This window comes from Vicugna pacos, chromosome 28 (genome assembly GCF_048564905.1).
Source record: "Vicugna pacos chromosome 28, VicPac4, whole genome shotgun sequence".
Taxonomy (NCBI): Eukaryota; Metazoa; Chordata; class Mammalia; order Artiodactyla; family Camelidae; genus Vicugna; species Vicugna pacos.
This window is the reverse complement of record NC_133014.1, coordinates 10,560,006-10,787,071: the sequence shown is the minus strand read 5'-3', so window position 1 is coordinate 10,787,071 and position 227,066 is coordinate 10,560,006. Positions and strand designations below refer to the sequence as shown.

The 227,066-nt window shown below is 44.6% G+C and overlaps 4 protein-coding genes and 2 non-coding genes across 10 annotated transcripts; 3 read left to right on the top strand and 3 right to left on the bottom strand.

The window, feature by feature from the left end:
- Positions 1–1,281: 1,281 nt before the first annotated feature.
- Positions 1,282–19,361, top strand: ZC3H8 (zinc finger CCCH-type containing 8). 2 transcript variants are annotated; one of them, XM_072951468.1, is made up of 9 exons: positions 1,282–1,455; positions 4,220–4,316; positions 9,231–9,462; positions 10,342–10,472; positions 12,151–12,273; positions 12,664–12,777; positions 13,959–14,066; positions 14,957–15,006; positions 18,652–19,361. In XM_072951468.1, exons 1-8 carry the CDS (start codon positions 1,376–1,378, stop codon positions 14,984–14,986), a joined length of 915 nt encoding a protein of 304 aa, XP_072807569.1. In that variant the 5' UTR covers positions 1,282–1,375; the 3' UTR covers positions 14,987–15,006; positions 18,652–19,361. The 2 variants fall into 2 exon arrangements, with proteins under 2 accessions (XP_072807569.1, XP_072807568.1); XM_072951467.1 differs by having other exon boundaries at positions 9,231–9,468.
- A 12,641-nt stretch (positions 19,362–32,002) lies between these two features.
- Positions 32,003–67,602, bottom strand: FBLN7 (fibulin 7). Its single transcript, XM_072951466.1, has 8 exons — positions 67,142–67,602; positions 52,037–52,196; positions 47,600–47,770; positions 40,585–40,710; positions 39,710–39,847; positions 38,543–38,680; positions 37,705–37,843; positions 32,003–36,385 (listed from the first exon to the last, which is right to left on the bottom strand). The coding sequence occupies exons 1-8, from the start codon at positions 67,214–67,216 to the stop codon at positions 36,013–36,015; spliced, it is 1,320 nt and encodes a 439-aa protein (XP_072807567.1). The 5' UTR covers positions 67,217–67,602; the 3' UTR covers positions 32,003–36,012.
- Positions 67,603–76,979: 9,377 nt separating this feature from the next.
- TMEM87B (transmembrane protein 87B) lies at positions 76,980–118,081 on the bottom strand. Of its 4 annotated transcripts, none has more exons than XM_072951465.1 (19): positions 117,839–118,081; positions 114,181–114,241; positions 110,999–111,090; positions 109,022–109,156; positions 108,000–108,053; positions 106,586–106,676; positions 105,201–105,262; positions 104,777–104,960; positions 101,935–102,034; positions 98,660–98,753; positions 93,628–93,699; positions 92,008–92,116; positions 91,865–91,923; positions 90,886–90,989; positions 89,633–89,706; positions 85,171–85,244; positions 83,393–83,445; positions 79,097–79,127; positions 76,980–77,999 (listed from the first exon to the last, which is right to left on the bottom strand). In XM_072951465.1, exons 1-19 carry the CDS (start codon positions 117,995–117,997, stop codon positions 77,940–77,942), a joined length of 1,668 nt encoding a protein of 555 aa, XP_072807566.1. In that variant the 5' UTR covers positions 117,998–118,081; the 3' UTR covers positions 76,980–77,939. The 4 variants fall into 4 exon arrangements, with proteins under 4 accessions (XP_072807566.1, XP_072807565.1, XP_072807564.1 ...); XM_072951464.1 differs by lacking the exon at positions 93,628–93,699 and adding an exon at positions 97,052–97,122 and having other exon boundaries at positions 92,008–92,117; positions 117,839–118,080; XM_072951463.1 differs by lacking the exon at positions 117,839–118,081 and adding an exon at positions 116,889–117,024.
- A 1,692-nt stretch (positions 118,082–119,773) lies between these two features.
- TRNAI-AAU (transfer RNA isoleucine (anticodon AAU)) lies at positions 119,774–119,846 on the top strand. Its single transcript has one exon. It is a non-coding gene; the product is annotated as a tRNA-Ile (tRNA).
- A 12,797-nt stretch (positions 119,847–132,643) lies between these two features.
- On the bottom strand, positions 132,644–220,970 carry MERTK (MER proto-oncogene, tyrosine kinase). The gene is made up of 19 exons (XM_072951461.1): positions 220,714–220,970; positions 199,572–199,992; positions 189,879–189,979; positions 186,912–187,085; positions 175,319–175,405; positions 172,706–172,821; positions 167,218–167,401; positions 162,774–162,925; positions 158,358–158,511; positions 155,285–155,438; positions 150,043–150,128; positions 148,377–148,472; positions 147,407–147,487; positions 144,405–144,497; positions 142,930–143,048; positions 138,725–138,834; positions 137,039–137,198; positions 136,247–136,383; positions 132,644–133,699 (listed from the first exon to the last, which is right to left on the bottom strand). The coding sequence occupies exons 1-19, from the start codon at positions 220,787–220,789 to the stop codon at positions 133,186–133,188; spliced, it is 3,015 nt and encodes a 1,004-aa protein (XP_072807562.1). The 5' UTR covers positions 220,790–220,970; the 3' UTR covers positions 132,644–133,185.
- LOC116285939 (small nucleolar RNA SNORA70) lies at positions 212,077–212,210 on the top strand. Its single transcript, XR_004195707.1, has one exon. It is a non-coding gene; the product is annotated as a small nucleolar RNA SNORA70 (small nucleolar RNA).
- Positions 220,971–227,066: the final 6,096 nt, after the last annotated feature.

Sequence of the window (227,066 nt, the reverse complement as noted above, 5' to 3'; positions counted from 1 at the left end):
ATTGCTACTGCAGTGTTACTGCTTCTGGATCCTGTCTCAAGAGAGAACAGAGAAATAGATACAAATACATATATGGAAGAAGTTTCCTTCTCTATGTATGCATATATATAATATATGTGTGTATATGTATATATACCCTTGTGTGTATGGACATATCTATATGTATCTCCTACCTATTTATTAAAAATCTTGAGTTCATAGTGATACTGTGAATTCTGAGAACCACAGAGTTCATTCTAGCCTTCCCTCTGCAAATCTGTAACTTCCTTCTTCAACAGTGATAACACTGTGTGTGTGTAATTTTCCTTTATTTTAGTTTTTTTGCCTGGATTTATTATCAGGATTATGCTGACTTTGCAGAATGATTTGGGGACTATTTCTACCGTCCTTTTTTTTAATTGTCTGAAAGATTGTGTGAAGCTGGAATGTTCTAGTCCTGGAAAGTTTAGAAGAATTTGCATATAAAACTATCTGAACATGGCATTTTCATTGTGGAAAGATTTTCAAACCACTGCTTCAATTTCTTTTACTGGTTATAGCACAATTCAAGCTTTTTACTTTTTATTGGGTCAATCCTGGGGACTATACATTATCTGTGGATTTTATCTAAATTTTCTAGGATTTTGCCCATGCCATTTAAGATTTCAAATACAGCTGTTGTATTTTACTATTAGTATTTTAACCTTATTAATTTATAATTATGCCCCCTTTTCATTGTAGTATTGATCAATCTCATCAGGGAACTATCTATTTTGTTAGGTTTTTTTTAGAGTTCACCTTTGGATTTGTCGTGTTTATTTACCATTGCTGTTTAGTATAAAGTGAATGCTCAAACATTAACCAATATATATAAAAATAGATAAAAAACAAATTTCTTCTGTATAGCACAGGGAATTATATTCAATGTCTTATAATAACCTTTAATGAAAAAGAATCTGAAAAGGAACATATGTATATATATGCCTGATTGGGACATTAAGCTGTACACGAGAAATTGACACATTATAACTGACTACACTTCAATTAAAAAAGAAAGTGAATGCTCAAATAAATGTTAGCTATTGCTACCATTCCTGAAACATTGTGACTTCCATCAAACAGTTTTCACCATAATGAAATAAAGGAGAGCCCCAAGGACTAAGTTTAAAAATTCTACTAAATATTTAAGGTAAAGTACCGGAAAGTACGCCTAAAGGCGCATAATTAGGGCTGCGCCTGCGCAGAGCAGCCGGGGAGGTGGGAGACACCGGGCGTGCGCAGATCGAAGGATGGAACCGCGCATGCGCGGGGTGATCTGCGGTTCGGCGTGCGCTGAGCCAGGTTCCACCTCTTCACGCCGTGCTTGTTACTCTGTGGCTCCCAGGCTCTGGAGAGGATGATGGATTTTGAGAATCTTTTCTCCAAACCCCCCAACCCGGCTCTCGGCAAGAAACCCACCCTGGACTCTGACGAAAGGTGACCCCCCCAGTCTTTTCATGCTTTGAACGCGGGGGGGTTCCGCCTCTTCCATCCACCGGGAGGCCGCTGGGGCCTCGCGCGGGCTAGTGCCACGGCCGGGCGACGAGAGGTCGCTCGAGGGAAGGGGTTAGAAACCGGAGGTGGGGCTGGGTCCGTAGGCCGCCGCGGCCAGAGGCCCCGGGAGCCTGGGCCGGGGTGGGGGGGCGGCAGGGTCCCGGCGGCGGCGGCGGGCGGGGTGGGGACGAGGGGGATCCAGGACGCTCCCTTTCTCTGCACTCCGGCCCCTCTGGGCGGGTTGGGAGCCCGCCTGCGTTCCCAGAGCATTTGCACATCCAGACCGTCAGCTCCTGGAGGACGGAGGTCGTTTGTCATTTTTCACTTACACGTGCAAGGCTCTTTTTGGTAGAAAAGACGAAGCCCTAAGGATAAGCAGTGACTAGTCTGCCTTTATTTAGCCCCTTGATTTACATTGAAAGATCATAAAGATCATAATAAAGCAGCAAACACCATTCGAATACGTTTCCGTTAGGCTGAAAAAGGCACTGAAACTGCTGGCCAAATGGCGCAAATGTTTTATCTCATTCGTGTAGTTTGTTTACACCCAGGTATTCATTCACTGTTTTTTGCCTGCGAGTCTGAAGTGCTAAAAAGCCATCTTTTATTTTAAACCTACATGTTTTCCCCAAATTTCCCTAAGCCGAACCCGTGACACATTCTTTATTCCTTTATTTTTTCTTATCCTCCATATAGTTCTTATTCTGGTTGATCTTACCTCTTCATATCACTGAAAGCCCTTCACTTCTGTCTCAGATACCTTAATTGAAACTATTACCTTAATTCAAGCCACTATCAAGAGGTTTACTACAGGATTCGTGTGAAATATGTCATTTAATCTTCAGAATAACCTTAGAAGATATTATCCTCGGTTTTGCGGATGAGAAAATTGAGGCACAAAGAGAATAAATAACTTGCCAAGATCACAGAAACTTGTACAGTTATAGGATTGAGTTATCAACACAGTCTTACATCAAGATGTATGATTTCACCACCATGCTTCCAAGAAAGAATGACTAAAATAACACACATACTGAAAAGAGACAAAGACATTAATTACTTGCAGATGATATGCTTATGATTAGCTACAAAGAAAAATGAGAGGAGCTAATAAACTTAAAATACATGAGAGAGTTCATTAAGGTGAATCATCAAGAGAGAATAGCTACGTAGGAAAAACCAATAGGAGCTATCAATTTGAAAATGCACTGGACAGAAGATTCCATTCACAAAAACTGCTGAACTACATAAAAGACACTTTTAGGTGGAGACTGGTATTGAAGTATGGTGTCTGTGAACATTCTTTGCCTGTTTTTCTCTTGGTTGGTCTTTCTCTTTAAAATTTTAGAATCTCCAAGTATTTTATGCCCAGTTTCTTATTTGTCTTATGAATTGCCCATGGCATTATTTTCAGTGCATAAAGGTTTTGTTTGTTTTAAATGCAGTGAAATAAATCCATCTTTTATGGTTTCTGGGTATTTTTCCTAGTAATTTTCTGATGGGACTACTCATTTATTGGGCACTTGCTATGTAGGAGACATTATTCTAGGCCCTGAGGATCTAGCAATAAACAAACAGATAAAAATCCCCATGCTCATGAGATTTATTTCTTGGGGCACAGGCAATACATAAATATGTAGCATTTTAGGTGATGGCAAATGCCATGGAGAAAATGAGAGCAGGGCAGGGAGATGAGGGAGGGTGGGATGGCAGAGAGGATGTAGATATTTTAAAGAAGATAGTTAAGGAAAGCCTCTCTAATAACATTGATCAGTTAACATTTGAGTAGGGACCTGAAGGAGGTGAGAGAGGTTGATTATCTAGTGAAAAGAGTATTTCATATAAAAGTCCTGGGTGGAGTGCACTTGCTGTGATTGGGTGGTCGGAGCGAAGTGGCCAGGATGACAACTGGAGTGGAGTAAGAACAGTATAGAATAGACTTGAAGAGAAGAAGAATTTGAGAAGTATTGGGATGGGGAATCAGGGGAGGCAGATTGTGTAGGACCTTGTAGGTGCCATGATAAGGACTTTGGCTTTTGCCTTGAATGAGATGAGGAGTATTGGAGAGTTTTCAGCAGAGAGTGACATATTAGCAGGGCCATCTGGCTGTGTTGAGGGTGAATGCAAGGGCCAAGAGTAGCTTGGATCGTAGTATTAGTAGCAAGAAGTGGTCAGATACGGATATATTTTGAAGATAAACTGCATTTCCTCACAGATTGGGCAGGGAATATGAGAGAGGAGTTAAGGTCGACTTCAAGATTTTTGGTCTGTATCATTAGAAGGATGAAATTGCTATTTAAGATAGCAGGAGGATTCGATCAAGAGTTTTAGATCTATGAGACTGTCCAGTAGATGTCCAGGTGGATATTTTGAATAGGAAGTTGGCTCTTCCTGCCTGGATTGGTACACAGTGGCTACTCAGTACTTGATGAATGGATGGATGATTTAGATAGCTGCTAGTAGGTGAACATTAAAGTTATGTAATCTAAAAATTCAGCTTTGCAGTTTATTCATAAACATATGTTGAGGCTTACTACTCATCATAATTTTGTACGTTATTTCTCTGGAGTATTTAGGGTAGGATTTGAATTTGGAATTTGTCTGAGGGCAACTTGAAGGTAAACCAAAGCAGTGAATTTTAATACTATGGTATGAACCCTTTTCAGGTTGAAAAACCCTTTTGTGTTATTTGATATTTTTGCTACAGAATCGATGGTGAAATAGATGGTACAGAAGTTGAAGAAACGCAAGAAGAGAAAATAAAATGGGAAGTAAAACTGGAGTGTGAGCAAATTCCCAAAAAAGTAAGATTAAGTTGGCATATTGAAAAAACAGACAGGAATGGATGTGAGAAATTGACTAGGGACCTGTTTGTCTCTTTTTAGTCAGCATTTGAGACACAGTTACTTATATCCAGGAAACATGGTTATGCTTTTTAGAAAAGTATTATTTAAGAACTTTGTTGTCATTTAACATGAACTGTTTTTAGTGCATTGCTTTTAGTTTTCCCTGTTTCTGAAGTGGGTTGTCAAGTGTTTCGAAAACTTCTTTCTTTTCAAATTAGATTGAAAAATTTTGATTTGCTAACTTGACTAACCTTAGTGATTTGTAGCTTGAAGCTTATATTAGTTTGCTAGGACACCATGACAAATTACTGCATCCTGGGTGACTTAACAGAAATTCATTGCCTTGTGGTTCTTAAGACTAGATGTCCAAGAGCAAGGTGGTGGGAGGGCTGGTTCCTTCTGAAGGCTGTGAGGAAGAATCTGTTCCATATTCTCCCCTAGCTTCTGATTGGTTTGCCAGCAGTCTGGTCTTCCTTGGCTTGGCTTCCAGAAGCATCATCTTATCTTTACCTTCATGTTTGAAGGATATTCCTGTGTGAATATGTCTGTGTCTAAATTTCCCCTTTTTATTAGGACATCAGTCATATTGGATTAAAGCCCACCGTAACGACCTCATCTTAACTAATTATACATGTAGTGGCCCTGTTTCCAAATGAGGTTACAGTCTAAGGTACTTCTTTTGCCCTTTGGGGCATATATGGCTGCTGTGGACTAGAGCCATGGTGGGCACCAGGAAACTACAACTTGGATTTCCTACACGTTTTTAATACTGTCTTAGTCACGGAGGCCCTGGTCATACCCTCTTAAAGTTCCCCCATCTGTGAGTAGCCCCATTCAAGAGATAGGCAGATACAGATTTGCACAATTATCTTAAGGAGTTTCCCAGAAACAATACTGTGAAAAGATGGACACCTAGATTATTCCTAAGTAGGCTTCCTTCAGGCTAGGCTCTTTACTTACAAATGCAGAAAACATAACTGTATAATATCATAGCTCATTAAAAAGAGAACACCCAGATAAACGCCTTGTAAGTCAAGAAAGAGCTTTACCCACTGTACCTCCGATGCCTCCTTTCTCAGTCGTGTTCCCGTCTTTCCTCCTGGAGATGACTGCAGTCCAAGCTTGTATACTGTCACCTCTGTGTTCTCCACCGTTTTACTACTAATGCTGTCATCCTTAGAATGTAGCTTTTTTCCTTGCCTGTTTTTTGCACGTTATAGAAATAGAATAGTGTTGTATGTGTTCTTTTCTGTCTTCTTTTTCTCAATGTCACGTTTATAAGATTCATAGACCTTGTGGTGTATACTGATTGGTTCATTTTCTTTGCTGCATAGCATTCCATTATTTGAATGTGCTGGAGTCTAGTGTTGGTGGACATTTGGTTTGATGTCCATTTTTGGAGGTAATGGGCGATGCTGGTACCTTCTTTCACGTGTATCCTGCTGCACATGTGCCCCGCATTTACCTGGGGGAGGAGCTGCTGGGACTTACAGTATAAGCAGCTTTCCCTTTACCATGATGCCAAACTGTATTCCAAAGTGGTTCTACCGATTTTTAATCCCACAGGCGGTGCATGAGAGACTGTATTTTCACTGCTCCACACTTAATATTTGTTACCCTTTTTATTTTTTGCCATCTGGTGAGGTATCTCATTGAAATTTAGTTTGATTACTACTGAGATGGAGCATCTTTTCATGTTTGTCCATTTAGATTTCCATTTTTTTGTGTGCCATTATAAGCCTTTTTTTCCCTTTATCCTGGATATTGGGTTTTTTCCCCCTTCGTTGTGGATTATGTGTTGCAAAGTGGCTTTCTTTCTACTCAATAGCATTTTTTGATAAAAAGTTTATAATTTTAATGTATTCAAATTTTTCAATCTGTTCCTTTATAGTCAGTGCTTTGTTGTATTTAAGTATCTTGAGATAATTAGGAATATTTCCCTACAGTGTCTTCTAAAAGTTTTACTGTTTTTGCCTTTCCCATTTAAGCTTATAATCACTTAGAACTGATTTGGGGATATATTATGGGGTACAGGGGACAAAGTTTGTTTTACTTTAAAAAAAATTATCGTACTCAATTGTTCAGGCACATTCAGTGGGGAAAAGAACTGTCTTTTTCACCATGGATCTGCAGTGTCACCATTGTCAAAAATCAAGTATTTGTATTCTGATAGGTCCCTTCCCCCAAGATTTCACTGTATTAATTATTAAGGCTTTGTTATGATGAGTTTGGGTATCAGGTAAGCAAGTCCTCTCACTTTGTTTTTCTTCTTTAAATGTCTAGGCTTTAAAATTCTTAGCCCTTTGCATTTCCGTGTAAATTTTAGAAACAGTTTGTCAAGTTACACAGAAAACCCTGATGGGATTTTCCACTTGGGAATGCATTGCATCTATGGATCATTTAGGGGAGAACTGACATCTTCAGAATATTGAATTGTCCAATCTTTGGTTCTTCTTTAATTTTCCTCAGCAATGTTTTCTAATTTTCTTTGTATCTTAAATCTTACATTTATTTCTAGGTGTTTGATGAGGCTATTGTAAATTGCATCTTTTTTTTAAGAACCATTTTTTAAAAATTGAAGTATAGTCAGTTTACAGTGTGTCAGTTTCTGGTGTACAGCATAATGTTTCAGTCAGACATAAACATACATATATTCATTTTCATATTCTTTGCCTTTATAGGTTACTGCAAGATACTGAATATAATTTCCTGTTAAGCACAATTGTCTAACTGTTGGTTTCGCATTTTGCTGGCACATACTGTTCTCTATAGGAATGCATGGGATTAACCTTTTGAGTTCTTACATACGTTTCTGAAAGTATCTTGACTTTATTGTCATAGTTGAGAGGTGATTTGGCTGAAGTAGAATTAGGCTCGAGGTTATTACTGTTTCCTCCTGCTATCCAGTGTTGCTGATGTGACATCTTACCAATCGATTCTTGTTACTTTGTAAGTATCCTGTTCTCCCAGGAAGCTTTTCGCTTCTTCTCTTTTTATTCTTGGTGTTGTTGGAGATTGTGAATCTTTCTTTATTCACTGTGCTGAAGTTATTTGGTGAGACTCTTCACTCAATACCCTTCATACACAAGTCATATTACTCTTTGTCTTTTTTCTTTACATTCTAAGAAATTTCCCCATCTTTATTTCACAAATCACAATTTAACTATTCAGGAGTTCTTTCTTGTCCTGTTTCGTTATAGCTTTCTAGCATTTAAAAAATATAACATTATCTTAATATCTATGAGAATTTATTTAAAAATTTCTGTGTTCTTTTCTTTGCCTTGAATCATATTTGCTTCGTCTGGATCAGTTTTTCTCTTTTTCCTGCTATTTTGTTTCATTCTCCTGATCAGGAGTCAGTAAATATTTTCGGTAAAGGACAAAACAGCAAATATGTTAGGTTTTGTAAGCCAAGGAGCAAAACCGAAGATAGACTGTAGGTACTGGTATAACGAGAGAGGAAACAAATTCCCACAACTTCCTTATTGACATAATTTAACATATAATAATAGTAATGAAGTATTTGTTATACAGATTTACTAATGAGAAGGGAATTCTTCTTTTGGGGATAATAATTTGCTTTCACTAGAGTTCAAAAAAGAACTCCTAAGTTGGAAAAGGGTGCTCTTTCTTGAGGACTTGGTGATCAGAAACTCAGAGGCTGGTAAATTGTGGATGGGTTGGTAGTCTTGTCTGGTGTAGTGAAGATAAGATGCGCGGTGAAGCCCTTGTCGGGTTAAGAAACTTTCTTAGCTCGTTTGATTCTTCAAGCAGGGAGCACATCCTTTTCTAGGTCTACAGTCAGTCCTCTGGTGATACGACTCTCAGCTTAGAAGTTCAGCATCCAGGATAAAGCATTAAATTGGACCCCCTACTGTATTTTGTGATTCTCTTATTTTGTTTTTTGTTTGTTTTGCGTTTGCAGCCTTCATCAGTTACGTGAAGGTGGATAAGACCAGGTCCAAAAGCTCTGGAGCAGGATAATTGGCCAGTTTAGTGATAGACACGTCCTCTGAGCCCTTTGACAATTGGACTTTTTAAAATAAACCTTTTTTAATTGAAATGTATCATACATATTATTGTAATCAGTTGATACACCTGTGTCACCAAGCATAGACACCTGTGTACCCAATACTGGGAAATTTTGTACACAAAGTGCTTTAGGTTGTCTGCTGTGATGATGTCAGGCTGCTTCCGGGTCAGGAGCCTCACCTGGGTCCCTGTTCCCGGGGATGCCTGTGTTTGTAGCTGTCACCGTGGGGCAGCTCCAACAGCAGAGGTAGAAAATGATTTCTGAAAGTAAAATTAACTTGATTACAGAGACCGGGACAATTCCTTCCCACTTGTCATGGCTGCTGCCACCGCCTCTGCCACCAATACTGTGAGTTATAGACAGAAATTGGCCTTGGGAGCTGTGATGTAGCTCAGTATGGTGGATTTTCACCTGGGCCATCACCGTTCACTTGTTCTTTTATGAAATGATGAGCTATTGAATTAAACTATTTAAAAGTATAGTCAATACGAAGGGAGATGTCAAATGTGAAATGTAATATGGTAGTCCCTTTATAGCAAATAATTAAGATGTGGGGCTTTAGTCTTTCAATTCAGTTAAGTACACACAGTGTACTGCAGATTCAGAATCTTCCTTCAAATTACATTTAAGAATGGATGTACTGTGTGTGTGTGTGTTTTAATTCTGGAAAAGTTCACATATGTAAGAGTGGAAAGAGTAGCACGTGAAGCCCCTATGTGCCGTGTACCCATCAATCAAAAACAACAATCAGTTCATGGCCAGTCTTTGTTTCCTCTTTATAACCAGCTTGTTTTGAATCATGCTAGGTTTTTAAAGTTGAAAATTTAATTTTCACTTAGTTTAGGCACTTTGGAAACTCCACCTCACCGAAGAATCTGCAGCATAGAAAATCAAGAAGCAAGGACTATGACGTGTACAGTGATGATGATATCTGCAGTCAGGAATCAGAAGACAGTTTTGCTAAAGAGCTTCAGCAGTACATTCAAGCTAAAGAGATGGCAAATGTCGCTCAGTCCTTATCGCTTCCTGAAGAATCTGTGAAGAAAGAGGGAGCAAAGAATACTCAGAAAGGTAAAGGTGAGAATCAAACCGTTTTATCATGTAAGGTGATAAATTTAAAGTGATAGGGGAGGGGGTGGAGTGGCTCTCCTGCACTGTGTCTCATGATAAGATTAGCTTTCCATGGATCTTTATACCAGATGTGAGCTGGCCACTCGGTGTGCAGAGGCTCAGTTTGCAGGAGGAGCAGAGAGAACAGGAGGGTTTTCAAAGGACATGACTTGCCTACTTTGAAAGGGAGGATGCTGATTCCCTGGCCTGAGTGTGTATGAAGGACAGGACATTCCTGTTTGTGTCGCCAACATCTAAAGGAGAATGGGTGTAATTAATGTCAAGGATGGTGGTGTGTCAGACTAAACTCAGAAACATATCCTTTTAGATTACTAAAATGAAATTTAGCCGTGGATATGAGGACAAATGCCAGTTGTAAATGAGATTTTTTAATCCTCTCATTTTATCACTTTTTTTCCCCTCTTAAAATGTATTTCTGATTAAAATGGATGTATAGGTAAGCTTAGTCTATATAAAATGTTTTCAGTGAATAGTCTGACAGTCATATATGAGATCATTTTAAAGCAATTTCTAATTAGATCCATTGTACTTTCAACACTTCAAAAGGATGTGGCTGACGGCTGGCAAGACTGATTTCATTAATTATCTTGCTTTATATTTTCCCCTGGCAATACCTTATATATTGTCACAAAGAATGAATTAGGGATCTAGAATATATTGATTCTCTTTTTGGTGTCTTAATCCCAGAGCTTCTAGAAAGACAGTTCAACTCGTTGAGCAGTGGAGAGCTTCTCCTGGATTATCATGGAATATACTTCCTAAGAATGAACTACTGTTGTCCTTTTATATCATCTTTAAAATTAACTTTATTATTTTTAGCTGTTAAACAGAAAAATAAAAATAAAAACCTTAAAAAGAATGGTAAACAGAAGAAAATGAAACGAAAATGGCCTGGTGCTGGAGACAAGGGACCAAATGCCTCCCTGAGGAACCGTGGCTCACAGGAACAGGTACAGGAGTGTATATGCACATCAGAGGACACAGCCTGCTCTTGGGTTTTTATCTTCTGCCTCAGTGGAAATCTCTTCCCACCGGTGGGCTCCATGTGCTTCCTTCTCACTGTCGCACTGCCTTTCCCCACACTCATCACCTGCCCGTACCCACTTTAAGCCTTAGTGTCACGCCTGTTGCCCCGGAATACACGCACACAAGCCCCCTTCAGTGCCTCTGGAAAAACAGGTGCGGGAAGCAGGGAGAAGATAAGATAGCCATGAGGCCATTCCAAAGGCCAGTCTTACAGAGTTTCTGCTGTTGCAGTCCCTGGTCTGTTGGTTCTTGACTCCTCCCTCTGGAAATTAAAAGTGAATATTTTTGAGCCTTAGCCTTACCAAACACTCCCTGCCCTCCTGGTCTTTTGATTTGGCATTGTAGAGACTCCTCTTCCTTGGTCTGCGGATGTAATCAGGATAGAATCAGCGACTCCTCTGGACTCTGCTTTTCTGAGGGCTTCTAAACTGGATGGCAATCTTTTTTGTCAGGCTTGGTCCAGATGCCAAGAGTTAGGGGTGGTAAAATATTAGAAATGCCAGATACTATAGATTGAAGCATATTTATGTAAAATCTGGGGGGCGAGTAAAGCTCAGTGGCAGGGTGCACGCCTGGACCCCCGGGAGGTCCTAGGTTGGATCTCCAGGACCGCGCTTAAAAAATTTTTTTAATAAACGCTTAAAATCTGCTTTACAAAGGAGGGATCTGAAGCTCAGGTAACTGCCCAGAGTCACACAGGGCCAGGCCAGGGTGAGGCCCGGGCAGACTTCCCTTTCATTTGGTTTCCATTGACTCAGAGGATTGTTCAGCCAAAGCCGACAGCCCTTCTACATGAGGAACAAATTATAAACATATATGTTGGAATTTAATAACAGAATCTAATAAAACCCAAAGTTAAAACTGACACATTTATTAGACACATAATTTTCGTGGTCCTAAGTGGAAGTTTGACTTTATTGTGAAGTAGGTGACATAAATGTACAGTCAGCTCCCTTCTTTGCACAAACCAGGAGGAATATGATACGTGGAAGCTGTAAGTGGTACCACACACTAAAGGTGATCTATATTTCTAAACAGCCAAAATGAAATTCCCCTTTTGTTTTTATATAAAAGTCCCCTTTTGTTTTTATACCTTTAGCACTATCTTTGAGGTTCTATTTCTAATTATGTTTGTTAATTTGAGCTCATCAGTAAACTCGGCTCACACCTAGCAAGCATCTAATTGAAATTCAGGACTGCGCCACTTTGGTATAGCTCTTTGTTTTTGGTTTAGCTTATGATTTCCAGTTTTGCCCTCGTTGTTCTAAAGAGCCTTATTCTTAGACTTCACTTTTTATCACAAGTAGTGGTACTTTTCTTTTTAAACGTTTTAATTAATTTTTTTAAATAAGGGCAAGGTACAATAAAATACTCAGATTGCACAAACACTAATGTTCAGTGATGGAAAGCTGTTGAAACTGACAAAACATTCATTTTTGTTTTTCCCAACGGATGTACAAAAAGTCCAAATCCTACTTGAAGGCCAATTTAGAAGAGTTACTTTTTAATGTTTTAAAGGTGATTTAAAATAATTTTGTACAATGGAGTAAAATATTTAATTTTCTGCTTCTCACATTTAGTTTTTTGTTTTTGTTTTCGAAGGATGGTAAACCTAAAGAGAAGCAGCAGCCTGTGATAATGAGCCAGGGATTCATCAACCAGCACACAGTGCAACGCCACGGAAAGCAGATTTGTAAATATTTTCTTGAAAGAAAATGTATTAAGGTATAAAAAAATGTATAAGCACAAATGCACTAAACTGTAAGGTATAGCAAAAATGTACTAAAACCAACTCCTGTTTCCATTAGACACTCCAAAAGCATACCTGTACAATTTTAGAACTGTTTCCTTATAGAAAAATTTCAATTAGAAAGTTTTACTGAAATATTCTTTCATGCTTAAAAAATAGATAATTCTAAAAAAATTCTTTGTGTTAAAAATGTTAACGATTTCACAAATTTTAAGCAGATATATGTGATGTTATTATAAGATAGTTCATTAAGAATTAGACTGTACTGCGTTAGACTGTGTTTTTCTGGAATCTGTTGCTTATCTAAAGTTAAGAATTGTAACTGTGAGAAATAATGGCTTTTTCTTGCTCTTCTTTTGGCCCAGGGAGACCAGTGTAAATTTGACCATGATGCAGAGATAGAGAAGAAAAAGGAAATGTGTAAGTTTTATGTGCAAGGATATTGTACCAGAGGCGAAAACTGTCTGTATTTGCATAATATCCTTTATCACGAGATATAGTAGCTTTACTTTCTGTTAATATTTACATGAGCATTTTAAATATGTAAAATTTTGAATAAAACCAGTGTTTTAGCTATGGCAAAATTACGTTATCCAAGCTCAACTCAGTATCAAAGTGATTAAATTGTACATGGATTTTTTTTTTTTTTCCTCCTCCAAGAAAGTGGGAGTTTTTAGATCTTCTCTCAAATGAGGATCCGCTCAACCTGGGTAGTTTAACAGGTTCACGAGACCTATTCAAATCCCAGAAAAACTTTCTCAGAATTTCTGCTGTGTCAGTCACTAATTGACTATATTTATATAATCTACTTCCTAAAAAGAGACAGGAATTGCATGGTTTTTGTTTTCTGTATATTCTGTATTGTACAGAGTTTAATTATCCCTTAATTTTTTTTAAGTTATTTTATTTAAAAAAAATTTTTGGTGAGGGAAGATAATTAGGTTTATTTAATTTTGTAGGAGGTACTGGGGATTGAACCCAGGACCTCGTGCATGCTAAGCACGTGGTCTACCACTTGAGCTATGCCCTCCCCCTCAGTTGTCTCTTAATTTGAAGAATAACCCTAACCCTTCAGTGCAAATGGCCCAGACGTGTTGTAAAAAAAAAAAAAGGAACATAAAGGTTTTAGGTCATTGCACCTTTGATCACCACAAAAGCTGTTTTCTTTCAGTCATTCAATACAAGCAATCTCAAATGCTAACTTGAGAAATTTTCCCTAGAAAACAGTATTGAAATTATATAAATTGATCCTGTTTTAAAGAAGCCTAATATGTGAAGGATCCAGATTTGTAAGACATATCATTGTCATTGACTCTAATTCCCTCACCCCAAAAGAATGCTTTTAAAATAATCCCATTTCTCACAGTATTTAAAATATACATCTCTCTCTTGTATTAGTGAAACATACCTGTAGTTTAAGAATGGATATGAAGGGGGAAAAAGTCCTATGACAGCCAATAAACTTGATTTATAGAATCATCCCAAAATTAGATTTTCTTGTAACCCAATTAATAGTTTATTGTCTCATATTTTAAATAGAGAATTTAACGTTTCTACTAGTAGAAAAGAACTTTATGTGGGAAAAATAAAGTCATTAAATGAATAACAAATTATTTTAGTTGGAGTGAAATTGTTCTCTTCCTTAACGTTTGGATTACATGAATATCCTTGCAAGTTTTACCACACAGGAGCAAAATGTTACCAGGGAGAATATTGCAAGTTTTCACACGCTCCACTGACGGCCGAAACACAGGAACTACTGGCTAAAGTGAGTACGATTTTAATTTTTGTTTTCTTTTTTAAACGAATATGTTTGAACTAAGCATGAGAATTTGAAAAGATACTGTTCCTTAAGGAGAATGCCTCCTATGTTAGCACTTGCTATATATTAGGACGGATAATATAAGGATTTACTTCAGTTTAGAAAATTATTATTCATTTGTATATACTTCCTTGTAGGAAAGGAAAGTTCATACTTACTGCTGGTGTAAATTGAAATGTTCTTAAAATCTTCAGTGTAGTCAGCAACCTTAATAGCTAAGTTAACCAAAGGCAAACACAACAAACAGGAGACACAGTATACCTGTTACACTCTTAGGAGAAAAGTTAAGGATCATTGGTTGATAAATATTTTAGAGTTCCATCAAAGCATACTTCAGTAGTTAGTTATTTCAGTTTTCTTCAGATATTCTTTCAGGCTGTAAGAAAGATAATTAAAAATAATAGTTATTTATATTATTTCATTTCTCATATGTTAGTTGGAGCTAGTCTCTTCAAAGTTGAATTGAAATAAAAGTGAAAATAAAAAATTCTTTTAAAACCATACCATTCCATTGTGTGGCATAAGTTCCCTTGAGCCTATGCAAATATTACAAAGTCAAAGGTGCTTATTTCTGGATATTTTTAGGTTGTGAAATATGAACGGTTACCCTGGAATTAGAAATTATACCAAATATTTGGAAGTTTGTTAGTATGAAATATATATGGAAAAAATGGTATATGTAAAAGTCATTTTGCAGTTCCCCTTATGGTAATATTATTGGGTGAATACTAAGATGAATATTATTTGGAATCTTTAGATAATTACAAGAATACGATGATGTTCCTGAATTAGACATTGATGCATAAGAATGATTGTGCGATTCCCCCCCATATTAGGTTTTGGATCCTGAAAAGAAATCTTCATGAAAGTAAAATACAGAAAAAAGGTAAAATTAGAATTTAGTGCTTGATTTTTTTTTTTTTCAATCCTCCTCTGAAATGTCTCCAGAAAAATTGTCAGGGGAACATAGGCCTTTTTACATTTTTCTCAAAAAGAAGTCTTTTTCTCTCTCCTACCCCACTAAAAAAATTACAAACTATTTGATACATACAAATAGATACATACATGGATCTCCCTGGACCTGCTTCCCTCCCTGGATTTGTCACTATCTGTGTTTTTATTCTCCTGTTCAGTTTCTTTGTAGATTTACCAAATGTATATGATTCACTCAATACTGTATGTATTTTGTTTGTGTTTGGATATGACTTAAACAGCATCACATTCTGTATTTATTGGTGACTTGCTGTTTCCACTCAATGTTATGCTTCTGAGATTCATTCGTGTAGATACATGCAGTTGTCATTCATTTTTACTGTTATAGAGCATTGATTCTGTGACTGTTCCAGTTTATTTATTCATTCTGTATTGATGGACATCGAGGTTATTTTCAGTTTTTTAAATTTAACTATTGTTATAAATAAGTGTGTTACGTATCTCCTGATGTAAATGTGCGTGAGTTGTCCTGAGTATACCAAGGAGGAGAAATGTTACATCATCTTAAACCTTAAGATAATGCTAGTGTTTTCTAAAGTAGTTGAAACAGTTTTTACTCCTGCCAGCTGTGTAAAAGAATTTCTGTCTCTCCACGCTCACCGTTGCTTTGTATCGTCAAGACTTAAATTACCTTTTACCAATTTAGTGGGTATAAAAATGGTGCTCCATCACTTTATTTTCATAAAGTTCTGCATCTTCCCTTGGGTTTACTAGCTTCTGAGCTTCATCTTTGGTGAAATCCCTTAAATGTCTTTCGCCTGTGTTTATGTTGGGCTGCTTGACCTTTATAACTTGATTTTATATACTCCTGATGTAATTGTTTGCGAGATAATGGGTGGCAGGTCTTCTCCCATTTTGTGGGCTGTCTTTTCACTGTTTTAAAGGTGTTTCAATGAGCGGAATTACTTACTTTGGTAAACTTTTTCTTTATGGTAGGTTTTGTGTTTTGTGTCTTATTTAAGAAATCCTTCCCTATCGTGAAGCTCTGAAGTACTTCTAATTTCTTTTAGGTTTTGGTGTTTGGCTTTTTATGCCTATATTTTAATCCTTTGGAAAAATTTTTTTTTAAACAGTATGCAATGGGGACCTGATTTTATTTTACTTTTCCCCCCTCTTACAGATGATCAGTCTCCCAGCACCATTCAGCTGAAAAGACTGCCCTTTCCCCAGTGATTTCTAACGTCCTCTCTGGTGTATGTCAAGTTTCCTTCAAACGGAGGTCTATTTCTGGGATCTCTAGTCGGCTCCGTTTGTCTTTTTCTCTAATACTCCACTGCCTTAATTCCTGGAGCTTTATTGGATTTTGATGTAGTTTGGTAATTTTTCTGATGTTGTTCTTTAGGAGCACCTTGCCTATTTTGGACCCTTTTACTTTGTTACAGTTTTTTTTTAATGGCTTTATTGAGGTATGATTTATATATAGCACTTAAGTGTACAATTCGATTTGTACAATTTGGCAAATTTACAAAGTTACATAACATCACCAAATCCAATTTTAGACTGTTTTTGACAGCCCCAAAAAGGTCCCTTTTACCCATTTGCAGTCACTACCCAGTCCCACTCATCAACCTTCCATTTCTAGAAAGTTTTCTATTTGGGGCCCCTTGAGAGTCCATACAGATTTTAGGATTGATTTTTCTATTCTGCAAAAACTGTCATTGTGATTTTGACAGGGATTGCACTGAAGCAGCATTGAAGCAGCACCATTCATTACTTTGCGTAGTGCTGACAACAGTATTTAGTCTTCAGTTCATGAACATAGGATGTCTTTCCATTTACTTCTGTCTTTAATTTCTTTCAGCAGGGTTTTGTAGCTTCCATTGTATAAATCTTTCACCTTCTTGGTTAGTTCCTAAGAATTTTATTCTTTTTGAGGTGTAGTAAATGGAATTGTTTTTTTAATTTCCCTTTCAGATTGTTATTGTTCGTAAATAAAAACGCAGCTGATTTTGGGGTGTTAACTTTGTATCCTGCTATTTTGCTGAATTCATTTATTAGTTCTAACAGTTTTTTTTTTATTCTGGAATCATTACATTTTCCACATAGAAGATCATTCAATGGGTGTTTTCTTACTATGATAAAATATTATACCTTAAGAAGAAAGTCAGCACCATACTTAATGGGGAAATGGGGGAAGCATTTCCACTAGAAGAGTTTTGTGTTTCAAGGGGACAGTTTAGTTTCTAAAAGTTGAGTAGAACTCCTCTCTGTAAAGATTTGCATCTGGTGTCATTTCATTTAAGCATGTCCTTGGTGAAGCAGTAAAAATTATTAATGTTATTAAATCTCAGTTCTCGAGTAGATGTCTTTGCAATATTATATACAGCAAAAGGGGAAGATTCATATAGTATTTGTACATACTGAGGAGTGTCCTCAAGGAAGAAGCATTTGTGCTATTTCAGTTGCAAGCTGAATTAGCTACATTTTGTCATGACTATGCTTTTACTTGAATGAATAACTTAGGGACAAACTGGTTTTTTCAAATTTGGGTGTTTCGCAGGTAGTTTTGAATGGAGTGATCCTGGCACTTTAAGGAAAACAACTGAAAGTATATGTTATCAATGATAAAATTCTGGCTTTTTAGCAAAAGTGACAATTTTAAAACATTTGATCTGCCTCTGAGCTTGAAAGCTTTCTTCTACTTAAAGGCTTTTTGGTGCGATTGGGTGATGATAGTAAAGAATGTGATTTTTTAAATACTTTATAATGAAGCATTTGAAAGATCTGCATAAATTAGATAATGCTTTTCAAATAACCACTGCCTTATATTACAAAGTTATGCATGGGACAATATCTATCCAACCTACAATAGAGATTAATCAATTTTGATGTAACAGTACAGAAAGTTCCTTGATGTGGTTTCAGATTCTATGTTGCAGCCAGATATTTGTTTGTATTTGCTTTTAATGTTTATTTGCCTATCATTTTATTTTTAGTTTTTCTGAGTCAGTTTTAGGTTTGTTTCTTGAATGGAGCCTATAGTTGGGTTTTGCTCTATGAGCCAAACCACAAATCCTTTTCTTCTTTTGATAAGTGAATTAATCCATTCACATTTATTGAAGTGATGAATGTTTGCTTTAGCTTCTTCTCATTCTGTATTATAGTTACTGTGTATATTATGTTACATTTATGTGTTTGCTCTCTCTAAGATGATTTTTCTTTCTTCATCTCATTTTTATTTTCCTTTGCCATTTTTGTCCACTAACCCTTATTAACTTTCCCTTCAGATCTGGTATGTATTACATTATAGTCTTTATTTTTGATATGATTTCTTTTTCCTCTGTCATTTCTGAGGTCAGTCAACTCTTGTTTCGTTACTTCCATTTTTTTGTTCAGTTTTGTTCTTAGTTTTTGAATTTCAATTCAGAAATTGTTTTTTCACATACCTAAACAGGGATATTTATATTTAATTCAGTTTGGATTTTAGTGTCAGTTTTCTTCTGTGCCTGTTTTTTTGGAGGGAGGCAGTTGAGGGTGGGTGGCTAAGTGAGTCATTTTTATCGGCTGATGTGTTTTTGTTTTCTCTTTTCTTCTGTAGCTTTGTGTGGTTGAAGAGTGTTGTGTCCGTGTCTGTTGAAGACTATCAAGACTTGATTTGAAGTGGTTTACAAGATACCTCATTTAAAGCGCCCCCCTTGTGTCGTTATAATGATGTGCAACTCTCTCATGGATGGCGCCCAGGGACAGAATGTAGTGTATAAGTGAAGGGGTTGGTCTTTATGGAGATGGTTCCAGCCACTGAAACGGAGGAGCATATTTGACTGAGGTGCTGGCTGTGGGTAAAGGCTGTGGTGGTAAACGGCAGAAGTCTCTTCTGCTTGACTGAGTTTTCTAAATGAACTAGGAAGCAAGGTTAGGCTGAGTGAGGATGGATGAAGACGCAATAGATTTGAAGAGAGAAAACTATTAAGTTTCTCTGGGAAGACATTGGGATAACAGACAATGAACACACAACTAGATCTTTTCATGTCATTAAATACATTCACAATGTATTTTTAATGGTTGCTCACAATTCTGTTTTTTGGATTAAATTATCGTTCCATGATTTTTTAAAACCAATTCCCTGTTGTTGAACGATAAAGTTGTTTCCAGTTTCTTACTATTACAAATGAAATGGACCAGTGTCTCTTGGTGTACCATTCCTAAACCTGGAGTTCTTAAATTTTTTGCTGTTAAGATATAAAAATGGTTATCTTTTTCATTGGTTCATAAATTGTAGTCAGATTAAACACCTGTGTAGAATGTAAATTTTGGGAGTGTGGTGATGTCTTTAATATTCAAATACAAAAATTTCCAATCACAAATAATAAGATTCTAAATATGCACTTTTATATAGCAGTACTGACTATTACTAGAAAAATTCTATAAAATGAAACTATCATCATGTTATTGCTGGGAGAAATGATAACACCACTAGCCTGCTGTATACATTTGAGTACATCAAAGTTAGTGCCACTTCTTAGCAAAGTCCTGTTTACAAATATGAGTCAAAGCTACTTTGGTTGTAACCTAATCCCACTAAAGCACAAAAAGGTATTGCACATACTCCGAGCAAAGGTTTATTTCGTCCTAGGAAGGGACGAAACCACGATTAATCCTGAGCCCTTAGCATCGGGAGTCCATGAGCTGAGAGTGAGTCATCGCTCAGCGTCCCACTGCTGTCTGCCAGGCTCATCGGGTCACTCCTTGGCTGTGACGGGAGGACGGAAAGATAATGCGCTAGAATCTTCCAGAGGAAGTCACAGGGGAGGGGGCGGAGGGGATGCTTTTAAAGGGTTCATTACAGAAACCTTCAATAATGTAATGAAATTGTGCAAAAGAGTGGTTATATTACTTGTAGAATTGATACTTTATATCTTCTTTATTTTTTTTTAACTGTTGGAAATTCTTTTTTAATGATCTTAATTTGTGTTTATTAAGATATGTATTTTTTTTTAATGTTTAGTGGAGGTTTGTGGGGATTGAACCCAGGACCTCGTGCATGCTAAGCATGTGCTCTACCACTGAGCTATACCCTCCCCCGTGTATCTTCTTTAAAGATCACATGTAATGTAGAAGAATTCAGGATCTTGTCACAGAGCACAATTGTAGAAGGTAGATTTTATAGAAGGTAGATTTTTATGGCCAACCTGTACGTAAGCTAACGCTGACTGACGTACAATAAGCTAATGCTGGTGCACGCTCACCATGTGGAGGCACTGTGCTATCTTGTCTAATGCTGTTTAACTTTCTCATTTAAGCCTCATAACCCTATGAGGTGGATGATGAGATCCATTGCACAGAAGAGGAATAAACAGGAAATTTCCTTGTACTTTCTCTATCTTCATGAGCCTTGAAAATGACTTTTATTTAATCTTCTATGAGAGTTTTAAACAATTTATTTTCTTATAATATTACATAATGCATAGTGTGATACCTATGAGGTATAAATACGCATGTAAAGTTTATGTATAAGGCAGAAGTAATTCTTATATTCCAAACAGCAGTACCCATCTCACCTGTGAACTTTAAAGACCAAGCAGAGGTTTGAGGGACTGAGAAGTCAGAGTTTAAATAGTGCTTATTTTACAACTGTTATTTTGAAGAGGCAAACAATAGGTGTCAGTGAAACATCTTAACTTGTGTTGCATCAAGTTGAGGGCGAGACATACGCTCTCAGACGGGCCCTGTGCACCGCAAGCAGCTGTTAGGCTGTGGGTCTCCTGCGTACGGGTTATGACAGCCCCTCCCGACTGGTCTCCTGCCTCCACTTACTTCCCACTCTCTTCTCTACTGTTCACTCTCTTTTCCTACGTTAGGGCAGGTTCCCCAGTGTGCCGCTGCAGCCACGCCGCCACTGTGTACCTCCCGGAGTCAAGGTCCATTTGTCGCCCCGTCGTGGGTGCTCTGAGTCTGGCCGGCTCAGCCATACCAAGCTTCAGTGCCCGCTGCCCTCTGCTCCCCTGGGCTTCCGCCTGGGAGGCAAATCTCACTGACCCTTGATGCAGCTCCTAGCAAGGACGTGTATATTAAAACCATAGTTTAAAAAAAATCTGGACCAGAGGAAATACAAGCAAGAAAATTGTAATGGAAAAAGCTGTACACGAATTTACGTGGCATTTGGTCAGTCTGGTTATTGTGGCTGTATTAAATTTATCTCTGACCCTTTTTGGAGCCAAAACAAAAAAGATGGAGTGGTTATCTACTTACCTCTCATTATCAGAAAGGAGGCAGGATGCAAAGCCTAACTCTTCCAGTAATAATTTCATGAAAGCAGTTCTTATATGGGTCTTCACTATGGAAATCTCTGAGGAGAATGGACAAAATTCTCATTTCTAAGATTCTTTGTGAAGGGTTTTATATAACTCTTTTGTGATCTGTTACTTACAGCCACATGACAGTGAAACTCAGTTTTTGTCGGTAAGAAAATTTAAGTTAAGGACGTAGTCTTTCGGCTCATTAACTTGGTCCAGTCATAACACTTAGGGAATTCAGACACAGATATTAAATGACTTGTCCCGTCTCAGTAGGATTCCGGACCTTCAGCGCAATACCTCAGTTCACTGACTAGTTTTAATAAACACAGCCATTAAGGGGTTTAAAAAATGCTGACATCCGGGGCTCACTCCCAGGAATTCTGATTCGGGTGGTTTGGGGGGAGGCCTCGGATATGGACATGAGGTTTTGCAGTAACTCTCAGGTGATTCTGCAGCACAGCCAAGGTTGAAAACCACTGGTCTCCACAGCTAATCGAAGTGCCATTCTCCTTGCCAGTAGGTGGTTTAAGGCTTGAAATACAAATTCATGTCCTCTGGCGCACTTCTGGAACAGTTACCATCTCTTGAGGTCCGTGGGTAGAGGTTAGACATTGCCGTGTCTAAAACCATCACCCAGAACACTTGCAGCTATCTTGTGACCTCAAGGGGAGCCAGCTATCCAGCTGAAGGTGACAAAGTTGGGGAGAATCCCTGCTGGGTCCTGGATAACAACTGAGCCATGGAATTCACCCCCTTAGAGAGAGACAGCCACCCTTCCAATTTTATGTTACACCATATGAAATAATACCATCTTTTTACTGTTTAAGCCATTCTGATATGAGTTCCATGTTCCCTGCAGCCAAAGGCAAGCTAACACACGTGAGCCAGGAGCCAAACTACATTAGTCTATCCAAAGGCCACGACTTCCCCATCACCACCCTCTTCACTGAAGTCTACGTTCACTGTCTCAGCCCCTGCAGGCAGCACACAGTAAGAAACAGGTGTATTTATTTTCGTAGTCAACATCTCTGCAATTGCGATGCATTTTATAGTTGGTGGAATTTCACATTTTAGTTGGCAGTTTATTTTTTTCTTATTGGCACATTTAAAGTGGTGGATCTTATTAAGTTATTGACATATTTAGATTTGACTGAATATAATTTTTAACTGAAATTATATATGTATGTAGTCACAAAATTACTGTGAAATGAAATTTGTCACGGGTATTATTTTGGATTAATAAACTATGAAAACAAAAAGTTTTTTTTAATGAAAAAGTGCTTCCCTGTATCCTTCCTCCCCCGCTCCCCACCGTACCCACTTTGTGGTAGGCAGAATTCTAAGATGGCGCCCGGATTCCTGGCCCCTGGGAAACACACCTGTATGACCCCCTCCCTTTGAGTGTGAGCACTCCTGTGAGTAGGACAGATTTCACCCTCACGATTAACTTACATTATATGTGAAAGATGAAGTGGTTTTTACCTTTGATGTGATTAAGACCTCAAATAGTTGGTTTTGAGTTGATCAAAGGGAGATCATTTCAGATGGGCCTTAACTAATCAGATGACTCTTACAAGAGACTGGGCCCTTTCTGAAGCCAAAGGTTAGCAGCATCAGATTTTCCTCCTAGCTTTGAATAATTAAGTTGCCAAGTTTTGACAGGCCATGTATCTAGAATTGAGAGCAAGCCTCGAATGACGTGAAAGAAATGGAAACTTCAGTCTGAAAACCACAAATTACTGAATCCTGCCCAAAGCTTTAATGAACTTGGAAGAGGTGCTCCAGGCTTATTTTGTATGTCCCCACCTCAGCCCTCGAAGGGGCCATTTCTCTAAGGAGTGCGGATTCCTTTTAATGGAAAAGACAGTCCCCAACTTAGGATGGTTCCACTTAGTGATTTTTCAACTTTACGATGGTGTGAAAATGACAGGCATTCAGTAGAAACTGTCCTTGGAATTTTTTATTGTGATCTTTTCACAGGCCAGCGGTATGTGGCAGGACACTCTCTGTGATCACAAGGGTTAACACCAGGGCTCTTAGGTCCCAGACAGCCTCTTGTTTTTCACTTTCAGTGCAGTATTCAATGAACTACATGAAACAGTCAACACTGATTATAAACTGGGCTTTGTGTTAGATGATTTTACCCAACTGTAGGCTAATGTAAATGTTCTGAGACATTTAAGGCAAACTCGGCTAAGCTGTGATGTTCAGTAGGTTAGGTGTGTTACATACATTTTCAACTTAACAATATTTTCAACTTAGACGGTGGGTTCACGGGGAATGTAACCCCATTATAAGTCGAGGACGATCTGTAGTAGTTACAATCCAAGATCTGGGTGCTGGATGTGCTGTTGAGTCTGGTCAGATGAAGACAGGCTCTGAGAATGTCGTGCGAGCTGTCATGCAAATGAGAAAGGACAGTGTCGGGGGAATGGGGCTTGAGAGAAACACCACGTCTGTTCTGCCCTGTCTGGGAGCTCCTGGTACTGGTTTCCAGCTGTAGTTCTGGGGGTCTTGACCATCAGGGCTGCTGTGGAGCTGGGGAGAGGAGAAGGAGATTAGGGCAACTCATTGCCACGAGGCATTTTTACCCCGATGCAGCTGTTTTTCTTTAGTAAATTCTCTTTGAATTGTTGTAAGCCTTTAATTTCCAGAATTCTGCAAAAATTCATTTTGACTAATTTTGCCAGTGTTCTCACATACATTTTATGGAAGAGTAGATTTTCAGAGATCTTTAACCTGTCATTCCAGAAGTGGTAACAACCGTTCACTTTTAAGTATTGTTTGACATCTTTTTTTTCCCCCATGTCTGCACTTTAGAAATATTTCTCTTTGACTGGTATGAAGACTGAATGTGTGCCATCTTTTAGTCTTTATTTCAGAATCCCCCTTTTCCTGCCTGGTGGTCCAGGAACTCATCTTCCTGGTAGGATGCTGCATACTTAGGACCTTCACTCCTGCTCTGAATGTTTAAACTGCCTTTTTCAGGAGTTCCACACAAGTGGCCTCATTTACCATTCCCATAAGTCTTAATAAATATGAGTTTTGTATCCCAGCTGTATCCTGCGCAAAAATATCTCCAGTTTATTTGCCTGGATGTGTTGCTTGGCAGGTATATTTGTTACATAATAATATAAACTGGACTTTAATCTTGGGCTTCCTGAACAAATTTGTGATTCAGCCCCATATCTGCTGACACACCGGCTCTTTTCAGCCTTCTGTGTGCCCGAAGACTGCAAGCCAATTTAAACTTCCTCGTGTAGCTGAACTCAGTTAGGTGAACCCGGAATCAACAGAAATGCTCCTTATTTCAGCCAAATGCACATAAAACAGTCATTTCAGCCCATGAAGAAGGAAAACCTGGTCCCAGTGAATTCCTGATTGTCCCATGGGCTGAATGGCTGTCCTTGTGCAGCTGTGAAGGGTTCTATGTTCTCCCCAAGCTGGGGAGCTGATGGGAGCCGCCCCACAGGAAACAGAAACCTGCCCGGCCTCCCAGAAGGCTGCCAGCAGCTCTGCTGGGCTGTGTTCTCTGGGATGCTCCCGACTGCTAGATCTGTACCAGAAGAAAGAAGGGGGGAAATGACCTTGACTTTTAAATGGGACGTGCAGGCCCTTCCAGCTGGGGGACCAAAAGGCAAGACGGGGAAGGGGGTGCCCTGTAACAGTTGGGGAGACACTGCTGCTGCCCACGGCCTATGTTCTGTCAAATCTCAGCGAGAATACCGCTGCTGTAACAGGCTAAAGTGTGGGAGCTGCACAAAGGACAGTGAAACAGACCTCCTGGCCCTCCCCCCACAGATCAGCTAGGGTCTGTTGTTCAGAACCCTCCCGGTCAAATCGTAGGACTGGGAAATGGGGGGTTCAGGCTGCCAGCCGTGCCCACTGGCCTGCCCTCTTTTCCTCCGAGGCCTCACCCACATTTCCTGTATTGGGGTGCAGCCTTGGTGAACGGAAAGCGAGGGCACCCCTCACCCTCCACCCTCTTTTGGGCTTAGCAGCCCTCACACCCTTTGTCTTAAATTGCCCTCCCTGAGCATGGTCACCGGGGGTGTTCAGCGTCTCTGCCTTGTTCAAGGCTGTTTTCTGCAAGGATCAGGCACATAAAAGGTCCTCATTTAAGAGTCAGTAGAGCAGGGTAGGATATAGTTTGGTGGCAGAGTGTATGCCTAGCATGCTTGAGGTCCTGGGTTCAATCCCTAGCACCTCCATTAAAAGATAAATAAAAGCCTAATTACGTCCTCTTTTTTAAAAAAAATTGAGTCATTAGATCATTAAATTACTGAAACATTAAGGGACGCTGGTTTTTTTTCCCAACCATATGAAAAATGGTGAACCTTTAGAAGAAAGAATAAAAGTGATTTTTTAAAATGCTTAAGCCTTGAAGTGGTAGAGGGCAAACCTAAAACAACGCAGTGAGGATGATGGAGCCTACGATTCAAGTAATTCACGAAATTATCCAGCGGAAGGCAGAAACGAAGGGGTGGGTGGGGGCGGCCGAGAGCAGCAGCCCGGGGGCTTCCTGCGCGTCAACCAGGCGCGCGCGCGCCTCCCTCCGTGCGGCGTTGGCGCGTGCACGTGCACGGGCCAGGGGCCCTCCCTGCAGGCTTGGGCGCAGCTCCTCCCGCGTAAGCCACCCTCCTCGTTTCCACACTGGGGACCCAGCTAGTACCAGTCGCCAGCTGTCGAGCACACGCCCCACAGTTGGTCACTGCAGTGTGTGTGCATCCGGAGAGCAGCTGGACCAGTGGTTGCTCAAGTCCGGAGTTGATGCCCATCAGTCAAGGACCAGCCGGCACCCACTTAGAGTCAACAAAGCAGGTTTACTACTTGCTGCAGTAGGTGATTGCTTTTCTGGGGACTTGGGGAAAACATCTCAACAGCGGGGAGTTAGGGAAAGGTCCTCATAGAGGTTTTGAGTCAGTCCTGCGGTGGCCTTGGCAGGGGTGGGTCGGATTTTGTCAAGTAGAGAGTTGCTGGGAAGCCAGTGGCCTTGTCTCTGCGAGTGAGCAGGTGTTAGGAGTTCACTGAGGCAATTTGTGATGTTCATGCTCTGAAGAGCTGCTGTTTAAGGGTTGGGTGAATCCCAGAGCGGCCCTTTGGAAAAGCCGTGGCTTCTGTTTCAATTTGCCATTTTCCCCCAAGGCTGGCTGGCAGCCGGACAGCTTTTCACTCTTATCAGGGAGAAAGTGTGGCGAAGAGAGATGGAGGAAGGCTGGTGACCTCGCCTGCCTGACCACGCTCTCCCGCCCGCAGCGAGAGGGCGCCGCGTGCAGTGATGATGGTGGATACCGCGGTGGGGTGAGTTCTCAGATAGGGGGAAGGCCCTAACCTCGGGGGAATTTCTGTGGAATTCCCGTCCATTTGTCTTTTGACTCACTTTGGATCTAGATCATAAGTTGTGTTCCCCCTTCCGTGGCTGTAAGAGGGAAAGGAAATGCAAACCTCGCGTTCTGGCTCTTAGGGCAGAACCTGAATTTTTATCCGGTCTTTCATTTGCTCCATGAGGTCACCTGATGTTAATGAAAACAGTGTCGGTCACTGGGAGACCTCGGAGGAGGGGGCTTCGGAAGCTGTACGCAGAAGTGAGAGCTGCATCACCTTTTGCTGCAAGAATATTGCTGGAGAGCTGGCGGAGGAGGGAGGGGACCAGTTCAGGGCTGGGGCGGGGGAGCTTTTGATTCTGCAGCCCTTGAGGGGAGAATGGTTTTGATTTTGTTTCCAGTCTTCTAGGCTAATCCAGGGTTGGGATGAAGGGTCCAGATTCCTTCCTTATCCCTGGAATCAACGAATCTCTTTATGAAATACGCCAATTGAGCCCTTTGTTTCTGCTTTTACTGCTGAAATAAGTAAGAATTATGTCATTGCTAGTTATTAAATTAGCCAACTTCTCTTTTACAAAAAAAAAAAAAAAAGAGAGAGAGAGAGAGAGAGAAAAGGCCAGTGTTTGAAAATTAGCCTCCCAAATGTCCCCGGTGGAACTCTGCACTCGTTGCAAAGTGGCCTTCTTCTCTGACTCTAAATTTAGCAGGAATTACACAAATACAGTGATCGTTTTTATCACTTATAAGTGATCCAAGATGATTGTCAAGGAAAAGGCTTTTGTGGGCTTTTGGTAAGTGTGTGCTTGGCAGTTGGTGCAAATCCCCCTGGGATGGAGATGACCCCTCCCTCGGTGAGGTGGGATGATGGACCCTCAGCAGATGTTCTTCAGAGGAGCCTGAGTTACAAGGTGTGTCAGGTTCCTAGGGCTGCTCTAACCAAGGACCACACACTGAGTGCCTAGAGCAACAGAGATGTATCCTCTCTCAGTTCTGGAGGCTAGAAGCCTGAAATCGGGGGGGCAGGCAGGGCCATGCTTGGAAGACTCTCAGGGATGGTCCTTCCTTTGCCTCTTCCTGGCTGCTGGGGGAGACTGGGATCCTTGGCATTTCTTGGCTTTGACAACATGTCTCCAACCGCTGCCACTGTCTTCTCTCCCCATCGTGTGGCTGTGTCTGTTTTCTCTTCTTGTAAGGATACCACTCCCTGGATTAAGGCCCACCCTAATCCAGTGGGACCTCATTTTAATTTAATTACATCTGCAAAACCCCTATTTCCAAGCGAGGTCACATGCATAGGTACCAGGTGTTGGGACTTGAACATACCATTTTGGAGGATACGGTCCAGCCAAAACACAAGGCCTAGTCTGCTCTCAGGACAAGAGGTTGGGGTCGAGCCATGGTGTGGCCTCTAGGACCTTCTAAAACTCCTCTGTGTTGCTGTGAAGCCTACCTCAACCTTTGGCACATACCATTTTAGCCCGATTTTGCCATTTAAGATATCACTTGTGCGTGTTTATTTTCTTATTTGTTGCAAATTTGAGGAGTACATTGGAGTTGAGTTCATTCCACTCCTCAGCCCATGGCGTGATCCCATCCTCAGTGATGGAGAGATTCTCCCTTATTTTATGTTTTTCCTTTTCTGCTGTGCATCAGTCAGGAGTAATAAACAACCCTAAAATCTCTGTGGCTTTAACCAAAGTATGATTTTTAGCTCATGCCACACATATCGTGGGCCAGGAGTTCACTGGGTCACACAGGCAGGCATCTGAGCTGACCCAGCAGCCTCCCCGCACTGGGGCTGGATGTCACACTGGAGGGAAAAGAACTCTGCAACAGTGTGTCCCTACCACAAGGGGGCAGAAGTGCCAGCCTACCGCGGGCCGAATTCACTAATGTCTGCCCTGATCGCTCTCTCTTTTATTTTGTAGCTTATCTGTCACCTGTCCATGGGTTTCCAGTAAGAATTTCCATCTTTAGGAGGCCCTCACCCTTGTTTCCTTCCTACTCATTTTTCTAATTGTCCCTTACCCAATCCACTGTCTCAGGACCCCAATCTTAACAAACTAAATGAAAGCCAAGTTGTTTGTGGGTGTCATAGGTGACCCCTCTTCGTGTATTCACGTTGGTCCTCGTGACTTAAGGTTCTTCAGTCATCAGCCTCTAGATCAGCGTTGAGCACCTGCCAGGGCCCAAATGTGCTGGGGCTACATCAGCAAGTGTGCAGACAAGACGCCAGGATTAGCACGGAGCTGGGATTCTAGCCAGTTAGATCCAGGATGCTTTGGGCTACCACCAACAAGAACTCCATCTCAAACCCACTTAAGCCGTAACCACATTATCTCATATAACAGGAAGTCCAGGAACAGGAAATTTTCCAAGGGTATTTCGATGAGGACCGCAACTCCACTTGGCTCTGCTTTTTACCAGGAGGTTTTTTGGCTTCCAGCAGCAACCATGATGACATACCTCCTCTCATTTCAGCAGAAAAGATGGAGAATTGTCCAAACGTGTATTGAGAAAGCCTTTCCTGTCACTCTGCCTGGGGCGTTGGCCTTGGAGCCTGGAGGGTGGGTGGCGGTCATCGTCTTCCCCCGCAACAAGGTTGGAATGAGGAGTGAATTCGTCTGCTGGGGCTGCCATCAGGAAGCACCAGACACCAGGTGGTGTAAACAACAAAACTTCATTTTCTCACAGTGATGGCGGCCAGAAGTCTGAGACCAAGGTGGTAGCAAGGCTGGTTTCTTCTGAGACCGCTCTCTTTGGTTTGCAGGTGGCTGTCCTCTCCTCCCCGTGTCTTCACATGGTCTTCCCTCTGTGTGTGTGTGTGTTTCCTAATCTCTTTGTATAAGAACACTGGTCGTATTGAATTAGAGCCCACTCTGAAGACCTCATTTTAACTTGATTACCTCTTTAAAGACCCTATCTCCAGATACAGTCACTTTCCAAGGTGCTGGGGGTTAGGAACTCATCATAGGAATTGGGGGGGGGGTACACAGTTCAGCTCATAACAAGGAGGGAAAGGGGTCTGAGCAAAACAGGCTTCTTTTTGCAAAGTGGAAAAGGGAAGTGGAAATTGGATGGGCAACCAACAGGGACCAGGCTATGGGGAGAGACAGAAAACAGGTCAATGAATATGATCATTTCAGATGGTGAAAAATGCTTTCAAAGAAAAGGAAACAGGGTGGGTAATCAAGCAGAGGGGTGAGCAGCACTGGCGAGGGCGGCTGGGACGCCTCTCTGAGGAAGGGACATTTGCGCCCACACCAAGTGGACAGAGGACAAGGAGCAGAGCAGGGAGCGGGCAGCCAGTCCAGAGGCCCCGGGGGAGAAATGAGGTAGGCAGAGTCAAGGCGCAGAAAGGAGCCGGTGCCCTTGGGAGCATCACGAGCAGTGAGTGGTCCAGGAGGTCAGCAGGGGCCAGCTCACTTAGGGCTCTACGGATTTGGGCTTGCAGTCGAAGATCCAGCTGCCTTCAGGGGAAACACAGCAATTATGATTGAACGTGGAGTGAACTGAATTTCCACGTGGCCAAGATCTCTGCGGAGATATATCTGCCGCACGGGCAGACTCCAAACCACCGTAAAACCAGCCTCGGAGTGAGAGAGACCCCCTAGGGGGTGATGCTCTTGTCTCTGGCTTTCAAGCTCAGCCCCCAACCAAGTCTGGCCCCGACTACTGGCTGAAGGCAGGAATGAAGGAAGATGTGTAACTTAACTCACAGGACTCTGGGAACAAACTCTTCCTATGATGGAGCTCGACGGCTTGGATGGGGAGGTCAAAGGAGTCTGAGAAGCCGAGACCTCCTTCTGCAGCAGAGTCTGATCACTCAGCCGACCATCAAGGGAAGGAAGGCAGGCCAGATGTTGTCTTCAGGCCACTACAGGCCTGTGGTGACTCCTGGTCCCAGTCAACAAGGTATACATACAATGGAGCCTGTTTTTCCCCTAAAAAGTATATTTAAAGAGCTTCCTGGAGATAAAGAACCAGATGGCTAAAATCTAATTTTTCCTTTGAAGGTGGTCAGATTCAGAAAATTCTGTCAGCCCAAACCCGACTTTCCTCAAGTCATACTCTCTTGAAGTCATCCCAGGCCAGGCCAGGCCAGACGGGCGAGTCAGTGACTGACCCCCAGGGAAGCCCAGCCCCCGGCCAAGGAGGGAGGGGCAGACCTTGTGGCATAAATGTAAACCACCCGCCTGTGCTCTCTGAATTCCTGACTCACAGAAATGGTCATGGTTTTTAGCTGCTCAGTCTGGGGGTGTTTTATGCAGTAAAACCTCTTCGTGGTTCTCTCTGTGTGGATGCCTTTCCTAGTGCACCTGCGCCCCAGGTGGTCACCCCAGGCCTTGCTCGACATCACTTCATTTGAACACTTGAGATGCAGAGTCCAAATTCCAAGCACCAGGAAGTGGAATTCCAGCGTCGGCACACAGGATCTCGGTGTTTGCCACGTCCAGGCTACGGGGATGCTGTGTCTACGTCTGTTTGTGTATATATGTGCTACACACTGACCACCGTCTTTTGCTGCTTTTATTTTCATAGCGCTCATCGCTCTTGGAAGTTAGGGCCTCTTCTTGTTTATGTATATTATCTTCTCGCTTGCTACAACGTAAGCTCCATGATGTCCGAGGTCCGGGTGTCTGTCCACCTTGCCATCCACGGTGCCCTAAACGAATAGAACAGTGCCTGGAACACCGTAAATATCCAGGAATACTTATGCAGCTTAGAAACACTTATAGATTTTCATATGCACAAGGTGAAGTCATAATAAAAGTCCACCTGTGTGAGCTTGGTAAAAGCGGAGGCAGCGGCTGGTGGAATGTGACTGTTCAAGGCTGCCTTCTTCATGTGTCTCGTTGGGGCACGTGCTCAGATGCCCAACAAAGCCCTCAAGTTCACTGTGACCATCTGGTGATAGTCTGTTTTCGGCTTTTTTTCCTTTCACTTTGCCAGTGTTGTAGGTGTCACGTTTTAAAAATAAGATGATTTTCTGACGTTATCCCCAAACCGAGCGGACTTTCCGTCTCTCAGGAGCCAGTGATCCAGCTGACTTGTCCCTCATGTCTTCCTAGTGGCTGCTGAAGGCCGGGCCAGGGGCGCGGGCTCGCTGTGGAGCAGCTCTCCGTTCAGGCCTCTCTGTCCTTCCCACGGAGAGTCTGGTGGGAGCGCAGATGTGAGAACCGGGGACACCCCGGGGCCTTCTTTGTTTTAGGAACACAAATGCTCATACACTGTTTGTTGGGATAGAGAGTGGTGTAATCCTTATGGGGGAAGAATTGGCCCCAGAGACACAAAAGGCACAAATGCAACAAGACACATGCATCTTGCATCAATATTTTTAATATCAAAGGACTGGAAACAGCCCATATGTCAATCAAGGGTGACTGGTTGAATAAACAATGGTATTTCCTCATAATGGAGCATTTTATAGAACATTTTATCTGGTTCTATGGAGTAATATTCCATATACTGTTAAGGGAAAAAAGCAAGATCAAGGAAGGTATGAAATGAATTAGGATGCTTCTATTTATCATGTGCTTATATTTTTAAAATGGAAGAGTAGAATGAAAAAAGCTTGATTACCTATGGTAGGAAGAGGAAATCGGGTGGAAGGGGACTGGGTTAGAATATAGATTTCTCTGAATACAGCCCATTTTGTGGATTTGACTTTGGAACCATGTAAATAGTTAGCATAATTATTTTTAAAAATGAAAAATGGACTCTCTAAACATTTAAGCAAAACAAAGTGAAACCATTACCCTGACTCAAGCTTGGGGCATAACCACAGAGAGAGGAACGATTCCAAGTCGTCTGACTGTTGCATCCCTGATAGCATAAACCCTAAGGACAAAAAGAATTGCAAAAGAAAAATGTTAACCGTTTTCAGTCATTTCTGTGTGATAATTTTGGAATTGTTATTCTGAGGATTTAAAACATTGTGTAACTATTTTGGTGATTTTGAGAAGGAGGTCTTTAGAATGAGAGAAAGAGCAGATGTAAGACAATGAGGTTACATTAAAAATCCAGTAGTCCTGAGTTGAATTGGAATTATCAATGTAAACTCATGTAGTGTTTTTTCTTTAAAAAAAAAAACTGAGTAGAACCTATTTCCTAGCTGTATGCATTAAAACCAAGAAATAATGACCAAACCTCTACCCGTGAACCTTCCTTATACCCAGATTTTGATCTCTGATGATCACTCCCCACTGAAAGGAACTGGGGATCTCTGGGTCAAAAAAAAAAAAAAAGAAAAATAGATGACTTCAGGGCTGGAGCACAAATATACAAGATAAGCTCGAAACATCTTGTCACACAAGAGAACTACCAAACTATCAAAGACAACTAGGGTCATGTCGAAAGGAATCAGCCAACTTGAAGCAGTTCCCAAGAGCCAAAGACAGGATGGTCTGAGCAACCGTAAGGACAGCGACTGCAATGGACTGAAACATCCACCAAATACGTTTAAACCATGAGTTCGCAATGTCCTCAAGAAGAAAACAACCCTCACGGGGCCACTCGGAAAGACGGTGGTTCCCTGGGAACCACCTTGAAAACGGACAAGGGGGAAAAGGCAAGAATTTATCCTGCCTTTCCTGTACAAACCAGACCTCAGGGTAACCAAGTAATTGATGAAAGGAAGTTTCTCCTTATAAGGTTTGCCAGCTAATAAAGAAACAGTGGCACTAGAACATTATTTGCAACCCCTCAAGAAGTAATGGGTCTATGCAGTCACCATCAATGGCTGCTAACCTCAGAAAAGAGAGGCTACGAGAGATGATTCGCCCCTCCCCCACCGGAAGTACTTTCACCATCAGTAAAGTCATCTCGTGAAAATAAACCGACCTGGACTCTGAATTTCTAGCTATAACTACTGACAGATAAGAAATCGAGAAGGCAGAGGATGATGTTAAAAGACGCTGCAGAGATGCCCTCAGGAAAACCCAGACTGTGAGAAGTTCTGCAGGACGAGGGACCCAGGATGCTAGTCTTCTAGGTTATCCCAGTACCTGCTGCAGCATGAGAACTACTGCCACAGGTGAACGGAGATTTAAGAAGAGTATCGACAAATTAGAGCATGGACCTCTTTCAAACAAAAAATCATGAGCCACTCGGAAACTTGAATGACTAAATATTTGAAGGTATTAAGGAATGACTACTGATGTTTCAGTACTGAGGGTACACTTTTAAAAAAAGTCTTATGGTTTAGAGATGCAGACCGAAATGTTCACGAATGAAATGCTGTGAGGTCCAAGACCTGTTTCAAAATCAGCATGGGGTGGGTGAGAGCAGAGATGAAATACGATTGGCCGGGAGTTAATTCTTGAAATTGGTGACTGGGACAGGAGGTGCATTATTCTGTTCTATGTCTGTGTATGTCTGCAGTGGTGCCCAGTAAAAGGTTTTAGATGCTCCCTGCCAAATAATATGAAACTGTATTACCTAGAAAGGGATGCAAATTCATGCCTGTTAACAACTGCCTATTCTGAACCTGGCACAGACTGGAGCTATGAAAGGACAGAGGAGAAGCTGGTTTCTATGGGGAGATGTTGAGAGAGGCTAGAGAACAAGGTACCACATGGGAAGGGCCAGGCACTATGCACAGAGCTGGACTCGGGCGGGCATCTGTATGTGGGTCCCGTGGGGCGTGGTGAGGCATCTCAAATGGGAAGAGGTTTGGTGACAGCCGATCTTGCTGATGCAAATCATTGGTTTCAGCTGGGCCTGTGTGGTGTCCAAGTCCTCCCAAATCACTCCTCACCTGCTGGGAGGTAAGAGGCTTGGCCCTTGGCACCACCTTGCCCTCCCCCCAGCAAGAAGGAAGGACACACACCTGTGACATTTTACTTTCAGGAGCCTGGCCTCACCTTTGCCCCTCCCAGCCTGGGTGCTCTGCACAGGGGACTGGGAGGCGTGTGGGCTTCTGACCCGTCACAGCACCATTGAGAAACGCAGGGCTGGGGGATGGCTTTAATAAAGCCCTTAACACCCCAGAGAAGCAGACTTGCAGGCCCTCGTTCTCTTGTTGCAGACATCACAGCTGAGCCCAGAGGAGGAGAAAAATGTCAAAAGCAGCTCTTGCCTGGGTCTCACTGGTTGTCTGACAAAATAATACAAGGACAGGTGTCCGAGGAACCACCTGGATGGAGGGCCTCATCACTGAACTGGCAACACATTTGCCTTGGCTCCACCTCACACCAAAGCAAATACAAAGAACTTTTCAATAAAATGGGATGAAGTCTCACCTCAGTGAACATGTATGTCCTCACAGCTCAGCTAGCTTCGAAGTTGTCCCTCGCACAGTCTCCCCCACCCACTCCCAGCCCTGAGAGTGTTTTCTTTCCTCGGCCACCTTGCAGGCATCCCCCCTGCCCTTTGGCTTCTCCATCAGAAGTAGAAGGTCCTGGAAGTAGAAGTAGAACGGCAATCCAAGCATTTTTTTAAGCTCTCCACTGCCGGACGTTGCTTTACCAACCTCCCGCTTGGACAAGCCAAATTTCTATTGGTGGAGCAATTTCAGCATCATCTCCACGTTTTCTTTCTTATTCACTTATCCCATCGGGTCCAGCCTTGACAGGAAAGGCACCAGGTACCCCTCGTGGGAGGATGAGGGCTGGCTCACGGTCGAGGACAGGCCAGTGCGGGCAGGGAGGAGCAACAGACTTTATTTCTTCAGTTATAATACCAGGTTATGTTTTGAGACAGGATTTGTCAAAAGGGGATTAATTCAGGCAGAAGCTACGCTTGAATCTTGGTTCCTCGGTCTGGGAGAATCTGCACGGGGGTTCAAGCCCTGCCGTGGTTCTCTGATGAGAAGGGTGGCGGGCATGTTGCAGAAGGGATGCAGAAAAGGACATGCTGGGTTGTGGCAGGACCCCCTGGCCCCACCATGCCACGTGCGCAAGGGCTGGACGTGACCCTCAGCATGAAGAACTACATCTTAACAAGGCTGGACCATAACAACACGGGAGGACGGACAGTCATCTCAGACTTATTATAAGCCTTTCCCTCCCCGGCTAGTTCAGACTCACAATGCCACTCACAGCATTTAGAAAAGCTGCCGGTTCCCGTAAGTAAAGATGGAGAAAGTGCATCATTTAAGGGAGGGCCTTAAAGCAGGAAAAAAAACGTAATGGCAGCAGTTTGGGTTTTGTGGCCGCCTTTCTGTGCCACTGCACGGGACAGCGTGCAGAGCTGCCCTAGGAGCCTGGGGGTGCCGGGCAGGCGGGCAGGGGCCAGGCGGGGTGGGAAGAGATGTCTGTCAGAGTCAGTGCCCACAGCTGAGTCTTTGGGGAAGAGAAATGAGCCCAGGTTTCTGCACCCCGTGACCCCACGGCACCCTCAGAAGTCATAAGGGGACACAAAGATGGTGACCTTGGACACGTGGTTGGCCTGGAAGGAGCGGTCCAGGTATTCTGACATGTCAACGTCTACCTCCAGCGTCTGAGGCCCCTCCAGGGTCTGGACGAGGATCAGCTCCCCCGTCTGCCGGTCGGAGCGCTGCATCACAAAGTGGCCACGGCTGTTGCCGCCCACGATCCCGAAGCGCAGGCTGTTGGGGCCAGGCCGGCCTGGGGCCGAGGCCGTGGCCATGCGGAAGAGCGTGATGGGCGTCTTCAGGTTGGAGGGCAGAGAGAGGTAATGGAAGGAGATGGTCTTGGGCATGTGGCGGCAGGGTCTGCTGTCCATGGGGCAGGGGTTTCGTTCACACTGGCTGGAGCAGAGAGGCAAAACGGAGGGGGTCGTCAGCCTTGGGGAGAGTCAGGAGGGGCTGCTCTAACCAGGCTTGTCTGCCCTCCTGCAGAGGCCCCCAGAGTGACCCTTCTGGCCACCGGTGCTCCGGAGCTACCGGCCAGTAAGTGTGGCTGGCGTCAGGCCTGGCCAGGGAAGAGATGCTCCCCTGCCCCACCTGAAGCCACACGCATGTGCGTCTGTATGTGCATATATGTTTGTGTATGCTGTTACTCCTGTTTTTTCAGAAAAATAAAGCCGAGGAAGATACAAGAATGATGGTGCTGGCATCCAAACCAGGTGCCCTTCTACACGTGCTGAGACCCCAGCAGTTGGCTGGCAACATCCTGGAACGTGGTTCTCTACATGTGATGCACTTATTCTTCCCTTATGATGGACTTTGTAAGCACCTGATGTTTATTCGTAAGGCAGGACACCCTGCCCTCCTTAGTCGTTTGGAGTTACGGACCTGTGGAAGTGCTCGGATAGTTCCCTACCTCGTCCAACATGAGAGACAGAGACAGTTCAGCAGTTCTGGTGATTCATACAGTCACCATGATGCAGGTCAAACGGCACTTCCGGCTGTTAATCAGGGATGTCCCCAAAGGCTCTGACATACGGGTCCCTCTGTCCCTTCACTAAGTGACACCCGAGGAAGACGCTGGTGTCATCGCTCTCGGGGAAAAACTGCCACCCTTCAGCTCTACTGACTTTCTTGCTGTTTCTAATCTGCTGTAGCCCCCAAAGCAATTCAGGTATCGAACCTTGTGAGATCAATGCATTCTACAGACCGTGCGGAGGCCTTACTATCTCTTTTTCAGAAGAAAATATGTGTGCTTTATGATAGTTGCAGTTATTGTCCCTAAAGATCTGTCTCTTACCTTTTGGGGGATAAAAAAAACTCTTAGGTGCTGAGGGTACTAAAAGTTGAACCTCCTGGTAGCCGTATGGTGCGGCTGGAGCCTCCCAATTACCAAGTGAACACAGGAAATGGCCCTCTCCCAAATCTGTGTAACGTATAACTGCCTGCCTCTTCCCTCCAGTGGCCTCCCTGTCAGCAGGGAGTGCTTGGAACATTATTCCTAGTTCACAGGGCAGACTGGGTCCTTACTGCACAGAGCAGCAGTGCATTAAATGCAACCTCAGAGGGAAATGGATGCTCCGAGAAGCCCGAGTCCCAGCTCCCTGCCTTTTCCCAGACATACTTGTACCTTCTCCCAAGAACATCTAGGTGGAATCTGGTTCAGCCACGCTGGGAGGCCTGGGTGAGGGGTCTAGGTGGGTGGCCCTGGGTATACTCACAAAGGGGACGTCTTCACGTAGCTCACGTTGCCGCTGCCGTCGGGGCACTCCGGGCTGACGCACTGGAAGCCTCCGCCCGTGTTGATGCACACGGTCCCCCGGGGGCACACGTGCTGCGGGCTCGCACACTCATCGACATCTGAAACACCAGACACCCAGTGAAGGGGTAGATCCCCTGACGTCCCCTCCATTCCAGGCAGGCACTGGAATGAGGTGCTCCACACGCCGTGAACTTTCCGGACACCCAGCACTTATTCTTAAAACGGGAAGCCCTGTCTTCCTTGACCATTTGAAGTCCAGGTCTGGTGGAAGCGCTGCAGAGCCCCGCTGGGGAAGTCCCCTCCCCGGGGTCCTGTCTTTCTTCCTCGGGCATAGCAGGTCACAGAGATGCTGGAGGGCACAGAGGAGCATTACTGTCACATCGCTTCTCTCAGACCTGCCTCCTTCTCAGCCAGAGTGCTCTGGGGTCTGCCCTCTGTGACTATAATCAAGCCTTTTATATGTGAGTTCTCGGGCTGGAGGCTGGATTTCTTCCTAGCCACCACACAATCCTACGTGGGCCTTCTTGAGTGTTTGTGGAATGCAAGGATGGATGGAAGGATGGATGGGTGGTTGGGTGATGGCTGTCTGGATGCCTTCTGTCTCCAGCCCCAGGTTACCACTCCTCTGAGCCCTGCAATGGAACCCCACCAGGCCATCACTGAGCAGCTGCCTCTTTGCAGTCAGCCTGTGGAGGAGCCCTCTGGCCTCCTCCCCCAGTAGTTCAGAGCCATCGTCTGGGACCAGCCAGGCTCTCCCCAGCCCCGAGGCCACCTGCCTCGGCTGCAGCCTCACTCACCCTCACAGCTCTTCCCGTCGGCCAGGGTCCGGTACCCGCTGGGGCAGGCACAGCGGTAGGAGCCGGGGGTGTTCATGCAGGTATGCATGCAGAGCCGGGGGCGCCCCTCCTGCCCGTAGAGCTCGCATTCATTCACATCTGGGGACAGAAGTGCCCAGTATGACTCCAGGAGCCACGCGGTGGGTGTCCGCAGACCATGACCCAGAACAGCTGTGCCTCCATTCCTGGAGGGGATGGCGGCTGTGTCACCATCTCTGGCAGCTGTGGCTAAGGGGCTGGGTCTGGTGCGGCCACCAAGCCCTATCCCCAGCAGAGCACTGGGAAGAGTAGGCATGCTCCTTCTCCTTCCAAGTCGAGGTCCCCAGGGCTGAAGGGAGGAGGCGGGGAGCGATGTGGTCGATCCTAGGCGGGCTCCTCTGACTAAGGCTGATGACTAACTGGGGGCACCTGGCAAGTCTGGTGCAAGCAGCCCAAGGAGCAAGGGGTGGGGCTGCGGACCCAGACTCCCACCCTGGTTCCCAGCCCCACCTTAACTTTCCTTATCTTTGGAAATGGTGTGAGAGGGTTTCCGCCTATGTAAAATGAGGCTATTAGCACCAGCTGGCCAATTCTTATGTTCGAACTGCTAGTTTGAGTTGTTTTCAGAAGGAACTTTAGTAATCAGGAGAGGTTTGCAAAAATGGGCCAGTCGGTAAAGCTAAGAAGAGTGGGCATCACAGAAAGGGACCGGCCCCTGCGCAGCTCCGAGGGGTGGGGAGAGCTTGTCTATCAGAGACGAGATCAAGCTCCTCCCCGCCACCTGCCGTGAGATCCCAGCCAGGAGGGAGGAGATAAGGGGTCTCTAGGCTCTGCTACACGAAGCAGGAAGGATGGGGAGACCGGGGCCCCCTGGCTGCTTTCCCCACAGTCTTGCTTTCCTGGACTTCCCCTGATGTTTCCGCACTAGCCGTGTAGTAGGAACCATCAGCTCCACGCTCACCGAAACCGCGAGGTGGGCGGGGCTTTCTGAGGCCACGCCCAGGAGGCCGCCCGCCGGCCCGCCCTCTGCACCGCGGCGCCGGCGCGGTGCTCCGCAGGCTGCAGGGCGGCGGGTGGGAGCGCCCCCCGCACCCCCGGATCCGCTCCCGCGACCGGCCGGCCCCCTCCCCCGGCCCAGCCCGCGCCTACCCTGGCAGACGCTGTCGCCCGCGGCGCCGCTCAGGTGGAATCCGGCCTCGCAGCTGCAGTGCTGCGTCCGCTCCACCTGCGCGCATCGCGGCGCGCGGCTGAAGGCGGAGTCCCGGGCCTCGCTGCCCTCGGGGGCGGCTGCGGGGGGAAGACACCCTCAGGGCTGGGCCCGCGCCTCTGCCGTGGACCCGGCCTCGGAGGAGCACGAGACAGGGGCGCGGGCCCTTCTCCGAGCTTACTCTGGAAAGACGCGGAATTAACCAAAACGCAGCCGGTGGTCCAGGGCTCACCCGAAGGGGCGGAGGTCAGGGCACGTACAGGAATAGAAGACATATGAAGCAGCAAATGTCTGGGGGCAACACTTCCAACCTGACCTTGGGCTGGGTCCTATGTAAGGACATCGAGTATTGACAAAATTCATACTCTCAGGACGCTCTGCTAACCCCCACTTCCTTCCCCTTGAACCGAGATTCCACAGAAATCAAGACCACCAGACAGGACATGCCGGGCTTTTCTGGCAAAGGAATAGGACATCTTTAGCTGTTCTGCTGATGTGTGAAGGAACTGTCAACCCCGTGAAGGTGGCAGCAAGGAAGGATCTCAGACCAACTTCCCAGTCTGGAGAGTTTTCAACGTAGGAGTCACTCGCCCACCTGCATTTTCTTCCAAAAGAAGGATCAAAACTCTGGTTCCACAAAAGGACTAAACTCCACCCCAAACAAGCACTTCAGGGAACCAGAGGGATCAGTAGATGTAAAACAGAGAGGCAATCCCACTCTGTCTGCCTTTGGTGACCCATGGCCCCGGTCCTCCTCTCTCTGCAGCAGAACGTCCCCCCACCCCGCAACCCGCGTCGCTGCACAGCGGCTACGTACCAGTCTCGGCCTGATGCTGACAGCGGCTCCCAGTCCTTCCCGGAGGACAAATACATTTGTACTGGTTGGTGCCTTCCACGCACGTCCCACCGTTCTCACAAGGCTGGCTGGAGCATTCGCTGACATCTAGGAAAATAAATAGATCTCAAATACAGGTATGTGAATTCTAATTCTAAAATGAACATATAAAGAAACAAAGACGAGTTACCGTTTTTTCCATGGCAGGGTGCCTCCAGCTTTTGACCTTCCCACTCCATACTCACCATGGGCCTCCCGGTAAGAGTAGGGAGGGGGCCAGTGGGGGCTGAGATGCTGCCCACCCTCCATTCAGCAAGCCACGGACCCTGACACTCACGGTGCCCACCTGGAGCTCAGCCTGCGGTGCTGGCCCATCACCCAGCCATAGTCCACCTGGAGACACCATTGTCTAATTTGCAGTGTAGACGCTGAAGCCCGGTAAAAGCAGCCACCAGTTGGCATGTACCCACACTGCTTCTGAGTCACGCCTTCCTGTCCCCCAACTCTGCCCCCATCAGTCAGTGCCCAGGTCAAACACCTCTTGAACGGGAACTCAATTCAGGGTTGTTGGAAGAGGGAGGGTGGCCCATCAGAATGTCCAGAAATGGGGAAAATTAACTCTTTCCATATTGCCACCCAGAAGCCCTCCTGTGTTCGTTATTTTCTGTGCAACCAGAGAGGAGTCCATCCTGACCCTTGGCATTTCCCTCATGTTGAAAAAGAGGAACATTCCTTGTTTATATACAGAACAGTCCTGTGGAAAATCTATCTGGAGAGAGATACATTGAATAAGCCAGTGATCTCCCTGACCCCACCCACACAGGCCAGGTGAGGCCAGGTGTGGCCAGGCTCAGCGCCTTCCCCTGGAGGCCAAGCAGGGGAGAGACCAGGCGCTGGTACCACAGGTCACGCTCTTTCGCTCTCTGCCCATCACTTCACCGCCTAGTGGTCGGCCCACTTTCAGACCACACTGGTGAGCAACGATGGCGCTGGATGACGGCTAGAAGGAGGAATGCTATGCCCTGGGGCATTTGTGTAGTGTTGTTCCAGACACATTCCTAGAAACCGGTCGTCTGAAAACAGAACATATGGGGAGGGAGGGAAACAACACCAGGCTGAGATTACTGAGAAACTGAAATGGCTCCTTCCCCAGGGATAAGCGGCATTTAGATGGTCTGGGTCCTTTCGCGATGAATCAAGTTCATGTACTGGTCTACGTAACATCCCAATTACAAGGAGGCCGAAGGGAAGCCGAAGTCCCTGCCAACCCACCCACGGGAAGACTGTTGTTCTCATCAGGAGCAAAGCACCTTTTTCTCCCTCTTGATAGACACAGCAGAAAAGGATGCTTTTATGCCAACAAGGTCGTGCTTCCAGTTTTCTTCCCCAAGACACTATGGTCAAGTCAGTGAACTGACAAACCTTTTCTTCTTTGGTGGAAACAGCCTGTGTTCTGTGCATTAAAACTACGCGAGGAATTCCTAACGAGCGGATGTGGCTGGAGGGTTTTAAAAAATTATTTTTTTTCCAATTAGAAAATGTATAAATGTTCATTGTGGGAAAACGGAAGAGTACAAAAAAAGTGTCAATAAACAAAGAAATATTATCTGTAAGCTACCACACAGAGAAAAACTTACTATATTTTTAAATATGTTTAATATATCTCTCTCCAGATAGATTTTCCATAGGACTGTTCTGCATATAAGCAAGGAACATTTCTCTTTTCCAACATGAAGGAAACGCCAAGGGTCAGGATGGACTCCTCTCTGGTTGTACAGAAAAGAATGAGCACAGGAGGGCTTCTGGGTGGAAATTTGGAAGAGTTAATTTTCTAAAAAAAAATACAAATGAACTTATTTACAAACCAGAAATAGACTCACAGACATAGAAAACAAAATTATAGTTACCAAAGGGGAAGGGGCAGGGGAGGAATAAATGAGGAGTATGGGATTAACAGATACACACTATTATATATAAAGTAGATAAACAATAAGGTCCTACTGTACAGCACAGGGAACTATATTCAATATCTTATAATAACCTATAATGGAAAAGAATCTGAAAACGAATATATATAAAAGAATTTTTAAAAATCATAGATAAAAGATAAAAAAAGAATACATATGTATAGCTGAAGCACTTTGTCATGTTTCACTTGAAACTAACACACTATTGTAAGTCAACTAAAGTTAAATAAAAACAACAACAATAACCAAAAACAAACCCACATCTGTTGCTGTGTCTTCACTATCTCTGTACAGGACTCCAAGCACCCCGTCACCCAAGCCAGAGTCTGGGAGTCCTGACTTGTCTTCCCACTCACGTCCTGTGTGGGATGAGTTCCATCAGCTCATTCTCTAAGTTTACTTTCAACCTCCCCTGCCGCTTCTCTCGCCTGGACCTGCCAATGGCTACCTTAGCAGTTTCCTGGCTTCTGTTCTAGTCGCCTTAGATGCATCTCTACCCAGCACAACACGCACATCCAGCCACCACATCCCTCTTCTTAAACCTGTTTATTGTGCTTGGAACACAAACCCCGCCGCCTGCACGGCCTCAGGGCTACAAGAGCTGGCCCCTGTGTCTCTCTCTCCCCCCGGCCTCACTCACTCTCAGCTCACACGCTATTCCAGCAACAAGGTTCTATATTTTGTTTTCATTTCCTCAAACATGCTTTCCCTACCTCAGGGCCTTTGCACATGTTACTCCCGCTTCCCGGAATGGCATCCTCCCTAAGCTGCCCACTAGTCATTATTGTCATGTGGCTGGATCCTTTTCAACCCTTCCGTCTCTGCCTCTGAGAGGCCCTTAGCTTCCCCATCACCCCATGGTATTCATTCCCAGCCCTTGTTAGAGCCCATCAAGGCACCGACCACAAGTGTTGATTTGTTTACCTTTGTATCCGGTGACTTGTCTTGCCTCCACCTTGGAGGGTGAGCCCGGCAAGGTCAGGCAGTGTCTGTTGGATTCGGAATCGAATCCCTAACACAATGCTTTGTGCATTGCTGGTGCCCAGTGAAAATTAGTTGAATGAATGAATGAATGAAGGTTTTTTTAAAAAGGGGAGGGTGGGGAAGACTGGCAAAAACGATTCTTTTTCCCCAGCATGGCAGTAAGGGACCAGGGGATTTATTTCTCTCACGTTGTTTTTTGGTTACCCATGTTGTCAAAGGGTCAAGGCCTGTGGCTGTGGTTCCCCCATTTCTGGAAGCTTCAGATCTTAAAAACATGCCCTTCTGGGTAAGAAGAGAAAAGGGAACTCATCCAGGAACCCAAATGGCCGCTTTCCATTGCAGAGTTCCGGAGCCCACATCTGCCCACCGCGTTTTTAATGGTGTGATGATGTGTCATTTCCTTTCAGGCCAAGTTGGGTTCATCACCTTCTTTCTAAGCAGTTGACTGGATGTGGGAGGAGAGGCAGTTATTAAAGCCCTGCTGAATTGTTCACTGACGCAGTCTGGGTCTTGAAATAAATTCCCTGTAAGTAAGAAGATGATGTTCCCCCTGTGGTCACATACGCAGTGACCAGACTGCTGATAAGGCAATGAAGTGGACACGCAGCAGAACGTAGTCCCAATGGTCCCTACTTCCCCCTCTTGACAGGCTTGGGTGGTACCCCTTGGAGGCTCTTGCTGGAGACAGCGTGCATTAATCAAGTAAATTCCTGCTGAGAACAGAAATGTCAGCGCGGGCACCGCCCACTCACCTGGGGGGAGGTCATGTCCAGCGGCTGGCTGGGCATCTTGGTCGTGACGCAGGTTGATTCTATCACCACCAAAGGGTGAACCCCACGCCCGGTTTATACTTAAATTGTAAGATGAAAAATACCCATCTAAGCTCTCAGGGGGGCTGGCCACCACCTCGTTCCCTGAGGCAGTTCTTCTTGGGTGTCTAGACACTAAATGTGGTCCTTGTAGAAGTTCAGGGTGGGCTGCACCAAGCCATCCTCTGTCCTGCAGGTCAGGGAAGGACAAACGGCCAGGAAGGAGGCAGGGGGAGAGGGGGAGAGGGGGAGACCAAGAACATACAGCAAATCTGGAGTGAGCTGGAAAGTTTGAGGTGGCAAATGAGCATCACGTTGGACGATGGGAAAGGACAGGAGACCTGCTGGCCACATGTGTTAGTGGTCCTGCGGGGACATCTCGGGAAAAGGGCCTGCTCAGTGAGACTAGGTGCCCTGATCGTTGTAAGGGCTGTCTTGGCCTTCCCAAAACATCAGTGCGGGTGGAGGTGAGCATGTCCAGTATGTCTTACCTGGCCTGGGCGGCGCACACCCAGTCAGGACATGCCCTACTGCTGGCTGGTGGCTCAGCCCTTCTGATTGGTTAGGGCCCGAATGCATCTGCTCTTCAAAACGTCCAATATCCTTTCTGCTTCCGACAGTGGTAAGAACCAGTGAAGTGATATTTCTCAAAATTTAGTTAACATCAGAATCATATTAAAAAGGCAGATTTCCCAGGTCTCTTCCATGAAGACCTCACCCAACCTGGGAGGCCTGTTGAGGCCTCAAAGCCTGCGTTTTATAAGCTTTCTGGGTGACTCTGGAGCCGCAAAGGTTTGGGAACCACAGCACACAAGCTATGATAGAGGAGGCTCTGTTTTCCATTAAGGAGGTCCTGCTGCAAGGAGGTGAGGGACTAACACGTAACTAATGGGTGCAAGTTCAAGAGAGCAGCTGGCAGACGTGCCCAGGATTGTCTGGGAAGGCGTCCTAGTCAAGCTGCTAGATGGCGCTGGGCTGCAGAAGATGCTTTGGATCCGCACTTTACCAAGCAATGTGTCCCTTTGCTCAAGTCATTTCTTATGATTACATTCCTGAGCCTCTGGTGTATCTTATCTTCCTGCCTAAACACGCACTCTCTCAGCTCTCTTTTTCTGCAAACCCATCTTTTCTTTTTTCGGTTAATCCCAAACTAATTTACTCCTCCCCCTGCTTTCCCCTTTAGTAACCGTAAGTTTGTTCTCTATGTCTGTGAGTCTGTTTCTGTTTTGTAAACAAGTTCAACTGTATCATTTTTTTAGATTCCACATATAAACGGTATCATATAATATTTGTCTTTCTCTGTCTGACTTACTCCACCTAGTATGATCATCTTTTAGGTCAATGCATGTTACAGCAAATTGCATTATTTCATTCTTTTTTATGGCTGAGTAATATTCCATTGTAAACATATACTACAACTTCTTTATCTAGTCATCTGTTGATGGGCACCTAGGTTGCTTCCATGTCTTGGCTACTGTAGGAAGTGCTGCTCTGAACATTGGGGTGCATGAATCTTTTCAAATTAGGGTTTTTGTCTTTTCTGGATATATGCCCAGGAGTGGGATCACTGGATCAGATGGTAACTCTATTTTAAGTTTTAGTTTTCATCTTTTTTACTTACACTGTATGATGCTCACTGTAAATGTATATCCCCACCGAGGGCTGAATATTTGGATAATACTTGAGCCAGCAAGGAACAACTGCACGTGGGTAAAATGTGCTCTGCCCCCGGCACTGCTGGGGGAGTGTGGGCTGGTACAGCCCTTGTGAAGAGCAGCATGGTGGGACTTGGTCCAAAGGAAGGGAGCGTGCAACCAACTGCCCCCCAAGTCCAACCCCAGACAGATAACCCACAGACAAATAGAGGAGATCAGAAGACACTGTCAGCACTGTCTGTGGTGGTGGGGAGTAGGCTGCCACCTGGGTGTCCCTGACAGGGGCACGGACAGGTGAGATGCAGGTGCACATCATGGAAGATGGTGTGGTCATCAGACACATCCACATGCTCCGAGAGAGAGAAACCAACTGGGGTCTGTAACTCAATCTGTAAGTTAAAATACCTACACCCAAAGCAAGGACAATAAAACGTCGTTGTGTTCCCACCTCTGCTGCTGTAGTTTAACACGCACATGTGCTTAACCTGGATGGAGCGCTTTCAGGGACAAGGGTAAATCCGGATACTGGCGTTTCCCCCGTGTGTTTTTGTGTGTTACTTGGCTTGATTTCCTGGCTGGTTCCTGGATAGGTCTGAGAGCTGGTACCTGTCATCCTTCAAACCACTGTTCTTCCCAGCAGATGGGAAACGGAGGTCTAGGTCCACGAATGTGGTTCCAGTTGCTCTGTGCTTCTCATGTCAACCCACACCGTCTTTAGAAATGGCATATTTTCTGATCTTCCTTAATGTTTTCAAGTTATTTCTGCATTCAAAGTCCTCTCCATGCTGCTCTTCACAACTGACCGGTTTATAGACTTTGCATTTTCCCCTTCTACGCTTGGGCTAAAGTCATAGACCATCTGCCCCAGCAGCCGTCTTAGGAATCCTGTTCTGAAAATGACTGGTATCCGTGATGTTCTGACCATAGACGTTTGAAATGCCAACAAATTATGCGCGCCAAGTCTGATGTTCCTCTTTATCAAGAAAGTACTCTTTTCAAGCTTAGCACAGAGAGGAGGAGCCTTTTCATGTCTCCCTCTCATCCCAGTGGTTTCTCCTGGAGCCTGTCTACACCAAGTCCCAGAGCAGTCACAAAGGACACTTGAGAAATTTCCTCAACCCTGCAGGTCACCAACAGCCTCACAAACAAACCGCAGCCCCAGAACAAAGCAGCCCAGACAAGGAACGTTTCCCTGCAACCCCTCCTCTGGCCCCTCCCCTAACTCGCAGGAGGCTTCTCGCCCCCACATTGGTAAGAACAGAGTGCGAGGTGGAGGAACGCAAACTCTGGGGTCAGATTGTCTGGAGTGAATCAGCTCAGCCTGCCCCCCCGGCTGTGTGGCCTTAGGCAAGTTCCTTCACCTCTCTGTGCCTCAATCTCCCCAGGTGCCAAACAAGACTACACTGTTGGGAGAGTTTAAAGATGGTTTATGCAGATGGAGCCCAGCCCAGGCCTGGCGTGGAGGTCATCAGACACACTGGCCGCCATTCTGCAGGTGGAGGGGTGGTGGTGAAATCGGGCAGAAGGTGTCCCAGAGAATGAACCTTCCCATCCAGCAAGCCCCTGGGAAGGCGGACCGTACCTCTACAGTGGGGCTGCTCCCCGGTCCAGGTGCCGTTGGGAAGACACACCACGCTGCTGGGCCCAACCAGCCGGAAGCCAGGGTTGCAGGTAAAATGGACCTCGTGATCCACTAAGTACTTGCTCCCAAACTTTCTGCCGTCTGGAGGGGCGCTCAGAGCAGGACAGGAGACTGTAAGGAGAAGAGGGAAGCCCACGGCCATTTAGACATCACTCTGGATTACCAGGTGTCTCTCCTTTAGCTCCCGGGCTATGCACTGGGCTGGACATTTGAAACGCTATGCATCAGAGACTCCTCAAAGCACTCCTGGGCACAGGTCACGTATGCCCGCTTGGTGAAGGACGAGGAGATGGCGGCTCAGAGACACTGAGTGTCGTGTGCAAGGCCCGGCAGCATGGGAGGGTTGGAGCTGGGACCCCGCAGGGCCCACCCACTCGCTCTGCCCTCTCAGAGCCCCAGCCACCCGGGGTTTCCTTGGTTCACCTGAGCCGCCCCACCTCCAGGCCCCGGCTTTTGCCCTTCTCTCTGCGTGGAATGTTCTTTCCCCAGGACTTCCCGTCTCTGGCTGCTTCTCTCTCTTCAGGTCTTGACTCGAATGGCCAGCACCTCCCAGCGTGCTGACGACCGTGCTTAGCTAAACCGCCCCCGTGAGCTCACTTTGCTCCCTTCTAGCATCTGTAACCGTGGGAGTTATCTCACTGACGTGTTTGGAGGCAGTCTTCTCCCTCAGAATGCAGCTCCGGAGGGCGAGGACCACGCCCGGCCTCCGGTCACCCCTGCATCCCGGCACCAGCCCAATGCCTGGGACCTGGGGAGTGCACACTAAATAATTCTTGACCAAATGAACAAATGAAAAATGGTTTCTTGAGTTCTTACTATGTGCCTGACACTGTATTAGGAATTGGAGGTAATTAGTGAACAAAACAGACAAAACCTGGCTCTCAGGAAGCCCCCTTTCTAGCAGGGGAGTCCCTGGATAAGCAAAGTCCACAAGCAAATGGCAGAGTGTGACAAGAAGTGACAAATGTCACGTAGAAAACAAAGTAGGGCATAGTGCTGGGGATGCCAGAGAAGGGGCACAATGTGGATATGGAGGTCAGGGGAGGCCTCGTTGGGACAGAGTTGAAGAAGGTGAAGGCATCGCTGTGCAGGTATCCAGGGATGGCAGAGGGACTGAGCAGGTGCAAAGGCCCTGAGGTGGGAGTGTGCCTGGCAGATCTGAGGAGTGTCCAGGAGACCACTGTGGCTGCAGTGGAGTGGACGAGCTGGACAATAGTTGGGGATGACTTCAGAGAGGCAGCTGGGGGCCGAAGAGAGCAATGTCACACGGCATCTCAAAGAAAAGGCCGGGCAACTTGCTCGCTGACCTGCAGGCTCACAGCATCACTCTGGCTGTGGCTTGAGTGCAATGTCCGATGTGAGAGGGGACAGACAGGGGAGCAGGCCAGGGGCAGGATGAAGGCGGCTCAGCCCAGGGTTGGAGTGTGGAGCTGGGAGAGATGGCTGGAACCCTGGCTGTGCTGTGGGGGCAGAACCAACTGGACTTGCTGAAGGATCTCTGGGCTGGAGAGAGGAGAGAAGGTCCCCATTCCCCCTGTCCCTGGCGCCGAGCGCCACGTGTGGTCCAGGCTTGCCTAAAGGGGGCGAGCCTGAGTGGGGACAGGTTGGGTTTGGATTTAGCTGAGCTGGGACTCCAGAGTCATTTCTACCAGGTTTCAAAGTAAGTTCCGAGTGTCTGTAAAAACACTCTCAGGGTTTTAGACAGATGAAAATGAAGCTGTTGCTTCAGCTGAGCAGGTTGTAGTGCGTGACAGACTCGCCCAGCATCCACCGTGAGGGGAGCCTCTGCCTACACGTTGCTCCGGGGGCAGCGGGCCGGCAGCCTCGGCTCTGCCCCGGCTCCCTCCTGTGTCCTGGATGCAGGGCAGGAGCCAGCCCACCCCTGAGGACTCTCAGGGCCCTTTGGCTCCTGCGGAGCATCTGACCATGGCTGTCACCCTCCTTTAGTAAACCTCCAAGTTGGCAGCAAGTGGTGATGCCTGTGCAAGCGGGAAGCCAGTGTGAGCCCACATCCCAGTGCTTGGGCGCTCCCAGCTCACCGCCTCAGTTCCTGCACGTACATGACTTTATAGTTCTTATTAAAAAATCTATTGCAGGGGGGAGGGTATGGCTCAATGGTAGAGTGCATGCCTAGCATGCACAGGGTCCTGGGTTCAACCCCCAGTACCTCCATTAAAAATAAATAAATAAATAAACCTAAATCCCACCCCCCCATTTAAAAAACATTAAAATATCTACAGTTGCACTGTGTGGAAAAGAATGTAAAATGCTCTGGGGGAAAGGAGTAGGGTCTCTTTGGAGAAGAGAAACCTTTAAAATCCTCAAAAAAGAAAACTGACCTGCTGGAGCAACTCGCAGGTAAGTGGCACCTGAATGGATGGAGCTGTACCTGGCACACAGCCCGACAGCTGTCAGTGGACTTCATGAATGGATACAGATTAATTAGAAATCAATCTGCAGGCACTTCCCCAAATGGGAGCCAAAGGCCCCTGTGGGGCAGAAGGACGTGCCCCTTGGCCGGTCCGTTTCATCCCAGTCACATCCTAGGTGCGTCTATGGGGCTACTGGGAAGCTGCCCTCACCTTCCTGAAGGAGGATACAGTGTAAGAATGAGCTCAGCAGTGACGCCATCCTGGCGATTTGGGAACCTGAGTGGAACGAGGCTGCTGGGATGAGCTCTATAGCTGGTGGCTTGTGTGGCTCTCAGGAAAGAAAGGCTGGGAAACAGGAAGGAGAAACTTAGAGTGCAAGCCAGAAAGAGGAAGGCCCAGGATTCTCCAGGACTAGAAACTGTTCTTCCTGACTCTCAGAAAATGCCCTTAAAAAAAAAAGAATAGATAATTTTCCTAGTACCTGTAGTTTCATCTGGGGCAAGCTCCTGGCTTCCCCACCACCCCGACCCCAGGCACAGGTGTGGCACCGTCCTCCCCTTCTGTGGGGTCCTGACAGCTCCCTGCCCCCATGCCCAACACACCAGAGAGACAGAACTCATGGTGGCAGTTCTTCAAATGCAGAATTGGCCACTTTCAACAATTCTGCATGGTTCAGGGTAGAAAAACCCTGAAGCTGGTGATGAGAGGCTTAGTAATTCAACAACAGCTACCTTCCTGTCTATACTCCCAGACAGAGACCTCTAATGTGCGTGGGGCGGTTGCAGAAATTATCTCCTGCAGGTTCTCCTTTGAAACCCCCAGGAGCTCTGATCCCATGAAAATAGAAAAGATCTGCGCAGCTGACCCTTCAGCAGAAAACAAAACTCATCGGAGCTGGGACCCACCACCGCTAACTCACATCTCTCGGACTCAGTTTCCCCATCTGCAGCAGAAAGGAAGGATGCCCTGCCCGTCTCTCAGAGCCTGGCTGTGATGAGCCCCACCAAAAGCCGGGGCCTCACGGCACCTTGGGAAGTGTGCCGAGTTTGGCGGGCAAGTTCTGCACCCGTGGAGCCAAGGAAAACAGGAGCCGACTCTGGATTTGCCACCACGGTCTCGGAAAAGGTGGGAAATCCAACTCAGGAAACTTCATCTCACACCACAAAGAAGGCCCTTGATAAATGTCTTAAGTAAGTAAATGACAGCAGATATTCCATAGGCTCCTGATTTAGAACATATGACCCTCCCAACCTGACCCCCATCACCCCGAGGGGAGGCCAGGGGAAGTCCAGCTGTCCATGTCCAGGCCTTGGTGGTGTGGGAGCAGGCCAACACTCAGTGTCTGTCAGAGTCCTACTCTCAGGGGAAGGGGTCTGGGGGGCCCACTGTAACTTCACCAGACAAAACGGGACTTGCCCTCAGCAGCCCCTCCCTCCCACCCCACTGGCACTCATAGGGGACGCATGGGGGAGGACCAGTTTCCATGCTGGGAAAATGGAAGCCAGTGTTGGTTGGTGAGCTGTACCAGGTGGGCCACGCTGGTGCGGGACGTGGCTGGCGGGGAGGGCGCGTGTAGATGGGAACGTTCTGCGCTTTCCATTCAGTTTTGCTGTGAACTTAAAACTGCTCTAAAAAATAGCCTACCCAATTAAAAACAAAAATGGAGTCAACCAGGGTCTACCTGGGTGGGGACAGGGAAGGGAGAAGCAGCTCACGCCCTGAACATGGTGCCTTTCAACAATTCTCCGGAGATGCTACTTAGGCGTGAGCGTGGCCGAGCCCAGAATGGAGAGGTCTCCCAGGAAGCGGGCGACACTCAGATGAGGGGCAGAGAGCCGGCCGGTGCCTTCTCAGCACACACACCTGGGCCCCCGACCATCCAGCCCCAGACAGAAGGCGGGGCAGGGGAGGGCCCGGGAATCCATCCACTGTGAGCCTCAGCCAGGCGGGGGAGATGGGGACTGGGAGCAGCCCTGGGGCCCGGGCTGGTGACTTGGGGACCCACCTGAGGGCGCGTCGGGGCCCGCTCTGCTCACGGAGCTCTGCAGCGCGGCCAGCCGGCTCTTCATGTGACGGACGCCCTCAGCGAAGCGCGTCTCCTGGCCCTTCAGCAGCTGCTGCAGCTGGCGGATGGCCGTGAGGAGCTGCTGTTTGCTGAGACAGTTCTGGGAAGAGAAGAAAATCACCACCACCACCCGCGTGGGGGCTGGGTCAGTCCCACCCTTCACTCTGGGCTTCCAGACATCACCAGGACCCCAGACCGAAACACCCTGGGACGCGCTGAGTACAACATGCAAGTGGCCCCACCAGGCATCCCGCCATCTGTCAGGTTAGGTCACCAATGGGAGGCCCCAAATGCACAGAATGGAGCCCAGTGCACCCCTCAACAGAAACAAAGTGCCCATCTTCATAGCGAAGGGCAGGAGGGATGACCCCGAATGACTGGGCGGCTGAATGCAATGTGCTTTATGTCAGGTGTCTTCCTCCAGAGACGCCGCTAACTCTTCACTCTCAGCTAATGCTCTGAAATCTGGGCCTCGGGAAACCTTTTCTTTCTTTCTCCCTTGGACATTTTTAACAGCAGATGGATGATAAAATATATAAAACAGCCAAAACAGGAAGGCCCAATGGTTCTGATGCTTTAAAAAATGTAACAGGGCAAATAAGAAAAAAAAATTCTATAATAGAGTTAAAGAAGCATTCCATAAAAGTCAATGTTGAGTTCTGGTGATATTTTAAAAAGCTTAAAAAAACAGAAAAAGGAGATGTGCTTATCATGATAAAGACTATTTAACCTTTTAAAGCAACACCCAGCATCACGCTTAGTGATACAAATCTCAAGATTTCTAATGTCAAGGGCTTTCAGGAGCCAGGACGTGGGCAGGAGGAAAGCAGGGGTGAAGACAGGGCAGTGATGGGACCTTGGCCTTGGCTCACGTGGGCGCTGGCGTTACCCCACCCCCCTCTAACCTGACTCGTTATTACCTGCACAGAACAAAGGGGAACACGGAAGACAAGGATGGTTCTCTCTTGGGACAGGCTGATGGATCATGTTTTACTTTATTTTTTTATACTTGAATTTTTTTCTACAATGATTATTAGTTTTATAATTTAAAAAAATGTCCAAAAGGCAGGAGGCAGCTAGAGGGCATGTGGCCTCTGTAGCCTGGGTGGCTTCCAGCCTGGCCAGTGGAGCGCTGCCTCGGCGGTGGAAACAGAGCCGCGGCCGCCCTCCCAGGGAGCCTGCCAGGCCGCTGCACCTTGGAGATTTCACCAAACAGATGACTCACTGGCCTGGTTCAATGGATGCTTTTGACCAAGCTGAATCCCCAGTTGCCCCTGGAACTCGTTAATCCATGGGGGCTCCTTGGCTTCCACCCTAACCAGCGCCTGACTAGGCCTGGCCCCAGACACAGTTGCTGGGAAGGGAAGGTTTGTTTGTTCTTTCCTCCTCCCCCATCATGGTCCTTCCCACGCAGGTTCTGGGCACCTGGGCAGTGACCTCCTGCAGCCCCTACCTGCCCAGCGCTGCCCGGCCCTCCCACCCAGGCCTGATTTCCCACACCCACCTCCCCTCCCTTAAGGAAAAAAAAAAGGGCTGCTTTCAGAGATGGCTTCATGCCCACGTGGGATTTACATTTGTGACGTTCCTCACAGTTTCTTGGCTACTTCCAAGAGGACCACTGGCTGGAAGCAACCTTGGGAAGGAGGCCTGGGATGGTCTCCATTTCACAAAACAAGATACAGAGGCTGAAAGTCAAGTGACTTGTCCCACATCATGTGGCTTATGAGCAGTAGAGCCAGGCTGGGGACCTGCCGACTCCTGCCCCAGCGTCCCTGCCAAGAGGTCTGTGCCCCAGTGGCTGTCTTATGCCCTGTCTCCTTTCTTCTGCACATACTCCTGTGTGGCGAATGGTCTTATTGGCTGATTTGTATTAGGGATTGATAACTCTAACCCAAGCAAAACATCCCAGAGGTGTGGATTTCTGACTTCTGTGCAGATTTCGGGTTGGGGCACATGGGCAATGGAGACAGGAAGTGGGGAGGGGACGGACAAAACACCCCCACACTGAGCCAGGTGGCAGCTGCATCCCTTCTCTACAGGGCAGCCAGGGGGTGACAGCTGGGAGGGGGCAGTCCTAGGGGACACGGAGGGTCTAAGTTGTGAAGTGGGGGACCAGAGATCAGTGCCAGGACCTTTGCTGGGAACCTGGGGGTAGTGACGTGTGGCTCCAGTAAGTGCAGAAAGAAGGGCAGCAGGAGTGGACGGAAAGGGGTCTGGGTTCCCCTTGGCGTCTTGAACGCCAGTGCTCCCGGGTCCAGGCACACTGTCCTCTGCTTGTCGCCAGACTGCCCACGAGCCCTTCCTGCCGCCCACACCGCAGACAGCAGGCACCAGCGCCTCTCTCCCGAAGCGCTCATCACAGGCGTACTCATCTCGCCAGTCCCAGTGAAAAAACCGTCAAGACCAAGCACGCTAAGGCCACATCCAGGAGGAGACAGAGGGGAGGGGTCGTGGGCAGACTTCCTGAGGGATGGTTGGAATGCCCTCACCATCCCTGCTTCCAACCTCGCCAGGATGATGCTAACAGAACAAAATGTTAGAAGATCCTCATAAGCCTAGAAATAAACCCATGCATACGTGGTCAACTAATCTATGACAGACGAGCCAAGAATATACAATGGCCAAAGGCCAGTCTCCTCAATAAATTGTGCTGGAAAAAACTGGACAGTAACATGCGAAAGGATGAAACTGGACCCCTGTTTTACACCATTCACAGAATCCACTCAAATTAGATTAAAGGCTTGAATGTAAGTCCTGAAACCATAGAACTCCTAGAAGAAGACATAGGCAGCTCTCTGATATCAGTCTTGGTGACGATTTTTTTAGAAAAATTTGACCCCAAAAGCAAAAATATACAAGTGGCACTAAAGCAAAACAAAAAGCTTCTATACAGTCAAGGAAACATGAGCAAAATGAAAAGGCAACCTGCAGAATGGGAGAAAATATTTGCAAATCGTTATCTGATGAGGGGTTAGTGTCCAAAATATATAAAGAACTCATACAACTCAATAGCAAAAAAAAAAAAATCAGATTTAAAAATGGGCAGAGGATCTGAATAGAGAGAGTTTTTCCAAAGAAGATGTTCCAAAGATGGCCAACAGGGACATGAAAGGGCGCTCAGCATCACTAACCATCAGGGAAATACAAATCAAAACAATAACGATAAAGCACACCTGTCAGAATGGCTACGATCGAAACGACAAGAAATAACGTGTTGGTGAAAGTGTGGATAACAGGGAGCCCTCCTGCACTGTTAGAGGGAAGGCAAATTGGTGCAGCCACCGCAGAAAGCAGTATGGAGTTTACTCAAAAAATTAAAAGTAAAACTACCCTATGATCCAGTAATTCCACTTCAAGGTCCATATCTGAAGGAAACAATATCGTATCTTGAAAAGACATATGCACCCCCGTGCTCACTGCAGCATTATTTTCAATAGCCAAGACATGGAAACAACCTAAGTGTCCATTGATGGATGAATAGAAAAAGAATATGTGGAAAAAGTCATAAAAAGGAATGAGAGCCTGCCCTCTGTGACAATGTGGATGGACCTTGAGGACAACGTGCTAAGTGACGGAAGTCAGACAGAGAAAGACAGACACTGTATGATCTCAATTATATGTGGAATCTGAAAAAAAAGGAGCTCACAGACAGAGAGAAGAGCTTGGTGGTTGCCAGAGGCAGGGGGGGGGAGGGTGAGGGAAATGGGTGAAGGGAGTCAAAAAGTCAAAACATCCAGTTATAAGGTAAGTAAGTTCTGGGAATGTCGTGTACAGCATGGTGACTATGGTTAATAATACTGTATCACATATATAAAAGTTACTAAGAGAGTAAAAGTTCATATCTGGAGGAAAAAAAGTGCAACGATGTGAGGTGAAAGATGTTAACTGGACTTACTGCAGTGATCATCTCATGATGTATACGTATGTCAGATCATTATGTTGTACACCTTGGACGAATACAATGCTATTACACATTTACATTATATTATATAATTGTATCTCAATAAAACAAGGGGGGATAAAATTCGCGAGGAGAAAAGAAAAGGAAGATCCTTGTCTCCTTGGCAAGCCAGCGTGGTCAGGGCCAAGGTGTCAAGACAATGGGAAAAATTACTGCCTTTCAACACAAGGTTTGATGGGTCTGTGCGGCAGCTGATGGGAACGGGGCAGTTCCTTCATCCCAAAGGGCTAGAAACAGAGAGTCCCCAGGAGCCACGCTCAGAACTCGTCCCCGTAGCGGACTTTGGCACAGACAGAACTGAGTTCATTTTTTTTTTTTAAATGGATGTCCTGGGGATTGAACCCAGACCCCCATGCATGCTAAGCATGTGCTCTACCACTGAGCTAGACCCTCCCCACCCCACCCCACCCCATCGCCGACCGTCATTTTTAATATTTTTCTCCAAGAGAGCCCTTCAAATGCTGTAAGTTTGCATCCTTTCAGTACCTGTCTCCACACCTGGGCTTATGCCATCGACAATAAATAATGAAAATTAGTTTCCGTTGCTTTGAGTTAGTAACTAATTTCTAATGGAACCAAGAAAAGACATTCAGTGACACGCTCCCATTCCTGAGGAGAAAAAGATCAAGATTTACCATTCCTGGTATCAAAGGGATGGACACTGCACTGCACGCAACAGCAGGGGCAGGGTTTGCAGAGACGTGAAGCAGACAGAGAAGCGGCAGCAGTGGTCACCCCAGCCAGCTCCTCCCGAGCGGCGGTGCAGGTGGCACAGAGGGTTCTGGAACACAGCGCTGAGGGGCAGGGGGGGAGGGCGCTGGGTCTAAGGCTCCGAGGAGCACGGAGGCCACCCCACCCCATCTCCAGCGAAAGTCTTGTCCCATCTTCCCTCTGACCCATCCCCTCATAATATTCACTCTAGTGGGTCTAGAGGGGATGCCGAGCTTACAACACTCCTCTTCCTCTGAGACCAACCAGCTCCCAAGTCACCTGCTGTCCCCACAAAGATGGTATGTGTCCCCCCACCCTAGATTGCCCCATCCGTGTGCCAGAACCTGGTAGGTGGACCCCTCCCACCCCATCTAGGCCTCCTTGCTGTCGGGGCTCCATTTATAAATGCAGCCCAGCTCTCAGGGCACCGAGGGACCTAGTGTGAGGGGGCACAAGAGTGGGGTCCCTGAGGCTCTGTTCTCACGTGACCTGGCTCTCCCTGGTCATCCTCACAGTGACGGTCTTGGCACAGTGACTATTTCTGAGTGCCACCCTGGTGACAGTAGAGCCCCAGAACCCTCCTGGTGGCCACAGATGACCCCTCGGACCTCAGAAGGGCCGTCTCTCGCTGGTTCCTTGGAAGCCGCAGCTATGCGGCATGTCAGCATTTTGTTAATGGGAACACAGATGTTTTGATGGCTTTAGGTCTATGAAAGGACGGAGCACGCTTGCCAAATGGGTGCCTCCTAGCCAAGACTTGAGGCCCTCTGCATCTGAGTCATGGAGAATCCGGGCATGTTTTTTCTCCAAAAGATTTTTTTTTTTTTAATTTTAGACCAGATCAGACGCAGTTACAACTCCCTCAGCTTCTCTCATCCCAGTGACCTCGACCCAGCATAGAAGAGGAAAGAAAGGTCGCTTCTAGGGGAGGTGAGAGAATTTTGCTTAGGGGAGTTGCCCAAGGCCCTCATCTTAGTCAAGCATCTCCAGAGAAATAGAACCACTGGGAACCAATTGTATATGTACACACCCTGGAGAGAGAGAGGAGAGAGACTTCTTTTTAGACATTGGCCCATGCAACGTGGGGGCTGGAGACCCAGGGAAGAGTCGGGGTTGTAGCTGGAGTCCAGAGGCCACCGGGAGGCAGAGCCCTCCTTCTCTGAGGACCTCAGTCTTCTGGACGAGTCCCACTCACATTATGGAGGAAAATCTGCTACCTATGGAGGAAAATCAAAGTCTACCATTTAATGCTAATCACATCTAAAAACTACCTTCACAGCAACATCAAGACTGGAGTTTCACCAAATACCTGGGTGCCGTGGCCTAGCCAAGTGGACACATACCATCGGCCATCACAGCCCTCCAGCTCTTTGAGCATTCAGGGCATTTTGGGTTCTTACAATGCTGGCTGCCCTCAATTCTATATTTTCACCTCAGTCCAAGTCTTGTCTGTTTTTTAAAACAACCACAGGAACAATGACAACAGAGGGTGTGGAGAGCCGGCGCTGCCACCATTCTTCACACTAACTGGTCAGACGCTCACGGCAGCCCAGGGATGCGGGCACCGTGATGACACCACATTATAGGTGATGGAGCCAAGGAGTCACATGGTGACACATCTAGGATTTAAAACCCAGCAGGCCTCCTCCAGACCTTCACATGACCAGATGGCGGGGCCCACTTTAGAGAGGGGTCCACAGAGAACCCCGAGGTGCCCTCCTCTGCCCATCTCCCGACTCCTCCCCTTTGACAGCACCCCCTTGACGGCCACCTCTGCTCACTTCTCCCCTGGCCCCTCTGCATGCCTGAGGGCGGAAAACAAGTTAGAGACAACGTGAAATCCTCATCACTGAGGACAGGCTCTGAGTCCACCCAAGATGTTCTTATGAACGAACCAACAAACAGATGAACGAGGCGTGAAGAAGGACGGAAGTGTGAGGCCAGGACTGTTTCACTCAACATACTGTCCAAACTCACAGTGCTCTTTCAGCCAACCTTCCAGTTGCCACATTTGCCTGCATACTTGGTTGTACTTTTAACTGCATCACTTTACCTCCAGCAAATATCTCCCCTAATGCCCAGTGCAGTGGGGAGCTCCGTACACACACACACACACACACACACACAACCAGCCACAGTCCCCTGTGGAGCCCACCTCGCACTGGACCTGTCCCCTCACCTCTCTCCACTTCTTGGGGTCCTCCTAGCTGTAGAAAAGGGGCATGTTTTGCTTACTTCTTTTGGGGATTTGACCCAATATGAGTATAGAAGGAAAAAATTGAGAAAATAAAGAGGGAAAAAGGAGGAAAAGGAGACTTCATATATTGTATTTTCTCACTCATTCATTTTTTGTCCATTTGACTTTTCTTCTTTTTATATTACATTTGTTTATTTCAGGATCATGGACACACAACATTCTGTTAGTTTCAGGTGTGCAACGGAAGGGTGCCATCATTCATTCATGTATTCATCCTTCCACAAATATTTACCAAGTGCCCCACTTCGTGCCAGGCCCTGCCGTGGGAAACAACCTTCTTTATCTCAGTTCATCCTTCCTGCAGCCCTACTAGGCAGGTGTACTCATCTCCATTTCACAGCTGGAGGCGCAGGGCGTCCTGTTGGTACGTGGTGGGGTTGCCTTACCCACCCACTGGGAAAGCACATTCTGCCTCTTTCTTCAGCCTGGGGGCATCAGGATGAGGGGCTCAGGGGAGGCCCCAGTTTGCCAGTGGATTCTTTCAGTCCCCAGCTGTCCCCTCAACACACATACCCCGGCCCTTCCAGGAATGTCAGCCCTGGGCTGTTGGTTGCTTTAGTGTGCAGGACACATGGGTGTGTACATTCACACGTGCACCCAGATTCCCGGCTGACCGGAGAAACCAGTGCACTGCCTCCTTTCCCCGCTGGCCACATACACCTGCTGCCCAACGTCCCCGGGGCCAGAAGCTGCCCCAGTACAGCAAAGGAGTCCCCATCATTCTGTGTAATCAGGGCCATCCTTGACAGGACTTGGAAAGAGTCCCGCTCCTGAAGGTGCCCAGGGGAAAGGTGGAGGCTGCTGGAGAAAACAGAAGAGGCCAAGACAGCCTCCTGGTCACCATCCTCAGCCTGACCCCACCCTTCATCTGGACACCATGCCTGCGGGGAGCAAACCCCTGGGTCACTGCTGAGGCAGGTCTGCAGGCACAGCCACCTCTCCCTCCCCACACCCACACCATCTGTGAGGAGGCTCCGCCGGTCCTCCCATCCAGAGGAAGGTCTGTTTTCCCATCTCCGGATATGGGCTGGTCTTGTGACTTAATCTGGCCAACAGAATGCACTGGAAGCGATATACCAGTTCCAAGGCTGGCTCTGGATTAACCACATTGTCTAGTTTCTGTATCTGATGTTTTGACATCTGGGGCTGACTTGGCACAGACTGTCCCTCTCGGAGACTAGCAAATTCCTAGAGGCAGCAAACTGCTAACATCCTCCCTGCCCGTGCCCAGCACACCTTTGAGATGCAAACCAACCAGCCTAGAGCCCACCTCCCTGCTTACCTGGTTCCTACACTTGGGAGACACTAACAGCCCGCTCCCAACAGGCACCCTCTTCTCACCCCAACAGCCCAGGGTCCGGCATCACAAAACTAGGGACAGCCCTATACTGCCACCCAGCTAAAATTATTCAAACTAGCCAACACACCTGTTAGTCCCCTTATCCTGTCTTTCCCATTCCTCCCCTCAAGACCCCCAGTAAAGGCTTTCCCGAAGCTTCCCTCCCTCTCTCTCTGCCTGCTGTTCTCTCTGTGACCCCACTCTGGGCAGGACACACCCCCTTCTCACAAGAACTGTCACATTCTTTCCCATGGCAGTGTCTCCTGATCTGTTGGCCTCACCATACCTGGATGAAACCAAAATCCCAGCCTCATTTTAGAACAGCATCTCAAGAAGTCTTGCGCATCCTGCTAGTCCCGCCCTCGCCACTTACTACCAGGTGCAAAGCCCAGGCCAGCCTCCTGGAGGGTGAGAGGCTGCGTGGAGCAGAGCCTGGACCCTCCACCCACCAGCCCCGGCTAACCTGGCCACTGCCCACAAAGAGGAGCCCAGTCCAGAAAAGCTGAGTCCGGGGCATGTGAGCAGGACAGTCCAGCTGAGCCCCGCTCCAACTGCCAGCCTGGCTGGCCAACCCCAGAACCAGAGCAGCTCTTTCAAAACCAAATGCAGGGTCCTTGTCTGGTCTGTTCCCGGCGCCCGGGCCATTGCAGGCACCAGATGTTTTATGAAATACCCCATTTTAGATCTGGATGATTCACAGGTTCCGGGAGCTTCTGCTCACCTCTGTGTGTCTGTATACTACAGGGGCTGGGGTGTAAAAATCCCTGCTGCCGGGCTGGCAAATGCTCCAGGTGCTGCGAGCAGGGCAGAGAGCCCCGCTAAGCCATGGTATCTTTTCCTGCCGAGCTCTAAAGTGATTAACACTCTGTCTCAACCTGGACTCGGGGCGGTCCCGGGTTCCCCATCCCACTCGGCAGCTGAGCTGAAGTCGACACTGGGAAGGAACAAGTGGATTTCCTTATTTCTATTCTTCGTCTCATTTGTTCTCAGACCAGGGAATAGGTCTTGAACTCTCCCCACCCCCAACTCAGTGAGTGGACAGGGGCATCTTACCCCCGCCTCACTCCTTCCTCTGCTTCTGCTCCCAATACGAGGATTCAGCTGCCACCCTCTTGGGCACATCAGGCTCCCCATTTACAGCGAGGGGATAAAGGTGCTACCGTTGACAGCTTTCAAGTTTAAGCGTCGAGAAACGGTAATATCTCCAGTAGGAAAGTGATTCGGGAAGGCCTAGGGATAGCAGATTAAAACATCATTTTCCCGAGAATGTGTTCAAAAAAACAAAGGGAGTAAGCCAAGAAAGAGGAGGACATATGATCTAGAAAACGTAAACTCCAGTTCAGGCCAGAGTCCCTGGGTAGCCGCAGGGCCATGAGCCCAGAGAAGGTCAGCAGAACTGGGGTCCAGGGGAAGGCAGCCCGGCAGAGTGTGGAATCGGAAAGAGCTTTTGGAGACAACCGTGCTTATGTAGAGGATGGACTGGGGCAAAAGAGAAAAAGCCTGAGGAGAACCAAAAAGTTACACAAGAAAGGAAAGTAATCATAGTAGACTATTTGGCTCTGCAGTGAACAATGGAACAAAGTATTCATCTGTCATTACAGGAGATCAATTGTTAAGAAATGCGGAGTCATTTCCAGGGCATTTAAAAGTGGTTGCCTCAAGAGAGACTATGGACCAATTTCTTGAAAGCCACAAACTACCAAAAAAATCACCCAGAGAAAAAAGGCTACCCTGAAGAGTGCAGTGTCTGTCAAAGAAATTGAATTCATAGTTTAAAAACCTTCAGAAAAGAAATCTCCAAGCCCTCATGGTTTCATTGGTAAGTTCTACCAAACTTGCATGAGGAACCACCTCTGTGTAGTCTCTTCCAGGAAACAGAAGGGAAGGGAACAACTCGCTTCAGGATGGCAGCCCTACGCTGGTAACAAAAACCCAAGCAAAGACAGTAGAAGAAATGTCCAGACCACTGCGTGTGTCGACAGTGCGCCAGAAGGTCAATTTTTTTCATCTTTGCAGCCCATTTGATCTGTGCTAAAACTATTCAACTCTAGATTGTGGTCCAAAAAGCAGCTATAGATGACCTGTGAGTGAGTCAGTGTGGCCAGGTTTGACCCGCAGTGGGCTCACGGGCCATCGTTTGGCTGACCCCTGTGAGTTATCAGTACCTCTCATGAACACAGATGTAAGAACTCTCACAAAATATTAGCAAGTGGAACTCAGAAATACAGACGATGGATAAGACACCACAGTCAATTAGGGTTTATCTGGGAATACAAGGCTGGTTTCCAAATTAGAAAATCAATCAAAGTCATCCACTTTAATGACAGGTGGCAGAAAAACCACAGGATCATATCAACTGAGGCAAAAAACAGCATGTGATGAAAGTCAGCATCCATTCATAATAAACACACTATCAAATTTATGACTAGGAGAAAACATTAATCTGAAAAATGGCATCTACAAAAACCTACAGCCTCGCATCCCCCTTAACGTTAAAAAACGGAATGCTTTCTTCCTAAGTTCTAGAACAAGGCAAGGATGTCCTCTCTCTTACTCAACATAGTACTGGAAGATTTAATAAGCATAACAAGGCTAAATAAGTAAATAAATGGCACATAGACTAGAAAGGGAGAAATAAAATCGCCCCCATTCACAGATGACATGATTGTTTATGTAAAAAATCTGAGGGAATCTACAAAAAAAATTCCCTGTAACTAATAAGTGAGTTCCACCAGGTCACAGGATGCTACGTCAACATAGATAGACAAGTCCATTGAATTTCCATATACTAGGAAGATAGCATTGAACATGAAAATTTGAAAACACCAGCACCATTTAAAATAGCTCCATTTAAAATGAAATACTTAGACATAAATCTAACAAAGCACGTTTAAGTTCGAAACTTAAAAATGCTGATGAAAGAAATTAAGGAAGACCTAATGAATGGAAAGACATCTGTTTTCACAGATTGGAAGACTTGATATTGTTATGATGCCAATTTGCCCCAACTGGTCCACAGATTTAATGAGATGCCAATCAAAATTCCAGTAGGATTTTTTGTGAACGTAGACAAGATGATTCTATAATTTTAATGGAAAGACAAGCTATAACAGCCAAAACAATTTTGAAAAAGGATAATAAAATCTTAAAATCGACCTGATTTTAACTCTTACTATAAAATTATAGTAAACAAGATTGTGTGTTACTGGCAGAAACAAACCGATATGACGCATTGATTATTGACAAAGTTGCTAAGACAATTCAAAGGCAAGTCCACAGTCTTTTCAACAAATGGTGTTGGAACATTTGGATATCTACATGCAAAAAGTGATCCGTAATATAAACTTCACACTTTGTACAAAAATTAACTCAAAATGGATTACAGATCAAAGTGTAAAAATGCAAAACTACAAAACTTTCAGAAGAAAACATACAAAAACATTTTTATGACCTGGTGTCAGACAAAGAATTCTTAGACTTGACACCAAAAACATTGATCAATTGGACTTCATCAAAATTTAAAACCTTGCTCTGGGAAAGACACCATTAAGACAAGCTGCAGACAGGGAGAAAATATTTGCAACTCACACATCCAGAAAAGGATTTGTATTTAGAATATATAAAGAATACTCAAAACTTAATCATAAGAATGCAAACCACCCATTTCGAAAATGGGCAGGCCCGAACACACACTTCACCCAACAAACTATTCATATGACAAATAAGCACATGAAAAGATGCCAATGTAATTAGTCATTAGAGAAATGGAAATTAAAACCACAATGAGATACCATTACATATTATTAGAGTGGCTTAGAAAAAACCAAACACACCTGATAGCATTAAGAGCTAGTGAGGACACAGAGAAACCAGATCTTTCATATGTTACTAGTGGGAATGTAAAATGATATAACAGGATACAGTTTGGCTGTTTCTTACAAAGTTAAAGACACATTTACCATATGATCCAGCAATCCCACTCCTGGATATTTACCCAAGAGTAGTGAGTATTTACATTCACACAAAAAGCTGTAGGGGAATGTTTATAGCAGCTCTGGCCATAATCGCCAAAAACTGGAACTGACACCATGGGTGTCGTTCAGTTCCGTGGCTGAATGGATAAGCAAACTGTGATATGTCCACACAGTGGAATACTACCGAGCAATAAGAAGGAACTGTGCCTCCCCAGAACAACACGGGAGATTCTTAAACGCATTCCGCTAAGTTAAAGAAGCCAGAGTCAAAAGTCCGTGAGCTTTTGGCTTCCATTTATATGACATTGTGGAGAAGAAAAACCTATAATGATGAAGAACAGATGGGTGTTGCCAGGGGCTGGAGTGGGCAGAGGGTTTGACTACAAAGTGCATCACGATGTTGGTTTGGGGTGGTGGCACAGCTCTGTCTCCTGACAGTGATGTTGCCCACATCTAGAACATAGTTCTATGGTTAAAATCACGGAAATGTACACCAAAAATCTTTTTTTTCCATTAAACTGTGAAAAGCCGTGTATCGAATGGGAGTAGACAGCCAAAAGAATGAATCTCTAATGGTGGAATTTGGAACCCACTGACATCTGATCACAAGGAAAGGTTTTGGGGAGAGAAAGACCTTCTGAAACACCACAGCACCCCCACCCCACAGGCGAGGAGGAGGCCAAGAGCCATTGTTGGGGGAAGAGGGTGAGGCATGGGGTTTTGTTAAATGTCCTCTTTCTTGCCTCCCCAACAAGGCTATTTCTCCCCCTGGGGGAAGGCCACATAGTGGGCAGTAGTGCTAAGGAAGGGCCCCTGCTTGCAGGATCCTCACACTGCTCCACCTCCCCTCCTTCCCCACGAGTACTTGCTCTCCAACAGCAGGTCATCGCAAACTTGTGAAGTGAGTCAGGACAGATGTGCTGACAAGAGGGACACAAATGAAAAGCCAGGCAGGGACTGGGGGTAAGAGTCCCCCAACCACGGAGGACTTTGGGTGCAGAACAGTTTCACTAGAATTCTTAAACCAACTTCTCTGGAGAATCCCTTCTGCTCCCTTTCCCCCTCACAGAGCCCAGTGAGGCAGGTGCTCCTGCAGGTAAAGAAACCATGGTTTCAAGGATACATATTGTGAGATGGCCTGGAAGGGCAGGGCAGGGACTGGACCCAGGTCTCTCTGGGGAACAGAGCCTGGGAGAGCACACTGCCCGGCCTCTGCAGCCGCCGCACACATCTGAGAACTGCCAAGGTCTCACCAGGTAACCCTGAGAGACAGCGATAGCCTCCACCTGCCAAGAGCAAGGAATGGCAAGATAGAGGCCCCCTTCTGGAACGTCCTATCCACCCCGTCCCCTCTGCTGGCCCCGGTGGGGAGTAGGGGCTTAGGGATGCTCCCACCTGTGCTTCTGGCTTTGGGCTCCCGGTCTGAGGTTTTGCTTTGTAATCTGCAAAGTGGGTGGGAGACCCCACTGCTCAGCTGGCTGGGTTCACTGTGGCCCCAGACTAGGCCTCTGTGGCCTGGTGGCTGAGTGACTTCCTGCAGTGGCAACTGACCACCTAATGCACTAACGTGGTCCATGTCTGGTCTGAGCTGAGTTCTCCCTGCCTGGAACCCCCTCCTGCACCCCAGGGGCTTCTGGGTGGCCACGGATGTGCTGTTAGGTTCAGGTATTGAGTCCATGGGTGAGAGTCTGTGGGGAAGGGGGAAAAGGCTTGGAGCCTTTCCCTTGGAGAGAAACTAAATTTACTCCCTCCTTCCTGTCTTTGTGACCTTGAGTAAGTCACAGTCTCCCTGGGCCTCAGCTCCCTCATCTGCAAAATGGGGGTGACAACCATTCCCAACTCACAGGGCTGCTCTGAGGATTAAGAGCCTGGAAGATGATTAGCAAAGAAGGCGCCCTCCGCAGGCGCTCGGCGGGGCTCTCCCTCCGCCTGCCGTTACTGCTACTGCTGTGGGCGGTATTGTTGGCCTGGCTGCCTGCCTCGCAGCCCCCAGGACGCGCCCGTCACAGAGGGAAGGCTCTCCAGTTTCCAGGGCCAGTCTGGTGACAGCCGGCTCTGAATTCGGCAATTCCTGTTTCACCTTCGGAAGAGAAGCATGTTTATCTGCATTCTCATCTTAATTTTAATCATCACTTCTCAACTGGTTGATGTAAAAGTGAATCTGGTCAAGTAAATAAATCCAGGGGGACTCCAAGAAACCCAAACGGCAGGGAGAGAAAAACTAAACAGCAAGCTGCCTGTAAAGGTGGGAAAGAAACGCAGTCCCAGATCTAAGGCCCCACAGGCTCTGGGTAAGGCTGCTTCGGAAACCTCCCGGCCCCCCTCTGCATGGGAAGCGCTGCTAAGAAAAGTCCTGCGCGTCTCAAAGTTGGTAGTGATAAGAAGCATATTTCAGTTCGAAATGTCAGTGTTGGAAGTTGGAGGGAGGGGACGTTCTCTACCCTGAATGGGTGAGCAGGGAGCTCTCCTGGAGACTCAGGGAAGACCGACGTCTCCTAAATCCCAGGGACGATCTTTCTGCCACCCACGGTTCTCACGCGGAGCCCTCTTTCCCGGCGGAGCGAGGCTTCCGCACAAACTACTCGGCGAGATCAGCCCGGGTCCTCCCAGGCGCCCGGCCCGCGATGCATCAGATGACAGATGGGGGAATCTCACGCCTCTCTCTGAAAACCGAATCCCGCCCAAGCATCGCTCCAAGCCCCCAGCCCGGGCATTCCAGTGGAATGTGGCAAGCCCAGGTCCTCCGGCCTTGGCGTGGCCTCCCCTGCAAGCGGGACAGGGGAGAGGCGGGAGGGACACTGACCTGGGAAGCCCGCGATTCGGGGCAGGCGAGGAAAAGCAGCAGAAGGAAGAGCGCGCGGGGACAGTTGGGCACCATCTTGCCAATCGGAACCTTTCTGCTTGGGAAGGGGAAATAACTTTGTCTGCCTTCCCTGCCGAGTCTGTCCCCGCCGACGCCGCAGCCGGCCGTGCAGGGAGCGGGCTCCGCGCGGCCCGGAGCGGCCCGGGCAGGGAGAGGGGCGGGAGTCCCGGAGCGCCCGGCCCGCCGCGCTCGGGAGGCGCAGTTCCGGGTTCAGGTGCGCCGCGCGCCGACCTGGAGCCCCCGCGGCCGCGAGCGTCCGCAGCCGCCCGCACGAGACAGTCCCGGCGAGGCGGGGAGGCGCCAGCCCCTTGGCCGAGGCCGAGGAGGAGGGGCTGCCCGGCCAGGAATGCGCCTGGGAGCGCGCCCAACCCGCGCGGCTCCCCGAGGAGGCCGGGCGCGACGCCGAGGACGAGCGCGGGCATCCTCCGCGCCCCGGCCGGCCGGGGAGGCGGCCGGGGCCGCGCACACGTGCGGGAGCCTGGGGGCGCCCCCCGCGCGGGGCCGCTCCGCCCCGCCCCCTTCCCCGCCGGAGGCGCTGAGGCCGCCCTCGCCCGGCCGCAAGTGGCCGAGCGGCAGCCCAAAGCCGGGTCTGCCCAACTTCAGAGCTCACGCGCCGCACCGACACCTTCCTCCACGGCCCTCAGAAGGCAGGGCCAGTCTGGCCGGGAGATGGTTTCAGAGACTTACATGAAGTTCTCCATCCGAGTAGACTAGTGTCCTTTTAACTAATGCAATGAGGTAGAAGAACACACACGCCCGGTCACTAAGAATCTACAGCCCTCCTCACTTACAGCCCTTCTCCACTCCCCAGACGGAAGGAGAAACTCAGTGTGAAATGGAGGCCCGGTGATGGGAACCCTGGATGCTTTGCTGAGGTCGGGTGGGAGATGCCCCTGGGAAGGGCAGACATTAGCAGTCTGAAGTGCCCTGCATCCAGGGGCTGGGAGGAACCAGATGGCCTGAGCCCCAAGCTCCTGGAAAACATTATTTAAGTTCTTACTGGAAGAATGTTTTCGGAAGGCAACACTGCAGATGTCATGGTGCACACCAAGTCTGGCCAAGCCTCAAATCTATTTTTCCTTTTCCGAATTTCACTTAGCAGAGCCCACTCAGAGTTCAAGGCACGGAGCTCAGAAGGCTGCAACCTCGGAGGAGCAGGCGCTGTTTTCCTTTGGAAAGCAGAAAGGAAAGTTGGAGTGCCCTGGAAAGCGCGGGGCCTGGTGCAGGCAGGCCACCTGAGCTGGATTACCCAGGAAATCCTGCTGGGCTGCTCCCTCCACCTTCCTGCCTTCGGAAGGGGAGCAGGCCTGTGGCCCTCACTCTAGTCCCAGCAGCCGGCTTGACATTGCTTCTCCCCATCCAGGTGGAGGGGCCAGGCCGCCTGTGGAAACTGTGGGCTTCGGCCTCAGGCTCTCCTGTTTGCTGTCTGTGCCAAAGCCCAGTGTCCTCCCCGCCCCTGCCACTCAGGAAGGATTCTTTCTGGTCAGTGTGGCCGTGTTTGTTTTGTATTTCATCCCACCTGGTGTTTACACGGTCACCCCCGTCCTCCCGAAGCCAAGCCTTCTCAGCCCAGTTCTGGCTGCACACTGGAAACCAGACGTGGACGGACGGATGTGGGCAAGGCCTCTCTCCTCTTGTGCCCTCTGAGTGGATTTATTAAAGCTGGAAGAGACGCCTGATTTCACAGATGAAGAAACTGCAGCAGGAAATGGCTGAGGGACTTGCCCAAGGTTTGCAGACCAACAGGTCTCAGGGCCTTCCTGGAGCAGGGCTGTTTCCAGCACACTCTCCATTCAACCTTATCCCACACTTCACTTAAATACAGGATCATAGGATTTCAGGAATTTTATTTACAGGAACAGAGTTTTTCCTAGAGTTTTTTTGTTTTCCTTTTCTCCTCCACCTCTTCCTCCTCCTTTTTGTTCTTTTTAACTTCAAGCATTTTTGAATTTCAACGTGGATTTTCTTTTTCCCTGTTTACCAATTTCTGCTTTTCCCTTGTCTGTGGCGGATTTCCATTTCGTGCTCTGGAGTCTGGTCTGAATTAACCCGAGGCCCCGCTGGCCCAGCAATACTGCCCCTTCTCTCTCTGTCTTCAGCTGCCCTTGACCTGCGCCCAGACGTGTTAGGGCTGCTAAGAGCGGACAGACCATGAGAATAAGCCACGTGCCCCCCAGTCAGGTCTCCAAAAACTAACCTATGACTTAATAAGATGGGCCTTCCTCGATATTGCTTCTTCTGTCTCCTCTGTGTTTAGTTTTCAAGAGAATATTCTGAAATGTCAGGGGATTGGTAGCGGGGGTGGGGGTGGGGATCTGCATATCTAACGAAAATACTTGTAAAGCTCTTTGGCAGCTCCTGGGGTCAGTGCGGTCTCTCTGGTCCACGCAAGTTCCCTGTGTAATGTGGGAACACAAACCGAGGCAGGAGGATGAGCCACAGAAATCTGCGTGAGACCCGACCAGAAGCAGCACCCAGTCTAAGTCAGCTGTTTCAGAACTGTCTCAGGGGGTCCCTCCCGTAGCATGTGGCTTTCCCTTTTGGGTTTCCTTGGCTTCTCTGTGGCTGAATCGAGCCTGTCGTCTCCCTCTGAGCTGCTTCTCTCCCTTTGCCTCCTTCACACACCACACCTCTATCTGTGATTCTATGTGGAATCAGCCCCCACGAAGCACCTAAAAGGAGCCCAGGAGCAAAGCCCACAGGTTAGCCCGGGCCAGGATCACAGGGCAGGAACAGGGGGCGGGCGGTTGAGCAGGAGTGCAGTGACTTAGTCCAATCTACTCTTCACGCCAACATTTACTGAGTGCCAGTGCCAAGCACCACCCTGTGTGCTTCTGCGTTTGCTTTCATACTACATACATCTCGAGCCCCAGTCGTGCAGTCCTGTGTTGAACTTGGACGAGATCGTCTGCTTATGTCTGAGACCATGACAACTAAAAGAGACTGCCGCCTCCTAGAAGACCGTCTCCAATTTTATAAATGAAAATCTGTAGGAAAACATTTAATTGTGCCATGAATAAAGACCCAGCACCAGTTAACACCTGCTGAAAGGAGGAAAATGTTGCAAATCACGTACAAAGCTAGAAGGAAGTTTAAAAAGACGAACTAAAATCATCTAAATCCACAATAAGTCATTAAGGGATACACCAAACAGAAAGATATAAAATACGATGTCAGAAACAGTAAACATGGGGTGGGGGTGTAAAAATTCAGGGTTTTTGAAATGAATTTGAACTGGAGAGAACAGCAACTTAAAAGTTTCTTTTAAATCTGATAGGAGAAAAAGAAGTTATAAACAAAAAGTATATTTAAACTATACAATGGAATACTACTCAGCCATGAAAACTGACAACATAACGCCATTTGCAGCAACATGGATGCTCCTGGAGAATGTCATTCTAAGTGAAGTAAGCCAGAAAGAGAAAGAAAAATACCATATGAGATCGCTCATATGTGGAATCTAAAAACAAAGCATAAATACAAAACAGAAATAGACTCATAGACATAGAATACAAACTTGTGGTTGCCAAGGGGGCGGAAGGGAGGAAGGGATAAACTGGAATTTCAAAATTGTAGAATAGATAAGCAAGATTATACTGTATAGCACAGAGAAACATACACAAGATCTTATGGTAGCTCACAGAGAAAAAAATGTGACAGTGAGTGTGTATATGTCCATGTATGACTGAAAAATTGTGCTCTACACTGGAATTTGACACAACATTGTAAAATGATTATAAATCAAAAAAAATGTTAAAAAATATATTTAAACTATCTTTTATATTTATCTACATAGTAACATTACTGGAACTATTTACTTCTTCATATGTTTTCAAGTTACTGTCTAGCAACAAATTCTCTGCTTTTGTTTATCTGGGAATGTTTTTTTGTTTTTCATTTTTGGTGAATAGTTTGCCTGAAGATAGAATTCTTGGTTGATAGATTTTTTTTTTCTCCTTTAAGTGCTCTGAGTATGTCATCTCATTGCCTTTTTGCCCCCATGGTTTCTGACGAGATACTGGTTTTTAATCTTATTGCGTATCCTTGGATGTAATGATTCACTTCTCCCTTGTTGCTTTCAAAATTCTGTGTCTTTAGCTTTTGGCAGTTTGATTATGATGTTTCAGCATGGAGCTCTATGAGTTTTTCCAACTTGAAGTTTGTTAACGTTCCTGGAGGTATAGATTAAGGTTTTTGCATCAAATTTGGGGAATTTTCAGCCCTTATTTCTTCAAATTTTCTTTCTGCTTCTTTCTCTCATCTATTTTGATACTCTCATTATGCATCTGCATGTATGTTTAATAATGCCCCACAGATCTCTGAGTTCTGCTCATTTTTCCTTCATTCTATTTACTTTTTATTCCCCAGACTAAGCTCAATCGACCTATATTCAAGTTCATTGATTCCTTATTCTGTCTGTTTAAAACAACTGTTGAATTGTCAAATGATGACAATCTTTGGAAATGAGGTTTTGAAAGATCTCCGGATCCATTCTGCTCCCTGCAGTACTGGGAGTGTGGACCCTTAATTTTGAAGGCTGCTGCTGAGCTGGGGAACAGGGCAGGGGAGTAGGACAAATTAAAACAGCATCAAGCTTGATGTTCGTACTGAAATTCAGGCATTTTTCTTGAATAAATGCTACTTAGGTTGAGTTCTGAAAAGGTGAATTCTGAAATTTTTCATGAGTTTTTTCATTGTTTTAATAAAGGGACAAACTTTGGATGTCCTTTGTCCCCATTTTCTGATGTCACCCCCACATTATTTTTTTAAGCAGGCAGTTTACATGGTTGGACTCAAGCCAGACTTTGTCTCCTGTGTTAGCAGAAATCTCAGTCTCAGTTTTTTCGTCTTAGACGGGCGCATGGAGCCTGCACCAGACTTGCACAGTTCCGGGAGAGCTAGCGATCTGGGAGGCTTATACACAGAATGTGGTGCTTACCTTCTCTGGTTCTCTCCTTCGGTAATTCTTTCACTTTCCAGCTGCTGTGTTTCTTCTAATCTCTGTCTTCCAGTCCAACAAGTGAAATTCAGGTTTTATATCTGGGTTTAATCTCCACTTGGCAAGAACTGTGCTCTGCTCTCAGTGTAAAAGCCATAAAAATGGGAAATGCATCCAGTGCAATTCCTCTCATCCAAGCGTTGAGTCCCTTCCAGTGTCGCCCTGCTTTTTGTCTCTCTCCAATGTCTTCACGTAAGTTGTTGTTTTAATTCTATCTGGAGTTTTTATCTGTGGGGAAGGTTGGTCCAATAGAAAGTACTTCTCCATTATCAGAACTTGAGATCCACGAATACATTTTATAATAATAAATTCATTATTTAAAAAGCAATTTCTTAGAGAAAAGGCCAGCTTGTTCATTCTCCATGTAATATAAATATGTGAAAAAGTTCTTTGCAAGTGGATGTACTAATGCCCAATTTTTTTTTTAAAAAGAAGATAAAATTTAGGAATAGAGTGTTTTACTTTCAGTGTTTTCAGTAGTGGTAAACATAAAATAGATACTGTATTTAGCTCTCTGGACATTACTATGTCCTAAGGAAATGTCCATTTATCAAATTAAGAAGCAGGGAATCAGAATTATGCCTATGTAGAGACAAGAATTTGGAGACTAGAATGAAAGACAACACAGGAATATAAAATGATGTAGCGAGCTGTAAGCGAAGTATAGAAGGTATATTTTAAGTTCTGATGTGCAGTTCAGCCCTCCTGTGGTACTTCTGCCCCTCTGACTCTGAGGATCCAGAGTTGAAAGGCAGACTAGGAGACAGGCTTCAGCTCTGGCCTGAGGGGACCTGGGGCCAATGATGCTTCCCTGGTTCCCCATCTTCTCTTCTGTAAAATGAGCTCAGAGGCCTCGTCTAGCTTTCAAGTTCTAATTCTGAGACTGGAAATACACCAAAATGATAAGTGTTTTGTTTTCTGGCCAGGATGGTGGTACTCTTTGTACACTCTTTCCGCACATTTTTAAAAACTTTGAAAAATTTCATCCCCAAATTGGTATTTGGTAAGTAAAAGTAAATTTATAAATTTTTTAAAGGCGAGAATTAGAGATCGAAAGTATTGAGATTAGACCTCTTCAGAGACACTACTTTGGCACCACCTGCTGGAGAGTGTTTAAAAGCATTCCTGTACATAAACTTTCACTGCAGTTCCTTATTACTTTCCCAAACTGATTTAAAGGAAATACTGCCAAAATTATTTACACTTGAATTCAGTACCATTGCACCTTATGTTAGTAGGAATTTAGCTGTAAATCTATTCACCGAAGGGGCACAGGACTCGCGCTGGGTAACTTCACTTTGACACATGTGAACAAAACTTAGAATGTGCTTGAATTTCATACGGCGTTTGTTTCAGCTGGGTCTCGGCGCCTCCACGACAATCACCATTGCATTTTTTTCTGCTAACCTTAGCCATCCTGGGAAGGCCTGTGCACCAGGCACTTTAGATACATTACCTTACTTAATCATCTAGCGAGCATACATGTTCGTTGAAAGGAATTTCCCTTCTCCCCAGGACTCTGGGGACAAGCCTTCAAGGGTGCTTCTCACCAAAGGCTGGCAATGCGCCAGCTCTGCCACTTGCCAGGAGGGTGACCTTGGGTAGGTTATCTGACTGCTCTGTCTCCATTTCTGGTCTATAAACTGGCTATACCTACCTCATTGGTACTACGAGACTACAACACCTAGCAAGGCCTGGTGCTCCCTTCTGCTGGCTGGATGCAGGCGACAGGCCCTAGGGGATGGTGGGCACACAGGATGAAACCTTGGGCCCCGAGGGACCACGTGGAGGAGGGCTGCCGTGTTCACCTCTACACCTGTCCTGGAACAGTTACAAGATCAAGAAATAAACTTCTTTTTGTCTTGACCTACTGCAGTGTAATCAAGTTGTGACCGCAGCCGAGCTGAAGCCAGACACTAACCATGGAGCCACTGGGCTGCATTTCCGCTCAGTCCTGTCTACACAGGTGTCTACACAGATGCGTTCACCTATGTGACTTTGTATCATGTTTCCTATAATGGGCACTTTTCTATGTTATCATATATTCTTCATAATGATTTAGTGGTTGCAGAGTACCATAATGTAGCTGGTTAAACCATAATTCACTTAATCATTCTGTTATTATTTATTTTGTTTATTTTTTCTCTATTTTAAGTAGTGCTATAATAAACACTGTTGTGCAGAAGCCTTATTCTATATTTTAAATCATTTTTAAAAGTGACTAGAATTGATATTATTCAAAGGTTGTGAACACGTTCTTAAACTTTTCACAAAGACTGAATCAATTACATTACTCTCATTAATGATGCGCTCATTTCATCAGACACTGAAAGCAAAAGGATTTTTACAAATACTTAATATATAAACTTGAATCAATTTGACTTTAAAAAATTTCCCTCTTTTATTTTGCATTTCTTTGGTCACTATGGAGGCTGAACACTTTTCCGTGTTTGTTAATTAGTTGTACTTCCTCTTTTGAGAATTTTATGTCCTGCCACCTATTGGAGTCCACATTTCCTGTAGATTTATGCAATTTTAGCATAATCGGTATTATCAGGAATCAAACAACCAAAATTTCAGAAAGCATTTTATTAAGTCAGAACATATATTAAGGCACAAAAATACATCCTTTTTTTCAAACAAAAATCTTTGAAATACTTTTGTCCTATATTCAAGGCAACTTCTTCCAAATTATGCAATAATTTAACCTTTTAAATAAAAAATATATATATTTTCTTAAACCCTGAAACTTTCTCCCCAAATACATGTTTTCCTAGTTGTAAAGAAGTGTCTTATTGTGCTCCTGTATTATAATGTACATTTCCTTAAGAATCTAGTTTTGTCACTTACGTTATGTTTAGTAACTGCAACCAATTCGTTCAACTTCTTTCTTATAAGGCTTGGTGTTTCGTATTGCTTATTGCATGCTGTCGATCATACGAAGACCCAAAACTAGGGACTCAGAAATCTAGCATAACATGTCTCATAAACCAGCCACGTATAGCCTTGTGCACGTATAGACTCAAACTCCTTTTAAAAAAAAGGATATAAAAGTCAATCTTACATGTACACTTCTCATACTTTCAGCCTTCACATTGTAGTAGTGCAAACATAATTACTGTATTAGTGGGGAAAGTCGATACTCCCTGCAGACAGCAGGTTTCAAATTGATTTTTTTTACAGGAAAAGTATGGGGACATCTTATCTCTTGGGCTTGAAAATTTGCATATTCATCTATTTTTCCTTTTTTTAAAAAAATTAACTGTCCTTTAAAGCACATACTCATACTAACTCAAATCATGAAAATTCCCTTTTAAGTGAATGCACACATCACATAAACCAAACATGAAGTGCATAAAAAGAACACTTAAGCATTTTGCCTGGAAACATATAAAATCCAACTCTTATCCTCAGATTCCTTCATTAATAGGGAGACCCATTCTTGATAGCATCCTAGGAATAAATCGATGAGATCACCTGCCCGGTTTCAGGAAATTCTGTGCAGAAGTGGGGATGGTGGGCGTACAGCGGCCTTGGGTGCTACCTCTCCCTGCCACCTCTCCCCACGCCCTTCACAAGAACTACAGCTACAGCTCTGGGCACCCCCCGCCCCATGTATGCAAGGGGCTAGGAAGGCCCTCCAAACCAATACTCAATTCAGGTCACGAGCCATCAACAGATAACACGGTTGTCACTGAATGTGGCAGACAGGGTATAAGCCATTTGAAAAGCATTTCTGACAAGGCGATCAGGAGAAAATGCAGCTTTGCTGAAGAGGAAAGTCTGCATGTGGCATGTACCAGAGCTGCCCAGGTAGCATCATTTATCTTGCCAGCTGCAGAAAGAAGTGTTTTCACAGACACTCTCCAGGTTCTGTCAGGGGCAGTCTCCCTTATTATTACACTTACCACCAACTCCCCACTCGCGCTTCACTATGTCTGCAGCTGGCGGCCCAGGATTCCACATTTCAAAATCCAGCTAGAGCCATGAGAGAGTCGGGGCTCAATCTGCCTCAAAATCTGGGGAGTGGCATTAGATCAGAATGTTAGAACAAAAAGGCACTGGCACCCCCAGCTCAGAAACAGCTGGGCTGAGGGTAAAATACACCAAAACCAGAATGGACAGAAGTGCTGGGAAACAGACCCCATTACTGTGACAGAAACAGAAATAAGGAAGGGAACCCACACTGTTAATGAGACATTGTTCCCTTCGGAATGATGTCCCAAAGCAACGGCGTCATTACAACCGTGCCTTGTTCAGTACAACATGGTTCAATATTCACTACTGTAAATAAATTTGAAAGTATCTTCCAAGAGACATTACTACTAGAAACCTTTTTACTAACCCCTATGAAATGAGTAAATGAGAAATCGGTTCAAAAGATAGGCTACTGAAAGTAATAATTTTGTTTTGTGGCTACACAATGAAAAAAAAATGAAAGGTTATAATTTGAGTGTTTGTCCTGGTTAAGACTTAAATGCTTCTTAATCAAAAACTCTGAAGTCATCCTCAGTTCACAAGGTTAGGACTCCTTCAAAGAAAGACGTATAAGAGTCTAACTTTAATTCCTATTCTAAGTGTCCACTAGCCCCGTATCTTTGGTCAGGAGAGCAGCAAACAGTCACCATTTCCATCTCACTATATTCAACTGCTTTTCAAGTTTAGAACATCCTGTATTTTTTTACAATAAAAATTAAAAATTCTCAAATCACACATTATATAATAAAATAATGTATATAACACAGTTTAAGGTTAAAAAATTAATTACAAGATTAATGGTGCTGGACTATGTAGCTAAATATATGTTTTATTACAAAACCAAATATGCTAAGATTACACAGAAGGTTCTAGTTTCCTCGAGGTTCACTGGTAATGAGTCTCTGGCTTGCCAGGGAGGAAGTGCCCTGGCGGAGCCACGTGGCCAGGTGACCCCACCTGCCCCAGGCAGATTCAGCAGCAGCACATGGACATCGGCCTGAGTGAGGGGACAATGGCAGAGAAGATCTTTGGAAGTGACCTGTCTCTCCGTGTACTTGTGTTCCCCTGAGCTCAGACAGAGAAGGCCTAACGCCATGATTCGATGTGTGTGGTGATAATTACACACAAAGGCTTTGTGCAGACATGTACATACACACACAGAGAGCCAAACTAACTAAATAAACATCCTTATGTTTCAACGTTAACCAAGTTTTACTTATTATCAAATTACTTCAGCGTAAAATTCAAATAAAATGATTATTGCATCTAGTAACTGTGAACCCAAGAGATGGAGACACTTTAGAAGAATCACATCATGTGTCTCAGAGGTCAGTGAAAGAACAGTAGGAGTGTAGGTAAAAAAATTGTTTCAATCTGGAATGATTGTGTTTCCCAGAAATAAAACAGAACCCAAATTCACATGCCTGCCATCCATCAGCTTAGGGCATTTGGGCACCTGTTTTTATTATAATACTTTTCTCAGATTATTGCCAGGTCTAGGCAATTTAATGGACATTAAGCTCGCATTCAAGAGTCAGCTTAGAAAGGGCTGCAACTAGAAACTGACGTTGTAATTGACTGTACTTCAATTTAAAAAAAAAGGGGTTGCAGAACCCTCCCACCATCTGAATTCTTAATTTTAATATGCAGATTTCCAAGATAATGTAATAAAAACTTGTTGTACTATATCAAAACAAAGTTCTCTTTCAGTCTTGAGGAAGTCCTTCACCATTACGTAGGTTTCACGTGTATGTGTTCCGATCACATTATCTTTTCTGAAGAGAACATTTTTTCTGCCATTTCAGATCTGGTCATAATTTCCTTAAAAAAAAAATAAAAAGGAAGATATTTATCAACATGTTGATGGTCCTTCCAGATCCTAACAATTCTCTACAGAGTGTCTACAGGGTAGTCCCAACTTCGTGACACACTGCACGACACACACAGAAGTATTAGACACAGAAAATAAAAACCATATAATCCAGACTTCCTAGTAATGGAGTATAATCAATTATCTGTTCAGAAAACTTGAACATCCTGCCAGCCACAAAACACTTCTAGTTCAGCATCACCAGTGAGAGGCGGGCACAGAGCTAAAGCGGGTTTCTTAGGCATAGCTCGTCCAGGGATTTGCCTGACTTTACCAATTACTGTAGTTTTGAAATTACAAGCCAATTATTTACCAAGTGAATACTATATAAATGCCCCTCGAAAAGTAATTCCACGGCGTATCTTCCTGCAGAGGTATAAATCCTAGAGCTCAACAGTTTTGTAGCAAGGAACGTGTATACTGCAGCCTTCTCAAAACCTCCCACTCCACTGCAGTCACATCGACACACCAGTACCAGGCCTTCCCCTCACCTTTCAATGAACAGACGGCAGCGTCTCTCATATTCTCCAGCCACCACATAAGTGACTCCTTGGCTGCCGCTCATTTCCCTCTTCTCTTCCTCTGTACGAGCTAATGGTCCCCATGTTCAACCTTTACCTCTTACACTTCAGACTTCTTCCTGTCTCGGGCAACCTGCGGTGTCCAAATGATCCACAACTAATTCCCCTCACCCAGACCTTCCTAAATCCGTATCTTCTGTTCAAATTTCCTACTTAGTAAATGTAAATCAATTAGAAATTCTATTTAATACCCCAGCAAAATAATTACCAGTATAAGAGATTAATTTAGACAAACTGCCATCTTGAAGTCTTCTAAACTCTTACCTATATATGAGATTTTAGAAAATTATACTCAAAATCTCATAAAATAATTCTCCCTCCTTTGACACCAATAAGCATTTATCTTGCCCTGTTTTAAATGAGGATCCAGTTCCTTTCAACTTTACCCACAGGTCAATGCATAATCTTTCAATCTGCCCAATTTATAATTGCTCCAAGGAAACAAGCAAAAGTACATTTTATTTTACCTCATCTGAATCCACTAATACTGGAAGAGCTCTGAAATAAAAGAAAAAAAAAGTTGACAGTGTTATTAATAGGCCAATGTGTCTGCAGAAGCTGAATATGAGCTCATTCTATGATCCTCCAATTCTCACTCCTGGAAGACACAGCCAATAGAAATGCATACCTAGTGTTGTCAACAGACACAGAGAAGAATATTCATAGCAGCATTGTTAATAGGCTCCAAGCAGGTACATTCTGGTATGTCCCCAAAATGGAATACTACACTGCCAAAAAAGGAGGTATGAACTGTTGAGGGACCAAATTTTAAAAACTGACATACGTAATCTCCAGTCATAGACATCAGTGCAGCAGTACCTTTGGGAGAGTGAGGTCGTGGTTTGGGAGGAAAACAAGATGGTTTTTAAGGTACTAGTGATGTTCTAGTTTTTGATCTGGGGGCTGGTTACATGAGTGTGCTTATACTAAAAACTGACTGAGCTGTACACTTAACTAGAATCTGTGCACGTTCCAGGATGTGTGTCCTATGCTCTAAGAAATAACTGAAATCTGAAAATAATTATAACTTCAAAATGGAAACAACAACAATAAAGGAAGATCAACAATTCTCGAGGAGAACATGTCGGCAGAATATCAATGACTAACCCATCATGAATGAATTAATCCCAGACACGATGAGCATCCAAGCACATCTTTATTTCTCAAGCCCCTGCTCTGTTGTACTTGGAATAGTTGGACAAATACCTTGACTAGTGATGTTCTTTCTGATCTGAAAACCCACATGTCATGTGCTCTTGTGGGAACTTAAGAGGGATGAAAAAGCTTGACTGCAGTCATCATTTCACTATATAAGTGTATATCAAACCATCATGTTGGACACCTTGGATGAATACAATTTTTACTAAAATATTCAAAATTTTAAAAATATGTGTGTTAACATATTATGAAAGGTGGTATTTATGGAATCAAATGTTTGTGCCATTTCCATAGAGGTATAAAAAAGGGCTTATCTGTGTATGGAGTCTAATTTCTAAGCTTGCTATGTAAATTGTACGTTAATTTTGGGTAGCACTGGTGCTAAATTTCTTGTGTTAAGGTTTTCAGAGTGAACACACACAGGTTCCTAAGAACCTAAAATGCTGGAAACTATCTTGGATTAAACGATTCTACTCATTTCACAGAAATGGTTCATGAGAACATAAAAGAAGACATTTTAGTCTTTTATACTCCAGAGGAATTTCTGTAATCGGGCAGACATTCTATTTACAGAAAGCACGTGTAGAGAGGGATGACTCTGGCACATGATGAGGACTGCCTGGGAGCCACACTGCTTTCTGCCGAGAAGTGGTGGCCCAAGACGGGGTTGCTCTACTTAGATGATTTCCTTCTAAAGTACTTAGTAATGAATTTCCAAATCTGGAAGATAATGGCTGCCACCTCTTCTGAAACTCTCCACACACACCCCTGCTCAAATAACCCAGGGAATCCCTAAGGACTGTAAACAAAACCACACACAACTCTTGGTCTTCAGCATAACAAGAGGAACACAGCAAATCTGAAATTACTGGTAAGTGGAGAAATACATGTCCATTCCAACAAATCCCCTGCGGGCCCTGCAAGCTCATGAGAACTGAGAGTGGGGAGAGAGAGCTCTGAGGGACTGGGTGAAAGAGAGAGGGGAAGGAGGACCTAGACAAAGAAAAGACAAAATGAACGTCTTCCCAAAAATCCAACACTAGGTTACAAAATACTGAATAAAGGCCAGCGACCTGGTAGTTCACAGCACCTGCTGCAGGGAAAGGGCTTAACATGAGTGGAACCGAAAGTAGCAGCCGTGAACAATCGTGGTTTTCTGGGGAGAATCAGATACACAGAGGAGAACTCTCCCTGAGCTATGACAGCACAGTTAATAAGAAGGAAGTAAAAGGGAAAATTCAAGGTCCTGCAGAAATAAAAGAAAAATAAGACAACACCAACCTCCCTCTCTCCACACCCCCCATCCTGTCAACACTCTTCATAAATAAAACTATAATTTATGCAAACTGATGGAAGAAAGCACTCAAACCGGGAACTCTCATTACCAAAGTCCTAGGAACAGGAGAAAGCAAAGAAAACCAATTCCATACATCGGTGCAGGAAGGAAAAAAGAAGGAAAGTGAAAATCAAAACGTTTTAGAGGGAAGAAAGCTACACCACCCCACTCCAAGTTAAATGAAATGAGTTGAAAAGAATATTTAGTGATATTAAAAACTTTCTATAATAAGAAATTTAAAAGCCAACAGCAAAAATGGACAGAAACAAAAGAGGAAGAAAAGCCAAGAGTCAATCAAATTCTGGAAGACGAAGAAAAAGACAAAATCATCCCAGTAATGAAGGGAAAAATTACAAGGTGCCCAAGGGAGAGCAAATTTAAATAAAAATTTAATGTGTGGCAGGAAAACTACTAAGAGGGTGAAAATTCTATAAAGAAAGAAGTAAAAAGAATGACAGAGAAACTAGTGAAAAAAAAAAAGGAAGACAGCAGGTAAATGTAGATAGAAGAATTCAGATGACTCTTCCCTCAAAAAAATTTTATGAAACCTGGACAAAAATAGTAAAAATTAGTAGTCAAAGGAACTGGAAAATGACCAAAGGGAGCAAGGATATGGATCCAAGTAGCTCAACAAACTCCAAGCATAGGTGAAAAGAAATCCACACTTCAGCATGTCGTACAAACACTGCAGAAAGCAAACAGAAAGAAAAAAATCTGAAAAGTTGCAAAAAAAACAAACAAACAAACCAAAAAAACCAAAAACAACCCCACAGTATACACATCAGAACAATACAACTGAAGACTGACTTCTCTTCAAAACAACAGAGAAAAAAACCAGAAGAGACTGGAGGGATGGGTTGGAAGTGCTCAAACAGAAGTCAACCAGGGTTTCTATATTCAGCAAAACCATCCCTCAAAAAGGAGGGCAAACAAATACATTTTCACATAAATAAAATTCAGAGAATTAGTTTCTAGCAGACCTATACTGTAAGAAACACTAAAGAAAGATGTATAGGAGGAAGTGATAACTCAGATATACAGGAAGGGAGGGAGAAATACCGAATGCATGTAAAGGATATATACACACCTATTTTCCTTTCCTGACTGCTAAAAGAAAGGAATATAACGGTGTACTGTTGGTTTCATAATGTAAAGACAGTCCTTACTTTTTATGAATCTGATGCTAAACAATGCCAGTCCCTCAACAAGACGGTACATATTTCAGTTAAGCACAATGAGATACCACTCTGCAGCCACAGAGAGAGCTAAAATCCAAAAGGTGAACAATTACAAGTGTTGGCAAGGATGTGGAGAAACCAATCTCACACATCACTGACAGGATTATGAAATGGTTCAGCTCCTGGAAAACAGCTTGGCACTTCCTCAAAACATTCACAAAATCCTCATAACATACAAAGTAATAAAGACGAAGCTGACTTCTTTCCAAAGCTATGAAAGCTGGAAGACGTTCAAGTGACAATCTTCGAAGTGTTGAAAGAAAAAACTGTCAACTGAGAATTCTACATGCAGCAAAAAATCCCTTTCAAAAAAGCTGAAACAAAGACTTTTTTGGACAAATAAAACCTGAGAGATTCATCACCAACATACTCGTACTAATAGAAACATAGAGGAATTCTTAGGGCAAACGTAACATTATAGTAGACAGAAACTGTGTAAATAGGCGGTAACTGGGAGCAGGGAAAGGAAAGAACAGTTTGTGATAACGTCATCACGCTCGGCTAACCTGTTGTGTGCTGTGCCCACGGCTAACCTGTTGTGTGCTGTGCCCACAGCTACCCGAAGTTCATGTGACACACAGAACACTGATAAAGAAGGACCTGAATAGTTCAAAGTTCCCAGAGGGCCTTCCTCTAGTTTCCTACGCTCACATTTTTCCTCCAAAGGCTTCCCCCTCATACACTGTACTGTGGTTACATGTGTTAAAAAAAAAGTTTGAATTTTTCATATTATACAGTTAAAACAAAATAAAATGATTCTGATCCTGAAAAACTTAGATAAGAAACGGTTGGAGCTGGTTACAGGGCACGGGTGGAGCTGTTGGGCAGTGCGAAAGGAGGGAGAAAGACCAGGGCAGGGCTCTGTTTTGTCTGCACTGTGATATGAAGTCAGTCAGTTATTCAACAGTGATGGGGGCCTATAAAATCATATGGGGGTGTGAGGTTTGAAAAAGCAGATGACAGAGTGTGAAAATTACCCCTTTACACTATAGCCTAAATTTTAGATTTAAACTTTAACAGAGGATATTTACACATCTGTGAATGAAGAGGGGATGTTTTCCTCCACCCACTTCAAATCTTCATCCTGTAGAAATAAATATTTCCATATTAGCATTTGCTTAATATCACCCAAAAGCAAATTTTAATAATAAAATGCATCTAAAATTTAAGCATTTCAATTCAAATGCATGACATTCTTTTAATTTCTTCATAGCCTAAGAAGTTGGCACTTGTGCCACACAGAAATGACACCAGTATTTTCTTAAACAGGCAAACAAACATTTGGATTTCGGATTTTTGTTCTTCTTCCTGGTTTTAGTTAGATGCACAGGTGTTATTTTCTGTTTTGAAAAAAAAAACAGTAAAAATACAAAGCGTTGATTCATAAGATAGACGACAGCATGAATATTCATTCATTTGTGCTGATGTTTTGCTTCTAGCATTCATTATGCCTCTGAATTTGTTCAAGGTTTTATTTATATCAATCTTGAGTTTGTAATTGTTCAACGGAAAAAGAAGACAGTATAAATATTCTAACTTTACAAAAGCCTATTTATTTCTAACACTTGCTCCTCTCTCTGCAGGAGAAAAAAGGAAAGCAGGTCAGTTGTGGGTATCCGAATTTTTTTTCTCAACAAAAACTTGCTTATAGTTTATCTCACTAGAAGTAAGGAAAATAAAAGGTATACTGAATGCTTTGGTTTATAACGTAAAATAAATCAAATGTTTCTTTGTGGTCTACCTGGCTACATGGAATGTTCTAGTTCCAGCATTAACTACATCTTGCTTACCTAGAGAGACAAAGCAACTGGGTCAGTACTAAGAGGAACGCCAATTCTGAGTGAGCCTCAGGTGGAAATGAGTCAATGAGAGTCGAGGCCCCAACTTCTGATCAAAAACTGACTACACTTAATTTAGAGAAATAACATTTTCCCTGAATATGTGTGCAAAAATTGAGCTTTAAAATAAACTGAGATATAACCCTAAAATAAGAGGAAAATCTCTTAGCAAACTGGAAGTTTAATAGTTCTAACACCAGATAATTAAAACTATATTTTTTGAAGTTTAGTTGAATTACCATAAGACTACTCAAAGAACACATTTTAAGAATTATTAATTACCAAGAATAAAAATTAGAGAATTTACCAAATCCAGGAAATGAAACTGCTTCATATACCATCTGTCCTTCAGAACTTAGATGGGTAGCAAATTTTCACACCTTACTAATCACAATATATGTAATTGTAAGAAAGCCAAATATAAAGCTGTATCACAGACTTTCCATTTTGTTTACTTTCATAATTATGACTGTAATGCATAAATAATATGCATTAAATATTTAAAAACTCATCTCTACCCTGTATTTTACTATTTTATTCAGGCTTACGTGGTTTAAAGTCCTTTTCCAATAGATAACAAATGTTACCTAAAATGGCTTCAAAAATCACTTTAAAGCACTTTAAAATGCTGAAAAATTAACACAAACTTTACTATAAAAAAGCTTCTCAATCTTTAATGTGCATGTGAATCATCTTTGGAATCCTTGTTAAAAAGCAGGTTCAGATTCAGTAGGTCTGGTGTAGGCTTGAAATTCTGTGGTTCTAACAGGTGATGCCCACAATGCTGGTCCAAAGACAGCACTTGAAAAGTGAGGGTTTACAGTGGTTACAGTTGTCACAGACTTAACTAGTATCATTACTTGGTAACATTTATTTTCAAACAAAAAACCTTGGTGACAAATGTTCTCCTGAAGGTCAATGAATGTGGCACATTAAATACTGAGACTCCATTAAATATATGCCATACTCACAAAATTATCAGAAGTAGCAGGTTTAGCTGTTCCATTGGAAACCGTTTTTGAGGCTCTTAATTTTATTCCTTCAGCTATAATGAGAAACATGATAGAAACATATAAAATCATAAAATAATATTTTCCTTTGTAGCCTCACATTTAATAACCTTATAAAGAGCGTTAGTAGTGGAAGTTTGGGGCTGGGTGCTGGTTTTAATACACCATCTGGAAGCCCAGGAGGGATGGAAAAATTTTTAAATGTCACAACTGCTTGCAACAACAACAAGGTTCTCAAGTTGCCAGTTTTGAAATCGAGTTTTAGAGGAGTCTAAACAAACAAGCAAACATACATACAGGCACACATATTTCCTTAGAGAGTTTAAATACATTTTAAAGTTTATAGATTTAAAAATCTATAGGATTTGCAGTATCTTATTCAAGGATAAAACACATCTTTGGCTAATGCTTTGACTTCTCTGATGTATAAATTGTTAGAATGTGCTCATGGTATAAATAAAATAGGGAAGAAAAATATTTTCTTCGTATTTCACCAAGGCTCTTCTTTATGTCAGCAGTTTCAGCAGAGGAGAGGTGAGGGCATGAGTCCTGAAAGCAGACTGCCTCACTTGGAATTCAGGCTCTATCTATGTCAGCCTTGGGCAAAGCAACCAACTTTCTGTGACTCAGTGTCCCCATCTATAAAATGGAATAATAATGTCTACCTCATACAATTCCGATGAACATTAAACAAATTAGCACGTACAAGGTATCTTATACATAAAATCTATGTCTCGTAAGTATTCACTTTTGTTACCATAATAATTTGCCATTTTGTTACCATAATAAAACTGCTTCTCCATCAACGAGGACAACTGGTACAATATGAAGAGATCAAGAGCGTAAGTTGATATAATGAATGAAAATGAGGTTCCTCAATCTGAAAATGTTGCCATGGAGCATCTGACATGCCAACATTTCAGATTCTCCTCTTAAAGGAGTATTACACTGTTTTTTTTTTTAATTGAGGTATAACATATGTAATAAAATACACAAATTTCAAGTATACAGTATGAAGAGATTTTACAAACTCTTGTTTATTGGTAACAACCACCCCAGTCAAGACATTTAACACTTCTATCATCACAGAGAGTTCTTTAAATTCCTTTCTGGTCACTCCCAATCCCACCAGAAGCGACCATTTAAATTTCGTAAATTTTGATTTACAAAAATTACCACAGTTTATTCTTGCCTGTTCTGGAACTTTGTATATAAAATCACAATCCATGGATTCAATATTCTTTTGGATTTGGCTGCTTTCACTCAACATAAAGCTTTGAGATTTACTCATGTTGTACAGTGTTGGTTACTTTTGATTACCTAGCAATATTTCATTGTGTACTTGCACAACTACTTTATCCATTCATCTGTTGACAGACACTTGGGCTATTTCCAGTTTTGGACTATTAAGAATCAAGCTGCTGTAAATAATGATGTACATTAGTGTCTTTCTGTGGACATGAGCTTTCATTCGGGGGTAAATACCTTGGAGTGGAATGGCTGGGTTGTGCAGTAGGTGTATGTGTAATGTTTTAAGAAACTGTCAAACTGCTTGTCAAATTAAGACTTCTTTGGTAGTGTATGAGCGACCCAGCTGTTCCACATCCTCTCCAACGTTTCATGCTGTTGGTCTTTTAAATTTTAACCACCCTTGTGGACATGTGGTGGCATTTCACTCTGGTTTTAATTTGTGTTTCCCTAACGACCTTTTGTGTGCTTTACTGGCCATTCCTTTGTCTTCTGTAGCGAAGTGTCTGTTCCAAGTTTTTTTGTTTTTTGTTTTTGTTTTGTTTTTTTTTACAAATTGCGTTATCTTTTATTGCTTTAGAGGAACTCTCATATTCTGGATATGAGTCCTTTATCAGACATACGTACTGAGAATGTTTTAGCCCAGTCCAGGACTGGTCTTTCCATTTTCTTATTTTTCTTGGTGAGCACAAGTTTTTAATTTTGGTGAAGGCTAATTTACCAAACTTTTAATTCTATGGAAACTGCTTGTTGTGTCCTAAGAAATCGCCTAACCCAAGGGCATGAAGATAGCTTCCTGTTTTCTTCTAGAAGAGCTATAATTTAATTAATTTAATTTTTTACATCTAGGTCTGTGACCTACCTTGAATTAATTATTTTGTCATATACAGTATTTTCTCCAATATTCTTTATGCCCCCATTCTTTCTTCTTCTGGAGCTCATGACGTGTGTGTTAGACTGTTTAATACTGTCCCACAGGTCATTGAAGTTATGTTCACTTTATTTCCACTATTTTGCAAAACTTCTTTTGATTTGTCTCCAAATGTTCACTGACTATTACCTGGTTGTATCCAATTTCCTTGTCTACTGTTAATCCCAAACACTGAATTTATTTCACATATTCTGTGTTTCAGTTTTAGTATTTCTATTTGTTTCTTCTTCTTTTTTTAAGTTTCCATACCTCTCCTAAATTTCCCAATTTGTCTTCACCAATTTATTCCTACAGATTCTTTTAACATATTATAATAATTATTTAAAAGTTAATTCAAAAGACTTTAAAGTCTTTCTTGCTAACTGTCACAACTGGGCTACCTTCAGATCTCTACTGATTGATTTTTCCCTTAATTAGAGGTCACAGTTTCCAGTTTCATCCCATGTCCAGTAATTCATCATTGAATACTGGACACTGAGAATGGGATCTTACACAGACTCTAGATTCTCTTACTTCCTCCAGGAAGTGTGTTTTGTTCTAGTAGGCATTCAAATTCTTGCTGGATCACTTTGATCTCTTGGGGATATGCTTTTAGATTTTATTAGGGTTGACTTGTTAGCTTTAGTCCTAGGGTAAATTCCAGGCCCTAGACTGTGGTCTTTACGTCTAAGGAGTGGCCCTTCTGGGGTTTTAATGGAAAGTCCAAGGTGTTTACCCAAGCACTTTTAACTTGCTGAGATCTGAATTTCAAACTCTGCAGAGGGCAACTAATGAAATATCTGTTCTGCTTCTTACCCTGAGAGCTACTGTCTTCTCACTGGCCTCCTGGAGTCGCATTTTGCACACGCCCAGTTCAGGCACCAGATAAGACCAGAGAGACTTTACAGACTTTGGAAATTCCCCCTCTGTGGCTCTCTCTTTTCTGGATTTCTTCCCTCAATTTCCAGGCATCTTTACAGCTCCAAACTTCCCTCTCCAATTCCTTGCATCAGTGAGATTACACCTATCAACTTGAGCTCCAGCCACGGCACTGTCTCATTGACTGGGCATGCACTCTGGACAAAGCTCTATAAATGTGGAAGTTATTAAGTGTGGTTCTCTTCTTTCAGCGCTGAAGTCTCCTCCAGTTTCTGCCTGCTTTTGCTGCTCTCCAGTGCCTTCAAACAATTAATTTAAAAAATAGTCTGTCCAGAGTTTATTCTAGCTATCAGAGGAAGATTAGTCCAATATAATTCATTCCATCATTATTAAAGCTAGAACCTTAGCACACTGAATTTTAATATTTCTGCTGTGAATATGTTTTTCAGGTTTCCTTTCTTAATAGGAAAGTCAGAAAAAATGAAAAAATTAGTTGTAGGTAATAAGCTGATGAGAGGAGGTAAAAGGAAGTGGGGACACCGAAGACATACTGATTATGTTGCAATTTTTGGGTGGATTATAAAATATTCACAGTAGAGAAACAAAAAAAAATTATGAAAAAGAATGTTACTAGTAAGAGAAATAAAGTAAGAGGAAGGAAAAATGGAACAAAAGTAAAATAGTTCTCAACATCTGAGTTACATATATATGTTGCCTTAACAAATGCTTAATTACAGTGTCAGTGTAAAATTAACAAAGTGATAAAATGCTATGTACAAATAAATAGAAAGATGAAAATGGCACTAAGACCATAATTAGAAACACTTTGGGCATGACCAGGAAATTACAGATGTGCACAGTTTCAAAGAGCAAGGGGTGATATGAAGAAATTCAGCAGCTATCATTAAGAAAATGAGCATTATTTAGGAGCTAAGCACAACATATACCAAATCATTCTTGCGGTAAACAGTGGACCTACTTCAATACTTAGACACTAAGAGTGAACAATTAACAAAAGCTCAAACTACATTAACGAACTTGAAAATTTCATCACTGACTTTTCTTCTTGTGACTATCTACCGTAATAGATGTGTCTGCAGATATGGTTTTTAATTATTTTTTATTTTATTTTATTAACTTTTTTTTGAGTCATAGTCAGTTTACAATGTTGTGTCAATTTCTAGCGTAGAGCACAATTTTTTAGTTATTCATGAACATACATCTATTCATTGTCACATTCTTTTTCACTATGAGCTACCAGATAATGGTTTTTAAAATATTTTTCAGGAAAAGACATGTATCTGACTTTGTGTCCCAGGTAAAGGGACGATACTTCTTTGCTACAATATATACAGTGGTCATTTAACAAGAAAATATATCACTTACTTAAATTTTCAGATGTTACCATGAATTCTTCAATTTCATCATCAGAATCATCTATTAAGGGCATGAAGGCATATCTGTATCAAAAACAAGGGTGGCTTTACTAGCATGCTTAAACTTGTTCAATTTTCCATTGACATCTAAATTGAAATGATAAAAATTTGATTATCTTCCTCTCAAGTTAGCAAAGGTTATTGTGAAGAAACTGTGAAAGTAGAGATTCCAAACCCTGTTGGTAAAAGGGTTTGGAAATGGATCAGATCTCTCTGCAAAGAACTCTGCAGTTCCGAATGTTCAGGGGACAGAGTTTGCTGCTGTACTTTGTTCTCCACATCACTTTTACCTCCCTGCCCACGACTTTAACTTGTCCCCTAACAAGGAGAAACTGCTAATTCGATTGGTGAACGTAACTGAAATTGGTGAAAGTGAAATGTGACTGAGCCACGTTTACTAAGTCCAACAGCTTTCAAAAAGCAATTGCTGATAACAGCGGGAAAACCAGAAGCCAAGTGTCTAGTCATTAGGGACGGCTTATATAAATTGTGCCACAGCCATTATTATGGAATGCCACATAGCCATTAAAAGTCATGTGGCAGATCTATACAAAGGTGACATGGAAAGATACATTTTAAACAAGAAGGTGCAGAACAGTGTATACACATGTGTGTGCATGTATTATTATTATTGTCATTGCATAATTTTAAAGAGAGAGAGAGAGAGCCACACATACTAGTATATACTTTGTCACTTTTTCCTAGAAGAAAGAAACTTAACAGCACTTTCCTTGGGAAGAGGAATGAGGCAAGAGGAGCTGTGGGGCTTCCTGTCACGGGCAGTCTAAAGCACAGCTTTCTGGACTCAGCATTTAAACGCTTTACAATTTGGTTGCCACCCTTCCCTCCCGCTCTATGTCCCTCCAAACTGCAGGCCTCGAGGACCTCCAAAGTATGCCATGTCTGCTCCCACTACCCCAGAAAAACGTGCACTCTCTCCCAGGGCAGCCATCCACTGTCCCTCTGCTTTCTTGAGGGCATGACGTAAACGCTGCCTTTTCAGGGAGTCTTCCTCGCCCCTCTTCCACCTTCCTGCGGGGCTCGATTTATGCATCTCTCAGTTCACTGTCCTGCATTTATGCCTGTCTCCCCACCTGCCTGTACACTCCTTAGCAGCAAGGACCCAGTTTCTATAAATGTGTTTAACACGGTAGCAGGAGATGAACAAACCCTTGCCAAACCTGAACTTCCTACGTTAGGTACCTCTGATTATTTGCGGACGGTCTCCACAGAAACATTATTACAATGAGGATAAGCGAAAAAAGGAAGCTCCAAAAAGCATCATCAACCCAGCGCTCCATCCAATCCTACAGTAAGGACAGTTCAAACAAGAACAGTTAATTTTCTGATAAACATACAGATTTCTCACTCAAACCACATGTAATGACAAGTACCTATGAAATCTTTCCAACCAGTTAGTCTTCCAAATAAATAAGTACCTATTTTTCCAAGAAACATAAAAAGTAAGAAATGCTATTTTTATCAAATCATCAATGCTTACTTCAGCCTTATAACCAATCAGATGAATGAAATCCTAACAAATTATATAGTATCATAAAGAGAGTTTAAAAGGGCTTTAGAGATCAGTTAATTGATTTTCTAGACACAGTTTCTTCTCTCACTAAATTACCCGTAAGGCAATGGAAGTCGAGGGTTTTCAGAGGACTCTTTAATAACTGTACAGAACTAGAGACTATTTCCAAATCAAGAAACCCCCAAGAAGGCCTTTTATATTTTAAGTCTGAGAAATATACTTTCTTCTAACCAGAGAAGCCATGGAGAGCATCTCCTGAATGTTCAAGAGTCTACCACCCTAGAAACATGACAGATTTCAGATTTACAATCTCACTTAGATATAAGACAACCCAATTACATGGTGTACTGGAAGAAAAAGGTTTCCTGTTACCTTAGATCATACAGGGGGAGAATTACTTTTCAAAACATACAGAAAGAAGTTGAGAAAAGGGCATAATCGAAAACGTAGATTTAGGAGGAACTTTTTCGGAGTCATTTAAAAGAGGCAAATGTTTTTTATAATTCTGTACACAATAATTCAAAGTAAACAGAAACTCTCCACTAAAATTATCTCCATTTACAAACACAAATTAAATTCTTCAAACTTACTCAAAACAAAGTAGTATATTAAGAATGAAAACTGTTTAAATAGGAACATTATACTTACTGACAGACATTTTGTCATTCTAAATGTCTTAGTTGTCCACACCATAAACACTACAGAAGCTGAAACACATCAAAAAAAGTCAACCTTTAAAGGAACACGTAATAGTAAATAAATTATTATAAAAGAAAAATTAAATAGCTTACCCAGTATGGCAAAGATCAGGGTATTTGTAAAGTGCCTGTATAAAGAAAACTTCACTGTGTTCTTTCTCAGCCTTAGAGCCTTCATAGTTTGTGCCAAACTTATAAAAATGTGAACAAAGTTAAGGAAAAACATTTTAAATAGTAAAACACAGTTAAGATAAAAAACAAAATACGAATCTTCGGCCACATTTCCAAAATGAGTACTGCTAAATATAGTTCCCATGATTTAAAACTAATAAAAACACAGAAAATGTTACCTTATCCAATATTGTATAATCATAATACTGATATATCACTGATTCTGCTTCACAGTTTACCACTGTCTGAACGAAGTAAACAAACTTCAAGGGGAAAAACACGAGCAAGAAGACCTATGGCGTGCTCCTTCAATGCCAGGTTCCCTCAGCACAGGACAGGGCACTACACGCGCTGAACGCCGGGTCCCCCTCAGACCAGACACTGTTCACAGATCCCGTCGTGACACGCCATTTGGCTTGTGCCTTTCTGTCTCTGTTTCTTATTTTGTTGTTTCTAGTCTATTCTTGTTTTACCCTCTAGAATGATCATAATTAAGAAATTAAGCCGTCTATCAATTCCATTTTGTGAATTTCAAAAACTGAAATATGTCCAAGAAAAACAAACCTGGACTTAGATAAGGAGAGACTTTATTCAAAATATTGCAATAGGGAGAACTTTCTGACTGTGAGCTCTGCAAGAGCCCCAGAGGTCAGACAGGACAGGGCTCTGCTTTTGCGGGGAGGAATAAACAAGCCTCGAAAGCAGCAGGTGTGGGAAGTGGGTGGCCCGACTGGACAGCTGACCAGCACATGCCCTTCCCTGAGGTCTGCAGATTCTCAGGAAGGGCCATGAAGGAGGGCTGGGGGTGGAGGAAAGTTCAGGGACCGAGGGGAAGGAGAAGGCGCAGCTTGGTCCAGGCTGGTATTTTGCTGTTACTGGCCAGCTGGTACATAGGTCTGTGTCTGGCCTAGTCCTCAGTAAACAAGGGGGCATCTGGGAGTCCCACCTAAGCCCTAAGAGGAAACGGAGTTGTTTGCAGTAAGCCTTTCCCCGGTACACCAAAGGTGGAGGCCGTCTTAACCACTTCTGTTTTCCAGGAGCACAGGGCTCAGGGAGAGTAAAACGCTGTCAGGCACGAGAGGCTTCTCCCCGGCTCCTCGGCAGCGCAGCTGGGCTCCGGGCCGGAGCCCTATAAATGGGAGCTGCTTCCTCGGTGCAGCCCGCCCGGCTCTGCTCAGGAACCACACACCGAATGCACGTAACGTTGAGTAAAGAACAGAAGTGGCACATTCTGGATTTATGCCTCCTATTTTAAATTTCAAATACTTCACTAATCAAAAACTTCATTTTAGTACTAAGACTTCCAAAGCTGCTTTTCAATCTTTCTAAATGACCAGTAAGTTGCAAAAGAAGACCAATTTCTAAAATAACACAATTCAATCAGTTAGGGCTACTGTCAGAATTTATAAAAATGCAAATGAGCTTTATTCAGCAAACGTTATCAAGACCAAATACTTTTAAAGCGGTAAGGAGAGCGCACAGGCCCCATCACCCCAAAGCGAGGATCACCTTGCACGTGCTGCTGCGGTCGGAAAAGGATATCCACCAGCACAAGCCAGAGTCAAGAAGAGACAGAGGGAGGCTGGCCAGAAGCACAAGATCAGAATCATTGGCCTGCAGCAAAACAGCAAAAAAACACAACAAACAAGCGGGGAAAAAGAGGGGGGGGGCTATGGCTTTTGCAGTTTTCTGGCTATTTTTTCTATCATCGTAGAACCAGATTTTACAGGAGGGGCCTATTAGGTTCTGCAGAAGAGAAGGAAGCAGGGCCATTATCCCAGCATTCAGTTCTCTATGCACGTAGTTCTGCTTCTCTTGCGTGTCATTTGTGATCATTTAGGAAACCCACTGCCCTTTTGTACAGAGAAAGCAGACTTTTCATCTCAGGAATGAAAATTACCAAACAGCAATCTGAAAGCAAATGTCAGAAATTCAGGTTGAAGCAGAAATGGATACTAAATTTCCTTTCTCTGCTATGAGACCATGAAACACTAACCAAGAGAATTTTAATTTCTGGATTTCTTCATGATTTTTACCTCAAACATCTTAACTGAAAATGTTAATAATTAAGCAAACTAAATCTTTTCTCTTCTTTTCCTCATCTCCCCACCCCAGTCTGCAATGCTGTCCATAAAGGTGGGAAGTTATCCTCATTCAAATCCAGGTGGAATTATAGCTTTAACAGCCACTTTTTTTCTGGAATTTTCTGCCAAGTTGCATTACTGTGTGTTTTTCTCAATGAACTACTTTGTGGATGGTTAAGAACAAGAATTCTTTGAAATATGTATCTGTAAATTACCAGAAGAAAAGATAACCTAATTTTTAAAACTCACCGCCTACAGGCTCAATTAGTTGAAGAACGTACACTCCCTAACTTGTTAAAGGCTCTAAGAATATACAGTTTTAGAAATGACAGCTCCAAGCTGAACAGATAAATTAAGCTCATCTTCTTAGTCCACAACAGAAGAGAAGATATTAAGATTAAAGACAGTAATGTTGAGCAATTCTCCTGTCCAGATTCCAGGTACGTTCGAACCACCTGCCCCTTATTCTCAGGTCAGGGGAGAGCCCCTGACAAGTGATGAGGCTGTGGCTTCGGCAGAGCAGGCTCTCCAGGGGGGATCAGCACCCAGAGCCGGACCCCTGTTCATGTGCAGAGCTGAGGCCTGTCCTTCACCTCTGAAACAACTGAATGACTTCACATGTTTTTTAGGGGAGAACATAGGAAAATTATACTAGAGCAAGATATTTATATGCCTTGGAAAAAGTCACATTTATTTAACTATGATTTTATTCAATAGACTTGGATTCTAAACTGGTAGCTCTCAACAGAAATAGAATCCAATTTTCAAGCAAGTTTGGTCAGAAACAATTCTTTAAATCAGGTGTTGTCCTTTACAAGACACCCCTCAGACACTAGGGGACAAGTGGACATAATTGAGGAGGCTTTCAAACGCCTCACTGTATGAAAAGCTCCTCGTGTGAGGCTGGTGTGGACAATCTGTGCAGAGGCTTCACAGTTCATTAGATTTTCAAAGGCATCTCTGGGGACAGAACCCAAGCAAGGGTAAGATCTACTTTTTCTGAGAATAAACATAAAAGATTTTTGTTCTGTTTTTTAACTTGGAAGCACACTGAGAATTTACAACAGGGAATTTTAGAAATAGGTAGACCAGGCTTAGAAAAATGACCCACAAGGGACTCAGAAAAGCCTATTAACACTATGTTAGCACCCCAGCAGAAAGGGGACGGCTTCCTTGTAGAGAAGGGACACAGGCAAATTTGAATTTGAGGCCCTCTGGCCCTCCCCGTGAAAGACAAAGATGAGAAAATGGAAAGAAACACAGGAAAACAAAAGAACATTTAATGTTAAAAAAGACAGGTATCAAAGACAGTGAAAACAAAAAGAACTTTGTGAAAATAAAAGCTACAAGAATGAGTTTCAGGGAAGGCAACAATGCTGAAGAAACAGACACAAATGATGCTCTGGATCTGCGCATCCCTGCATCCTGCTCTGACCAGGTCATAGTTTCTTCAGACTCCGTCATTTCCAGGAATGCATTTCAGAGGGCCCTGCCTTGGAGAAAAAAACAGTGGAATTCTCCAGACTCAACAGGAGTCACTGAATCAGTGAGGGGGCTCCACAACGGTCAGTTGACACTGTCTCTAGAACCTCTCCTGCCACAGCATGGCCTCAGACCCAGCACCTCCGCTGCCCGCGCTCTCCTGCTGGCCCGCGGTGACCCTGGAATGAACAAAGCCAGGTAGATGCACCTCGGGAATTCATCTGTCTGCAGTCCCAGCTACTGCTGACTGCCCCTCCAGACCAGAGCTCCCCTGCTCTCCACCCCATGACAGCCTCCTGGTTCTTCCACCTCCCTCCACCTCCCATGCACCAGGCACCCTCCTGGCTCCTCCCCTCTCGTGGGTCCACATGCTCTTCGTGGGTCCCTCCTGCAGCTGCAACCTTCTCCCACACAAAGACGACTCCCACCTTCATCACCAGCTCTGACTCCTATTGCCAGTCCTGACTTCACACGAATGCCCTGAGCAGCTCAAATCTCACCCATCATGGTCTCTTCTCCAACTTTACCTGAGAACTGGCCCTGAGAACTGGCCCCGCCACCGAAATGAGTCATGACAGCTTCTTGGAGCCTTCTCTCCCTTTCCCCTCCCATTTCTAGCAAGTCTATCACTGGGAGTCTTTCTTCCATTTCCTCTGCCCTATTTCTAACCCTCACCGTCTCTCCTTTGGACCACTGCAAATGACTGTTACCAGACTTCCCGTCTCTAGACTCTCCTTTCCAGGTCATTTTTTTATGCCATCCCCAAGTTCTTTCTAACACAGATTTCATCACGACATTCACCTCTGCAGCTTCAACTCCTCACTACTTTCTGCCTTCACAAGGAACTCTAAACTCTGAGTGTGTCATTCCGGCCCCACCTTCCATGATTCTCCCACACACGTGACCCACAGGCAAGCTACTCTGGGACATGAGCCACTGTCCCTATATTTTCATGCTTCTGACTATATTTGAAAGTCCCCTCAGTTCTTCCCAGAATGCTTTCCCCCCTCCATTCTTTTCCTAGTAAACCTGTATTTGTCCACCCAGTCTCAGTCTAAATGTCACCATCTCCCTGAAGTCCTTCCTGATTTTTACCCCAGAATGAATGCCTCTCTTCCCTGTTTGCATAGCACCTCCCTAAAATGGCAATGACTACTGCTGTGTGGCTCTCAGTTACGAACTTGTCTCCCCTACCAGACTGCTCAGTGTGTACACTCACGTGTGCTGAACTAACAAAAAAAATAAGGATGTTCTTTGTTCGAGGAATTTCACCTTCAACCAAATTCCTATATTGAGGTAACCATACACATAACTAGGTTTCTTTCTATTATTATTACAAATTAAAAATAACCCGATTTTAATGATACGACAAACTATGTTAGGACACAGTAAAGGATATGAACCATACAAAAATGGAGTCAATAACTGCTAAAACAATGTCACCCAAAACAACAGCTAAATGGCTAGAACCCTGAAAGATAAAAACAGGGGGAAAAACCTGAATGTCCAAGTTTCATTGTATTATCATAATTGTCAACCGATGAAGAAAACGATTCATCTCATTTCATTTTACAAAAGCCACATCAAAGATCTGATTGCCTAATAGACTTGTATTTAAGCACATGGAGATGATATGTTTTGGCAGCAATGAATGTTAATTTGTCATTAATTTGCCCAACAATAATGTAAAATTGCATTACGGGGTGGCAAATCAAACAGATCACGTCCCACCCGCCTGGGGTGAGCTGCTTCAATCTCTGCCCCCTCCACACCAAGCCTGCAGCCACAGCCCCTAAAGAAACTGACTCCTTAGCTTCCCCACGCATGTGAAAGAACAGGAAAGAAAGTAAAATGAGGAAAAGGAACTGAATGGAAGGGTATGAACAAACCATAGATTGGATCCTGACAGGTAATCATATTTAAAACAGTTACATTAAGATGCTGACTATGTAAACTTTTAAAGAAATACAATGTAATCTATATGGGGCATATTTATCCATTCCATTTTCTTTCTAAGATTTGTTTCCTGTGAATTATATATATAAATGCAAACCAAAGTTCTTCATTATTATGTAAAGGTAAAAATAAATGTAACTTTCAAGGAGTCAAAGATGAAAAGAGCAGGCATATCTAACACAGAATATAGGTGGATCAAAGACACCGGAAGAAAAATGAAGCTTTTACCATTAATGGACAAATGTCCTGCTTTGAGGGTCAGATTAAAATATGTGAAGTCAACGTATGTGGCAACATACGGAGCATTCACTCTCTGCACAGTTATCTGATTTAAACATCTAATACAGGAGACATTTTGAGTAAAATCACAAGGTTCTCTGTAAAAATTTAATACACTTCATAATCACTCAGTCATCAACCATATTATTAAGGAAAACTGAGAGCTAGAAATCTAGGGGTCTTTACAGGTGCAAATATTCGGACTCTTCTCCAGAGTGAATCATTGCTGCAGGCATCGCCAGAGCCGCTGTCCCCTCGCACACCACCTTCTCCTGGCTGTTCCAAGAGTGGGATCTGCTGACTCCTCCAAACACTGAGCCCACAAGAGTCAGAGAAAACTTACAACCACATGAGACGTGGGAGAGCGATGACGAGTCACGTCTGTATGTGTGAAAGGTGGAACTAACTTACTGTTCATTCACTCGTGTTTAAGCCAAGGGTTAGGGAAGGGACTAATGCGTTCAGAGTGCCTAACGATGAAGACAAACGTTCTTTATAAAGAACCACCACGAACATTTTTAAGATGGAGCTAGCTCCTGGGATGACACCAAGTGATGCCTTCACAACCATACTGTTTTAAAAAGTGCTCTGCTTAGGCCAAAAAAAAAAAGGGGGGGGGGAGAGAGAAATATTACACAGGGGGAGAAAAAAGCTCAAGTTGAGTCTTTTTCACAAATTTCCTATTTTTAAAAATTCATCTCAGTAGATATAAATGAAAATCACATTGCACAGCAACAACAAAAAAGGCGCTAGTGAAATGATGTAAGTTTTACCCCAATGACTCTCATCACGCCTTCAACGGCTGCGAAGACAAAGTAGAGCAGCCCCAGTCCAACGACCCGGTGCATGACTGTCCCCAAGCGGGGCCTGGAACAAGGGGGAGGCCGCGGAACAAAGAAAAACAAAAAGCAAGGTAAGTACAGTGCACCTGAATACAGTAACCGGCCCCATTTCCAACACCAGAGAAGACACTACCCACTTAAGCCCCCCTCTCCTGCCTCTGAGGCCCGCTGTTTTAGGAAATAGCGTATCTGGGAACACAGCAGAAACAGGCTGAGGAAAAGCAGGCCTCCTTCTCTAGGACGTGAAGCTGTACTGATGCCCAGAAAGCAACATTTTTAAGGCCAGAGGATTTTGCTGCTGAAATCCAAGCCATGCACTGAACATAGCCCAGGTACTGTTTTTTTCTATAGAATGGACACGAAGATTGATGAAACCCAGGAAGGTGAGTGCCAGCTTCTAAGTGTTGCTGGTAGAAACAGTCACTTAACTCTGTCGCCAACATTAATTACGAACCATACTGATGTGGTTTGTCAGAGGGGACCCACTGATTCTCTGACTCGGGCAGAGAAAGAGAAGGATGTCAGGGGCTCGTGTCCCACCACCTTCCTCCCCCTGACACCCCCAGACGGAAGTCCTAACAGGCTCCAGCTTCCATTCATCAAACTGAAAAGAATTAAAACATTTTTGATTCTTTAAAAGTATAAACAAATGAATTGGGAATAGGCAAAGATGATAATTTTTTTCAATTAGTAATTTGAAGACAGAACTGAAATTTCATATTTGCAAATCAGAATTTACCTGCGAACACGTTTTAGTTCGAAACCCCTTCTCAGAGTAATTAGAAGTGGAGGCTGGTTTTGAAAAAAATAATTATGATAGTCATTTTAAAACAAATCTAGATAAAAACTGAACTATTACTCACAGCTCATATTTAAGACTATTTATCTAATTTAGTTCACCTAAATTCTGATTCATTGCACCAGCTTCCTGGAACCTCCCGACAGCCAGAACTGTTACTGCGCTCGCTTTACGAGGGTCAAACACAAGCTGATGGTGTGGGGTCATTTAAAAAAGGCTGTGCCCTACACACCAGCCCTGTCTTCCATTCCTTTTACAGCCACCACCCTCCACACCTTGGCACCCGATGTTCACAACTAGAACTGGGAGGTGTCACAACATTCCACAAGAGGGTTTTGTGTTCTGTACACTGTACTGAGGCCAAAAAATGAAAGTAATAATTAAAATTTTAAAAAGCACATGAGAGAGAATCTTAATACAAGTCCAAGGAAGAGAAGGTTTCCTGGCAGACAGCTCGCTAACTCAGCAGGCTGCAGCTCACACGCACACGCGCGCGTGCTCCGTGCTGAGGTCCTGAGTGCCCTCTGGGCCACTCACGGCAGCGGAGCAGCCTCAGTGGAGGGATGGGGCCAAACTTCACCAGGACAGAAGATGAGGGACGTGGAAGTGGCCAAGTACAGATGACCCAATGGAAAAGGCTGCTGCAGCCACGTGAGGTGCCAAGGTGTGGAGGGTGGTGGCTGTAAAAGGAATGGAAGACAGGGCTGGTGTGTAGGGCACAGCCTTTTTTAAATGACCCCACACCATCAGCTTGTGTTTGACCCTCGTAAAGCGAGCGCAGTAACAGTTCTGGCTGTCGGGAGGTTCCAGGAAGCTGGTGCAATGAATCAGAAGAGCAAGTAGAGGGCCATCTGGGTTCAAGGGAGGGTTCTGTTCCTGAAGAAGACAGAAATAACAGTGTGCTGATGGGGATGACCCCACCGAGGGGGGCTGTGACAGAGGAGAGCAGGGTGGACTGCTGGGACAACTCTCTGACAGAGGAGGTGCCGGGATCCAGAGCACAAGGCCAGGGCAGGACCTAACCACGCAGGGATGGTCCATGCCTCATAGGAGGGAGTAAACGTGTGGTCCAGAGATGGGGAGAATGACCCAGATCGGATGGCAGGAACGTGTCAGAACTCCCTTCTGATGGCTTCTACTTCCTCAGAGAGCAAAGAGCCAAGATCAGCTGAGATGGATGAGGGCAGGGAGTTGTGAGGAGAGAGAAGGGGTAAATGGTGCAGAGAGGGAGAGTGAGAAGCCAAACCGGAGCTGGCTGGGTCTGCCAGCAGCACTAAGGGTGCACGTGAAGTTCAGGGTTGTGAAATGCATGAGCTGGGCAGCGGGGCCAGGTGTTCCTCTCAGGCTGATGCTGCTGCCCCAGGCTGAGCCTGCACAGATGGAAGGCGGCCCAAGGGACGCTGACAAAGGCCTCAGGAGTGGCAGGGGTGTTCAGTCCCCTGCTGGACCGAGGAAGGCGGTGGGATCAACAGGCCAGAGGTCACAGCAGGGACGAAGAGTGACTGCAGCTGATGCGTTAGAGAAAGTAAACAGGGAGCAGAGGAGGGGACAGTTGCAAAGTGGACTGCTGAAATCTGCCACATGAAGGTGCTGTTAGACACAATAATGAATAAATAATAATCAAGTCTAGAGAATGGCCCTGGGACTCGGGAGCTGAGGGGTGACAGGTAAGGGCAGCAGAGGGGAGGCAGTGAGATCTGGTTACTTAAAGGATCCTCACATGGACACTGAAATCACAGGGAATCCTGCCGGATGAGTGCTGAGGAGGGGAAAGACAGGGATGCAAGGGCTGGGAGACGCCAGGGAGGAGGGGAAACAGGACGTTGAGAAGATGTAGCTGCGATCCTGTCTGAAGGCTCGAGCTTCTGGGAACCAGAGGGTCTTAGGGAAAAAGAAAAACAATGGTCTGAAAAAGGCAATGAGGGTGCAGAGGATAGGCTCGTCCATGTTCACGCCCAGTGACTCACGGGTAAGAGAGAAAAGAGCTGCTGGAGAGGGTCCCGGAGAAGCGGGTGCTCGGGGGGGCAGCCAGGTTGCAGTCAGGAAATTCCGCTGCCCTGGTGTTTGATCAGAGCGCTCACGGTATCTCAGACACAATCACATCACATAGCTATGCTGTCTAGGAAATGGAAAGTGGTCTGAACTTCAAGAATCATTTAAAATTTTCCATTATCCTTTAAGTTGGTTATTCATCTAACTATAAAAAGTTACTGGAATTCAAGCTCAGGATCTTTATTTGAGGAAAGTATGAAACAGCCAGTGCACGGAGATCCTTTAGAATCAGAAACACGTCCTCGCAGACGCTTCCCTGGGGGGTCTGCTGTGACCCTGAGAGGTGCCCAGTTCCACAGACGCAGGCGGACGGGATCACAAGACTGGAGACTGTTCTCCAGGCCCCGGTACTCACTTCACGATGCCGTAACCCAAGCTCACGATGATCACGAGGAGGCGAGCCAGCGTCCTCTTAACTGCAGATATCAACTCCGCGAATATCAGCAAACCCTGGGCTGAGGGGGAGAAGGAAAACCCATTCACTCTGGGGGCCTCTGGAGGCCGGCCGCCTCCAGTCTAAACGTGCGCTGTGTACGGCGACATTCTGACCTCACACGAATTAGCCACGCTTAACTTCAAAGTCAGCTCATCCAAGTGATGCCTGAAACCTCAGTGAAGGGGATTCACCACCTCCTGAAAACTCCCTCCATATCTGGTCGATGATTGGGTACAGCTTTCTCACGTGCACCAGAAATCTGTCTCCCTGAGCCCCTCTGTTCTTATTCTCGCCCTTGGGCTACGGAGAACTGTACCCTTTTCCTGTCCTCTGAATACCTGAGAACCACCACATCCTCGAGTTCCCTTTCTCCAGGCTGCCGTCATCATTTATTATTCGCTTGCGGCTGTCACAGTAAGAGACAGCAGGACCCCTGCCCTCGTGAGGCCTGTACTCTGGCTGGACAAGCAAACAGAACTTAGCACGGCAGGTGCGGAGATAACGCAGCATCTCCCAGGACCGGGAGGAAAGCAACCCAATCCACGTGGCAGGACAGCAAACGGGCCCAGAGAAGGTTCTCAGAGGAAGTGACGTCTCCACCGGGGTTTGAAGGCTGAGTGGGAGTTAGCTATTTGGAGGGGGGTGGGGGGGAAGAGGCACACGCAGAGGCAAGGAGGAGAAAAGAGGAAAGTAAAACACGTTGCAGGAAGTGAAATCCTGGCATGGCTGCGGCAGAGCGTGTAACGAGGGGTCTCGAGAAAGGAGCTGGGACAGAGGCAGGACCCCGTCACCCGGGGGTTTAGGCCGGGCCAGCAGTCTAGGCTTGATGCTAAGAGCCGTGGGAAGTCTGTGATAGTAAACAGGGGAGTCAAAGGGGAACTGGTAAACTACGGCCCGCAGGCCGAATCTGGCCCCATGTCTGTTTTGTAAATAAGGTTTTATTGGAACTCGGCCATGCCCATGTGTTGTCTGTGGCTGCTTGCATGCTACAAGGGCAGAAGAGTCATCAAGAATGCTCTACTTAGCGGCTTGGACAAGAAGTAGACTGCGGGAGTGAAAACTGGTCAGCAGGCCATTTGAGAAATCCAGGCAAGAGATGATGAGTGTGCTGGCAGGGAAGATGGAAAGAAGCAGAGAGACATCCAGAAACCAGCTGTGACCGCACCTAGTCAGTCGTGTTTCAGGTCCCATTTCTCCACCCTCTCCGCAAGAAAGCTCAAGAGACCCTGAGGAAGTTCGAATATGCTAAGTTCACGACACTCTCCTAACTGAATCCAGGAGCACAGAACAGAGGAGTCAATTGACATGGCTTACTCTTAACCTACCCTCGTTGGGGCCTGCCGATCACCACTTCCCATCCCTGCTATGCTTCTTCTAAATTCTATCCTCCCAGGACCGATGGCAAGCAAGACAGCCTGGGTGACAGAATTCACACTTGGGAAATGAGAAACGGCACCGGCCCAGGCCCAGTCTGCCGGCACCCCTCCTTTTCCAGAAGAGTCTGGGGTTCCTCCCCCCAGATGGTGTCATCTCAGAGGGCTTGAAGTCCCCAAGGACGGCAGGTGATCTCTCCTCTCTGCATGGGTCTCAGGCTTTTGCTGCCCCTCACCCGAGTCCACGGCACCCGTCACCCTCTCTAGACAAGAGGACCACCACTGGCAGCAAAGGAGCCGACCAGCCTTCTCTGACATTCAAGGACGCTTTAGCCTCCAGCCAGGGGCAGCAGCTCTGTGCTTCCTTCCATGGCTGGCCGAGGGCACACACACATCACTACAACTTCTTATACAGTAATCATGCCTCTAGCATGCCTCCCTAGTTGCTTCTCCCTTCTTTATTCTTTCGTACATGTCCTTTTAAATTTTTTATTTTGGGAAACTACAAACACTCCCCAACAGAGAGAAAGTGATATAATGAACTCCCACGTACCCATCACTCAGCTTCCACAGTTATCAACATTATGCCAAATCTGTCTCATCTATATCCCATCTCAGCTTCTTTTTTCCCTGGAGTGTTTTAAAATAAAGAGCAGACACAACCACACCGTCTGAAAGCCTGTACCACGATCACCTGTCACTGACCGCTCAGAAGCACGTTCCTGACGCTTTCTACCCTTTTGAGTGATCTCCCTTTTCGAAGGAATTGCCGTTCCTTTACTTCTCTGGCCCTTTTGGACTCTGTCTGTCGACGTCTGGGGCCCACATCTGAGGATGTCCAACGGTACGCCCTCCCCACATCCCACGTTCCACTGTGTAAACTGCGATGGTGCCTCTGATGGTCATGAAGTTCTCTGCAAGAAGGCTGCAGACACCATCCATCCTGGCACCTCTGATTTTATTCCCTGTGGCCAAATTTTCTTTTCTTTTTTACAGAGGAAAGGAGAAGAAAGAGGATGGAGGGGCAGGGCGGGGAGGGAGAAATAAATTAAACGGATTGGCAGCACCTAACGTCCCCTGTCCAGAACTTTGTGTTGTTTTAAGCCAATCGCCAGTAGCTGAACCTTCGGGAATGGGAACTTTCTTCTCCCCAGGAGGAGAGTGAGGGAAAGCCAGCAAGGAGGAAGAGAAAATGAAGACAACATACATGCCAGCCTACGTCACAGTCCTACTCCGACATTCTCCTCTTGGCTTCCCTCCTCTTCATCTCCAATATGGTTGTTCCCAGACCACTGTAGGAAGGGGTGGGCTGGGGTCCCACAGCTCTGCTCACAAATGCTCTGAGGCCCGTGGGTCACACCACACTTATGGACACAGTCACTACTTACTTGATAGCCCAGTGCTGTTGATGTTTTGGTATTCAGCGTAAAAAACTGCCTTTTCAAGCATTCCCAGGAAAATGACAGCTGCAATCCAGAACTGGATTCTTAATATATCTTTCCAGTAACAGGCAGACCACAGCAGCCAGAGGACACCATATAAAATATACACAATACACATCACCATGTAGAACTGTGGGGAGAGAAGCAATTTTAATCAGTAACGCCTTCTGATCATTTGGAAAGTGACATTTCTACATTCAGGTTTGCAATCCTTTATTTTCCAGTCACCGTGGAACCAGAAATAGGGGGTACGTCAAAACGTTAGTTACTAAGGAATTACCACCACTGAGCTCTTAAAATGTTTTAACTTTCCAATTAGAATATAAAATTCATTTTTTAAAAAAGGAACAAAACGATGAGAGATACTCACAATCATTAGAGGCCAATCCGATGCAGAGATATATCCATGAGGCCCCATCATAGAAAGAGAAACTAGCGAAAAGTAGGGTGGGGGCAAAGAAATGAAGGAGTTAAATGAACAATTAGTTTTTCTTAAGGTTTTAAACGTAAGCACATCTTAAAGCTCCAAGAATCCAAACCAAGTTAACAGTGGATGAATTCCCCCCTAGCGCACACAAAGTACCGGGTGATTACCCGGTGTGGGATTATGTAACCTAACAAGACGCCTTTACTTGTATACACGCTGTTGTAAAACGTGGGCCAAATCGGATCTTAGGCAGCCAGCAAAGTAGCCCTGGCCTTAGACTGGCCCTTGCTGAGTCACTGACCTCGCGGAGGACTTTGTCTTGCTTCATGTAACTTGGATACATTTCTGCACTCCAGGATCTAGTTTGGTTTGTGGTCCGAGAGAGCAGGAATAAGGAGTGGCAGAATGGCACCAGGTCCGGCCCCTGTTTGGCACGGCCTGGCCCGGGATGGCACCTCCGGGAGGAAGCCCTGCTTCACACTCCCCCAGAGCAGCCAGCTCCACCAGCTTCCCGCAGGGAAGCCCAGCTCAGGGCCTCCTCTGCAGCCACGCCTGACTCGCCCCATTGCTTCCTCCCGCCCCACCGGACTGGGTGCCCCTCAGGGACAGAGCCTGGCTTCAGTCATTCTGTGTCCCCCATTTGCAAATCCCCAGGATCCTCAAATGCTGTTTGGCCACTGTCAGCCCAGCAGACGCCCACCCTAGAAGACAACAGCCAAGGCAATTCTCAGACATGTAAAAGCGCTCACTCCCTTGAAAACTGCATAGTGTGAGCGCGGGCTCACCCGCCTGCTGGGACCCACAGCCCAATGAAGCAAAGAGGGTCTGCCTGAGGGCAGGCGGGGGAGCTCACAGACCACAGAAGCCACACTTGCCAGCAACGCGACTTTACACTCAGGCTACAAACGGAGTTTCTTTTTTAAAAAAATTTTTTTTAAAGAACAAAAATTTTAAGCCCCTGATAATGGCCATTTTCAATAAATAGAATATGATCTCCTTCAAATACAATTAAGGTGTTGCCTACCTATTTCTGTGTGTTAAAAAAAATTTGTTTTCAATCTAGAAGGATGAAGAATTATATATCCCTCTATGAAGTTAGACATCTAAAGAATTTAACTTAAATTACTTTTAAATTTCTATTCCATTAAAAAAAATTAGAGTTAAGATAAGCATAAAGTTTTAAGTGTCCCAAACAGATTCATTTTCATGATTACCAGAAATTCATTTTTGAATGATGTGTCTTAACAGAGAATACAGATTTGGATCAATGACGAAAATACAGAATATAGTAAAAGCGGACGATAAACATGCATGCAGTTGAACTATACCATTCAAATTCCAGTCTGCATCTGTTTTTTCTGTCTTAATTGAAACAATAAAGATATGAAACCCATCTCTCTGTGTTTTGGCTACAACATCCTGAAACAGAAAAAAAAATCCTTTGTTATTTTTAAAGATTGCTATGTAAGACACAGCTAAACAGTTATTCACCACATTCTAAAGCAACTTTTAAGAATTGAATTGAGGTACTTAAAACACACACACACACACACACAAAGACAAAAGGAGTGGTGGGCTGTGGGAGGACAGTGGGCCGTGAAAGGATTTCTTTAATTTTTTTTTTTAATCACCATCCTCCCAAACCCAAAGGGATGTAGGTGGAAAAAAGCCTTTTCCACCCTCCAATGTTTTCTTTGTTTTGTTTATTTTTGCTTGTTTGTTTGTTTGTTTGGGGAGGCAATTAGGTTTATTTATGTCTTTTTAATGGAGGTACTGTGGATGGAACCCAGAACCTCACGCATGCTAGGCATGCAGTCTACCACTGAGCCATACCCTCCCCCCGGAATGTTTTCTACTTTTTATATTTCTACAGGTTTCCTCCTAATGTGACCATTCAAATGGTTTTTCTAATATTACTCTTCCCACGTTTTATCCTCATGTCATCAAGCATTCAGGTTTTGAATTCTTTTTAATTGAACGGGGGAGAAAGATATCAGATAGCATTGTTAGAAATGACTCAGATTCAGTATGCAGGCTAAATTGTTTAAATTCCTTAAAGGCACTATGTTAACGGCAATCCCACTGAGGGCTGATACTGCCCACTGGAATGCCAGTGAACCCTCCCGTGCCTCCACGTAATGGGACCAGACTCTTGACGTTACTCCTTCCTGAGTATTTCCTATCCTTCCCTCCATATCCTGCTCCTCCACCTGAGACAGAGTTTGTGCAAAGCAAAAAGTTGCTCTTGTCTCTGCAAAGTGAATGCCTTTCCGCTACCAGGCTACTCTGTCAGATGCTGAAGGAAACAAGAAACGGGGAGAGTCACCGTATAAAAGCAAACATCAAGCTCCCCCAAATCTGCTTTCAGTCCCTACACACCACTCCTTGGAACCTTCTCAGCCTCTTAGTCTTCTGATTTTCAGTAATTCCCCAAAATACCTAATCTCCATCCCCCCTCATGCTGCATCAAGGTTTCTGTTCCTTAACGATGATGCATACTGGCCCATTGCTTTCAAAAGTGGAATTCTATTTTTTAAAGAAAGACTCATAGAAGTTAACCTTAAATCACAACTTCAAAGAGATTTTTAAACAAAGACAGAGACAAGTATGTATGTTTTAAACAATGCTTCTTTTTCTTTCCTAATTCTACTAACCCTCCTTTATAACACTCTCCATCAGCAGATTCTTCTGTCTTACTACAACTTGTATATATTTTATTTAAAGACAAATAAAAAGACTTACCGTTGACCCTTCCCGGCTTGAAACATTTCTGGTATTTGTTATTAGTTCTTTATTCTGGAAAAAAAGAATAGAGTAATTCCATTTTATATTGCTGCATTTCCATAAGAAAAAGATAGTTTAAAGATAAAGATAATAAACGTGTTATGAGAAAAGTAAAGATTTGAAAGCTGAACACCAGAGAACAAACTTCATTGCAGTCCAAACATGACAAAATCCTACTTTTGAAAAATTACTTCCTTAATTACAGCAGTGATTACCACTGGAGGGGAGGGAACTGCGAACTCAAAGAGGGTTTGAGGTGCTCAAATGCACTGTACTCGATCTGGGTCTACATGGGTGGGTTCAGAGTGTGAAAATTCATCAAACTCTATGCTTCTGATACACACATTTTACTGTAGGTTTATTACACCTCAACAAAATTTTTTACACAACCTTTTAAAAATGTTTATTAAAGACATTTTCATTTTAGAATGTACAGAAAACAAAAAATCAGTTAAAATGACCTGCAGCCTCACTGCCCAAGCATGACTGCTGTTAACATTTTGGAATCTAGTCTTCTAGGCTAGGAGAACAAAAGTGTAAAAAAGGAGGGTGCTCAAGCGTGTTAAGTGCTGGTAGGTCCAGGATGCTGACAGAGCTTCAGTAAGAGGAACAGACCCCGAGATCTAACAGCATTGACGGCCTGTGACCTTGACTACAGCTGCTTTGAGGGAATTGTGGGGGCAAAGGTTCGACTCGGGTGGGCAGAAGAGAGGTGAGAGATGGCGTGACAGCAGACCATGGAAGGATGGTAAAAGGATCCCCTCTCAAGGAGGCTGCTGCAAAGAGGTGTAAAGAAAAGGAACAATGGTGCTGACATCTTTCTTATGATGACTGCAACACACACAGAAGAACTGATGTTAAAAATTAACAACTTAAGCACCTTCCTTTATCAAAACACTGACAAAATATAATTAAACTTGATGCTTCTATCCACTGGAGAAAAATAAATTCTATTTCAACATGGCGAGACGAGTACTCACATTCAATGAGGGAAACACCTCTAAGTCGCTGTTGCAATCTAGGTTTTCAGTTTTTGTTGTCCAACATTCCGTGTTCTTGAAATAATGACCACAAAAGTCTTCATCAGCATTAAGTTTATGTTTCTGTGACAGCTCCTACCCAAGGTAAAATTATTTGTTATCATTTATTTCCATAATTTATTTCTACTTAATATCTAAATAACAACAGAAATTTATTTCAGTTTGGGACACTTGGAAACGTGTGGTAGAACAAAATACAGAAAGGAAAAAAGCTTTGAACATAATTTTAAGTACAGCTGAGGTAATCATTAATATTTTAGCCACTTCAATGTGCTCAGATACAGTAACACATAATATAAGCATTCTCTTGCAGTAAGAAAAATGATTAAGATGTTACTATGAGGAAACGGTAAACAGAGAAATAAAAAATATTTTGTCCTAGGACTGCTTCCATTTTATCCCACATATAAAAGATTTTACAGAGAAAGAAACCAGCATTTAACTCAAGGAAAGATAAATCAAACACTTAGTAACATAAAGCAAAGGCGGCAAACCCAGCTGGTAAAGGGAAGACACTCATTCACATCAACTAACAGTGAGGTTCTTGGCTCCTAGATGGATGATTAAAACCATGCTTCTAATAGCAGCTCCTAGTCATCAAGGAAAGGTTAAGAGGCTTCCACTGGCCAAATATCGGACAATTTATGCAAAATACATAGAAATAGGAAGATTATCATCACACAACAAAGTAAAAATCAATGACTCCATATTGATAATTGATTGACTGATTGACAGATAAGACAGGGAAGAAGAGAGCCCTCATCCTCACAGCAGAATGCTAACAAATGTAGACAAAAACACGGAATTAGGAAATCACCATTTAACAATCATAGAAATAACTCATTAGGCAAGAAATCAAAGAATGTTAAAACAAGGACTGATAATAAAACAGGACATTTCCATACAAATATAAACGCATTTCTTCACAAATTATCGTTCATAATAACAAAGAGAAAAGTAGTAATTTCACAGTGGAGAAACCTGGCAGAAATTTCCTTAACCAACTGATCAAAGTGAACATCACCAAAAATGGAACAAAATGGTATTTTCTGGTATGCCTGCCAAAAATGTAACCTGAATTTAGTTCTGAGGAAATGTGAGAAATACTCAAATTAAGGTATATTTTGTAAAAATAAATGGCTTGTACACTTCAAACATACCAATGTTGTATCGCAAGCCATCCCCTACCCACCCCCACCTCCAAAAAAAAAAAAAAAACCCACAGAAATGCAATGTGATCCTGGATTGGATCTGGTTCCAGAAAAAGAAAAGGGGGAAAAAAAGCTGCTAAAAGGGATGTTGTTGGGACACTGGTAAAACGTGCATAAGGTCTGTGTATTAGATAACAGTATTGTTATCCATGTTAAATTTCCTGACTCTGACAACTGTGCTGTGGATTCTAGGTGAGGAGCTTCGTTCTCAGGAAATGCACACGGAGCCGAGCCCAGCCTGTTTCCTCCTCTCACACTCCCCCTCTTCTTTCCCCGATGTCTCCCTTCCCCTCCTCAGCTCTTTCTCAAACCTACTTAAACTCACTAAATCTACTCCTGCTGACTCAAGTCCTAGGTGCCCTATTACTAATTTTTTGAAGGAAGTGAAACTTCTGCATTTCTTAAATGAAGTTGATTCTTATTTGTGTGTGACCCACAGTCCCTTTATCGATGGTTCTTACAAGCCTGATATAAACGTTTACAAACATTTTTCATAAGACGCAAGGAAACGAAAAGATCTGTATTCTCAGAAAGCACATACTTTGATACAATTAAAGCATTTATCGTCTTAAGTCCCAAAATAAATCTGTGGCACTTCGAAAACCACAATCTCTATTTCTAGCCTCCTCACTTGGTGAGCTAATAGATCTTATAATTTTTCCTTCATAGCATTACATACATTAAAAAAAAAATCAGTTTTACTTACTTCTAGATCAGGATATTCATTGTGACAGGTATGGTACTCCAAATACCACTCTATGGTAAACTTCACAGGCCCCGAACAGCTGAATGACTTAACTATTTAGAAAAAGAAAGTCTCATTTAAATGAAAAAAATATATATATATGTACATATACTCCAATGTAAACTTAAGGTTTCAAGAACGTAGTTTAAAATAGGCTACTTTAATGAAACAACAAGGAAAATATTACCTAATTCCCCCCAAAAGTCAATGCAAAGTGAGACAGATAAATTCATTAAATTAAATGATTACAGTTAACCAAAAATTGCTGGACCACTGTTCATTTCATCTATATGTTAAGTCCAGTATTGGTTCTAGAGTTTCCACTAGCCAGAGCGGGGAGGTCTCATTAAACACACCAAGCAGGAGAGACACAGAAAAGTCACATCCTATCAGTGGTGCTTAGTTAGTCCTAGAGTAAAGGCTACTCCCCATCCATCCTAAAAGAAATGAAAAACAAAACTGGACAAGATCAAACTGACCCAAAAGAAACTTAACTGTCTGCCAGAACAAAGCTGTTAAAGGACTACAACATCACAGTACTCAAGAATGTAAAATTCATGATATCCATCATCCAAACAAAAACACTAGGTATATAAAGCAGGAAAATTTGACTCATAACATGATATGAATCAGTCAATTTGACAAAGATGATGGAAATGACAAAGATGAGAGAATTAGCAGACAAGAATGTGAAAACAAACAAACAAAAAGAATGCGAAAACAGCTATTAAATACTGATTGTGAAGCACAGAGAGGAAAGAGACTGAAAAAAAAAATTAACAGGGCCTCAGTGACCCGTGAGACAGTTATCAAGCAGTCTAACATATGCGTAAATGAGCCTCAGCAGGGGAGAGGAGGGGTGAAGAGAGAATGTCTCAGTCCGAGATCCAGGTAAGAGCTGAGATTGTTTTCAGTGTGGATACCCAGCTGTTCTAGCATCATTTGTTGAGAAGACTATCCTTTCTCTAATGAACTACCTTGGCACCTTTGTTGAAAATCAATTGACCTTATGTATGTGGCTTTATTTCTGGGCCCTCTAGTCTGTTTCACTGTTCTATGTGTCTGTCCTTATGACAGTCCCACACTGTTAGGATTATTGTAGTTTCTTGTTGAGTTAAAAAATCAGATAGTGAAAGCCCTCTAACTTTGTTCTTTTTAAAATTTCCTTTGGCTATTCTAGGTCCTCTGTAGTTACTTATAAGTTTTAGAAACAGTTAGTCAATTTCTATGTAAGTTTGCTTGGATTTTGATTGGGATGAACTGAATTTATATATCAGTCTAGGAAGAACTGATAGTATAATGTTAATCTATAGATTTTTCAGATGTCCTTTATCAGGTTGAGGAAGTTTCCTTCTATTTCTAGTTTTCTGAGTTTTCATCATGAATGGGTGTGGAGTTTTTTCAAGGGCTTTTTTGTATCTATTGAGATGGCTATTTGGTATATTTCTTTTATTCTGTTAATATGATGAACTACACCGAGAGATTTTCAACAGTGGCTCCACATGACTGCATCCTGAATGGGGCAGCTAAGAGGGGTCACCTAAGGGAAAGCCAGACATCTGATCCACCAAACAGCATGGACACATACCCCAAGGGACCAAGGCTTAACTTTGCAGGCACTGAAATTTGGCTCTGTGAGAACACAGAGACTCAGTCACTCCTTTACCACACCACAGATGTAGACCTATAAACTGGAATGCCCAGTTACTTAAAATAAACAATAACTGTAAAGTTAAAGTATAATGATCAACTAACTCTCTCTTCCGCATGCCCTCCTGGATGCCCGTGTGATGAGAAGGCTGCTTGGTGAGTGTGGCAGCAGGACAACAAGGCTCCGCCGGGGACCGCATCCACCCCCGCCGGCCACATGTTAGAGCCGCAGCCACAGGTCAAGAAAGACCTCTTCTCCCATCAACACTGGGAGACTGCCAGCTTTTACCTGACTAAACCCTCATTTTTTAATTCTTTGGCTCCTAACTCCCTTCTGCTGCCTCATTCTTTCTTTCTTTAGATATGTTAATACCGCTGTCTTGATTGTGGTCTACTTTTAGGCTGATCTCAGACATTACATATTGACTTTTAAAAAATCAAATTCTGTCCTTCATTGGTCCATATAACTTCTTTCCCCCCACGTAAATTTATTTTTGGTCTGCACTGGTGTTTTAAATTTTATTTGTCTAGACATTGAGACATCAATTTATTAAAGCAATTAGATGCCCAATTGCTTTCCTCACCCACCGTGGGCTTCAATTTCCTCTTACCAGGCTCTTATCACCACTGATGATCTATGATATCACTGAGCTGCTTTGAACCGCCTCTGCTCTCCAGCTGATGGCCAGCCTACCTCCGTCAGCAAAGACCACACATGATCAGAGGATGGTGTGGGAGGGAAAGGGGACCATGGCTGTGGATCCCACGAAGCCAATTTGCTCTACCGGACAAAAAACTATTCCTTATCCCAAAACCTTAACCCTGGCAACCAACTTACCTACTCAAGTTACTAGAAACACTAAGAGGAGTTAGAGCACAGTAAGTGATCCAATGTAAACCCATTAAAAATACTGAAAACCTCCAGATCTATGACTTGGCAGCCCTGACACATCAGAATTTATACAGACAACGCAGTCTCTAGCAAATATTTTCACTTTCATAAGGCCTAAAATCCTAATTAAATTGTTAGCGTCTAGGAATTTTTATTTCATACTATGATCATGTGTATTTTTAGAAAAATTTCAGGGGTACAAAGGTTTCATCACAATCATGGCATTTGACATATTAATAAAAGGAATTTATTCAGAGTCAAATTTCACAGAAGTCAAATACTTTTTCCTGAGAACTACTTTATTAGACTTTAACTATAATTTTTAAAGAATGATTCATATTACATTTTCTAAGACAGGATCCTGAGAAGGATCAGAAAAACCCCTTCTTGAAAATGACCAAGACTTGACGGGAACAAAAGAAACACTTAAAGAATGTTAGAACCACTTAAAAACAAAACATTTGCCTAGTTTACAATATAAAATATTATGTTATATTAGTTTGTAAAGTTAATGTATTAGTTTATAATATATTATATTACATGATATTACTCATTTATAATTTATCGTTATTTTAGTATTATACTAGTTTATTACACTTACCAGAAAACTTGATTTCCGTAGAGTTAAACATAGTTTTTCTAAATATCAAAGGTCCTGATTTCTAAAATGAAAAACAAAGAATTATAGAAAGATTCTGTCAAAAAATTTCTCTCTACTGTTTAAGAGTACAGTTTTATCGTGGAAAATATATCGTTCTAATCTTTTCACTCCTCCCTATGACCAGAGTGATTAGTTTTCAAACGTAAATCTGATCACATCACTAACTGGCTTAAAGCCTTGTCCCTCATGTCTACTCCCTGCAGTGGCCGTGAGGCGTCAGGGGCCAGCAGCGCACAGGAGGTAGGGGCTGCTCGGATAGAGGACCTGTCTGTGCACCTGCAGTTGCTCTCCTGGTATCAACATAAATACACTTTGTGGGTTTTTTTTTCCCTCCTTAACGTTGGCACTGGGGGGTTGAACCCTGGCCCTCGTCCTCGCCGAGAATGCGCTCTACCGCTCAGCCATACCCCTCCACCACAACATAAAGCCACTCTGGTTAAAACCACCAGCCCTCTGCCTATGTCGTTATGGCTTATCACTCCGTCCTTACAACAGACCAGTTCCCATTGCGGCTCGCCCTGCATAACCAAGGCCTGTCCACCTCTCTCGAGCTCTTATCTCAGTTCCTCAAAAACACCATACTCCTTCCTGCCCGCAGAACCTGAGGTCAAGCTGGAAACTCACTTAAAAACCCTTCCCTATTGCTCTTTCTTCATCTAGTTATTTCTGTCTTACCCTTGAAAGCCTAGTTCAAAAGCCCCTACATTTGTTACTTATTTAATGCCTACCCTCACTAAAAATAAAAATCCTGTGAGATTTTTATTAAATGAACAAATGTTTAGGAATGAAAGAAAAACACTGATAGGACAAGCATCTCTTTATCACCTCTTCCCTCTTCTCAACGCAGTTTCAACCACAATAAACAATAGAACTCCTAGCCCAGACCCCGCCTCTGAGCTGCACATCCACACACCCAGTTACCTAAAGGTCACACCCACTGGGAAGTCCAACAGACATTCCACACTCACCGGCAATAAACCAGATGCTGTCCTTTCTGCTCCCCAGCAACCCTCCCTGCACCGTCCACCTTGACTGTGGGGGATGCCATCCCCAGCCACCCAAGCCACGGCTCCTTCTGGTCCCTCACCTCCATCCCCCAGTTTCCATGGCACGCCTACTCTGTCTCACAGACACTTCCCATTCTCTCCATTCCTGCCGCCACTGTCCTAATTCAGGCCCTTGACGTTTCCTGCTATGCTTCTGCAGTAACTGGTACCTCTGCTTCCAGAACTGAGCCTACAATTCATCCTCAGACAGCATCCACGGTGATGAGCCTTTATGTCTAGAACCCTTCAATGACTCTCCCTCGTTCATACCCCAAAGTTGCTACTGGGGTTTTGGGGCAGGAGGCTAATCCAAACTATAAGTGGGGTTTGTTGGGCCCACAAGGGGCCTTGTAAAAAAACTTTGAATTAGTTGACATAATAAAAATATGGATTTTGGCTTCACATTTTTTTTAAAAAAAGTGGCTACCCTGCAGCATCCACCAGCTGGAGACGAATTACAGCTGCCATCTTCAGCAGGGCCGTGTATCTGCAGTCTACCACCTCCCCATGAGGCCCCCCGTCCCAGACCCAGCTCACCTCCCTCACTGATGTGACCTGCCTCAGCCCCCACAGGGCCTTAATTTTAGATCCCTGGCCTCAGGCTCAAGGTCAAATTCACACACAGAAGGCTACGGTGGCCCAAGTCCCCTCGAACACTTCTGCCTTCAATCAGCAGAAACACCAAGAGTTTCTGCACGCTGCTTCTCTCCTCCCCTCATTCTTTACCAAGGTAACGTCTTTGCAGACCCGGCCAGGCACCAACTCCAGAAAGTGGGGCTAGGTGACTCCCTCAGTGCTCCAGTAATACCCCTAGAATGCCACTGTGTGTGTAATTACTACTCACAGATCTGCTGTTCCTACTACTTTGTTATTTATGTATGTATGTATGTATGTATGTATGTATTTATTTGGTGGGAAGAGGTAATTGGGTTTATTTATCTATTCTTAGAGGATGCTGTCCCTACTACTGCATATGCTTCTTGAGAGAGGGCACTGTGTCTAAAACTCATCCTTGCAACAGCAGTGGCCAGTGCAGTACAGGGCTCATGGCAGGCACTCAAACTGGTGCCCTTACAGTCAGAACCATTTCTTGATAGATTTGCGGTACAAATGAAAGAAAACTCCACTTTCCTGTTCTGAAGTGCTGACAACTTGAAATGGGAAAAAAAATCAGCCTACTCTTTGCAAAGAGGAGCTTCATGGACTGCTACTGGTCTGAGTCACATAGGACTGCAGATTACGCAGGACTCAAAGACAAATCTCTCTCCTTCATGCAGGAAGCAAAGTCATTTTCTCTCCATGGCCTTTGGCGTCACACCATCCGAAGTCTACTTGGCAAAGATCTTTTCATATATACAAGTAATCTGTATGCAGCCGATTTGCTTCCAATTTATTCCGGCTTAGTTTATGCTATTGCTCATTCACTACAGAAGCAGCATGAGAGATCTTAAGTGTGGTTCTCTGAGTTCTGCTTTTTGCCATTTAGAGAAGTTCAATAATGGAGATATGCAGGCTCTAACACTGGTGTACAAAATAGGGCACAAACGCAGGAGAATCCTGAGAGAAATGGTTGCACTGGGTCTTAAAGATTCAGAGAGATACCTGCTCTCTTTCTTCCATGTAGCTTTCCTGTTGTAGGCAGAATGCGTAGCCTCTGGCACTATTTTCTTTTCTTGATTTTGAGAAAATCAAAATGTAAGTTCTGCCCCTTAGAATTCGGACATCGATTCCATACATGCAGAAAATACTCATCACGAACAGAGCTGGATGAATCATTTGACTCTAGAAACGCAAGAGATAACGCCTCTTCGGCTTCCTGTCCCTCTTTAGCAAATCTTTCCAAATTTCTACCCCGGCATTCCTCCCACATCAGTTCATGTAACTACTGGATGCCAAGTTCTCAAATGGCCTGCCCTGGAAAGGAAGTTTCCAGGCACTCATGCCTCCAGACTAGCCTTGCAAACATCCCTTAATTATACATCCCGCCCCATTTAAACATACACACACACACACACACACACACACACACACACTCCCGGAACTGTGACAGGAGCCCTGGAGAAGTTCAGGAACCCAAGATGACGGAAAGAGGGGTGGGGTGACTACTGCAAGTTCCCTTCTCATTTAAAGGAAAAAAGAAAAGAAAAAAAAGAAAGCGGCACAAGCGCTTTCTAAATTTATGCGGAAACTGAAGCCCTGGAGTGTCTACGCTGTGGCCTCACAGATGTGGCCTTGTGGCTGCACCCGGGCGGAGGAAGGGTCAAATCCAAAGATGCCGCAGAGCTGAGCGAGGGGCAGGACTTATCAGCAGTAACAGGGTTCAGAAGGCTGAGCCGCCCCGCGCACACCAGCTTGAGATCTTCCCCACCGCCTAGGTCGGGCCTGAGGAGGGGGCGGCTCCCCGCCCACAGCAGACAAAAGGCCCAGAGGGGACCCCGAGCAGGCCCGGCCAGATGGACAAGCCCGGCGCCGGGCTGCTGGGGCCGAGCGAGCCCCGGGAGGACCCTGAGGGCCCGAGATCCGCCTCGCCTCGGTCCCGACACTCCACTTACGTCATTGACCGTCGCGGCCCAGACCCCGAGCTCGGGGACGGCGCCCACGGCCGCCGGGCCCCAGCACAGGAGGCAGAGGGCGACGCGCAGCAGCGGGCCCCCGGCGGGAAGGCGGCGGCCGGGCGGGAGCCAGACCCCGGCGCGGCTGGCGACGGCCATCTCGACGCGGAAGCCGCACCTGGCGCTCCACTACGCCCGCCACGCCCCGGGCCCGCACCTGGGGCAGCTCCGCCCCCGGGAGGCGGGCTCGCGTCCGGGAAGTGTGGCGGGAAATGGAGGCGGGGCTCAGGGCTGGCTGGGAGTGGAGCTAGGGGCGGGGCCAGGGCGTGGAAAGGACAGGGAAGGAGGGGGAGGAGGGGGGAGTCCGAGCGTGGAGGCAGGGCCAGGAAGGGGCGGGGTCGGGAGAGGAGGCGGGGCTCGGGACCAGGCCCGTGTAGGGGCGGCGCTGGCTTTGAGACGAGGGGCGGGGCATAGGGCTGGACCAGGAGAGAAGAGGCGGAGCGAGGAGGGAGGCGAGGTGGGAGGGGAGGCGGGGCTCGAAACGAGGCCAGTGTGGGGGCGGGGTTGGGCGTGGAGGCGAGGGGCGGGGCTCAGGGCCGAGCCGGAGTGTGGAGGCGGGACTCAACTGGGTCGGAGCCCGAGGCGGCTTCAGCCAGCGGCAGAAAGCTCAGGTCCCAGACTCCGCCGGACTATGGTCGGATGCTTAGCAGGAGATGTGAGATGGCATTGCTAGCTAAAGTTCTGCTCCGTGTGTTTCAATTTCTTGAATCCGCTGCTTTTACCTCTATCCCAACCCCCTCATCTCAGGGGAAATAAATTGTTCTCTGAATTCACAGTAAGTGCCTGGAAAGTGTTTTGAGGTCGGGTCAGTTGAACCCAAGGCATTGTGTTGTGAGCATAACGTCCGTAGGGCAGTTACTATTTTTTAGAACACATAAAATTGCCTGGTTATTTAATGCTCAGAGGGGCAGAGCTTGGGTCTGTCTAATTGTGTACTTCACCAGGCATTTTCGACTGTGAGAGCTGAATAAATGTATTGCTGTCAAAGAGAACTACAGCAGTTTATTTGTATGTAAACAACGTTCAGAGTACAGTCCTGCTTTAACGTTATCATTAATGTAAAATAGGATCGATTTATAGTCATGAGGACCTGGACTTATCAGTCATCTGGTCACTTTTTCAGCCAGGAATTATTGACAGCCCAATACAGTCTATTAAAGATTGCACGTGCATCCATCTGTGCCTTTCCCAGTAAGCAGTGTGATCATTTCTATGTGGGCAGGGATAATAGTGTAGCCGGGTCACACAAGAACATTCACCAGAGATTTAGAAGGTAAGTCAGGTGGGAGGAGAGGACATAACATTTAAATCTTACAGTAAAACTTAAGGGTAAGTTAGATGTGAGAGCAAGGGGTAGATTTAAAGGTGTTTTAATTATGACAGGACAGCCTGTGCTGAGGCCTGGAGGAACAGAAAGACCTACCAGATGACTAACTGTTGGTGTGAGATGGACACTGGTAAGACTGGGAATATTTAAATGGTACCAGAACATCCAGGTCCTCCTAAGCCATGTTAGGAAGACAGCACTGTAGTCTAAGAACATCAAAGAGGCAATGATGGTTTTTAAGCAAGGAGAATGGGGTTACCAGAAAGAGTCCTAGTCTGATGCAATGTTATGTGGGATTCTAAACCAAAAATCCAACACTCAGAGAGGTGCTAGCTGAAGCCCCGTGGACAGGAAAGGCAAGTCCATCCTCAGAATACGTGTTTAAACTTAACAAAATGAACCGCTGCACCTTCTGGGCTGGAAGAGAATATAGTTAGCTGGTTGGGGACGCAGCATTGGCCTCTGATTCTGGCAAGCTGGACATTTGGCACTGTAGTAGCTAAATTAATCTTGGTAAATAAATGGACAAAAGCAGTTGGCCAGTGGGGGAAGGGTATAGCTCAGTGGTAGAGCTCATACCTAATATGCAAGAGGTCCTGGGTTCAATCCCCGGTACCTTCATTAAAAAAAAAATTAAATAAATAAATAAAATGACTATTTAAAAAGAAAAACAAAGGAAAGAAAAAGCAATTGGCCGGTGGCTATCAGCCAGCCTCTTTATCAGGCATTCCAGTGCTAGCCATGAGTGGAGTAGCCACTGTGGCAAGGATGGAGGCTATGCCGAAGTCCAACAACAGAGTTTTCATTTACCAAGACCTGTTATCCCCATTGCTATCAATAAGCTCTAGAAGAAAACATAGGCAGAATGCTCTCTGACATAAATCGTAGCAATATTTTTTTTGGATCTGTCTCCTAAGGTAAAGGAACCAAAAGCAAAAATAAACAAATGAGACCTATTATTTAATAATCATTAGAACCAGATGGCTTCTATGCTGTTAGCCCCCAAACTATGATGAAAACCTTTTCTGACATATTCCTAGCACCCACGAGACTAGCTACCCATTTATAAATCTTGACTTAGGAACGCACGTCCTGTTTTCAAGCATGTACCCCCATACCCTATGTTAACTATAAAATTGTCCCAGTGGACCCTGGGTGGTGGGGAATGCAGCTGCGAATGCTTGCGGATCATGTCCTCCAATCCCATCCTGTGAGTAAATTACCCCAAATAAACGGATTCATTGGTTATATGGAGCGGTCTGCTTTATTTTTCAGTCTCAAGATGACTTCTCAGTTCAGTGGGCACTTTTTATAACTTTTGTCCTCCAGGAGGCAAGACAGTGGTTACACTGGGGGCAGGGAAGAAGTATGTTTGGCTCCAAAATGATTCACTTGGGTGCCTCTTGCTATTTCTTTGCCCATTTTCATTGTAAAAGGACAAGTGCACCAGCCATGGCTTAGAGGGCACAGAGACTCCTCACTATGAGGGTCTGGGCCAGGCAAACAGGTGAGACGCTGAGACGGGCAGGGGCGCTACCTGAGGGTGAGGAGAGTGACTGTGAGTACTGTTCGGGGCTCTGAGACCAGATGCAGTGGCAGGAGCTGTAGTGTGTTTCACTGAGTTTCCCCCAGAAAAGGAGGCCCACCCGAATCCAGGGGTGAGAGGTCTGCTCCCAGAACTTCCTGCAAGGCAGTTGATTCAGGCATCACAACAGGTGGGCTGTAGTGGATGCTCGGGATGCCCAGACATCCATGCAGGACTGGAGGACTTGGCTTCAGCTGAAGAGAGCCACCTCATCTAAGGTCACATCCCTTCCTGGGATGCCCTGCATCCAATGACTGATTGACATGAGGATGCAAATGCCCACCGCCTGTTCCAAGTCCAAATGACTCCGAAGTGTCAGCCCAGCAGCAGAATTCCCAGGAGGGTTGGTTGAGGCCTCCACTGACACAGCATAGCTACTATATTTCTCCCTTTGCCTAATCCTATTTCTTTCCATTCCCCCTTTCCACCGGTAGATCCCAACAGCCTTCCCTAATAAACTTGCTGCATGCTAATCTCCATCCCAGAGTAACTTCCTGGGAAACCCAACCTGTGACATCTCATAAACGTTTATATTTATCCCAGAAATCTCATTTCTATGAATTTCCTTGAAATACACCCTCAACCCAGTTAAAAAATGGGCAGAAGTGAACAGACATTTTTCCAAAGAAGACATACAAATGGCTAACAAGTACATGAAGAGATTCTCAACATTATTAATCATCAGGGAAATGCAAGTTCAAACCATAATGAGATATCACCTCACACATATCAGGATGTCTATTATCAATCAATCAATCAATCAATAGGAGAGAAAGAAAACCTCTTCCTTTACAGTAGGACACCAAGAAATAAACATAGAAGGAATGATAAAGTTAGAAAATTGTCTTTTGTTATCATACTTACAATTGACTCAGAACCATCAATTGGATTCTAAAATTAGTAAAAGTTAATGAGGAAGTATCTGCCACAAACTGCTTATTAATTACAAAGAGAAAAATAGTAATTTTATTGCAGAGAAACCTGGCAGACACCACCTTAATGATCAAAGTTAATACCACAAGGAGTAGGACAGATTGACATGACATGTCTCACAACCTGGTGCCCTGAAAAGAAACAGCATCACTTCTGTGGTATTCCTGCCAAAAATGCATTGCTGTGTCAAACTGTGAGGAAACCTCAGATAAACTCAAACTGAGGAACATTCTACAAAATAACCAGCTGGTACTCCTACAAACTGTCAAGGTTATGAAACAGAAGCTGAAAAACACTTACAGACTAAAGAGGCATGATCATTAAATGAGGTTTTTGATCCTTGATTGGATCTTGGACCAGAAAAACAAATTGTTTTTGTTATAAATGAGATTATTGGGATAATTGGTGAAATTTGAATAAGGATTCTATATTAGAAAATAGTATTCTATCCATTTTAATTTCCTGAACATGAAAACTGTACTGTCATCACACTGTAAGAGAATGTCCTCATTTTGGGGAAATACACACTGAAGTATTTCGGGCTATGGGCATCATGTCTGAACTTACTCTCCAACGGTTCAGGAAGAAAAAATACACACTCAGAAAGAGAGAATAGTAAAACCAGTGAAGTAACTGTTAACAACTGGGGAATCTGGTTATTCTTTGTATTTTTCTTGCAACTTTTCTATAAGTCTGAAAGCCATTTCAAAATTGAAAAATATTCCGAAACTGAAAAATAGGATAGGCATCTCATGTTTTCCAAATCTCCTACAGGGATCTCCACCTAAGTGTCCTCCACAATGGATGAAATATTTATGATTATTTGATAAAAACAGTTTGATGATTGATTGCCAAGCAGAGTGCTTTCTTTATGCATTCTCTTTGGAGTCTTCTGGGATTTTTTAAAAAGCTACAATATAATTTTCAATTTATAAACTTAGATCCTAGGATAGAGATCATCTAAGGACCAAAAAGTGTAAGCAAAGATTTGTGAATAACTAACTGTAGGCAGGAACGGCTGGACTAGCTTTTCCTCTAGTGGAGTTTCTTTCACCTGGTGTAAAACTGCAGCATGACCCAGACGTTGCTGTGGGAGGAAATGGAAAGGCAGCTGAGCTGACCCTGAACTTCAGTACTGTTAATTAGAAACATCTGGGTATGATCAACACCAAAAATTGGTAAGTGCATTTTTTGCATTTAAAATTTGTACATTTGACTCTGGTTTCTTTTCAGATCGAATAAATCTTTCACCTTTTACTTTAAAAAATGTACAGTTGATTTATTACTTTAACTTAAAATATTTGGATTTTATGAGAAATGTTGAAAGATTATTATATAAAGCACCTTTCCCACATTCATCCAGTTACGCTCATTTAACTTTTTTTTTAAAACAGTACTCTGATTTTAGTTTTGAGTTGAGGCTCAGGAGATTGAATTTCTAATGGGTCCTTTTCACAAGAAACTTGTAATTATATGCCATACAAATATTTCTATTGTTTACTAATGCTTTACACAGACCCCTTGTTATGCAACCATCAACATTCAAAAGCACTGAGAAATAAATTTGTTTCTAGAACACTAGCTAATCCTCACCAGTAGGTGTCACTAGCAGACTGCAGATATTTTATATAAATTAGTATCTACTTTAAAAGGCTTTTGAATGGAGATCTCATCTTCCAACTTCAGGTGATGATGCTGTATATTCCTCTAATTTAAATCATTAAAATCTTAACTTGGTCAACAAGCATTGTGTGCCTGACTCAGTGCTAAGGATCTCACATTTGTACAGATTGCTGGGAATGGACTCAGCAGGCAGGGATTTTACATTATTAGAGAACAAACGCTTTTATTTGTTATTTAGGATTTTTGTTTGCTTCCTTGCTATTCTATTATAACCCAGTCTCCAAGGAATATTAGGAATAACATCACTGACTTAAGCAAATCAAGCAGTATTGGTACCTCCTACATCCAAGGCACTGCTTAGAATGGATAGGAACTATGATGTGGTCCCGGCCATCACTGTGAGGAGGTGCACCTGTAAAGAGCCAATAATACAAGATAATACAAGGTAAAGCCCTGAAGTGTGGCTATCAAGGATGTACTGGGGGGAACGTGGTTATTTTTTTCCAAGAGTTTTTCTTTTAGAGATTTCCTTCATTTGAGTTCCCCCAGAAGCAGACCCTGAGATAAGGATTTGAGAGGAAGTGTTTCATTTGGGAGGTGCAGTAAACACCAGTAAGGGAGTGTTCTGAGCTGAACTGTGCCCCACCCAAATTCATATGTTAAAGTCTTAACCACCCCGCCTTGACTCAGAATGTGACTGTATTTGGAGATAGGACCTTTAAAAGAGGTGATTTAGGTAAAAATGAGGTCATATACATGAGCCCTACTCCAATATGACTGGGTCCTGATAAGACGAGGAGATTAGGACCCAGATACACACAGGGAAAAAGACCACACGAGGACCTGGGGAGAAGACAGCCATCTGAAAACAAAGGAGAGAGACCTCAGAAGAAACCAGCCCAGCCAGCACCTTGATCTCAGACTTCTCGCCTCCAGGGTTGTGAGAAAATACACTTCTGTTGTTTAAGTTGGTCAGCTTACAGTGCTTTGTTATAAAGCCCTCACAGACTGATACAAGGAGTGAGCAAACGTGACCAGGAGGGAACGCAGATAACACAGGGGCTGTTAGCGAGTCAGCTATCCCGGCGGGCAAAGGGAACGTATCCCACCAGGAGACTTGGGGGAAAGTGGTGAAACACGTGCCCCCGAGTCATCTCACAAGAGGGATGTGGGGGGGGCGTTTATTTCTTCACACCCGTTAGTCCTTGGTGGAGGGCACTGATTACACTGGCAATTCTAGCCTGTTGTGAGCAGGGCACAGTAGCTTTCCTCACTTTTGAAGAAAGGCTTTAAGCCAGGAGATGCAGAGAGTGAGAGCTGGAAGTCAGTCAGGCACATTGAAGTGAAAAGTCAGGAGGGATGTGGGCGGGCCACGGAGATAAAGGAGCACTGCGGAAACTCACCCTGAAGTGCTTCCAGGTGAGTTTCCATGATGTCTGCGATAGACTTCAGAATAATACAAGAGGGAGAGAAGTGGGTGGGGGCACAGAAGAAACAAGGCTGGCAACGAGTTGAGCATTGTTCACAGCCTGGAGATGGATACATGGGCATTTACATGGCTATCCTACCTATTTTTGTGTATGCCTGGAATTTTCTATAAAATTAAAAAAAAATTACATTAAAGACTTCTGCTAGATGAGTAATAGGAGACCAAACTTAGCCTCCTGCCTAAAACAACAGCAGCAGCCACAAAATAGACCAAATCAGTGAAACCACAGACACTGGACATCGGGCCATGGAGAACAGGTATCCCTGAGAGAAAGGAAGAAAAAAGAAAAAAAAGAAAAAGAGATGAGCCCTATGATCGGCCCAGCTTACTGGCTTGAGAAAGGTTTCAGGCTACAGTTCGGCGAGGAGAAACCAAAGCAGAGCCTGGCAGGCTCCCTGAGGCCAGAAGACAGGCTGGGAGTCCATTGTGAGTAAGGCAGCTCGTATGCAGGGCTGAATAGAGGGAGGAGGGGGCTGCACAGAGAGGGAATCCTGGGCCCTCTAGAAGGTCCTCCAAATCCTCAGCAGAGAACTGATCAGCTTCTGCATATGATGAAACTGCCTGAGGCCAAGAATTACCCCAAAGAATAAGAAGGAGCAGTACCACAGGCAGGTGTCTGTTCCCATTAGCAGACCTAGAACACTTCATAGTTCGCAGGGCACAGGGCAGAGTGCTCAAACGTGCTTGCCTCGATGGTGGGGAATAGTTAGCCCTAGATTAAGCGGGGCTCTGATCCCAGCTAACAGATCTCAAAAGGCAAGACCCAGAGGATCAGATTGCTTCCAAGTAACTGTGTCCGTGAGCAAAGCTCAAGGATATTTACAGGAGTATGATAACCTGCAGCTGGTCAAATCATGATGTCTGTCACCCAATCAAAGATTACCCGGTAAGGAAAGAATCAGGAAGACCTGAGCCATAAAGAGAAGGAGAATCAATTGAAACTGACCTAGAACTGACACAAATGTCAGAATGAGCAGAAAAGGACATTGCAAGTTATTGTGACTCTATTTATTCCATATGTTCAAAAATTAAGTAGAGATACGGAAAATAAAAGGATCAAATTTCTAGCAATGTAAAACAGTGCCTGAGATAAAAAAAATATATATATTCTGAATGGGATTAATGGCAGATTGACTACCACAGAAGTAAAGATTAGTAACCTTGAAGACATAGTAATAAAAATTCATCAAAATCTCAGAGAGAAAAAGAAAGAATAAAAAAATCAGTGAGCATTCAAGTGGCTCAATATATGGGTAATTGGAATCTCCATGAGAGAAGAGGGACAGAAAAAAATATTTGAATAAATAATGGCTGAGAGAACAAATAGAAAACAAATAGCCAGATGACTGATTGATACCTGACCACGTCAATAGTCATATTAGAGGCAAATGTTTCACTATCCTAATTAAAAGGCAGCAACGTCAGATTGGTTGAAAAAAACAATACCCAACTGTATTCTACCTATGAGAAAGGCACTTTAAATATAAAGACACAAGTAAGTTAAAACTAAATGAATGAAGAATGATATGACATGCTGATAGTACAAAGAGGAAAGCTGGAGTGACTGTATTAATATCAAAGTAGATTTCACGGCAGAGATTTCACAAAAGACAACATAGGAAGGTAATTTCATAATGATAAAGGGGTCACTTCATTAGAAAGACCGAACAGTCTTATCCACTTATGCACCTATTAACAGAGCTTAAGATGAATGAAGGGAAAACTAGTAGAAAATAGAGAAAAATCCACAATTACAGTTAGAGATTTTAATAACCTTCCTTGAATAATGGACAGAAAAAAATAAACCAGGAAAATCTGTAGGATATTGTGGATTTGAACATCGTTAACCAACTTGACCTGCTTAATCTTAATAGAACATTCCACCCCTAAACAAGAGAATACACATTCTTTTCAAATTCACTCAGATCATTTGCCAAGATAGACCATACTCTGGTGAAATGTTCATACTGGTGAATTTAGGGCAGTAGGTACATGCATGTTTGTTATTATAGAGGAGGAAACACTTAACGTTTTTCCTCTATGGTCCTAGCTTTCTCAGCTGGGGCCCTGCAAGTTAGACGGACAAAAGATTAACAAGAGGAAAACAGTTTATTAACACGTGTCACATATACACGTAGGAGAATTAGGTGATGAGTAACTCAAAGGGATGGTTAGTACTTGGGACAGCATTTTAATAAAGAACAATACATTTGTAGAGAAGTGACAAGAAACAGGAAAAGGGGTTTTAGGGTTCCAAGGGTGGCAAACTGTGGGAAGGTCAATAAATGGGGGAAGGTAACGGAGTAAGGCTTGTATGTGTGGGTCCCTCTCAGAGCCCACTTTCTGTCTTCTTTGTGGCCGTAAAACTTCCCTCTGGAAAGGAGATTTATGGCAGCCCTCATTCTTCAGAGGTTTCTGCTTTTAGTCAGATAAGGGAGGGTCAGGGAAGGCTTTCTTTCTGCATCTGCTAATTCTCATTTGCCTTTAGCTCTAAAGAATCCTTACGCCAAAGTGATGAATTTTGAGGTGGACTATTTCAATTTCCTATATTATATGTATTAATATGTGTATTTTTCTAGATATTGTTGGTGTCACGATACCATGTACACATACACACCGTATGCGGGGAGAGCTGATGGCTACTCTGAAGCTTTATTAAGTTACACAGTCTTATATAAGCAAAGAAGAATGACAAGGGAAGTGGTTAACAGGCAGCGTCTGGCTCAAGGTCAGAAGACCCTTTATGTTTTGGCAAATCATGTTCGTGTTGGCACCAGCGAGCCTTACAGCTTATCAGGGCGGAATGTATGAGAAACGGCTGCTTCACGACATTCTTCTTGGACTCAGGTGGCTGTGCCTGTCTTAGGTTGCCCCCCTCTGGGGATCTTACCCGTCCTTGGTTAACCAGCATTCTCACCTCTGAGTCTGCAGCTTTTTATAACTTGTTTACCATTCCGGCCCAAGGCTTGTTCCTTTGTCCCCCCAGTCAGGGGCCTACAGATATTTGAAATATGTTTTAACTTAAAACATTGTAAAAATGGCACGTTTTGTCCAAGTGTTTGAAAGGTTAGGCAAAAATTAAGAATTATCTGTTGATCATTTTGAGGCCTCCATAAGACCTTGCTTTTTACTAGATCAGAAGGACAGAGATAAAGGAGGATTTGAAACATCAGTGATAAAAAAGTTTTAAAACTTAAAAAAAACAACTACGTTGAGGTGTAACTTCCAGACCATAAAATTCACCCACTGTAAGCTAAAATTCAATAGTTTTTAGGAAATCTTACTGAGTTCTGCAATTATCTCTACAATCTAGTTTTAGAATATTTCCATCACCCATTCTTTGGCCATTTCATATAAATGGAATAGTACACAATGCAGTCTCTGACTTAGCATGATGTTTCTGAGATTCATGGACGTTGTAGTACGTATGAGTTGCTCATCACTTTTGTTGCTAAATCATGTTCCACTATTTGGATACAACACATTTCGTCTGTGCACTCACCAGTCGATGGACATCTGGATTGTTTCCAGTTTTATCGTATTATAAATGATGCTGCCACGAACACTCTCGTGCATGTCTCTGTGTGGACACGTTTTTATTTATTGGGTAGTTTCCAAGGAATGGAAATCCTTGGGATTATGATATTTAATTTTTAAAGAAACTGCCAATTATTTTCCAAAGCAGCTCTACCGTCCTCCCCAGGACCAACGTGTCGAGGCTTCCAGTTTCTCCATATCTTCAGCACCGCGTGCTTTTTAGCTTTCTGATTGTAACCATTCCAGTGGGCACATAGCCGTGTCTAGCTGTGGTTTGATTTCCATTTCTTTAATGGCTAATAATGTCGAGTCTTTTTATGTCTTTTCCTTCTTTGAACAGTGTCTTTCACAGGGCAAAATTTTCTAATTTTAATGAAGTTCAGTTTATCAAGTTACCCTTTTATGGATTGCGCTTCTGGTGTTGTAGCTAAGGTCAATGCTTTGCCTAACCCAAGATCACAAAGCTTTTCTTCTATGTCTTCTTCCAGAAGTTTCATAGTTTTAGCTGTTACATTTATCCAAGACAGCAAGGCCTAGATTGCTGTTCTTTGCAAATCCCAATGTCCCAATTCAGTTCAGAATATATTTGCTAGTATTCTCAGTGAGTATCAGTCAAGAGATGAATTGATTGTAGGTATCCTCACCTCGCTGAGGGTTGAAAACTCTCTCGGTTAAAATTTATAATTGTGCAGTCTCAATAAATCCAGTGATTAATTTAAAATTACTGTGTCCTTAAAAGGTAGGAAGGGTTAATATATATAATTCTCAAGTGTCTTTTACAAATATCTGCACATGGAATCCTGTTTCAATAGATGATTTGTACTTGAAAATATTCTAAAGCAGTGGTCTTTGGGTTACAGTTTCTAGAAATAATCATAACATTAAAATGTAAATAAGTAATTTAGACAAGCTTTTTTTAAATTAAATAGACCTGGCAGTTTTACTTCTGTTCGCAGACATTTAAAAGGGAGAAAATAGAAACATTGTGTGTTACTGAAATGTTCTTTAAAGGAACTAAACTTCCCATTTTCCCATTTGTCACCCAAGGTGCCTAAATGTCTTTGGAGAAGTTAAGTTGCTGTTGTAACTGGTTTATTTTGGGGTGAGTTGTTTTCCCACTGACTCAGCAGAAGTTGCAGCTTGCTTTTGCCATTGACTGGGAAAAGTTACAAAGGTCTTTTATGAGTCAGGACAAGTCTGGCCAGAAGTGACCTGACCTGAAAGATAAGAGCTGTGGTTTGGCTCGTTTTCTGAGTGGGAAACTCTGCTTGGTCTGGGGAAGATGGAGGCAGAGAGAGAGTCTCCCCCTATTAGGAGGGCACTCTGACACCTTGGGTCCCCACATCCTGTTGATAAAGCCACTACTGTTTGCCGTCACCCATATACGGGGAAGGATAGGTGCCGGGGCTCAAATAACTAAATTCCAGGATGACAGGTATCTGGGCATCGATGTGCAGGGGTTGCCTGCCTCTGAGGGATGAGGGCCAGTCTCCTCCCTTTACTCTGCCAACTTCCCCCACTGTGTGCATCACCGCCAAAGATTAACTTCTTTTCTTTTAGAATTAGTTTGCATTATCTTGGAGGGAGCTGCTAACGTAATCAGGGACAGTATTTCTCATAGGACACATGGTAAGTTTGCACTGCAAGTGAATGGAGTTGGGGGAAGGCTTTAATTGGGAAAAGCTTCTATAACAAGTACAAAGTTCTTTCGAAGACTTTGCCGCCTCCCCTTCCTACACAACCACCCAGGGGTTGTGATGGAAACTTGGGCTCCCGCAGAAGCACTCGACCTGTGCAGGATTGCCCAAGGAGTGCTCACATGACTGGGTCTTGTCCAGCCTTTACCGCTGGCTGTGTGGCCTGACTCATGGGGCCGCCATCCTCACTTCTCCTTTCTAGTCAGAAAGAAAGATCAGAAAAAGGAAAGAAGATGAGGGGAAAGGAAAGGAAAAAGGAAAGAAGAAAGAAAGGAGGGAGGTGGGTGGTGGAGTGAGGGAGGGAAGGAAGGAAGAAAGGGAGGGAAAAAAGTAACTCTCCCAAGGCAGAGCTAGCTAGTCTCACCTTGCAGGTCATGACTATTTAGGGAATTAGTTTATTTCTCTTGCCCTGTCCCACCCAGGCTGACGAGAATGACCCAACTTGCTTCTCTTTTGTTTTTCTCCCCCACCTTTTGCCTGTAAGAGCCACTGACAAAAGGAATTTGAGTTTATACAAAAGAGAACTTGAGAGGATATTCTCAGTTCATGCTCAGAAGACTATGCAGGAGTTTGCCAGTGATCAACTCCTCTGAAAGTTAGATCTTTTGAAACTTTCAAACATTTGGGGGAGGGTATAGGTCAAGTGATAGAGCGCATGCTTAGCATGCATGAAGTCCTGGGTTCAATCCCCAGTCCCTCCTCTAAAAATAAAACCCAATTACCTCCCCACTCCCACCGACAAACAAACAACAAACAAACTTTCAAACATTCGAATGTGGCTGAGAGAAGGACACAGTGGTTCCGATGTTCTCAGCGAGGAGATTTTAAATGTCTGAATAAAGGTCGTCCAGCTCCATTCTCCTCTTGGGAAACGGAAGCTGGTTTGGGAAGTGCTACCAGTCAAGTTCCATTCCCCCAAGGCCCTGGTGTATCGCCATGGGGTGGATGAAGGGAAATTCTCTGCTAATGTCTCAGCTTTCTCTCTAGGGCAGAACTGACCTAGACTTCCCAGCCCTCCTCAGTCCACGTGGCAAGCACTGAGCACACTGGGTTTGCGGGGCTGTGGGCACTCAATGAACTACTCGTGGTATGTTTGTTTATATTATGTAGTTAAAATTAAAAGTATAAAACACAAAGCATATTCAGATATTTAATATTAAATGGATATGAAACTCCCACGTACGTTTTTCAATTTGCTTACTCGTCTTACAGATGTGAACGTATCTTTTTGGGTTTTTGAGCTTGAATCGGCCAGGCAGTTCCTGACCAAGACTTTCATGGTGAGCTAGTCACATTCTCAACAGTCATCATCAACAAGAAACTTTATTTGCACAAGTAGGTGATAGAACATTTTTTATTGATTTTTATTGATTTTTAGACAACCATTCAAAAATTTCCAACAGTAGAAATTATCTTTATAGGGTCTAATAGCTCCCCCTCCCCTTTCACGGGTTAAATATGATGCTGGCCTTTCTTGTAACAATGCAGATTCTTTCCTAACTCAGAACTTTCATGTCTGGAGTACTCCACAGAACAGTAGAGCCGGTTCATCCTGGAGGCCAGGGCACTGGGACTGGCAGCAGGGACCAGGACCCAGGCTGTGAGGGCCCAGTGCAGATGTTGATCCTTGCAGGCTGCGGTGGTTTGAGTGAGGCTGTTCACAAGTGAAAAGCAACAGGCCTGAGGATGTCAGTGGCCCTGGGCCTGCATGGCTGCCCTGAGGGCTAAGGGCTCAACACTGAAACTGACTGCATCCATCTACTGCTTTACTAGCAGAGTAAGTTAGCCTCCTCTTGCCTCAGTCTGCCCATCTGTGAAGTGGACATAATAACAGTACCCACCTGGTAGGGTTGTTATGAGGATTAAATGAGCGCCCTGCCTGGCCACATAGTAAGTGATATCTATGTGACTGTTAAATAACATGAAAAGGTCAGAGGCTCTGGAACAGACCCCCAAATCATATGCTTAGAGCCACCCAGAATTGGGTGACTTGGTTCAGAATTCTGGCTCCAGCCCTCTCTAGACGTGGGTCGCAGCAGATTAGTCATCCTCACCGTCCTCGGTGTTCTGGCCCAGGTGTGATGATGGCACTGGTACCCACATTAGTGATGTGCAGATGAGACGTACAGTTCACATAAAGTGCTTGAGACGTAACAAGTGCTCAACCAGTGATGGCTTTTATGTCCCCGCGGAGCCAGGGTGTGAACTCAGGGGTTCTGACTCTAAGCTTGCTCCCGGCCCACTGCCCACGTCCCCCTCCCACCCTCTCACGAGTCGCGCCTTCCCACAGAAAAGGGCTTCACCTCTTGGACTCCCTTCTGCAATTTATTTGAAATCTCTCCACTCAGATTGTATTTTTCCCTTTTAATATTTTTTTGTTGTTCTTCATCTTTAGGCTCTCTGGAGTGGTTTTTCCATATTTTTCAAAAAACAAAGCCAAGAATGGTCAGAGCAGTTTCATCTCGAGGGCAAAGCATCAAGGGAACTCCTTTGCAAAGGCACCGAGGCAGCCGGGGACCATGTCTTTCCAAGTCTCAAGTAAGTACAACACATCCTTCCTCATTCATATTTTATTAGGAAGCCGTATCAGAGAATTAATTAGTTAAAAAACTTTCACTATGAAATGAATCATGCTTATCAAATAGATGATTCATGTAGGGGTATCGGATTTTCCTTAAGACCAGAAGCAAAGCCAAATAGGGCGTTTCATTTTACAAATATTTAACAGTCATGAAAAAGGAAAAGAACCTTAAAAAAAAACAACTTTGTGCAAATGTTGACGTCAAGGGACTGCTGTAGGGATGAGGCTGTGAGAGCTTAAATTTTAAGATCTGTGAGATCAGTGACACGAGCTAAGTCATCTTTTATTAAAATAGAAAAATCTTTTGTCTCTTTCCACCATATACATATAGATATTTTCTCTTTAAATAAATATATATTATGTATTTTAAATGATGACTTACTTGACAACATTCATGTGGTGCTTTCGGGCCATGGTGTTTACTTGGTAAGGAGGACAAATACCAAAAACATCAAGTGTACGTGGATTCTTCTAAGGTGGAATTTCCTTGGTTTGGGAATGTGTCCCTGCTCCCCTCACATGAGGACTTCTGAGCCTCCTGAGGAGTCGTCAGCAAACAAAAGTTCGTCTGATGATGGGCTCCCCAAGGGCAGCGTGCTGGACTGGGACCAGGTGACCCCATTCCTTACAGGTCTGTCCTCTGGTAACACACTGTTCTTTCCCGCTGTCCCCGTCGCTGGGGTGGCAGAAGCCTGATCCTCCCATCCCTCGCTGCCCCCGTTCAGGATGTACCGTCCCTCGTGAGGTCTGTTCTCATGTACTTCCGCCGTGACCACACTGACGGCAGCACCGGGGATGCAGGAAGCAGTGATGGAGCCAGGATCGAGGCTCTTGTCCAGCTGAGCCAGTGCCGAGCCCTCGGCCGGGCCCTCACCGCTCTCCGGAAACTGGGTGTTGATATAAAGGACATCGGCTTTGTCCTGAACTGCAGGCAAACTTTCCAAGAGCTTTTCGAGCTGCAGCCTCAACACGGAAAAAGTGGGTCGGTCCAAGGGCTCAACTCTCCAGCAAGAGTGCATTATCTCATACCTACAAGCAAAGAAGAGCGAGTTACCTCCTGCCAGGGCCCCCAGCACCTTTAGCGTAATTCGCCTCTTGTTTTCCCCTCATCTTTGATTTGACTACATTTTAATCGGCAGTAATTCTACTTTTTGGAAATGACTGAGGTTTTCCCAGTGATGTAATATTTGTTCCTCTTTTATAACTGTTCTGTGGGAATGGGCTCCAGGAACAGAGGACACATGTGGCCATTACATCTAACTTTGCTGAAAATGACTATTTCAGGTCCTTTCTTTTGCTCCACAGGTTGGCAAACTATGGCCCAGGGGTCAGATCGGGTCCACCGACATCACTGTATTTCTTAGCGCTGACATGAAAATGACCGAGGGGCCACTGAACACAGAAGTCAGCTCATCTCAACTCAGGTTAAATGGCAAACCCAGATGAGAAGGTCAAAAGTATCTGCCTTGTTTTTTAAAAAAAAAGGCCCCACCTCTGGAAACACAGGGGCCTCTTCCGAGGATGCTGGTGTTCATCAGCCTCCAGACCCAAGAGGGGACCTGGGGAGCAGGCCTGTTCACCAGAGCCCCTGCCAGCCCTAGGCATGAGGAGCCAGCCTGGGTATGGGGACCACGGAGCTGCTGGCTCCGCTCGCTCGGCTTCCCCAGCCGCCGGCGTCTGCTGATGCTGCGACTCTCACCGACAAAGTTTCTCAGAAAACCGACTCAGCATTCCCTGGTCTGGGCTCCCTGCAAAACATCTAAAACCACAATGTGACCCAGCTTAGCCCTTGCTAAGACCCCAGATAATCACTGCAACTTCTCCCGGAGCCCAACAGGAGCCAAGAAACAGCAACAACGCTCTTCATTCAATATTGTTGGATGGAAATCACTTCCTCATTTCCAGAAGCAAACATTTCATTACTGTGGCCCTTTCAACAGCTACTGTGAAACCCCGGCTCTAATTTAATTAGGATTTCATGATGTTTTTAAAGGGCTTACTTTGTTTTGTTTCTGTTCTTCATGTTACGCATTTAAAACCACAATAACCACCACCACCACCTACCTACCCCCAAGCAGAGTGAGGCCCTGATCAAGAAAGTTTCCTTCTGTTTGGCTTGGATGGGATCTGGGAGGCCCACGTGCAAACTGACCAGGCCCTCTCATCAGGGTTAGGAAGCAGGGCCCAAGTGTGAGTTCTGAGAGTGTGTGTATGTGTGTGTGTGTGTGTGTGTAGTGGGTGGGGGTGGGGGCTGCAAAGGCCCACTCTCCAAACCCAGGACACCCCAGCATGGTGTCCCACTGTCCTGAAATGTTCCCGCTAAATATGATGAGAATGCCCGTCTCCAAACCCAGGACGCCTGTTATGTTGGGAAGAGACTCACCATTAGGAAGGATCGGATCACCGAGTTAGAGGCAGTGCCGCAAGAAATTGTTCTTAGTGGGGAGGGTATAGCTCAGGGGTAGAGTGCATGCTCAGCATGCACAAGGTCCTGGGTTCAATCCCTACTACCTCCGTGAAAATAAATACATTAAATAAAAACTTAATGACCCCCTTCCCCCCCAAAAAAGACTGGCTTATAAATAAATGAATTAATTAAATTTAAAAAGAAATTTTAAAAAATTAGTTTTAAAAAGTCAGCAAGGTGTTGGGAGGGGGTATCAGTCTGCAATGATGCTGTTAGTAACTGGCACCATTATGTGACATTACTGTGTGTGCCCCTGCCCGCTGAGCGCGCCACACACTTCCTCGTTAACCCTCCCAATACCTCTCTGAAGAACACGTGACTGTACTTTTTTGGTGGCTGATCACGAGGCACGGAGAGGCCAAGTCAGTTGTGATGGCCAGACATGTGGCTGGTGAGAAGGCAGAACCTGGCCTGTGTGACTCCAGGTCCTGGGCCTCTCCCCGTACTGCTCGCCCTGAAGGGAGGGGGGCCCATCGGGACGGGAAGCGCACTGTGGTCCCGAGTCACTGGCTTGGATTTCTAAATTTCCTGGGTCAAGCTATTCCTGTGATTGGGTTTATTTAAAACACTGAATAAAAGAAGAAGCTTGGGGTGTGGGCTAGAGCTCAGTGGTAGAGCGCATGCTTAGCATGCACAAGGTCCTGGGTTCAATCCCCAGTGCCTCCATTTGAAGCACAAGAAAAGAAGCATGACTGCAGCAAAAGACACCAGGGAATCACACAAGTACCTCATGCATTATAAAGTCAGCCCATTTATCTAAAGGATCGATAGTCCTCCCTCGGTCTCCATGGCAGGTTGGTTCCAGATGCCCCCAGCAGATACCAACACTTGAAGATGCTCAAGCCCCTTACTGTTGGCTCTCCATACCCGCGGATTCTGCATCCACCGATCCGGAGGCCCGACTGTATGTCCTAGAGGTGCTTACAGAACTTCGGAACGTGTGCGGGCTCTCTGGAGATATGCACACGCCACCTCCCGCACCAGGACAGGCTTCTGACTCGGGATATCTGCATGTGCCACCTGCTGCCCCCACCTGCCAGGCTGTGCACCCCCACCCACCGGGGCTGTGTATCCCCAGGGTGCCCCGTGATGCAGAGCAGCTGACTCACAGCTCATCCAGGCAGTCCTCGGGCTGCTTCAGCCTGTGCCCATGGAGCAGATAGTCATAGATTTCGTGGTTCTGGACTCCGGGATAGGGAGTCATTCCTCGTGTGGCTATTTCCCACATGGTCACGCCAAATGCCCACTGAGGACAAAGCAACAACGTTAGGATGCAAGTCTTTTCAGAAGGGCTGAATGGACTTCTTCATTGGGAAAGGTCATTTCCTTAGAGCCCTGACAATCGGGCACAAAGCAGACAATTATGTCTGAGACACACTGCTCTCCTGACACGGCAATTACGTGGGGTCGGAACGTCACAGTTCCCTGTTTTCACTAAAGCTGTTTGGGAAATTTGACAAAGGCCGATCAAGCCTTCTGTCACATCAGTGCTGCTTAATCCTCTCTTCCCACTGTTGTCGGCAAGTGTTTTCTTTTCCCAATCTGTGGTCAAGGGCATCGTTACACAGCACGTCTGATGTAGCATCTTGGTTCCCAAGAGCCTTTGAGTGAGTTCATTTAATTTAATGTGAAAACGACGCATCCTAGTTACGGGCGATAAGTCACTATACTGTAGAAAAGAAAAGTGGGAATAAATTAAGGGTCTGTGCAAATCCTCTGAATGTCCGGATAGTTCACCAGAATCTAGTGTGAATTGAAGGGATAAATAAAAAATAGATGTGAATATGCCCCAATTCTCAGTTTATCAAAGAAGAAGATATCTTGCAGCACCAACTTAAATCATTGCTTTCAGTGTCCCTTCATCTTAGCAGTGTGGGGCCCTGAATCAAAACTGTACGTACCACGTCACTTTTACTTGTGTAAACCCGGTCCGCGAGACTCTCTATGGCGATCCATTTCACGGGCATCTTAGCGATGCGGCCTTGCCGATAGTAATCGCCACTGTAAATCTTCTTAGAGAGGCCAAAGTCCGCGACGCAGACAGTCATGTCATCTCGCAACCTACACAGAGAGAGAGAGCGAGCAAGTTCACATCCTCAGCGATCCTCAGAGGCAAAGCCTTAAATCACAGGTCTGCATCGCATGCAGCTGCAAACAGTCATGATAAGGAACCCAAAGATACAGACTCCATCAGCCCGTGAAGGTCTTTCCTGGAACCAAGAGTAGAGCAACTGAGGGGGAACCAAGAGGGATAACCTTGCACCTGTCTGGTCTGTGTGGGGATCTGGATGGCAAGGGTGCCTGTGCGCAGAGGATGGAGCCGAGCTGCTGCAGGGGAGGAGGAGCCCCTCAAAGCCAGGGCCCCCGGGGGGCTCATCCAGAGCCCCAGCAGCCTTCCTGCCTGGTGTCTGGAGACTAAGTAAGCCTTCTGACAGTTGGTGGGGGTGGGGAAGCATGTGCTGTAAGAGGGGGGACGCTGCACTTCCTGCTAAGATGGCCAAGGGGTACCTGAGGAATGAACTGGAAAATTAAAGGAATACAATTGCGTTCATAGCTAAGCTGTTAAAACAGAACCTAGACTAGAAGGAGAGGAGGAGGGATGACTGCTCTGGAGGCAGGGTGACCACCTTGTCCCTGTTTGTCCGACACTGACTTTTAAAACTAAAAGTCCCATGTCCTGGGAAACCTCTCAGTTCCAGGCAGACTGAATAGGTGGGCACCCTACCTGGCGGGAAAAACATGAAGAAAATATTAAGGGAGAGAAAACGTTTTCACGATTCTTCCTCCATGGCAGACAAATCATTCAAATAAAGAACAAAAAACAAGACGCTTCTGGGTTCTCAAAAATGAGGCGAAAGTGACAGAGGGCCAGGGGGCGGGGCTGGTTAGGAGCAGTGAGGGGACAGGCCCCACGACTCGTCTCCAGCCAAGAAAAACAAGCGACAGCTATACGTATATAAGGAGCTCACTCTTCTTACAGTAGTGAATGTAAAATCAAGCAGTAGTTGTTGTTTCTGAAGATTTACAGCAGACCATGCATGGCGTTGTTGAAACAGACGGAAGAGATGGGGAGAGCTTAAGTTCAAAGCTCTTATATAAGCCCTTGTCTCTGCTGCAAAAGGACAGTTTTGGTGTCATCGGTACAAAACTTCTTCACAAGGCAGCATCGTGAAAACATAGGGTCAAAACCTTTATGATTTTCATTACTGTCTTCATGATGAACTGACGTCTATGTAACTCTGGGTCCAAATTAGCTGATGGCAATGGGGAATGATCACAGAGATGACACACCTAGCTGGCTGAAAGGAAACAAGTAGTCACAGGGGAAAGTTCTGGAGGCTAAACTGACTCTTGGAGGCAGAGTAGTGAAAACCCCTGAGCAAAAACCCAGTCATATATCAGAGCCGTAGAAATCCCACCTCCAGAGTCAGCCACACACTGTCCCCTCCCAAACCTAGCCCATCTCCGTACTGTAACTGCAATGGGCCACCCCCAGTTCTCTCCCTGGCAGCCCCTCCCCCAACACTGCCACCAAATATCTAACGCCACGAGGTCCAACCCCCTCCAGGAAGGGCCAGGCCTCTTACATGCAGTTTCGAGCAGCCAAATCTCGATGAAGAAAATTCCTGTTGCTCAGATACTCCATTCCCTGAGCGATGTCCACCATGAACTTCAAGAGTGTCTGCAGAGGAATGTACTAGAGGGTGGAAGAAACAAAAAAGAAAGATTATTTTTTCGAAAGAAAACCAGGCAAGTTGACTTCCCTTCGAGGGGCGAAGTGATGTTTTTATTTCTCAGAGGTGTGGCCATCAAACAAGGAAACCAAACAGATCTTTCATTTCTGTATCACGAATGTCACAAACAAGGTTTTAAAAAGGAATGAAAAACAAACAAAAACAACAACAACAACAAATCCGAAAACTTCTTGGCAAATATCACATTTTCTCCTCCCTGTTTCTTAAAAGTATTGACAGTGAGTAACATTCTTTTCACAAGCCATTAGGTCAAGGGGGGAGGGTATAGCTCAGTGGTAGAGCGCATGCTTAGCATGCTGAGGTCCTGGGTTCAAGCTGCAGTACCTCCACTAGAAAAATAAGTAAATAGATCTAATTACCTACCCCCCCACCCCCAAATAAAACAAGTTATGAGGTCAAATGTGATTCTTGCATCCTTCTTAGTGGAGCAGGACAGAGTGCCCATATATGCAAAGAGGGAAAAAACGGGGTGGTCTGGCCTCAGTGGGGGAGGGATGTGTGTGAGGGTCTAATGTTTTGATGGCAAAAAGCCCACTGAGAAGGAGCTGTTTCCAATTATGCCCCTACATCTGCTATCACTTTACTTGGAAGTTTTTTGAAAGATACTTTTCTTGTACTGGACAGAAAGTAGGACAGTCTTTATCTCTCATCACAGCACCTAAGTAGCACCAGGAAGTAATTGGGAATTTTCATTTTTGTTTCTCTAGGGCCTTCCCGTAAGTTTGAACAGTCTAGTGTTTTTTTCTATGTTGTAAAAAATCAAACCAGATGGTGGGTTAGAAAACCTGTTGTGTTGGGATTGATTACGGGGATGATGACTGATGAAGACTTCTGTGTAGTAACTCAATGTTTCAGTGCAGTCGGAGCCCGAAAGAAAAGGGCTTCCAAGTTTCTGGAAATCGTAAATGGGTCCACCCATGATACAGTCTCCCCAAGGCACTGGATTTGTCATGGCTTATTCTCTGTGGCATATGAGTCTTCCAAAGTGGTACTGGGAAGACCTGGAATTTTTAATAATTTATATTTCCCAACTAAGACACGTGTCAATCACAGACTGTATACATAATAAAATGCTTTAATTATCCTTTACCCTTACATAATGGAGTTGTTTAAAAAAACATAAGCAAATCAGGCATGAAATTCTGTCTCGTATATTCTGGGCATTTGATTTTCTGGATGCTAATTTCCAGAAAAAGATTCAGGTGCTGAGAAATATCAAATCTGCTGACATTCATGAAGGTATAATGAATATCAGGTATTACTCATTTGTGTTCTTTTTTCTGGCACAGTTATATTATTCTTATGATTGTGACCAAAGATCATTTAAAAGATAAACTGTGTGAGAGAAGGAATAAATGAGTTAAGAAGGTAGCAGGAAACTTGACTGACATACAAAAAAAAAAAAAAATCAATTGTATGGAATACTACTCAGCCATAAAAAAGAATGAAATAATGCCATTTGCAGCAACATGGATGGATCTAGAGATTATCATTCTAAGTGAAATAAGCCAGAAATAGAAAGAAAAATACCATATGATATCACTCATATGTGGAATCTTAAAAAAAAGGACACTATGAACTCATTTACAGAACAGAAGCAGACTCACAGACATACTAAACAAGCTATGGTTACCTAGGGAAAGAGGGTAGGAAGGGATAAATTTGGGAGTTTGAGATGTGCAAATGTTAGGCACTATATATATAAAAATAGATTAAAGAAACAAACAAGTTTCTTCTGTATAGCACAGGGAAATAATATCAATATCTTATAATAACCTTTAATGAAAAAGAATATAAAAACAATATATGTATGTATATGCCTGACTGGGACGTTGTGCGGTACACCAGAAATTGACACATCTCAACTGACTGTACTTAAAAAAAAAAAAGAATGTAAATCAGAAAAAAAAAATCAATTGTATTTCTACACACTAGCAATGAACAGCCTGAATGTGAAATTAAGAAAACAACTTCATCTACAAAACAATCAGAAACAAAGTTCTTAGGAATACATTTAACAAAAGAAGTGCAAAACGTATACTCTGACAACTGCCGAACAAAAGAATTAAATTCGTTCTCTAAATAAATGGAAAGGTGGCCTGTGTTCACGGATCGGAAGAACAGGGGTGCGATTCACACAGAGGACAGAATGGCGCCCAGGCCCTGCTGGGGAAGCCCAGTTACGTAACCGAGACCTGGTCTTGGGCCCCTCTAGCAGGAACAGAAGGTATTTATTCCCAAGGAGTTGACTGATAAGGCAGTAGAGATCTGCATAAAAGCTTGATTTTCCAGTTTGTCAATGACACATTTTGCGACTTTCAGCTTGGCCATTAGAGACATACTTGTGTTTTTGCAAATAGAAACTATTCATTAGTCAGTAAAATGCCGTCCTTGTTTCCTTACTTGTTATTTTGTTCAAGGGAACATAAGATGATAACAGTACGTTTGGCAGACATAGACAAACTGATTCTAAAATTTATATGGAAGGGCAACAAAACCAGAACAGCAAAGATAATTCTGAAAAAGTCGGATAAATTTGGAGGAATCACACCACTCGATTTTAAGACTTACAATAAAACTAATGTGGAAGGGGCGAAGGATGGGGCATGGTTTAATGGAACAGAACAGAGAACTCAGAAATGGACCCACACACACATACAGACAACTGATTTTTGACAAAGGTGCGAAAGCAATAAATGGATTAAGGACAGTCGTTTCGCAAATGATGCTGGTCATCTACATGCAAAAAAAGCAACAAACTAAATTTCACACCTTATACAAAAATTAATGCAAAATGGGTCACAGATTTAAACGTAACATGTAATGCTGCAAAATTTTTCGAAGAAAATATAGGAGAAAAATCTTTTAAAAAGGGGGTTAGGCAAAGAGTTCTTAGACATGATGGCAAAAGTGTCATCCATAAAAGACAAAACCTGATGAACTGCACTTCATCAAAATGTAAAATTTTGCCTCTTGTTAAGAGAACACAAAGACAAGCTACAAACTGGGAGAAAAATCTTTGCAAGTCACGTATTCAGCAAAGGCATTGTATCTAGAATATAAACAGAACTCCCCAAGCTCAACAATTGGGGTAGGCCCTTCACCTCTTTGGAGGAGCCTCAGCGACATAACAGCTCTGTGATGTGGCTGCAGTTTCCTGTCTCTGGTTAGTACTTGTGCTGGTGGAAGACTTAAAAGAAGCCACGAAGAACACACGTGTGAGCCCAGGAGCGCAGGGAGTGCGACACAAAGAAAGGGGCTCTCTCTCCTGCTTAGGCCCCTTACACCTTCCCTGGAAAGAACAGAACACGTGCAAGAAAAAGAAAAGCGAACACATCCTGGCCTGCCCATAACACACAGGCATAAGCCGCCCACAGGGACAGCAAGACACAGAAAAGAAGGTTCCAGAAAATGTTCACCTTAAATTGGGTCTCAGGTTTTATGTTTTTTTCCAACTGTCTGGCCAAATTTTAAATGAATGGCTGTTTTAACTGGTTCACCTGAATTTTGGACGAGGACCCTTCCCATGCAGGCCCCTCATCACCATCACCACTCTTTCCACCACCTGTGATGGCGGGGGTGGGGCTGGGCCCATTCCCGTTCGGCTTCTCTGTGCTGGGGGCGGGGTTTGCCCTGCGGGGTCACCGCTCCGCTCAGGGGCACTGCGGAAGGAAGGCAGGCTGGCCCACCAATTCCCAACACGCTTTCTGATTCTGAGGACGGAAGGGGCTCAGGATGAAGAGAAAGACGGTTGCAGCCCACTCCCCATCAAGGTCTCTGAGAAATAACTCAATGCAGCTTCCTCCTGGGAACCGAGACAGATCCGGCATCCAGTGATTTCACAGGGAACAAGGTCAGAGAGGAGACCTTGCAGGAAAGAGGCCACTCTGACAGCACCCAGGGCCCACTGGCTCCACTCCCAGCTGGCTCCACCTTCCATAAAATGGGAATAATAAAACCCACGCTGAGGTTGTCCAGGCCCTGTCACGTGAGCCCCAGGAACTGCTCAGAGGCAATGCAGCTGGGTGATTAATTACCTTTGGTCCCGTGTCCAGCCGGGAATAGAGTAAGTAGGTGTGCAGATCCCCGTATTTCATGAAGGGTAAGATCACCATGGGCTTGGGGATACCTTGAGGGCTCATTTCTATACATACACCTGGAATTAAAACCAGAGAAAGAGTAACAAAGAGCCCTTGTTACCAGTGTCCAGAAAAAGCACTGCAGGACCCCTGGCCAAATTAAAACCATGTGCTCTCAAGTTAATAGTTAAAAAAACACTCATAGCTCACACACTGTGTTTTAGAATATGGAACACACACTGAGTCCACCGCGTGGTTATTTTTTTTTCTTTCAGATTAGTGCCAATCTTTGCATGAAATCTCTCAAAAATTAATTGATACCAAATATAACCATCTAAACCCCCTTGAAGTGTTTATTCTGAGTCTAGGTGAGGGGAAGTGACTGCAGTAGAATTCAAGGGCAAACTAGTTTTGTGTGATGGTTAAATAGTTAATCATACGAAGAAGTCCCCTGCAAACAAATGCTTAAAATGGTCAGTAGAATTCTGAGGGCCAAGAGGTGAGACCCATGTCTCTAAATGTTAACAGTTATACACAGGAGGAGCTCAGCACCGTTTGCCATGGATGCTAGGATCAGAGCCTGTCTGTCACCTGAGATCCGGCTTATAAAGCTCATGCACATCGTGCTACAATTACAAAGCGCCATTGTTCTCAGAATCTGCTGAAGTTAATAGTTGCAAATGAGTAACAGCAGTTTCTTTGACATAATATTGTCTTCAAACATTAGTTTTCACATCTCTCTGCAGTGTCACAAGAAAACTGCAAGTTCCCCAAAGAATTTAGCATTTATCAAGCCACAGGACAGCAAGCAAACAAACAAACAAAAATGTTGGCAGAATATTCAGTTTACTTTTAGGTCCCTCTTTCCTCTTGGAAAAGGATCACACAGCAACCACTCGATATCTGATCTCTATTTTGTATTTTTTAGCTGCTGGTGCCACAAAACCAGATTCTGACTGTTCAGTCGCTGCCTCAATTAAATCAAGTCCCATGAAACTGTCAGTGTAGAAGAAATCCATACTTGAAACTATGTTAACAAATTGTTTCTCAAAGATGGTCTGTGGAATTTGTCTACTTTCAGCCTTACCCCACTGGTCTTTAATTCACTTAAATCAATAAATATTATAGCATGATCAGCTTTCGTGTCTTGCCTTTGAGTAAACTGGGGGCTCTTTTACTCCACAGTCACCTAGAACTCTGTGGACACTAAATGTCCCTCAGCCCACCAGTGCCCAGGAAATGCAGGCCCATTTTTATGCTCAGCCTCAGAAAACATAACTGTAAGAAGTCCTTTGGGTGAAAAACCCAATGCTATGAATTACTCTGGGATTATACAAAGTGTAAAACTTATCTGCCCCAGAGGTTTTTCTTTTGGCGCAGAGTGAATCAGCAGATCCCCCCCAGCCCCCAAGTCCCACATTTCTCCGAGGTACCGAGCAGTCGGATGACGTTTGGGTGGTTAAAGTCTTTCATGCACGCAGCCTCGCTGAGAAACTCCTCAATCTCTCGCTGTGAAAAGTTGTCCACTAAAAGAAAAGACAGAAAATGTGAGGCATGAATAATTTACTCGGTGAAGGGGAGAGGGGAGGGAATAGCAATTCTGTTCTCTAAACGTAAAATGAGGAAGAGGCAAAACTATCAGAGACAGTAAAGAGTTGAGTGGCTGTTAGGTTCTGGTGCAGGGGAGGGATGAAGAGGTGGTGCCTCAGTGTTCAGAGCAGCACTGTCTACAACAGCCAAGTCATGAAAGCAACCCAAATGTCCATCGACAGATGACTGGATAAAGAAGATGTGATACACATACACAATGGAATACTACTCAGCCATCAAAAAGAGTGAAATAATGCCGTTTGCAGCAACATGGGTGAACTTGGAGATTATCACACTAAATGAAGTAAATGAAACAGAGAAAGAAAAAATATAGGATATCACTTATATGTGGAATCTAAAATGGGACACAAATGAACTTATTTACAAAACAGAAACAGACTCACAGATAGAAAACATGGTTACCAAAGGAGAAAGGAAATGGGGGAGGGATAAATTAGGAGTTTGAGATTAGCAGATACAAACTGCTGTATATAAAACAGATAAACAAGAAGGTCTTACTGTATAGCATAGGGAACTATACTCAATATCCTGTAATAAACCATAATGAAAAAGAATAAGAAAAAGAATATATATATCTTTTTTTTTCCTGTACACCAGAAACTAGCACAACATTGTAAATCAGCTATACTTCAATAAGTAAATAAATCAAAATAGGTGGTGTGTGGGATTTTAGGATGATGAAACTTTTGTATGACACTGTTATGGTGGACGTAGGACATTAGTCAAAACCCACAGAATGTACAATACAAGGTGAACCCTAATATAACCTATGGATTTCAGTTAATAACATATCAGTAAGACTTCATCCAGTATAAAAAATGTACCACACCCAGGCATGATGTTGATAATAGGGGAGACTGTGTGAGGGGAGGGGGCATAGGGAACTCTGTACTTTCTGTCCAATTTTCCTATAAACCTAAAATTGCTCTAAAAATAAAAAAATAAAATATATTAGCTAAAAAAAAAAGCAAACCCTAAAATCCAATCCAACCTATCTGTTGCAATTATTTTTGCCTTAAAAAAAAATAGAAAGAACACATGCTTCTCTCAGCACATTTCTGGCAAGTCTCGTTGCTCAATCACCCCATGTGAACTAGATACGCTTTCATACTAAGTTTTTGGAAAGAAGTCAACTTAAAGAAACATTTAAAATTCTGTATTATGCTAAGTGAAATAAGCCAGTCACAAGAGGGCAAATACTGGATGCTTCCACTTTTATGAGGTACTTAGAGGAATTAAATTCATAAAGAAAGTAGAACGGTGGCTGCCAGGGGCAGGAGGTGGGATGTTGTTTCATGGGTACAGAGATTCAGTTTTGCAAAATGAAAAGAGCTCTGGAGATGGATGGATGGTGGTGATGGTTGCACAACAATGTGGATTCATATGTTTTTTAACTGAAGTGTAGTTGATTGACAACGTTGTGTTCATTTCTGGTGTACAGCAAAGTGACTCAGTTATACACATAGCTATGCACATATTCTTTTTCATATTCCTTTCCATTGTGGTTTATTACAAGATATTGAATACAGTTCTCTGTGCTATATAGTAGGACCTTGTTTATTTTATATATAGTAGGTTATATCCGCTAATCCCAAACCCCTGTTTTACAACTCCTGGCTGCCCCGGTTTGACCCCTTGGTAACCGTAAGTTTGTTTTCTATGTCTCTGAGTCAGTTTCCGTTCTGTAAATAAGTTCATCTGGCACAACAACGTGAAGGTACTGAATGCCACTGAGCCATACACTTAAAAGATGGTTAGGATGGTATATTTTATGTCATGTGTATTTCACCACAGTTAAAATCAAACCTGAAGCTAGGCGTGCCTTAGAACATCTTTAAAAGGATGGAAGTATTGACTGAAATCACATGTGAGAGCATCAAGCACAATGTCTATACATCCTATGGGCTTAATACATATTAATTTTCCGATAAAAGCAAATTTAAGAAAAGAAATTCTGTAGACCTGCAAAGTGTCTGCCAGCTTTGCCCTCACCTATTGCTTCTGCCCCACAGGACCAGGTGGGTGGGTAAACCCCTCTCTAAGGGACTAACCCCCTTCCAGGCAAATGTAGATAAGCCTGGGATTCAGAGGCCAGAGACTGGCTTTCAATCTCTGATAAATAGCTCAGATGCAATTCATATGCAAGTTATTCTAATCAAATTAAAGAACAGCAGAGCCAAGGCCAGAGAGGAAACAGGTTCCAGGCCCAGCTCCTTTCTCTAGGGCCCCTGAACCTACGCGGTGAGTGGGATGTGGGAAGGACCCTGCCTGTGGGCACACTGTGAGGTTAATAAAACCAGGCGAGAGGCAGGAACGCAGCTGAGTGTGGCTCAGCATCTGGATTCAGCTCCCTGTTGGGTTCAGCCCCAGTGAGTATTTCAACTTCGGGTTTTCTCAGTCTCTGGGGGAAAATACTTGATAAACTTAATTCCTAGTCATACGGATTTCCCGTTCCTGCTGTACTGGTGAAAGGTGGGCATGGCTGCAGTGTCCTTTGGCACACGGTAAGAACTACATACATATTGGCCGTGATTACATACATAAAACGCCTCTAAAAAGCAAAAAGCACCAGCCCACCTGACTTACTGGTTATGATGATTCCTTTTTATATTTAAATGAAAACTTCAGCTATAAAATGCAGGTATGAAGAGCTCATTCCAATATCTTTCCCTCTGTGACCTGACAGTTCTTCATGGCCTTAAACCCATCGGCGACTGAGATCATGACATATGAACTCCATCATCCATCACTGGCCTGACGGAGCACGAGGTGCTGAAGCAGCTGCCCACCCCTGGAAGAATGGGTTCAACTGGGGATAACTCACACTTCATAGTTTTCACCGCCACCTTCTGCGAGGTCCCGTCTTGCTGATTAAGATCTCCTTCCACGACAGACCCAAACTCTCCTGTGAAGTAAAACAACATCTATGCTGACCTTGTGCAAAATCTCTCCTGCCCACAGAAACGAGATGGCACCAGAGCTGCTGTTTCCATGTGGCCCCGGAGGGACCCACACACAGCTGCCCAGGCCACCCACACTCGTACACCCAGGGCACAGGCTGTGCGTCAGCCTCCTGCTCGTCTGTCACGAGCTTGGTTGGCTCGGACTTAGCTCAGCTCACCACTTTATTAAGCATCATAACTGATCGAAGAAACTTACAAGACAGCATGGAAATTGTTACTGACGTACACCAAGTACAGACTCTTTATACCATCATCATCCATCCTAAGATCATTTTGACAAATCAAATACATATATATTTTCACCTCTGCTCCTATTTAACTAGGAAGGTGCCAAGGATAGTAAACTGAAGAACTAGAGGAATAAATTTAAAATATATAGAGGGAAGGGGATAGCTCAAGCGTTAGAATGCATGCTTAGCATGTATGAGGTCCTGGGTTCAATCCCCAGGACCTCCCCTAAAAATAAATAACTAAATAAAACTAATTACCTCCCTCCCACTACCAAAAAATAAAAAATAAATAAAACTGGAAAAAATAAAATAAAGTATATAGGCAGCTGATCAATGATTGCATGCTTTTTAATGAAGGAAAGGAATTAACATTTTTCAAGAGTTTTCAGGCTGTTTGTTGGGCTCTGTAGAAGCCCTTTTCATACGCCAAATCTGAGTTTCCAAAACCACTATTTCCTTTTTCATTTTAAAAGGTATAAAATAGAACTATTCGCATCATTAAAGTCACAGAACTGCATTTTATTTAATAAATATATATATATTTAATTACAGTAAACTGTGTACCTTTGTACTCACATTTTAAAAGAATTAAACTGCTTACCTTCGCCCAGAATTTTTCCAAGAATTAGAAGGTTCCTGTCAATCACGACATCTTCTAGCTTATTTTGCAGATCCTCGCTGACTCCCAAGCTGTGTACTATAACAGGAGTGACAGAATATATATGAGCTGTCAGTGCGCTTCCTTTCGTATGGGTCTAATTAAAGTTATACATAAAGACCTATAAAATCGTTCAAGCATTTTTCTCACTTTACACCCATAGCTCTCCCGGCAAAATAAATGCCAGTGGTAAAATACCACACTGAATGCTACTATGATTCAAGTAAGTAAAATGAATCCTTCGGGGCAAGATTAACTCTGAAGGATTAAAGAAATCAGAACCCTATTTCTCCTTCCATTGGGTGGCGGCAGCAGCAGGCGGCAAACAGATTCATGCCAGGGAGGTTTGCCCTTGACTCAAAGGAGTGAGGAAGATAAGTCGATATTCTTCCCTGTGGAGTGTTCACTATTATCCCTCTAACTAACAGCAAACAAAAAAGCCATCAGGACACCTCCCCTGCCCTCCTCTGCTCTCCCCAATGCCAGGGAAGGTGGCACAGAATCCACAGGAAACATTCAGAGAACAAGCTACAGTTTATTTTACGTATGGTATGTGGACCGTCATTACAATGGCATAGAAAGTGCTCAGTTGAGTACTTGGTGGTGGGGTGGGGGGGAGGTATTGAAAGTTAAGATTTTTCTCTAAGAAGGTGTAGATACACCACACTGACAATCACTGTTATCAGTAAGAGGTATTAACCCGGAGAGGGAGATGAATTCAATAATCACATGACTAATGATTCAGTTTGTGCCGTGGTTAGGGAATGAATGAAACTTGGCAAGGAAAAAAAAAAGGGATAATTAGAAAGAATACATTAGCTCTTTGTGAAAAAGCTTTACCCAAATGGTCCTCCAGTTAAATATAGAAAACAGTCTAAATGAAGGATGCAAGAATAGAGTAAATGCAAGAATAGACATCTAAAAAGCAAAAACTTCCAGATTAGGAAAGCAAAGAAATTAACACACCACATCTAATGAGTTTTTGTTTCACAGCAACCTGTCTTCCATCACCTTCATTTTTCTTTGTTGTTGTTTGTTGCTGGTTTTTGGCAAACATCCAGAACCCCAAATTTGATAATATTCACACACTTTCTACACTCTTTCTGAAATTCTTCAAGAACGTAACTATCTGTTTATTCTCATTCTTCAAACTAAAGGCGTTCTTGCTCTCTGATTCAGCAAAAACTCAAACCACAATTGTCACAAAGTATGTTAGCAAATTGTTCTCTAAATTGGTTGCCAGGAAACAAGAGGAAATAAGCTCCAAGATGATGACAGCTGTTTTGCTGTTTCCTTTAAATCCCTGACCTCTACCCGCATCTCCTCTCACCCCAAGAGTTACTTCTTCCCTCTGCTTGTGGTATTAGGAGTCCTTAACCCCGATCACTTCATCATAGGTCCAGCTCCAGATTTCCAGTAAACTGGCTGGCTGGGAAGCCATGGCCATGTCTGACCCTCTCCTTGTTGGTTTCTGAAGACATTTTGCACATTAAAAATATTCTTCAACTCCTTTGGCTTTTGTCAGAAACCCATCAATTAATCTGTGGTTCCTTCTGCTCTCTCAACTATTTTAAGTTTCGCCAAGAAAGAGAAATGAAAGCCAACTTACAGGTGAGTTCGATGGCTCGCCGACCGAAGGACTTCTTTGCTATATAGCTGACGACTAATTCCGAATCCTCCTCTGTGAAGGCGCTCCTGGGGACAATGAGAACAGATGTCTCGCACAAGAAGAACAGGGCTACGGAGGCCGGTGCTGATTCCACAAGACGCTACTAAGCTGCTGGCTGCTAAAAGGGCTCTTCCAGGACAGAAACACTTCTCTCTGGGACAAACAGGTTTCTTCCCTCAGATCCACTGTAGGCGTACCTGTCAATATCGCAACTCTGCCTATGAACCTTCGAGAGCGTAGAGCAACTGATAGGCTCCCAACGGCCAAAGCTGTAACACTCTGAGCAACACGTTAACGTTGTACTGGATTATAATCCATTCATTATAAAATGAATATTCATGAGTCCAGACTGATGAATCTCTGTGTGTGTGTGTGTGTGTGTGTGTGTGTATATAAAAGTGCACAGAAACACATATGACTGAATAAATAAATAAATGGAAAAGAGACAAATCTCCTGTGCAGAAGAATTCCAAACTCTGTCCTTAAGAGGTAGTGGGGGAGGGTGGGAAGGGATAGACTGGGATTTCAAAATTGTAGACTAGATAAACAAGATTACACTGTATAGCACAGGGAAATATACACAAAATGTTATGATAAATCACAGAGAAAAAAAGTGACAATGAGTGTGTATATGTCCACGAATGACTGAAAAATTGTGCTGAACACTGGAATTTGACACAACATTGTAAAATGATTATAAATCAATAAAAAATGTTAAAAAAAAATGAGGTAGGGGGAGCATAAGTTCTTATCCTGTAAGTGTGAGCTTCACAGACTGACCTGCTTCCCCAGAGTCCAGCACGGAAAAGGAGAAAAAAGTACTATGCAGGGAAACCTGGCAAACAGCACCACAGCTAGCTGACCAAGGTCAATGTCAACAGGGATAAATCATGCCAAGAGTATGTACCATTGATGCAATGGGAGGAGAAGATGATACTTGACCTCTGTGGTCTTCCTCTCAATAACCCACAACCCCGGAGTAATCATGAGTAGAACGGCACACACCTTCAAAGAGAGGGCAGCCCACAAAATATCTGACCTATCAAGTTCATCAAAACGAAGTCTGGGAAACTGCCATGGCCAAGAAGAGCCTAAGGAGACAGGACAACAAAATGTAATGTGGTGTCCCGGACAGGACCCCAGAACAGAAAAGGAATATTAGGTAAAAACAAAGAAACTCTGAATGAAGTATAGACTTTAGTTAATGATACTACCTTGATATTGCTTGACTGACTGTAGCAAATATATCGTATGAATGTCAGATGTTAATAACAGGGGCTCTGGCATATGGAAAATCTCTTCTCCATTTTTCTGAAAATTAAAACTTTTCTAAAAACATAAGTCTATTTAAAAAAATCCATTGAGTCACTGTTTTAGACTAATTGGTGGGGAAGTATTATGAATTAGTATGAATTATAGACTTAACCTCACTTTACCTTGGGTATATAGATTATTTTAAAAGAGAGAACACATTTAAAAAAATAATATATATGTATGCAAAAGCAAAGAATTTGGAAGGAGATATGCCAAAATAGCAATCAGACCAGGTGTAAACCTTAGAGTTACAGATGGATTTCATTTTCTACTTTTGTCTCTTCTATATAATTTTAAAAACCTGTAAGAATGCTACTTGTATAAGTAGAAAATAAAGCTATTCTCATTTAAAAAATGAACAAATGAATAGGGTTTTGTGGTGAAGACCCATGGGAACTGACTTCAGGATAAAAATAATCTGTGATCAAACTTTCACTTGTTTTAAGCTTCTGCTGAGCTTAATGGTTCCCAGAGATAATTTCATTCCTAAATATCTGAAATTGTACTGTAATCTTGTTAACAGATTTGCTGTACGTGGCAGCCCCACTTTTTGGTAAGTTCTAAAATGTTCAACCTCAAACTTTCCCCAACTTTTATAGCTAGGGTTGAATCTGAGGTCTATTTTGGTGATAAGCCTTTGGGTTCTATGGAACCATGAGTTAGTGGAGGCCCAACTGATAGGAATGGGACATTTCACATGGGACATTTTCTTCTGCATTTCTTAACTGTAAGACTGTACGCTACCTGTGGGCAACCCTGTGTCTGTCTTGTCCATCTCTCCATCCAATGCCTAGGTTAGGGTCTGTTTTTTGAACATTCTTTCCTTTCTCCACAGATTTGAAATAAAGATCTTCATTGTACATTCCCACCAACATATGAGCACCCTGTGATGTCCACAGACTGCATTCTCTCTGCTTGCAATAATACATCACTGTTCCAGTCACTAAACATGTTTTTATGCTTAATAGGACTAGCCTTCTCCACCCAAACTTTGTGTATTTCAAAACTGTCTCAGCTCTTTCTGCTGATTTACCCTTCAAGATAAATATTCAGCTTTTATCAACAACCTGCAGCAATTGAGATAGTGATTATATTGAATTGATCGTTAACTTGGGGAAACGTGATCTCCTGACAAAACGAGCCTTCCCATCCATGAACATGGTACACATCTCTCCATTTATTTAAGTTTTCTTCTGCAGTGTTGGTAAAGTTTAATAACTTTTTCCATGAAGTTCTTGCACATGTATTTTATTCTTAGGAATGTTATGATTTTCATGCTATTGTGGATGGGATCTCATTCCAGAACTTTGACGTTAATGTATTTTAAAATCAAAATCAAAATATTTCCACAACATTGAATGTCCTAAAAGATATTAATTCCCTCCTAAAGGAAAGCAAGAAAGGGGGTGCCAAGGGGAGACTTTGGAAGAAGCACAAAGGTACTGAATTTCTGAAGACTGGGAAGGATAGCATTGTTACATGCTGTTCCTAAACTCTTTGCAAGTCTCAAAAGACAAAGGAGCCTCCTTTTGCACTGCACCCACCCCTCCAGGAGTATCTCAGATGCACAACCTAGAGCCCTTACCTGGGCCCCTGGGAGCTCAGGACCAACCAAGGAGCTTTGGCCATCATTTTCTTGGCTCTGTCTTTACTGAGCCTATGTCAACGTGGTCTCAAGAAAATATATCTATGAATCATTCTGTATCAATTATTGTTTTAATGATAACCATGAATTCCTAGTTGATGACACAAATTGCCTTCTGCCACTAATTCTTAAGGATATCAGCATCATACATTTAGCACCTCTTAACTATGGACTGGGCCCAAAAGACTCAATTTAGCTGCATAGCAATTAGAACTGGTAATGACCTAGGAGGCCACTTAGAGATAGATCATACAAAGGAAGCCTGGAAAAGTCAAAATACTAGTTGAAGTGACAGAGTTAATGCTGGAATCCAGATGTCCTATCTTCCAGTCCAGTGCTTTCCCCTCTGTATGCCAGGCTCCCTACCACAGGGCCTTTGCATGTTCTGCTCTTTCTGGCTGGAATGCTCTTCCCCTTTCTCTAACCTAATTAATACCTGCTCTTTCTTCAGATTTTAGCTCAGGTGCCAACTCTGCAGGGAAGCTGTTCCTGACTTTCTTAATGCAGTCAAACTCTCCTGTTATACATTCTTACAGGTCCTTTTATATAGAACTTACCACAGTTGTCATTTTATATTGACCTTGTGTGATTACTGTTTGATTCCACATTAACTCTGAGCCCGACAAAAGTGGGAGTAGTGCCTGCCTTTGTTCACCATTGTATCCAGGTTACCACAGTGGAAGCCTTTAATACATATTAATGAGCTATTCTGGCAACTTCTGCAGAGGCTTTCAAAAACTGTTTCATAAAGAGACCACATGCTATACCTAGACCCCGGGATATATTTTAGTCACCTCTGTGGTCAAGATTTAGATCAGATTTTGTCTACTTCTCCACTTTCATTTGTTTGTTTATTTTATTGAGGTATAGTTGATTTACAATATTAGTTTTAGGTGTACAACACAATGATTCAAAAATTTTATAGATTGTACTCCATTTATAGTTATAAAATATTAGCTAGATTTTCCTGTGCTGTACAATATATTCTTATAGCTTATTTATTTTACACATAGTAGTTTGTACCTCTTAATCCCTTGTCTACTTCTTCAAAATAGTCATTCTTAGAATTCAAATGCTAAGATATACTAATTACAAGGATGGAGTTGTAAGTGCTGTGGGTACCTGACCCCCAAGACTGGGATGGACACAAACCCAGGTCAGGCTAGTCCCCACTCTGCCGCTCCCTCCCCTTGCCTGCGGAAAGTTCTGGAGTGAGTGGAATGTTCTAATAGCATCTTAGGTGGAGCAGGGAGAGGGGTTGCTTGACTCCCTCCAAAACATAGCCACCCACCCTCCCTCACTATCCTGTTCCGAGCTATCAACAACCTGTCTCATGCAATATCTTCCTCCACCCCAGAAGTGATGAACTGGGGTTCATGGAAATCCAAGCTCACTGCAGAGGCATGGCAGTAGAAGACTGAGTTCCAGGAACAACACTCACACACAGCCTTTTCACAGTTCCTTCTAACATGGATTCTCCTTTTTGTTGATATTTAACTCCTCTTTGGTTATAAAAGCCAGATGCAGAGAAAATAAGAAAAAGGCCTTCTCTTAAATTTGAATGTGAAAATCCAAAGTTTTTCTCTATTAGAAAAATAACAGAAAATGTATAAAATACAGTTAAAAAAAGAAAACATGGGTAGAGGAGAGGGTATAGCTCAGTGGTACAGTGCACAAGGTCCTGGGTTCAATCCCCAGTGCCTCCACTGAAAATAAACAAACCTAAGTACCTTCCCCACCAAAAAAAAAAAAAAAAACAAAAAAAAACAAAAAAGCAAAACAAAGATAAAAAAAGAAAATACAGATTCACCCACGATTATGCCATCCAGAATTGCTAATGTTTGGGTGAATTGACTTTCAGTATTTTTATCTATGCATATATTTCATTTATTTGGTTTCGTTTTTTAATAATTAGAATTATTTCTAAATGAATTCTTTTAAAAAAAATCCTCATTTAACAGCAACCCAGTTTGAGCAGCGAAGGTCTATGGATTCCGTTTCCTGTAAATGAGCCCCTTTCAAGGCCGGCTTTCACTGTTGGCTGCCTTTGTAGCGCTGGCCTACGTAAGGAAGCTGCCTGCCCCCAGGGCGCGCATAAGACAGAGACCCAGCCGGTACCATGTGAGGAGCTAGGCCGGCGGGAAAGGCGCGACCTCTCGGCACAGGAGCCTGAGCAATGCCACTGAGCAACACATTTTAAACTGGGAAGCTTGGGAAACTTACCCAAACTTTGTCTCCTGGAGTCTCTTCCTGATGGCCAGAGAAATGTACAAAACCAACCCCATCAGAACGAATCCACAGAAGCAGCCAAGGATGATGAGCACAGGATCTGCGTTGCCAGGCGCTGGGGTGGACGAGGGGGCAAAATCTATCAAACCTGGAAAAATACCAACAGAATCAACTCAAAACATCCCTTTGGGATCTGAAATACAGAAGAAATGTTGGCTTGTAAACGGTGGCTTCTTTGGTAAATCACCAATAGAATCAACTCAAAACATCCCTTTGGGATCTGAAATACAGAAGAAACGTGCGCTTGTAACACAGTCCAGGCTCTAGAACTAAATCCTCCTTTATTTTGTGATCTACACATGGAGGAAGTCCTCACTTTGATGGTGTAAGTTGCACAGAGGGATCTTAATAATCAACGGGAAACTCTCTGTTTTGAATTTTGTATTAATTTTTTAAATTGAAGTATAGCTGATTTGTGATATTGGGGAAACTCTTCATGCCCGTTATGAATGTATAAGGAACTGAAGTAATGGTGAAACTAACATTTAACTGGTACTCAGTAACTTAAAACACTAGAGCTATTGAGAATTTAAAATGTTTCTTTGTAAAAGAAACTCATCCGGAGTGGTTGCAACAGTGCTTGCCAGCTTCTAGTCACAGAGCTTAGGACAGAACGTACTCTCCACGCCCTGGCGGATGCCAGACTCCTTTCTAAGTCTGGATTCGCTCCCAGCGTTTTATCCCTTGCACTTTTAATGCTGTAAAATATCTTTGTGAGTTCCTTTAACGTTGTGATGAGAAAACAGCTCTTCTGAGTTTACAGTGTGACAACCCTGCTCACACCCAGAATCTAGACATTTTGATAAGGAACTGAGCTGAGGATTCCTGCTCAAGTTCCCATTTTGCTTTTCCCGGGGCACCTTTAAAAATAACTGCTTAAGGAGGGGAGGTGATAGCTCAGGAGTAGAGCACATGCTTAGCATCCACGAGGTCCTGGGTTCAATCCCCAGCACCTCCATTAAAAATAAATAAGTAAACCTAATTACCTCCTCCCCCCCTAAAAAAAAAAGGCCTAAAAATAAAATTAAGTAAATAAAATAACCACTTAGAGTTGAGCCCTTGAGAAGTTAAGCTGTGGTGTTTACTACCCCAGTCTCTCCCACATGCCCTGATCTGGGACAGAGGACTGCCCTTCCAGCTGGGCTCACCACCCCCTAACCCCTGTTTTTAGGATCTGTGATAAATCTTGTGACTCTACTTCCTTTGCGTGGGTGGATTGAAACTGCTCCATCAAAATGTCCCCAGCATTTTCACTTCCCCCCAAGTGGGAGCTCGGATGCTGAGGGAGCTACCTGCCCACCCTGACGTGGGTGGCTCGTGCCTCCTCATTCAGTAGGTCAGAATCTATTCTTAATTCAGGACACCAGCTACGGAGCCCTGGCACAAATGTGAAGATTTTTGCCAGTCTCACTTCCTCCGGGACATCTTCCTCCTTTTCAGCACACCCACTTCATTCATCTGGGTAAGTCCTCCTTCCCTGAGGTCCCTGGCTGCCCAGCAGTCCCTGCTGCCCGGCTTGCGAGCAAATGGCAGCAGCATCAATGTGCCCGCCGCCAACTATTTCATAACCCCCTGTACATTCAATTCCCATTTCACTCCCGACACGATCTCTTTTCCTTTCTTTGCTGCACTTTCATTTTTGTTCACCAACTTGATCTGTTCCTGCGAAATGCCACGTGAGTTTGCCCCTGGGACACAAAGAAGTAACGCAGCTCTGTGCTGGTTAGATGTGTGTGAACTGAATAACAAAAGCGTGGTGACCAACCACGATGGACTCTGAAAAAGGGACATGACTAGTCACGACCATGATGTGTTCAGTATTTATGGAGTGATCTGTGGACTGAAGAGCTGGCGGTGAAGTTTATACAATTACTCACAGTAAGCATTTGCTGGCAGCTCAAATTTGAACCATATTGCTAGGGAAAAAGGTGTTATTTAACTAAACCGTGGTAACTGAAACATATGCAGACTGGAACCGTGCAAAGCCAGGACTGCCGGGACGGCAGAGCTTTTTACAATTTTGGACAGTTTATTTTGTGTGAGGATGACAGATCTGTCATCTTAAGCTCTGATTTTTCAACCTGTGCCTTTTGAATCAGAATCTCATTGTCTCTGAATTTCCCTGTGGTGGACACACCTTGTGTCCCCGTCGCCAGTTACTAATCTTCCGTAGGGACAAGGACTTTGGGCTGTAGGAACAATAATATGGCTGTAATCTGGCACTAAAAGGGAGGGCACATTTGAGGTCACCGGGACAGACAGATGGGAACTCAGTGGTCTGCTCACAAGCCCCGTCTGCTGGAGGCACAAAGGCCATCTTTGGCAAGAACTTCTAAGTGCACAAATCACACCAATCTAGGCGTCCGCATGGAGCTGATGACAGTGGTTCATGGCCAAATAACCCAGGGCAGGTCAGATTTAGAACAAGGTGGCTCCCCTGGTCTAAGGAAGCAAACACAGCCTTTGGGTCACCTGGGGCACCACAGTGTCACCTTGCTGCAGGTCACCCCAACAACATGCAGAAGCCAGCACGCACGGCTGGGCATTGAGCTGAGCGAGCCTGGAGCCATCTAAAGACGGTTTCTGTAGGAAACACTGCCTGTTCTGTGCGGATCAATCATGAAGCACGTTACCCGAGGCTTGGATGACTCACAACAAGGCTGCACTGCTTAAAACAAACACCAGTGAAAAAATAAACAACGCCGGTTACAGGGAGCTAAGGATTAGCCACACTGCACATCCAAAATTCGGCCATGCACACATCATTTAAACTAAATTCAGTAAGTCCAGTCGAATTCGGTGTTCTGAAGGACGAATCTTCCTGGTAAGTCGTTACCATGAACAGAAGCAGTAGTGGGAGGACTCACGGGCATCAGGAGCTCCGTCCTGACCCCTGCCAAAATTCCTTTTGGTCTTTATTTTTCATCCATCCCACAGCTTACTCTCCGGCAACCTGTGCGTTGCCCGGACTGAGGTTCTATCAGCTGATAAGGGCGCCAGCTCTCACCGTGTGGTGGGATGGGTATTTCCACCGGGTCACTGAAGGGCCCGACTCCCCCTTTGGTGATGGCCGCGATCCTCACTGTGCACGTGGCGTTGTGGACCTGAACAGAAAGCTGGGCATGGCTGCCGTTCTGGCCGACTTCTTCCGAGAGCTCTTTCTGGGGACAGAGAGGAGAGGAAAGGAGATGAAATAGCCTGTCTGCCCACAGTTTTTCTGGGGGATGCCGCCCCACGCACATCCCAGGGGCAGTGGCTATGTTTTCACAGCATCCTTGCTGCACTCAGGCCACAGCCTAGGAAGCCTAAGACAGGCAGGGATGCAGGACATGCTGGCAGCATCCTCAGGCCTTGGGGACCTTGGTCTACTAGGGCCATGCAAGCATGACACTTGGAGTGGCCAGTGAAGAAGCCCCTGGAAGAAGGGGAGGAGTATGTGGCAGATACACCCCAATGGCAAGAGCAAGGCTGTCTCCTCAGGACCCCCACCCTCCGCACTGCCAGGAGCCACGCTGCATCTTGACAGGGACCGAACACCAGCCTCCCTGACCCAGCCCGAGGGGGCTCTTGTTCCCTGCAATTCTAAGAGTTGTGACTCGAATCTACATTTCGGAGGGCACTGATGTCATTTTCTTCTCTTCCAGTGTGACAAACGCACCACGGGCTCCATATTCAAACATCCTCTTCGCTTATTTATTTTGTTTAAAAGCCAACTGCCATGTACCTTGAGCCAACATTAAAGAATTGCCAAGAACCCAGAAGTGACCCTACCTCCCATCTCCTTCTTTACTTCATATCCTGTATGAGCTTTTGATTCAAGATTATAGTACAAAATATCAATATTTGAAATGAACACATCTTGAATTTTTATATCCTGGTGATCTCTGTTCTTTTACCAACAATGGTTATAGGTGAATTATCAAATGAAAGACACAGTTATAAAAACTGGGAACAAAACAGTCTTGGGATAACGGCTCCAAATAATGGTTGAGCTTACTTTTTTCTTTCAATGGAGAGAAAATTACTCAAGGGGAGAAAAAACTAAGAGGGGAAGAGAAGGGAAGTATTAATAAGTAAACCAAAGTGTCTGAACTGTCTTTGAGGTCTTTTTGTTGAAAAAGGACCATTTTAAACACGTATATTACATGAGGAACCAAGTTTATGAAAATGCTTTATAACAAACATTCTGATTTAGGAATACATTTTTTTTCAGAAAAAAAAATGGGAGGAAATGATTTTTGAAAAAATAACCAGAACTAAGGGCTTATATAGTGCTTTTCCCTTTGTCTCCAAACCTCGGCTACCATGATGTTCTCCCGAGTAGGAAACTAATTTTGTGTTTGGGGCTGGCTTTTCAAGTAGGAGCCGCAGGGGTGGTGAAGGCTGAAATGAAGCCGGAGGAACACATCTCTTATCTTTGAAGTGTGCAGATTTGTTTTCACAGAGAGAAAGAAATGTCATGTCCTGTGGAGCACAGATGTCACAGATCACCAACGAGCAGCAGGGGCCTGGTTTGGGGGGGTGACTTCATTCCCTCGTCCTCACTCATGCTGGTCACTGCTGGTGCAGCCAGCCCAGTGCTCACAGACACGGCCTTCCCATCGCTCACAACCACGGGGGCACCTGGGTCGGCCACCTAGAGACTGTTTATAATCTCAACCGGCAGTGACCATCAGGACCTAGAGATGTCCCCAGACAAGGGGTGAGAGGGAAAAACATCTCCTTAAAATTTTAGGTCTTTTAACTAAAATTTTTTTGGTTTTCCATAGATTTTTTTTTTGCTGTTAATTAGGGTGACAAATTAACAATTAATTTGGGGGGCTATCAAAGGGTATTTTCTGTACAGCAAACCCAGCTTTGAATATGAGTTAGTTGGTGGTTCTCTATATAATTTGGGGAAGACAGAAAATCATCAGGTAGCGTAACCTCCCCATCCAAACCTGCAGCCCTGCAGCCCTGCGGTGACTCAGGCTGGCAGCTGAGAAGCAGCTCGTCAGCAGCACCGTTTACTCAAAGCACAAAGACTTCGTGCCTGACGAGGCGCCGGGGCCAGCTTCTGGTCTCATGCTTTTTGTCTACGAGGATTCAAACACAATACACTGTTTATGAGTAAAATGATCTCAAAATGAGAGGAAACGCATGATTTCCAAAAGAATTAAATCCCTAGAAGAAGAGAAATCCTAACAGAAACAAAACCACCCTTTGGGAAATAAACGTAAAAGCGGTTTATAACACCTATTCATTCACACAGGGCCTATAACTCACTATGAAAACCCAGAGAAGTCACTTTCCAATTTGTACCTCCCATGCTTTGAGCAAATTGGGAGTTTTAGGTTCCTCCTGGGGTGAGCTTTCTTCCCTGCAGTGTTCTTTTGTTTGGTTTTTAGAGGGGGAGGTAATTAGGTTTATTTTTTTGATGGAAGTACTGGGGATTGAACCCAGGACCTTGTGCATGCTAGGCATGCGCTCTACCACTGAGCTGTACCCTCCCCCCGCTTCCCTTCAGTGTTCCTATTTGTCTCCCGCTGCGGCTCCGCTCGTGACCTGTCTCCAGGAATGTTACTCAAAGCAAAATGAGCCACTGAGTCTCCCCCCCCCCCACTGAATCTTCTGTGGTCATAAGCCTGTTGTGATGCACAAAGTAGAGCCCGGGCACAATGCAAAGGACCGTCCCACTGGGGTGATCCAGCATTTCCAAGGAGGTAACGACTGGAAAGGTCACAGCCCTAACGGGGGCGGCACTGTTCTCACCGCAGCGGGGACCGTTCTGAGCAAAGGGCGATCAGAACGCACGGCCGAGTGTCAATGGCACTTGTGCGTTACGCTGTCTGGTGGCGTCATTCCTAAGGCTCTCATCACTCCGGCCCACCTGCCCAGCTCAAGAGGTCCCCTTGGCAGACACTTGAGCAGGATAGAAACAAAGCAATTTCTTTAAAGAGCGGCAGGTCACTCTCCCTCCTCCTCTCCCGGGGTGGGTAAAAGACACTTCTTTTCTCTGTGTCTGTGCTCAGCACTGATTTCTAGCAGTGATGCCCACGGAAGCTCAGGAGACACAAGGTTGTCTTCAGGGCTGACGGTGCCCTTCACAACCAGGGCCCCCCCAACCAAGTCACATCACCGGGCGAAGGAGGGGCGGTCAGGCCCCACCGTCCTCTGTATGATCTCAGTGAGCAAGAAAAACTTCCAAGAGCGCAGCAGGAGCTACGGACGTGCTGAGTGACCTGGCCAGTCAGCAGTGTGCGCCGGTGGAAAGATGGCAGATCTGAAGGTTACTTTTCTCCATAAGCTCAACTTTCTTATCTATAAAAGGGTCTGAGTCACATAAGCCATTGTCATCATATGTAACTTTCAAATCGTCCTTCTGGGCTTGCGATTTTCATGGGCTCCCTTGCCATCTGCCAGATTCGATCTGATCTCCTTCCTAGGGCGGTGGCTTCCCCATCCATCTTCACCTCACACCACCTTCCTCAAGGGATTCACATTCCAGGCCTTCCAGTGGGTCATGATTTCCCCCTTATGCCTTCTCTCATGCTTGATCTTTGTCAAAATAAAGACTCCTCAGTCTTTGTCCAACTCTCTCAATCTTTGTCAAAATAATTCCAAGCCCAGATCAGGTACCACTTTTACTGGGGGAGAGGCGGTCTGCTGCCATGGGCCCTGAGCATCCTTACACATCCCGGCTGTGTGTGATGAGTCAAACCACCCTCTGACCTTAAGCCATTCTGGCAAAGGTGAAGGTGGCCACAGCGTGACCACCGTGCAGCTGCAGAGACCATGGGCTTGCGCTGAGCTCTTGGCCCTGGGACCTCAGCTGTCCAGCCTGCCACCTGGGTTCATTGATCGCAGATGGGGCAGATGGAGGAGATCAAGCAGGAAGCTGGGCTGCCAGGCTGGCGCTCTTGCCGTGTGCTGGGCCGTGAACGATACAGACAACCTGGCTCTGGTCCATCGCATCTTGTGTCTAATTTCAGCTCTTACGGAGCAGTGCCAAGCCGACCTGATTGCGTATTTAGACCTCCCCTTGCCATCCCCTATGAGGCTGGGGTTCTTCCCTGACAATCTTTTTCCGAAAAGCATCTTCTGGAACTTCCTGGGAATTGCAGGACTGCTAAGCCCTCCGGGTAATTTGCACTGGCTTCCTCGAAAAGCCTAAGTTCCCTGAAGGCAAGAATGAGGTGATAATCAAGGATGAATTCTACACTATACACACTGACTGATTAAATAAATGAATGGATGAAGAGTGAGTGAGGAAAGCCCTGAAGATTCCTCAGAACTCTGTAACTTTTCAAGTACTTCTAACTCTTACTACACTGCAAGGTGCCTTGCCTAAACCCCTTAAGATCAGGTCTTTTCTCACCAAAATGAATGCTCAAGGAGTATTCAATCAGCAAATCAAAGGAGACAAGGCACTCTTTTAACTTACGGACATCTCCGCGCTCTGCCACACGTGAGTGATCCGGTAGCCCACCAGCTCCCCGTCCTGCCTCTTAATCGGAGGCTTGACCCATCTGATGTCCACCTTGTTGCTAGACTCGTTCAGAGACATAGTGACATTCAGAGGTGCTACGGATGGGGCTGCAAAAGAAGAAGGAGAGAGGGCTGAAGAACTGCACAGAAGAGCTCCCTGAGATTCATTCCCTTCCTGGTTTTGGTATGTTTCATGTTTTTTGAATTTTCTATGAAAAGGATTCAAATGAGACTGAGATTAATTGCGTATTTTTACCCTCTTTTCAATGAAGGACCTTTGAGCTATCTCAGTTTAAAAAAGGAAGCCCTTTCTAAACTAAAATAAGACAGAAGGGGAAGGCAGGAAAGGAGGGGGGCGGCTCAGGAACCCCTCCTGGGGAAGCAAAGCACACACAACTCCAACAGGCTCCCCCAGGCTGGCCGGGGGTCGGCTCTGGGTGGTTTGCACTGCACAGGCAGGGGACACTGCTGAGCTCAGAGGAAGCCACAAGTTTATAGTCCAGACGTAGGTTACTGATGGTTTGAACAGAGCTGATCAGTCAATAAATTTAAATATGTGTGTGTGTGTGTGTGTTTTAGACATCTCCTGAATGAAGATCAGAAGGTCAAATATTAATTACTGGGCTAGATGTCAAAATGTAGAATTTAGCACTGGTTTTCACTCTCTCGTTTATAATAATTCTGCACAAGCCACATACCCACTTCATGTCAAAATCTCTGTTATCTCTCACAAGGATATAAGGATAATAGAAGTTAAAGCATTTAAAAAAAAAGTATGTGGGTACAGTATACTTACAAAATAATTTGGGAAAGAAGTCAAGGTTATAACTACATTTTGGGGGGGGAGGGAGGAATGTGACTGTAGCTATGTTTTAAAAAATATGCCCTTTGACCAAATGTTTTATTTCCAGGGATTTAATCCAGAAAAATTCTCCTGTAGGTAGTGTTAGATTCACTGAAGCATAATAGTGACAAAAAGGAATAAACAGAATGTTCAGTCAATGATTATGATATAATAAGCTTTGATAATTTTCCAATGGGATACTTACTGCCCCACTCTGAAAAGATTTTGGGAGACCGTATAAATTATTATGAAAAAATACCTAATTGGGGGGATAAGAAAGCTGCAGAAAGTATGTATCAATGATCCATTTTAGAAATGAAAAAAATAAGTGTTTCACATATAAAGAGTAAAAACAATTGCAATAATATATAGGAAATCGTTGCCTGTAGTACGTTTTACTTAGGGGAGATTAAACTGGGTATTTCTGATATATCCCAAAGAGAAACAAAAGGGCACAATAACTCTCTTTGTCTCTGCTGATTCCAGGAGCAATAATAATGAAGCTAGAATAAATTTCAGCTTAGAAAATGTCATACAGCTAAAGCTGTGTCTATGAAAACAGACTTTCAAATCCGTTGTAGAATTTATGGAGAAACATAGCTGGCTCAGCATGTCCTTATGTCTACTGCCTCCTAAGACCCCTCTAAGATGACAATAAGGAATTTAAAACAGTATAAACTCAAAGGGTGTAGAGGAGTCAACAGTGGAAGAGGAATGCCAACATATATATGAAAGCTAGAAAAGAGAGTAGGTTGGTACAGTTAAGTCAGCAAGCTGATTCTCCCCAGAGAACCACAGAGAGGCTCCGAAGTGGTACTAAAGTGGGGACTAAAACTGGAAGACTGGAAGTTTGATCAGGATGCACCCCTCCAACCTAGTGCCACACACACCTGGCAAGTACCCCTTAAATTCCCACAGGAGACAGGCTTTTCAGGACTGAAAAGCTGCTGGACTTGGGGCACCAGCAGAATGGGAGCACGAGGAGGGGCCAGACTGACAACTGGGGAGAGAAGTGCAAGTTGTGCACTGAATGAAGGGGACTCCACCTCCACCTCCTCCCCACCGACTCCCAGGACATCAGTAGCCAGGTTCATATGCCTGAGGCTGGGGACGGGAGACTCAATTCTAGAGAAAGCAAGTGGCCCCAGGGGAAAGAAAGCCAATGTTGGCACCTGGGGGTATCCAACCCAAAACACTCAGTTGCCACCCAGCCACCTGACAGTGACGCCTAAAGCCCCGCCCCCGCTCACAGAGCTTCCGGTCGATCACCGATTCTTCACTCCTCAGTGGGCGCGGACAGTGGCGGATCAGCAGAGGCTGGGGGTGGGGGCCCTTCATGAATGTCAGGGACCAAAACAACACACAGCACAGAGGGCTCAGAGGAGGCAAAGCCAGGGTAGGGAACTAGAGAAACCTAAACAAACGAAACAAGTAACATACCCAAAGATAAGAAAAGGCGAAAGGTTTTAGTCCCCACGTTAGTACCTGGAGTACAACGGAGAACTGGAAAAAACTATCAAAAAAGAAAGAAAATTCTTGAAATTGACCATATAAGAAAAAGTATTTAATAGAAGAATTGGAAGATAGGCAACTAAATCTCCTACCCCCCCCCCCAAAAGTAGAATAAACAGATTAAAGACAAGAGACCAAATTTGAGAAAAAAAAAATTGAGGAAGCAATTGAAGAGGTTCAACAAATGGCTGCATAGTGCCTGTTCTCATCAATCAGACCGGAAAATCTGGTGAGTCAAGGAGCACTGGGTGGAGTACACATAACAGTTTTGTCTCAATAGTGGGTAATAAGTGACCCTAGACCGATTGCTCTGGTCCAATCTAACAAATGCTAAAAGCAAGATCCAAAAGGGTCAATTTTTTTCCAATAGCTTAACTGTGACCCCAAGCAAAGCTCCATACTTACAAGAATACAAAAGTGTCTAGCACCCAACAAGGTAAAATTCACAATGTCCGGAGTCCAACCAAAGATTACCAGACATGAGACACATGGCAGGTAAGTCAAAAGGAGATAAAATGGAATAAAAAAAAATGAATCCAAAAGAAGGAAAAGAAGGGGAGTAAATTACAGACAGAACAAATAGAAAATACAATCGATGTAACTCTACCTATTTTATGAATGATACCATGCATTTTAATGGATTAAATACCCCAATTTAAAGGCAAGGATTGTGAAGTAAAGCACTGCCTCTATGAAACGCACCTTGAATATACAGATATAAATAAGTTAAAAATAACTATGAATAAAAGACATGCCATGTAATCAAAAGAAAGCTAAAATGGCTCTACTAATATCGGACAAAATAGGTTTCACAGAAAATAATATTAACAAAGGTAAAGAAAATAAGTTCATAGCGATAAAGTGGCCAATTTACTAGGAGAGCATTGTAATATTAAGCATTTATGCACAAATAATAGAACTTCAAAATATTTGACCTGCTAGAGTTACAAACAGTAACAGATAAACTCACAATCATAATCGGAGATTTCAATGCACCTCTCTAAATCACTGATAGGAAAAAGAGGCAGAAAATCACTAAGAATACAATTTGAAAAATACCATCAACAAACTTGACCAAGTTGACATTTATAGAACATTTCACCTAATAAGAGCAGAACACACATTCTCTTCAAGTGCACATGGAACATTTATCAAAGTGGATCATGCTCTGGGCCACAGAATGAGTCTCAGCACATTTCAGAGGATTCAAGTGATACAAATTATGCTCTTTGGCCTCAAGAGAATGAAATCAGAAATCAATATGACAAAGATTTCTGGGAAATTCCAAAATATTTAGAAACTAATATTTCTAACCTAGTATTTACGATAAGCGCCAAAATAACCAATAGCTCAGGAAGAAATCAAAACAGAAATCAGAAAGTGTTTGTAACTGGATGAAAATGAAACGGCACATAGAAATTGTTCTCAAAGGTTTTCCCCTCTCACTTAAGATATTTCACAGCCTTGGCACTAGTTTCATTTGTGCAAGGATTAAGCCCCAGCATCTTGTGACCCAGACCTGTCCTACAGCCCGAATGAAGATGAGAGCACTGATTATGTAAGTCCAGAGTTGAGGGCAGGAAAGAGGTTCTGAGTAATCTAGAGCTCTAAATTAGGAAATAACAGAAACTGAACAATTGAAACTTAACGGACTACAGCATTCATTGCAGGACTCACAGAAAAAATAGACAATCTCAGAAATCAAAAGCAGCACATGGAAAATAAAGTTTACAGATGTAAATAAAATTTGTTGTAAAAAATACTATAAGGATAATAGTACCCACTTCATATGGTTGTTATGAGGATCTGTTGAAATAATGCATGTAAAATACCCAAGATGGCCCCTGGCACATAGCAGGTGCTTGGTGAACATTAGCCAACTTCACATTTGTTAGTTTTCTTGAGTTTGATGCTATGAGTAACAACTATTATATAATTAAAGGCCACGCAGAGCAAAACTTAAACTCTAAATCAGGCCACCAGGAAGGATTTGCTTCATCGCATGCCGTCAGGCACAACATCCATGCTGAACCCCAGGAATTACCTCCTTCGGTCGTGCTGGCCAGAATCCAAGGGCTCACTGCAGACCAGCCGACTTCATTCATGCAGGACACACCGATGCTGTAATTAGCCAGAGCTTGCAGCTGCTCGATTTGATACAGATGTGGGGAAGCAGAGGTGTTAAAAACCATAACTGAGCCATTACTCAGCAGATCAACTTCCTGGACCTACATGAAGAGTGAAAATGTGGACCAGGCGTTAGTCAGGTGGTAGGAATGTCAGGCACGGGGCATTCGTGCATTTGGTGTACAGGGTACTTCCTCTCCGCAGAGGGGAAGTACCTGCTTCCTTTCCGGCCGCACCCTGAATTTCCCACCAGCATTACTGAGTGTTACTCATGCTCCTGACCTGAGCAACAACTGAGGACCTAATGAAAAATGCCTAAAATAAGTGTTCTCACTTCGGCAGGTAATAGAGCAAATAATTATCATTATGCTACTGTAATTAGTATAATTTATATTACAATGTAAAATAAAACAGAGCCTGTCCTCTCTCGGAATCACTTCAATTCACGATCTTTCCTTTCAGCTGTTTCACAGACTAAGCAGTCAAGACAACAGACATCATTTGTGGTGGCAAAACCTAAAATACTTACTACATGACCCTTTAAAGAAAAAACATTTACCAAATCCTACTTTAGAAGGTGAGATACTTAAAAAAAAACTATTTATTTTCACTATGTAACCTGAGGAATTCTGCTCCTGTCTTGAGGCTAATTTTAACATGTCCTTTATTCCTACCTCCCATTACCACCCCAATGTAAATTCAACTCCAAAAGCATACACAGATAATGTAGATTTTCTAGTATTTTTTTAGTGGGGAGATATGGGAAAGGGTCATTTGCACTTCACCCAACAAACTTTTCTCTAAACCTCTTTAAAGTCTATCAGCTCTTTCCTCTGAGTTCTCGCACCTCATCTTTCCCTCCATAAACTCCACCTGTCTCTCCACATCCCTCTCCAGATGTCCTCTGCAGGCACAGGCAAGAGAGGGGATGCTAAACTTCCAGCTTTTCCCTTAAGGATATCTCTTATCTAGGAAAGGCGATCATGGAGAGTTTTCTCTCATTGTATGTTTTTCACAATTTCTAAAACATGTCATACTTATAAAATCAGAAAAGACAAAATAGTATCAGATAAAACAGAAGCCACCAAAAACAACTGGGGAAAAAGTCTTAAACCCACAAAATGTATTCCCAATAATAATGGGCTTGGAAATATGGGCTGTGGACACACAATGCTGTTATTTCAAGATATGTATGTTTGAAATTTAGACCAAGGATGTCACAAATCAACATTTTGGAGTTCCAGTCCCTGAGTGGATGGATACCCAGAGGGTGGTGTTGGGGCCAAGTCTCACCTCTGACTCAGATCCACAGACTCCCTGGGTGACAAGAAGGGACTAGTTGGCCTGAGGAGCCACCAAGACCAACAAGGGGCTGTGTGCTTATCTTGGTGGTGGCTGTTGGCAGAAATTACCTTTTGTTTCTTCACTTTAGACTCTGCACCTACTTCCTGGTGACCAAGCACAAAAACTAACGTGGAGGAAGCCGTGGCTCTCCACCCCGTCCCACTTCCGGAAATGGGAAACCCGCTGGAGCGTTTCCAGGCCCAGGGTCACTCTCTGAGAGTACATTCCTAGAAGAAGACAGGGTTTCTTTAACAGTGCTCAGTGGGTCCTGGGGGAAAAGAGGGCACGAAACAGCAAGACCTATGTGAGGGAGTTAAAAATAGAAATGGAGTCTGTAGCCCAAAAATGGGTGAAGAAAGAAATGTCAGGACCAAAGGAAGTGAGAGGGTGTGTCCTGCTAGTGGGTGGACCTGAATCTTGTCCAAAACATTCATTTGTCACCAAGTCAGAGTCTAAAATTGTAACGAACTAGGAATCTGCTACAAAACTATACTTGGTCCCTTCAGAAATGGGAATACACTGCTCATCAACAGAATACGGAAGTATCACTTCTGGGGACACCTTCACATTGATTAGTTCTCACTAGGACTGCCAAGGAAAATAAAGGACAGCCAGTTATATTTAAATTTCAGATAAATAACAAATAATTACAGGTACAGGTATGTCACAAAATCGCTCGTGTACTTCAGCATGTAAAGTAACTGTGTTCTTATTTGCTAAATCTGGTAACCCTACCAGAGATGGAAAGGAGAATGGGCCAGCTGGTGGGGCACAGAGAGAATAACCATGTCCAGCCCCATAGGATGCAAGGTGGGCAAGCAGGGCCGCGGTTTGGCAGTCACAAGATGATTTCTCACTCTCTCCCTCTTTGCTTTGGCTTTTCCATGGCTACCCAAAGCCCAGGCAAAGAGAAAGAGAGTAAGTGAAGCTTGTTCATGATCATCTTCCATCTGTACATCAGGTGTAGCCTGATGATTTCAGGCCCTGCCAACCATCTTACTCCACCTCACCTTACTCTGAAACCCACTCTTCTCAAGGTGGGGTGTTACTCTTCCTCAGTCCCCCAAAAGGTAACATCCTCCCAAGGGAAGGAGTCTTATGTCCCCACTGACTCTTTAAACAGCTCAGCAACTTGAAACAATTTTTAAAAAGGCTGATCCACACATGAAATATAGCCAATATTTTATAATAACTATAAATGGAGTATAATCTATAACAATTTTGAATCACTATGTTGTACACCTGAAACTATGCCTCAATTACAAAAAAAAAAAAAAAGGCTGATCCATGCTCCATTTATGTTTATATATAGGGACAGCCATGTTCATATGCAGGGAAACAGGTCCTGGTTGTTCCCAAAACAACAGAGTCCTGAAATACATGAAGCAAAAACTGATAGAAGTTGAAGAGAGAAAGAGATAATTCAAGAATAATAGTCGAGACCTCAGTTCTTCACTTTCAATAACAGATGAAACTACAAGACAGAAGATTAACAAGGAAATGGAAGACATGAATGAGACTCTCAACCAGTTAGACCTAACAGACATAGAAACACTCCACCCAACCACAGCTGAACACAGCTTCTCCTCAAGTGCATGTGGAGCATTTTCCAGGATAGATCATATGCTAGGCCATACAACAAGCCTTAGCAGATTTAACAGGATGCAAATCATACTAAGTATATCTTCTAAACACAATCAACAAAGGAAGAAAAGCTGAGAATTCACAACTAAGTGAAAATTAAACAACGCATTCCTGAATAACCAGTAGAACAAAGAAGAAATTCAAGAAAAATGATAAAAAATAAACAACTTGAGATGAATGGGAACCTCCCCCCTTCATACCAAAACTCATGGTATGCAGCTAATGCAGTGGTTAGTTGGGAGCAAATTAAGCCAAAGTAAACAGAAGAAAGGAAATAAACATTAGGGCAGAAATGAATGAAGCAGAGAATAGAAAAACAACAGAAAAAATTAATGAGCCCCAAAGTTGCTTCTTCCAAAAAAAAAAATCAATAAAATTGACAAAACATTTAGTTAGGCTGATCAAGAAAAATAAGAGAGACAACTCAAATGATTAAAATCAGGAATGAAAGAGGGGACATTACTACTCACCTCCAAGGAAAAAAGGTTCTAATGGAATATTATAAACAATTGTACATCAACAAATTAGATAATGTAAGAAAAATGGAAAAAAATTCCTAGAAACACACAAACTATCAAAACTGACTCATGAAGAAATAGAAAATCTGAATATATCTCTACTGAGTAAAAAGATTGGGCTAATATTCAAAAAACTTCCCACAAAGGAAAGCTTAGGGCCAGATGGCTTCACTGGTAATCTCTATAAAATATCTGAAGAAGCACAAACATCAACCTTTCATAAATTCTTCCAAGACATGGAAGAGGAGGGAACAGTTCCCAACTCTTTCTATAAGGCCAGTATCATCTTGATACCAAAGCCCGAAAAAGGTAACACAAGAAAACAGGCCAATTACTCTTATAAACATAGACCCAATTAGATAGCGGTGATGATTGCAGAATTCTGAATATACTAAAAATCATTGAATTGTATGCTTTAAATAGGTAAATATTATGATATGTAAAATATATTTCAAAAAGGCTGTTCAAAAAAGGGGCATCCCTGGTTAGACTTTGTAGACACAAGGAGAATTCCTAACACTTACCCATACTTGGGAGGTTTACAAATAAAGTTGGGTAAGAATTAAGCAAGGCTGTGTGTGGGTAGCAGGGTGAGGGTGGAGACTATTTTGGGGATAATACATGTTTTTTCCAATTCAGAGGAGGAACAGCTGTTAGAAAAGAGTGGGAGGTAATGGGAGCAGAGAAACAAACTCCCTTTGGTACTAAAAACATCTGGTGGTCAACACGCAAAATTCTTTGAAAGTCACCTCTCTCAGTTGGGTTGGCATGACTGGTCTGTGTCAGGTTAATATGTTTTTATCTAATAAAATCAGACATTTATAAAACTAAGCACAACTCCTGACCCTACTGAATGATCAAGTACAAGGCAGAACGTATTCAGAGGATCATCCACATGTGCTCAACTACCTGCTCCCACATGCAGTGTCTCTTCTGAGACTCGGAGAAGCAGATGGTCCTGAGCATGGCTTTGGGCGTTGGAGTTTCCTGGGCTTGAATTCTGGTTTGGCTGTCACAGGCTGTGTGTGCCCTCTGGGCCTGCCAGTGCTGGTGTGGGTTTTAAGTAAGGTAATGTCGGTAGAGTCCCTTGGCCATCACGGGGGTGGGGAGGGGGTGGCGGCACGCAGCCAAAGGTACTGTTGCTGCTACCCTTCCCTGTTTATGCAGCGAACGCTCAGAGCAGAGCCTACATCATGGCAAGGTATCATTTTAGGATGGCTAACCTCTATTTCTTACAGCTCTATTTTATACAGTTTTAGGCAGTGGCTAAAAATGGGTGATGACTCTGCAGGGCCTGTCATCCCCAGGTTTCCCTGGCAGCCACAGCCTCGGGTGCTACGTTTAATGGTGAAGATGATCCATTTTGTGCTTGCTTTTCTGTCCTTTGTAGCCACCAACCCAGGAGGAGCTGGGCTGGAACATACCTGGCTCCTCAAATGCCTGGGAGTTCACAAGCCAGATGCGTTTTTGCACCTTAAGAATTAATTCTTGGGGGGTGGGGGAGGGTATAGGTCAATGGTAGAGTGCATATGTAGCATGCATGAGGTCCTGGGTTCAATCCCCAGTATCTCCATCAAAAATAAATAAATAAATAAACCCAATCACCTCCCCCACAACAAAAATTAAAAAAAAAAATTCTTTACTGTCTCAGGACGTTCTATCTTGGAAACGTATTTCTCCTCTAGTTGGGCCTGGACCACACACAGGAAGGAGGCAGAGTCCCAAAGGGCAGAACATCACAAAACAGCGCATGTCTGGTGGACTTTGAGCAGGGAGAGGTCAAGGGATTCCTAACAGAGCTGTTGAACTAATCTCCATGCCCATCCTCAGGAGGAAGGAAAACCAGGCAGACCCACAGAGCACCACGCAGTGGGTTCTCTCTTGACCCTGGAGGTTTACCTGAATGCTGCAATTGCTGAACGGGGAGTATCCATCAAAACCCAGGACCCAGGAGATCAGGATGCTGTGCGCGGTACTGCTGTGGACCCTGACTTCAGTTGGTGGGGAGGGAATTGCTACGTAGAAAACAAAGACACGCGTGAACACAATTGTAAGCCACAGGAGGCCACAGCTACCAAATAAATGCATTAATACCAAGCCTATTTCTGTTCCTTGAGATTGGGAAAATTAAATACAAGTTTTAAAAGGAGCCACCCTTCACCAGGGTGGTGGTATTTGCCTCCAGATCCGTCTTGCAGTGATAGGATGGCTCTGCCTGGGCCAGAGAAGTGGAACATGCACCTGTTTTCCTGCCCAGTGATGAGATGAGCGCTTTATGCTGACAGAAGAGGGCTGTCGCGGGAGCATGCATGCGTGTGCACACGTGTACATCTGCGTGTCTCGGAGGAAGGAAGCTTTCCAGGCTGAAGAAGCCAGCAAGAATCAGTTCAAGCAGAGAACCAACTGCACCTGCTTGCAGGGAGGTGGGGGCAGGACATACCATGATGAACGTGTGGTGACCTCAGCTGCACGTGGTACGCGAAGAGATACTTAAATCAGAATCCAACAAAGATCTCAAGTTTGGGGGTCTTTATTTTCTTGTGCTAATTTAACTCTTAATGAACAGTCATAACCACACTTTTCACCCAAAATGATGACTAATGTTTTCGAGTGCTTACTAGGTGCCAGGAACCTTACGGACTTCATTTCACCATTACTAGAGCCCTATCAGAGAAGTCGCCTTCCAGTCCTCACCTACGGATGAGGAAACTGAGGACCAGAGAAGCTGAAAGCAGGCTCAAGGTCACAGGGCTCGTAAGCAGTAGAATGGAGATCTGAACTCAGGTCTGGCTGACCCCAGGGCTCCTGTCCCTCCACAGGGCACACTAGAGGCTGGGGCAGGGGAGTCTGGTCAGTGCTTAGCCAGCTGTCTGGCCACGGCACGGTTCAATGCCCCCTCTAAACCCAGTTCCCTCTTCTGTTAAGGGGGACAGTGACGGCACGGCTCCTTGGACTGCAGTGAGGACTAAATGAGCTAACACAGGCATGAGGTCTAAGGGAGGTGCCGCGGTGGTGAGGGTGATGGGGGAAGGAAGGCTGGGACCATATTAAGCATTCGCGGGTACCATGTTCGGGAGTTTCAGTTTTACCACACAGCCTGATGAATGGGAAAGAGTCAGCATTTTGTCTGACTCACTTCCCTAAATAGATGCTCTGCTTTTCCAGATCAAACTTTGGCCACATACACTACAGCTGCTAACAGATGAGAAGGAAGTCTTGACTGCTTTGATATACATTTTTAAATAAATGGAAGTCCCAAACATAAGTTTTAGAAATAAGATTTATTTTTTTTAAAGTCTCAGAAGAGATTCTGCCTGAAAGCACAAAATTAAAGAAATGCTTGTCATTTTACAGATTTTTAAACTTTAAGATGTTTATACTTTATGAAAATGTCTTTATAAATTCATGCCCACTCATGAATTCCTGAAATTCCCAACATTTCTTTTGAAAATTGTAAGAACAGGATTCGGAGTGAAGGAAGGAAGTCATACAGTTCCTCCCGGAGTAACTTTCAGTTTGCTTTTTCCCTTCCAATGAACTTTTAGCCTCAACCAGTGGATCTGCTGCAGTGAAACATTAGCCCCCTTTAAAGCACGACTTCTTCTGTCATTTTGAGTCTCTTGTTGTGCATGACCCAAACTTTCACTCATTATTCACATTCTGCTTTTCCCTTGTATTGTTTCCCCAAGAATTAAGACCAAAAGGAAAATGAATTCAACATTTCCTTCTCAGTATTTAAATTAGAAGCAAATACTAAAACATAACATTTGCTTGAATTTCTAGGAGAAAGGCTAAAGAAGATGATTTGAAAACGGATAAAAGGACAGTATTTAGGTTTTCTTTTTCCTTTCAAGTTTCAGGTTTAAATATCTTTGGTCCCACAGAAGGAGGAGGAAGAGGCAGAGGGGAGCCTTCAAGCACCTGCCTTTCTTTACGTTACATCCCAGCTCAGAGGAAGCAAGAGGGAGGGGGGATTAGGAGAAAGAGGGACCGGAGCCCTGGGTCCCCAAAAAGGAGTAACTGTGACCTTCTCCCTCTCTCAGAGCAGCTGCTGGTGGAGACTGGCTGCAGCCCCAGCTGCCCAGGGAAGGACGGAGCCCATTCTCAGATCAGTGCCCCAAGCTGCTCCTACCCTGGGAGCTTTCCAAGCGGTAATGGGGACTAGTTCAGGGTAAAAGCGAAAAGTGAAAACAGGAAGATGATCAAGGGAGAGCATTTCAGCCTATTTTCTTCTCAGACTGAGCAGAAACAGCTGATATATATCAAAGACACGTGTCAGGCCCCATTGTGAGTACTTTGACTGGATTATCTCATGTAAGCCTCAAGAAGAGGTAGGTTTTGTAATTATCCCCATTTTCCAGAGGGGAACACTGAAGTCAGCGAGGTTAAGTGACTTGTCCAAGGTCACAAAGGGAAGCCAGGGCTCAAACCCAGGCAAGTGGTTACAGAGCTCACACGGCACCTCCCCATCTGCTCCCGGAACACGTGGGGGGACCCAGCTCCGCCGCTCACCTTTGATGTTGATCTGTGCGCCCTTGGACACAGTCAGTCCTTTGTCGTTGTGGGCCTCACAACTGAAGACTGCGGTCTCGGTCAGCCCTGGAACAGAAGGAGACCCATTAGACCAGCCGCAGAGAGACAGGCTGCTGTTTATCAGAATCCTACGGTGTCTCAGCATACTTTTCTTGGTTCACTGCTTCAAGCCATAAATGCAAAGTTAATTTAAAAAATGGGGTGGTGTTTGAAAAACAAACCTGAGATTAAACCCTAGGTACCAGGAGCAAAGCATGGGTCTAAAAGGCAGCTGCAATTCATTAAAATCTTTTATTTTCCCCCAATGGTGAGATATTAGTTAACAAAGTTGTACCGTTCAGCTGTTAAATTTCTGCAAGGAGGAATGGGAATGGCCCCAATATCAAGAAAAGTTGGGTTTCTGATTCTGGCCCAGACAACCCCCTGCCGCTCAGTGCCCAGTGTACCGTAGGTCACACGCTGTGGACGTGTCAGGGTACCAGAAACAGTAGGATAAAAGTCACAGATTTCAATACTTCAGATGGTCTGTTGTAATGAATCCTTTTGTAATAGTAAAAATTGGAGGAATTATTATATAAACATGAGGCATTGCTATGACTTGAAGACAAGACACTAGTGCTGAAGGAAGAAAAATTCTATCATTTCAGAGGTTTGAAGACACCTTGGAAATGAAAAACAGTAGCTGCTTCTTTAATTTTGAGGATAAAAGAAGAGAGGTAATCCAGGTCCTGGTTTCTAACACTACTCTGCCAGGCTCCTCGGAGAAATGGCTGAGTCTCAGGTTGCAGCAAGAAAGATGAGGTGAGCCTGGAGCAAAATACAACACACACACACACACACACACACACACACGCACAGAGTGATGGGGGTACGGCAAAGAGACACAGGAGCCAACTGCACGAACTCCCAACGGCCAAAGCTGGAACAGTTTGAGCAAGAAAATAAAGTAGCATTAAATTGCAACCCAAAGTATAAAATGAGCATCCATGACCCTATACCATTATAAACAAATGACTAGATAAACAGAGTGAGAAGAGACAAAAATACTGAAGAATCCCAAGTGATTTATGTAGCTGCTCTGCCCCCAGGGAGGATGAACTTAGCCCCTGACTCCTGACACGGGGGCCGCACAGAACTTCCTTCCAGAGAGGACAGTACGGAAAGAGGAATCAGAAAACTTCAGAGGGGAGAAACTGACAAACATTAGCTCAGAGGGTCAAGGTCAAGACCAACCATGAAGTCATGTGAAGATAGCACTTCCCCTCTGTGGTCTCCTCCCCAAAACACATCACCCAAGTCTCATCACAAGAATAAAGGAGAAAAACATCAGACTGGTTCAAGCTGTGCGACGATCTACAAAAAAGCCTGACTGGGACTCCTCAAAACTGTCAAGGTCACTGAAAATAAGGAAAGTTTGAGAAACTGTCACAACCAAGAGGAGACTAAGCAGACATGACAACTAAACCCTGGAGCAGAGAAAGGACATTAGACAAAAACTAAGGAAATCTGAATAAAGGATAGACTTTAATTATGATGTGCCAGGAACTTTCAGAGACAGAATCATCAGCTCACGCTGCTTTAAGGCTTACATTTACTGAAGGGACATTTCAATGAGATAAAGAGGCATGCTTGGAAAACAAACCGTAGTTATCAAAGGGGAAAGGATTGGGGAGGGATAAATTAGGAGTTTGGGGCTACTATACATAAAACAACAGGGATCTACTGTAGAGCACAGGGAACAATATTCAGTATCTTGTAATAACATAAAGGGAAAGAATCTGAAATATATATATATACACACACACGTTTAACTGAATTGCTTTGCTGTACACCTGAAACTAACATTGTAAATCAACTACACTGCAATAAAAAATAAAATTAAAAAAAAAAGAGGCATGCCTGGAATGGCTGCTCAACAAGACATCAAGTAGCCGGAAGTTCCACTGCCTCCCAAAAATCTCAAAAATGCCTGTGATCATCTCTCTGGAGAAGCTGAACCTACAAACCTATTGGTGAATCTTTCATTCCTGCTTTATTTTGCTAAGTTCTAAAAATAATGCAATGGATATAAGGAAGTGAAATAATCTTTTTATGGTACACTGTACTATGTCACATTAAGTATAGTTGTTAAAACATGATGAATCAGGATTGGTTCATTAATTGTAACAAATGCACCACACCAGTCAATAAAAGATGTTAATGATTGTGGCAGGAGGTAGGGTTTAATGGGAATACTCTTCAAGATGGTACACAATTTTTCTATAAATCTAATAAAATTATTCTAAAACTTTTTAGGTTATTTCTTAAAAGCATAGCCATATATATCATCTAGCTGAATCTGGAAACCTTCTCTGGTACACAAGGCGTCATCTGGCACAGAGTTTAGGCCATGAACTGGAGAAAGACAGATAAAATTCTTGAAAACACGCCACCATTTGCTTCTTGCCTGAAAGGCTGATTTTGTTTTCTTCTATCCAGCTACTTGTGCAGGACATTTTCCATCTGATCATTTTAAAATCCAAAGCTTGTCACTAACGGAGTAATTAAATATTTGAAACAAGCTGCCAAGGAAAACCAAGCTGGGCATCAGCCGAGAAAGAGCATCCACGTTGGATGCCCGCGTGGCCAATGCTGCACTGAGGCCGGGCCACGCGGCCTGGGAGAAGTTCTAGGAAGAAACGCAAGTCCCATCCTCTTTGTGTTGGTGCCTCTCCTGAGGGGTGAGCTGTGCACAGAAAAGTCAGTGCTGGCTGTTTGTTCTTTCCATCCAGATGGAAGTCTGTCCTGGTATCTGAGCTCTGTTGGCTAGACATGGCCCCTCAAGGGAGCACTGAAGCTGGGCATCTCTGTCCTACAGTTCTGTGGTGACCTCTGACTTCTTCTAAATAATATCAGATCAGAATATGACACCTGCTTCAGATATTTCACTTTTCCAAGATGAGGAGGTTTTCCCTCAGACTGCAGGAAAATCCCAAGTTAGATTGCTTAATTAGATCCTCTAAGTCCAAGTGCTAGGAGGCTAAAGTTCCAGTTAGGAGCCAGCTCTTTGCACATCAGGTCACCTCCTCTCATGAGAGATGAAACTGCTAACAGTTTGTGTGATGATCTAGAAAATATTTATTTCATTGAAGAGGAATATTTATTTCAAACCCATCAGCCACATCTATAAAAGGACATCTGTGACCCCACTGCCTCAAGGAGTCTTTGTATCTTCTGCTTGTATTCCTCCCAAAGAACTTTGAAAAATATATGTAGCCTCTTACCCATTTGGAGGTTTGCATCTTAACTTGTTCATAATTTAAACAGCTTCAAAAAAAAAAATGTAACTTCGAAAAAAAAATGTAACTTCAGGTACCCGGAATATCCTGACATTGTAAAGGGAAACTCCTTTAGAGTCCTATGCAACCTAATTATTAATGGGATGGGAGACCCAGCTTCAGTGGGTGAAGCTGGGTCTCCCCAGCAATCGGTTTTCCATCGTGACTTTTCCACTTCCCCTGCAGAATTTTCTCCTACTGGCACACACAGGTGTGTTTGAAAGTCATTGATTAATTGCCCTATGGCATTTCTCGGTGACAAAATTACACATATGGAATGAAACTGGAAAACAAACGTTCTTCTAGACTGATTATCCTTACACTTATTTAGTGCACAGCGGATTCAAACAGTTTTACTTTGAGAACTGGTGCCCCGTAGTGACTCCAGGTAAGTCAGAGGGAGGTCTCTTTTCTTTTGTAAAGTGAGGGAGAGATAAGGATGCAGAAGGTGAAAAAGAAGAACCAGCATAGCATCGGGACATGCGCACTTTGTCAGCTGTTCATTCTGGGAAAGAAGACACTGGGTGAGGATGGCGACACTGACCCCTTTAAGCCACCACCTGGGGCTCCAGAGCTGATCGCTATTTCACAGGCTGGCCTGGGACATTGGGCTCTCAGTGAAATGAAGCGGCACCTTTAACCTCCCAGGTCGTAAGCTCCCAACTGAGATGCCCATTTCGCCAGGCTCCGTGAACTTGCAAAACTTGGCTTATATTTAGAAAACTCAGCTTTGGCTCCATCAGGAGACACTGGGAGTTGCTATGCAACTGACATTTTTTATATATTCGAGCAGACATTTACAGGCAAAAACCAGTCCTTCCACTTCAATTACTCTTGTCAAAACTCTTGGGAAATACTTCAGTACAAACTACAGGTCACATTCCCAACTTGTCGTTGCGGGGAAGAGCAGCCCTGGATGGATTTATGTCCTTGGGATCCGCTCTCCAGTTACAGATCCCCAAATAAGATCACTGAGACCCACTGTTCTTCAGTCCTGTTTCTCTTCAGAGTGCACACACAAAGTCAGGACCACAGTCTGGAGCCAATTCCCTGGCACAAGGCACCCACCCCGAGTCAGAACTGCCCACAAGAGGCCAAAGCTCCTATGAGAGCATTTCTTCCCGGGATGATGAGGTGGTTCATGCCTGCAGGCCAAACAGACGCCAGCAGAGAGAAATGGGAACTGGTTCAAACTCAAGCCAACTAGATGGGCCAAAACTTAAGGCCAGATACAGGCTTCTTTGCTCAATGGATTCAGTTACACATTTTTGGTTTAATGACACAGCTTCCCAGCTGGAGACTCATCTACAAGCCTGCATTGAATACAGCAACCAATGTGCATGAAGAAAGACAGCTGCCCCTCACTTTTCTGTTCTTCCTCTGGATGAACAATAACCACCAGGTTGGAAGAGACTTTGACGGTTTACAGCCCAGACCCTTGTGGCTATCCAGGGAGAAAATCATGCACCACCCCTCAAGTCTCCACCCTACTACCTGCTCTCCTGAGTGTCCTTGGCACCAGAGCCTCCACATCACCCTTTGCTGTGTTCCCTTCTCCTGGGCCATCTCCCTTTCTCCATCACATCTCACCCAACTCTGCTATGACAGTTCATGCTGCTCTTGCTTGGCCCTCTACTGGTTTAAAAAAAGATAGCCTCTATCCCCCTGTTCACAGCAGCACATTTACAACAGCCAAGACACAGAAACAACCTAAATGCCCATTGACAGATGACTGGATAAAGAAGGTGCGGTGTATATACACAAACACAATGGAATATTACTCAGCCATAAAAAAGAATAAAAATAACGCCATTTGCAGCAACACAGATGGACCTGGAGATTGTCATTCAAAGTGAAGTAAGCCAGAAAGAGAAAGAAAAATACCATATTATATCAGTTATATGTAGACTCTAAAAAAAAAAATGACACAAATGAACTTATTTACAAAAGAGAAACAGACTCACAGACCCGGAGAACAAATGTATGGTTACCAGGGGGGAAAGGGGTAGGAAGGGATAAATTGGGAATCCGAGACTTGCAGATACTATTTATAAAATAGTTAAAAAAACAAGTTTATACTGTATAGCATAGAGAACTATATCCAATATCTTGTAACCTATAATAAAAATATGAAAATGAATATACATATGTACATTTATGACTGAAGCATTGTGCTGTACACCAGAAATGGACACAACATTGTAAACTGAATATACTTCAATAAAAAAATATAGCCTCTGACATAAGGACTTTGATGGAACATTCAGCAACAGGATGCTCCCCTGAGGGACGGACAATGAGAAGTGCGGAGGAAGCAGCTTGTAAGAGCTCGGTTGGGGCAGTTCTTTGAGTTTGGGGTTAAGCAATCCTGACCTTTTAATTTTTTCCCCTAGTATTCATCTTTCTACCCAAAGAGGCAAGGAACAGAAAAACACGCTGCATAAATGAAGGACTTACACTTACCAAGTTGGACCTCAATAACTTCCTTGAATTCATTCACTCAACAAACATTTACTGAGTACTTACTATATGCCAGATGTTTCCCCAGGCACTTGGAATCTATCCGGGAATAAAACAAGGATCTCTGCCCTTCTAGAGCTCATACTCTCATGGAGGGAAATGGGTGAGAAATAAAAACCATAATAAATAAGTAAACTGCATGCTCTATGAGAAGGTGATTAGTACCATGGAAAAACAGAAGAGGATCAGAGGGTCAGGAGTGCGTGGAGAAGTGGTTGTGATTTTAAACAGGAGGGTCAGAGGTGGCTCCTTGAGAAATGTCCTCTGAGGAAGGACTTAAGGGGAGGGAAGGGGCCAAATTTATCCTAGGTGGTGAGGGAAGGTTCTAAGCAGAGGGAACATATGGGACAGGATTTGTCCTCTAAGTGTCCTCTAACCTGTGTTTTATGAGGATCGTTCCAGTGGCCATACAAAGACTAGCACTTAGGCAAATGGGTCCCCTAATTCCTTCAAATTTTTTCCTGATCTGTAAAATGGGAATTAAAAAATGTCTAACTACATCACAGGTCGCTATGAGGCTCAAAGTAAATCTTTATCAAAAGCACTGAGAATTATGAATTGATTTATACAAATTCTAGTTACTATTATTACTTTTGTTATTACAATGAGTATTAAGAACTATATCCAATTACCTAAAACCAAAACTCGCTTAGTTGCTTTCTAAATGTGGATTTAAATGTAGAATGAGCACTTCCTAAAAAAAACCCAGAAAGATCAGCCTCAGTCCCCTACTCTTAGCAGAAAAGGAACTCAGAATTGACAATGAGTTGGTAACTATTACATAAAAAAATTTGTAACAGGTAACATCTGAGTCATTCTTGTAAATTGCTTCTGTACCAAGGCCTTTACATTCATTATTTCACGAGTCCTCATAAATGCTCGAGGAAGTAGACACTGCTATTACCCGTCTTTTATGTTATGAAGGTGAGTAACTTGTCCAAGGACACACAGTGGTGAGCTGGCATCAGTCTATGTCAAGCTGGAGATCTTAACCACTGACCTGAAATGCGACCACTAACCTAAAAATCATCCCACCACTAAATGCCATGCAGCAAAAGGCTTCTGCAGTTCTGCTCTTTATCTTGGGATTTGATTTTGCCCGTGACAAAATACTTCTTTGGAAAACAAAACAAAACAAAACAAAACTTTGTTTCGAAATAGTTTTCAAATCACAAGAAACTGCAGAAATAGTACACAGTGCCTGCACACCCTTCACCCAGCTTCCCCTGATGATGAGGTCTTGTGTAATCATAGTAAAACGATTAAAGCCAAGAAAGTGACTTCAGTACAATACTATTAACAAAAATATAGACCTTATTCAGATTTCACCAGTTCTTGTTTTTGTTTAATTGTGAGGACGGGGAAGGAGGAGTGGGTTATTCTATGAAATTTTACAACAGGTAGAGATTTGTGTACAGATACAGAACTGTTTCATCACCAAAAAGGAGCCCAGCTCCTGGCTCCTTTTAGGAGCATCCTTCTCCCAGTCTAACCCCCGGCAGGAGCTGATCTGTCCCCACAACTCTAATGCTGTCATTTTTAGAATGCTATATAAATGGAATCACATAGCATGTAACCTTTGAGTTTGGCTTTGTTGACTCAGAATAAATGCCCTTTAGACAATGCACTTCTTTGCTCATGCTTCTTAAAGACAGCGCTTACATCACAGAGGAGAAAAACAATCTGGCATCCAGAGGGAAAGTGTATGACCTTCCTGTTCATAAACGTGCCTGCTCAAAGCAGCCTCAACAATCAGGGCTCTTGAACCCTCTTCCCTACTTAGCATTCTCTCGGCAGAAGGGATGGGGAAAGTTTGCGTCGGGGTTAACACCAAGAGAGAACGCTGCGCCCTGCAAACATTCAGACTTTACATCAGCACGTGAGGTGCTGCGTGGGCACAAAGCCCCCTGAAAGGCATCTCAAGTCAAAAGAGCCTGGGCATCCAGCTCCCCAAACATGAACTATTTACTGGGAGGGGCTTGGGTATCACACGAAAGCATCTTCCAAGTAAGTTAAAACACAGCTGCAAATAAGAATAGCTTTTATGTAGTTTTATCACAAGGCTACAAAGTTCGGATGCTTGGGAATAGTCGGCAGTAGCTGAATTGGTGTGACTTGAGGTACCCAGAGTATGCTCTGCAACCTGAATCCTGCACCCTAGATCCTCTCTCCGCAGATTTCTTTAAGCCTTTTGGGGCTGCAAGACGGATGCAAAAAAAAAAAGAAAAAAATTCCTGTCCTATCCACTTCCCAGAACTCACTAGAGGTATAAATGAGAAAAGATGAAAAAGAGTTTAAATGCAAAAGCAGTGACACAAGTACAAGTTACTTCACCATCACTATGTCTTTGTCCCCGGGAAGGGGCGTATAAGACTTGAGGACTGTTTAAAATTCACCTGTTTGTCCATTAGTTCATTCATTCACTCACACAGTTCTGATGTGCCGAGCAATGTGCTGGGTGATGGGGATAACTAATGAATAAATAATATACAGTAATCACACTGCTCTCCTTCATGAACATTGTTGTATGGTAAAGACTTTGACTAGCTTTCATCTCTTGCAATTCTCTGAGGAAGAGGAGTGGCTTTGTCATGCTAATGAGAGAATTCAGGATGGGGACGGGTCACCCGAATGACTGACCATGAAATGAGAGGGTTGGGGCTTTGATCCACGTGACATTAGCCCAACCTCCAGACCTCCAGGGGTAAGAGGGAGGTTGGAGCTCGTGTTCAAGCTCAGGGCTGATGATTTAATCAGCGGCGCCTACATTGTAATGAGACCCCAATAAGAACTTTGGACCCCAAAGCTCAGTAGAGTTTCTTGTTCAGCGGATACATTGCTGTGCCAGGAGGTGACACACTCTAATTCCACTAGGGAAGGGCAAGAAAGCTCTGCATTTGGGACCCTCCCAGATCTCCCCCCATGAGTGTCCTTTGTAATAAAACTATAATTGTAAATATAGCACTTGCCTGAGTTCTGTGAGTTGTTCTAGCAAATCATTGAAACCAAGGGGGTCATGGGAACCTTCAAATTTATAGCCAGTCAATAAGAGGTACAGGTGGCTTAGGGACCCCCTGGAGACTTGCAGCTGGCTGCTTAAGTGAGGGCAGTCTTGTAGCAGACATCTTTAACCCATGGGGTCTGCACTAATTCTTGGTAACTGGGATCAGAACCGACTTGCAGTACACACAGCCAGCGTTACCCCAGAATAAACATGAACGCAAAAACCTTTAACTAAATATTAGCAAATGGAATCCACCACCATACATGGTGATCAAGTAGAATTTATCCCAGGAGTACAACATGGGCTTAATATTCGAAAATCAAACCAATATAATTTGTCACATGAAGAGAATAAAGGAGAAAAGCTGATCATCTCAGCAGATGCAGAAGCCTGACATGAAAGAACACACACCTTCCGGTTTCACTCATTTAAATTTCAAGAACAAGCAAAATCAATCTATGGTAACAGACGTTGGTACAAGGTTACCTATGGGAGGTGGGGGCTGACCGGAAGGGAGCAAGGAGGAACTTCCTGGGGTTACGACAACATTCTACATCTTGACTGAAATTACAGGAGTGTCCACATTTATCAGGACTCATTGAGCCGTGCACTTAAGTTCTACGCATTTAATTATATGTCAGTTTAACCTACATATTTAATTGTATGCACCAGAAATCTTACTTTATGGCACTTCAGAGCCACCATCCTAGAGAGGGTGGAATGCATTTATTTTAAATTGATTTTGAACCATGAAGTCACTTGATGATCAATTCCTTGGAGAAACTCAAAGAAAACTCAGATGAAGGCAGAGACGACCGTAACATTCCTCGTGGAGCCAGGGGCAAGAAAAGTGAATTCAGAGACAATACCTTGGAGGGGGAGGAATTCACTTGCTGGCTCCTTCTCCCCATAAATATTCAGTGAGTACTACCATGAGTCAGGCAGGCAGCTGGGAGAGACAAAGTCCTTGTCATGAATAAGCCTATATTCCCTAAGGAGACTAAACAAATAAACAGGGTAATTATAGGTAGTTATATATATACATAAAATGAAGACTGCAGTGAAAGACGTCCACAAGAATACGTGCCTGGGAGTCAATAAAGGGGTGGGGAGGACCTAAAAGAGTTAAGAAGGGCCTCTGTGAGGAAGTGATATTTCAGATGTGTTATGGGACAAAGGGCAGAGGGAACAACACCGTAGGCAGACAGAAGAGAAAGTGCAATGGTCCTGAGGCAAGGAAGAAGGGGGATGTTTCTGAGAAAATGAAAGGCAAGCAGTGTGACTGGTACTCAACAAGCAGGGGGAAAGGGTGGGATGGGGCTGGGTTGGAGTGTTGATCTGGGACCAGAGCATGCAGGGCCTATGGGCAGGGGCAGGGGGTACCCTGAGTGACAGTCGAAGATAACAGAAACCCACTGAAGGGTTCCAGCAGGCAGGGGACATAATCTGCCACCAAGGACAAGAGTGAGGACAAGGCTGGAAGCAAAGAGACCAGTTAGAAAGCTGCTGAAGTGGTGTTGGCAAGAGATGTCTGTGATGTGGACCACGGATGGCACCACGGCAGAGATGGAGAAAAGACAGATTTGAGATGTACTGTAGATGCAGAACCTGCTGATGCACTCGACATGGAAAATGAGAAGAAAGAAGGATGGACAAGTGACAAATGGTGATATCATTTACTAAGACAGGGAATTCTGGGGCAGAGCAAGTCTGGGGCGGAGTGGGGATATGAAGAGTTTCATTTTAAGACACCTCTGTATCCAGTACATGGAAATGCTGAGGAGGTGGTTGGATACAGGAGCCCGAAGCTCAGGAGGGAGATTCGAGCTGGAGATACAAAGTTCAAGGTCATCATCACATAGATGGTCCTGAAGCCAGGGCTCCCGAGGCACTCTCCAGGTGGGAGTACCTCGGAGGGAACAGAAGTGGGTCCAGGACTGAGCCCTCGGGCACCCCCACGTCCAGAACCCCTGTCAAGGGCAGAGGAGGGGCAGGGAGGCAGGAAGAAAGCCAGGAAGACAGAACTTTCAGGAGTTCACCTCTGGCATGCAGCGGTCCCTCGCAAAACATCTGCTGAACGTGCAAAGAAAGGGAGGACTCGGGGGTGGTAACCTTGCCAGATGTTGCTGGAAGACAGTGAGAGGAGCCACAGGGGAGCCTACTGGATTCCCCAAGACAGAAACATGGATGGCACTGACACCAAAAGCACTGTCAGAGGAGGAAGGATGGGAACAAAGCCAGGGAACACCCATTTCGATGGAAATCAGATGACTGCTGACCGTCAGGGCAGCCGCAGCCCCACCGTGACTCAGTTATCCCACAGCCACCCCCGTGACCAATGCATTTTCCTTGCTGCCAAACCTCACTGAGGTAGGTCTCCATATCAACTGTTCCTAAAATGCGAGACCTGCCCAGCCTGCAAGGCCACCGCGGCCAGGGGAGATGTGAGCAGGGCTCCTGCTGCCCAGGCTCAAGGATTCTGGCTACTTCACCAATTTAACCACAGACACCCATGGAGGGCAGGTCCCCATGCCCCAACCCTGCCCTGTGACCTCTGACCCCCGAGATGCTGACCAGCCTCCCCATCACTGACCCCCTACCCCCGGCTGCCACACCTGTGCTTTCAGTCTCCTCCACCGCCTGCTGCGGCGCCCAGCAGTGGTCACCAAACTTCGGCTCCCTTCCACTATTAGAGAGAAAACCAGAAATGGGTCACACAACTCGGACTCACCGGGAACAGTCAGAACGGAGGGGGACGTTTCGGGCTGTTCGTTAACACGGCTGCTGTTTTGAACCCAGAAAATGTTGACGGGCTCGGGCGGGCCCACAGCCTGACAGGTGAGGCTGAAGGCTGTGTTTCTGGTGACATTCAAGCTCTCGGGCTGCCTGGTAAAGTGAGGAAGTCCTGCAGAGGAAGAGTTAAGCGAGAGAAGGTTTCAGACCCACCAGCGGAGGCACAGCTCCAAGGGGAGTGGGAATTGCACCAGAACTTGTCAACAGGCACTCTCTCTGTATACCACCCAGGTCTGCAGCGGCCAGTTGTCACCTCCCTGAAGTTGGGTAAGAAGGAACACAGGGGCTAATTCCCACCCGTCTAGTTCCAGCCGGCTTTCTAGGACACTTTCCCAAAGGAGTTGTATTGGTGATTCAGAACTGGTTTTTCCAGAAGGGAGGCTGGCAGTTCTGAAATTGGGTGTTGCTCTAACTCCTGGGACAAGCTGGCAGGTTTTCAGGGTTCCCCACCGATAAACACAGAGTAAAATCAAAGCCATGTGATAGCTTTCCCCGTCTATTTTTTTTCCTTTTTTAGAATTAAAGTATAGTTTATTTACAATGCTGTATTATTATCAGGTTTACAGTAAAGAGACTCAGTTACACACACACACACACACACACACACACACATATTCTTTTTCAGATTCTTTTCCATTATAGGTTATTACAAGATATTGCATATAGTTCCCTGTGCTATACAGTAGGTCTTTATTGTTTATTTATTTTATATATAGTAGTGCGTATCTGTTAATCCCAAACTCCTAATTTATCCCTCCCCTCTCTTTCCCCTTTGGTAACCGTAAGTTTGTTTTCTATGTATGTGAGTCTGTTTCTGTTTTGTAAATAAGTTCATTTGTAACTTTTTTTTAAGATTCCACATATAAGTGATATCATATGATATTTGTCTTTCTCTGTCTGACTTACTTCATTTAATATGATAATCTCAAGGTCCATCCACGTTGCTACAAATGGCAATAGTTCATTCTTATTTATGGCTGAATAATATTCCTTTGTGTGTGTGTGTGTGTGTGTGTGTGTGTGTGTATCACATCATCTTTATCCATTCATCTATCGACGGACACTTAGGTTGCTTCCATGCCTTGGTTATTATAAATAGTGCTGCTATGAACATTGGGGTGCATGTATCTTTTCAAATCAGAGTTTTCATCTTTTCCAGAGATATATCCAGGAGTGGGATTGCTGGATCATGTGGTATGTCTACTTGTAGTTTTTTAAGGAACCTCCATACTGTGCCCCATAGAGGCTGCACCAATTTCCATTCCCATCAACAGTGAAGGAGGGTCCCTTTTCTCCACACCCTCTCCAGCAGTTATTATTTGTAGATTTTTTTTGGATGATGGTCATTCTGACTGATGCGGTCTGCCCGTTTTTGAGGACAACCTATTGTGTGTGAGACTTTCAGGTGGGTGATAATAAATTTTAAAATCTGAATACTTGCATAGGGCTGAACATTCTTCCAAGTGAAAAACAGCGTAGACACAGTTACACAGTTACAATCCCAAGATCTCCCACTTTGATCCTAGAACCAGGATCGCGGGGAAGGGCTGTCAAGAACAGCGCGGAGAAAGCCAGTTGGTCCTTACTTGGGGCGTGTGCCAAAAATTTAACAGATCAAACTAATTGACCTCAGGCATTTAAATTGTGTTCCTTTGGGACTGGGAACTCACAGATCTGGTCTCAGCAGGAATGATGTGGGAGTGGTAAAATGGGGTTCTTGTCTCAAGTTTCGAAGTTTTGCAAAACTCTAATTTGGACCTAACTTGTTCCTGCCCTGGCATTTTTCTGGGATCTTACAAGTAAAATGTCCTCTGAATATTTTCCCCAGATTAGCAGCCAATGCAGGAACCATCTCGTCTGGCTGAGGCTGGCCGAACCCTGAGGCTCTGGCTGTTGTGGGATGGGCTTAAAGCAAAACTCCGAAAGACTCCTTGAGGGGCCTCCCGCCCTCAGGCCTCCTGCGGCACTAGTGGGTGCCAAGGTCAGGTCTGCAAAACGATGGGTAGCCCAGCAGCCTTTCAGTGGGAGCTGCTTCTAGTCAAATTTCCCTAGAAAGCTCATCAGCCGCTCTTTTAAGTCTATGATGAGGAGGGTTGGGAGAAAGTAGAAAACTGGATGAACCGAAGGCTCTGCTGATGGGGCACCTCAGAGAGCAGGGATGCAGAGATCCCAGAGGGCTGCCGCTGTGCTGGTGGAGAGTTAACACCTCGAAGCGTTTTTTGACGGGCCCTGCCACTGCCGAATCAGGCACACAGACCCGAGATGCAGGACCTGGGCTCACCTGGCCTTGCTCACCTGTGCATCAGCTCACATTCCCCACTAGGGTTCAAGTTCCTCAAGGGCAGAGACTGCTTCTCCTGGTCTGATATTTCGCTTCTCCCCCCAACAGGCCTGTCTCATGTCATGGAATTTGCACTGAACCATGCACCCAACAAATCCTAAGGCCCCCAAAAGAATCCCCGTCTGAACTGCCAGCCCAAGTTAAGAAAACTGCTCACTCTCCCCGGTTTCACCATCTGCATAGAAGATACTGAGTAATAGACAAACTGACACTGACCAAGTGAGTGGTACCTGGTGCCAGTGCTGAGAAATGCATAATAGGATGTATTTTGCTTCCTAAAAGAAAAAGACTTCAGTTGGTTTTCTTGTTTGTTTGTTTGTTTTTTGGTAAATAACCTTAGGACAAGGAGGTCCAGAATCTCTTTTTTTCTTAGCCCTAGGGTCTTGGAGAGAGCTAAAATTTTCAAAATTGAGTTAATTTCATTACTACCTAAACTCTAAAAAGATAGCCTTGTAAAATTCCAGTGTTTATGGATCTGCAAGGTTTGCACCCAGTTACAATTAATGTAAGTTCTAAAACAAATAGCCCTGTGGCCATGAGACACCCCGGGGCCTCCGAACTCACCTTGCACCTCGATGTAGATCGGCTCAGACACGATCTCTTCATTGTTTATTTTCATCTTGCAGATATACGACCCATTGTCTGAACGCTGCACGCTGGTTATGCTTTAGAGAAAAACACAAAGATATTTACGGTGATGACCTTCCATGGTCCTGCGATGGCAACAGAACATTCTTCAACCTCTTTGTGATTCGCTGTGATGGTTAACCCCGTGTGTCAACACAGCTAGGTCATGGCACCCAGATGTTTGGTCAGCCATTGTCTAGATGTAAAGACAGTTTTCCGTGAAGGTATTTTTCAGATGTGATGGACATTTAAATCAGGAGACTCAGAGTAAAGCAGGTTGCCCTCCGTCACATGGGTGGGCCTTGTTTCGTCAGTTAAATGACAGGCGCACAGACTGAGGTCCTCCGAGGAAGAAGGAATTCTGCCTCCAAACTGCCTTGGGACTCAGGACTGCAGCATCAGCCCCTCCTTGGATCTCCTGCTGACACCCCACAGATTTCAGATTTGGCAGCACCCACAATTACATTAGCCAATCCTTAAATTTCTCTCACTCTCCCTTAATGTATATGTGTGTGTGTGTGTGTGTGTGTGTGTGTGTGTGCACGTTTATCTGTCTACATATATCCTACCAGTTCTGTCTCTCTGAAGACCTCCGGCCTGTGTATGTTGTCACTTGTCTGGATTTCTGTGGAAGGCTCTACGTCAGGGGTCTCTCGATCAGAGTACAGCCCTTCAAGGCATTTTGCGCATGTGTGGGGTTGTATTAGATGCTCACAGTAAGTAGGGGGCAACCTGGCTTTTAGGGGCCAGGGGCGAATTTTCCACATCCCACGTGACCTTCTGAGACTAGAACCTCATCGCATTGTACATGCACACAAAGTACTTTGCCTGGTGTTAATATCCACCGAATTTCCCAGGACCGTGCAAAGGGAGGGCCGCTATCCCCCGTCCTGTTTGGAGCTCTGCTGTGACTCGGTCTTCATCTGGAAAATGAGTCACCGACGGCTGGCTCCATCTGCAGCTGCCGTGCACATGGTTATGCACCAGGTGCAAGTCTCCGTGGACTTTCTTATCTCTCCTGATGCCGTCATGCCCAGCATTTACAAGCTCATATTCATACTGTTTATAAATCGCCTTCCTTTTGTTTTCCTCATATTCCAGTGTGACCATGATATGTCATAAATATCTGATATAAACGGGCGGCCTTGGTTCTAAGAGGTTCAGAGTCCTCTTTCCAATTTCCCAATGTGTTTTCGAACGGGGAGTTACACCACATACGTGAAATCCACTCTTAGCTGGGGTGGGGAGGGTTAAGAGAATGAGGAATGCTTTGAAATGCTCTCAGATGCTCCCCAAGAAAGGAAGCCCCAAAGCACTGATTTCTTCCCTGCTCATCAGACACAGCAAAGAAGACTGTGACCAGAGGAAAAAGGGAAAAAGGAGAAAAACGTGGAGTGGTCTGCCTGCCTTCCTAGGAGCTTGCTCCCCAGTATAACTAAAGCAGAACAAAATCCGTCCTTGACATGCCAAGGTCTGAGGCTTAAGGCTTAAAAGAGACCAGGAAGCTGGCAAAGTTGGAGGGGCCCCATCCTTGTCCAGGGGCAACTGCCCGGGTAATTAACACAGCGCAGTAGCATCAGGAGCTGACATGTGGCGGTGAGGGCCCCTGGCCTCGAGAACACGCAGTTTCAGAACACTGACCATCGTAAATACAGCTTCTCCCCAACGATACCATTCTGCAGGTCCCTACTAGCCTAGGATAAACAGAGTGACTAAAATGCATGTCAAGAATGGCACCAGTCAGAACTAGAGGGACCAGAGCTACTTGGGTTAACATCACCTCCTTAATGGTCCCAGGACCCAGCAATGATGGTCCCCTGTCACCTGCATTTCCTGATGTGCCAATCTAAGCAGTGCTCCACTGACTGGGAATGCTCTGTCTTTGCCTCTCCCCTCATTTCTGTGCAGGAGTGACGTAATTCTGGACCGCACCTGGTAAATGACCACACCTGGTGAATGACGGCTGGACTTGGAGGGGACGCAAGGGTCAAGGGAAGGCCGGGTCTCTCCATGCTTTCGGGCAGGAGTTGAATGTTGCAATGCCTAGAGGTCACCAGGAGAAAATGGAAAGAGACCTTGCAGGACAAGTATCTCCAAACGAGGGGCCTAGCCGACCCGCCCCTGAGAATCTGGCCTCTAGGCTGGCGCACTGCCCGTGGTGGGTAATAACCAGTGGCTTTCAGCAGCTCCTGCAGAATCTGCAAGGCTGCCCAGCCTAGTTTTCATGGCAGTTCCAATGGAGACCAAGGTCATGGCTACTGAAGACAGCGTCCTTTCCACATATTTTGCAAGTTTGCTGTGGAAGAGGCTGGACAGTGTGGACGATGAGATCAGACAGGCTGAGGACACTGGCGCCTTCTGAAGATCGGGCTCTGGCTCAGGGCCTGGGACCCTGGCGGTGTAGCAGGCTTACTGCATGACTTAGGGAGCCAGGGACCAGAGAGGATGGGAAGGCCAGAGAGGGAGGCAGGGCACTGCCCCAGGAAAGCAGCCCTGGGTGGGGCGAGGCACCCAGCCTGAAGCACAGCCCACTAGGAGCCCACGAATCCAGCAGGCACAAGTAACATCCAAGCGGCACACCTTGGGTGGCAGAAATCAGCCTGCACCAAGTCCAGGAGGACCTGAAAGCAACCAACAAGGAAAATTCAGACTAGGAATAGAACAGGAGGATGCAAACGGAACATGATCAAAAGCTGGTCTTGGTCGTTCATGTCAGGCGGGGTTTAGCATCATCTGGTGAGAAGGAATATGTGTCTGCCTTAATCAGCAAGTTCAAATCCATCTTACCTATAGTGCAGGAAAGGTTTTTCACAAATAATTCTACTCATTGCTTTCTAGACATCCAAGTAAATGCTCCCGTGCCGCAGGCAGGGTGGGGGTGAGGCTGGAGATGGGCGAGTGGCTCCCCGGCAGAAACAGCAGGAAAGGCTCTGAGTTCAGAATAGCAATCCAGGCATTCCACCGAGTAAGGAGTTCCAGAAAGAACACAGAAAGGGGAGGAGGGGGCATCATTCAAGATAAGGCCCAGGACTGGAGATACGGGTCTTTCCCCACCCGGCCCCTAAGGCAGCACAGTGAGAAAGAGAAGATCCACCAAGCGGCCTCCCCAGGCATTGTCACACCTCTAAGACAAAGCAGAGACCCCCAGAAGCTACCAGAGAAGAGGAAAAGCAGGTAATTTACGAGTGAATCAGAACAGCGTCATACTTCTCACGAACAACTCCGGGAGCGAAAAGGAAACATATCAATGATTCAAGATGACAATAGGAAATGATTTTCCTTTTGAATTCTGTATCCGGCCAAACACCCTCAAGGTGGTAGGCGTAGGAAAAACATGGCCTTTTCCAACACAAAAGGGCCCAGGAAGCCTGTGGAGAGTGAGCTCTGTGCCTACGTGAGGCAGTAAAGCCAAGAACGGGAGTTGGGAATCCAGGAAACAGAAGCTGGAAATCAGGAGGAACGAAGGTCCCAAACATGAGAGCAAAGATGACTCGGCTGGACCCCAGACCCGAGGGCAACCTGCCCAGGCCGGAGCAGAAGGGGCCGCTCCAGGACCGGCACCTCCAGGGAAAAACACACCAGTTCTGCGAATTCTGCCCTTTTGAGAGGAGACGCGAATTTTCCTTTAGAGCGTAGGAGACAGTGAGAGACGGCAACTGAGACAATTAAGTGAACCAACAAGCAAGGAAACTATTAAATTCAGGAAAATCAAAAAGCCCTACAATGTAATTATAGTCTACTCCACGATTCAGCTGAAAATAGCATTCACAGAGCCACAAAAATTGTGAAATCTGGGTACCGATTTAACCACAGCTGTGCGTAACACTCCATTGGATTAACAGACCATACTGGGGCCTGGCACAGGCACTCACGCACACACACGCGCACACACACAGACTCATGGATTAAGTATCGCTGGGAAGATATCCAATAAATGGGTAACCTGAGCTCCCCATTGGGAAAGAGCTGGGAGCTGGAGTGGGATAGGTAATTTTGGGACAGTTAGACAACTTTACCATGTGTAGGCACTGCCTTTTTTTTCTTTTTTTAAAGTATAATAATTTCATCAGATTTTGGTCAAACATCTGAGTGGGGACGACCAAAGAAACCATAGATTCAGCCATGGTGTCTAGACAGGAACCACCTGGACAGAGACTCAGGGCCAGCAGCTGCAAAAGCCCCTCACACCAGGGCACCCTCAGCTGGGTTCAGGCCGAGGACATCCTGCAAGAACCCACAGTATCTCCCCATCCCTCAGACCTGGGACAACTGCTCAGAAATGCCTCGTAAGTAGCAGCTATGCTCTTGAGTCTTCTTAAAAGAAATACAAGAAAGGACCAATATGGTTGGATGATTCCACTTACATGAATACCTAGGGTAGTTAAATTCACGTAGAAATAATGTGGAACAGAGGTTAGCAAGGGCTGGAGGAAAAGGGGGAGTGGGGAGTTAGCGTTTCACGTATATGGAATTTCCGTTTGAGATGATGAAAAAGTTCCGGAGATGGATGGTAGCGATGAATGCACTCATAGCCACTGAATTGTATATTCAAAAAGGGTTAAATGGTCAGGTTTATGCTATATATTTGTCATCACAATAAAAAAAATTAAAAATGAAAAAAAAAACCACTTTTGAAAGAAATACAAAGACCCACTGAGAAGCATCCTGTTTTAACCTGCCATAGTTCAAATGGTGTTGGCAGGATTCCACAGGTAACCTGAGTTCAGGGCTCTCGAACAAAATCTGAGCTGAAAGGAAGCCTGAATATAAAGCAGGGCAAAAAGCCTCAGGGATCTATGGCTAAAAATAGTTTTTCCAGCTGATGGTTTGGCCAAAGAAATTATGCTCCTGCTTCCTAGATGTTTTGCTGATTTCTCATGGATGAGTCCATTTTGGGGGCCACCAGAGGCAGCGATGGCACCAGTCCACAGTCCATCAGGCTGCGGACGAGGAGCCTGGCACACAGAGCCTGCGGGGGGCCCAACCAACACAAGCGTCTGAGGCGCCAGGGGCCCGCAGGGACGCAAACTCCCCACTTAACATCTCTGCAAAGAAAATGTACTAAGCAAGTAAAATCCTTCCAGCTTTAGCTACTGGGAAGGATGCCAGAGTTTAAGGAGCACTGGGAATCCCTAGACTCCAAAGAAAACAAACATCAAATACTTTCCCTTCGCCATCAATCGCCTAATAACTGGGTCTGCAGGGCCTGTCAGTTTACAGGAGCCTCAGTTTTGTTTTTGCTTGAGGGTGGGTCCCCCTCCATTGCAATCTTCTGATCTGAAGGCTGGCGCCTTCCTGGGAAACTTTACCTGACGAGGGAGTGTTTCTAACCCAAGCTAGAGAGCTTTTTACACCCAATATCAGACTTCAGAGCTAACTATGCCTCACAGATTGCACCCTCTTTTAGAGACTCCAGGGCAAGGTTTTGGCTAAGCAGGGTCCCGGGTTGGATGAACGGATGTGCCAGGGTTTGAGCTGATAGCAGGTGCAGATGGGGTGGGATACCAGTTGAAGTACCAAGGGGGCAGCTTGGCTGGTGACTTAAGTCCCACAAAGGAGATCTAGCAAATGCTTTCAAGGGATGCACTCAGGACTAGGCGAGGAGTTGGGGTGGGGGGGTGGGGGTGATGCGTGGCGGTCATGGATGGTGGTGCAGATTTTCAGTATTAATCACCAAGCCACCAGTTAGGAATCCTCCAACCTACTAGCAGACGCCAAGCGCTCCCTCCACCCACTAGTGAAAGATGACTTTTGACTCTCTGTCAATAACAACAGACATCTAAAGTTAAAACAGGAAAAACCACGAACTATCGGCATAGCATGGACCCAGCTCAAGAGGGCTTCTGGAGCTGAAGACCCACACCAGTTATCTCTTCCCTTGTATATGCCACCAACCTTGGCATTTTGAAAATCATTTTTAACGTTTATCCCTTTATAATTCCATTTGCGCTCTTCTATAATTGAATATGTTTTGTAATAGCAACTTACAGTGGCATACGGCAGCCATTAAAATATTTTCGAATTTTACTAATACAGGGAAATGTTCATAATACAATGACAAGTGAATGAAACAAGAGATACAATCATCTGTGTAATAAAATACCAGTTTTATTTCAAGGATATTAGATTTATTGATGCTTGGAAAATTTTTCTCAGGATTGTGGACCATAGTTTTCTTCTCTGTATTTGTTTGGTATTTTCCAAGTATTTAACGAGATGCTTATATTACTATTAAAATACTTAAAAATATACACATATGGGAGTTTCAAAAATCTTTTGGGGACAGTCTCACGTGTGATGTCAAAACAAACCTCCTTTAACCTTTCCAGAGTACATGGGATCCTTAAATGCCTGTGAGCCCCTCCTATCATTCCCACCACTCTCCACACCCAGTTTCAATAAACTAAGGGTTGTTTGCAAGATGTGGTCACCTCTGAGTGGCAGAAATGTCCTTCCCTCAGTCCTGATGCTGAGTCCTTCACCCCTAAATAAATCCTTCAAGGTCAAAGTCTAAGATCGGATGGCAACACTACCATACCATGTCAGCACTACCTCGGCACTTCCGCACTTGACACCGGAGTCTCCCTTCCCCTCCATTCTGTTCACAAGCACGAGCAGGGTGACAGGGACCAGGTCTGTCCTCCTCGTCTCAATGTCCAGTTAGTTGTTCATCCAACAAATAAAGGATTGCCTGCAAACACCTTCACGAGCAAGGCTGCCTGTTTTTATCATTAGTGGGTTGTTGCCTGTGTTGGGATTTGGAAAAAAAAAATCTCTATTCCTTGTGTCTAAAATGATGCCGCCAGTGAATGTTAAAGCTTTTCCTTACTGTAAATTACTTACCACATCCTTTTCTTCCTTTGGGAAGGAAAGAGAAATATGGCGGCCACCGTGGGAATGAGGGAGTCAGAAGCAATGGAAGGAGTAACAGGGATGAAAGTTCCAGTGCATTAAATCCGCCGAACTCCTAATCTGCACCTCCAACTAGGACAGGTACTGTTCAGGAGCAAAGACCAGATGCTTGACTAACCCTAGGTTTTAGGAGGACGGATTTGGGAGTTCAAGTATGCGGTGGGCAGGAGGCATGGGTCTGCATGATATGGAAGAGCTACATGCCTAAGAAAGTTAAAAAGCGCATCCACAAATCCATCAGTCTCCAGCAACTCACAACTGCTTGTTAAAGGATGAGAGGTGCAGAGCGTGGGCAGATCTCATCATTTAAAATTCATGTCAATTCTGCCCTTTCTTATGATAGTAACACCTTATTAAAGAAAAAATGGTTCCACGATCTAACTTAAAATTCTTGTGCTTCTCTTTATAGTTCCTCAGACCCCTGCCAATAGACAGACATGTTTATTCTGCACACTCCCTTAAATAGATGTGGTCCAGAGAGAGACTGTCAGAGGCAATGCCAATAAAACTGCAGGCTAATGAGTTCCTGATAAAACTGTAGCTGTTGCAAGCCTAGACCTCGTTTTGAACTCTGCACTGTTTCTGGGAACCAGAGTGGATTTCCTCAGGGGCCATGAGATGTGAAAAGAGGAGACACTGCAGGTGTGTAAATCAGGCTCCTTGTTCAAGGATGACCAGCATCCTAGTGACCCTGGGCAAGTCACCCTACTCATAAGGACCTCAGAGTCCTCATCTAAAAGACCTTAAATTTGGGGTCTCCTACATCCTTCCCTCTGGCCAAGAAATTACACAAGTATTGATCATCTTGATCAAGTCAGTGTAATTTACTTCACTCAATCACTCCACGACTACTGTGCCACCTGAATGTTACTGTAATAAAGTTAAAGAATATGATGACGCTGGACTTGGTGTTGTCCCAAACACTACTCCGTTCAGCTGAGAGTCTGTCCTTTGCAAGAATTCTGATCACTACATTTGCTTCAAGGCTTAGTTTGGAGGTCAGATAAGATTTTTTTTCCCCTTCAGAACATGTTCATGAGAGTTAAGCTGAATCCATGTAGAAGTAGACATTTTTCTTTAAAGTTCTCAAAATATCACCCAGTCACCTTCTGAACTTTAAAGACGTAAGTTCAAAGTAAGACACTAAGTTGAAATGCTCTCCAATTTAAGTCTTTTGAACATCTCATGGCCCCTTAGAGTACACCTGGAGCAGCCAGTCAGGTGGTCCAAACCTACCTCCTTGGCCAGAAGACCAGGGAAGATGCAGCAGATCACCTGTGGTCTCATGGGGGCCACTGGCAGGACACTGGCTTGGGACTCCCAGCCCAGAGAATGGGGCTGTGCCCCCCTCCTAAATGACCAGGTGAGACCAAACTGCAGCTTTTTGTTTCTGTCAGCCTGTAAATCTTATTTATTATGAAATGGTGACTTAACTTCTCCCAGCAGAAGCTGTGTCTACCTAATGGAAAAACATCTGTGCTTTGTAGTGGATGGAGAAAAAAAATATAGTTAAGTCTCCTGAGTGATCTCAGCTACTGGCTGAGAAAGGCAGCCAGAGAGACCCAGCCAGAGTTTAAATCCACCAAAGGAAAATGCAAAAGTTGTGTCGTTGGCCTTGATGATGACCAAGACGATAACTTGGAAAAAAATGCAAAAAAAAAAGGGGAGGGGAGCATCTTACGGATATGTTGACACACTGAACTCTAATTGGAGTTGTAGGGTCTGCGGTAACTCTGAGGTGGTTTTCTGAAAAGGAAACATACGATGATTCACCCAAAGACATGACAAATTCTGGAAGTGGCCCAAGCATCAGGTTGGAGAAAGTGAAAACTTACGGATCAAAGAGGGCTCCACTCGGAGTGGAGGAATCCCGGAGAAAAGCCTCTTGTGTCAGCTCTGCCGGCCTCTGACCTCATTTTGAGTCTTTAAGGACCACATGTCCACCTAATTCTAAAACTCTACTTGCAAGGAGGTCTTAATGCAAAAACCAACAACCAAAAACCCTCTTGGCAAAGAGGAAAGAGTAGAGAATGAAAAGGGATGGGGAAGAGAAGCAGCTGTCTGTTGCACTGTCTACAGGATCTAAAGTATGAGGACTTAGTCCTTGGGCCGGTGGATCATTCCAGACACGAGGATAAGCCTGGCTCATCCTTGTCGTTCCCCTAACTCATTCAGCCTGCCCCTGCCGACACAAAGTGGAATGCTAGGATGGTAAGCCATGTGGCTGAAGATCTGCCTCCATTCCCCAGACCCTCCACCTTCTTTCTACCCCAGTATGCACGAGGGCAACATCAGGACCACGATCTGCAGCAGCAGGGTATGCTGGGAGGAGGGGAAGAGAGAGGGTATAGGGCGAATCAAAAGGATGGGGGGCTGCACTGTTTCACAAGCTCCCCGCCCACCAGGTGATTGAGATGTCTCCTCATGCCCAGTGAGAACATCTTTCTCCCTCAGTGGGAGAGCTCTTTAGTCGAGCAGGACTTAACAGGACTCGTAGCCCAGCTGGGAAGAGCATCTGATAGCCACGTGTTCCGGTGGGGCCAAAATTCATTTAAAAGAGATCAACAATACAGTCAGCTATGAATCTACACTCTAAATGGACCAGTGGGGTTGCTCACACAGAAAACAAAAGGCTGTTTTTTTTTTTTTTATTAACAGGGCTTTTGAATCAGCAAGAACACAACAACGTTTTAAAAGAAAGGAAGAAAGAAGGCTTACCTGAAGGAAGCAATTATTGCTGTCACTTCATCATCGGGATAATAATGAGTAATTGCATGATGGGCCCCCAGCAATTCCTTCCCATCTTTCCACCAAGAAATAGTTGCGCTGTCTTGGTAGATCGTAGGTATAGTGATCGAGCAATTAAACTTGACATCTTTGTGTTCAGAAAGTATTATGTGGCCAACTGTGTGATTAAATGCCAGAGGCGGTAGGAGCTTAGACCCAGCAGGGGTCACCCTGGGGAAGGCTGCATTTCCTGTGTGTGGTCTTCCAGGCTGGGTGAGTGGAAGCATCGAGGTGGGCTGGTACCCGTGGGGGTGAGGAAAGGAAAATGGCGTGTGGTCAGCCTGCCGGCTTCCTGGGAAAGGTCCTGGGAATGGAGGGTTGGGCTTGCCTTCCTCCCTCACCTCAGCGGTAGCTGCAAAACAGAACATGGGAGTTTCAGTCTTTTCAATCACGGAGTTTTCGCAGGAGGTCCCCAACTTAACGAGGCCACGATGAGGGAGCAAAGGGCATCCTCAGTGTCCTCAGAAGACACCAGCAGAATTTATTTAACACACAGATAGTGTGAATATTCTCATTCACAAGTTCATTCATTTGCTCACTTCCTTCCTTCTAAAGAATGCTTAAGAAACAGAACTCCCCCATCACAATTTTTGCCTTTTTAAAACTGAGATAGAATGGATATATAACATATCAGTTTCAGGTCTACAACATAATGATTGGATATTTGTATGTTTTGCAAAATGATCACCCACATACGCCCAGTTAACATCCATCATCCATCACCACACATAGAAACTTTGTTTACTTGGGATGAGAACTTTTAAGATCTACTTACTCTTAGCAACTTTCAAATAAACGATACAGTATTATTAACTACAGTCAGCATGCTGTACATTACATCTTGGAGACTTACTTATCATATAGCTGGAAGTTTGGACCTTTGACCACCTTCACCCATTTTTTTGAAATCTCGACTCATTCCAAATCCCTCATACCCAATTCAGTAGCATGGCAGGCAGGTGACGGCACCTGAGATCACCTTTCTGCTGTCTGCTCAGCCATAAGACTATGCTGCAAATTTGACCAACAGTCTTGCAAAAGCCACAAAGAGACAAGTTTACAGTGCTTGAGCCTCAGCGTACCTGGGGGTGGGGGGAAATTAACGTGCGTTTATACCACCAGCTACAGAATGACTTGGAGCGTCTGCCCAAATGCTTGCCTGTTGGAGTGCTTTGACTTCATCTGACCCAAGAGAATTTCCAAAAAACAATGGTTGTACTCTCAGTTCTAACGGCATTTTTGGAGACTACATGCTAAGCCAGTTGTTATTATTCAAACACGTTGACCATGAGTGGTGAGACACAGGCAGGTAGGAGACACAGGCTGGCGTTTTGTGGGTGAGTGATGGGGGTACACAGAGGCACCCCCTTCCTGGTCAAGAGCTGTGCACACTCAGGATGCCACATCCTCCTGGGCTCCTGAGTGTGCCTGTGCTGGGAGTAGGGCAGTTTCTGCTCAGGGCTGTGCTGGATTTAACAGATAAGAACATAAGACATCCATCATGTGATATCACTTACATGTGGAATCTAAAAAAAAAAAAGACATATGTGAACTTATTTGCAAAGCGGGGACAGACTCACAGACACGGAAGGCAAACTTGTGATTACAGGGCGGGGGGCGAGGAGATGGGAAGGGATAAATTGGGAGTTCGAGATGTGCAGATACCAACTACTATATATAAGATAGATAAACAACAAGTTTCTACTGTGTAGCACAGGGAACTATATTCAATATCTAGTGGTAACCTATAGTGAAAAAGAATATGAAAAGGAATGTATGTCTGTATATGTAGGGCAAACATCATGCTGTACACCAGAAACTGACACAATGTTGTAAACTGACTGTATCTCAATTAAAAAAAAAGGTTTTTTTTTCCAAAAAAGAACACAGGACAGCCAGTTAAATTTCAGATAAACAAGTAATTTTTAGTATAAACATTCAGTTCAGTAATTATTTGGCAAATGGAGTTACCAGCAGATTTGGGGGCAGAAGCAGGAAACTGAGAATATATCCCTCCAGCTTCTTCCCTGCAGGTCACTCTGGACCACAACTAAAGGCTGGAGCTCCCCCTCCAGCTCTGTCTCTGATGTCAGGTCAACTCTGGTGGCTGCTGCATTTGGGAACTGCCTCCGGGGCAGATGCCAGGTTGGAGGACTAGAGGTTTCACTGTAAGAAACTGGGGAAAGCCCATTGCTTGTCCCTTAGCCGGAGGTCTCGGGGGGCCATGGGAGTGCAGGGGTCCTCTGTGGGTTCTGGGAGAGGGTGCAGTGGGTCCGCTGCGGGCTGACCTTGAGCCCAGTCGTCCAGACAGATGAGTGTGCTGGGTTGGGAGCGTCATTTATTCCAAGGCATCAGGGTCAGGGTGACTCAGCAGAAAGGGGTCTCTGCTTCTGCCGCTTCCATGCCAGGCAAACTTTTATGCACAAGTGTGGAGGGAGGAGGCGAAGCCCAGTGCCTGGTCCCATCCAGCCACGCATCTTCTCTGACCTGGGATCCCTCCTGCAGGAGTGGATGGTCTGGCTGTGCATCTCATGCCTGCAGACCTCCCTCAAGAATGTTCTTTTTCTGCAGGCTTCAAAGCACTGGCAATTCACCTGTGCCTCTTAGAGGCACACTCCCTGTAATGCTTCCTATTCCTGGAGCTCCAAGGATCCAGGGAGTCAGGGGTTTTGTCCAAACAACTGTTTTTTTTTCATTAAATATAAGGCCAAAAAGTGGAGTGGGAGAGGCAAATAATAATTCCTTTGGTTTGTTTAATTTACTTAACAAACATTCAACATTTCTGATGATAAATGCAACACAAGTCTGTTGTAAAAAAAAAATTCAAGTATTTACAGGTGGATAGAAAGTATAAAACAGAAAGTGTTTTGTAATCCCAACAAGCAAGGTCACCTCTGATTATAGTTTGGGGTGTAACCTTCAGTTTTCTGTGAGATGAGCTGCTGATTGAACAAACTGATGGCAAAGCCACCCAGTCAGACGACGTCAATGAGACCAGGGAGCAGCCAAACCCTTCCTGTGATCATTATGGATGGTTTAAAAGATAACTAATTTCCATAATTTGATGTGCCAGAAGCTAGTAGTATGATTTAACTGTCAACAAATATTTATGTAACACCTCGTGGTCTAAGATTTGCTGTGACTGTCTGATGGGATGCAGAGAGGCATCTGCCCCAGCAGAGGAGCGGCAGAGGGTCCCAGGAGTTAAAGAGGGCATGGGACACACAGCTAACTGTCCCTGACCTCTCCATCACCACCCTGCCTAAGCCTCCCAGGTGAGGGACCCTCCCCTTTTGTAACATCTCCTATAATTGCTCACTCAATTCTTCCTCCCCTGCAGGACTGCCTCAAAGTTCCCCACTATAATCAGTCCCTAGTAGGTGCTCAAAATAGGTTTGTTGAATGAATAAGTAAGGCACGAAAACGAAGCATGAATTTGAGGAGGGATGGGGAGGATGGACAGGGTTCCCAGGGGCAGAGGCGGCAGAGAACTGGAGAGAAAGGAAGAGGCCCTAATCGTTTGGGGACACCGAGGTGGCAGCAGGGTACTACCCCTGGGCTAGGACAAAGACGGGACATAAACTGGAATTAGGTGAACGTGGAGAGCCCCGCACCCCAGCTGAGACAGCAGGGATTCCTGGAAGGTTTCTGAACAGGGGCAGGAAAGATCCGAGACATGCTTGATTTGGGCACCGACATCTGCCTGAGTGAGAGAAGAGAAGCAGGAAGGAGGAGGCCAGGAAGCGGGAAACCCGCCAGGAAGATGCTGGAGACCTAACTACGGGAGCGGCCAAGGAGGAGGAGGAAGGATGAAGGCGACAGAAGAGGGGCCAATCGCAACAGCCTTCTCAGCATCGCTGTCATTTCGAAAAGAAAGGTCGGTTTCACACCCAGTATTTAGGAAGGACGTAATCTCAGGACACAGGGCAGTTCTCAGGAGTGGCCACTGGGCAGCTTCATACTGGCCGTTGCTTGAAGAGTGCAGCCCTGATGGGGAAATGGGGATGGTCAGAATGGTACCCCATTGGGTTGCTATCAGGAATAGAGTCATTACTATGTCTGGCTCATAGTAAGCACTCAATAAACGTTAGTGATCATGACTTTGATTATTTTCTCTTTTTACTGTGAATCAGTAAAAGCTGCCATGGCCCAATACTTGAGACCTGCTGATTCACAGGGATAGACACTGAGGGCTGAACAACCCAGCACACTTGGTGAGGCTCTCATTGCCCAGCTTCTGGCAAGGGCGGGGGAGTGGGGTGGGGTGTTGCCATCCACACAGTCTTCAGCATAGACGGTGCTTTACAGTATATGCCATGTTGTGCATAACCTCACCAGTTGTATGTGGGGGCCTTGAATGATTATGGATAATGTGAAAAAAAAGGCAAAATGAAAACCATTTCAAGGTTTTGGATCCCAGGGTCAGGGCAATGATTGTATAGAAATTACATTGTAAGCTGCTGATTTTTCAGTGTGCTGACTACGTCAATGGTATAACACCCTCCCCTCTGTGTTTCCTCACAGAAGTGGAATACTTTCAAACTGTCTAGGGTAGGGGAGTGATGGTATGAGGATGAGATCCGAGCAAAAAGTTAAAAATTTTCTTTTTTATTAACATGTTCTTGGCAATTCACCTTGAAGATGATAAGAGCAAACGTGGTGGGCCTGTTTGAGGATGCCCAAGGTGGAAACAGTGTTTTCAGCCAGTGTCAGAGATGTATTAAAAACTCACGGTCAGAGACTTGATGAGAATTTGTTCCTTTCTACACAGCACTCGTGGAAAAGTGGGCTGCCTTTGGAATGCGCCAGAAATTTTCCCGTTCCCCTCTCCCTCCCATCTTCTTTCAAGGTTATCTCCTTGTGTGGACTGGAGAGCAGCTAAAGCGGGAAGTTTAACCTCACCAGCAAATGCTACTAAGCAACTTGGATAAATGGTCTCCCACTCAGGTCCAAGAGTAGCTGTCCAGCTGTTACGGCGGCGGCATTTGCCAACCCCAGGGGGCCACACACATCCAGTCCAGGAGTCAGTCACGGAGCACCCCTGCTCTGTGCCCACGGGTTTCCGATCACCACCCAGCCCTTGACTGATTCCAACATCGGCTTCTTAAAGATAAGGGCTGTCTCTCCATCACCTTTCTCAGGTACTCAGTGTGGGCATGGGCCCCTGGGGTATGATTAGCCTCTGGCAAAGAGAGCGATTAGACATCCTGTCCACTGTTTTGGGTTTGCCTTGTTTCTCAGAACAAATCTGTCTGTAGCTTCCTTGAGGGCCAGAGGTGGCATCCTCTGAACCCAGCATGATGCACAGCAGGGAGTTGATATGCAGTAAACATCTGCAGGATAAACATGTGTGTGATGCGGGCAGGGAGGATTCTGAAGGTGAGCAGGGAAGAGAGATGGTCCAGGCAGGGAGTGGAACTGTGCTGGGACCACAGCCCTGCCTCTGCAGCAGCACCTCTGCCACCAACCACATGCAGCGGCAGTCTCTGAGACTCAGGCCGGTCAGGGGAGGCTGGCATAGAAGCTGTTTTCTGTGTGATCAGCTAGCACATCCCACCTTTAAGTCCATGACTACTTGCTGAGTGCTTGCTGAGTGGGCGTGAGGCAGGCGGGCTGGTGGGCTGTGCGGTTTGGTTGTCGGCCAGCAGCTCTGCGGTCAGACAGCCAAGGCCCACCCAGTCCCTCGATGTCTGAGATGTGACCTCAAGAAAGCTCTTTAACTTTCTTCAAGGACAGGAGTACCAGGGTGGGTGGCAGAAGACGCTCAGAGGGACTGGGCCCACCAGGGCACTCCACAGACACCGGCTGCTGTTCCGATTGGTTTACATCTGAACCCGGCCTGCCGACCCCCTGAAGTCGGAACTTCTGGGCCTTGTGGGGATGCGTGCTGGGACTAACCAGGGAGGTCTGTCTTAGACAGTGCATAGGGAATGACCACACTGGAGCAACATAATTGCCACCCAAGAATGAGATGCAAAAACATACTTTTGGCTTGTGATGGCCAACAGGCTCTGGGCTCTAACGCATCTCTCTAGGGCCGGTCTCCACAACCCTCTCCTACCGTGAGCGCCTTTAGATTTCCTTGAAGCCTCGGGATCACAGCCAAGGTGGACAAAGGAAGCAGCAGCTGCAGGCCCCAGGGTGGAGTGGCAGCGTCCTGCCACCTCCCTGGCCATGGAGTCCCTCCAAGCTGCGGGAAGACGGCAGGGCAGGGCGGCCCTGGGGGAGGGACGGTGCAGGTTGTGTGATGTGCCGTCAGCCTGCTTTACAGCCCCGGGTACCGGGGAAGGGATAGGGAAGCACCCTGACCAGAGGGGTTGGGTAAGGGCAGGCCTGACGTGCCAGCCAGTGGGACCCACAGCCCTGCTCTTTCTGCTCCCCAGACAACAGAACAGGTGGAGACATCAGACTCTAGAAGTTCAGCCTCAAAATCCGGAGGCCCACCGGCGGCTGCAAGAGTGAGGACTTATGCTTGAAATCTTACGCAAATAAATTGTATTTCTGTCACTACACGGACATAGCATATTAATGTGATTAATTTTTTAAAAATGAAAATAAAGCATGAATAAGATTAAAAAAAAAAGACAGTCCTTAAAATGTGAATTTTCTTCTTGCTCTTTGTATCTGAATATGTAATGCCCTTTGGGTTCTTTGCTCCCTCCCCATCGCAGGGCAGAGGTGAATCAGGTGCCAAGAGTTCTCCTGCCTGCAGTGGGATTTGCTACCAGGCAGCCCCCTGTGGTCGGGAGGAGAAAGGCCCCCTTCTGGAGTAGGTTTGTGGTTTACAGAAAAGGCTTTGGCATCCAGAATGCTGTTAGTGCCCACTCCCCTGTCCCAACCCCTTGCTGTGCCCTGGGTCTCCCCCAGGAGAAAGGGCCGTCTATGGGCCAGAGTCCCCCATTCCATGTACATCCCCCTAGGCTGATTTTTGAATCGTGTCCCTGGGTGGCTTCCCTGTCACTTGGGAACTCCTTCTCTCACCCCGGAAGCTGGCTGAGGCCAAACCCAGAACAAGCAGAAACTTCCTTCTTAGTATCTATTCACTCGATGCAAATGCAAAGGATTCTCCATTGATGAAGATTAGCAACAACACTTCATGAGAGAACGTTTTAAAAAGCACTTCAACCAGAAATCACTCGACCTGATTTGTTCCCAAATTGTAAATGGTAAACATTAATGGGCGTGCCCTCCAGCACTTGGAGAAAATTAAACAGGAGAAAGGCCATTCACCGGGTGGGTGCACACGGTGCAGCAAAGGCGTGCAGGCAGAAACCGTGAGCTGATCTGAGGGAAGGGACCCTGGTAGGGGCTTTACCGGAAAGAAAGGGGAGTAACTGGTGGGTCGTGTGTGCCTGGAGGGGTCACAGCCTTGAGAGGAGGCAGTAGAAAAAAAGCAGAGGTGACACTGAACCACTGAGATGCCGGCACTGAGTGAAGAAACTGAGGTTGGTGTAAAAACATGGTGTTGGTGGGTCAGATTTTCCACTCGGGCTCCAGAGGGCAAAGGGTTGCCAGATTAAAAAAAGACGTGTGGGGCGGGGAGGTGGGGAGGGTAGAGCTCAGTGGTAGAGCACATGCTTAGCATGCCAGAGTTCCTGGGTTCAATCCCCAGTACCTCCATCTAAAAAAAAAAGAGATGCCCCATTTACAGTTGGATTTCAGATAAGCAGTGCCTATGGGGGTTATACTTAGTTAAGTAAATACAGCTTAGTGTCCTTTAGCAGAAACTGGCTGGAGCTGGAGTCCAGGGAGTTCATTGTCACCCTCCCTGCAGGCTGGCCTCCAGCAGTGGAGACCAGCGTGAGGAGGGGGGCTGGAGGGGCAAAGAGGGACCTCAGCATGCCAAACAAGCCACCCAACCTTCCTGAGCCCTGGCTTGGAGGGTGTGAAGGGGCTCGGACCTCTGAGCGAAACCCGTCATTGTCAGGGCGACTCCTCACTTCCCCTGGCCCCCCAGTACATCGTTCAAAAGAAAAAAAGGGCAAAGCGCCACATGTGCTTGGCCTTGGGCGCACACTTCAGCAGTGGAATCCCCGAGGTCCTCGCAGGGCTTTAGGCAGCCCTCCATGAGCCCCTTCATCCTGCACCCCACTTTTTGACTTAAGCATTTGACTTTTTCTTGGTTCAAGTGCTTTGCAAAAGAGGCTTCCCCAGCACACTGCCATCCCCTAGTTCTTTCTATAGGCGGGTACTAAGGCAACCGGAAAAGAGAGCTCTAGAATCTGACTCTTCAGTTGCTGACTCTCCACCAGGCTCTCAAAACCAGCAGGGCCTCAGGAGCTCCAGGGAAGGTCTGAACGTGCTGATGCTTGGGTGTTACCCAGAGCCTGAGCTTACCAGCCAGGAGTGCAGCTTAGGCATCGGGATTCTAAAAAGTCTCTACTGATTCTAAAATACAGCCAGGGTCAGACCCCTCGCTTGAGGGAGTGGATCCGTCCAGTGGCCCACGTGACCTGAGGGTGGGAGTCCCTGAGAGTTTAGCTCAAGAATCCTGATACTTTGAATGCATGTGGCCTGGGAGCGTGGTAAGAACACACACCCTGGAGTCTGAGAGGCCAGGTTCAGCCTTGGCTCATCCACTCAGAGGCCAGAGGACCCTGGGTCTCCTCGTCTGGGAAGGAAGACAGATAACACCCACCCTTCTCTGAGATCAGAAAGGGACATGACACTTAAACAGTGTGCACAGGGCCCGGCCTGCCCAGGCTCACAATTGGCGGCAGTTACAATTTTCATAACATGAAACATCTGATCTGCCTTTTCAAAGGCGCCACTAGTCATGCCTGGACTATCAAAGGCAAACATATGGAACCAATTATGGTGACTCGGACCATTCAGCCTCTTGCAGTGAAATAGGAATACATGTTTACCTAACTAAGGGTGGTTTTCCTTCTCTTCCCCATTTGGCAGCATGCCAAGTGTCACAGAAAGACTGACGGAACAGTTTCTGGCCGGGGTCATGAAGCACTCCCCCTACCGCACCCCACCTCCACTGGTCCCCACGTCTGGGGCTGGTTCCCCTCAAGGGCCAGCTGCGGCTTTCAAAAGACCCAGGACAGACACTCTGCCTCCAAGTTTAACTCCTTTGTCATGCTACCCCCAACACATATCGTTCAACCCACCCATGTCTGAAATCCTATTAATTTTAGCCATTCTTTTCAGGAAGAATTATTTCTTTTTAAAACATGACCATCTCTGAAAGACCACACAGCTTAGCAAGAACAGAGGGCAAAGAATTCCTTCAAAAGACAGAGTAGGTGCACTTTTCCCCATTCCTTCCGCTGAGTACACCTAAAACCACTGGGCATTATATACAAAGCAAACATTTAAAAAAAATTCTGAAGTGTTGTTGGGAAGGGAAGCTGACTAGGGACCTCAGGCCACAGGAACAACATGGTGACAAATTTCTTGGGTTTTCTTTTGTCCCAAGTGTCCCAGATCTGGAAATGCTAACAAGAAGAGACGAAAAACAACAACAAAAGCTGCTATCTTGAGTTAAAGGATTAGGAAGGGGCAGCCCAGCAAGACAGAAGGCTTTTAACCAGTAAGTGGCTCTCCTCCAAGTAAACGACCCAGAAAAAGCCATGGCCCCATCCCTACCCACGCCAGCAAAAGTCCAGTAGGGAGCCTAGCCTTTGACCCTTACTGGGCTGTAAAGAGGTGCCCCAAAAGTTCCACTGGGTGGTACCAGAGAGGACCAAGGAGGGAGCAGGGACTTTCATCCCCACTGGCTGGTATTAGTAAAGATCACGTGGGGAGCCTGAACTTTTATTCCCACTTGGCATTAATGAGGCATCTTCCTGGTCCCCACTGGGTGTTATCAGAGGAGGCCTGGTAGAGAGTCAGAGCTTTCAGGACTGCCAGTGAGGCCATCCCTCCCCCTCCCCTGGCATGAGCAGGGGTCAGGTGGGGAACAGTGGGAAAGTAATAAGGCATTCCTACCCCTCTTACCCAGAACTAACCACCCTTCCCCTGCCCTGACCAGCAGTAACAAGGACTGGCCCACACTCAGATATCAATGGAGGTTGGGTGGGGAACCTAGAATTCTACCCCCAGCCAGGCAGTCAGAAGCCCCTACCAGAGCAGTTCAAAGGAAACCAAGTAAAACAAAAGACTTAAATAAGAGTCAGTCTCATAATATACATCTCAAAATGTCTAGGCTTCAATAAAAAAAAATTCAATCCCAAACCGAACAAAATAAACACCAAGATGAGAGAGAGAGAAATATCAGAAGAAGCTTTCAAAGAAGGAATCATTAAAATACTTTGATGAGCAATCACGAACATAAAATACATGAATAAAGTAGAAAGCCTCAGCAAATAAATACAAAGTCTCAGTAAGGAAACAGAAGATGAAGAAAAGACACAAATGGAAATTTTTGAACTGAAAAATACAATAACCAAAATGCACTTGGTTTTAGCCCAAAGGCCAAGAAGTGATACAACAACCAAAATAAAAAGCTCGATGGATGGGCTTGATATCAGAATGAAGGGAAAGAATCAGTGAACTAGAAGATCGATAATAGAAAACTACCCAATCTGAACACCATAAAAAAATGAAGAGTCTGGGACCTGTAGAACTATTACTAAAGACCTAACATTTGTATCATCGGAGTCCTGGAAGGAGACGAGAAAGAGGGCAAGGCTGGAAAAGCCCTTGAAGAAATAATGGCTGAAAACTCCCCAAATCTAACAAAAGACATAAACCTACAAAATTAAACATATGAGTGAACCCAAAATAAGATAAACACAAAATATCCACACCAAGAGACGTTAGAGTCAAACTTCTGAATACTAAAGACAAAGAACACATTTTGAAAGCACTGAGAGAGAGAGAGAGAGACAACACCTTACCTATAGGGGAAAACGAATTCAAATGACAGTGAGGACAGAAGGAAGTGGCACTTTTTCCTGAGTAATGAAAGAAAAGAAACATCAACTCAGAATTTTTCTGGAATGAAAAAGAAATCAAAATACTCTCAGATGAAGAGAATTTGTCATCAGTAGACCTACCCTAAAAGAGTAACTAGAGGAAATTCTCTAAACAGAAAGGAAACTTGAATCATCCAGAGAGAGGAAAAAACACAGAAAACAAAAATATTGGTCGATACAATAAACTTTCCTCCTTCTCTTGAGTTTTCTAAATTGTGTCTGACGGTTGAAGAAAAACTGTAACACTGCCTAAGGCAGTTTTATATATGAAGGGGAAATATTTAAGATACTTATGTTTTAAATGGGGGAGGAAAAGGGACTTAAAAAGAGGCAGGAATTCTTCAATTCACTTGAACTGGTAAAATATCAACACCTAATATACCAATAATTACATTAAATGTAAATGATCTACATATATCTATTAAAAGACAGAGATTGGCAGAGTAGATTTTTTAAAAAATGACCCAACTATCTGCTGTTTATAAGAAATTTACTCCAAACATAATGATATAGACAAGTTAAACACAAAACATAGAAAGAGATATATCTGCAACCAAACCAAAAGAAAAGCAGGGTGGCTACACTACAGATAAAGTAGATTTCAATGCCAAGAAAATTACCAGAGATAGAAAGACACATTACATAATGATAAGAGTCGATCTACCAAGATGATACCTCAGTCTTCAATGGGTATGTACCAAAGCAAAGAGCTGAAAAACATGTGAAGTAAAAACGGACAGAACTGAAAGGAGACTAAACAAATCAACAATTACAGTTAGAGACTTCAACATCTCTCTCTCTCAACAACTGATCAAGGAACTAGGCAGAAAATATGCAAAGATATAGAAGAACTGGACAAGGCTGCCAATGAAAAGAATCTAGTCTACATTTATAGAACATTCCGCCCAACAGCAGTAGAATACACATTCTTTCCAAATGACGAAAGGATATCAAGCAAGATAAACCACATCTTGGGCTGTAAAGCAAATCTCAAGAAATTTAAAAGAACTAAAATCGTACCATTTGTATTCTCTGATCACAATGGAAATAATTAGAAGTTAATAACAGAAGGTAAAAGGAAAATTTCCAAACTAAACTTCTACTCTATGGATCAAAGGGGAAGTCTCAAGGGAAGTTAAAAAAAATACACTGAACTGAACAAAAATGAAGTTACAGTGTATCAAAATATGCGGGACACAACTGACACAGTTCTGAGGGGAAATTTTATTTGGGAGTCTAAGCCGATAACATAGGAAAAGGAGAGCAAAGCAAATCCAAAACAAGCAGAAGGGAGAGAAAAAAAAATACAGGAAATGAAGTGAAAAAAGAAAAGCAGAAGAGGAAGTTAATGAAGCAAAGAGCTGGTTGTTCGAAAGGATCAATAAAATGGATAAATCTCCAGCAAGACACACAAAAAAGACGACCCAAATGGCTAATATCAGGAATGAAGCAGAGGATATCACTGCAGACTCTGCAGACATCAAAAATATAATTATTAAATACCATGTTTGCAGCCAGTTAAGCCCACGGTGCTCTTTCCCTGCGGGGGCGAGGTGTGCAACAGCTGTCAACAGCAGCCCCCTGGGTAGCGCATGCAGCCTGTTGCTGGTCTAGGTTACCCTAAGGAACCTTGGAGACAGCCCTTTCCAGTGGACTTTCACATATGGCATGCTGTCCCCAACTGATGGGACAAATGAAAGAAAATCTAAATAAGTGGAGAGACAAACAGGTCTGTGGATGTCTTGACTCAGGGAGTGGTTTTAACACACATGTTTGTCAAAACTCATCAGCCTTGACATTTAAAATCTGTGCATTTTTTAATAGATGGAAAGACTGTTCATGGCAATACTGCCTGTAATAGAAAAATTCAGAAATGTCTAAATGCCTAAAAAAGAGGAGACTGAATGGTACAGTCACATATTTGCCTATGAAGATGAAGTAGGGCAGCACTTCTCAACCCAGATGAATCTAGCAAACGTGACACTGTGTGAGAAAACAAGCTGAAGAAAAAAGCACATTATTTATATAAAATTGTATAACACGTGCATGGCAGTAGCTGCTAGTGTCCCGCTCAATGCTCCTTCCCCCTTTTCCTACAAAGGGGATCCAGTCTTATGCAGGGTGACAACTTGCCTAGCTAACACTCTTGATTTGCACTCTTCCCTAAAGATTGGAGTGGCTGGGAAAACATAAGCGGAAGTCCACAGTATGGGACTTCACATAAAGCTATCAGCTTCTCATGTCCTAAAAAGGACTGCAGGTGGTATGAAACTGTCATTTGTCTTTCCTGCTTCTTTCTGCTTGGAATGCAAATGAAACGGCTGGAGGTACAGCAGCCATATTGAGACAATGAGCTCTAAAACCATACACTAGAGATGACAGAATTAAGAGCCAGGTCCTTGACCACATCATGGAGATTCTGTCCCACCCCAGCCTGGTTGCCCTCAAACAGCTGCTAAATGAGAGAAAAGCCTCCTTTTTGGTTGAGCCACTGAAGTGAGGTTTTCTGTTACGTGCAGGCAAATGTAAACCCCAACTGACATGGTGTAAAGCAACACTATCGATTGTTACCAATATAATTATGTATGACCAAACGACAAAGAAACGCATAGGAATGAAAACACCAAAGGGGGGGGGGAGTAGTAGGTTTATCCTGGTGTCGGGAAGCAAGGGGATGAGAACAGAGAGGGGAGAAATGGGGGACTTCAACCGTATTGCTAATGTCTGATTTCTTATGCTAAATGGAGAAGAGAGATGAGGTTTATTATCCTTTCTATCCTTTTGTGTATACCCTCCCCTGATAGAAATTATAGAATGTAAAGATCCAAGGCATTTAGGCTGTGAGGACAAGGAGAAAGTCAACTAGGAAGTGTTTCCAAAATGCAGAAGCCCAAGCCTCACCCAAGACCTATGGACTCAATCTTTGAGGTGCGACCCTGCCCTGCATCATCCAGGCCATTCTGTGCCACATGTTTTGTTACACTCCACTGATCCCTTATGTCTGATTCTTGAGGAGCAGGGGAGCCACACACCATTCCCTGTACCCCCACCCCACAGGCATGTAGCTGAACCTGGCCACTAAGGCTAAGAATAAGGTAGTTATGTTTATCCAAGGCATACAGCGTCTTGGACTAGGGTAAACTGCATGCTTAGCATACACGAGGTCCTGGGTTCAATCCCCAGTACCTCCTCTAAACATAAATAAATAAATAAAGCTAATCCCCTCCCCTCCCAAAACAAACAAAATACAAATATGATTTATATTATAAAGTATTTTTAAGCTTCTACATATAAAATTAGACAATCATATTGAATGATTAGACTTTTGAAAATGACACGATTTCCCCCAAACCTTAAGGATTCTGCTGTGCCCCCTGGGGAGACATGCCCCGTTCCACCCACCCCAGAAAGACTGATTAATCATCTTCCTTCCTCCAGAACCCAGGAGTCCATGCTCCTACGCTCCCTGCAGACTTGACAGTAATAGGTCATCGTTTGTTTGGGCTGCTCCAGCATTCTCAGAAACACACTTGTGTGTTTCCAGGCTATTCTATTACCCCAGGTAGAGCTAGAAGGGGTATGTCATGGGGATACAGACAGCCCAGGCAGCAGGGACTGGCAGATGCCCACAGGAAAGAAGCCACTGGCTTGACTCATTTTTAAGAAATACCATGCACTGCCCCTGGCCCCATTTCTAGGCTGATGCCTCAGAACACTCATAGCCAGTCAGGTGCAGGGCTGGGGGCGGTCACACAAAAAGGCACCGTGTCCGGAACCTCATTGCGGGCAGGTGTCCCACCCTGCCACCTCCCTTTCAGATGAATCCGTCTTCTGCCCGGAAGGCTTCACCTATCTGCCCTCCCATCTGATGAATGCGGATGTGGAATTTCAGAAAGAGGAAGCCCCGAACCCCAGGTGTTCCTGCACGTTAACATCAAATGGGATGAGGACTTAACGCCTTCAGACTCCCGAAGTGTTGTTCTTTTTTTTTTTCAACCTAATGCTTCAATCCTAATGCTAAATCTAACAAGCTTCCTTTTTCCTTTGCCCCCAAACTTTCAAAGAACAGTGTTTTCATCAACAAATCTTCAAATCATGAGCCAGAATTGTAAAAAGGCTTACAGGCTGGTTTCACTTCCTGTGTGGAGGCCTCCTGCCCTGAACTGCAAGCTTCCAAATTCATGCCACCCTTGGGAGCTCATGAATATTCATCACCTCACTGTGCATTCACTAAGCAGTGCCGGGACACAAGAGTACTTTCAGCAAGTGTGAGTCTATGTTCTAACATTCTCCACTAAGACAGCCTGTTCTTACTTGCAAAAGATCATTTTCAAAAACTATAATGAGGTGGGTCTACTATTAGCAGATTTAAAAGCCCTGCAGCTCATGATAGCAAAACAATCCCTTCTTCAAAATAAACAAGGCTTTCCTTTGTTTGTCCAATGAGAGGCAGGACCGGAGCTAAGGCAAATTCTAAGAGGTCGACTGGTCCTGATGCTGAGGTAACTGGGGCCCTCACCCCAAACCCCTGCCCCAAAAAAGCAGATTACAAAGAAGAGGGAGCTGACAGACAGCATTTGCCCGATTGCCAAGCGCCAGCCTGAGACCTAAATTCTGAGGCTGGGCCCCTCCCCAAGGGAGCCAGGGCAGAGCGCTAACCCCACAATGACCAGGTCTCCCCGGGGCCTTGGCTGGCTCCCTAGTAGCTAGATGGCACCTCTGAAGGGATGGACTGAGAAAGGGAAACATCCAGAAGACACCGTTAATGACTGAGGACAAGGAGAAACACAAGAGCATAAAACTTGCTGCTACAAACGTCTACGCATTGCGATTATGAAATGAAATGGTTTTGCTCCAAGCATACGACTCTCAAATGTTCTCAGCTTTTGGGGGTAAAACTTCTCGTCTGTGATCTTGGTCCAAACGTAGAGTTAGCATGTCTCCTTTCTCTCCCCCTCTTTCTCCCTCTCCCCTCTGCCCTGCGCCTTCCCAAACCCCTGCCGCCCTCAAGACGGGTGGAAAATCCATTTTACCATTAAGTGAAAGAAGAACTAACAGTGGATGAAATGGGCAAAAGGATGAAATAAAATGTTTGAGAATGGAGTGCAGATTTCTCAGCGAACTCTTTAAGACATAATTATCCTTTCTTCTTTTCTTCGCTTTCAAACACTGGGACCCACAGAGGAGACCCACATGTGGCAGCCTAGGGCTTCACCCACAGGCCGTGCCCGCTGGACCCTGCTGGCTGACGGAGGCCCAGAGAGAGTGGGAACGGTACAGCCATGAGGGAGGCTGGCCTCGCTGCTCCAAGTCCTGGTGGGGCCAAGCTGCCAGGTCTCACAAAACTGGGGTAGACCCGGGCCCTCGCTGTGGTTAAGAATCTTCCATTCTATTCAACAGCCGCAGTTCAGACAAAGAAAACTAAGGCCCAGGAGGGAGAAGGTGCCAGGCTGCTAGGTACTCTCAGTATTCTTGCTCTCCAAGCTGGCTGGCAGCAGATCCTCCTGGAATGTTCAGCCCCGGCCGGGCTGCATTTTCAGCATTCTAGCTGGGGGGCAGCAGAGCTGGAACTAGGAACCAGAGAGGGAACAAGTTATCTCTGGGTCAGGGGTCAGCACATGCCCAGAGGGTGGCAGGGAGAGGAGTCCGGGCTCGCTCACAGCTGCCCCCAAGCAGGATCAGGGGGTCAGGAGCACACCTGGGGTTCCCGGGGGCCACAGGCTACAGGACCACCTGCACACGCACACTCAGACACATGTACGAAGTGTCATCTGAGAAACAAAGCCTCCTTTTCTATCCACTGCAGCCAGAAGACTTCATTTGGCAAACCTAGTTATAGCCAGTAAAAAGGAAAGGAATTATCTGGATGTTTACACTCAAAAAAACAAACCAAACAAAAACTAAAGCCCCAAACCAAACCACACCCACTTTGGAGTAACGTGGGAAAAGCTGAGCAGGAATTGGACTTCATTTTTATACTTTCCTGAGAGGCACATGACAGGAAGCTATTCCTGTACTAAGTCTGAATTCAACCAGTGAGGGTAATGGAGGGGGCTGGGAGGGGAGTGGCAGGTCGGGACCCGCCCTGCCTCATCTGAGGCAACCAGCGTGGGCTTTGCTGGCACAATTACTAGGAAACAGTCTGCCAGAGCAGCACCAAGGACTTTACCGGTCCAGGCAGACATCCTGCAGCCCCTCCACCAAAGAGCTACAAACAGGAACAGTGGAGGCTGGCTCACAGCCCTGCCCTCCTGTTTCAATTTGTAATTTAGGGCCCATTTCAGTGAGAAAAGAAGAAAGTCCCCCCACCCCACACCTTTTGTTTAAGAAAAACAACTACCCCAAAATTTGAGTCCAGAAGAAGGGATGAGAAGCATTGATAATAATGGCTAATAATTTTGGAGTATTTAACACGTGCCATTGGTTTGTTCATTCTCCCAACGGTTTCATGAATCACGAAGAGTTCCACTGTACCAGCGAGGAAACTGAGGTCCTGAGTTAGCCGCCCCCTCCAGGGCTCCCCAGAGGCCAGCCAGGCAGAGCAGGAAGCCCAGCCCTCTGGCTACTCAGCCCCTGAGCCTCTGAGATGCAGCTCCTGTTAACATTTTCATCCCAGTCCCAAAAAGTACACAGAGTGAACTTATTTTTTTTTCAAGTTTTATAATAATTAACCTCCTGTTGAGATGCATCCCAGCCCAGAGCCACATGCTTTGAGTTAAGATTAAACCAGTAGCAACAGGTCAAAGTCAAGGCACTTGGGGCCACAACTACTCGGGCATCGGGTAATTCGCCCTTGGCAGGGACCTGTTAGAACTGTTATTTTTAACATGAAAAACTGGCTTGTGATTTTTTTAATGTGGGAATAGTTAAGAGAATATAAAACATGTTCATAGTGCTATATCGGACTTTATATAGTCCAAAAATCTACCCTCACCTGTCTAGTTGTGAAATCACAGTGAAATAAAAGATCATTTTCTATCAACCAAGCCCCAAGCACAAGGGCATAGGAGCTGCAGCAACTGTTTCTGGAAAAGCCAGTAGGAACAGAGAAGTGGGAGGAGCACATGGTGGGACCGATAGAGACCTGGTACTTTGGTATCATCCACGAATGCCGAGCACCTGAAATGGGCTAAGCTTCAAGTCTGGAAAATAAATAGGAACCCATCAGGTGGCAGTTTAGTGTTATTTAATGGAGAGTGGGAGTGTGTGTGTGTAACTTTGGCAGGGGTTGGGGTGACCTAAGGCCTCTCCAGGAGAACATGAGTTGAAACCCAAATGACTAGAACGAGCCAGTGTGCAGAGATCTTGGGGATAAGATTCCAGCCACAGGGGACATCCACAGCAAAAGTGCTAGAAAGAAGACACTTGTGGCTGGAGCAGCAGGAACAAAGGAGAAGTAACTGGAAATGAGTCAAAGAGGGAGAGAGAGGCCCCGGAAGCCTTGCCGATCCTGCTAAGGAATGGGAAGCCACAGAAGGATTTTAGCCAAGGGAACAACACAGTCCGATTCATCTTCAAATTCTCATTCTGGCCATGATGTGGGAAGCAGAGGTTCTGTGTGTATTCATTTCCAGGTGGGGGAATGCATTCAAACCAACGTCCCGACTCAGCCTTCTCTACCTGGCTGTGAATTCCCAATTCACCAGCACCTAGAGATCCAAGCTCTTCAGAACTGACTGTCTGGCAACCCACTGGCCCTGCTCCTCAGATTACCTGGAAATTATTTCCAAAAATAAGGTGGAAAACCATAATTATTATTCATTTAAAAAAATAACTGTGTACCATTCATCACTTTAAAGTGGGTGGATCCAAATAACTTTTTAAAAAACTATTTATTTTTGAAATATGCCCTGCTTACCTCCAAAAAGCACTAGGGTCCACTGATACAAAGCCCGTAAGCCACAAGACAGATTAACATTCTTTCTGGGAAAATGTTTACAACATATTGTAATACGGTTACAGCTTCAGTGTGGGAGAGAAATGCTTACATTGAAGAGGTTTAAAGGCCCGATTTGTTCTAAGGTTTGAGTTTAGCTGCACCACAGCCTCATCATTGGCTAGGTCTTCGTAATGCATTCACTTTTATCCATTTCTATATTTCCCCTCTTCTGGCATCTAACTCTTTGCCTGATCTGTTGCTCACTGGCACCCCCATCAGAGACAGAACAGAAAGGAAGGATTGGAGAACCCCGTAATGCCCCTGGCTCAGCAGTTTCAGTTCCTAGTGTGTCTGTATGTGTGTGTGTCTTTGTGGGACGATGTTTGTGTGTATGGAGTTGGGGTGGAGGGATGAGGGTATATGGAGGATTCCTGGGTTAAAGTGATGCAGAAATTGTAATGATGTATCCATTCATCCACAGTGTTGAGTCTACACACACATTCACAGCCTGTCTCTCTTCCCACTGCTGCCTGGTGAGCAGACTACATGGACCCACAACACACAATATGAAAATCTTAAAACTAGATGAAGAGTCTAATTCTCATTTTTAACCTCTTCCTGCAGCACTTCTGCTCTGATTTCTGCCAGCGAGGATCCCATTCTTGGTGCTTTTCATAAGGTAAAATGTAACACTGCCAGACATCTCACAGGTAAATTCAAGATAAAATGTCAATGGGAGGAGAAGGAAAATTGGAGAAACTTGTCATTCTTCCAGCTGGGTGGGTTTTAACAGACCTTTCATGATTATCTGACTAAACTGATGATCAGCTACAAAACTTCTTTATTCCAGCTTTTTTTTTAAATTAGAAAAAGAAAGACACACCATTTAAAAAATATCTTACATATAGCCAAATTACTGTTTCTATTACATTTCCCCTCCTTTTCACCACAATCACTACCTCCAGGCCTACTTATGGCCAGCCTTCTCTAGCAGCAAAATAAAACAGATTTGCAGCAGATTATGAAAAATGGATCTGGCAGAAACGCTGAGGAATTTTTGAGGGTTTGGTGGAGGGCTGGGGTGGGGGTAAAGAACGGAATTGTTTTCGTTCTTCGCTTGGTTTAGGCTTTGGATGCTTGCTTCAAATTGCTATGTTGCCCCAAAGTATAAATTGCATATGTAATTTAATGTGCAACAAGATGGTGCACTGCTTAAGAATTTATTTGCGCAACTGAGCTTTCCAATGAAAACCTCAAAGGAAAAAATGTGAAGTAAATGGCTTAACTATAAATTGAACTTTCCAGGTATTCTTTAAAAAGTATCTTTGACTATAAAAGATGACAGCTAAACCTTTTAGCTAAGGAAAAATGCCTGAGATGTATTAATTCAGTATTACTTTTTTCCCCCTTTCTTTTTCCTTTTGGTAAAGCCTGATTAAGTTTCTTCTAGCTTACTCAAGAAATGCACCCGCGATTAAACCTCTAACCTGTTAATCACTTACTCTCCAAACAAAGGTCTGATGGAGAAAGGAACCAGCCTTACCCTGCCTGCACTCACCAATCCAGTATCTCATCATGGAATGTCTGGCAGAATCGGGATAAACCTAGATGCTGTCCAAGCACATTAGATTCTGTTCAGCAATAATAGGGGTGAAAAGAATGCTTCCCCCTTTTCCGGGGCCCCTACACGCACAGGGTGTCCCTGCTAATATTGCCCGTAAGGCCCCCGTGGGGGCAGCAGGGGCGCCCGTCTCTACTCCTCCCACTCCGGCCTTGGTGGATCGCCGCACCCGGACTGTGACCCCAACTCCCGCAGCCTGCTGGCCTCCGAGTGTCTGTCCCCCAAGAGATCGGATCCGCGGCTCCCAGAACTCCCGCCAGAGCCAGGGTCCAGCCAGGCAACCACGTCCAGTGAAAAGTTTCCAACGCGTTCCCCACCTGACTTGCGACCAGCGTTCCCCTCAGCGGAAAACTTCAGGACTTGCAGCGCGCCCGGCCGAGCTCGAGTCCCTCCCTGGCGGTTAAGGGGAGGCCCCGGTGCCCACTCCTCTCCGGCTCCACCAGGACGCGCGCCCACGACCCAGCCTGCGTGCCAGCACGGCGGGTGGGTGGACGCTCCTGAGTCCCAGCACCCAGGAGCGCTGGGGCTGGGGAAGGTGTTTGCAAGCTTGCCGGGCAGCCGGGCAGCCGGGCAGCCGGGCGCGCTCCCTCCCCCGAACTCCGGGCGGCGAGCCCCCAGCCCCCGCCCCCGGCCCCGCGCACTCACCTCCCCTCCAGAGCGCGGGGAGGAAGAGCCACGGCAGAAGCGGCAGCACGGCCCGCCCCATCCCGGGGCTTCGCATCTGGAAGTTCTCTCCGGACCGACGGACAGATGGACGTCCCGAACCTGCCGTGTCGCCCGCCAAGCGCGCCAGCGAAGCAGCCCAGTCCCGGTGGCCGGGGCAGCCAGCGCCGAAGTGGCGGAGCCGAGCCGCCGCGGGAGGCGCCAAGGACTGGAGGGGGCGGGCCGGGGGCCGAGTCCGAGCGGACCTGAGCCAGTTGGGGTGCGGAGGGGCGGGAAGGCGGCCGGGAGAGGAGGGCCGCGGAGGGGGAGGAAGGGGACAGGGCTGGACCGGAGGGGCGGGGAGGGGCGGGCCACGGGCTGAGCCTGGGAGGACCGGGATGGGCGGGGGGCGGGAAAGGGAGGGGAGGGAGGTGGAGACCACAAAGGGGAGGGGCTGCTGGAGGTGCGGAGGAGAAAGGGGCCCGGACTGCTGGGCAGTCCCGACGTCCAACACGTGCAGGTGGGAAGGACGGAGGGAGGAGGGTAGGATGGGGAGGAGCGGAGGGCGCCGCAGGCAGCCTCCAGACCTAAAGTGAGGCGCCTGAGGCTTGGGGGCTGCGGCGATCCCGCAATCCAGGCTTAGCGCGCACAGAAAACCCAGGCAGCAGCGCTCCCAATGTCCAAGGCCACCGTGGCAGCGCTCCCTGCTGAGCGCCACCTCCATCTGCTCCCGGCTGAGCGACCCCTGGGTGCCGGGCCAAAGGTGTGAGGCTCAGGCCGGGCGTCGAGGAGCACACCGCCTCCTGGGGAGCGGCCCCTAGGGAAGAGCTCTTGGTTGTGCCCCTGTGTGGAGTCAAGTCATGGAGGGAGGGAGATGAACGTCAACGAAAAAGCGCAGAGCCTGAATGGAAAGAGGCAGCCCCGCTATAAGATGAAGTGTGGAGGAGTCAAGAGGGCAGCCGCAGGGAAAGTTCACCATAAAAACGTCACTTTTACTAATAATCGCAACAATAACTTACACTTATATACATATTTTAAGGGAAATACTTTTAATGTACTTCAATGTGATTCTTTGACAACACGAGCCAGATCGTGCCATTCCTCTGCTCAAAGCTCTACAGTGGTTCCTGCTTTCTGCATAAGAACCAAAGTCCTGTCTGTGGCCTCAAGGTCCTACATGACCTGGTCCCCTTTCCCCTCTGACCTCACTCATGTCCTTACTGCACTTCCGTATATGCTGGTTCTGGTCCAGCAGTCCCTGACCCCTAGGCTAGCTGGTAGATTTGGCTGTAAAGAGACAACCAACCCAAATGGACTTGAATCGGTTATTTACACCGACAGCAACAGCAAAATCAGCATGGTGTCAGCTCCTGGCGTTCCCACAGGATGACACCGAGCCCGAGGGGCCAGATGAACGGACATGAGCAGTGGGTGGCTTTGCCGCTGAGCAGGCAACTCTAAAGTACAGCCACTTTCACAGACCCTCACAGGAGCCTGCTGCTGTGTCCTTGGGGCCAGGAAGAGGCACGGAGGGAAGAGGGTGGAAAGTTCCGTGCTCAGCTGAAAGTATGGAGAAGGAAGAGAAACAGGCTTGCAGCCCTCTCCCTCAAAATGCGGAGGTGACTGCCTCCAGTAGCTACTCACCGCCTCTTGCCCCAGGAGCAATCACCGTAGTGAGTCTGCCAAGACCTGGGCAGGACTGGTCAAGCGCCCCCTGCAGGCCTATGTGGAGATGTGCAAGGTCGCCAGGGCATCTCAGTGGAGCCTTTGTTCTCCTGCCATGTCCCTGCTGCTGCTGGTATACACCAGGCTCTCTTCCACTGCAGGGTTTTGCATTGACTGCTCCCTCTGCATGGAATGCTCTTCCCCCGGACTCAGCCCCTCTTGGTTAAGCCTCCTTCTTCAAGTCTTTGCTAAGTCTCACGTTCTTGGTGAGCCCCACCTGCTATAAAAACTGTCTTGTTACCTACTGCTGTGTGATATGCCACCCCAAACACAGCATAGGTCAACAATAGCCATTTAATTAGATTCCCAGATTCTGGGGTGAGAGATCTGGACGGGGCACAAGGAAGACTGTCTTTCCTCTTCATCTCTGCTAGGATGTTCGGCTCCATGGCTCGCTCGGGCCTGGAATCATCTAAAACGGTGGTCAGCAAATGACAGACAGCCTGTGGGCCTATTGCCTGTGTATGCAGATAAGTGTTGTTGGAACACAGCCATTCATTGTGTATCATCTAGGGCTGCTTCTGCACTGTAACAGCATAATTGAGTAGCTGTGACAGAATTCAGCATGCTGACCTACATACCAGAGGCCAAGTGCCCAGTTCTTGAATTTGTTGGCAGATGATAATGAGACATGTAAGATACCCCATTCCATGTGCTGGATAGTAGATTGAAAATTACCCAGCTCACATATTTGCAATGTACGTATGTGTGAGTGGTTGTGTGTGTGTGTGTGTGTGTAAAGAACATACCAGAAGCACAGAGACCTAGGTTTTGCAATTTAATGGGAAGCTGAACTGATGCTTGCATGCAAGCAACTCCATTTAGCTTCTGGAGCAAAATACTAGTAGTCTATATATTTTGCCTCTGTAAGTTCAGGGGGAATTGAGATGGTACATGTAAAAGAGTCCCCAGACCACTCTGGAAATAAGACATTTCTAGTTCTTATAGTTTCTTGGGGGAATGGAGATGGTAAATACACGAGATTCCATTTGCTGAACAACATACTGAAATTACAGAGGTCTGGTTCTTATAGTTTCTCGGTAGTGGCTTACTATCTGGTGATGTGCCAGGTGGCAGATGATAGAAAAGCTGATTGATAACAATTTTTGACTATCTCATTGTCTTGGATACTCTGTTATCTCCTGACATTCTCTATGCTGTTTGGCTTGTTTGGTTTGCCTCTAGAGGTCCAATTCTGTGGAAAAAAAATTGTGTGTGGGCGTATGTGTTTGCTCAAATGCTGGACTGGTAAGTTTTTCAGTTCTTTGCTTCCTTTTGACCTATAGCTGACGTTGTATAACCTAAGCTTGCAGTTCTTTTTGTATGTGTGAAATTTTAGAGAAGGGGGGGGAAAGCTTTCTCACTTCTTCACAAAAATAAGGTATAAAAATCCATCGTTTACAGTGGCTTGTTTGTCTATTATTTTTTTCTATATCTCTCTGTCACTGAATTTGTGGGGACAGATGGATCACAAAAGCTTATTATTGTGTGAATCATCTAGCAAAATCTAGTGCAGGTACACAGATCTTTCTGAATCCTTTGATAAGGGAAGAAAATGTGTATAGAAAGATTGACAGAAATATTTTTAGAGCCCTTTTAAAGAGACTTTTTTTGACGGAAATATTTTTAACTGGTTTTAGATATTGAGGACAAATGGGTTCACATTTTTAAGGGGGCTTTACTTGGTTTGGATAACAACTGAATGAAGAAGCCGAAAAGTGGGATGGTGAGGGAACAATTGTTTCTGCATTCTTCTGAGCTTCTGGTCTTTCTGAGAAATCTAGAGTTTGGAGAACATGGCTTTCTCTCTCTTTTCTCCCCCACAAAGTTAGGGAGGTCTCCCAAATATTCACACGAATCAGTTCAAGATGTGAAGGAGAGCTCCACGTGCAACAATAAAGTGTTATTAAATCTGAAAAGCTATGCCCCTAACTCGAGCCGCAATCTGCCTGGACAAGTACTACATACAACAAAGGGTGCAGAACAAAGTAGCTGGAGTTAATCTAGCTGTTAACTAGGGTCCTGGCTTGCCTGAGAGTAATTGGTCTTCTGGGAGAAACAGCAGAAGAGCCACAGTTGAGGACTGTACCATATATCCAGGTTTTCCAGATTAAGCTGCCATTGCCAACACAGACTGCTGTCAACTTATACTTAAGGACTAAGGTAGGACTGCAGACACTTAAGTCCAGAAGCAGACAAGTGCATGAAAGTACACTGCTTAATTCAGGAGCCACAAAACCTACTTTGATTTAATTATGGATAATAGCCTATTTCTAATGGGCATACCAAAAATATTTTTTCCTTTATCTCTAGGCATCAATTTTACTGTTGTACCTGTTCAAACTGTAATGAGACATTTAAAAATACTTATCTTGCACCAGCTGACCCCTCAGAATTCAGAAGAAGTAAGCTCATAAAAGATTGCAATATAGATTATGAGCTAATAAGGAAAGGAAAACATAATAAATGACTCTGTTATGATTAATGATATATATTTATTAGTCTTAACTACAAAATCACTCAGAGTAATGGTAACATTGGTTAAATATTAAACAAAATGTCTTACCCAGTTCTCTTTTTTCATAACCATAAAATTTGTTCTGCATAGTTTCAATAAGAATCTGTCCTTTCTACCAGGTAGTAATTGGATAAATCAATTTACAACTGTGATCAAGACGAAGGTCTTATTAAGTATGACAAGAGCTTTATTAACGAATGCTTCAATGAACAGAGGGGCATACGTATTCTTCCGAATTAATGTTTTCAGGTTCCTGCACCCATTTTTAAACTGAGTTATTTGCTGTTTTATGGTGAGTTGTATGAATTCTTTATATATTCTGGATGATAGAGCCTTCTTAGATATCTGACTTGCAAACATTTCTATGGATTGTCTTTGCACTTTCTTGATAATATTCTTTGAAACACAAAATCCTAAAATTTTTATAAAGTCTAATTTATCAAATTTTTTTTGGTTACTTGAGCTTTAGGTGCCATATCTAAGGTATTACTGTCTAATCCAAGGTAACAAAGATTTAAATATATCTTTTCTTCTAAGTGTTTTATAGTTTTAATTTTACATTTAGGTCTTTGACTCCTTTGGAGTTAATAACGTGAGGTATAGATCAAAATTCTTTTTTTTTTCTTTTGTTTCTTTGCATATGGATATCCAAGTTTTCCAGCACTAACTGTCAAAAAGATGATCTTTCCTCCACTGAATTGCTTTTGCAACTTTGTAAATAAACAGTCAATTGGCCTCACTCCTTAAATGAGGGCTGCACACATTGTCTTCCTCCCAGAGAGTATAGTATGGAAATATGGGCAAAGTAACTTTAGAGAAACCTCATGAACAGTACCTTAGCCAGGTGACCAAGCTAACATCAACACCCGTAAGTCATGTGATTAGTATGTTTCCTTGATAGGAAGTGACGAAAATGGCCCTTTATCTCTTTAGTCCTCCTCAAATACATATCCCCCGTCAGGTCATGAGGAAATAACATCAGACATATTCCATTTGAGGACCATTCTGCAAAATACCTGACGAGTATTCCTCAAAACTGTCAAGGTTACCAAAAATAACAAGAGTATTCGACATGTAATGTACAACATGACAGACATAATTAACACTGCTGTTACATATGAAAGTTGTTGAGAGTAAATCTTGAGTTCTCATCACAAGGAAAATTTTTTTCCTATTTCTTTAATTTTGTATCTACATGAGATGATGGCTATTCACTTAACTTACTGTGATAATCATTTCATGATGCATGTAAGGCAAATCAGTATGTTGTACAACTTACATTTACAGCACTATTTGTTAATTATATCTCAATAAAACTGGGAGAAAAAATAATAATTCACCAGTCCTGCCTTCAATAAAAACCATCTTGTTAAACTAATTTTACTAAATATTTTGTTGTTTGCCAACCAGTGAAATGAGGAAGGGAAGAGTTAAAAGTTACAATCAAATACCTGAACTTTTATTAGAAGTTAAGAGATACAAGAGCTTCTGAGACAGTGCCTTTTCTTAAAATGAATTTGCTATCTTGCTGGAGAGGTAAGACATATGCTCAAAACAATTAGAGGACAGAAGAATAGTAAACCAACTCTCATTGTATCTTTTTTTTAACATATATTTGTTTTCATATTCTTTTTCTTTAAAGGTTATTACAAGATATTGAATATAGTTCCCTGTGTTATACACAAGTTTGTTTTTTGAATCTATTTTTAATATAAATAGCAGTTAATATTTGCAAATCTCGAACTCCCAGATTTATCCCCTCCCACCTCCTTTCCCCTGTAACCATAAGAGTGTTTACTATGTATGTGAGTCTGTTTCTGTTTTGTAGATGAGTTCATTTTGTAGATGAGTTTTTTCTTTTTTTTAGATTCCACATACAAGTGGTATCATATGGGGCATTTTTCTTTGTCATTGTATTCTTTTTTTGGGGGGGGAGGAGGAGGTAATTAAGTATTTATTTATTTTTAACAAGGTACTGGGGATTGAACCCAGGACCTTGTGCATGCTAGGCATGTGCTCTACTGCTGAGATATACCAACCCCTCACCCCATTATTGTATTCTGATAAAATGACATGCTAACTATTGAACTCTTTGAGATCAGGACGGTAGAGT

Bases quoted from the DNA above. Each gene is read 5' to 3' on its own strand.
- ZC3H8 (XM_072951467.1), top strand. From the start codon at position 1,376: ATGATGGATTTTGAGAATCTTTTCTCCAAACCCCCCAACCCGGCTCTC. The intron at 1,456-4,219 runs GTGACCCCCCCA...TTTTTGCTACAG, and splicing joins ACCCTGGACTCTGACGAAAG to AATCGATGGTGAAATAGATG. The intron at 12,778-13,958 runs ATCCTTTATCAC...TTTGGATTACAT, and splicing joins ACTGTCTGTATTTGCATAAT to GAATATCCTTGCAAGTTTTA.
- FBLN7 (XM_072951466.1), bottom strand. From the start codon at position 67,216: ATGGTGCCCAACTGTCCCCGCGCGCTCTTCCTTCTGCTGCTTTTCCTC. The intron at 40,711-47,599 runs GTACGGTCCGCC...TTATTTTCCTAG, and splicing joins GGAGCAGCCCCACTGTAGAG to ATGTCAGCGAATGCTCCAGC. The intron at 39,848-40,584 runs GTACGTAGCCGC...TTCCCCCCGCAG, and splicing joins TCAGCATCAGGCCGAGACTG to CCGCCCCCGAGGGCAGCGAG.
- TMEM87B (XM_072951465.1), bottom strand. From the start codon at position 117,997: ATGGCCGTCGCCAGCCGCGCCGGGGTCTGGCTCCCGCCCGGCCGCCGC. The intron at 111,091-114,180 runs GTAAGTGTAATA...TTTTCTAAATAG, and splicing joins TACGGAAATCAAGTTTTCTG to TTAAGTCATTCAGCTGTTCG. The intron at 83,446-85,170 runs GTGAGTATGGCA...TTATTTCTACAG, and splicing joins CTGCTACTTCTGATAATTTT to GATGAAGATTTGAAGTGGGT.
- MERTK (XM_072951461.1), bottom strand. From the start codon at position 220,789: ATGCGAAGCCCCGGGATGGGGCGGGCCGTGCTGCCGCTTCTGCCGTGG. The intron at 199,993-220,713 runs GTGAGTGCGCGG...TCTGTTTTGCAG, and splicing joins CCCCGCGCTCTGGAGGGGAG to CTACCGCTGAGGTGAGGGAG. The intron at 155,439-158,357 runs GTGAGAGCTGGC...GTATTTTTCCAG, and splicing joins AATACCCATCCCACCACACG to GTTTGATAGATTTTGCCCCC.